A 246,254-nucleotide genomic window follows, 5' to 3' on the forward strand; every position below is an offset into this window, starting at 1 on the left:
GGTTTGGGAATTACACGTTTTAAAACGGCACTGCTTCTACCGACTGTTTTAAGGGTTGGTGATTGGCGGGCTGGTTGACTTTCATTGAAATTGTTTAGTTATGAACATTAACACTAAATAATTTGGTCACAGTGAATGTTACCGAGTATTGAGTCCATCATTCAGTGTTGAATATTATTCTGATGAAGTTTTTCAGTTTTCTTGTTAGCTAGATCACAAACCCGGATTTATTGTTTACACGCACCACACAATCAAAGTGAGGCTCTCACAGCGGTTAGGGTGTGCTTACGGATACCTATTGTTCATTATTCCTTTAAATACCAGCCTTCAGTTATTATTTAGAAATGCCAAAAAGCTGCATTATAGTGTTTTTTTAATGATTACAAGTCTGTGTACTACTTATGAGTCCTAAATAAGAGGTTGACATTAAAGTAAAACACACACATATATATATAGACACATACACAAACAAAATCACACAAAGACACACAGTCCCCCCCCCCCTCACTCTACCCTTATAATCATCCCCAAGCATGGCCTGCTGGTGGTTCATAATCTAAATTTAAACTATACCAAGGCCAACTGCTCCTCCAGTCACTCTGGGCTCCTGCTGCTATTTTTCCTGGACGTGGTGGGCTTATTTTGTCAGAGGCCCTCAGCCAGGCAGAGAGGCCTGTGGCTCTGCCCGGGTGACATCGACGAAGGAGCGAGGAGGAGGAGAAGAAAGAGGGTGCCAGGGGGAGCCTGAGGAGGATCTGCTTTCACAAAGGGGAGACGTACTGGACCCGAGTTTGGGATTTTACAATAAACGTTAACTTTCACAGGAATTTGGAGCGTGTCTAAGGTGAAGGCATCAAGATGGCGTCCAACGCAGAAGCGGCCAAGCCGGACATCATGAGTGAAGAGGAGCTGAAGAGGAAGCAGAGGGAGAAGCTTAAGAAACTACAGGCCACTGGAGGAAACCCTCGACCCGCGAGATCGCTCTTCCTGCTCAACCTCAAAAATCCCTTCCGCAAGGCCTGCATCAACATAGTGGAGTGGAAGTATCCTTTAGATCTTTCAGTCATTACACACACGCCTCAGACGACTGTGTGTATTTTAGCAGAGATTTCAGTTTAAATATTTCTTTGAAATTCAAGGATATCAAGGCATTATGCAGTCAGCGCAGCATGGAGCCCCGTTTTAAAAATACTGACAGCAGGGCAGGGAATTAATAGCCTTGTTCACCCGTGGTCAGCATGCTCAAGCTTTCAAACGTGTGATGAGATGATCCCTGAAGTGTTAAGACTTTTGTAATGTTTCTGATCTGAATCAAAGTCAAGTTTGCCGCCTGTGGAGTTTCACCTGCTGTTAATCTGAGATCAGCTGACAAAAGCAAGTTAGTCTCATTCAACTCGCTCCTTTTTTTTTTTAAAAGAATGTCCAAATAGTCATTTCAGCGTCCAAGTAGGAGAAGATGAAAGAGCACAAAGCGGGCTTTTGATACAATGTGGCCCCTGTAGGGAATTTTCTGCTTTTAGCCTCGTGTCCGTTCCTGGATCCAGACTGGAATGAGTTGATCATACCAACCCAGTGATAGGAACCTCATGTTCACAGCGTTTAAACGCAGATACACAGACTTTGAGTTTAACAGTGACCTCATTTTAAAACGTGATGATGTGTAAAGATCTGTTCTATTTGACATTTCATGCTGGCATGTTGGACCACGTCATAAGTCGTTCCACCGACACAGTTTAATCACATTGGTATGTGGTTTGGTAACGCAGGGCTTAGGTGCTGCACACAGAGCCAAATTATGGAAAATTACTAAAAGTCTGAAGGCCAAAAACAAAACTGTCCTCATACATGGATCACAAAATTTAAAGAGCCACTTTTTTCTTTATTTCTTTCCTGGTTAACAGTCTGTGTTCAAATGGTTTGGTTGTATTCTTGGGCTCTGCAGCTGTCCCGTGGCATCACACTGAGACATGATGCTGACCTGGCAGGGGAATTCTCACACAGAGCCCCCTAAGGGTGAGAATGAAGCAGCGCAGCAGGCTAGATTGCATTAAAGTGGAACACTCTGCTGGCTACCCGGGGGGGCTGTTTCAGGGATGATGTTTCAGGCAGCATTTAAAGGCACTAGTCAGAGCCTGCAGAGCTGATGCAGAGCTGGATCCCTTACACTGAATCACAAACGTCAAATAACTTAGTCAGATAAATAAACTGACCTTTTTATTCCTGTGAACGTTTAAGTCACCCTCCCACTCTCACCCATTAACATCGTAAGATACTAAACATAAGACAATAGACCTTTGTGGATATTTGTGGGGGGCAAAATGGGATTTTTGTTGCCGTTTGTTGTTGTCGTGATCCTGAGCATCCCCTTCCAGGACCTTTGAGATCATCATCTTATTGACCATTTTTGCAAACTGTATCGCGTTGGCTGTGTTCCTCCCCATGCCTGAAGAAGACACCAACAACACCAACTTAAACTTGGTAAATAAACATCGAGCCTTTTTTTGTTGCATGTCACATGACTGTATGAGAAGTCACTGCGGTGAATGATGACAATATCGGTATTTCATTTTCACAATATTCATAATAAGAATAAGAAACACTAAGTTAATCTCATGTTTTTGGGTTCACGAAGGCTCAACTTTACCATCACTTGTAGATGACTGTGCAGCTCTGATCAGCAAGTGAGTGTAGTGATATTAATTTACTACAGCTGTGGCTGTGGGATGCCAAACGCCATTCGAATGTGTCCAGAAACAACTCGGTTCTTTATTTGGAGCGCCGTCTGTGTCTGCAGAGGAACGAGTCATAGAGTGTCTCGTTCTGAAGTGTAAAAAAGCAGGCGGCAAGTGGACGATGCTGATGTGTGTACAGAAAAATATTATTTTTCAGCTTCATAGGTGTGTTTTAAAGCTGTGAAACTGTTGGTAGTGTAGGTCACAGACTATACAACCCAAAGACAAACAAGGTGCGCATGTGAGCAAAAGATATATCTGACCTTGCACCGTGCATACATGTGGCCAGTGCTTACTGGACGTGTCCTATTGACACCAATGTTATGATAAATAGATCACTTTTTCTTAGAGGTTTGGCATTTAGCACAAATGTCAGCCATCGGTTACTTTCCTACATTAAGTCAATAATACTCCACACATATCTCTGGGTTAAAGTTCATGTCAGTCTTTGTGATTTATAGCCATTTTACTTTTATTAGGAACCCAAATCACACCTGATCTCTTCATTGGCCCTCTTCCTAAATCCTCCTTAGTTCTTACGGTGCCATTCCTCAGAGGTGAAAATGTAAGAAGAGATGGACCGACCCCCTCTTTTACTGTTAGAAGTAGGTCAGCCTATGTGCCGTCACTCCACCGATGCAGGTGGAGGCGTTTGAGAAATTGAAATCCGCCAACGTTGCCTCGTGTAACCACAGCCACGTATTCCAATAATATGATAGCTTGTAATGTTGATGCACAGTAGCCTAGCAGGGCAGCTTTCCTTGGGGTAACACTGAGTAAAAGTCTATCAATGTGTGTACGCTTGTTCATGGATGCAGGGTCGGTGATTAGGTGTGTGGGGACCAGTGTTTGCTGGTTCAGCTCGAGATTATTGAGCTGATTTAGGGAAATAAACTGCATGTCAGTTACAGCACATACCTCCAATGAATTCTCTATTTCTGATTGTTAGGACTGGAAGTAGGACTGGGTTCCTACTGGATTCTTGAAACTTTATCATACTGCTGTCATATTAAGAGCCTTTTGTTCTACAACATTTATATTCAGATCCATATATAACCACGTCTCGTCTGAGGAAAAATCCCTGTTCTGTGTTCCTGCCCTGTGTCAACACTGATAATAAAAGCACAGAGATGGGGACAATTTGCAGATGATGCTTTCATTCAGCCACTCACATTTTATCTGTCTGCAAACAGTCTGCTTCATCTTTGTCTCACTTGCTACATGGTGTCAAAATGTTTCATCATTCACTCTGCGGGCAATGAGCCGTCCCTCTGTTCAACCTTCTGGAGGTTTTGTTTAATCTGCATCAGAATGAGCAAACTGGAAACAAAAGATAATGAGCTGCGACAAAGCCAGCAACAGTTTTGCTGATCTTTTTTATGCTGTTCTTCGTAGCATATGTTTCACAAGTCTGCCCAAGAAGAGAAAGAATTAAGTCTTTGCTGACCTCCAGTGGCTTTACTCGTCTTTCTGTACTTGTGTGCTGCTCAGACAGCATCAAAACCAAGCTCTTCCTTCACATGTCATGTTGCTCTTTAAAATATTTAATCAATCATTTCATACTTTATTAGAGAATATTACATGAGAGTGAAAGTTTTTTGAAAGTGTTCTCGTTTTGTTCCCGTCGCTGCAGGAAAGTCTGGAGTATATCTTCCTGGTCATCTTCACGTTGGAGTGCTTCTTGAAGATAGTAGCGTATGGGTTTGTGTTCCACGAAGGGGCCTATTTACGAAACTGCTGGAACATATTGGACTTTGTCATCGTCTTCATGGGGTAAGAGGATGTCTTAGCTGCAGGTAGACAGCTTATTTGTTAAGAATGTAACATATATTAAAATTTGACGTACATAAACATAAACAATGTACCAGCTATGGCACTTACGGCTGTCTCATCTTTTCCTGCAGTCTCTTTACATTATTTATGGATACCGTAAACATGGTGTCAGGTGTGCCAAAGGAGAAGGGTGGGGGCTTTGATATGAAAGCACTGAGAGCTTTCAGAGTACTGCGGCCTCTACGCCTCGTTTCTGGAGTCCCCAGTAAGAACCAATCCACACCTGCTACAGAGAGATGCTGATTCTAGATTATACACCTTAAATTCATCTGATACACTGAACATTATAGTGTATGGGCATGTATTATGAGCAGTGTTGGTCAAGTTACTTGAAAAAAGTAATCAGTAACTAATTACCGATTACTTCCCCAAAAAGGTAATCCCGTTACTTTACTGATTACTTATTTTTAAAAGTAATTAATTACTTAGTTACTTAGTTACTTTTTAAAAACACAATTTACAACCTGAATAGGTGATAAAGCGATAGATCTTTCAGCCCAATTCTACTTTTTCGGCATAATCCATCATACAAAATGTAATCAAATGGAAAAGTCTCTTTTTAAAACTTGTTTTATTAGTTTTAATCTTTTAACTTTATGCATCAAGCAAAAATTTAATTATATGTAACATTCTCTGACTGGAAGAAATTTGTTTAATATTTAAACCTATTTTCTGCACATTCCAGCACATAAAAAATATATATATATATATTTGTGTTTACACTCAGTCTTTCAAATAGATGCAAGTAAAACACAGCAGAAAATAAATAAAGTCAAAGACTAGCGGTCCTGTTGCTCTATTTTCACCTGTAAAGCAGGAGTGGGGTAGGCGGAGGTTTACCCTGGTGCAGGTGTGCAGCGGTCAGTGGAAGAATCCGCGAGTTTCTCTGTGAGTTTCCCATTACGTCGTAGCTACTCGGTGCTTGCTCGAAGTTTAGGGGTTTTTTCGCTGTAAAAAGAAGTTTTCTTCCCACGCACAACGGACACTAATGTTTTTGTCACTTTTTATGGAATCAAACTCAAAGTAAGGTCAGTACTTCCACGCTTTAAACGCTGCACGCTCATACTCTCTCCCGCACTCGATATATTATCCACTGTTGATCTGCACACAGCTGTTGTCACAAACGTTGCACTTGCTTACGTCACTGTCATGAGACATTCTCGCAAGAAAATCACGGTTTTAGTAACGCAGTAACGCAGCGTTCCTACGGGAAAGTAACGGTAATCAAATTTACCTTTTTTGCAATAGTAATCCCTTACTTTACTCGTTACCTGAAAAAAGTAATCAGATTACTGTAACACGTTACAAGTAACGCGTTACTCCCCATCTCTGCTTATGAGTCTGTAACAGCACCAAGTTCTTATGGCTTCTGTAACAAACTTATTTGTTCACTTGCAGGCCTACAGGTGGTGATGAACTCCATCCTTAAAGCGATGCTGCCTCTTCTTCACATTGCTCTGCTCGTCTTCTTACTGGTCACTATCTATGCCATCATGGGGCTGGAGCTCTTTAAGTGCAAAATGCATAAGACCTGCTATTACAAAGGCACAAGTATGTTTAAAAGAACACTGAGTGACACATACTTGCACTTGGATCTTTACATTAAGCTGTTAAACTTGCCCCACAGATATCTATGCCACAGCAGAGGGTGAACTGCCTGCCCCCTGTGCTCAGGCTGGGAATGGACGCCGCTGCATCATCAACGGCACGGAATGTCGGCCCGGCTGGGAAGGTCCCAACAACGGGATCACCCACTTTGATAACATCGGCTTTGCCATGCTGACAGTATACCAGTGCATCACCATGGAAAGCTGGACCAAAGTGCTCTACTGGGTCAGTGGCTGAATCTTGTCTCAAATTCCGTGTGCAGTTTGCAGCCAAATAAAATTCACTGATTTTGACCGACGCCCTGGATTTTAGGTGAATGATGCCATAGGGAATGAATGGCCCTGGTTCTATTTTGTTCCTCTAATTCTGCTGGGCTCATTTTTCGTGCTCAATCTGGTTCTGGGTGTGCTCAGTGGGTAAGATTATCCTCCTTCTGTAAATCTAACATTTTCACGTAAACAGAGAAATAATAGAATAACGTGTGTTTGCTGTTCCACACAGAGAGTTTACCAAAGAGCGAGAAAAGGCCAGGTCACGCGGAGAGTTCCAGAAGTTACGAGAGCGTCAGCAACTGGACGAAGACCTCCACGGCTACATGGAGTGGATCACTCACGCTGAAGTCCTGGATGCTGATAGAGAAGGAAAAGGTGCGCTCTAGAAAGAAAAAAACCTCTGAACATTTGTCAACAAAGAAAATCTCGGATTATAGCTGCTTTTTTCTTATCAGGGCTCCTGCCTTTGACCAGTGGAGATTCAGACACAGACAGTCTGTATGACCTGGAGGGCAAGAGTCGAATAATCTATTACTAGTGAGTTTCCCACTGTGAACATTTCTAAATGCTGGCATTCAATATGAAACAGTAAGTTAGAGTTGTTTTTGTGCTTAGCCGCCTGGCTCGGCGTTGGAACCGTTTCTTCAGGATGAAGTGCCTGGTGTACGTGAAAACCAGGGCGTTTTACTGGGTGGTGATGTTCCTGGTCTTCCTCAACACTCTGACCATAGCCACAGAGTACCACCACCAGCCTGAAAGCCTGACTTCCTTTCAAGGTTGATCATTTACATATATATTTTAATAAACAATCGTTTTGCGTATATTCCATTTACTTATTCATTTGTCCATCTCTTCCATCATCTCAACAGATGTGGTTAGCCGGGTGCTGCTGGTGCTGTTTGTCATGGAGATGTTTGTGAAGATGTATGCTCTGGGACCCAGGGCATATTTCATGTCTCTATTTAACCGTTTTGACTTCTTTGTGGTACTATGTGGTATCCTGGAGATGATCATGCTGTCTGCAGGCGCTGTGGCTCCCCTGGGTTTCTCTGTACTCAGGTGTATCCGCCTGCTGAGGATCCTCAAAGTCACAAAGTGAGCCGAGATCGCGTAAAATATCCCCGTAATATCAGTCTAAGCTATTATAACGTAACCCGTTGCCATTTACCACCTCTCGTTTGTGTTTCAGGTACTGGAAGTCGCTCAGTAATCTCGTGGCCTCTCTCCTTAACTCCGTTCGCTCCATTGCCTCGCTCCTTCTTCTTCTTTTCCTCTTCATTGTCATTTTCTCACTCCTGGGCATGCAGGTTTTTGGAGGGAAGTTTAACTTCTCTGACCACAGAGCCAGGCGCAGCAACTTTGACAACTTCCCTCAGGCCTTGATCAGCGTGTTTCAGGTGAGACCAGGCTCTCGTTTCGTAGGTTCTTCTTTAAACTTTTAAACACAAGAAGCACTCAGAAAGCTCAAACCTCAGAGGCAGCACAATTTCAAGGATAGTTTTGAAGATAAAAGGCATTTTATGATAGTTTGACTTTATCTGACATATCATTCCCTGTATGCCTCGGATGTAATGACTGATTTGAGTTGTTAAAACAGATTTTTGCAATCAGTAGTTTAAATGAAGCTCATTTCACATTTAATTTCCAGTCCTATCTATTCATGCATAACAATAATTCATCATTTTTCTGCTTTTTAAACTCTTAACCGTTTCTCAGATCCTCACAGGAGAGGACTGGACATCCATCATGTACAATGGAATCATGGCCTATGGAGGGCCTGTCATTCCCGGCATCCTGGTCTCCATCTACTTCATTATTCTCTTTGTCTGTGGAAACTGTATCCTTCTCATATGCTCACACTATTATTTTGTTTTTTGTTTTTTTTAAACTATGCATGAAGATAATGTTAACATTCATGGTTCATTTCTTTCCCTGAGCTCTTTGCAAACAGATATCCTCCTCAACGTCTTCCTCGCTATCGCCGTCGACAACCTCGCGGAGGCTAAGAGTTTGACTTCAGCTCAGAAAGAAAAGGCAGAGGAGAAGCTGAGGAAGAAGCTACTAAGGTGAAAGGGGAAAAAAAGCAAAAGCAAAGGTTTAAGCCGGCTGAGATAATCTGCTCGATCGAATTATTTTCCTTCTCGCCGCACAGGGCGAAAATGCCTGAGAAGACTGATGAGGAGAGAGAGAAGATAGTTAAGCAGAGGACCAAGATAGAAGGCATGCCCACCACAGCCAAGGTTACTGTTGTTTCTGGCTTCATGTATGTAATTTGGCAGCATGAGTATCTAGAAGAAATTAACATCCTCGTTTTTCTTTTCTTTCTTTTTTTTTAGCTCAAAATTGATGAATTTGAGTCTAATGTCAATGAAGTGAAAGATCCATTTCCACCTGCTGATTTCCCAGGTAATACAAGAAAATCATTTTGAACCTTTCCCAGAAGGAGGTCACTAACTGCAAGAATTTGTAATCCTTGCACCAGCTGTTTATCAAGGCTGCTGTCTTGGCTGTGTTACAGTATAAGTATAGTAACCTGTCATCACTGTTAGACTCAGCTAATTCCCCGTGTTGTGTTTATAGCACACTCCCCTGGTGACTACCATATGAAGCCTACAGCATCATTACGGCTCTTTGCTTCAGGCTTTCATTTGAATACCTCCAGTAATCTGAGCCTTTTTTATCTATTGTAGGTGATGATGAGGAGGAGGAGCCTGAAATCCCCATCAGCCCCCGGCCCCGACCAATGGCAGATCTGCAGCTGAAGGAAGAAGCAGTTCCGTTACCTGAAGCTAGCTCCTTTTTCATCTTCGGCCCTCAGAACAAGTAGGAAACAGACCATCATCCAGCTCAACACCAACCTGAAAACGATATCATGTCATAATAAATGTTGCAAACGTTTACCTGTGCTGTGTGTTTTTACAATCTAGGTTCCGTAAATTATGCTACAAGATCATCAACGCTTCGTCCTTCACAAACTTAATCCTCCTCTTCATCCTGCTCTCCTCCATCTCATTAGCAGCTGAGGACCCCATTGATCCCAAGTCCTACAGAAACCAGGTAAAAGCCAGGTGTAGGTGATCCAACTGAACAACTTCTGTTGGATGAAGGCAAAATGTGACGTTTTTCTGTGTGCTTCTTTCAGATCTTGGCCTATGCTGATATTGTCTTCACATCTGTGTTCACCATTGAGATTGTACTGAAGGTAGATTTGACAGTGTAACAGTAGTAAAGAGCATTATTGATGGATCCATCATGCTATATTATATTATTGATTAACCAGCTAAAAAACCAGCTTAAAAAAAAACACTTAAAAAAGAGTCTCTGTTCAACTGTTCTCTGTTTATTTCACTGACAGATGACGGTGTATGGAGCGTTCATGCACAAAGGCTCGTTCTGTCGTAACTCTTTCAATATTCTGGATCTGATTGTGGTCGGAGTGTCTCTCCTGTCTATGGGAATGGAGTGAGTTTTCATGATGCTCAAGTTAAATGAAAAGATCACCATTGTTATTTTTCGCTTAAATTATACTCGTTTCTTAGATATGAATTTAAAGGCTGCTTTCTGCCATGTGTTCTTGTTGTGCGCAGATCCAGTGCCATCTCCGTCGTGAAGATTCTCAGGGTGTTGAGGGTGCTGAGGCCTCTCAGAGCTATCAACAGAGCCAAAGGATTAAAGGTAGGGATGCAACGATACCAATTTTTTCAAACCGATACGATACCGATACTTGGATCTGAGTACTTGCCGATACAGAGTACAAAAAACGATACTTCTACCACACACACACACACACACACACACACACACACACACAAATACAATTAATTGGAAGACAGGTTTTATTATCTTCCCTGCCGATAAAAAATAAAATCTTAATAAAAATGACCACAAAAAAATTTCAAGTGAAAAATAAGCACTTCTGTTAAATTATGGCAGAGTCTCCACATTGTAATTTTACAAAATATCACTGAACTATTGGCACTGTCTCGAGCTTTCAGAATAATAAATAAACACTTCTGTTTGGAATAAAATAAATACAAATTAGGTTTGCGAATAAAATAAACTTTTAAATTATTGCAGAGTGTCCATATTGTAAACAAACAAAATAATTATTATTAAATAAATAATAAAATATAAAAAATTATAAAATAAATAATAAATAAAATAATAATTGGCCCCCTAGTGGCCAATCTAAAAAACTACAACAGAAATGACAAGCCACCCTCTGATTAATGAAATAAGTTGGTATCGGTTAACTTTTACGAGTATGAGTACACACACATTTTACAGTATCGGCCCCGATACCAGATACCAGTATCGGTATCGGTGCATCCCTAATTAAAGGTAAAACACATGCACAGTTTGCTTGAGAGCTGTGAGCCTGAGTGAGAGTGCTCAGGGAGACGCTTTAAAAGGAAAAGTCAAATATGTGGAAAGTTGCCTGATACCCATAAAAACTGCTGTATTAAGTTTAGCAAATACAATTGTAAAAAGGTCAGGGGGTTGGCAGCATTTTTTTAAGTGAGCCACATTGACTTATTCTTCTGAGACTCTCAGTACTCATATGGGGACATTTAGATTTTTCATACTTCATTAACTAATCATAAGTAGCAGGGGAAAATCAAAATGCATCCCAAACAAGAGCTAGATAAGTTAAGCAGAACACCCAAATCCACCCAAATGCTATACCTTTCCAACTAAATTCACCTCACCAATGGTTTAAATGCAACGCTGCATTGGTATCTGAAAAAACACAGTGCAAAATTGAGTGCATTGAAATTGAGTTAAGACCCACTCCATTCAGTCCCCTTCATTTCATTGTATAAGGCCACCTCCCACTGGGTTTGGGGAGATAATTTTCCTTTTCTTTGTAGGCCATATTAAGGCAGTTTGCTGGCTTTGGGGTCATATTTTCCCCAGGTGTGAGTTGGGTAGTTTAGTCTAGTGGTCCAACCTTCACCTGCAAAGTAACTAGTAATTTTCTCTAAAGGGAATCAATAAATGTAAGCGAATATAAGGGTAAAGTAAAAGAAAATGACCGGATATTTTCAGATAGATATGTATTTTAAGTGATCACTTGTATGTCTTGAGTTCTCCTCAGTGTTTATTGGATTTTGTTTGTCTTATATGACAGCACGTGGTCCAGTGCGTATTTGTGGCCATCAAAACAATTGGTAACATCGTCCTGGTCACCCTGCTGCTGAATTTCATGTTCGCCTGCATAGGAGTCCAACTCTTTAAGGTAATTTTTAAATTCTGAACTAAAGCTGTGTGGCCTAAGATACCACAGAGTTGATAAGTCAAAACTACTCTTTGGTAAATATAAATGCTGGATTGTGTCGCTTCCTTTCAGGGTAAATTCTACAGCTGCACAGATGTGTCCAAAGTGACTGAGGAGGAATGCCAGTAAGGAAACCAACATTCGCATCGCAGATTTCATTCCACCATCGTCTGTTTGAACTAATGTTCCTTGTGTCTGCTCTCAGAGGTTTCTACTTGAAGCATATGGAGAATTCCCTGCAAGACACAGTAGTGGCTAGGAGAGAATGGCTTAACAATGACTTTAACTTTGACAACGTGCTCAATGGAATTCTGGCTCTGTTCACCGTTTCCACATTCGAGGGCTGGCCAAAGTACGCACACAATCTGTTCTGGTTTGATCAGCTGCATTTGTGATAAGCTTGGCTGAGTGAGGAGTTAGGTGGAAAGTGACAAACGAGTATTTCCATTGACTGGGAATACTGTAAGTCATTGATTTGACCATATCTCAGTTCACTGATTTATTCATTTTTCATCTGCGTTTGTTTGCAGACTCTTATACAAAGCCATAGATTCAGCTGAAGAAGACATGGGTCCAGTCTTCAACAACCGTGTCGACGTGTCCATCTTCTTCATTATCTACATCATCATCATAGCCTTCTTCATGATGAACATCTTTGTGGGCTTTGTCATAGTCACCTTCCAGGAGCAGGGTGAGCAGGAGTATAAGAACTGTGAGCTGGACAAGAACCAGGTACACTGAGATGAGGCCAAGGACAGTACTGCTGGTGGTCTGATTATTCAAAATAAAAACATGTTGCAACTCTGTTTTTTTCCTTTAATGTGTCTGTTCGTTGTCTCTTCAGCGCCAGTGCGTGCAGTACGCTCTGAAGGCTCGTCCTCTGAAGTGCTACATACCCAAAAACCCGTACCAGTACAGGGTCTGGTACATTGTCACCTCCTGCTACTTTGAGTACCTCATGTTCTTTCTGATTATGCTGAACACTTTGTGTCTCGGGATGCAGGTATGTACATTTTGTTGCCTAATATGTATTAATGGTCCTCATAGAACATACTAAATGTCATTACTGAGTATCTTCAGTCTAGGACCATTTATATGCTTTAGCAGAACATCTCTGGCTCCTTGCGGGAGCTGATGACACTGACAGACATTTTTCTGAGCAGATGTGGGGGGTTTGGGCTTCTGTCACCCTTTATTATGTCACATGTTTTATGCTCTAAATAACTATAGGCCTAACAAAGAGGCTTCTGCACCTAATGATACCCACAGACTCTGAATAAACTTTTACACATTTGCCTTTTTCTGCATTTGACAAAACAAACAATACACAAAATAATCATGACTTGAGCCAAATATTTGAACTAAGGTGTAAAATTAAGTTTAAAAAAATATAAAAGTCCCAAACATAAAATTAACATTGAGGTCATGTCATCATGCATGAATCTTCACTGATTATTCATAGATAATTGCACCAACAACATGTACACTGCAGTGCACAGCTTGTGCACAGACACCTCTGCAGGATACCCACCTCAGTTACTTTGATAGCGTGCATCAGAGAAAAAATATTTTCCCCTGGCAAACACCGGAGCTCGTCAGTGGCTGTGTCCATTATTTACGATGGAGTCTGTTGTTAATTACGGTCCTCGGAAATTCAATATGAGCCGAGAGTTTCCAGACTATTTTTAATAGTTTGTCTGGTGACCAAGTAACAGTATTTTGTGTACTCTTCCCAAACCATGAGGGTTGTTTACGTGAGCATTCCCTATAATTCTTTGACAATTCATCCCACCATGATGTGCATGTCAGGTGCTTGTTAATATATATTTAAAAAAGGTTTGTAAAGCAGCAGAGAATGGGATGTGTAGCAGACCTAATTATAAAAATGTCAGTGTGGGCCTGGTTTATGTGTTGTAAATGTAATCTTATTTGAGTAGTTTAAGCATCTATTACTAAATAGTTGACTGTTAATAGGACTGATGAATGAGGATTTGTATTTGGTTAGTGCTGAAATATTTAAATATATTTATTTTCTTCCCTCTTTAAAACAGCACTGTAATCAGTCGGACCACGTCACAAAGCTGTCAGACATTCTCAACTTAATCTTCACGGTGCTCTTCACTGTGGAGATGATTCTCAAGCTCATGGCCTTCAAAGCACGGGTAAACGCTCTGACGATTATTGTCTGGATTCTCATCCACCCACTCCCACTGCCTAATGTGTCAGTGTGCTTCACCTGTCTGTGCAGGGTTACTTTGGAGACCCGTGGAATGTGTTTGACTTCATTATTGTTATCGGTAGCGTTGTTGACGTCATCCTGAGTGAAGTTGATGTGAGTACATATAAGCATATGTTATATCGTTATTAAAGAACACCATTATGAAGTGAAACTGCTTTGTTTGCTACATTAAGACATTTTTAGTGCAATATGATTTAGAATGACCACATGTATTTATTTAGTAATCTTACCCAGAAGCATATAATTGTGGCCCAACAGCTGATTGGCACCAGGAGAACTAGTTCACAGGACATGGTCAGTACTGTTGTCGTCCTTTCCCACCTTATCCCATCCATCTCCCCGTCCTCGGTGCCTCGTGCAGCCTGGGATGCACTTCCATCACAAAAACCACCATCTGACGTCTTGTGCGAGCACTTAAAAAGAGCACGATATCAAATAAGAATTCAGTTTTATTTTATGTGGTAATGCTGCTCGTGCTGCTTAGTGTTTCCTCTTGGTGATCACAGCTTTTATTTTCAGTCATGGTTGCACTGCAATGCCACACTTTTTCCATCCACGAGCACAAGCTTGCAGCAGTTTCACTTTTGTTGAATCAAAGCCCATCAATCCCTCTGCCACCCATGCACCTCACTGCTCATCTGTCTATCCTCCACAGAGTGCCCTGGCCGATAGTGGAGGACTGTACTGTCTCCATGGCTGTGTAAATATCTGATCTCCACTGCTGCATGCGCTCTGCTGTGTGAGCACGCCACTAAAGTATCGCACTAATGTAACAGACCGTGTGTTGCTTAACCTTCTGGTAAAACCTTTCTGTTTGCACTGTCTGCGTCATCCTACATAGCGAATATAAAACAAATCTCAAGGGTGTGGCAATATTATGTTGCAGTATGGCTCATACTGTTTTTTATAAACACGGCTATGTCTCAAGACTATGAACTATATTGGTAGGAAGTATTAATCATTGCTTGACTGCAAAAACAAAGTTAATATGTCCAAAACAAAGCGTGTGTAGCTTGTCTATTTTGCATGAGTTACAAGCGGCTTTGATCTGAAAGATTTGTAAGTCATCAAAAGTGGAAAATGACTCTAATATTAACCCTATTTTGAAGTTATATTTTAATAATATTTAACATTATATTAAATGCAACACATGCCGCTGCAACCTCTCACTTCTTCGTCTGCTTTGTTCAGGAGACGAATCCAATGCAAGTGATTGCGGTAAGCCTGAACTCTTCAGACATTTAAAACCAGTCATGTTTTTGTTTTTTACTTGAGGTTTCATTTCATGAATTTCCTTCTTTGTGTCCAAAGGCCTCTGAAAATGCCTCTGTTTCCATCACTTTCTTCCGACTCTTCCGTGTTATGCGTCTGGTCAAACTGCTGAACCGTTCGGAGGGCATCCGTAACCTGCTGTGGACCTTCATCAAATCTTTCCAGGTCATCATTGAAATCGTTGCTGTCGTGATTTTTTTTTATTTCAAATTTCCATTGCGCTTCCCAGTGATGACGTTTTAATAATGTCATTGTTTTCTGCCTACAGGCTCTGCCTCATGTGGCTCTGCTCATCGTGATGCTCTTCTTTATCTACTCTGTCGTTGGGATGCAGGTACAGAATTCAAACTGCAAAAAAAACGTCACTGGTTACACTTTGCTATTTTTTGTTATTGATGATTGACGCTGAATTTTAAATGGCATTGTTTCAACCTTTAGATATTTGGAAAGATAGCGTTAGTGGATGGTACTCAAGTCAACCGCAACAACAACTTCCAGACATTCCCTCAGGCTGTTCTGATGTTATTCCGGTGAGACCAGGTTCTGGACTTCAGTTGTGTTTTGAACACAAAACATCATTTCATTGTTTGGTTTATGTTTGCATATCCAGATGTGCCACTGGAGAGGCTTGGCAAGAGGTCATGATGGCGTCAATGTATGGAAAAAAGTGTGACCCCAAGTCTGACTTCCTGCCAGGAGAAGAGTTCACCTGTGGGTCCAATTTTGCCGTCTTTTACTTCCTCAGCTTCTATTGTCTCTGTGCCTTCTTGGTGAGAATTCAACATTTGTCTTTATCTATTATATTCAATTCAATTCAATTCAATTTTATTTATATAGCACCAAATCACAACAAAAGTCGCCTCAAGGCGCTTCATAGATACAGAGAAAAACCCAACAATCATATGACCCCCTATGAGCAGCACTTTGGCGACAGTGGGAAGGAAAAACTCCCTTTTAACAGGAAGAAACCTCCGGCAGAACCAGGCTCAGGGAGGGGCGGGGCCATCTGCTGCGACCGGTTGGGGTGAGAGAAGGAAGACAGGATAAAGACATGCTGTGGAAGAGAGACAGAGATTAATAACAGATATGATTCAATGCAGAGAGGTCTGTTAACACATAGTGAGTGAGAAAGGTGACTGGAAAGGAAATACTCAATGCATCATGGGAATCCCCCGGCAGCCTACGTCTATTGCAGCATAACTAAGGGAGGATTCAGGGTCACCTGGTCCAGCCCTAACTATGTGCTTTAGCAAAAAGGAAAGTTTGAAGCCTAATCTTAAAAGTAGAGATAGTGTCTGTCTCCTGAATCCAAACTGGAAGCTGGTTCCACAGAAGAGGGGCCTGAAAACTGAAGGCTCTGCCTCCCATTCTACTTTTAAATACTCTAGGAACAACAAGTAGGCCTGCAGAGCGAGAGCGAAGTGCTCTAATAGGGTGATATGGTACTACAAGGTCATTAAGATAAGATGGGGCCTGATTATTTAAGACCTTGTATGTGAGGAGCAGGATTTTGAATTCAATTCTGGATTTAACAGGAAGCCAAAACAGGAGAAATATGCTCTCTCATTGTAGTCCCTGTCAGTACTATATATAGTCATATTATAGGGATGATATATGAAACAATGCTCAAACCATTATGCATTTAACCACCTGTCTTTTATTGCCTATTCTAGATCCTCAACTTGTTCGTAGCTGTTATTATGGACAATTTTGACTATCTGACCCGTGATTGGTCTCTGCTTGGTCCACACCATCTGGATGAGTTTAAAAAGATCTGGGCTGAATATGATCCCGAAGCTACGTGAGTGTAAAATCTCATTTCTTAACTCATTTATTGTCAAATAAACCTTGGGATGCTGTTTAATTGGGTATTACTCGCGATGTTTCTCTGATCTAACAGGGGGAGAATCAAACATCTGGATGTGGTGACGCTGCTGCGAAGCATTCAGCCTCCTCTGGGCTTTGGCAAATTCTGTCCTCACCGGGCTGCATGCAAGGTACAGAAAGGCATAAAGTAGCACTGTGTGGTGCTTGCAAGTATGCAGGAGCCCATATTAAAGTTTTCCTGCTTTTTGTAGCGCTTGGTCGGTATGAACATGCCTCTCAACAGTGATGGCACGGTCACCTTTAATGCCACCCTTTTCGCTCTGGTCAGGACTGCACTCAAAATTAAAACAGAAGGTACGGTATACATGTTTTATACAACATGCTTGTTCCTTCAGCCTCATCTGCTACAACTGTAACAACGCTCCATTATCTTGAATTGTTCCTAACAGGTAACTTTGAGCAGGCCAACGAGGAGCTGAGAGCCATTATAAAGCAGATCTGGAAGCGCACCAGCATGAAACTGTTGGACCAGGTCATTCCTCCTATTGGAGGTGAGGCAGTAGTTTATGTTTACAAAATAATCCAGCGTCTCTGAACACAGAGCGCACTGTGATTCTGTTACGTCTGGTTATAGATGATGAGGTGACTGTGGGGAAATTCTACGCCACCTTCCTTTTGCAAGACCATTTGCGCAAGTTCATCAAGCGTCAAGAGGAGTATTACGGCTACCGTCCAACTAAGAAGAGTGCCTCAGGTCCAGAGATCCAGGTGAGCTGGGGTTTTTCCATTTTTGCAGTTCAGCTTACTAAATGTACTCTATACTGTAAATCAGCAGTACTCAGCTTTATCTCACGATGATATGTTCCTCTGTCCTTCATTTATCTACATTCTTCGTGTTTTTCTAGGCGGGGTTGAGGAGTATAGAGGAAGAAGCAGCTCCAGAAATGCACAGAGCCATTTCAGGAGACCTGCAGAATGAAGAAGAGATGGAAAGAGCCATGGAGGAGGCAGGAGAAGAGGCCATTTATCAGGTGCAAAACAACGTCGGCAACGATACGGTGCATTCGTATTCCCATTCTGCAGCACCTTTGTTATGGCCTCCTTTATTTGTTTTATTAATAAAAAAAATATTTAGTGGATGGAGACTTTTTTTGGCTTTTCATTCATTAGAAACGTTTCCGAAAACTTGAAAAGCAGTGAGATGACATCAACATTTCGTTAAACCTGCCTTTACGTTGTTGCGTACTATTTCATTATTAACATGTATCTTGCTTTGTATTTGCAGCGTTCACACCACCTGTTTGGTAACCAGGTAGAGTCGTTCTCCACTGAGCCGGCGAACACTCAGTCCCAACAGGTGACCAACATGCGGCCACTCAGTTTCTCTGAAAGCCAGCCCGAGTCCCCACCAAGCTCAGCCTCAGCCTTGGTGTCTGGTACAGAATTTTTCCCCACAGCTCCACCAAAGAGCAACACTAACAACAACGCCTTTGCAGAGTGAGTACCAAAGTGCTCTCCTCATCAGTATGATGGCGTACCACTGCCGTTATGAGTGATCATTTTTGTTCCCTCTCAGATTTTCATTTGAAAGAGAAGGGACTCCGGATGAGTTTTACAATCGTTGTGAGGATGAGGAGGCAGGTATGGCACAAGCAACAAGAGATGATATGCTGCATATGCTAAATCGAAACCACAGAAGAAGTCCAATCAAAGATGAAGGTCTTTGATAAGACTTTTTAATGTGGCCATGGAAAATTCTGGACGGATAATAACTCCAAATTAATAAACTGAGACATGAGCCATAGGAATGCTTCATAATTGCTTATTTATATATTCATTAATGTATTTATTTTACCTCTTTCAGCCAGCAGACATGCCTGGAACTTCACAGTGAGAACAGGCAGAACACAGGTAATGTTTTATTGAAGGTTGACTCATCCAACAACAGATTATGCAGGCGATATATGAATACTTACCTTCTCTATGCAGTTCCCTTATGAACCTAACTATGGTGACAGTCAGAGTCAGAGTTCACATACTGCAGCCGACCACCTCGTCCAAGAGGTAGGTGTCAAAGTGGCTGATCAGGTCTTCTTTTCTACTCTAATTAAATGCCACGTCTAACATCTGCTGTCAGGTTTGTCAGAGATGGGTTAAGTTAAAGCTAGTTCTGGACTAAATTAACCTGAAAGTATTGTATAATTTAACATAACACAATGGTTATTAATACACTAAAAATAATACTGTACGCGAGCACAAACCTGAATGTTGTTGTTTCTTTAGGCTCTAGAGAAGAGGGGACTGGTCTCCCTGGCCAGGGACCCGGGCTTCGTCTCGTTAACAAAGAAAGAGATGGCTGAAGCCATGCACATCTCAGTATCTGACGTGGAAGGTGTGGCTCAGGGCATCCTCAAAGAGCGCTCCAGGAGCATGACCCCCGTTAAAAAGAGGCGTCCCATCCCTGTCCCTTCTCCTGCCCCAGCGGCGGCAACAGTGGTAACAGGCCGGCCAGATCCAGCTGTGAGGAGAAAGAAACGTCCGATTCCCACGGTTCCCTCCGCAAAGGGACCGTCTGAAACCGACTCCGGAGTGTAGGGACTGTCGCCTGGATTTTACATGGTTATCGTGACAGTTTTGTATTTTTAGTGTGTGACTCCAACTCACATCACTTTACCAAGCTTGTTGCTTCTTTGAAAATCTGTAACAGTCAGGATGGCTCAATGCCTACAGACAGTTGGGAGGTTTCATTTTTTTGTTGAAACATTAACTGAGAAGTAACAATATATCTAATAATGAAACATCTAATACTTCAGATTTGACGAATTAATAAAAACACTGTACTTGTCTCAGAGTAAATGGATTGATGCACTTCTTTCTTTGTAGTGTTTGTTGAGGTTATCCATTCCATAGTCTTTGGGACAGCCAATCAGTGAGCCGCGTGTCTTACTAATGAGGAATGAGGAAAGTCGGAAAGTGACCTGTGGTGAAAATGTCACTCAGTGAATTCATACAGAAGTTAACTTTACTGCATCTTTACTGTGATGCAGTTCAAACAAGACAATGGCACAGGACTCCACTAGGGGGAACCAGTGGTTTCTTTGCATTCAGGCCCCAAAATATTTAAGCATCTTAAAGGGGCTCTGGTGCTAACAGTGCAAGATGAAGGTTGTGAAGCAGTGTCCTCTGATCTATTAGGACTTCACTGTGTTGTAATCTGTTAGTCTTGAACGAGATTTCTTTTGCTCACAAATGTTGTTATATGAACCATGAAAGGAAACTGAGGTCAATCTAATGGAATTATTAACTACTGATCTAGCTATAATAAATATTTTATGAATTTCAAACACAAACTGAAGCAGTTGAGCGGTGCCTGCAGTTTTTACATCACTCTAACGCTTCACACATGAATTTGTAATGAATAAGTGTTGGGAGAAATTTAGTAAAGATTTATCAGCATACCTGGGGTATGGTTGATTTAGCTTGATGTCACTGAAACTTGTCGTTTTATTCATAACTGTGTGGATAGGATTGTTGCATTGTTTCATGTTTGTGCTTAACATCAGGTATCGACAGGACTGTTTTGTTTCATTATCCTCTGACCTGCTGTCATGCATACTTATTGTTTAAAATTATGGAGATACTAGTAGTTTGAGTTATCCTCCCATCGTAATTCTACAGTTCTAAATCTGTGCCACTAAGGGTTGGTTTTACTTTGGTATGTTCACCATTGGCAAAAAAAATAAATCATCCAAAAAGTGTACTTCTCTAGGTTTTATTTAATGACTGACAGTGTTGGGAAGGTTACTTTTAAAATGTATTCCATTACAGAATACAGAATACATGCCCCAAAATGTATTCTGTAACGTATTTCGTTACGTTACTCAATGAGAGTAACGTATTCTGAATACTTTGGATTACTTAATATATTATCATGCTGTTTACAACTACATGAATGTACTATTGCTGTGATTTATTACTGTTACTGAAGGTCCGCGGCTCCGAACCGTAGTAAAGGGACCTCTGGCTAATACGGTGGGTTCTGTGTCGGCTCGTAGCCGAAAACTAGCTTTACTTTGTTGTCTGGGTCAACTTTGCTAGCAGAGACAGAGAGAGGCGTTGAAAGGCTGCTCCAACGGAACTTATTGTTTTTGGAGGAAAACACGAACACGGTGTACAGTCGAGTCTTAATAGCTTACTTACAACTGGGCTCGTCAGGCTCTCTTCTTGGCTGCAGTGGTTATTATTATATTTACATGCTTCCAGCTCCCGTTTCTGCTCGATGACAGCTCGTACTTTTCCTTTTTCTCCCTCCCTCGCTCACAGACACATAACGTGTATGGCAGTCCATTCTCCCTGCAGCACGGACTACACTGCCCATGATGCTACATTCTTTAGAGCTATACCTGTAGCATTCTGCTTATTAGCTTAGCACAACAACAACAACAGGCGCTCTCTCACCCAGGAAACATGCAGAGAGAGAGCGTCACCCTGTAACCATGGCAACCGTAACGCTGCCGCCTGGAACAACAGAACGTAGCTGACAAACAAAACCCAAACAGTCCTGACCCGCCACAATATGAAACAGGAAAGTACCGCCGTGTAATCCATTTATTTCAACAAAGTAACTGTATTCTAAATACCACCTTTTTAAACGGTAACTGTAACGGAATACAGTTACTCATATTTTGTATTTTAAATACGTAACGGCGGTACATGTATTCCGTTACTCCCCAACACTGATGACTGATGTCTGACAACGAAATGATAAGTGTTCAAATAATCAAAACTAATGAGAGAAATATACTTGTGCAACGAGTTAAGGCAGACACAGGCTTTACTGAGAAGCAAAGTGTACGCTTTCATTGGTGCCTCTGTAGACGTTTGTGTGAAAACAAGGACTATAAATAGCCTCGCCTACCAAAGCCCTATTCCCCCTTATGGAATATAAACTAGTGCAGCAAAATAAATGCTACATTGAGGATCGGTCCAAACATATTCATATGAGAGCTACTTTAAAAACAGCCCGATGAAATTACAAAACAGCACATGAGTTGCAAGAATGTGTTATGAAGTAAACAAGATAAATGAGTTTAAATAATTCAAAATTTATTGAAGCAAAGCAATCGATAAAACAGGCCGAGCAGTTTCAGCATGGACTCATGCTGAGTTTTCTGCCTACCAAAGTTGATTCAGAATATTACTCAGGGAATAAAAAAGCAGAGCAGTAATAGCCTCAGTTCCATGATCTCATAACAGCTCTGCCAGCTGCTGCTGCTAACTGCAGGTTTTATTTAGCTTTTGCACATGGGAATGTATCCATCATACTGTAACAACAGATTCCTCGTTAAGCTTTAAAAAACAAACAAACATAGGCGCACATATGAAATTGCAGTTAAGTACAGAGAAGAGGAAACGGGCAAGAGCTTTAAAGCACACAGCTGGAAAGACGGCCATGAACAGTATAAAAGTTATGAAAACAAAAATTGGCTTTAGGGATGTTCGAGACACTTTAACCACATGATACAAATTCTACAGCTTCTTAAAAAGCACCCCACACAATTATATTGGAAAACTGATAAAGGACTGGATTTTATAAATGTACATACATCCTGGTCATTACGGTCTATAAAGAAAAAAAACAACTGAAGCTCAATAAGTCACTACTCTAATGTTTTTGTTTTTTTTAAAGGAAATAACATGTGAGACCTAATGGATACATCATCTGTGACTACAAGGTTACAATGAGCAATCCAGAAAAAGTAACCATGGAAACATCCAACTTCACAAAATACCAGTGCTGGGAGAGCAGGTCTTACTCATTTGGATTTGGGTTGGCATCAGGATATTGCGAGAGGTCAAAGGTTAGCACTTTGCTTATGACGCAGTCTCCTTGCTGTTGATGGAAGAAAAAAAGAAAATTAGTTAATTGTTTCCGAATCAGCGTTGACTTCACAGCTCAAGATGCTGAGGTTTTATTGGCCAAATATCAAACAGGATGTTTTAATTCTTAGATACACTGCATGTGGTTTATGATGAGAATGTTATTGCATGTCTGTAAATGAAGAATATAAAGTGTTATATGAATCTAATGAACTCCATTGTATTGCTGTCTCAGCTCCAGGTTCAGAAGTTTAACGTCTAAAAACAGCCTGACTACTGAAAGTTCAGCCATCTCAAGGCTATATTTTAGTATTTTGCATAAAGCTTTATATGCATAATACTCAGAAATGCATCTCGCCGGTTGGGTCAACACTTTGCTTAGCTTAAAAAACGTCACAGGTCACAATACAATATTAGGAAGTACAATGTGCAATGAATATCCTGCAGAGAAGCAGAACTTTTTCTGTTTATTTGTTTGTTTGTTTTTTTCCGAGCGGTTTCAGAAAGAAGAGAAGACGGGCTTCACGGGGATATTTGGTGTATCGTGGTAACACAAAGCATTCACAGTCTAAACAGACAGATTTTACCATGTGCTCTTCACATTACTGCAAATCCTCCACTAGTTTAAGAAAGTTCAAATGGTTCCTGAAAGATGAGAATTATTTTATCATTTTAAAGGCGAAATCACAAACGCAGCCTGTGTGATACTCGGGTCATAACAGGTTAATGACCCTGCGTGCTGGAGATACAGATGAGCCACCCACTCAGAAACTGTGACCGTCAATACATAACTGTATCCAGAGACTCTTTGATTAGGAGTTTCTGTTGCAGACATTAGCTCATACTGATGAATCCTGGGAAAATTCCTTCTTTGCTTTGCGAATAGATTCAACAGCCATTATGCTCAGCAGGAGACATGTGGTGCAGTCAATACATGTCTCAGTCTCGTGACACTGGCGTATTGTGAGTGCTAGAGTAGAGTTTATATGAAAAATGATACATTTTCTTAACAAACCATAAAGATTTATCTATAACATAACCTTATATGACACATAATGAGATGCATTATTTTATGGGCTAAATTTAATATCACGAAGCAATGCATATGCTTGATCTTTATCTACTTTTATTCAGTTATTATGGCTTCTTTTTTTGTTGTGGTTTTGTTATGGTAGCGTTCTTGTCTTAAAACAATGCTGAAACTACACAGCTGCACTTTTGAAGTGGTGCTTCAAGTAGTACTCATTTGGATCTAAGCTGATCTGCTCTTTGGGGATTTTATCCGTCTCTAATTCAAAAAAAAGAAAAAGACTCACCTCTGGATAAACACCTATGAGAGAGTCTGCCTTGGTGTAGAATTCCTCCTTCAGAGAAATGACAATGGCCTGGAAGTTCTCCATTGACTGGTCTTTGATGTAGTTGGCCACCTTGAAGGTACAAAGAGAAAGCATTAAGGCTAATGCACTAAAATCACAAGAAATATTCATTTAAAAACAAACAGACAGCTCATTATATCAACATTTATTCTCTAAACAGACCTTGCCAATATTAGTGTTGTCCAGAGCTGCGTCAATCTCATCCAGCACAAAGAAGGGGGCGGGTTTGTAGCTACGGAGAAGCAACAAAGATGTAAACAGTCAACTTCCGTCAAGTTATACGTGCATTAAAAATTCCTCTGCACATCTCCCTTGTTTCACCTGTGAATAGCGAAGAGCAGAGCCAGGGCGGCAACAGTTTTCTCTCCTCCTGACAAGTTGTCCATTGGTCTGAACCTCTTGCCTGGGGCCACACAGTTATAATTGATACCATCCAAATATGGCTCCTCTGGGTTCTCTGGACCTAAAAATGCCTAAAGAAGAAACATACGCTGATTGGTAAACACAACTTGGGCACATGCACAAATGGATATATATAAAATTTACCATGTACCAAATTCCACACATAAATGCTACCTGTCATGGCATTAGACATAGTTAATAATATGTAATGTGGCAAGTCTCTAAAAACATACCTGAGCACTACTGTTGCGTGACAGAGCCTTGTAGATCTCATCGATATTGGTGGACACAGACTCAAAACAGTTATTGAAGCGATCAAATCTTTCCTTCTTGATCTGCTCGAAGGCTTGCTTGGCCTTTTTGGCTCTTTTCCGAGCAGCCTCAAACTCTGAAAAAAGAAAGGAAACCAAAAAAGCGTATGATACAAGTTCCAATTCAATCCAATTTTATTTATAAAGCACTTTAAAATACCCAGCACAGGAACAAAGTGCCGTACAGAAAATAAGTTAAAACAATAGAATAACAGAAAACAGCAAAATAAATAAATAAAACATAAAATTAAAACAGCCCTATGTTAAAACAAAAACAAGATAAAACAGCATCGAATCACCTAAAAACAACTAAAATAAAAAATAAAAAACCAGCATCTCACGTGGTGTCAAAGGCCAGGGTAAAGAGGTGGGTTTTCAAGAGTGACTTAAAAACAGATAAAGAACTGGCCTGTCTAATCTCTAAAGGAAGCTCGTTCCACAGTTTTGGAGGAACGAGCTCTTGTCAAGTTTAACAAGAGGTCTTCAACTTCCTGTCCCCTTCCACATTTCACCCCAGCTTCTAACATGAGACTGCCACCTCACCATCACTGGTCTCTTGGAATTTGTCCCTGACACTCTCAAGCTTCTCCATAGCCTTCATGTTGGGTGCACTGATTCTCTGCAGGATGCTCTGCTGCTCATTCAGACGCTGCTGCAGTGTGTTCGTCTCAGCCTTGATCTCTTCCTCTGACAGTGCATCCTTCAGGAAGATCGAAGAATAAATGTATTAACCCTTTAAGACCTACCATAGAACCAAGTCCGCCAGAGCTTATATTATATTTTTACATGCTGTGGAGCCATTTTTGGGAGCATTTCAAGTTGCTATACATCAATACAACCATTACAGCCTAAATTTTAATAATATGTCTGCCTAAGTGCATAGTAATTACATAAATTGTAAAAAAGTGCAATAAACTACAAAAATAATTGAAAATCGTTTTTGTTTTTTTAACATATATTTCTAGTTAGAGAAATTTAAGAGGCTTATCCCTCAAAACTGTAAATACAAAAAAGTTGCACAAAATAGTTTCCCACCACAGGAAATTTATTTTGAGTGTCTTCATAGTTTTATTTTTGAAATACACCAATTTTTATATACTGCAGGAAAAATATTATAATGCAAATTTGCAAAAAAAAAGCAGCATCTGCATCAAAATAAACTATTTCCAGCAGTGCAATATGAGTCCTAAGCATCTCAGAAACGACACAGAAAGTCATAAAGTCAAACATAACTTTTAAAAACACCAGTATAGGCTCATGAGGCCTTGATGGTAAAAAACTACATTTCCGCAAAAATGACGTCACTTCCGGTTTCGGACAGGACATGGAGGACATGCAAAAGTTCGCGCTGATGTCTTTTCCAACGTAGGAAGTGTTACAAACAGCTGATCGGATCGGCAAAGCGTGTTTCTGGAATATTATGTTTTTGTTGCTGCAAGTGCTTTTTATGCAGTTTTTGCAAAGCTTTATGTGGAAGGAAACTGTGACCGAGGACAAGCTGATGGCATAAGATGTAAGTACAACTCCTCCGGTTTCTTCCTTCGGTTTTTGTATTAATCTATGTGCATCTACAAAATTTAAGTACAAAATCTGACTTTAGCTATAGAGATCACCTCTGCTGCAAATTGCTCATTTTCCTACTTGGTATATTTTAATGTGTAAAGAAAATTGTTATAATATTATTTGGACCCACCTTGAGGTCTTCGGACAGGTTGCTGTAGTCAATTTCTATAAGAGCCTCTTTGGCCAAAACGCTGCTGGATGTCCTTTGGCTGCTGGACTCATCCGTCTGGGAACTCCCCTTGAACAGTGAAAACAAAAAGACGTCTGTCATTTTCTGCTTCGGTCTTAATGGAATTACAGTTAGAGCAACGATGGTTTTGTTAATGTACCTCTCCCTGGCTGATATCATCCATTGTTCCAGAACGAAGAGGCAGCCTGATATCCTGCATTTTGCAGGCTTGCAGCAGGTTGTGACGGTCACTGCGCTTCTGCTCCAGTTTGGTCTCAATGGCAGTGACCTCCTTCTGGAGCTGAGTCAACTCCCTGGAATAATAAAAAGTTGTTTGTAGAACAAACTCACTCAAACATAAAATCATATTAAGAAGATATTAAAAAAAAAAAACTAAAGTGCATATGTCTGCAGTCACTGACTTGTTTGCACCACCCAGTTTTTTGCGAATCTCCTCCATCTCGTGATTTTTATCGTTGACTTCAGATTTCTTGGTGAGATGCTGGTTCTTCAGGTCCTGCAGCTGGGCCATTGTCTCATCAATGATTTTCATGTGTCTGTGCTCCTCCTACAAAGCACACAAGAGGGATTAAAAGCGATGACAAAATCAAGGGCAAAACATTTTCATCGTCTAACTTTGTTTTCACCTTTTTAAGTCTCTCGATTTCAGCCTCGTCCTTCTTCACAGTCTGCTCCCACATCATGACCTTCTCCTGGTCTTCCTTCAGCTGATTCTTCTCATAGTCCAACTGGATACCCAGGCGGGTCTTTTGAGTCTCAAACTCAAGACTAAGACAAAAACAATGAAGTTATGCTTCAACAAACCAGAGACAGATTCACTATTAGCAGAAGTGACTGAACTCACCGCTTCTTTGCAATCTCATTCTGCCTCTTCACTTTCTCCTCCTCAAACTCTCTGATATTCCTCACTCCAATCTCCTTACAGAATTCCACAAACACCTCATCCTCCACCTGGGAAACAGAAACAATGTTGTGCAATGTTACACGTTCATAAACGGACTTCTAACTGCAGCTCACTCTGTGCCAGTCTCACCAGGTTCATGCGGTCTCGCAAGTCAGTGATTTCCCGCTCACGGGACTGGATGATCCTCTTGATGTCATTGATGCGAGGGCCAAAGTTTGCCAATTCACTCTCTAGCTTAGACTTCTCCTGTATCACAGAGTAACAGAAAAACATTTAATGCGAGGGTCACTGTTTCTAACGGTAAGAGGAAATAAAGCTGTTACTGAGCCGTACCTGCATATTGAGGGAGAGGTGACGGGTTTTTGTCTGCTCCAGATCACTCTGCGAGTACTTGAGTCTCATCTGCAGACCATGGGCCTGAGACTGCACCTGACGGAGCTCTGCCTCCTTCCTCTTGGCCTTCATTTGCTCCTGCAGAGGAAAACATCAACATTAAGTGGATATTCATGAACTGTTCATTTAATAATTAAGGGAGTATAAAATAACAATTATTTTAGTCAGAGGTTAGTCAGCATAAAGTGCTTCATGGTGACTCTTACTAAAAATCTGTCGTCCCAACAAACTCTCTGATGTGGGTCATATAATTAAAGTCACCTTGAGCTCTTCAGTGAGTTTCTCCTTTTTCTCTTTGAGCTTGTCCACTGCCTTCTCATCCCATCGTCTGGCCTTAGCTTTCAGGTCGCTGGCACCTCCAGAGATGACTCCAGACTTCTGGAACAGAGTACCGTCCAGGGCTACCGTCTGGACACCGATGAATAAGAAGTTAATAGGTAGAAGTAGTTATTACGCATTCTCACATCTATGAATCATCCAATCATCCATCTTTAAATTAGGTTAAGTACCTTGTGCCTGTATGGCCCTCCAAAAGCAATTCTTCGCGCATCTTCAACATTCTCGCAGACCAGAGCATTGCCACAAGCGTACTGCAGAGCTTTTTTGATGTGGGGAGGTTCATAGCGAATCACATCAATCACCAGCTTGGCTCCTCGCAGTTCTCGGAGTTTCTCATCGGTTGGTTTCACCTTTGAAAAGACACATTTTAAATTTTCTACACAATATTTACAGTGTGAACGGCACTGAGGAAAGAAAAACATTAATGACCTGAGGTTGGGATTATTTTAGAGTTAAGTAGCATTTTATATAAAGAACCTCTGCAGGGAAAAAAAGGTTCAAATTGTCAGTGAATAAAGATTATTTATAGGCGTGACAACATTTAACACCCCCCCCCCCGCCCCCCCCCCAAAAAAAAAACAACAACATAAAGACAGAAGTATAATTTTGGCTTTAAAAATTGCAGAAAGCAATGTTGCCCATCCTGCCATGAATCTGCTCGTTCTATGACATTTAAACATGCTGCAGGAATTTTCATTATCGTCCGCAGGGAAAATTGTTTTAGCCAAATATTTTAAGTGAGGACCAACTCTGAGAAACTTTAACAAAATATTATCTGGATACATAATCATCCAGCTGATCACCTTCAATTTCACCCAACAGGGATATTCAGGGTTCACACCTATTTTTCAGGGTCAAATTCAAGCACTTTTTAAGCACTTTCAAGGTCAATTTTCAAGCTTTTCCAGATTGGCAAAAAAAGAATGCATGTTTCACTCATTTAACTAAGTAAGACCAAGTAAAGATTAAAACAAATCATCTTAGGTCGACTTAAATATCCTTTGTTCCCCGTGTGTAAGAACAGAGAAAAATGCACCACACAAAAATACTGAAAAAGGAAATGCTTGCCTTATATGCAAACAGTGTACAAACTCAAAAAATACATTTCTATTAAAAACTAAGATGTGAAAATGTGAACAAATCAACTTGTTAGAGATATTCATCTCCACTTGACAAAAACAGCAACCCCACATAACAAGAAAACTGCACCAAACACCACAATAATACACAGCAAGGCCAAATGAATAAGTCTTCTCATCAGCGATTGACGCTTCTTAGCTATGTGACACAAAAATAGGAGACAGATGTTTGTTTGTTTTTAACTAGTTAAGCACCCACGCCCAGAGCAGAGCAGAGATTTAAAATCAGATCTCCAGCAGCGCAGTAGCTTATCTAGTTCAGGACCCATCACAATTCACAGCTCATTGCCCACAAACCTAAAAACGTGACCCATGAGAATTCTTTGGAAAGTCTCCATAGAACAACAGATGATCCTGTTTTACCATTTCACTCAAATTAAATAACATTTAATCCAATTCAAACCAATAATGTAGGTAAAGTAGTTCACCTTGTGAACGGCGTCTGAGTCGATGGATGTATGGATGGACAGACGACGCTTTGTGCTTCTACAATTTCCATTCCCCAAGTTTTACAAGACCGACAATTTAGCTCACAGGCTACACCCAGCAAGGACATTGTTTTATTATGAATTGTTCAAAGCTCTCAGTTGGAGTCATTATATTTATATACTTACTTCAAGGTAATCAAGAGGAAGGAAGGTCTCCGGCTCTCCTCTCTGCTCCTTTATGTACTGAATACAGTCTCTGCCAGTCTTCTCTGAGTCAACAATGATGGCGTCCATGTTCTTACCCAACACTTTAGTCACAGCGATTTGATATTTCTTCTGAGTGGGCTGACACAGGTCGATCAGACGCCCATACTGAAAACACAATCAGTAAACGTTAGTTTGTTTAGTGCTCTTATGCTCAATGTTTAAATGCTTTGACCAAAAAGAAAAGAAAAGCAGACCCAGCATGGGTATAGTGCCAAAGGAGCCTTACCACAGAGCCAGGATAGAGTCTTTTTATACTCTCCATGATCTCGGCCTTACGTTGCTGGCGACTGTTCTCCTGCCTGTCGATTCTGGCGTCTCCAAGCTGCTCCATCACCTAAACCACAGTCCAATAATAAGGGGATTCATCAGAGGTGCTACTATAGGTGACGTATTCACTTCCCATAACAGATGTATGTCAAGTCTACTGATTGACACAAAGAAATAATGCTTTGTTTTGTACAGTTCAGGAAAATATGAGCTACAGAAAAAGGCTGATGTCTTTAGGAGCAGAGTTACCACATGCAAAAATTAACTAACTCAATTAGAGTAGATTCAACTTGTTGTTGGTGCTGATTTCTTTCTTTCCTGTGTATTGAGTACCTGATTAAGCTCCATATTGATCTCATCGATCCTCCTTTTGGCCATCTCCACTTCCTCAGTCAGCTCTTCCTCCATACGCTTCTGCTCATCTAGTGATTGCCTGATGGGGAAAGAAGGTTGTGAATCACACAGTAAACCAGAGAAACCTATAAAAATAAGTTTGCCACAGCTCCGCTCAAAACAATCCAAAATTAAGAGCAGCATACCTGCTGGTGGAAATATAATCCTCCAGTTTTTCAATACGTTTCTGGTTTTCCTCGATTTCACGGATCTTCTGTTTAATTTTGGCCTAAAGAGAAACAACAACTTCTATCAAATCAATTTTGTTCTGGCTCATATGTCTGTGAAGGTTCTCAGTCATCCAGGTCATTGTAGTCAAAGGAGCTTGCAAAGAAAAGCGTCTGGACTTCTTTAGGTTGCTTGAAGAAGTTTCACCTCTCATCCGAGAAGCTTCTTCAGTTCTAAGGTCAAATGGTGGAGAGTCCCAGATTTGGTGGGGCCAGGTTTCACAAAGAGTTCACCCGAAACTCTGGCTGATTGGGACCCACACCCAGTTTCACGCCTTGGCTCAGGTGATTAGAGGATCATCAGGGGGTCCTTTTGTCCCTCTGTGGGGGGAAACTCCCACTAGGTTTAAATCTGGGACTCTCCACCATTTGACCTTAGAACTGAAGAAGCTTCTCGGATGAGAGCTGAAACGTCTTCAAGCAACTTAAAGAAGTCCAGACGCTTTTCTTTGCAAGCTCCTTTGACTTTGTTCTGGCTCATAAAACTTTTCCCACGTTTTCCATTTTTCTCTCCTTTACCTCTGTCTCCACTTTCTTTCTCTCCTCCAAGTCAAGGCGGTCCTGGTCAGCCTTCTGGTCACGGTTGAACTTCTCCAGCTCCTGTGCCAGCGTGGCAGCACGTTTGCTGGCCTCCTCCTTCAGACGATGATACTGCTTCACCTGGAAGAAGGGAGACAAAGAGTGCGCATTTTTCAATTTCATGAAACATTATAATTTCACTAAAATTCTGTAACTAATTTGGTATTTTTTCAAAATAAAATGGCTAAAATGTAGTTTTCACACATCAGACCTGATTTTCCTCCAAGGTGAGATCCTGGCCTTGACTCTGCGCCTCCTCCTCCATTCTTTCCTCAAACTCTTGCTTAGCCAGCTCCACTGCCCTCATCTCTTTATCCAGCTCATCCATGTCTCCCTTCCGCTTCTTGTACATCTTCTGGGCATTTTGCAGTGATTTTCTTGCTGCCTCAAGCTTCTTGATTTTGTGTGAGGTGTTCTCTTTGGCTTTGATGTACTGAGGCCTCTTTTGGTTCAACTCAGAGTCCTTCTCCCTGTGGTCAAGTCAACCGTTTAATGTAAGTCAAATGACTAATAGTGCATTAAGCTTTAAATGTCAAAACGTATTTTATTTCATGCCACTTACTTAATTTCTTTCTCAATGGTCTGTTGCTCCCTCATCAGCCTGCCCAGCTCCTTCTTCTTGTCCTTCAGCTCCTCCTCCACATGGTCCATCTTTTTACGGTCCTTATCGATCTCCTTATTCCGCTGCCCAAGCTCTTTGTTCAGCCTCTCGATCTCAGTCTCGTTGTGGTACAGTTTGAAGAGCTGCAACTGTACACTCGCTCTGGCTACTTCATCCTTAAGACGCTGGTAACGCTCGGCCTGGTAAAATGAAGGAAAAGAGAGAAGCGAGCAAATCATGATTAGAGATGTAACTGATTCCACATTTCATGACCAATGAGAATTTGAGGTTTTTCCATCAGATAACCCAAAAAACTAATCATGAAAATACAAACGTTTGTTTCAAGGCTATTTTTGAGTCATTTCAAATAAGAAATACACAGATTTGTTGCCGATTACAGTGTAACAATCTTTACTTCATCTTTGTGTTGTTCACCTAACACCAGACTTTCTCTCTTATATAAATATATGTGGGATAGATTTATATGCAGGATGTGCAGTTGAAACTGAAGCTTATGTTGAGCTCAGCTAAAAGTTCCTAGTTTGTCTTTTACTGTTGAAATTTGGTGCATTCATATGAATGACAAGTATTTGCATTATCTGGAATTACATATTACCTAAAATTTGTTAGAGTAGAAACAGGCTAAACCACTCAATGGATCCATGGAGGAATTCAGTAAATGCCAAATAACCACAGACACTAATCGTGACACTCTGTGTCCTATGCAGACTCAGTAAAAATGGCAGACCTCTTCTTTCTCTTGCTTAGCCTCTTTGCGCTCTGCGGCGATGTTTTTCTTGCGATGATAGTTGAACTGCGTGTCCTCCTCTGCTTTCACCATCTCCTTCTTCCTCCGGTCATACTCCTGGGCCAGCTCTCCTGAACGGGAGATCTCTTCAAACAGCGCCGTACGCTCTTTGGGGTTCTTCATGGCAATAGACTCAACAGCTCCCTTACAGGGAAATAAAGACAAAACTGAGATTTGAAATAGCAAATAAAATGTTACCTGGTGTTAATTTAATCTCTGGTGTAACTGACCAAGTCACGTTCAAACCAATGATACACACACACACACACACACTAAAAACTACTGCACTATCCAATCAAAATAACCTAGTGGATTAGTACAGGAGTACTATGAAAGACTGCCTGTGCATAAATTGCTCTTGAAAAAATCTTGACAACATTTACAAGAATGAAATCTTACCTGAAAGACCAAGAAGTTCCTAGCCTTTATCAGAATTCCAAGTTTTTCCAGTTCTTCACTGTATTCAGGCAGGCCCACTACTTTATTGTTGATGCGATACTCAGAGGAAGAACCTGGTGCATATTCCAAAAACAAAACAAGCATTAGCTCATCATCAACACACACAAATAATATACTATATATATATATATTAATATACAAATATACACTATACTATTAAACTACATTATTTTATATACTATAGTAAACAAGTGCATTTTATTCACAATTTATAAATGTAACAGATTTTAAATATTTTTGACCCACCAAATGACAAACATGTGTGAAAATGTTTTCTTAGACGATGAGTCAATTTTTGAAAACTGATATCCATGCAGCTTTACTACTATCCTTTTATTCAGCTGAAAAGCATTCAAATTTTACTAGATCAGTGTCTCTTAACTCACACAGACAACTATTCAAAACGAAAGTTAATTATATATTAAAGGACGGTTGGTAATGGAGCTTTGTACCAATAATGACTCTTGTGAAGGCACGTTCTTCTCCATTATCTTCCTGGTACACCATACTGACAAAGGCTCTGTTGGCAGCTGGCTTCCCTACAGGCGCTCCATGGATTAGATCCTTCAGAGTCTTCACACGCAGGTTACTTGTCTTCTCTGCCAACACGAAGCTGATGGCATCCATAAGGTTGGACTTTCCTACAAACATTATGATGACATTGAAATCTTAGTAAACTTTGGGACCTTTTTATATGAAAACACACATGTTAAGACCATGTTGCTGCTTGCTTTTATACATAAACAACAACTGTATATAGGCTTTAATATCCCTTACGTAAAACATACTTTGTTACCTAATATTAATTTTTACATCCCATCTCATATTCTTATATCTTTGTTTTATTTAATTTTATTTTTGATTTATTCTAGTTGTACACTATGGAATGGGGAGACAACATTTGGATAATATGCAGTTCCTGTAAATATTATAGGAAAGTTCACCTTTTATTTGTACAGTCTGGTGCAAAACAGCAGTTCTGCAATAAAATGCATCTTATTGGCTATTAGTATGCAGTTTTTACACGTTGTATTGGCCAGATAATTTTGATGATGCATTGCACTGTATTACGAGAAAACACCGTTGAAAGACTTCGTCTTTCTCTAGTGTAAAGGTAGGTCCAACCCCAATGTTTACAAATATATTAAGTGCCTATACGACGTAAGTGCTTAAGCAGTCTAAAGGAATTACTTCAATTAAAATGCAAATACGCTATTCTGCAAATTGACAACCATTAATGCACCGAAATAAAATTTAAATAAATACTCTAGTGGCAAATATGAATATGAAACAATACAATACATCACACTACCAACAACTGAACCTCCGTACAGTTCAGCTATGCACAGACTGAGAGTTATGGGCTGTGGAGCTCTGTTTACCGTTAGGCACAGCTAGCAGTTTGCATTTCGCATTAGCTTCGAGTTCATGTTAGCTGTCATTACATACCAGATCCATTGGGTCCGATGATTGCAGTAAACTTGTGAAAAGGTCCGATGATCTGCCTTCCTTTATACGACTTGAAATTTTCAATCTCTATCAGTTTTAAATAACCCATCTCGTTATGTTTGTTTAGCTGGTCTGCAGTGAATATTAGCTTAGCAGTTAGCTAATGCTAACAACCAATGTTTACCCGATAAGCTGTTGCAAAGACGCAGTGTGCACGAAATGAATGAACCCCTCTGGTCAATCTACTGCTGCTCTATGCACAAATTACATTATGATCTGCGCAAGCCTTTTAAAAATTAAAATGAAAAATATAATCTTTATCAAATATACTCGGTACGACGGCGACAACAATGCGCCATTTTACAATCCAACAGGAAGACCCACAAGCGCGCGAGACACGAAACCTCACAGGTCTTCTTCTTCTTCAGTCAAGTTTAACGGCAGCTTGCATCCAAAACTGTTGCATTACTGCCACCTCCTGGCTGTTAATCGTCCGTCATCCCTGAATCCTCAGATCCTCTTGATGAGACCAGTATTTCTCAAAAAACGAAAAACCACCACTTTCCCTTCACCATGACTTAACTCTTTAACCACTCGTTCAAACGTAAGTTCCCTTCCACCACTCATTTCACCCCACATCACCCTCCTGTGACTTGCATACTTCCTGCAACAACTAGTACATGCTCAACCGTCTCAACAACAACAACAACCTCCTCCTGTCTCTTCAATCCGCTACTCCTCTTAGCTTCTATTGTGTTTTACACCCTATATAAATGTCTCCCTTTTGTTTCATTATCCCATGCCATTTGCCAGAAGTTCCTACTTTCTGTCCAAACTACACTTTTCCCTTCAGAAAACCTCACAGTTTCTCGCGAGACCAAATTTAGTTGTCTGGAGTTTGTCGTGTTTTGATTGTTATCTCGACCTTGGATATCACTTTTTAATACTATTAATGCTACTTTATTACAGAATATACACATTATTAAAAATAAAAAGACATTTCCTTAGCTGGTCCTGTCACTCTTCTTATGTATTTCCAGCATAGCGATGTGCGTCCACTTGTTTCCATGGTTACCAAGGGTCTCCAAACACAACAGGAGCAGATTTCATTCACTGCTATTGAAAGAAACTGGACAGACTTATAACGTCAGCGGTAAGTTGATCAGAGGTATATGTCCATTTTTAAAGAAGAGACATTTGATTTAGTCTACTTCCTCTTTAAATATGCCTTGACTTTGGTTTTTGATGCTATCAGGTGACGACAGGAGCAAATCGCTCTGAAGATGAACCCCACCAGGATTTTATATTTCAATCGGCATAATCATTTCTTTAATAATTTATTTCCAAGCAAGATTATCAGCTCCGATAATAAGTGTCGTAATGCTGTCTCTTTAGGAAGTCACTAGAAACTTTGAACATGTTCAACGTGGATTTGCCTGTAGACGAGTCCACGGAAAAGGCTGTGGAGAGGCGTAGGGCTGCAGAAACAGCACGCAAGGCCCGCATTTTCAACACCCGGCTTCGTGTGATGGGTCTCGACCTAGATACACTAAACCAACAAGTCCAGGAGAAGAAACACCAGCAAAACATGGAGAAACAAATGGACAAAGCTTTGGGTAAACTGAAGGACAGGGATGAGTAAATTAAAGCAGGTTAATTGCAGACATAATTCCTGCAAGACGCTATAAATGCAAGTCCCCTAGTCCCTTATTATTTCAGGCCCTCTCCATTAATGAGCTTTGGTTGGTCACAGGTGTATTTTTAATGTATTACAGATAAGTTGAGAATATACCAAGATGAAGCACTGGTGCTGCAGAACAATGCTGAAGAGGAGAAGCGAAGAGTTTTGAATTCTGAACTCACCAATTACTGGGCTACTCATCAGCGACCAGAGGACTCTCGTGATGCTGATCTTAAATTTGGCCTGAAGGGGGCATTCAAGATCGCCATTCCAGAGAATGAGCTAGGGCCTGCCAGTATGCAAATCTTTAAGGTAGGGCAGCTCTGACAAAGCAGGGGATTTGTAAGCTTTAAAGACCGGGAGGGGGGGTCCAGCTAATGGTTAAATGTGTAATATTGTTACCTCTTATGGTCATCTGTCCTTGTTTCATGCACAGGGAGAGGGTGTCGGAGAGGAGCTGAGGATGAGAGAACAAATAAGAAAGACAGAACGAGATCTGCGAGCACAGATGGATGAGAATGAAAAACGGCACATGCGAGACAAGCACATAGGTGAAAAGAGACACACACAAGTACACACATTCACTAGCATTCCTAATGAGTTTACATCCTTTACTCTACAACTCTGTACATCACACACATGCTTCATGCTTTCCTGCACAAACAATCATACACTCCCATGCACAGCCCTTATTACCAGGTGACAGTGATGGATGCTTATCCCTAAGAGCTTTACTGTAAGTGTGAAGTGTGCAGTTAAAGAGCCAAATACAACAGCTAATGCAGGTGTGGAAAAACACACGTCAGATGATCCCCAAATCACGTGTGTCACAGAGATGCTTGTGAGCAAAGAGCTGGTGCAACAAGACGCGAGAGGGGCTCAACAAGCTGCCCTCGAGGAGGCGTGTAAGAGAGCTACCCGCATCGCGCTCGAGAACTACAACCAGGCTCTGGTACAGTATATGTGCGCACTCACAGATGGACAAACAGATACGCACACACCACTCACTAATGTGAATGCTCAAGGCAAAATCTAAGGGGGGTGGGGGGTGGGAGGGGCAAGCTGTGACATGATGTTGTCATGTGGGAATTGCAAGCTGAAAATGTCAAATGATGCATGCACACACTTGGTGCAGGATGGCAGCAATCATATTATTTGGCACCAGGCAACATGGATGGTTAAACGGCTTTGATGTACGCATGGTTACTGTCTGTTTTTAAAAGCCTCCATTTAGCTCTTCCCTCATTTGCCTGAATGCACTCGGCTGAATCCCCCATCGGGAGGCATCATTGTAAATCCTTCAGGTCACTGTACTTTTTCATAGTGTTTAGTGGTTTCACTAATAACCACTCATGATGCACAAGCACATACAGCTGACTGAGTGGCTCTCTCAGGGCGACGTTCGCCATATGGCTGACTGGTAGCTCTATGCTAGGAGTAACCACATTTTAGAGACGAGGTTTTGCAATGCTTCTGAATCATCAGTCATCAGTGGGATGATCAATTAACTGTCCCTGGATCTGTGTTAAAGCCTCACCATGTCCTGTGCACACAGGCTAAAGAGCAAGCAGAGAAACTGGAGGAGCAACGCAAGAGAGAGGAACAGCAAAATCTGGCAGAGATGTGGCATACAATGACATCTGACATGATGACAGAGTGTGCAGAGGCAACAGAGAGACAGGTGGGAGGAGGGAGGCCACCACAGGTTCTACCAGACAGGTGGAAAGGAATGAGCCCTGATCAGCTGAAAAGCATTCAGCAGGACAGAGAACAACAATGCCTTGAGAGACAGGTATTACACTCGGTACTCCACAGTAATGTAGTCAAAGCTGCACACGGTATTCCATATATGTTATGTAGAATACCATGTTCACATAATCCCTTGAGTACAGAGGTGGCCAGCAGGGGAATTGGGCGGGGCAATTACTTGTGCTTGGGCACTGCATGTGTGGATTTGAAATTAGTGTTTTCTTTTTTATTATTTTTTATTTAATTCAGCAGCAATTCTCAACAGCAGTCACATCAAAGCACTTTATATTGTGGGTTAAAGACCCTAAAATATTAGTTAAATAAACAACAACAATCAAGCGACTTGGTGACAGTGGGACAGAAAAACTCTTGTTGAACCTTAGACCAGCGGTCTCCAACCTTTTTTGCGCCACAGACCGGTGTTGTGCCAAAAACTGATTGTCTGCCAAAAACTGATTTCCAATGTTTCTGTGTATTTTTTCTGTGTAATATCTTTACGTATGTTCGTAAATACACTTCGGTGAATAGGGTTTACAAAGGGGTTATATAGAGAATTAAAAAATTATCCGTTTTTCAAGTATCTTTACAACTCTGTGTTATTGTACTTACATTATAACCAATCCGGTCCTTTATCCCCACTTAAAATATTTTTACAGAACTATTGTAATATTTGCGGCCATTTCTTCTGTCCCCTTGGCCAACTTACTCTTACAAAAGACATTTTTAATGTTAATGAGATTTTTTTAACTGCATAAATAAAGGTTATATAAAAGTCACTGCCAAAAACTGATTGCGGCTTCTACCTTGTGACACGAATGTTGTTTGTGGCTCAAGATGACTTTATGTCATCCATAAGCGATGCATTTGACATATGTTTCACATATTATAGCCCAACAAGTTACTTATAGCACTTTAAATACAAGCAATCAGTTTTTGGCAAATACCGGAAATCACTTTTTGGCACAACACCGGTTTATGCCCGACAATATTTTCACGGACCGGCCTTTAAGGTGTCGCGGATAAATACAACAAAATAAAACTAGTACCGGTACCGAAAAAAAGAAAATTTATTCATAACATACGTGAAAAGACCCAGGAAAACCGAGTAAACGATAAAAACGATAACAAAATAACGCTGAAAACCGATAAAAACCCTGAAAACTATACATTTCACAGCTGAGCCTCAACTCTTGCGGCCCGGTACCAAACGACTCACGGACCGGTACCGGTCCGAGGCCCGGGGGTTGGGGACCGCTGCCTTAGACAGAACCAGGCTCAGGGAGGGGCAGCCATCTGCCGCGACCATTTTGGGATGAAGGGAACGAGTTTTTGACATCTGTGCCAACTTTTCTACACAGGTTGTTTTCAAAAAGGATTTCAGCTTTGAGGAGATCACTCACAAAGAAAATGATCCTAGACGTGAAAAAACAAAAACATAAGACGGGAAGGTGAAAACTACAAAGTCTGTAATCACAAGTAAAAACAACCAAAAAAGCAACAGTGCAATATTACTAGTAAAAATATACATGTATATGAGATCTACACCTTCAGTCCATAAAATAGAGAAATATATTAAGATAATTAAAACTATTGACAGATGAGTATAAATGATCATTTAAAACCAATAAAATAAGTAGAATTAAAGTTCATAAAACAAAAAGAAATAAATAACTAAACTAAAATACTTTAAAAAATACATTAAAATACTAATATCAGTCATTATTAAAGCAGAGTTAAGGGAGTCACCTGCTGACAACAGTCATGAAGGGGATGTCGTGTGTTGTCCAGTATGTTTAGCAGTTTGTGCAACATCCTGCTCTTAATAACTTCCTCTCGGGGCTTCAGGCTGGTCCCAGCACAGACTCAGCCTTTAATCAGCTTGTTCAGCTTTCCAGCGTCACTGGCTCTGACGCTGCCACCCCAAAACAAACCTACAAAGAAGATTGCACTAGCAGTAACAGACAATAGTGTTTTACTGAATTCAGTAAATGACCCAGAAAGCCTCAGTGTTGCATTTCCAGTCCAGTCTGTTATTGATGTGAATACCCAGGTTTTTGTAGCTCTTCTCCCACAGTGGAAATGCTGTTCAACTTAGGTTTGTCCCTCCTTTTTGTGTTGTTTTACACACTGCAAATGTTGGAGTACTCCTGATGTGATTCAGAAGGTTGTTTCAGCAGCAAATCAGAAAAGATTAAAGCCACATCACCAGTGTTGCTTAAGACTCTGTAAATAATCCATGAGGTTTGCACGTAGCTTACTAGCTTGTCAGATAGATATTGAGGTCGCAAACATTGCGTCACCTTAAAAAAGCACTAACATTTAAAAATCAACTCTAAAACTAATTGGAGGCTAGTAAATGTTACAGGAGCACTACTAGTGTCCATCAAGCCAGCGGTGCTCAAACCAGCATCCAGGCACTGAAAGGTGGTTTGAACAAGTAATAAAACGTCTCATTTTAGTGTGCTGGAGATATTTAAAAAATATACCAGTGTATATCAGTTTTCTCCTTATTCAGGATGATGGTATCTTTTTAGTCTTTCTAGTGTACTAAAATAAGGCCCCAAACTTTCCATTAGTGCCTGGACCTGGATTAACATGATCAACATTGATTTCAAGATGCAATAGTGGCGAGAATAAGCATGAACATAAAGTGCTAACACAGAAAAAATCATTTGGGTGGATCCAGTTACCAAGCCATAAGACCTCCAGCAGATTATTTGGCTCTGAAGCTTTGCAAAGTTTAGTGCGTTTTTAGATTTATTTCCTCTCTGCCTTCAGAAACAGCGAGATGCTGAAAAGATCCGTGAAGCAGCTTGGGATCTGAAGCTGCTGAAGCTGTCCAGAGAAGCCGAGAAGGAGGACCTGAGAGCAGCCGAGCTGAGTAGAGAGCAGAGAATTCAGATGGACCGCTACAACGTGCAGCTGGCCCGAGAGCAGCTGGCACAGTAAGCACTGCGCACATATTCACACACTTTCTGATTAGACACTAATCAGCAAATGTGTTTTAGGCTTAGGTGATAAAATATGGAAATATAGATTTCAGATTTTATAAACATTTCGGGGGACAAGCTACTTACTGTGTTCAAATTTCTGTTTCCTCCCCAGGCAAGAGTACCTGAATAAGAGACTGTACACCAACAAACCCACCAAGGACTACTTTTATCAATTCAACACCAGCTCCCGCTGACTGCCAATGAGCTGACATTAGCTTGTCCTCCTGTGGCATTGGGCTAAATAAACCTGGTTAATCAATGAATCAGTGTGAACTGGATGAACATTAATCATAACATAAGTGACATAGATTTCCTCCCGATTAACACGGTTATTACTGATTAGTGACAAAAAATGGGAGCCTGTTTTGGTACAGATTGTTCCACGTACTTTATTTTTCAGTCATATATCCAGTTACAGCAGTAGCTTCATAATGCAGTTACAATATTGGCCCCAAAAGTGGCAGAAGACCCACAGCTCCAGTCATCCACCCACGACAAATATAGGCATCATCTTGTGCTAATACTGCACCCCACACTCTGTGAAGAGGCATATCATCCCCAGCAGTGCCGCACACCCCCTGGCCTCCCGTGCCCCTTCTGTTTCGTCTTACTTCCACTTAAAATGTCTGTTTTTGAGTCCTAGAGAAGCTTCTCTACACAAACCAATTCATTTTCAATCGATTTTTCTTCTTTAGCTATATAAAAAAAGAAAGAACAACCACAGTGAGAAAGCAAAGGCCAGCATCCCCAGGTTTCCCCTACAAAACATGAAAAGCAAAGAGTGAGCGGCAGTCGAGTGAGTATCTGTGTGTGTACACTCATTCCTCATTCAGAGCTAACATTTGCCCCCAAACACTGACACACAGTTGTTTAGCAGCAGATAGTTGAGTTAGAATATTGGCATATCTTGCGTCATTCGTCGCTCCTGTATGAAAATAGATTTTTTTTTTAAAAGCTTTATTTGTCCTGAGTGTGTCTGTTTAACCAACAACAGGGAGCTTACACAAACCTCCTTCAGTGCCACTAGCCTCTTTAGACATCTCATATTCTACCTGGGAGGCTACGGTTGATATTTGGCCAGTGGCGAGCTTTTGTTTGAGAAGGGAGAGTATCGCGTTTAAGTGTTCCCTGTGGCTCACTGCATTTCTGCCCCGCACAACTTCATCAGACAAAAACTCCACAGATATTCACTGCACTGCATTGCTGGATGATTAAGGGCACGAGCGCAATCCTAGCTTAAATTGTAATGTAACTACTTTCACTAAGTGACACTAAATTGACTCTTTTTTTTCCTGTTTTTCAAATTTTGATATGTTTGCAAAAACATCTACATAACAATGTGATTTTTTTTTTCCTTTTTTATTTTTTTCTCCTTTATTCAACTATGGAGTATGTTTTTGCTACACCCAAATCTCACTGTGATCGTTTGTCGACGACAGAAAAGTCTGAATTCATAGCAAGAGTACAGAGAAGGAAAAAAACTACAATTTGCAACATTTTAAAATTAAGTGAAGTGGCTTTAAACCTGCACATTTTTCACATTTTCATATCAAACATGGTTCTGTAAGGGTTGTATTTACATTCAGAGGGAAAACAAATGGTCCCGGCTCTTCCTGTGACTTTACTCTCCTTTTACCTTTTTAGCTCAGATTATTTTCAGAAGCAAGTAAATACAGTGTCTGCCTAACCCTGAAAGGAATACATTCTCTGTTTGATATAAACAACTATTTTTTAACCTTTATCATATATCAAATGGCAGCCTTTACAACTGTCAACAATATCAGCTTGCATTGAGGAAGGTTTGAAAATAAAACTTGAGAGAGTGTTCGCGCGCTAGACGCCACCCTCATATCTGAAATATACATAAATACTGCACCTCAGTTTGTTTAGTATGAGATGAGCAGGTATGAAAGGTTGTTAATTAGAGACAATGTTTTAATACAGCGTAGAAAGAGACAAAGACAGCGATACAGAAAACTACACATAGGTCTCGACACACAAAAAAATTACAACATCGTTTTCAAAAATGACATTACACTTCTGGTGGGAAGGCGAGAGAGTAATGACATCAATCTGGTGCTTTATGCAGACCCAGCAGGCACAGGAACTTATAAGGATCTATAATACTGTAATATGGCTAAATAGATAAGTGTAGATGCAGCTATATACACCAGATGCTACTCAGCATTTTCACAGCAAGTTCCACTTAATGCATCCAAATAGTAAGAAACTTGGCTTCACTTGATTTCGCTGAAAACATGTTAATCTATGAAATGTGTCGTAGCTTTTTATATAAATAGTATAGAAAACAATGTGAAAAATGATTATGTAACAAAAAGTGACACAACAACAACAACAGCAACAAAAAAAATGACGTTTGGTATTCAAACACGCTTGTAAAATGAAAAAAATGTCACTGGCAAGTACAATCGGAGACATTAAATGGCAATTAGACAGACAAAATCATGTGGGAAGTACATCAAACATGATTCATATCTAAGATTCAAGATTTTTTTTTTTACAGCAGCATTAGCTGTCTTGCTCCCTACACTGGGTTCTACCATCATCCTTTACTTTTAATGCACTACTCTGCATCTTTACATGACCATACCTACACCCCCTGATATTTCTAACTGTACAACATTCTGTCTTTATGCATCTGCGCTGTTGTTTGCTGAGAGAACGAAAGAGGAGCGAGAGAAATGAATGTTAGTCGTTTTCATTAGTTGTAAACTGCACAGGAAAATGAAGGGAGGTCAAAGGGCATGTTCATGTCAGTCGGGCTTATATCGCTATCGCTGTCCACTACTTTGGACACTCCTTTGGTCATTATAGTCTAGTCAATCAGATGGCTGCCAGGGACATCTGAACATGATTGTTTATTAGTCGTCGAAGTACAGATCAGCAAGTCAGTAGGGAACAGGAGCATATGGGCACATACGTGTTGACATATTTTGGTCTGATGGTCCCCGGTGGATGTGTGGGGGTTAATCGAGGATGGTGACTGAGTTGGGCACGCCATTGGTGGCGGGAGAGAAGGTAGAGGGGTTCAGCGGGGCGTTCTCCGGCAGGCCGTGGAAACCTTCTGGACCGCCACTGGGACGACTGATCTGGCTGGCCAGAGACTCATCCATGTTGAGCTCTGTGGTCATGGCGCTGCTGCCATTGAAGTCGAGGTTGTCTTCGCTGTACAGCTTGCTCTTCTCACACAGAGACGGCTGGCTGGCTGTTCGCTTCTCCTCAAGATCACTGCAGCATGAAGAGCAGAAGAAATGTTAACATGATACATACGAAAAATGCAGTGCTACATGCCAAAGGTTGAATATTATGTACTAATATTTTAAGTAATTTTTTAAAAATAGTCAGTTCCAGGTTATAAATCGTGACTATTTGCTTTTCAGGGTCTCACATTGCAGTGAGGTGAACATTATTGGGTTTTGAACTGTTGAGCATAATGCAATCGGTAAACAAATATATTACATTAAAATTAGTCTGAATGTTTATGGGAAGGCAGAAGGTAAGTGAGGCATTGGCAGAGGTCAAAATTAAGTGGGTTAAGGATATTAAATCATATCGCAGCATACCTTTCTAGAGATCTGCATAACAGGGGCAGGCATTAGGGAGGAGAGGGACAATGAAAGGAACAGAGAGGGTTAGGAAAACCAAGCAGTGCTGAGGGAATCAGGGCTGTGTTAGAAATCAATGTGCAGAAACGTAACAAAGCATTCAAGGAAACAGCGTAAATTCAGATGACACACCTGTACTCTCCGAAAGTTTCATCCTTCATGGGCCGAGCTTCCGAGTCCATTGGGCCCTCCTCTTTATCTTTCACTGAGAATGTGAAGACAGATTTCATTATAGTCAGATTTTAATCTGGCTTCTATCTAAAGCCACTGTAAGTCTCAGATCTCAACAGTGAAGTTTTATTAAAAAGCAAGATAACATCAAGGCTGCTTAGGTGGAGCAAAAAAGCTGGACTATCTGTAGATAGTATCAGTTTATCTGTATTATAGTTTTAAGTTCTTACTGATTTTCTAAAAATATAACAGCCAATTAGAATGGCGGTAGGTATCATCAGATTTATTATTTGGTTTGTCTTCACTTCTCTCTCATGTGAAAATTGCTAAAAGTCTGTTTTTTAATTAAGGGCACGAGCGCAATCCTAGCTTAAATTGTAATGTAACTACTTTCACTAAGTGACACTAAATTGACTCTTTTTTTTTCCCGTTTTCAAATTTCAATATGTTTGCAAAAACATCTACATAACAATGTGATTTTTTTTTTTCCTTTTTTATTTTTTTCTCCTTTATTCAACTATGGAGTATGTTTTTGCTACACCCAAATCTCACTGTGATCGTTTGTCGACGACAGAAAAGTCTGAATTCATAGCAAGAGTACAGAGAAGGAAAAAAAACTACAATTTGCAACATTTTAAAATTAAGTGAAGTGGCTTTAAACCTGCACATTTTTCACATTTTCATATCAAACATGGTTCTGTAAGGGTTGTATTTACATTCAGAGGGAAAACAAATGGTCCCGGCTCTTCCTGTGACTTTACTCTCCTTTTACCTTTTTAGCTCAGATTATTTTCAGAAGCAAGTAAATACAGTGTCTGCCTAACCCTGAAAGGAATACATTCTCTGTTTGATATAAACAACTATTTTTTTAACCACCTGTTTTTTTTTCAGTCAGACATGGACCATTATTTTACGTTTTTTGTCTTTTTTAGAAAGAGCCAGAGATTATTCCTTACTGTCAAAGCAAGGAAGTGTAAGCTTAGAGGTCTGTCTCATGTTTGACATGACAGCTGCATGAGGAAGCAGGTTGAGTGAAATATTCTCCCCAGTCAATATAATATATTTACTGTGGTGCAGTAAGTGTTTCACTTCTTTTTCTACAGCAGCGTCGGGCAGCTTTATGGCTCCAGACTGGCCAGCATTGCCCACACAAAACTTGTGTGGACTTTTAAAAAAGGGAGAATGTCTGCTCATCAAGCTTCAGTTTAATAGCTCCTAATATTAAACACTTATCAGGGTAGGTCACACTGACCTGAGTACTTTCCCCCTTTACTCCTCTTAATGAAGCAGAGGATGAGCAGGATCAGCAACAACAGCCCGATGGCGCTCACAACGCCAATGAACCAGCCCTGTGTTGCAAAGCTTGGCTGCATCTCTGTTACTCCTTAAGAGAGGAAAAAAGAAGGTGGTGGAAAAAGGAGTTAGAGCTTTTTTGGTAACAGGAAGCAGGAATGAAATACACGGCAAACGGAAAGTATGAGACAGATAGGGAGACCAAGATAAAAGAAGGAGTAGAATCTAGAGCAAAGGAGACGGATCATTATGCATTCTGACAGGCTGCCATTTCACCAGGGAACCAAAGAATACAGCAAAATACAGCAAACAAACACAAGTAATGGATCATTTCATATGGCTAACCAAGCTCTCTTTTCACAAAAGTCTTTGAAAGCACTTCACAGGCAGAGAAAGAACTGCAAGACACTCTCTGTAGGATCAGGCTTTATATTTTTAGCTGCGGGAAACCCAGAGGAGAGAGCAGTAGGGATAAAAGGAAAGAGGATGAATGAAGGCTCATAGTACCTGTTCCTTCTGTCTCGATTCCAGCCTTGAAGAAGGTCGTGTTGTTGTAGATAAATTGGAAAGAATAATAGGAGCCAGGAGTCAAGCCCTGGATCTGGTAGAAAGACTGAGAGGAGTTCACCTTCTCTGTCGTCTTCCATTTATTGCCATCTGCAGAAGCACAGCAAGAAACCTGTGTCTTTTTCTTTTCTTGTTCAGGATTGTGTAGCTACTCCCACAAGGTAATAATCCTTTTAAAAGCTTGAATGCAAAGATGCGTAACTTATGCACAGATTAGTGTGAATATTATACCGTTCTTGTTGCGGTATTGGATCTGGAAGCCAACATTCCTGCGTCTCTTTTCTGGTACCCAGCTAAAGTTCACTGCGTTTTCCCCCACAGACAGGCTGATGTTCAGAGGAACTACTGTAATGCATCCAGACAAGTGCAAATCAAATTTTTGTTTAATTTAATAGCTTTTACATATTAAAAGACTGAATCGGCTTTATACCTCCATCCAGCATAGTGGCACCCTTCATCGTTGTAGGTACTCCATCCCCAGCAGCAGTCCGCCCCCTGAGGTAGAAACGGTAGTGGCTCTTATGGTCCAGGTTCTTCAGGGTGATGTGGGTGACTGTGGGGTCATCTATTGTCTCCACCTGCATGGGGCTGTCATCACTCTCTGTAACTGACCACAGCAGTGCCGAAAAACCATTTAATCACCACATGTATGGATAATGTATTGTTCATGGTGACAAGTAACTGACTGATAAGCTCATTAGGATGCTTTCCTTTTGACATTTTTAGCACTATTGATTTCACTGGAGATGCATTGCTCATTTTTCCGATGTCTGATTGCAGAGAAGAACTTCCAACTTGAAGGATTTTACTCAATGTTCACTTTGCTGGCAAGGTTGAAATAGACACATGCTCACTCTGTTGGTACTGCAGCAGATATCCAATTAGCACTCCATTGGGCTGGCCAGGAGGCGTCCAGTGGAGGGTCATTTCTGTCTCTGATGGGCTGTCTAGGGTCAGGGTCAAGGGAGGACCAGGGACTAGCAGAAATACAAAAAATGCACGATGATAATGTACTTAGTAATATCTATCATCACATCACTATCATCACCCCTTGCTACCAGTTTCATTTCTTTTTTCTTCATGCATATAGCTCTCCCTCTCCCTTTGCCATGTTTCTTGACCTCTTATTTTTATCATCTGCAGTAAAACATCTTTAACCACTTTGTCATAGCCTTATTTCTAGCCTCTTTAACCCATTTATTCTCACCTCCCTCTGGAGTCTCAAAGGGCAGCGCCTCAGAGAAAGGTCCTTCTCCCTTTATGTTGTATACGGTCACCTTAAGGGTGTAGTTGGAGAACGGCCTCAGATCACTGATCACTTTCTTCTTCTCGTTGGGCTCCGTTTTCACCACCACAGTGCTTTCTAACTCTTGTGCCCTGCGGCCTCGGTGGTGGCTCCTATGCACTTTCCTGGTATAGTGGATCTGGCAAAAGAGGACATCACAAATGAGGATTTATTTTTTCATTTATATTTGGAAAATTACAGTTTATCTCAATTGCTCAGGCACATTTCTTTGAACAGTTTTGAAGTTACTGAATCTGAAGATGAATCTCCCAAAACAGCTCAGTTTGGCAGGATAACAAATGATAAACATCCTCTGTTCTTTCTTGTTCTTTCAGGCTGCTACTGTTACAAGTCACCGCAGTGGATCATCTCCTATCCTTACCACCCTCTTCATATCCTTCTTCACCTCATCCTTGATGGTCTTCCTCTTTTTTTCCTGCCTGGCAGCTTTATTTAATAAATCCACTCCTTTCTCTGCACATGTCCTCACTATCTCAGTCTTTCCTCTCTAGCTTTGTGTCCAAACCTGAGCCGTTGCTCCAATGTTCTCATTTCTAACCCCGTACGTCCTGATCGCTCCTAACCAAATTATTTTTGTTAGAAGGACAGTTTCCAAATCATCCATCACAGCAGGTCTCACTGCCATCTTGTAGACCTTCCCTTTCACACTTGCTGCTATCCTTGTGTCACAAATTACCCTGACACTCCGCCCTGCCTGCACTTTCTTCAATTTTAAAAAAACATATTATCCAGTACTCATACTCATGGCTTACACCAACAGATTTGGACATTTATATGGAGTATTCTGCACGGATGATTTACATGCCAACATATTTTGGAGGCAAAAACTATCTGGATGATAGAAATGTGACCTATCTGGAACACAAGGACATATACAATAATTAAATCTCAAAAGCTGGGATGAGACAATTGTTTAAGTGTTCTGAAACATTTGAAAGACCTGACAAAAAAAACAAAATGCTTTTCATGATGCTCTTCATCCTTTCGACAGGTTTAGCTCTCATTCATTAACTGAGCCCAAGCAAATGAGGAAAACTGTAACATTTATTGCATTTAATTACATTTATATTATGACTCTGTTGATGTTCTCATTTGGTTCTCTAAGACTTTAAAAGCAGGGACGGAGCATTTAGAACATGAATCATAAAAAAACAACATAAAAGGAAAGTTAAGGAGTATTTCTAGAGTGTGAGATAAATTTTGAGGGGGAGAAAGGGCTTTACAACCTTGAAACTACAAAGTACCCTGACGCCACGAAGCTACGATCTGTCTGCCTCCACTTTAAAACCACTCATGTATTATTCATGCATACGTCAGGCCAAACAACAGATGAGATACTAGGGCAGTACCTTGTATCCCAGCAGGTGTCCTCTGACCGTCTCTTTGTCTATAGGTGCCCAGGTCACTTTGATTGTAGTGCTGTTTATTATTTCAACACCCACATCCATTGGAGCCTCTAAAGGAACTGAGCGCCAATGACAGACAGGAAGGAGACGGGTTAGAATGCCAAGTAGAAGAAATCCCAGGAAAAGAAAAGTGTGCTGCTGAAAAAGTAATCGTTTTTTTAAAAATATAGTACCATCTTCTCCTGAGTAGCCTATGACTGGGTCTGGCTCAGGTCCCCTCCCTATCTCATTGAAAGCCTGAACTTTAATCTCGTACGCAGAGAAGTTCCCGACATTGTCAACACGGAAAGGCGGCTCTGTTACATTTCTCTCGTGCCAGTCGGGCCCACCTCCCACTGCTTGTCTCCACTGCACACAGTACGTGAAGCCAGGTCCGTGGACCTCGGTTTTGTTCATTTTCTGTAAAAGACGAGAGCAGCAGCCAAATAAGACCATTTCTCAAATATCATCAGTAACCACTTTGACCAAATGGTGCATTCAGGTAAGAGATATACCTTCCAGGTGATGACCAGAGTGTTCGGTTCAATGGACTCGCTCTTGACATCTTTAGGGTTGTTATCTGGAGCTGGGATAGGCAAACGAGATGGTTTAGTGTTGTTTGGGATTTACTGTGACAGTTCATAAACATATAGCTACAGATCCATGGCTTTTACCTTCAGCGGGTGTGTTGTGTATTCCAGATGGTTTGCTAGGGTCGCTCTTGCCCACGTCATTGATGGCAATGATCCGGAAACGGTAGGACATGAAGGGCCACAGGGAGAGAACGGCACGTTCTTTGTTTCCGCTAACTCTGGCCAGCATTTTCCAGACGCTCTCATTCGAACGTTGGTCCTCAAACTCTACCACATACTCTACGACAAAAGTCAAGGAGTGATGGAGAAAGGACATTATCCCAAGGAAGTAATGGAAACATAACTAAACACTCAACACTCATAAAGCTGCATTTGTGTCTGTCTTTGTCCCGTCTTTCTCGACTCACCCCGAACCGACCACGGCAGATGGCCGCCCCTCCCCTGAACCTGGCTCTGCCAGAGGTTTCTTCCTGCTAAAAGGGGAGTTTTTCCTCCCCACTGTCGCCAAAGAGCTTGCTCATAGGGTGTCACCTGATTGTTGGGGTTTTCTCTGTTTTCTTTCTATTATTGTAGAGTCTTTACCTTACAATATAAGCTCCTTGAGGCAACTGTTGTTGTGATTTGGTGCTACATAAATACAACTGAACTGAATTTATTGTACAGCTATAAGGATAGCTATAAGCTTTTCTTAAGCGTGTCTGTCTTCTTGTGTTTTTTGTTATTGTTGTAGAGACAATCAGTTTACAGGTTGTCATGTTATGTGTCCCGCTTCCCGCACACCCCAAAAGGATGCCACGCTTGCCTAAATCAAACATTGTGTTTCTAGCAGTTAGAACATATCTAACATGGCAGATCTCCAGCTGTGTGCTTCATGTGAGAAAAAGCAACTGTGGACAATGTCCTGACCTAATTCTTCCATTTTCCCTATTTCTATGTCTAATCCAATACTCTGAAGTAGGAGAAAGACCGCTGTGTCTGTGCATGTCTGTATGATTGTGTTGTGGGGGGTTTGCAGTCATGAGGATGTGTCCTCCTTGTGGTGACAGAGATAGGCTTAATATGTAGTTTTTAAGGTTAGGTGAAGTATAAGGTTTTGTACATGTCAGTGCTTAAAAGTGTGCAACTATATGTGTTTGTACTGCACCTGTCACTGGGCCGTTGTGGTCATCTCCAGGAGTCCAGCTGAGGGTGACAGTACGATCCTTAGGATCAGAGATCTGTAGGAGGATGGGAGGGTCTGGACGATCTGATAGGGGACATCAGTATTATTACTAGCATGACTACCTATGCACTACATGCACAATAAAGGTTTTAAAGGAGTTTGTTTCTTGTGGGGGTGGAGTTTATAACTACAGAATGATTTTAGGCCTGTTGTTTACAGGGTTTGTGGTCATATGTGGTCAGTGGTCTTACCCCATAAGGTGAGGGTACCCCTGGCTTCTGCTACATCCAGTTTTGTGATGATCTCACAGGTGTACACTCCCTCATCATCTGGCTGCACATTAGTTATTTTGAGATCCGGTCCTTCCATTGTATACCTGAGGAAATACAGTCATCGTCATCATGAATTACAATTTATTATCATCACCCTTCCCCTCTAACTCTTCATTCCCCGCCCCAACAAACAAATGGCTCACAAGCATAATCATCCTTTCATGATTTCCAAAATGATCCTCTTTATTTTAAGATATCAAAATGTCTCACTTTTCATCACTGTTGGAATCAGCCAGCTTCTGGTTGTTCTTTCTCCACTGAATGAAAGGAGGGTCGAGTCTGGGGTCAACGAGGCCCGTGCAGGTGAAAATGGCTCTCTCTCCAGCCCGGACCTTCAGAGCCTGTGGGGGTGACTGAATCACGGTCCTATCTGCAGAAGAAAGCAAACAATACAATGCTGAGACAAGCTGCAGGAGGTGCAAGTAATAAATAAAGTTGCCAAGAGTTACTATGTCTCTAAGCATGTGAGTGTCACTGACTGAATATTTCCAGCTCAACACTGATTGACAAATTGGAATTTGGCACAGTGCAGGTGTAGATCCCGTCATCGCCGTGGGTGACGTTAGCGATCTCGAGCCACCCGTTGCTGAGAGGGTTAACTCTGCGATCTGCTAGAAGGAAGGAGCTGCCGTTGTTTCTTTCCCTGTGAAACACACACACACACACACACACACTCATCAATTTAAAAACCAACACACACATCAGAAATTTGGCGGGTGATTTTTAAAAAAAAAGGGGTTTTCAGCATCTGCAGCGGCTGATAAATTTAATAACTTAAAAGCCACTTTTCCTGTTTTACTACAAGGAGCAAAGCCTGATTGGATTTTTGCCACACTGACAGAATTCCCAGTCACAGCCCAGATGTAACAACACTTAGCTGTTAATTTATGCACATGAAGACCTACCCACGCAATAATATCACCTTTTTAGAATGTTTTAATAGGAAAATCTGCCAAAACGATGGAATATGCAATACCGCCTCACCATATCACTTTTGGTTTAGGAGAGCCAAAGGTCTCACACTCCAGTAAAGCCTTCTGGCCCTCTGTATACGCATATGTATTCCCATCATCGGTGAGGATCTGGGGAGGCAGCTCTGAAACATCCCACAAAGACAAATGAGATGCACAGAGAACAAACTCAAAATCCAGTCAAACAAACAGCACGTAACGACTAGCACTCACCGATGACATAAACATTGGTGTTTGTGAGGATGGTTCCATGTTTATTGGAGGCCCGACACTGATAGATGGCAGTGTCTCCAAAGTTCACATCCTCTAGGATCAGAGATCCGCTTGCTGTCAGAGTACGCCTAGGGTCCTTATCAACTCCTGTTGAAGAGTACACGCTGTCAGTACATCTTAAGTGCCAGGAGATGGTGGTGGCGCATGTTAAGGTGTGTGCACTGACCTGAGATGGGGACCCCGTTGATGGTCCAGCTGATGAGAGGAGAGGGAATGCCATCTGCCTGACAGTCTAATCTGACTGTCTCACCTGGGGCATATAGCTGACTGACCGGCTCCTTGATCCAATAAGGTGCAGCTGCAAGTGACAGAATATATCAGTCCCGAATACTACAAGCAAAATACTATAAGACTGAGTTTTTACTACCTACAAATCAACAAAAGCACAAACAAATGAAGCAAGTGATCGCAACACTGCTCTTTGTCAAAATTGTTGATTGAAAAAAGGTCATGGAGGGAGCTTCACAACACACGTTTTTTTATATAAAACCGTATGACATCACAAAGAGGCCATACACTTACGCAAAATCACACACTGCATGAATATATCTTAAAATCACAAGTTTTTACAACTTAGAGAAGACTTCTTCAAATCCTGCTTCAAACATATGGTTTAAAAAAATTAAATACAGCATTTTAGTATGTAATGGTTCAAGGTAATAGGGCAAAGCTCAGGACCACATGAATTAGGAAAAAGCTTTAATTTCCATCTCCAAACTTTTCAAGCAATATATCAGTCATGTTTTAGCTCTTTAACAGTGTTGGGGAGTGACGGAATACATGTACCGCCATTACGTATTTAAAATACAAAATATGAGTAACTGTATTCCGTTACAGTTACCGTTTAAAAAGGTGGTATTTAGAATACAGTTACTTTGTTGAAATAAATGGATTACACGGCGGTACTTTCCTGTTTCATATTGTGGCGGGTCAGGACTGTTTGGATTTTGTTTGACAGCTACGTTCTGTTGTTCCAGGCGGCAGCGTTACGGTTGCCATGGTTACAGGGTGACGCTCTCTCTCTGCGTGTTTCCTGGGTGAGAGAGGCCTTTTGTTGTTGTTGTTGTGCTAAGCTAATAGGCAGAATGCTACAGGTATAGCTCTAAAGAATGTAGCCTGATGGGCAGTGTAGTCCGTGCTGCAGGGAGAATGGACTGCCATACACGTTATGTGTCTGTGAGCGAGGGAGGGAGAAAAAGGAAAAGTACGAGCTGTCATCGAGCAAAAACGGGAGCTGCATGTAAATATAATAATAACCACTGCAGCCAAGAAGAGTGCCTGACGAGCCCAGTTGTAAGTAAGCTATTAAGACTCGACTGTACACCGTGTTCGTGTTTTCCTCCGAAACAATAAGTTCCGTTGGAGCAGCCTTTCAACGCCTCTCTCTGTCTCTGCTAGCAAAGTTGACCCAGACAACAAAGTAAAGCTAGTTTTCGGCTACGAGCCGACACAGAACCCACCGTATTAGTCAGAGGTCCCTTTACTACGGTTCGGAGCCGCGGACCTTCAGTAACAGTAATAAATCACAGCAATAGTACATTCATGTAGTTGTAAAAAGCATGATAATATATTAAGTAATCCAAAGTATTCCGTTACGTTACTCAATGAGAGTAACGTAACGGAATATGTTACAGAATACATTTTGGGGCATGTATTCTGTAATCTGTAATGGAATAGATTTTAAAAGTAACCTTCCCAACATTGCTCTTTAAAACGTTAATTTTTAATATGGTAAATGGCCTGTATTTGTATAGCGTTTCACTAGTCCCTAAGGACTCCAAAGCTCTTTACACCTTCCGATTACAAGGCAAACTCCCAACTCTTGAGCCACGAGCCCCTTAATATCCATTATATGACTTCACAATGACACAAAAAGATTAATACACTAAACTAAATTTCCATATTACCAATGCTGACATCAGCATAAAACCTGAATGTTTTAGCCCTTCGGGGACAGTTGCACACTCTGAGTGCCCTCGTTTATTATTAATTCTGGTTTGGGGGATTGTTTTTTGAGTTTTTTAGTTAATCACATTGATGCTTTCAGTTTTTGAATTTCTTGTGCAAAGTGTATGTGTTTTGTTGTATGTTATCGTTTCCTGGTTTATATTCTGTAACATTTTTTCTCTGCAGCTTGTGTTAGTCTCATTTTCTCCATTAATTTCAGTTGTCCTCTCAAATTGTAAAAATCCTCCCTTGGAAAGCATGAAACGTGAATCCTCCACTCGAAACCGTAAAGAGACTAAACTGTTCAGAAGCCATAATCTCTGGCAGCATGGGTGTACATAACTATAATTAGCACATCTGTGAAGGTACCATCAATGCCCAGCGATGTAAAAAGTTTTGTGTGACATATGCTGCCACCCAAACAACATCCTCCCCAGAGAAAGCATTCGGCGATATAAGGCCAAACCACATAACGACAGTCTCTGTGTCATGTCTGCAGTCTGGACCTGGCATGCATTGCAAACATTTGGCGCATCATTAATTAGTCAGGAGTTGGAAAACGTTTTTGTAATTTGCTCAGACTAATTGGTCTCCTCAGTGCCCGAGAGTTTACAGAGTGTTGTTAAAAGACGAGGCGATATAGCATAGTGGTAAACTTTTTTGAAACATAAAAAAAGCACATTTTTTCAAGCAGCTGTGTTACATTTTTATAGATTTTTTTTTTTAAATGAGGTTGCACTTTAAAATGAGCCCCATTAGTTTCAACATGGAAGTTTACAAAGCAGAGCTATTCTTATGAAAGACACTGAGGAGCTGAGGAAATGTCAGGATCTGGTGTTTCTGCAGTTTGATTGTGTAGTGTGAACCACAAGATGTCTTTGCTTCTGTGGCATCTCTTGTGACTGATGTTATTTTTAACAGGCTCTCACAAACAACCCAAATTTATGGCAGTTCCAAAAAAAGTTAGTGAGGGAGGTCTCTGTCTATGCAGCTACCCACAGAAAACCCCCGAAAATATTCTAATGGTCAGCAAACCACATCATGTATATTGAGATTAAAATATCAACCTAGAAATATGTAATGGAAAATAAAAGCATGCTGTGTGTTTTTTCACTATCTCTCAAGATATATATATGTGTGTATGTGTGTGTGTGAGGGAATGAGAGTGTAATAGAGAAACACAAGAGATATACCTTCCACAGTCAACATGTAAATGTGTTTGGTGTTTCCTTGGGAGTTCTCAGCTATACACTGGTATTCGCCCCCGTCACTTTCCGAGATATTAGTGAAGCGCAAGCGGCGGTCAAACATATCTTTGGTGGTCCGAGTTTCTGACAGCTCGCCATCCCTCCTCATCCAGGACACTTCTGGAGTTGGACTAGAAAGGACGACATGTATGGAGGGATTAAAGAGAAGAGAGAGAAATAATGAGAGGAAGTGGACATAGAGTAAAGCGAGCAGGCAGAGAGAGAAAGAGAAATGCCGGAAGGAATGATAAGGACCATTAAGACAAGATGGCAGCAGGAAGCAGAGTTGGCAGGAAGAAGCGAAAGACATAATGGAATAATGCGTAGGGTGGGGTGGGTGGATGAGAGACAGGTAAGATTGAAGGCTTGAGTTTTCCGATTAAAGGGGTTGGAAGCGCACGCTGAGACACTCACAGGCCTTCGACGATGCACTCCAGCTCTAGCGTCTGTCCCCTCAGGGCATGGTACGTGCTGTGATGTCCAGTAGGTCTCATCATTTGGGGCCTTCTGTTCCGCAGTACCGAGTTGGCTGGACGAAGAGAGGAGGAACCACAAAGACAAAGAGAAACACTCATACATATGCATGGGTAATTGTTTTAGATTGCTCTGCTGCTGACACAGCAACCACTTTAAAGACTAAGACAAGTAGAGATGCAGGGCGTGGATTCATGTTGATAGACTTTATTTTTCTAACAAAACATCATCATCTAGACTCTCGACACACACAGAGGTCTCATGTTAACATGTGCTCATCTTTCTGACCTCTAGTTGGGTCGCACTTGCTGGCAGCCACATCACAGTGTGAGCTGAATCTCATTATAATGTGGGCTGAGCAGAGGAAGACCCCCCGCTGGCTCAGTGGGACCTACTGGATTTGGTCACTGCTTCGGTCAGCACAACATGCCACCACATGGTGATGTGTAGTTTAATTATGTGGCCTCAGCTAATATACTGCATATGACATTTAAATGTAGCATTTATGTCCTTAAGAATGAAAGAAGTTAGATTTTAAGAGGCGTATGAACGTAAACTGGTTCTTTTTCAAAACAGCTCCATAACTGAATGACTTCTACAACCATGATACACGCTTGGAGGATAATTTAAACTCCTGTTTAAAGTTCTGAGTGTATCAATAGTTGTGGGATTCAAGGAACGCTGGTACAGATACGCCAGATTTCCAGACATTAGGCCAGACTGACTGGGATCCTCTGATTTATTTTCTATCTAGCACCACATGAGACTCACGTTTACTCTTCTGAAAGACATGTTTCAACCACAGAGAAGCCATCGAATCGATTACCTGATGATCAATTGTTGTTTTGTTGTTTCTGATCCTGTTTTACACACAATCAGAAAATCACCAATCTAAACTAAATTGCCTTGAATTTTCTTATTCCTTAAGACCGTGACATTTTATTTTGGTTTAAATTTTGAATAAAGCTGTTGTTAACTGGAACCCACCCTTAATTCAGGTTAGATCAGCTTAATCTGAGTCAGATGAGTTTAGATAATCTTCAACAAAACTCACAATGGGTGACTTTCAGAGAGGTGGGCTCTTTTGCCAGAATCGTGCGTGTTGCCAGGTACTGGACATTGCACGTGTAGTCGTCCCTGCTGTCCGAACTTTCCAGATTGGCAAAGTACAGATTGCCGTCCTTCCCCACCATCACCCGCTTACTAAGCTCGATATGACGCAACCCTGAAAGAAGTAAAAGGAGGAGTGAGAAAAATGTTGACAAAATGATTGAAACTGCTTAAAAGAATTGGAAAAAATGACAATAACAGAGGGGCAGGAGATACAGATGCAACAGGATGAGAGGAACTGAAAAATGTAGGTCCTGCATGGATTGTAAAAAAGCACTAGTTGCAGAAATGTTGATGTGTCGATGCAGAAATAAATTGCTAACTTGCTTTATCTGAAGTGGTAAATGCACAACAAAATCTTGGAGACAGGAAGCATTTAATGGAAACAGAGAGATGGATAGATAATGTACTCACTTAAGTCCATCCAGTGAATGATAGGCTCCATAGAACTTTGTGGGGGGTTACACTTCAGAATAAAACTTTTTCCCTCGTCAGCCGTCTCATCAACCTTTTTATCTTTCTGCTGGGAGGGGGGAACTTAAAGGGAGGCAAGACAGAAAAAAGGTCTTAGTAAACACGTAGGTGATGGACGAGCTCATATAGACGTTCAACGAGACAATCTTACACAAGTCATCGTGAACAACGAATACAGTGCAGGTCAGTCGCACTCCAAAGGCAAAATCAGCTTTACTGTACACGTGTAAAACAATATTATATTCCAGGAAATACTGTAATTTTATATGAGCTGGTGTTGATCATAAAGAGCTGGTCCTAGTGATAAAGTTCTCACAGGTTCAGGCTTAGAAGGATCACTTGAATATATGAATTTATCTTCATGTCAACGTGTAATTTTTGACGTTGTCAACTTGCAACAACAACAAATGTAAACATTACTTTACTATATTTGATTATTTATAAGTGCTATGTATCCCAGGCATATGATATTGCTGCAGGTAAGAGGATGAGTCATGCTTCATTCTTGTGAGGTGAGTTTTGTGCAGCGTGTTCAGGCTGTAGTGTCCGTAGTAGTAAATGACACACTGTTCATCATTTGGCTTATATGCGAAACATTGATATGCATAAATTAGAAATATTTTTGTTTTGTAAGTTGTACTCAGTTATATGTCAGATGCATTCTTTTAATTATAAAAAATACTTGATTTTAAATGTTGGTTTTTAAAAGTACATCATGTTAAAAACACAAATAAACTGATATGTAGTAAACTTTCTCTTATTAGAGTGTCCTTGTTTTCAATGAAATTTTACACATTTGATGTGAAACATGACCAACTATCCCAGGACAATGTGCTCCTTATCTGTGTGTGAAAATAGAGACATTTTCCAAATTGATAAAAACAAAACAAGTTTACAGGTGGAAGTAGTTGGTGATTGTAAAAATCATTCTGTGATGGCGCTAACGGGAAAGAAATTGATGGTTCCCTTCAAAGCTGTGTATCTTTTCTTATTAATCATGAATGCATAGCAACATTTTACATCCTATTTCAAATCATGACACAGCTACAGAAATAATAATTAAAACTAATGTTTAACAGACAAACTATAGCAGTGTCTGTGCATGAGCCAAGCAGATTAAGAGTTCTGAAATTTAAAGGAAAGTAATTCTAAAGATTTTGTGAGAGGGATGTCTGGAAAGGAGTGTTGCAAACGAGCTCGTGGTGTTTTGATCACTGCCTGTTGCCTATTTTCCAGCTGCTCGAATAAGCAGAAAACATCCTGCTCATTGTCAACGCTGTCAGCTGAGAGCTGGCTGTGAAGCAGTCCAGTAATCTGTTAAGACAAATTTCACTTCTTTCCTTCCCCCACAAACATTCTTTTTTTTTTACTGTGTGAACTTTAAGGTCACGATTAAAGTGGACCACGTCTCACATCCACAGACAGGCCTAAAAAATTAAGCTGCTGGGCAGATTCTCACACAAGACCACATATGTAGTCGAGCTGATAAAACGCCCTTGGTTATTTCAGTATGATGGTAACATAGCATGCAAACTGAGATTAAGGACTTCTTAGCACAAGAGTTGCATTAATAACAGCAAAGAGAGATTCTCTACTGTCAGAAACATTTCTAAAAACAGGCCTATTGGGTATAACACATGGAGAGCGTATTGTGGGGCTTCAATAAGTTGTCTTGTTTATTAGGATTATGGATCTCTCAACTGTTGTGCCTACATGCTTACAACCATTTTCTTCCACTTATTCACTTCTTGGTCATTGGGCGTTAGTCTATCCTAGCTGCCATCAAGTGAGAGTTGGGGTGCGCCTTGAACAGGTAGGCGGTCTGTTGGAGGGCTAACACAGACAGACAACCATTCACACTCACACTATGAGCAATTTAGAATGACCAATCACCAAACCATACATGACTGTGGGAGGAGTCTGTTAGAGCAGCGGTCCCCAACCCCCGGGCCTCGGACCCGTACCGGTCCGTGAGTCGTTTGGTACCGGGCCGCGAGAGTTGAGGCTCAGGTGTGAAATGTATAGTTTTCAGGGTTTTTATCGGTTTTTGGCGTTATTTTGTTATCGTTTTTATCGTTTACTCGGTTTTCCTGGGTCTTTTCATGTGTGTTATGAATAAATCTTCTTTTTTTCGGTACCGGCACTAGTTTTATTTTGTTGTATTTATCCGCGACACCTTAAAGGCCGGTCCATGAAAATATTGTCGGGCATAAACCGGTCCGTGGCGCAAAAAAGGTTGGAGACCGCTGTGTTAGACAACAGTGCGAACCACCATGCCACTGTAGTGCTGTGTGTACATGCATTTAATTAGTCTTCACATAACTTTAATTTGTCTGTGCTATTATTAGATTGCAGTCTGGTGTGTTGATTGTTGTACATGTATCTATGTAAAAGTGGTATAATATGTGTTATCGATATATCTATTGAGATCAATAGAGTTACAATTTTTCTTGTAACATTTGCTTTTCAGCTGATGTGCATCAGTTTTCTTCTGCTGTTATGCAACATTAAAAATATTGACTTCTGACGATTCTACAAAAACAGAAACAGAACCATTGTTTGTTTTATTTTTGTCTTTTAAAAGACTTAATTTGTGAGCGATACATGTTTGCTTTCCCTCCTCCCATCCGTTGATAACCTCACAGGAGCTACTGAAGAGTGCTTCTTCACATGACATCAACTCAAGAGCGTTTCTGGGGAAACCGTTGTCAGGGAAACTGTGGAGGGATGAGGTCGTCCAGGAGAGAGCCAGTCACTCAGGTAGATGGATGTGCAGAGGTTCTCTTTACTTTTGCTCAGGGGTCCCCATGTATGTGTGTGGATGATTGTGTATATGATTATCACGTTATTGGGTCTAATTATGTTCCAGGTGGCAATACTCTTAACTCTCAGTGTGAGCATCTGCTAACAGATGAGCGCTGTATAAAGCAGGAAAAGCACTGTCTCCATTCACAGCTTTTTAAATCAACCATATATAAATCAACAAATACCGCAGCTTGCTTCAAAACTGAACCTTGAAGGCATTTATAGGAGAGCTAACAGGAAATGACATTTAAGAGATTTGTAATTCCTCTGGTGTGATGCATCTCTTTAGCATAGAGATGTTTTATATCTTTGATAGTATTTCAATGATGTTGTTCTTGCCTCGAGGGCAAGGACACACAATGACAAATTGGGGCAAATATTTCACGGCTATATATTTCAACAAGCGGTCGGTGGTTCACGAGTCGTCAACGTGCTCTTACCGTCCGTGTTCAGTATGGCCTCGTTAGACACAGCTGTCCCCAGCTCATTGGATGCGTAGCAAACGTATTTGCCTTTGTACTTGTTCAGTGTGTCCATGGTGTTGCTAAGTGTGTAGAATGCGAATGAGCCGGAGCTTTCAGAGACCTTCAGCTCGGGGTCACTGCCTGGGTCAAAGTCTTCCCCGTCCTTTGCCCATCGGAAGCTAAAACAAAAAACAGAAAAGCCTGAATGATTCTTCTTTCAAATATTCTGTCCCTTTGATGAGACAAATAGGGTGTCCTCACATGTTGCTTAATTTAGGGTACAAATGAATAGCTGCAAAATTTACACAAGATGCCCCAGTCAGACTTAGAACTCGTGCTATAATTGTGATATTCATCTTTTCCTCGGCAATCGGAGCACTTTTCCACTTCAGAGCAGCTAAGACACTTTGAAAATATTGCTCGAGGCCTTAATGACATTTATCCCCAAATGGAACAAAAAATCTGACTAGGAGAAGCTGTGCTCTCATGTAATGCTAATATGTAGATGTCAGCTGAACAAGGAGACGGAAGGTCACCGTTCCAGATAACCAATAGTTGGTCTCCCCTGTGAATAATATAGCATTTTCATTCTTAATCAAACCATGATCTTTATGTTTGTGTGTGTGTGTGTTGACTAACATGGGTGAAGGGTTGCCAGAGGCTTCACAGTTCATGACGAAGTCTTCAGTGCTAAATACGGTGACAGACTCCGGCTGTGTTTTGATCACTGGAGGCCTCTTGACTGCACACATCAAAAGTCATAGTTAGTCGAGTCACAACACAGACGTGTAAATGCACACACCCCAAACTGACTTACAGGCTTTGCTTTGTTAAATTCACATGATGAGTGTCCATGATGCATGCTGCTAAATCTCTAGCTTTAACTCACAGATTGCGTAAGACGCATCTCAGACTCAAAGCAAATAGCACAGAATAACCAGAGACACCACTTATTTCCATATTTTAACAGCTGCAGATAAATATATAGTCAATATCTTTTAAAAAAGAGTCCCCTGAGATGGAGATGAAATGTAGGCCAAAGGAAAGAGTAAGAGCAAGAGAGCAGGAGGAATAAATGGGTTGAGATGAGAGAAAATTGATACAGCATAATGTAAGAGGAAGAGTTCATATAAAAGAGGTATATAGCACAGTGTCCCCTGTGAGACTGAGACAGAGAGAGGGAGGAAAAAGTGGGCTTGGAAATGAAGCAGGGATTTTTTAAAGACCAAATGAACAGGTTTACCTTTCTTTATCATTGCTGTGCACAGCAGCCATAAAGCATGTGCGGCATTTACATATGCACAAAAAAACAACTTGCTGGGTACAACACCAACATGTCTTTTACATATGTTATAAACCACAGTACTGTGTTATATAGTTTAATTTAAATTTAAATTTAAATGTTTTTCTCATATCATATCTTCAGGAACTATTCACACTGTTCTTCTTTGCAGTGGAACAGAAGCCACAGCTTGATACTTGTGAGTTGACTTTAAAGGAAAGAGGCAGCGCTGCAGCCAGAGATAAATTTATATTATGTAGGTAAATGGGTAAAGGAAGGCACAGGACAGAGGGGGGGGCGCGGTAGATGAGAAAAAGGCGATGAAGATGGAGAGCTGAGCAGACAGTGGAGATAGATGAACGTGCAGCAAAGAGAGAGCACATGCAGTGCGGCAGAAAAACTGAGCAAAAAGACGCAGAGACAGAGAGGGAACAAAACAAACAAGGGGCAAGTTTGCAGAGATTTGGAAAGAGACGGATAGGGAGACTGCAGCAATTTAATGAAAGAATTCCCAGTGATGCAGGGAAATAAGCCCATTTCCTCAGCTGATCAAATTGAAGTTTGGGCTGCGGGCGTTGCTCCATTATTGGCAGAAGAGGAGGAGAGGAGCTGGTGCTTAGTGCTTTAACTCCTCTTTATTTCCTCGCGTCTTTGATCTGACAGCCCCGCTGCCTCCTAACCGACAGCAGCTCTTCAAACTTCCTCCTCCCTTCTCCTGCAGGAATTCCACCTACCGGGAGCCAATGAGGCTAAACACATATACACACCCAAACTAGACGCAGGTGCTTGTTGAAAATAAAACACACACGTCCTCACATGCGATCACAAACGCAGGATAAAACACAGACGCTAGCAGCATAATAGGGCACACAGATGCCAGGACTCATTTAAGTTCAGCACTGAAGTATATTTTGTTTGATGCGTGTTGGATGGAAAACAAAAACATGCTAATAAATTAAATGTATGGTTAAAGTGTTTGCAGTAAACATTGCCAGCATCCACATTAAGACATCAATAAATGTAAAAGCACTTACGATCTCTTATGCGGTCTGTTAGTCCACAGTGGTGGGCAGAGTCAAGGAAATGAAGGAAAAAATTTTAATTATAGATAGATTGATAGATAGATATATAGAGAGATAGAGATATAGAGAGATAGAGATATAGAGAGAGAGATAGATAGATAGATAGATAGATAGATAGATAGATAGATATAGAGATCGATAGATAGATAGAGATAGATAGATAGATATAGAGATCGATAGAGATAGATAGATAGAGATCGATAGATATAGAGATCGATAGATAGAGATAGATAGATAGATATAGAGATCGATAGATAGATAGAGATATAGAGAGATAGATAGATATAGAGATCAATAGATAGATAGAGATAGATAGATAGATAGATAGATATAGAGATAGATATAGAGATAGATAGATAGATATAGAGATCGATAGATATAGAGATAGATAGATAGATAGAGATATAGAGAGATAGAGAGATATAGAGATCGATAGATAGAGATAGATAGATATATAGAGATAGATAGATATATAGAGATAGATAGATATATAGAGATAGATAGATAGATATAGAGATAGATAGATAGATATAGAGATCGATAGATATAGAGATAGATAGATAGATAGATAGATAGAGATATAGAGAGATAGAAATATAGAGAGATATAGAGATCGATAGATAGAGATAGATAGATATAGAGATAGATAGATAGATAGATAGATAGATAGATAGATAGCATTGAATAGTATTTATCACATATGAACAATGCAGCGGTGTAATATCTCCTTTAATAGGGCGTATAGGTTTTAACCCTTGTTTCCTTGACACAGATCCTAAGGTATGCCATTTATTGATCCTAATCATTCATTCTCAGTGACTCTTATTGACAGGGCACAGGCTTCTTAATTGAAAGGCACCAGACACCTTGACCTTTTGCATCTCTGACCTGTTCCTCCCTCCTCCTTATCCTCCTCACCACCATCCTCCCTTCATCCCTTCAACCCTCTCACCTCGCTGTCACCTAGCCTCCTCGGGGACCCATATGGGTAGATTTAATGCATTCATCAGCATTTGAAGGATGGCAACGTGTTTGTATACAGGCACTTTTGAAATTAGTGTAGGCGGCTGTGACTCACTGCAAGTAGTCTTAGATAAAGAGTTAACAACAAAAGCAGCAGTGGAGGAAATATCCTCTCTCTGTCTCTCTGCTGGAGCTTTGTGGGCAGGTTGACAGCAGCAGAGAAGATGAAGATCAATTTCCCCGTGGGTCCACAAACTCAGCTGTATTTCTAATGCCCACATATTACATCGAGGAGGTGAGTGAGGATAAACATCACTGGATTTTTTGTTGTATAACTCAACTGTTGATTGAATTACTCACCAATCAGATTCTGGTTCGCACCATAGAAACCAGATCAATAGTAGGACTAATCAATACAGTAGGGGAGGATCAACTGCAAAGCAATTAGACGCCACACAGGCACAAAGGAGGCCTAACCAAAGAAACCCCAGCTCTAAATACTAGTGTTCTGTTATGTATTTACAGCATAACGAAGCTCTGTAACACTGAGGTTACTGAAAGAGAAACGCGTGTTCATTCAGCTCATTTGCACTAATTAATCATGATAAAGGATTATTATTAGAGCCCTTTGATGAAGCAACAATGTAATTACCACAACAAATAGATCTTTGAACCACATGGAAGCCTTCACAACCCACTAATAGGAATATTATGAATCAGTACTCACAATTGGGGGGAATATTTATGGCTGCTTGGCTGGGCTGGGTTGCAAAGGAGAGAAGGATGAGGACAAGGGGGAGGAGGCAGCTGGAGCACTGCCCCCTACTGCCAACCTGCTGTCGCTGCGTGTCAGGCATTGCTCACTGTCCCATCAAAGTCCCACCTGCTCACACACTTATAGTAAAATGCACACAGAGAGCAACTTCACTCGTGTGAGGCTATGTTTCTCGTGCAAGAGGCTTTGGCTTTGCCTCATGTGCCTTTGATCTTCTTGTCCTCTCCCTCTGTTTTCCCCTCTCCTTCAGTGTTCCCCTTCAAACCAGGTCCACGCCCTCCTGCTGGTCTCTGCTCTGAAAGATAGAGAGGAAAAAGGGAAGGAGATGCACAGAGAGGCCATGAAAAAAACCCCAGAGCCATGTGGTTAGATCAACACACAGACTGAGACATAGAGTTAACAAACCAATCAGTCAAACAATGCCCATCCCATCGAAAAAACAAAACAAAAGAAACACCAGCCAGCCTATCGCCCAACCTGTTCCTATTAAGAAAAAAACTATTTGGTTTTAATTGCATGACCAGTGGCCCGTATTGAGAGGCCAGTCAGCAGGACAGATGGGCTGAATACCACAACGAGAAGCTAAGCAGAGCCTCCCAGCACCCAGATGGGCTGCAGACAGACAAATGCAGAGTGATGAAGTGATAAATCTGATGATACGCAAGACAGACAAACAAATAGTTGATAATCAGGTTGACTGGTCAGGGCTGCACTGCATGAACTGAACAGTTTGTAGTGTACTGGGGTGATAGTATTGTGCTAAGTATGCGATAAAGATGCTATCAGTCCTGGTGAGTAAGGAAAACCACCCCTTCCTTTTAGTCTATCTATTCTCCATCTGTATCCTTGGAGTCGGTCCTCGCCACAACATGCAGGCTGTCCTCCCCCGCGGCACCACGTGGCGCAGCCCGCTGACTGTTTACACTACTCAGTATCACACACAAAGAGCTGTTATAGCACGCCATGATTAAGACGTGCATGTGAGACAAAAGAAAGTGGCGATAATAGAGAGAGGGGCTGATCTGGCAGCTCTGCAGCCTGATCGAAGGAGTTTTTGGCTCCGCTCACCGTTGTTTGCTGGCACTGCCACAGCAGAGTGATGAGTGACCTTGGGGAGTGGGGGGAAGGTCAGAGAGAAGAGGAGATGAAGAGCATGAAGAGCGTGGTGGGTGGGAGGACGATAGAGAGTGGCGATTATCGGTCATTCTCTTGTATCTAGTGGATAATTGCTGGTCATGTGTTTATTGTGGATTTTGTGTCACTCAGCAGAGATCGCACTGAACAATATCCTACAAAAGGACACAGGAATGTGGGATTTGTCTACATCAAAAGATCTATTCAGATTAAATTAAAGACCAAACAGAAGTCTTTAGTTAGGCCGTTTAAACTAACAGCATTGGGATTAAATGAGCCATTAAACTCACTCGCTTGCTTTGTCAGAAGAATGGAAAACATGGAGAGAGAAGGGGGGAGGAGGGGTGAAGTAGGTGGAAGACTTTAGCAAGGATAAAAAGTGGGATTGAGGAGGGGAGCAAGGGAGGGGTGAGACAGAGAGAGGCAGAGTAAAAGAGGGGGGGAGCAAAGGTTGATGGGATGGGTGGAGAGATGTGAGGGAGGAGAGGAGGGATGACAAAGGGTGACAGCTGTGACGCTAATCCATCCATCCACTCACACACATAGACACACATGTGCAAGATCTTCAAATCAGTGTGCATCATTCACTTTCTTGATGGTCCTCTTCCTCTTTAGTCCTTCTGTCGGCTTAAAGCCTCTTTAGTTGTTGTTGTTCTTGGGAAACAGGGAGCCAATTACAGTGATCCGGTCTTAAATCGGCCTCTTCAAAATACCATTAGAGGGGGATGAATAAAGCAGAACTAGTCAGGGTATTAATACTGGTGTTAATGTAATCTAAAGTGGGAGCTTGCCTAGCATTCAAGGAGATGGCAAGGGAGCGCTGTGTGGAGCAAAGCAAGACGCTGATTAATGATTAGGCATGCTATAGCTTGTCATTCTGCCAATCACAGTTCACCAAATGCACGCACACATGCGCATGCACAGGGACACACACAAAAGAAGCTTGTAATGCATGACCAGACCGACAGAAAGGAAAGAGGACAGACAGACACTTGGAGTGGTCTGACAGAGGATATCAAAAAGATAAAAGGGCATGGTCCAGTGGGCTTTAGTCAGGAGGAGGCAAAGCTTGCAGAGGAATATTCCAGTCCTGTTGAGGAGGAGCAGTAAAGGGGAACACTATAATGGGATGGGAATGGTGAAGAAATGACTGTCACATGAGACCGAGGCTGAGAGGTTGCCATGTAACGAGGCCAACCCTGCCACCCAAACCTGCCGCCCAGGCTGAAGCCCCACTAACGCACTCGCATACACACAGACAGCTTCCACACTGTGTACACAGCATGAAGCCTCGTGGTGGCTCCATTATCACAGGAGCAAGAGACTGTCATTGAAGCAGATGTCTGATTTCACTTCTTCAGGGCGTCTGCTGTGCAGCTGTCAGTGATCCAATCCCATCCCTGTTACCTGCTTCATTTGACAGGGTCAAAGGTCACGCCTGGGATGGCTGCTCGCAGCTGGGCTGAGATGAACCTTCACGGCGTTTGAGTGCTTTTAAAAACTATTATCACCACTGGGATGTCAACAGGCACCATCAAAAGTCAGTCAATCACAGAGAGACCGGAGAGTGAGCAGCGTTGTGTTGAGATCCGAGGGCGAGGTCATTTCTGCTTTGCTACAACGTTGCTGAAAATTAGCCACCAACAGGTCGTGTATCAAACAAGCCGAATCGACCGAGTCGATTTAGCAGCTCCTTTAAATATTCATGCTTTGCTTTGAGGCATTTTGCCTAGAAAATGCAAATAACTCAAACATTTTGCATTATGCTGTTAGTACTGCCATCATTAGTAAAGTTTAACCACTGCAGCGCTGTTGTGATGCGTTACCCCCTGTTACCCATTAGAGAGAAGATCCCACCCATCCTTCCTCTGCAAAATGTTCTAATTAGCATTAAGCAGACATGTTGGGCGTTGTCGGGCACTTCCTGTGCTTAATAGGCTCGCTTGTTTTTGAAGAAGGTGGGGCAATAACACAAGATCAAACCTCAGGAGTCTAATCGGGTCTTGAGTTTCACATATATTCTCATCTCCATTATGCCAGTCAGCCACAAGTACATCATTTCACTCGTCCTAATGAACGTAGCTGGTATTCGTTCCCCTTAACGGGAAGAAAACCACATAAATATGTGTTTATCTTAATTATTTTTAATTTGCAGCACATTTTGATCAGCTACAACCGCTCTGTTGGATTCACGAGCGAACATGTGTGGGTGTGCTCAAGCATGTGTGCAGGTCTCGTGTCCTGTCATGCCTTGCTTTTAAATATTAACTACCTCCAGCTGTGAAGACGTGTAGGAGGAGAAGATGCAGGACGGAAGGTGGGGGGAGAAAAATAAATGAATACGTGCCCCCCTTTACCCCTTCTTCTTCCCTGAGGGTTCTTCTGTCTGAAGAAGCATCAGATTTTTTTATTGTTTTGAAGAGAGAGAAGTGGATAGAGGGACGGGGGAGAGGTGGCGTGATTTAGACAAAAGGGAGCAGTACCTAAAGAAAGAGGACGGGTGGTTGGAGGCGTTACAGGAGAAGGGCAGTGAGAAATTGCAAAGGTCAATGACGAGTACGAGTGAGGAGGGGTGTCTGTGAAACAAGGTGATGCTAGTGGGGGGTAGATGATCAGGCGTCCCACAGAGTGAATTATTCATGGACGTCTTCTTCCTGTCGGCACAATTTGCCCTAAATTCACCCAAATTCATAATTCATCTACTCCCCTCGCCATACATTTGCTTTGGTCCCAGACTGACAGTGACCGTCCATACCTGCTGCCTTTGGTGTGGCTGTCTGATTTTCTCCTCAGACCCTCCCCTCTTCCTCTCTCTGGCAGGGTCATAGTTAATGCATGAGCCTGTTGCAGTGAGAACAGTCTTCGGCCCATTTTGTCGCTACAGCAGAAAAATACCACAAATCATGTGAAATAATACCAGCTCGCTGTTTCCGCTCCGTTCCCCAATTTTAACTCAGTCATTTGTCATTAATCACTCACCGCTGGGACGACTGGCTTTCTTATAGGACTTTCTCGCATTTTGCAAAAGCATTTCTACTTAAGAGCCCACCTTTATAATAGGAACTGTCCAAGAACGATGAGCACCCATTTTCCTGTCACCATTTTCTTTTCATCAGTCTTCTCCTCTCTTTCAGTGTCAGCCCTCTTGGTAGCCGACACTAAAAGCTTTCTTCAATTCCCTTCTGATCGCTTTTCACAATACGTCCCTCCTCTCTCTCCTCTTTTCTCTGCATTGAACCCCTTTTCACTCCATCACTTTAATAAACTGCTGGTGTAGCACTTTAGCTTGGACAACAGGCAGCGTGGTTGGTTAATTCGATATTTGCAACTTTAATGGAAAAGAGGCTTTATAGCACAGCGGGAAACCACTGCGCTATAAAGCCTCTTCCCAGTGCCATCATGCCAGCACCCTTTGTTGAAAGGCCCAGTAACATATATCTCAAGACTGATGATCCACAGTCGACTCCAAATGGAAATTTAGTAGCTGGAAAAAGCTGCAGAGCTACAGCTTATCTGAAATCACGATACGCAGACAGCGAATTTATCAATACCACTATTAGCATAAGCTCAGCAGTTGCATACTTTACTACTCCCACTGGTGTCAAACGTGATGGCAGAAGGCACGCCGCACAGCATCGCCATCGTTTTCCAAAACGCGCACCTGTTTTCGAGGACCCCACCTCACTACAGGCCTCACCCCCCCCTCCCTCCGTTTTGACATGCATTAGGGTTTAATATCGGAGTGGCTCAACGCAGGAGAAAATAAAGGTTGTCAGAGGAGCCGTGAGGGCAACCGCCCACTCCCTCCCTACCCTGGTTGCCATAACAACATGGTCTCCACACCGCATCCCCCCTTGTACATACAAATTCAGTTATTCACACACATGGACACTATCGGGTTTGCGGTATCGCTTACATATGCACACACACGTAGGCACTGAGTGGTGCGAACTGACAGACTTTCCTCTCAGCACACACACACACAAGTGTAATTACTGGGTGTGCTCATATATTCACTGTTTGCACATATTTATAGCTTGCAAATTCAGGGATTATGAGGCTAAATAATTTACAAACTTATACAACAGAAAGTTAAATTACAAAACAGCAGCGCAAGATTTCCAAAGTGCTCCTCACCTCTCTATTCTCACTCTCTCTCTCTTTATTTCACAGTTATTCAGCGTATTACCAAGACTGCAGAAGAAGCTACCTCTGGCGCGGTTTATTTATTGATGTTTTTCCCCTTAAGATACAATGGGAATGGTGGCAACAACACCCCCCCCCCAAAAAAAGAGAGAGAAAAAATAGTGGTGAATAATTCAAGGAGAAGGGAGTGGACTCATTAAGTTATCCGTCAGGAGAGGCAGGAGAGGTGGATGGAGGGAAGAAGGGATGCAGGCCAAACCAACAAAGGGAAAAGAAGGGCAGCACTGGCGGGAGACCAGATGGGTGGAGCTAACAACAAAGTTGGGAACAAAAAAGTCTGAAAAATTAAAAATTCATCGTGAATGAAGGCGAAGAGAGAAAGAAGTAGGTTGCAGAGATTTTTTTTCTTAAAGGAAGGTGAATCCTAAATGACATTAAAGGAAGAGAGATGTAGTTATGGGAACCCGGACCAGTAAAAGCTCTTTAATGATCAACATAGGGGTGTTACCCCATGTAATAGTGTATCAGATTCCCAGTGTGCGTGTGTTTAGGTGCACATAAGCGTCTCTGTTGCTGCGTGTATCAGTGAAGATCAGCCTGTGTGTCAGCAGGTCAGCTAATCGCTCTTATCAGCTAATGGAGCCGGTCTAGCAGATGGAGACCTGCCTTTGACTCTGGCATGCTAGTTGCTGCCCACTTAAGTACGAAACTGATAAGACAATTTACTTGTCTTGCCTGTCGGTCAGCTGGTTGTGGGAAATGAAAGTGTATGTATGTTCAAAGGCAGTGAATTGAATGGAGATGTTTTTGCGACTGGATAGCTAAAAACATGAGCATGAGGGAGTAAAACAGGTTCAACATGTGGTCAATGAAAATCACTTCCCATTTCCTTTAATTTCACCTGGAAATTAAACATAACAAAATTACAAGAAAACAGAAAAGCCAATCTTAAAAAACAAACAAACACACACAGATAATGCGAAGGAAGCAAATCAAATCTTTTCTGTACACTAAGGCCTGCTGTGCACTCTGTATGTGCATGCAAACACTCACACATACTCAAATATAAACCCTTACTGCTGCTGAACTTCTGCTCGTGGGCGTCATTTGCCTCATTAGCAACAGCATCACTCAGAGTCTGTGCCTGCAGCACAAACATCACTAATTACAGACACACCCTCAGTGTCACGCTGAAGATATAAGATGTGTTGCATCCAGATACCCCCCCACCCCTCCTGCACACACACCACACTTCCTCTTAGGTAAGATAAAACACACAATGGTTCTGCAGCACACTACGAATAATTCCACGCTTATGCACATCATATATCTTATAGGCACACTGTTGTGTAAACTGTATTGTAGGAGCATCGTATACAGCTTGTGAAGCTATTTCTTGTGCCATAATGGTTTAGTGTCCATACAGCAGAGAGTTAATGGTGTTAGCCAGAGTAAATAGGGGCGATCATGGCATTATGAAATTATGTGGAAGAGCTATTACGAGTGACCTTCTCTCTTTCCCCTCTCATGTCTCCTGCTCCATCCTACACTCCTTGCATTCTTTTGTTTGTTTGTTTGTTTTTATCTCTGACAGTCAGCCTCTTCCTCCCTCTCCTCATCCCCCAGAGTGAATAACTTGCTTCTTTTTATTTTTATTTTGACATGCATTTTGACCTTCACTGACACTTTTTTGTTCCCCTGTGAGGACATATTCTGTTTGGGAACTAAGATTCAGGGGAGATACTTGAGTAAATGCGTTTGTATGCAGCTATTCATCCCTTAGAGATGAAAATAAATAAATAAAAATACCAGCTCAGATGGGGGGAAAGGAAATTTTATGTTTGTTTGTTAGTAAAGCCTTTGGGGATCAAACTGGAGATGTGAAAAGGAGCTAACATTAGTATATCTGTCACTGTTAGCCTCGAAACCAAACGCAGCAGCTTAGCTGCAGATCACAAACACGCTACAGCAACAAAAAAAGGGGGAAACCAGGCACTGAAGCATTGTATATGATGCTTGAAAAGCTAAAGCATTTTATTTAGAAGGGCACAAAACATTGACTCTGTGATAACCTTTCCATATAGGTCTTGTTGTTATTGAATCAGCCATCCATAAATGCAGTGAAAGCTGTAAAAATAAAAAAGGGAAGGCTGCAGTGCTTTAGTTATCACATGAGCCTCAGGTGTGAATAGGAGCATATGTCTGCATATGTGTGGGTTGCATCAGTGCAGAGAGCAGGTGGAGGGAGGCCTGCTGCGTGCTGCAGGTAGTGATTTCTAAAGAAGTGCTGTGCATTCAGTCATTCATCTGACAGAGAAAAGGGTGTGGTCCCTCGGGTAGATGATAAGTGGCCTATATAGCGCTGCCAGCCACTGGTGTGACACACAAGAACACGTGGCCACATCCATAGGGAAAAGCAGCACGCCATAACCTGAAGAGATGGGCGGGGTGTTTATGTCGCCTACTGCCTCCATCATAACAGGATAGATAGCAAGTGGATTCATACCAAACAAATCTGAGAGTTGTTTCTGTGTCTCCGTTTTCCAGGTTTTGCAGGTATTTTTATTTTTATTTAGCTTAAATTTCTAGTAGATAGATTTGCCCGTGGGCTTCTCCGCAGAAAGCTTTATGCCAAGACTTCAGTCTTTGCCAGACGCATTTGTCAAGGTCTCCTTACGTTGGATGTAATCCGTTTTTTTTCCACCACTTCAGGGAAATGAGCTGCTGGCAGGGCAAGGTCACACATAGTGCTTTGCTAACACGTTTGCATGGAAGAGCCCCAGTGGCCGAACGACTGTGTGAAAGAGGATGGATTTTTTTTCTAGCGTTGGGCTTGTGGAGACATGAAGGAATCGCACAGGAAATTACAGGAATCACATTAATGAAAACATACACAACCCACGCACAAAATGTTCCTACTTATCACTTCATTGCTAAAACAAAGCAAACAAGAGAAACCCTGCAAAAAAATATATATATATAAATGTATAACACAAACTAAACTAGCTGCAGTAACAGAAGCAGAGGAGATGCAGAGTTAGAGCTTGGAAGATCTACTGATTGACTTGTTTAAAATGACGTACCAGGTTACACAAAAAGCTTCTCGACAAACCCATTAACTTTGTTAAAAGTTGCACTCATTTTAAGTGCTGCTCATTTAATCAAATACAAGGTCTTCTAGGGACGAGAGCGGAGATAACATCCCTAAACAGCTAGTAAATATCTATGGAGTGGAAACAAAGTGGCTGTGTGTGTACTGATAAGGAGGAAGAACGGGGTTAAAGAAAGGATCATGTTTGCAGTATTTTTTTAGGTTTTTGTAAAACTTCAAACAGTTTAAAAAATGATTATCGCGTCATCAGCTGCAGCACACCTTTTTTTGAGCTAGCACTGCCTCCCAGCACTCAGTACACAACTAAAAGCATATTTCATATAAGAGCCAGCATTACGAACGAGCAGTGGTATTGATTTGTTTGTTGTTCAATATGGAAATGTTTTTTCTTCCTGCTGTGCTTGCTTCTTTTTTTTTTACCTTTACACACCCAACCTTTTCCCCACACCACAAAGGCAAGTCACTCGTTTGGTTTAGTCAATAAGGACTGAAGATGAAAGTCTGATGAATTCCTAATAGTTAACGTGAAGCTGATTTTATTTAGGAGTAAATAAAAACTGTGACTTAATCCTAGCAAGCTGTTATAATGTTTACAGGGTTCCAGACTGTAAAACCGAGTCTCTTAAACACCCAAAAGAAATCCTCAAATTTTGACATTTCCTTCTGCTGCCTCTGTAGGTTTATCATTTTTAATATTTATATGAAACTACAGATGGTTATTATGTAAGTATGTGCACAGGCTCAGACAAACATGCCCGACTAAAGCTGCTTGTTGCGCACACAGAAAGGCTCAGACGCACACACCGACACACAGGCAGGTGCATGCAGCAGCAGACTAAAGGCAACGCTCAAGTCAGTTTCAAAGGATTTGCATGCCATTCAAATGGGATTGATTGAGGATGAAAGAAAGCAAAGCGATCTGGGAAACAGAGTTTGCATAGTAATATGACTACCAGGCTTCAGACATGACCTCAGCTTAGTCGTGCACACCCACTCTGTGTGCGTCCCCGTGAAAAGTCTGTTTACCCGAGATGTGACAGGTCAGTGTCATGAAAGACGAATTTTATTTGCAGTAGTTTGTGTGTATGAGCTTTTATATGTGTGTGTGTGTGTAGGTGTCAATACCCCTGCCTCCCTTTTCTCATCTCACCTCACTATCACCATGACAACCTCTTGACTCCAGCTCACTGGCACAGTGCAAATATTTCTCTCCCTGCCCCCTCCCACATGTTCATCCTCCTCACCCCATCCCCCCGTCTCCTTCGTCATAGATGTGCACTTTTATACTCACTACCTTCATCTTCGGTCTCCTGCGTGTCGCCTTCACCTGCGCTTTCCCCGATCTCCCGTCTTTCTCCAGTTCTCTCGTTTTGTCTACACGCTACCAACACTTGAAAGAGTTCATCTTTCCCGGCTGTCAACTTTTAAGTCTTTTAATTCCACTCCTGTCTCTCTTACCCTTCTATTGTCAGTTCCCTGCTCCCTGTTGATCGCTTCATGCTATAAGTAGAAAACCACGCCTTTTCTCTCTCTAAACTCCTCCAGACCCCCTGCCAAGCTTCTGCTGGTTTGTGGAATGCAGCTATCCTGCACTACATCTTCATTACAGCCACCCTTCTAGGATCACACACAATGCAATTACAGGTAGCATTCTATCAACCTCCACCATCAGCTTCTATCAAGCCTGCGAGAGGCTGGGGAGTCTAAGGGGAAATCTGCAGGCTGGCACAGCATCGATACGGTCCCTCGACCCTAAGTGGCTGACTAACTCCCTTCGCATCTGTTATCATTATCATCAGAAAACCATTTCTGCTCTGTAACTAAATCCAATCATTACCAGCGGAGTCCAAGGTGGGGACGTATCTGAGGCGGAGCAGCTTGCGCTCTCCAACAGAGCAGGGCCAGGCTCCATCAAAGGCTGCAGTGTTATCTGAGGCGCACAGCCCTGTTTCCTCTGCAGACCCCTCTGTAAATCCCCCTCCCCGCGTCTCTGCACAGCTCCAGCCCCTCTACGCACCAGTGTGTCGTGGTGCAAAGAGATCAAGGACGTGACATTTTGCGGCGCGTGCATCAATTTTCAGCGAGGCGCAATATGAAAGAGGGTAAACAGACAACCTGTTCTGTCCCGGCTGTGTGCGCATCAGCCTGTTTGCGTCATCTCCCGTCAGACATTTAAAGGGAGTGACAAGCATATCTGGCTTCATATCATCTATTCCAGGAGGCAGACGGAGTGAATAAGCAAAAAATAAATAAATACAAAAAGAAAGAAGTGAGGATGCTGTTTCATCTCTTTTGCAGCTCCTATCGTCCTTGCTTCATTGCTCCTGCATCACATCACTTTTCTTTTCCACTCGGGGTATTGCCCCATAAACAAAAAGGCCCCAGCCTTGGCCTTGTCCCTAAAATAGTCTCTCGTATCTCTTTCCTTCCCATTTTGCTTCAGTTATGAAAGGTGACAGAAAGAGTTTGTCTCCAATTCCAATGAGAGCAGGAGAGGAAAACAGAGAGAGAGAAAGGCCACAGGGAAGCACCGAACACTCTAGCAACCTTCGCCTGCAGCTAAACAACAAGACGCTATGTTCATTGAGGAACATGTTCTGACAATGCACGTCTACATGCGCACGCACACCAACTGTTGATCCAAGCATGCAGAGCATAACGATACATGTTTTCTCATAGAGAAAAAGACCCGGGGTAACGCTCTGCTGCACTAAATCCCCTGCAACAGTGGCAGATATCTAATTCATCTTCACCCCATGATAGTACGGATTAAAACCCGCTGATTCTGCTGGTTTTTATATAGGACACCAACAAAGCACGTCAGCAACTCCTGCCTGCTACAACTAGCCAGACAAACACAGGTTTTGCATGACAACACGTCTCAAATAACTCTGAGACATCTTTCCTTTATTGAAACTGAAAGGACAAACCAGCTGTCCTGACACTTGTGGAGGCGGACGGGCCCCGCGGGCAGGCCGAGGGGTCGGAGCGCAGGAAGCGGCGCGTCTGCGATGGCTGCAAAGCTGGTAACAGCCCTGTCACTAACGTTTTATCGTTGGCTTATTTGTCCCCCTTCTGAACCACAGACTGGTCAAAACAGCGTTCGCTGCATGCATAAATAAAACAAACTGTCTGGAGAAACAAAAAGACACGTAGGATTGTGGAGGGGGACCAGCATCGAAAAACATCTAGTGAGACATATGAAGGTGGAAGATGCCTACTGGGAATTAAAGTCATTCCAGCAGAGAGCGCATGCTGTCTGCTCAGTCTGCAGGTGTGCAGGCGAATTTGTGCTTGACAGGTGTGCATCTGCCTCTACTCGCGGTGACATTTAAATCGCTGCGGGCTCTTTGTCCTTTACCCTCCCATCTCCCTCTGCTCCCTGTGTCTTTTCCTCTTTATCTTCTCTCAGCGATTTCCATCTCATCCTCCACGTTCTCGCAGTTCCTCACACGCCCCGAGCAGGATCAAACTTTAATTGTTCGATTAAAAGTTGACTGATAACAAAGGTCTTCTCTTTCTCTGCCAGCTCTCTCGCCTGCTTCCCCTTTCCCCTCCCAACCTGCGTGAGGGCCTGCAGGACGAGGTCTCTGCGTTTGCGTGTAATTACCTCGTTAAGCTCATTAACAATGTCCGGACCCTCGGTCTATTCTCTCCAGTTTCTTTATCCATCTCCATGCGGTTTGTTTATGCTTTGCATCCGTTCCCTCTCCATCTCCCTGCATGTGGCACGTGCCCCCCTGAATGAAGCTGTGTTGTTTTCTTCTCGTTGCTCCTGCGTTTTCTCTCGGGGACTGTCCCTTTCATCTTTTCCTCACATTAACAATCCTCACGGCGTCCTGCCACACAAGTAAATCCTCTCTTCAGCAAAGATTTAAACAAATGGTTTACAAAATAGCTGCATCGAGTGCACTCTGTGAGTTTGGCCACAAACACTGCTCAGCAGTTCCTGCACAGTGGCTGATGTAAACAGACAGTTTTAAAGCAAAATCTAGAGTTGAGTTATTGCAACTTGGGCCTGTGAGAGGCTCTCTGTAGCGCTTTGCCCAATTACCCCTAATCAATTCAGAGAGCAGACGGAAACGACTGCAACACCAACCTGATTTTAAAAACAAAGAGGGGCGATCGTGACTCAAGATTTGGGAGTTCGTCTTGTAATCGGAAGGTTGCCGGTTCGAGCACTGGCTCGGACAGTCTCGGTCGTTGTGTCCTTGGGCAAGACACTTCACCTGCCGCCTACTGGTGTTGGCCAGAGGGGCCGATGGCGCAATATGGCAGCCTCGCTTCTGTCAGTCTGCCCCAGGGCAGCTGTGGCTACAACTGTAGCTGCCTCCACCAGTGTGTGAATGTGAGAGTGAATGAATAGTGGAATTGTAAAGCGCTTTGAGGGGTCCCGAAAAGCGCTATATAAATGCAATCCATTATTATTATTAGAAGAAGAACAGTTTCACATACAGGATCCTTTTCAGGTAGACAGTGTGTGGATTGTGTAGCAGGGAAGCGTGGCCTATTTTATTCTGGCTAAGAGCAGATACGGATGGATGATGAGAGGGATGTAGGTCAGAAATGGTAGCAAAAACAACAGAAGTTAGGTTACATTATATAAACCCTCTCTCGTCGCTGTGTAAAGTCTCTGTGGCATGCAAATTATTTTGCAACTTGGCCAAATAAATATAATGAGGTGGCGAAGCATCCCTGGATACACTGGGCAGAAGGCAGATAGGAGAAGTTGCCAAACAAAATATGCCTGAGCAGTTTCCTTCACCAACTCTTTAGACATGCCTGTTTAGAATTTCTAATAACTGCGATGAATAATTTAGCACAGTGTGATGGATTTGCAGTCTTATAGCGGGAGGGATATTTAAAGTCTTTAATTACATAAAAATGAAATCTCGCAGATAAACAGTTTTTGTAAGAAATGTTTTCTGCTCATGCAGGAAAGAAACCAGCAACCATTATAGTTGGACACATCTACCAGATTATTCTTTTCTCTTTGATGTTTTCGGTGTTTTTTCTCCTCTGCATTTGATTTTTTCCTCTCCTGCTGTTCATAATCAATTTCCCTTCTCCGTAGGTCTTTTCTTACGATCCGTCCTCGTTGTCTTACACTCTTTTGTCTGACGTTACCCTGTTTTAACCCCGTATGCCCCCCATCTGCTCTCCTCCGGCCAGCGCTTGAATACACGCGGTGGGTGTAGTGTGTAATAGGATGGCACAGTAGGTAAGATTAAATTAGGCCTGTGTATGGGGATTACAACCCACTCAAAACCTGATCCTTTCCCACTCTCTGTAATCCAACCCTAATGAATATATCATGGCTGACACAGCAGATAAAACGCCTCCAAGAAAGTAGAGTCACAACATCACTGAGACACGAAGAGAAGACAGATTGTTGGGAGCATTTTTATCAAACATTTAAGCAATGACCACAGAGTCACAGAATCGCATTTTCAACATGTTTTACTTGAAGCGAGGAGTGGGAGTCGCATCCTGAGTTACAGCGTTTACGAGTACTTCAATGTGCAGACGTGCCAGAACTGCATGATCTTGTCCTTATTACTTCTTATCTCATCTCAACCTTTCCCACCACTGCATCATGTTTCAGTTAGTGTCACTGTTGGTTTCTTTTCCAACCACACTTTTCCTGTCTCACATGTTATTTTTGCAAGTACATCATAATTAACTGCTCTCGTGCAGACATAAATAATGGTTTTCACCAACACTTTCCATCACAGATACACACAGTCTGATACTTGCATCGCCTGAAGTACTTGAAGATGCCGTTTCAGTGCAAGTTTGTCCTCATGCTTGCGCTTCAAGCCCCATCTATTTCAGTTATGGCTCATTCAAATGAGGTGTAGGAGTACCGCGAGAATGAAGCAAGTCAATACACTTAAATGTCAACACTCCAAATAAATAAGCCTTCAGAGGGATTCAAAACACTCAAAGCACACTGTATTTCAAATGTGAGAAAATGGCGAGGGCGACTCCGTCACTGGACGGCATCCAGCACACTTACCTTAATGTGTGAAGAAAAGCGGATTGTCTGTGCTCCCGATTGTGCATGTCGTGTGGCAAACGGGCTCCCCGTCGTTTCAAACATTCAGCCACGTCTATGAAATACTAACTGTGCAAAAGATACATTTGTACAAGTAAAATGTTGCCTGTCTGTCTAAACTGTTTAAAAGTGTATCCAGTTATGATGGGAAACAAATGAGCTGGCATGAAAGTTATGCCAAGGACACTGAGAAGAACGGTCCGAAGGGAAAACAAGAAGAGAGGCGCGGAGTACAGATGAAGAACAAAGTATTGAGAAACCCTCTCAAAATCTCAGAGGAGCCTCATGATGTAACTTAAAGCAACAGTGCAGAAGTAGCCTACAGTTCTGAGATATATCACAAACCCAAATTTCATTAAAAATGCAGCCAGCTTCTTAGCAACAAATCAATAAATTAGTAAACCAACGAGGCCGTGTCTTCTTAATGAACAGCCGGTGTAATGAAAGCCACGATGGGGCGATGATATGTGAATCCCCCAAAGTATCATAATGTGGTCGGAGATGTTGTCAGTATCGTCACACGAATGTGTTAGCTTTTATTAACACATCCGTGAGACGGATGAGAGCTCAATTTGGTATCGTGGAGCCAGCAAAAAAGGAAAAATCAGGAAAATCAGAAAAATCAGTCAGGAAAAATCAAATTCAAAGACAATGCTTTCCTCCAGAGGACGTACATTTTATTAATGCATTTTTAAAGACAACTCACTCTAAAAATGCATTTTTCAGAAGGTATGTTAGTCCAGAGCTACATGCTGAGATACCTCCCCGCCTACAAAATCTCTTTATGAAATGCAAATGAAGGGTGTTTGTGAGACGCTATAACACTCGGCCACTTTGACTACAAAACCCAGAGATGGCAAAAGTACAGACATTCTGTACTTAAGTAGAAGTACAGATACTAGTGTTAAAAAATACTGCAGTAAAAGTTGAGGTGCTGATTCAACTTTACTCAAGTAAAAGTAAAAAAAGTACAGGCTCTGAAATATACTCAAAGTAAGAAAGTAAAGATTAGAAGATGTTTCTACCAGCTATTCATGTGCAAAGCTACCTGAGCCTTGTGCTACATTAATGTAATAATAACATAATATTAGAAGATGCCTAATTTTTAATTCTAATTGTATTCAGCTTGAATCAGAAGGAAAATAAGAAAATATCTCTATTTTTTGTTTAGAAAATATCTCTATTTTCTATTTTTTTTCTCTATTTTAAACTATATGAAAATCACTGTTGTTTTATATATATACACATATATATGTATATATATGTGTGTGTATATACACACACATATATACACATATATATGTATATATGTGTATATATATACATATATACAAATTTGTATATATATACACACACATATATATGTATATATACACATATATATGTGTATATATACATATATATGTGTATATATACATATATATGTGTATATATACATATATATGTGTATATATGTGTATACACACATATATATGTGTATACACACATATATATGTGTATATACACACATATATATGTGTATATACACACATATATATGTGTATATACACACATATATATGTGTATATATACACATATGTATGTATATATATACACATATGTATATATATACACATATGTATATATATACACATATGTATATATATACACATATATGTATATATATATATACATATATGTGTATATATACATATGTATATATATACACATATGTATATATATACACATATATGTATATATATATATACACACGTGTATATACACATATATATGTGTATATATATACAAATTTGTATATATGTATATATATACACATATATACATATATATGTGTATATATGTGTGTGTATATACACACATATATATATACATATATGTGTATATATACATATGTGTATATATACACATATGTATATATACACATATATGTATATATATATAAAACAACATCAGTGATTTTCATATAGTTTAATGTAGTGTAATTTTGCAGCTATCTAGAAGCTATAGCACATAAATTTTAATGTGAATAATGAATAATCCATCAAAAGATACTTTACATTGTCTTTAACAAATTAAAAAACAATATTCCAACACTGGTATTTGATGAATAATTGATTCCTTCATCTGGTTGCTGTGAATTGTGACTGATGCACACATTTAGGCAGAGGAGCATCTTCGACATTAAACAGAAGACTTCATAGAGACAGATACATGCAGTGGGGAAATACACTGGACAGAGGGTCAATTTAGTCTAATTATAGCTACTGAGGTGGACAATAAAGCCTCTTTCACAGAGCTGACTGTGGTCCACATGGAGTGACGCTGAGGGGAATTCTCTATGTTGCTGAGACAAAGAGATAATTTTGCAAGAGACAGAAAAGGGATGAGGAGAGCATCCGGGAGGACAGACAGAGTTTCATATCTCCCCTAATTCATATTCAGTGTGTAGCTTTATTGCTTTGCAGCTTTTCAGTATGATTCTGTGGGATTTACATCTTTTCATTTCAAGACACATCGAGTAAAAAATTTAAATCACAGGATTAGATCGATTTGCGATAACGATTTTTTTCTTTTTAATTATCTTATTTAAAGAGTTTCTTTCTACAATATCTTGGGCCTCCAGCTGGGTTATTGGTTTGTCAGTAATTAATTTCTCTCCTGGGTTTCAGTTTTGCAATTTTAACTGCCAATATCATATTTGTTACCCAGGGGAATACTGCCGTTCCTCCTCGCCCATACCATCACTTCTAAAGCTATATTAAAGTGATAAAGTAATTCACTCTGCCAAATTAAATTTGTTTCCATACATGACGCCTCTATTTGGGCCTCGGTCTCCGTCACAGGTTCAATTGTATAATAGGGATGGATTTATGAGTCTTTGTCTGAGTCTTTTTCTGGGAAGGCTAATCGGAGCCTCAGCCATTACTTTGATTAAGATCCTGATGCGGTTTTGTCTGATCATTGTATGAATACTGATACGATATGAAAGACTGGAGGAAGGAGAAAAAACAAGACATTCAAAGGCAGCAACATGAAGTGGAGGCTTTTTTCCACAGTGGAGGAATTTATTCTGGGGCTGTTTCTTTTTTTACAATTATATATTACATATCATAATAGTTTATATATATTTGTGATGCACAATTTAGACTATTTGACTTGACAGGCTAAAATGAATTAGGCTAGCTACCATCATGCTGATATATTCAGTCTTGATAGGATATAGAGTCTATCTTGTCTATTCTTCACGTGTTATATTTTACACTAGACATAAATAACTTAATTTAAATGACTTAAATCTGTTAAGACTATTCTCTACCTGTCGTTCTGTCATGGCCTCTCCGAGCTTATCAGGTTCAACAGTGTCTGATGGGCTTATCTGCTGCTCTGATGCTACAAAAACATTAAATTAAAAGCAGTAATTCAATGTTACACAGATCATCCTGGAACCATTTATGTTCTTCTTATAACGGCAGGACATCTGTGATTCATCGTGCACCTACTGGGCTCTACAAAATAAACTAGGCTAGTCACCTCTATTATATGAATTGGTTTTATATCAATTGTGCTAGCCTTATAGGCTATGCAGGCTGTCTGCTTACAGGCTGCATCTGGGATCTATCCTGTGGTAAACAGGTTAACTCAGCACATTTGACAGCTTCCTCCAACTCCCTTCTTTTTTTGAGCCTAGCCGTCAGCTCCTCTCGGCCTCTTCCTGTTCTCCATAATCACCAACAGACTTGAATATTTGGGTAAATCCCATCTGATCTACTGCGATAGTAGATGGTAGAATGGGCATTGTGAAGAAAATGTAATTTTCTCTTGAAAAAGTCATTTTTCCCACCCAGGCGGCCCAAAGGAGAGGTGAATGGGAGCCGTCCCATTGGGAATTCCCCCGACTCTACAGATCGTCACGCCGTCCGAGGGATTAGCCATGTTTAAAGGTTTTCTGATTTTAGATCACAATGCCTCTTCTCTGCTTTCCAGTACAACTTTCATATTTATCCCATCTCCTCCCATCCTCCTGCCTTTTAAATCAGTCCGTCACATCTTTATGGTTCGCCTCCCTCTGCCTCACCTTACCTTTGCAAAATTCCCTCTCCCCTTTGCTCGCTTCATTTCCTCCTCCTCACTTTTCCATAATAATTTACCCCTGCTGGCCTGTCAATCTATCTGACCCTTAGCTCCCTAAATCACCACAATGTATTCCCCACCAAACCCTGACAGCATGTCGGCACGATCCTCTACTTGACACCCAGTGGGTCGACTCCCATCTGCACAGTCTAAATCAAACAGCCTCCGAGCTGCAGCTGGTGGAAGGGGAAGGGGGGGCTCACTCTCCATCTTGACAGCATCCTGAAGGAACAGGATCCTGATGCTGAACAGTGCACGCACGCACACACACAGCATCAAAAACACACACACACACACACACACTAGAAGATAACTCAAGGGAGCCTTTCACTCACGAGCCTTTGAATCTGCAGTTGTGAGTTTGTAACTTTGTAACTATTCTCAAAAGAGGATAAAAAGAAACTCAGACTTGAAAGTGTTATTGTTGACACTTCAGTCTAGGAGCGAGCGTTTCCTCATAACCCTTATTTTACCCCGTTGCTGCTTTAATGGCTGAATCCCCAGAAAGTGATGAGTGTGGTCTTTGATCAGTCGCAGACGCTTAAGTAATCAGGCCGTGTAGGCAACATTAGAGAATCTTTAATTTGGCGCACTGCAACAGGACCTCTGCAGCGTGTTTGTTTGGGTTGCCGAGGATGTGCCTTACAGATGTGTTTCTGCTTGTGTGTGTTCGTATATCTGCGTTTGGTGAGCGGGAGGACTGACAAATATGTCCCAAGGCAAAAACAGGTGGCTGAGGGGCTGAAGGGCCAGAGCTGTACTGCTCTACTCTGGAGTTGCTCCTAGCTGGCATATTGAGAGCAAATCACTCCTCTCCTCCTACACAACACAGCTCCCGACTTCCACTGCTGGACTAAAGGCATTTGGAAATGGGCCAGTCCCTGACATTAAAAACCGTATACAGCAAAAGCATGAATATGTCACAAAGCACTGCAGGGCTTTACTTATAACCTTCTTCAATAATATTTAGAGTATTCATGTTTAAATAAACAAGTCTTCTCTTACGGCCTTGCTTTTTTTCTTCGTCCTAGTTGGTGCTCTTCTCTCCGCTCCCTAAAAGGAGTGACCGTGCTTTAAATGACGCAAAGTGATTTGCCTTTCAAAAGGACGTTCCTCTTCTTCCCCTTCAGCTTTTTTTTTTAATGTTGCTTACACCATCCTACTTTGCTTATTTTTATTGCACATCCCCATTCGTCCGTCCTTCTCTCCGCACATAAATCCCCGTTTCCATCCATCTCTTTGATGAAACAGCTCAATTAACCAGCCGGCGTCAGAGGGGAGATTACATTCTGCACCACGCTGTAGCAAGGGTAATGACGGAGTCCAAGTCTGGCTACTCTGACAACAATATCGCTGCTACACAAGCAGCTCCCAGCGCAGTCTAGAGATTTGCTGCCACACAAAATCCGCTGCATTTAATAGTATGATAATATGACCAGCAGTGGGTCTCCTGAGCATCGCTGCCACAGTGAGGATCCACACACACTCTCATTCACTCCAACGTGCCCCTTCAGCAGCAGCTGTATCGTGATCTATTGTGTGGATGTGTGCAGTGCAGTGCGTTTATGGATGTTGTACAGATGGTTACAAGTCATTGTGAGACAGAGAGCCTTCCTTCCCCTCCAGTCCCTCGACTGGGTTCATCTGGGACAAGCTCCAGGCTACTGAGGCATCGAGGAAGGGGGAGCGTGTCGGTTCACGGCAGCACTAGCGCACAAACACTTGTGATACCCGCAGATTTTTAATCACTGCTTTATTAAAAATCCAGTCACATCTCTGTGCATGATATGCGTTACTTACAAAACATCAGACAGGCAGTGAAGGAAGTGGGGAAAATCTCACGACCATCAGCAGCTGTCTCTGGCAAATCCATTTAATATATATTGATATACTGTATATGATGTGTAGCATTAACACAACTGGTGCAACCATCTGTTTTCATTGGGCTCAGAAACTATTGGTTCACAGGTCGCAGAGGCTGACAGCAGGCATCTGTATGGCATACAGCCAGGTGAGCGCCTCCATCCGACGGCACACCTCCACTGTCTGCTGCGTGCGCTGCCCCACCCTTATTTTCACTCTGATGTCTCCTTCAGTCTAAACATCTCTCTCAGTCTGTCTCCTGTTGATTTCTAAATTTCTTTGCTTTTCTTTCACCAACCCCACTTCCTTTTCCCTTTCTTCTCTTGTTTCAGCAGGTTTAAATTACCCAGCCTGACACCGACCTGCCACAACACACTCGCTGCAGGTGTGTAGGAAATAAGACCGGCGAACTAGAAAAACTGTCGGGGTCTGCTCCGCTTTGTCGTTTTCCATACACCCAAGTGAAAATCTGACGAGGACATTGCAATCATAGGCTGTACTTAACATTAAGCCACCCTGATATCAGCTGGGGGAGGGGAATGCATGGAGGAAATGAATATTCATATTAAATTAAAAAGGCAGAAAGAGAAGCAAAGCGAAGAATTTTACAGAGGTGATGCAGTAGACAGTTGCAGCAGACGGCAGTTTTATTTTGCACTTGACAGAGTATTATAAATGTAAAACAGGGTTCAGTGCACTTAAAGATATCCATCGATCAATATTTCATAGTTTTTATTTAAGACAAACGCCAGCTTTAGGGAACGTTAGCTAAAAAGGTAAAGGAAATGTAACGCCGAGCAGTAAAGGTTCAATAGCAATCAGCACTGTTCTGTATTCAGTATAATGAGAGGAGAGCCTGTTGCATGCAGCGTTCTTGCTCTTCAGTCAGCAAGCGATAAATCCAGCCACAAAAGAGAAGAGATTTCCTCTAAAAGTATTCCACACCAACAGGTTACTCCTGGCACCTGACTTTCCTTAAACAATTAAAAGTGATTCAGTGTTACAGTATATTTCCCCCAAAACACTGCAATACACACATCTGGTGACATTTTTTACATTTGTCTAATTCTTTCAGTTAAATGTGTTTAAAAATTGTAATTAGATTTTTTCCCAACATCAACAAGTCTGGTGGAAATACGACGACCTCCCAATGTGAAGACATTTAAATAAGAAAGGTAAGAATAAAGTGATTTACACGAAGCAGACGGTCGTCTTTTCACCGCCGGCGTGAGACGAGCCAAAGGTGCGATTCTGAAACAAGCCACCTCCACCTAGCAGCCTAATTAATCCACTCACCAGCACGCTCCTGCTCTCTCTCCGTGTGATGACAAATTCCCCACTGTATCGCAAAAAGATGCTCTTACCTGCAGAGTGATGCTCCTCGGCTCTGTCGTCCCGTCCTTTCCTGATCTACTTGTCTTTTCTTTCTCTTCTCTATGAAAATGATCGTGCCTCTTTCCTCTGCTGATGCTGCAGTGATAGAAAAACACACCCTCCTTCGGCCTCTCTCTCTCTCACTCTCCCTCCCTGACTCTCATTGGCTGCCTGTTAGAGGTGACATCACCCTTCCTTTTCTGCCTGCCTCCCTCCCTCCTCCTCCTCTGTTCCCTCCCATCACTCTCCTCACCTCACTCTCTGTGGATTCTGGCCATTCCTTTATTGTACCCCTCTGTCCTCCCCTTTCTCCTTCCACACGGTCAGGATTAAAGGGTCCAGCAGCTCTTTTGACTGTTCTTGTATTCACCTGGGCAGTGCCAGGCATAATAATGGATAGCAGAAATAGCCTATGGCTCTCCAGCACTTGTTCTCCCTGCACCGTTTCAGAGGCTAATAGACTACAGGGTGAAATAACGTCCATGTGAGGTTTTGTGTTTGTAATCTCTACGCTCCACTGAGCTCAACTTTCATAAGCTCTTTTAATTCATAGCACTATTAAGAATTTCCCTGGACTTCAGTTCATTATAGAGTAATCGCAGGCACAGCTGAGATGAATGTTACATAACGCTGGTGAATAAAAATGTGTCAGGAATATCTGACGTTTCTTATTTGAGTTTTGGGGGAAGAGGTCCTGATTCAAGGCTTCATTGTTGGGTAATTCAGGGGCTGTTTGGATGTGTTTGTTGTCGGGGCCAAGATAACTAGGTGATGATAGTTGATGATAATCTGCCGCACGTGATAAAGCAGGTCTTTGATTTTACGTCCTTTTATCTGCTGCATCCTGCTAGCATGAATCTGTGTTTCAGTCTTCTCTGCTCCCCCTCCAGCTCATCCAAAAATCAAGGAACGTAGAACCGAATGTTCTTTTATTTGCTTTTAAAGCGCTGAATAAAGTGGCACTATTTTAAAACCTCCTCCATCCCCATTCATTCTCTAAAACCCTTTAGGGCTGCAAGGCGTTCAAAAGGAGGATCCGAAATGCAAACACAGAGGAGTCAGGTTAAACAAACAAAAACGTGTATTAATCCTGCAAAAGAACACAGGATTACGGGACAAAGGGGGTAGGCTGGCGTTGGCACTGGAAAGATCATTCTTTCCCACCCAGCTCACATTTAAAAACTCACATTTATGCTATATAAAATAAAAGTATTCTATTCTGTCCTAGATAGAAGTGCCGGGGTTGATCGTGCAGGGACTCCTGCTCGACTCCGTGTAAAGCAGACAGAACATTTCTAACATTTCTTTATCTCGAGGACCCTCTACTACAAAGTACAACCACAAGTCAACAAGCTCATTATAAATAGGTGACACCTAACGTTTCCATCCTTTGAGCAGTTGTCCCTCTTAATTTCACACAGTTTCACAAACCTAGCTGAACTCAAACATGTGCTGCCTTCAGGCTGCGTAAATGTTTTCCCTCATGCTGTTTTAAGATTATCATCACTACTTCTACTACTACATACTTACTTTGTAATTCTCTTACATGTGTTTATGAAGTAGCAGTCGCAGAGAAACTAATGCTGCAGTGCATCTCCCCCTTTGTGAATCAAAGAGAGAGACGGAGAGATGAGCAAAGTGGGATATGTGAGGTTAGACAAAGAGATAAGGCTGGGAAGGATGTGCAACAGGTGAGAGTGATTAAAGGTAGAGACCGAAATGTACTAAAGAGTGAAGAGAGTGTATAGAAGATAGAAGGAGGACTCTGACAAGCTGATGAATAAAGAAAATGAGGATGAGAGGACGAGGAGGAGAAGAAGGGTTGGGATGGAGGACAGTGAGCGAGTGAAGAAGCACAGAGGATTAGTAAGGAGGAAGTGAGGGCAGCTATATAGAAGATGATGACTGGAAAATGGTCGTTCCAGATGACATCCCCAGTTTTGTTTGTTCAATGTTTTGTCTTGTCTTTTTTGGGGGGGGGGGGGGGGGGGCTTGTTTGTGTGAAGATGACTGCAGTTACTTTAAAATGTGAGAGGAAAATGGGTGGAAAAGTGAATACACAAGGAGTTTCCTCGGGGCAGGGTGGAGACAATATGGTAGTGAGTCCTGCTAATGATGTATGGTTTGGGGGCTGGAGGTGGCAGAGCTAAAGATGTTCACATTTTCCAATCAAAATGCTAAAATTCATTGGTAATGACCTGGACGGACAGGCTGAGTGTCTTTTGAGACAACGTCACAGAGGTAGGACTGAGATGGTTTGGAAATGTGCAGAGGAGGGATACTGGATATACTGGACAAAGTGTGGTGAATATGGAGCTGCCAGGTAGTGGGGAAAGAGGACGACCTAAGGTACCTGACCTGGGTGTCTATTTGGATAGCTCCTTTAAGCTCGATAAGCAAGTATCATCTGTAGTTAAATCTGTTTTTTTTTTTTCAACTGCGCCACATTTCTAAAGCTAAGCATTATATACCACACAGGGACCTGGAAAAACTTATCCATGCTTTTGTGACCTCCAGGTTAGATTACTGTAATTCTCTCTACTGTGGTCTCCAAGCCTTCTCTCTTCGAAGGCTGCAACTCGTTCAGAAGGCTGCGTCTTGCCTTCTTACCGGCACTAGAAAATTTGACCCTATTACTCCGGCTCTTGTTGATCTACACTGGTTACCAATCAAATATCGAGTTTTAAAAGTGAGTAGCGAGTTTAAAATCTTGCTACTCACTTTTAAAATCCTGAATAACATTGCGCCCAGCTACCTCACTGACCTCCTCGATTTGTACACTCCTTGTCGTGCATTAAGATCATCAGGTCAGTTACTCCTGGCCCGACCTAAGTTCAGACTGAAGACCAGAGGCGACCCTTTGCTTCAGCTGCACCCGACCTTTGGAAGCCTCCCAGCTTCTATTCGAGCCTCGGACTCTATCCAGTCCTTTAAATCAAGATTAAAGGCATATCTATTTGACCAGTTAATGCCCTTTTAAATCTTTTAATTTTTAAACTTTTAAATCTCTTATCAGATTTTATTAAATTTATTATTTTTTATAAATTTTACTGCTGTTTTTGTCTTCTTAGCATATTTTGTATTTATCTAACTCTCCTGGTCTGTTAGTGCCTCTATCCTGTCTGTGCTAGTGCCCGATTTTTGCCTTGTTATTGACTTATGTTGACTCTGACTGTGAAGCACTTTGGTGCGCCTTCGGGTTTTTAAATGTGCTATATAAATAAAATTGTATTGTATTGTACACTAATTACACAAGACCTGGACTGAAAATCAGCAGGAACACATATTATGGAGTTGTTAATCCAAAATATGAGTGTTTTGGTTCAATTTGTTATAAAAAGCTATAACAGTGAGTGTCTAGTGCCAACTGTAAAACATGGTGGAAGCTCCGTCTTGGTTTGGAGCTGCATGTCTCATGTTTGTGCACCAGTGTCATCAGCAAGAGTTCTCACTGGCAACAGCTTCATTTTTCAGCTGATCCCAAACACACTGCCAGTGCAGATACATGCACAGTAAAGCACACGATGGATCACTATCAGTCATGGATTGATCTCCCCAGAGCCCAGACCTCAACGTCATCGAAGCTGTTTGTGATCGTCCGGACAGACAACAGACAAAGAAGAGCTTTGAACGTCCTTCAAGAAGTCTGGAGAACTGAAAACCCTTTAAATAATCATGAGAAAGTTTTGCTAATAGAATTCACGCTGTGTTGGAGGATAAAGTGGTCACACCAAGTATTAATTTTCAAGCTCATTAGAATTGTACAAATGCTGTTTTTGCCTCATATACTGTATTTACATGGACATTTGCACGTTTCAATAAAATTGCTGCACGTATTTCCCATTTTCCTCTCTTGAGGGGCAGCTCAAGACTTTTTCACAGCACTCTACATTTGGCAGAATCACTGACCCTTCCAGAAACATTGATGTAGCTGAGTAGTTTCTGAGCTGCTGTAGTTTCTCTTTGTGCTCCTCATCAACATGAGGGTGCCAGCGTGCCCATCTGCCGCTGGCGTCCGAGGATCTGCCAAGCATTCAGACAAAAGCCGCTACAGCAGACAGGATGGGAATGATGATTGATGATGCTAGTTAGGTGAAAACCCCAGCCATTATTCCCAGGAGAGGCTGGATGGCTGAAGAAAGGCTGCAAGGTCAAAGTGAAATCTGTGCTTGGTTGGATGCCAGGAGTGGAGACTAAAACTGGGTTACAAGAAGAACAAGAACATGGAGCGGAGATGACGGTGCTACCTCAGAAAATCTGGGTTTGGTAACATTTTTTAAACAGATGTTGAAAAGCGGTGAATAAAACTCAATTATACAACAACAGAGGCCAATAAGCCAAAATGCAGCAACTTTACAAGAAGCCCAAAAGCTGGATCATAATTATTATTCTCTTTATAGTTTCATTAGTGATTTTTAGTCCACAGCTAAATTCCAGTGCAGTAATATTCCAGAGGCAGTTGCAAGTGGAGGATGTTGGAAAATTTGCAGCTTGTATGAAGTTGCACTCAAGTAAATCAATAGGGATGATGTCTCTGCTCCCTCCTTCTGATCGTTTCACTTCCCTAAAAGCAGTTTCATGTTAAAGAGACTCGAGCAAATGGAAGAAATAAAATAAAATCACCTCCACGACCTTTGCAGTATAAACATATCTGTGAGGAGACTTTTATTCTCAGCTGTCACTTCTTCATAGCCGCTGGCTGGGCCTTCACTCAAACCCATTCATCTGTGAGAGACTTCCCACTTGCCCTTGCAAAAGCTCTCTGCTCATTTTCCTTCCTCCCGACTTGACTGTAAGTGAGTCAGCTAGCAGACTGGCGGGAGAGATGGGATGATATATGAGGAGGAGGATGGGAGAGAGAGGGAGAAGGAAAGGTTATGAATGAACAAGTTAAAGCCCGGAGTTGCAGGAAAAACAGACGCAGTCAGCAAAAGACAGAGAAGGGTGAGGGAGCGGGGAAGGTGGGGCAATTTCATCAGCTTAAAAAGAAGCGAGCAGACAGGGACAGCAAAGGGCTGCAATGTGGGTGTGGAGTTTCAGCAAGGGAGAGAGAGAGGTACTGAGATGGAGGAGGGAACAAGAGATTAAGGGAGGAAAAAGAGGATCGTGTGTCACCAAGGATGGCGTGGTGGAAAAATAAATACAGATAGTCCTGAAAAAAGCTACAAACACTGTAAAGTGTTTCCTGGTTGGCTCGAAAAGCAAAGAAAGCTTTAAAAAAACATTTGTCTTCATGGTTAAATTAGGATAGAGTTAAAAAGAGTGAGACACATTATACAAGAAACAGATGGCTCTATATATAATAATAACTATGTAAGATAATAATCCTAAATGTGCCCTGACAAAAGCATCTTTTCTTTTCCTACAGGAAAAGGAAATCTTTTAAAAATTTTGGGTTTTTTTATTATTTGCATGTGTTTAATTGGTCTTCCTACTGTGATGTTAAAACATCTTCTGTAAAATGAGCCCAAATGTTATGCGAAAAGCATTGAATCCCTCGTCTATCACAGCAAGCTGCCTGGAGACAGTTTGACACATCAGCAGCCAATTAGTTGCTCAATGCTCCTCCAGCTGTAACTTTTTAGTGCCTCTTACTTTTCCAGCCTTTTGTTGCTCCTGTCCCAACTTTTGTGGGATGTGTCGCTGCCGTCCCATTCAAATACCAGCTGGTATTTCTCTTAAAATTGCAGAATGTGTGTTTAACCATTTCGTATGTTTTCTGTGTCCTACTGTCAATACAAAATCTGGTTTTATGAGATGTGCAAAATAAAAAGAAGTCCACAGTTTTCCCGTTTCACCTCAGTCTGTGTGAAAGTTGTTGTTTCTAGATATTGTGTCTTTCTTTGCATTGTAGTTTTAGCTTTCATACAACTTTCCAGTCATCATGGGTACGCAGTGTTGGGAAAGTTACTTTTAAAATGTATTCCATTACAGATTACAGAATACATGCCCCAAAATGTATTCTGTAACGTATTCCGTTACGTTACTCAATGAGAGTAACGTATTCTGAATACTTTGGATTACTTAATATATTATCATGCTGTTTACAACTACATGAATGTACTATTGCTGTGATTTATTACTGTTACTGAAGGTCCGCGGCTCCGAACCGTAGTAAAGGGACCTCTGGCTAATACGGTGGGTTCGTGTCGGGCTCGTAGCCGAAAACTAGCTTTACTTTGTTGTCTGGGTCAACTTTGCTAGCGAGAGACAGAGAGAGGCGTTGAAAGGCTGCTCCAACAGAACTTATTGTTTTTGGAGGAAAACACGAACACGGTGTACAGTCGAGTCTTAATAGCTTACTTACAACTGGGCTCGTCAGGCTCTCTTCTTGGCTGCAGTGGTTATTATTATATTTACATGCTTCCAGCTCCCGTTTTTGCTCGATGACAGCTCCTACTTTTCCTTTTTCTCCCTCCCTCGCTCACAGACACATAACGTGTATGGCAGTCCATTCTCCCTGCAGCACGGACTACGCTGCCTATGATGCTACATTCTTTAGAGCTATACCTGTAGCATTCTGCCTATTAGCTTAGCACGACAACAACAAAAAGGCCTCTCTCACCCAGGAAACACGCAGAGAGAGAGCGTCACCCTGTAACCATGGCAACCATAACGCTGCCACCTGGAACAACAGAACGTAGCTGTCAAACAAAACCCAAACAGTCCTGACCCGCCACAATATGAAACAGGGAAGTACCGCCGTGTAATCCATTTATTTCAACAAAGTAACTGTATTCTAAATACCACCTTTTTAAACGGTAACGGAATACAGTTACTCATATTTTGTATTTTAAATACGTAACGGCGGTACATGTATTCCGTTACTCCCCAACACTGTGGGTATGAACATCATGGTAATTTTCTTTGAACTTTTTTTTCAGCGTGTGATGATTGTACAGCAAACATCTTTAAGGACTTTAAAACACAAGAATTGGAAGTTTTTTGGGGGATTTTCTGAACTACACAAAACTTTATGTATACACATCAAATCTTTTAAAAAGTGGTGCTGATGGTTCTTCAATGTCTTTTAACTTATAAAGACAAAGGCCTGCAAACTTCTTTTAAGTGATCATGATTGACTACGAGCAGCAGTTTCTCTTTGCAGTATAAAAGTGATTTGTTTGATAGCACTCATTGGCTTGACCAATTCTCAGAACAATGGGAACTCAGTGAAGATCTAAGAAGAACTTCCTTAGATTTACAAACGTTGGGAAGGCAGTGGTGTGAAAAAGTGTTCCAAGATGATCAGTTCAAACAATTGTACCTACATACGAGTTATTCTGATGTGTCAGCCCTTTGCCGAGGCCTCGAAGAAAACCCAAACTGTTAGCTTGAGACTGAAGGAGATGGGTTAAGATTTTTAAGACAACCCTGCAACCAACCAAAGCTCAGGTTTACCGTGAAGTGAAAACTGCTGGAGCACCAGTGTCACTGTCCTCAGAGAATAGAAGAAGGCCCAACTCCACAGTCGACAGTGAAATTTGTAGCTGCCCAAGTGAACAGAAGCATATCACCTTCTGCAGAGAAGTTTCTTTGTCTTGTTGATGAGGATCAAAAGCATCTGATCGAGGTGCTAAAGCATGTTTAAACAAATGTTACCATGACATTCACACCCATGATGAGTGGATACATATTTCTGACTACAACTGTGTGTGTATGCAGTGATTAGTTATCACAGTCAGTGAGTTTTAGAGGTGTTTCTGAGCCCAGGCACTAATCTTTACACTGCAACTCTATTTTCTAGTTAAATATGGTGAGATTTGAAGGTCTAAAGATCACAGCCATTGAAAATTGGGGTTTCAGCCTTGTCCCTCGCACACAGAGATATTTCTGTATCCTCTGAACATTTTAATTGTAATCTGTATGTAAGATGATGAAATAAGTTTATTTTATGTTGAAAAAGGTTCTTAAATTCTTGAACTATTGCCCCTAGTTCTTCACTGACTGATGAACCCTTCACCATCTTCAGCTCTGACAAACTCCTAAAAACTTATTTTGTTCTTTAACGTCTTTCCAGACCTTTATTAACCTTCCCCAGCGTTTTCAACTAATGTTGCTACTGTTAAATCCAACATATTTAAATATATATGTAAATATATATACAGTCACATGGGTATAATTAAAAATCATCTTGCTCTCACCAGGTTCTACATGAACAACATGTGAAATATTGCATTTTGTTAGTACGGTAGCAGTGCAGCCCATGAGTCAGTGCCTCTCAGAACAATGCAGTTTCTTTGTAAGTTTATTAATTTCATCAATGCAGAAAAATGCTTAAGTTCATTGAGGTTGGTGGACATTTGTTTATCTATTCAATTCAATTTTATTTATATAGCGCCAAATCACAACAAAAGGCGCTTCTACAGCTCTCTTAAGGATTTACAAGCTTGAGCTCTGAACGATGACTGGGCCATTGCAACACTTGTTTTCTTGCTGGTTTGCTGGGATCATTGTCCAGTGGCATGACCCAGTTAGGGCCAGGATGTAGCTGTCAGACAGATGGCCTCAAATCTGACTCTAGAGTACAGAGGAGTTCATGGTTGACAGAAAGTTAAATCAAGTAGAAAATCTTGAGGAAATGCATGGAAAAGCCGCAGAGAGTGACAGAAAAATGTTTTAAACACATTGACACGCAAAGGAAAATAGCAGTGAGTCAACAGTACTGGGAAAAAGAAAGGGGGGGGGGGGGGGGGAATGGAGAAAGGTGACAGGTAACAAAAGTTAAAAAAAGACAAACCAAGAGTGAGAAGCGAGCAGTCAGAGCAGGTTTCACCAACTCTCATTCCCTGAGATTTTGACTACAGTTCTTTGGTTGCTGGTGTGTCTGGTTTTTGGAGATCCATTGATCCATGTAAAGTCATTATGTGGCCAGAAGGTCAGCTGGTCGTCTCTGACCTGCCGTTAATCATTCAGTAATTGAGGGGAAATGACTCTGATTTCGTTTCCGCCCATGCTTGCAGTGGTATGGCTGCTAATATGACCGGCGCTTCACTCATCAGAATCCATCTCATTATGCATGTTAACTAAATGTAAATAGCTTCAGACAAACCAGATGTGGTACACCGAAGGTTAGACCACCACTACAGATAAGACATTGGTACCAGAAATCGAGGCCAGGCAGTCAGATCAGAAACGGTCAATTGCAGCTTATGTATACTCAAATTCATGTCATTGATATTCAAATTGAGGCGTTTGCATAGAACTTGTTGCTGCGCGCTGTTGTTAAAGCAAAGGAATGACTGTGATGTTTGTTTACAGTCATTCACTTCAAAGGCTTCCCTCCTAAACCTCACAAACAGAAACGACCCTTCACCATCTTGATCTTGTATTACTACTGACCACGTGGGAGTTGCATCATCTAATTATTTGCATTTTTAAGTCTAATGTAATGTAGTAGAGATGGGAAAAGTCCCACAAAGACATGGAGCTTATTCACTGATAAGGTTTCTGTGGCTTATTTGAAGATAAATACGCAGATTTTATGTGGTGCCATTAAATCGTCCTGCAGTCTTTGCCTTCTGTAGCAACAGTGTTGGGAAGGTTACTTTTAAAATGTATTCCATTACAGATTACAGAATACATGCCCCAAAATGTATTCTGTAACGTATTCCGTTACGTTACTCAATGAGAGTAACGTATTCTGAATACTTTGGATTACTTAATATATTATCATGCTGTTTACAACTACATGAATGTACTATTGCTGTGATTTATTACTGTTACTGAAGGTCCGCGGCTCCGAACCGTAGTAAAGGGACCTCTGGCTAATACGGTGGGTTCTGTGTCGGCTCGTAGCCGAAAACTAGCTTTACTTTGTTGTCTGGGTCAACTTTGCTAGCAGAGACAGAGAGAGGCGTTGAAAGGCTGCTCCAACGGAACTTATTGTTTTTGGAGGAAAACACGAACACGGTGTACAGTCGAGTCTTAATAGCTTACTTACAACTGGGCTCGTCAGGCTCTCTTCTTGGCTGCAGTGGTTATTATTATATTTACATGCTTCCAGCTCCCGTTTTTGCTCGATGACAGCTCGTACTTTTCCTTTTTCTCCCTCCCTCGCTCACAGACACATAACGTGTATGGCAGTCCATTCTCCCTGCAGCACGGACTACACTGCCCATGATGCTACATTCTTTAGAGCTATACCTGTAGCATTCTGCCTATTAGCTTAGCACAACAACAACAACAAGGCCTCTCTCACCCAGGAAACACGCAGAGAGAGAGCGTCACCCTGTAACCATGGCAACCGTAACGCTGCCGCCCGGAACAACAGAACGTAGCTGTCAAACAAAACCCAAACAGTCCTGACCCGCCACAATATGAAACAGGGAAGTACCGCCGTGTAATCCATTTATTTCAACAAAGTAACTGTATTCTAAATACCACCTTTTTAAACGGTAACTGTAACGGAATGCAGTTACTCATATTTTGTATTTTAAATACGTAACGGCGGTACATGTATTCCGTTACTCCCCAACACTGTGTAGCACGTGTCTCTCTGAGGCTCAGTAAAATGACTTCACTACGTGATCAGTAATGTAGCAGGGCTGAATTTCACACGGTGGCTTGGCTTCTCTAAAATGCCACGAGGTGCCTACTGCTGTGCCCCTGAGGGGAGGTGAGGGAGAAGCTTGGAGGGGAGGTGGTCGCAGATGTGCGTAGAGAGATAGCGACCACAGAGGTAATAAAGACTATGACCTTTACAGTAGACAGACTGTCACTTCTGGTTTGGGTCTGGACTGTGCAGTCGCTGCGCTGTGCTCATTTCTGCGACCCAAAGCCAGCCTATGTGCACCCACCTGAGCCCAACCTTTTTGTTTTTTTAATTCCTCCTCTTCCTCGTCTCCAATCTCCCTCTGCTTCACAAACAGAAGCACAAAGATTTGTCGCTACATGGAGTTCAGCTCATCTGCCTGAAATACACACTCACTTTTTGCAGCTCTCTGCAGACGTTGTCCTCGGAGGCAGAGCAGAGATAGCAGCCTAATCAGGAGGTGATGACAATGCCGACACATTCAACAACAGCACATAACAGCCGCTGCACTGCTGTCAAAACTGAGGGCTGCTCCTGTCCTCCTTGATATGTCAAGCTTCTCCTTCATCAGTACATTTGGTACACAGTGTTCCCATCACCAGCTGGAAGAAGTTCAGAAAGTAGAGATAAACACGAAAAAAAAATAAAGTAATTTTTCTCAATTTAAAACTTTCTATTGGAATACAATCGGAACGCCTACCCAGTGATTAATGCACAAACGTAATGGTGAGCTGTTAGCACAGTGTTCACACTGCAAACAAAGCCAGAGTTTATTGATTATGAATATTCAAGCCTCGCGTTTCCTCGTGGCACCTCAGAGTATCATCAAACCTTTGATTTGGAAATAAATGGCTGATTAATTCTGCAAAGAAAGGGTTGTGCACCGTCTTGAGTTTTCTTCAGTATAAATATCTTTAGGTAATTAGAAACATTAAACCAATTACTCTAATGAACTGATTCTGTCCCGTTGCCCGTTTGGGCTCAGTACTGAAAGAAAACCTTTTATCTGTGAGAGCAGAAATATTGTGATTTATTCCACAGCAGTAAAATGAATTAGGCTGAGAGCTTTCTGGCTCATACACAGACATCATCAATGAACTCCGCTGGCATTCATTTCCTCCTCAGCTCCACTATCACTGATGAGGAGGGAGCACTTTTTCTTTTTTTTTGACATGCTTTAACTTAAAATTTATTTTCTTAAAACAGTCGACACGTGATGTAGTTTGTTGGGGTCTTTTGCTGTCTTTTTAAACAATCACAGCGTATTTTGTTTCTCAAAGTGCACCATAGAACTGTGAAATTTGAATTTACCATACTGCAGACTGGCAGCACCAGATGCTCCCCCCCTCCACACACAACACACACACTTTAAACTCTCACAACAGTCACCCCTAAATCACTTCCAGAGCATGAAATGGAAATAAAAGAAAATGTACCGACATGGAGAACAGGCAACACCTTGTTCAGTCTCGCACAATCATCCCCACCCAGTGGAGGTGGCGGCGCAATGCATTGCAACAGCTCTTTTGGCAGCACTGCTGACATCTTCATCCCTAATATACGCTTACGGGAAACACTAAACCAGAGGTGCAACGTCATTTCTTCCAAGAAAAATCAAACATCCCCCCCGGTTAGCAGAGAAGTTAGCCCACTGAAATCTTCTGCCAGGCAAATTCCCTGAAAGCATTAATTAGTTTCCCACCATTTAATTGGAAAGCAAAGCCTTAACAAAGCAACAGATGCTTACAGAATGTGAATCAAGTGTGGCAAATGGAAAATGGCATCTGTGTTTCATACATGCAGGAGATGTTGCTGTCCATTGTACTGTAAAACCAGGTCTTACTGCGGGGCTCTGAAATCCCTGCATGACAGCACTGTAATTTCATTTATCACGCCTCAGCACGCACCAAATCAGACATGGACGCTTACGATTCTACCCCTCGTGTGCAGGTTTGTGGCGGGAGCTGAGGTGGGGGGAGGGTCAAAGAAACACTGGTGGGTGGGTTCAATTCGATTTCTGGTGTTGTAGGAGTCCTGAAGTGGAACAAATTTGGCGTGTGAGAGCAGTGAAAAGAAGGTGGATACACAGGGGATTACTGAGGGAACGACAGGTGCAGACATGCGAGGGGTTTAGAGGAGCAGCAGGGAACCCCAAGGAAGCAGAACAAGATACAGTGGTGTGAAAAAGTGTTGCCACTTAAATGTTTCAGATCAAAGACATTTAAATATTAGACAAAAATGACACAATTAAACACAAAATGCAGTTTCTGAATTAAGGTTTTTATTATTGGGGGGGGGGGGGGGGGGGGGGGGAACTGGTTGGGCCGTGCTTAGCAGCAACAACTGTAATCAAATGTTTGGGACATCTGGCAATGAGTCTTTTGCTTTGCAGTGGGTGAATTTTGGCTCACTCATCTCTGCAGAATTGTTGAAATTCAGCCACATTTGGAGGGGGGGGGGGCACTTTTCCACACCATTGTATAATATTCTTAAACACGCTGGTACTGAGACTAAAAAGTTTCCTGAAAGTAAATGGTGATATTAGATTATTTCTCTTTTGAATTAATAACAGGGTGTTACAAAGAATATTTAACCACATAGTTTTAAGCCTAAAATGTGGATGTGACAAAAACTGTGGAGAAGAAGGGAACTTGGGGATGTTAAGATGTTATTCTTAAGAGTTAAGAATGAAAAGTCCATGAGTTCAAAGGTCTTGAGTAAGTGTGTGGTTCAAGGCATGAATTATCCTAGAAAAGCAGAAGATAATGGGAATGACAGGAAATTACAAGCACTAGAATATATTTAGAAAAAACAGACTGACCAGATGCTGCTCTGTTCCAGTGACTGAGTATTTGGCACGATGTCCTCGTAAACACGAAATGAGACATCCGTTCTTGTTCTTCTTGTTCAGCATTGTGAAAAAAAATTGACTTTTAAAAAAACAAAAACAAACAAAAGTAAAAAACAAAAATAGCACAAAGCACCAGAGCAAATATCACAAGTTTAAAGTTTGGTGATTCAGAGTGATGTGCGGCTGTTAAAACAAAAAGGGACAGTCATGTGAGAAGTATTCACAGGACTCTGTGCATCCTTACTGCTGCCATAGGATTTAAGAGGATAAACAGTAGCCAGATGTTGCACTAGAATAAGTGATCGTGAGCATCTCTAAAAGACATGTTGGCAGTTTGCTGTTCGTGAGCTTTCAGTTGGGAGTTGAAACAATGCCCCAATCTTTTTATCTCCCAGCCCAAGAGCTTCATCTCAGATTCCACAGGCCTCAGTGTGTTAAATATTAAAAGCTTATGACAGTACAATTACAAAAAGACTGAAGGGCTGCTAAGAGAAAGTTGCATCTAAAGAAACCCCAAAACCTCTGGAACAATGTCCTTTAGACAAACAAGACCAAAGTGGAGATGAAACCCAGCGTATCAGCACATCATACCTGCTGTCAGCACCGTGGTAGAGGGGTGATGGGACACAGGACCTGGACAGCCTTATAGTCACCAAGTCATCAATGAACTCTGATGAATATTAAAGTATTTTAGAGTCAAACGTGAGGCCACCTACCTGACAGCTAAAGCGTGGCCCATATTGGTTCAGAACATGAGAGTGATCCGAAGCACAGTAGCATACCTACAACATAATGACTGTGAGGGAGAGGAAATGAAATAAACAGACTCAAGGTGTTGCAGTGGTTCAGTGAATCCAGACTGAAATGCTGTGACAGCACCTTAAGAGAGTTGCACATGAATGAATGAATGAATGGCTGTACATGAAGCGTTTAAAGAAAAGTGGGCCAAATAATCAATAATCAGAGAGACTGACAAGTCAAATTAATCCAAGCTAAACATAGTTATTCAAGCTACTGAATCATTTTTAAGTTTTCTCGCTAAATCATCAACAGTATCGTTTACCATAACTTCTACTTCAGTGGAAATATCAGTTTTTGGGGGGTTTGGAGGAGGGGGGGGGGGTGTGTTCTGAGGTAAGACAATAAGAAAACAAATGAAAACAGATGTGAGTAGCGCATTGATTTGATAGAGAGCAGAAAGGCTCGAGATTAAGTGTTGGTGTGCAGTTCTGTCCAGCTGTGGTCATGTGGTCTGGTTTCCAGTAATATTTTGGACTTCAATTCACACACTTGGTTTCTGGGTAGCCTGTGGTTTGAAATGGTCTAAACTAAAAAGAAAAACTTACACTATTTGTGCCCATTGTGTTTTTTTGCTATCTGGTATGTCAACATGTTTAACTGTTAACCGACCAAAGCTGCTAGACTCCAGAAATTGTGTTTTGCTTGTCTTATTTTAGCACCGATGTGGGAGAGGACTACAGTTTCCTTGTACTCGTACTAAATATGACCATGCAATGACGATGAGAGTCAAACTTATAACAGATTTGTTTTGTTTAGACTACACAACCCATTTAAGTAACGACAAACCTAAATAAACTTTGTGGTGATGTATAACGACAAGATAACCTGACCATTGTTGGTCCTTTGACTTCAAAACTGAACACACAAGTAGATCACGTCTTCAGGTTGGTTAAAACCAAGGAAACGTGGCAATCTGACAGTGAAGGTGAAAATGTGTGTATACCATCATTTTGTTGTCTCTCTTTCATCAGTAATGAAAACCACACAGGTTTGAGAATGGAGGCCAAACTGGGTCAAGCTGGGCTCCTCTTCTGGTTCCAACTGATCCCTTTACCCAGCAGGCACTCTGCTCACGATGACATCAGTTATTACATGCTTAAATGATTATTTTCCAACAGTCAGTCTGATTCGTAGCATTGCAAGGGTTCAATTTGGTACTCGTGCCACACAAACTAGAGTGTCGGACTGGCAACAATTTTTTTTGTGGTTGTTCAACTGCTAAGTAGAATTATGAATAGAGACATCTGTGATGAAATTAATTCGCTGCAAATAGTGGTTAAAACACTGTTAAAAGAGACAATGAACGCATTTTTACGCATTTATTCATGTAGTTATTCCACTCTGATTCAAAGGCTCAAGGCTGGGTCAGCGATTTAATAGCCAAAAATACTCTAGAGTTTATGTGGTTAATGTTTTTTTTTTCTTTTTTCTTTTTTTAAATCTCCTTCAGGTTTTCTCTTCATTTTTGTACCATCCTTAAAAATGCCACAAAACTTTGAAAAGTGCATTTTTGTGAATAGCTCCAAAACTTTTCAAGTTGTTCATATACCCCTCATAAAAATGTTCCCCGTCATCAAAGCTTGTGAGGTCACAAATTCGCAACAGGAAACCACCAACATTTTTTCCCCAAAGGTTTTATAACCATCCTGTTCAAACAATCTTTTTTTTGTTTTTTGTTTTTTACACAGCCAGAGAACAAAAAAGATTGAACATAATAAACTCCCAAACCTTTTGTACAGAGAAATCAAACTAAATGAAGAAAACATCTCTTATATTAGTCCATGTTTTATCCTTTGAATCCCCTCTTGCATTTGCCATTAAATTGGGAAGGGAGACACAACAGTGTCAGAATGAGGCTCTCTGTGTTGTACGCAATGTCAATCAGTCTATTTCACTTGCTGGTTTTATCTGTTTTATGTGGAATAGAAACCAGCAAGTCTAGGCCATTCAACAAGTAATCCAGTAATGTCTATGTTGGTGTGTGCGTTCAAAGGTTATCAATGTGAATGTGTAAGGAGTAGGCAAACCTAAAATTAAGTGTATGCATGTCTCTGTGTGTTAAGAGTCTCAGAGTTTAAGCCAGTCCGAATCCCTCGGAGCATTCCTGAATGGCCAACAGCAGCATGTGTCTCAGCTTCTCGTAGCTCTCGTAGGCTGGAAGGTCCAGCTGGTTAAAGCTGAGGATGAAAAACAAAACATTACAGTTTTAAAGTTTTGCTCTTTTGAACCATCTACAAATATTTGTGCCATATCAACTTTCAACATGCTTACCAAGTGTGAGCAGATGGCAGGCGGTCAGTGGATCGATCATCACGGTGGATCTGGAACTTCTGGATGCCGTTCATGCCTTCCAAAGCTGCAAAACCCTGGAGGGGAACCTTGGATGTGCCAGTGACAAACTGCAGGAACTTGGCCCGGTCTGCTTGATCAAATGACCGCAAGGCCCTCCAGAACCATTGAATCTAAAGGAGAGATTTATCCGAGTTACAAACATACATTTGTGTTTCAGTTATAGTAAGAAAATGTGATTCTTAAGCAATATGCAAGTGTCTTGTGGTCAAGAAACATTTAAGACAATTTATAAGGCTTTTCAATATTCCCAAATCATATTCAGCGCTATGTGTGAAAGTTCAAATGAAACGTTTTATCGAACCAAATGTGTCTGCATCACTTCTACAGCTGGAAACTTAAGTTCAAGCTCCATATTAACAAAAAAAAAAAAAAATAGTATTCGCTGTTCAGCTACATGCTGGTGTATTTGTGAAGTCCTCCAGGAGGAATCGTGCACATATCTTACCAAACAATTAAAAACACTGCAAACACTTCCTCATCCCTACCTGGATTGAGCTGGACTGGTACTTGTGATATTCAGTGTTAGCCTTGAGGTCATCGATGTCAATAGCAGGCAGGCCAGAAATGAGCAGTTCCAGCTCCTGCTCAGTGAAGATGGAGATCAGTCTCTTGGGGATGATCTCGTAGAAACCCTCAAGAAAGGCTGCGAGTTGCTTGCGGATTGCACCTAGTGAGTGAGAATTTGTTTATTTTTCAGTGAAGCACCTGAAAATTCAAAGCATCTCTCAATAATGTGCAGCTGTAGCTCAACTTTGCATCTTTAATGCTGCTGCAGTGCTGCCACCTAGTGGCATCATTTAGATTGCATTATATACTGGTTTAACATGGCAATAAAATGGCATCTGCTGATGACTTATTGTTTTTGCCTACACCAATTATTTTAGCATTTAATTTCACTGATGCAGCATTAGTATTAAGAAAAAACTCACCTGTCATCTTCATCTGGCACACCAGGTGCACATACTCCTTTTTGTTTTCCTCTGTGACCAAAATATTGGCTCCATTTGGTTTGAGGTCCCTGACTTCACATACCCCAAACTCCTGGACCTACACATACAGTTAAAGACAGTCAAAAACATTGCCCTAGATAGCAGTAGCATTTTTAAGGGTTCAGGTAATTAAACCTTAACAGCACTTCTATGAGAACTTCAAACCTTTAAGGAACATATTAAATTTCCTTAAAAGAGAAAAAAAAAAATACATAAAGAATAGACACCAACCTCTGTGCTGAATGTCAGCTCATAGCCCAGGGTGGAAACATCATTTTCCAACAGGTAAACCAAGCCCTGGAAGAATGGGTAATCCTCGCTTTCCATGTCCGTATACCTAGGAATACCACAGAAATGTAATCATATTATTGACATGTTCAAGAAAAATCTATAGCTGACTGGTTCTCCGGTTGCCACAACATTTAGTGTTGTATTTAACTCGGCATGGGTTTGTTGAGATCATTACACTAACTGGTGCAACGTGTCGACAATTAGGTCACTTGGGTTTAAATGCTAGTAGCTCAAATACCTGACGCTCTTGCCCAAGATGTGCTTGTAGAAGCTGCGGGTGAAGTAGCACTCCAGTAACCGATTATCATAGACTGCCTTAGCCACAACACGACCCACAAACTTAAAGTAGCTGAGATGGTTGGGGTTGCAGTGCGATGATGGGTTGATGGTATAGGTGACACGATCCCCTGGTGAAGTGCGGAACAGGGCATACATTGGGTTGAACATCTCCCGGGAGATGATCATGTACCATTCCCTCAGCAGGCCGCCAGCATCCTGACCCTCCTCCCCTTCAAAAACAATGTACCTGTAAAGGAAGGTGAGTGGATCAAGTTGAGTGGGTTTGAATTGAGGAGCCGTGCAGATAGACAGAAAGACTAATGAAGCCTTACAGCCTGTTCTTCATGTCCTCTGGGCTCTTACGATGCAGCTCCCTGTACGAGTCCTCAAACACATGATCTCTCCTCACATGTACTGCCATGTCCTCCTTCCTCAGGCCTTCATCCAGCCGCTCCAGTTCCTGGCGGAAGTACCTACAGAGACAAACAGAAATTCCAGCATGTCAACGATGGAAGAAAAGGAGGGAAAAAAGGAGAAAAAAAGGAACACTTCAAAGTACAAAATTTAAGCTGAAGATAATTCTCCTTACTTCCTCTTAACATCAAAGTCTAGGATGCGTATGTAGTCAACCAGTACTGCAAAAGGTCCATCGGCCAAGTGAGTGGTTGACTGCCGCAGGATCTGATTAAGTACTGTGCGGTGAGTTTCTAGAAATAAAGAGTAAGGACTCCCATTAGAACATATACCATAAGATAAGATACCTGATTAGTCCCACGAGTGGCAAATTTCATGTTAAGGCTGCCGACCATTGCCAGCGCAATGGCGGCGCCATCTTACCCTCCGACCATACATACATTACACAAAAACATCACATGGGGAGGACAGGTCAGAGAGGTATAACAATGGAAAATGCACCACATGAGGAAAGATAAAGAGAGAAAAAATAACTCCCCCCAGACTGAGCTCCAACAGGGAGATCAATTTGAGAACAGAAAAAAAACACCTCTGCACATGAAAAAACTCTTAATACACCAAAGAAACACATGACAAGCAACAGGGGTGGGTAAAGGGTGAGAGACAGCCAGTGTAGACAGTGAATCCGGGCCTGCAGCCTTTGCGCTGGTCTCCTTGATCCACCATCTGCATCGGAAGGGAATAAACATCGAAGGCGTTTGGAGGAGGAGGGGGGATGAGTGTATATCTGCATGTGTATGTATATGTCTGTGTCTGTGTGTGTGTGTGTGTCCAGAGTTCAGCTGAGACACTGTCCTTCGCCCTGCCAGGCTAAGTAAACAGTCTTCCAGCCAACCCAGGTGGCCTTGCGTAGGATAGGAAGAACAGTCTAAGCACAGTCTGTTATCAGGGTGTTTTTGTTCAGCTCTAGCCTTGAGACCACAGCGGGCGCCGAAGTGGTAGCCGCACGAAGTGATGGTAGTTTTTACTTTAGTGCGAACAACTCGTATGAATTTCAAAGCTGTTCTAACAGTCCGACACTGGTCTCTTAATTTCCCGTTGGAGAGCCGCGAGCTTCTCCATGATGTTATCAAACTTACGCTCCGTGATGTTGTCGATCTTGTGCTCAAAGAGCAGCATCGTTTCAATCCCAGCGGGCAGCCTTGTGGGGGTTTGAACAGCCAGTTCCGCTTTCTTAATTCTTCGATAAACCAGGGCCAAGCCAGCTCCGATCAGCAAGAACCCTGTAATCATGGTTCCGAATAGGTAGATATCTTCAGCGTCTTCGATCGACAGTCTCGCCAGGCACACAACCCTCCAGTTATTCCACCTGTCCATTGTGTATCCGGCAGGGAAAGTACCTCCAGGACACTCAGGCTCACCCAAGCCCAGACTTCTCGTTGAGAAAAGGGTGTCAATTGCATTCAGGGACCAGTTGATCAAATCCATAATTCCTCTTGTAGGTTTTTGAGAACAGACTGTGAGAGTGTGTTCCAGTGAAAGTAATACAAAAAAACCACAGACTAGACAAGGACACAAGAGGCTAAGCAGGGAAGCTAAGGGAGAGGAGGAGGAGGCGGAGAGGAGAAAAGTGCGACCGCCTTCATCAAGAGCCAGAAAGAAAAAAAAAAACTAAAACAAAGCTTTATCATTCTCCTTATTTGAATATTTTAGGCTTACCAGCAAAGCGGAGAAACTTCTGAGTATCTGGTGGCAGATTTGAAGAGATGTGCATGGAGGATGGTTCCCTGGAAAAGAATGGGTCTAGAGATGAAGGTGTGGCAGGTGTAAGAGGTGCTGGAGACAGTGGTGGAGGTTCATCTTTGATGTGAGAAAGCTGGCTCTCCCGCGTATCCCTCACAGGAGGTTTGCTCTCTCGCTCTGTGGCATGGACTAGAAAGAATGCCTCCACAGCAGGCTGGAGAACTGGGAAAACAGCATTAGGAGAACATATTACTTAATCCCTGATAGCAATTAGTAGAATATAAAAATCACAGTATGTACATTTCTGAATTTCCACCTACCCAGGACGGCATGCTGGTCATGTGATTCCTCCAGTTCTTTCAGACACTCCCCGAGCATATCCCATAGTTCATCCAACAACAGCTGCTCACTGAGCAGAGGGAGATCTGGAAGTCTCTCTTCACTCTCTGATTGACCATTTCCTTCTTCATCTAATAAAGTTACAATATAGACCGAATCATTGGATCAGCGTTGTTGTCAGCTGTCATATACATTTCATTTTGACTGTTAACAAGACTGCTCTTTAGTCTGTGATTAAAACGTATTTATCTGTGTTGCAGCTGCTTGTTATAATAAAAAGGTTTGTTTTTTTTTCTTTTAAAGGAACTCCAATTAGATGTAAGCATCTTCCACTGAAGCAAAAATCACAGTAAAGCAGAGAGTGTTTTAAGGTATAATTAACAGGCTGCTTGTGAGTCATACCCAGAGGTGCGGGGTCTTGCTCTAGAGGAGACGGCTGGTCCACATCCATTGGAGAATCATCTCTCTGTGCTGACTGGGATTCTGAAACCGACTGGCCTTCAGACTACAGAAAATAAACCAGGCAGAACCAGAGGCAGAAACAGAATGTGAACAACAGGGGGGAAAAAACAAAACAAAATAATGACTAACATGATGGCTTGTTTGGAAATAATTAGGGATGCACAGATTTATTTGCTAATAATCATCTTGTTTACTGAAACTGAGCTATTGGCCAATAGAGCAGTGACTAATATTTATCTGTTTTGTATAACAAATTTAAGTACATTTATGGTTACATTTTTAATAGGCTGAAAATTAAACAGTATATACAGAATACACTCGTCCAGTCTGTTTTTGATACAGTATTGGCCAAGAACATCAGAGCATCCCTAATAGTGTTCAATCTTGACTGAGACTGTCATGCAAAATGACATTCCCATGATCCACTGACACAGCAAGTAAGGAAGGAAAGGAGGGAGAGAGGAAGGGGAGGGTGGGCCAAAAGCATGAAGCAACATCAGCCAGCAAACAGACGGCTTCAGTGAAACAAATCAAACCATTTGGAGCAGGCAGCACATTCACATCTAGGCAACATCAAAACTAGACTACATCAATGCAAAGAATGATAAAGAGTGCAATGAATCACTGGCCCATCTGTCTCTCTGTTGGAGCTGTCAATGTTCATCATAGCAGCAAAGCAGATGTCACAATGCATAAATTACTTGAAATAGCAGACTATAGGGTGAATGTAAAATGTAATATGTTTACAAATAATTAAATCCAATACAAAGGGTAGAATTGGAGTTTCCTACTTTTTAAAGGCATGTGCAATATAATTAATGGGTTGGCTAATTGATTAAAATGTCCAAATCCAAGGCAAATGACTAATAGTATGTATCTTGATGACCACCACACCAAGTATGAATAAATTCACTGTGAAGGTCACACCGCATAGTCAATGATGACTTTTAAGCATTAAAATGATGATTGACTGTGTGAGTAAGAATGCCTGCTGTCAGTGGAGCCCATGCTAACCGTGGCAGCAGCAGCCGTGCCAACAGGGGCAGCAGCCCCAGCAGGAGGATGGGGGGCAGCCATTGAGGATCCGGCAGCGACGGCGGCAGAGGCAGAAGGGGCGGTGGGTGGGGGGGCCTGTTGCAGCCGACGTGCCCGTTGCCCCTCTCTCACCATCTGGATGATGGCATCAGCCTCGGCCTCCAGCTGACGCACCGCAGCCTGGATGCTGCTTGCTGAGCCCAAACTGGTGGAGCCTTGCCAGTCACAAATGGAAGAAAGGGGTTTTAATCATTGAGACATGATGACTATATTGTACACAAAAACCAAGAAAGCACTGTATATGTAGCATGTTTTTTACCCAAGCGCCCTGTCTGTTTGGCCTTCTTGTTGGCGCGCCTTGTGTCCTCGCGGAGCTGGATGATAACCTGCAGCACTCGCAAGAAAAACTTCTGTGTCGATGTCTTGGATGTTAGTGAGCTCATACAAGGAAGCTGCAGTTCACGTCCCCCGAGCGTGCGCTTCTGTGCCGCAACAATCACCACACTCTCTGACCCGTCAAACCTGTGTCCCAATCAACAGACACATACAAGGCATAGGAGTTTATAGTCATCATTACAATGCAAATTTAATGAGTATAATTTTTTTCCTAATCTGCCAGTTATCTACGCTGACAAAATAATGCCACTGACCGATGAGAATTGTCATGAGCTAACCTGCTTGTCATCTTGCCCTTCAGCCTAGCTGATATGGAGGAATCCTCGGGAGGTGCGTCAGGGGAATGTGAATCAGCTTGTGCCCGTCTCTGCTGCTCCAAATTGTACTCTCTAAGCTCGGCCAGTAATGTCCCTAAAAAAAAGAAAAGAAATAATGTTCCAAAAGTTTGTAAAGAAAAAAAAACAGGAATATGAACTGGCACCTACGCTCGTCCCCAAAACCTACCGATCTGTTTGCAAAGAGTGTATCCGAGATGTCTTGCGCCACTAAGCAGCAGTCTGAGTACAGTGTCTCTGGTGGAAGCGTCTCCTCTAGAAAGCTGCAGCAGAATGTTAGCTGCATCTTCCAGACCTTCCTCTGAACACGAGTGAGATGTCAACACCTTTCGCAGAGGAAAAGAATCGTTTGTGAAAACACATCATTGCAAAAATAAATGTTGAAAACAAAGAACAGAAAAATATATAAAGACTTAAAGACATTTTAACAAATGAGATCATTATGAACAAGCAGTAAGACAATTTCCTAAAACTATCGACACATGTTATGCTGCATTACTTCTGCATAAATCCAGGTTCCAAGAATACACTGTCATGAACAAGCTGCTGTTTATGCTCCTAAACACAAAAAGCTACCAATAAGGGCGTAACCAGATGAGGTGATCTGTCCATACTGCAGCCAAGCATGTATTTGACAAGTGCGATTGCTGTGTATAGTTCCCTGGCCTACTTGAACATCTTGGCCAGCACTAACCCCTAAGGACAGCACTAAAACTTCCTTGATGGCTGCTTACACATATATTTGGTAAATGGACTGGTTCTTATACAGCACTTTTCTACTCTGAGCACTCAAAGCGCTTTACACAACTTCATTCACCCAAACACTGATTATGCCAAGAAACCTGGCACAAAGGTTACTTACAGTTGAACTCTGAGAAGTCAGAAACATTAATTATTGCTCCCGACAACCAAATATCTCTAATCAAACAGCATCTTGGTTCTCTTGGCTCATCTGTTCACCCGAGCCTCAGGTACCTAGGTGTGATCTTTGATTCTGCCATGTCCCTAGAACAACACTCTCGCCAGTTAATTAGGAACTGCCTTTTTCAGCTAAGAAACATCTCCAAACTGCGAACTTTGCTGTCTAAGTCTGAGTTAGAAATGGTTATTCATGCTTTTATTTCTTCTCGCTTAGATTATTGTAACAGCCTTTTTCTTTGTTTGAGCAAAAGGAATCTGGACCGTCTCCAGTTAGTCCAGAATGCTGCTGCAAGGCTTTTAACTAAGACACGAAAAAGAGAGCACATTACACCAGTGTTACGTTCATTACACTGGCTTCCAGTACATTTCAGAATTCATTTTAAAATCTTGGTACTGACTTTTAAAGCTTTGAATTGTGATGCCCCTGCTTACATTTCTGATCTTTTAGAACCCCACGCTCCCTCTCGCAGCCTGAGATCTTCTAATCAAAGGCTGTTGGTAGTCCCTCGAACATATTTTAAAACCAGAGGTGATAGATCTTTTAGAGCGGTGGCCTCCAGGTTGTGGAATGCTCTCCCTCCATCATTACGTTGCCTTGATTGTATTTATTCTTTTAAAAAGCAGCTTAAGACTCATTTATTTAGATTGGCTTTTAATTAGATTTGTGCTGTGTGTTTTATTATTAATGTATTTTATGTATATCTGTTTTATATTACTGTGAAGCACTTTGTGGTTTTTATCCTGTGAAAAGTGCTATATAAATAAATTGATTTGAAATTGACAAAGGTCACAAGAAAGGGTTAAGATTTTTTTATGTAATCTGACAAAAACAAAAAAAACCTTTTCTGCTCTGATTTTTTTCCCTCATCACATAAAGTAATATTATCCATCCATAATAATCTACTGAAGACTTAAAAGACATAAGCTTTGGTGTTTTCTCTTAATTCTGGATGAACACAGTCAACATTCTCATAGTCTGGTTAATTTATCTGGCAGTCCAGCATTTTATTTTTCCCTAATAGTGTTTAACAGACAAACCACTGCACTTTTGTTACTTCTTAAAACACATTTTTAATGAAGAATTTACTGTAGACTGGGGTTTTAAACCACATCCTAAAATGTGTTTTAACATTTGTGTCTCTGCCAAGAGAGAATCGCAAACATCAGGCAACTCTTCCACTAACAGGATATTAAAAGAAAAATGTGTTTTCAATATCTGAAGTCCTTGCCTCAAAAACTGAAATGCCTGATGATCTAGAGCTACTTAATAAAATATTACTGAATTTTAGTTTTGAGCCCAAAAACGAAATGTATCCTGACTTCAACTTAACTCAGTTTACCAACAAGCTTGCCTTAATTGACCCTTAGAAGTTATTCAGAGAAATATCTGGGAAAAGCCCTCGACATTTCTTTAAATCATTTCATCATACCTCCACAGAGAGTTGAAGCTGTTTTTCTGTCAGTCCAGTGGAAGCCAACTTTTCACTCTCTGTATTGCTAACAGCACCCCTCTGTTTTCCTGTTTCGAAAAAAAACAAAAAAAAAAACATTTTCATTAATAAAAATGATCATTTTCTAATAAAATCTCTTGCATTGTAAGATTTAAATTTAAGATTTGATCACATTTTATTCAGGAATAAAGTACCACTACCTGTAGAGATTGTTCCAGTGGACGTGGGTATAGAGATTGTTGTAGAGGATGTCTGAGAGGTTGCTATACTTGTCCCTGAGGATGTACCCTGGGCTACAGCTCCTACAGAAGCCCCTGGGCCTGCCACAGTGGACTGCATAGCGCCCACTGCGGCGGTGCCTTGTGTCGTGACTGAGGCTGTGGCTCCTGAGCTGGTTGCTGTGTTGGGGTTAGGAGCCTGTGGAGTTGGGTGTCCAGCAGGCACCTCTGTGGCCTTGTTGTCAGGGAGGGCAATGGATATGAGGGAGAGCAGGCGCAGCAGCTTTTCAGTGAGCAAGGAGCTCCGTCTGATCACAGGGTGGGACAACATGTTCATCAGCTGGCCTAGAGGAGAGGTCTCTAAGCTGAACTGGGCTCCCTCTGCCTCTGCACTTCCACCTAGAGGCACCGTCTTCATTGAGGCTTTGCCCTTACGGCTGACATTCATGTTGTCGAGCTTGACCAGTAGGTCCCAAAAATCGGTGGAGATTCCTAGAGACTGGAGGGTAGAGGCGGTAGACCCCAGGGAGTTCTGGGTGTTGGAGACATTAGGGTTGGTCTGAGACTGTGACCCTGACCTGGAGCCTCCACCTCCACCCCCTCCTCCTGAGGAGCCTGAACAAAGACGAGAGTCTAGGTCAGAAGACGAAGCTGACAAGTCCTTACAACGCTGCTGCGTGAAGTGGCTGGGGAACACCTGCAGAAGAAAAGAAAAAACAAAAGGACACTGAATAACTTGAGTAACCAACTTCATTTCAAGTCTTAGAACACAGAATGGACAAAAGATTTAGATCAATATAGCTAAACCCTCACCTTGGCTAGCTGAATAAGTGTGTCCAGCACATGTCGACAGACCACTGGAGCAGCTTGTGGGTGGATGTGAACAGTGGAGCCTCCACCTCCAGCACATGTGACACTCGTTGCACCCGCTGACACACCTCCCAATGTCCCAGAACTTGAAGAGCCTCCAGCTGAATGCCTGTCAGCATGCTTCCTACCTGATGCTCGCTGAATCTGGAAAATGTTTGTTCGGCAACCCAAGGCAGCATCCATAGAAACAGAGAGCCAGGAAAGCTGACTGGAACTGCGAGACTCCACCCTGTTCAATAACTCTAAGGAGGAAGCTGGGGATGAAGAAGAAGAAGATGAAGATGAGGAGAGGGACGAGGTGGCTGTGCCTTTTCCTCCACAGCTTCCCTGGCTGGTCCTCTTGCCGCGAGAGTCCTCTAGACGTGAGGTCTCCACGCATACCTCACTCTCGCTGCTTCGTTGGAGGATTGACAACAGGCTGCGAATGACCCACCCACGTGTCTGAGAATGGTAGCAGAGGTTCCTGAGCACACGGTGCAGACGGCTGGTGTTGAGTTTCGGTTCATCCACAAACAGCAAAACTAGCAGGCAGGACAAAGCCTCGTGGTCCAGAAGCAATCGTCCACGCAGGCGCAACAGGGAGTCGACACTTGAACTGGATGGTCTGAAGAAAAAGTAGTAACAGTATGTCACCTGTCAAAACTTCTATAAGATTTCCTAAATGCCAAACCGACATTTTATTTAAAAAGGAAAACATTTCAAAAAATTAGATCACTGTTATTATACCTGTGGTTTGTTCCTCCACCCATCTGAAATGTCCCTCCTCTCTGCACAGCCAGTCGGGTGTACTGGACGCCACGATTGCTTCCTAACCGGCTAGTGAAGGCCGGTGAGCGCAAGATGGCTGAGAGGGCTGAAGACGAACTATGACCAAAAAGCCTTTCATGCATCAGTTGTCTCTGACGTGCCTCTTGCTCTCTACGTAATGCAGCAGCTTCAGCAGCAATGTCTGGAGGCATGACAGCCAACACGCTGTCCTCCATGTCTTCAAGAACACTGCGACGGAGCTCTGATGGCAGTGTCTGGATGAAAGTTACGGGATCTAAAGGTGTGTCTCCTTGGGGAGGCTGCTGGGCTAGTTCCCTACGCTGCTGCTCTGCTCGCTGCTGGGCAAGAACCTAAGACAACCAATGGCATGCTTAGTAAATAGAACCAATTGTCAGTGACTTCTTTAAGGATTTGTTTGAAATATCTATGAATAAGCATTTTGCTTACTCACGCAATTTAAAAAAAAAAAACATAACTTCTCACCTCCTCCTGGATGGCAGGTGGTAATGCTGCCAGGAATTCAGGGCTGACCTCTGTAACCCCTGGCCCTCCCAATACAGGTGCAGTAGAGGCTGGCAAGCTTGTAGCAGCTGGAGGACGGGAGGGTGGTCTGATGCCAAGCTGATTCTGCAGCACCTCTCGGCGGATGTCCTCAGGAAGAGCTGCCAAGAAGGAGGGATCTACACCCTCTGGCAGGCTGATGCCTGCCATCACAAAATAGAACAAAACAAACCCCCAAAATGAAACAATTCAATTAATATTATACAGTTTATTATTGCAGGGTTCACTACAGAATATCAGCCAGACTGCATCCAATCCAGGCAACGTAAAGCATCTGTTTGTGTTGGCAACAAAAGGGCTCATCTTGCAAGATATGTCCAAAATTTCACATTAGAATTTTTATGGTTCTTCCATGAAGGTTGTATCACGTTTGGCACCTGACCAAAACAAACACACTGATGTTCTTCATACCACTAAGCTGTGTAATACTATAAACATGATAAACCAGAATGATGACAACAAAGCAGCTAGATGGAATACCAAAACGGATTAAAATAGGAGCCAGCATTTCACAAACTATTTTGGTTACCACTTTTATCTTAAACATGCTAGTCAGTTACTCCTTTCCAATGAGGTCACACACATCATAAATGATAGCAGTCATGATTGATCGGGGAGCAAAGTGTAATCTGTTGTCTCTCAATCAATAAATGCAACATTTTATGGCTGTCCAATCAGACATAGTAACCATCACAACAGATAAAAATGTCACGTAGTCTGACGGTGGCATACGCAGAGATTCTATCCTTCAGTCATATATCCACTAACCATCCAAATTGCTGTTTACATTCAAGTATCTCAAGTTTCAATGAAGACTTGGCAGGAATTAAATAGAGGGTACAAAAGATTAGCATCAACAAGGAGCAGCAGCAGCAAAATTCTGTATCTGGCCAAATGTGAAATATGGTCACAAAAACAACCAGAACACAGTTTTTTGCAAAGCATTATAATTACTCCAGCAAATATAGAAATACTATAAAATGTCAAGACTTTCATCAAATTATTGATATGTCTGAGGTAATCATAATGACTGTAATATGGCAAAAACATTATTGTAATGTTAACATGGACCTCTGACTACCATATTCTCATCAATTCATCCAAGTGAACATTTAAACCAAATGTAATCAAATCTCCTTCAGGTATTCCTGAGGCATGACATCCAAGCCAATAAGAGAATACAATGGCATTGACCCTGCAAAAGCATAAAAATATTAACAATTGCAGAAGTAGCAGAGTACTTTACCTGCAAGTGGATCCTCCTCATCATTGCTTGTAGAGGGAAGGGGCTCTTCCTGGATGGCTTGAGACTGGCTGTCAGCACTGTCACTCCTGGGCATAGTTTCCCCAGGAGATGAAACAGAAGTAGAGCTGCACATAATAAAACAAACAAAAAACAAAGACTATCATTGCTATCAAAATTATGTGCAATATCTATTGATCTCAAAGTTCTAACTGCATGAGATGCCTTTTGAATCTTATGTGAAATTTAACAAAAGGTTGAAACAATTTTAAAGATACATATAGACCGTGATTTTTTTCTGTCAAACTTTCCAACATCAGTCCAAGAGGTTCAAATGGCAGAATATACTGCTTTTAAACAGAGACTTGGTCAGTAATGAACTTCTAGTTTCTACCCACCCAGTTTCTGCATCAGTTTGCCTGTCAGTCAGGCCACTTTCCCCACTTCCAGACAGCTCCTGAGAAAGCTGGGTAGGCTGGGCAGGGTTGGGGGCAGCTTCTTCCTGGGTGGCAGAGGCAGGGCTGCTGGTATCCATTGGTGACCCTTCCAGTTGTGACACACCAGCTGCTGCAGGCTCAGAGTTCTCTACAATGTCTGGACTTAGAGAGGCTGTGAAACAGGAAAGGGAGCTTATGATTCGGGCTAGCAAGTTATCTGATCATTTAATGCACTACATCTAAATTCCTTGGTTTCATTATGTGTTATGATAGCTTCTATAACATTATTTAAATTACAAATATGCTTCCTTACTGTTAGCCAGTCTGTATAAATAGAGTTTTCAAAGTTAGTCTACCTTCCCTGCCTTCATCCAACGTTCCTCCACCACCACCTCCGACTCTCTCACCGATTGCAGGTGCCGGGGACATTTCCATCTGAGATGCCTCCGCTTCACTGTTTGGCCTCTCGGCTGTCGACAAGGGTGGAAGGCCAGCCCCTGCCAAAGCAGCCAGTGAGCTAGCATGCGACTCAGCCAGTAAAAGGTCAGCTATTGGTTGGTGGACCTGCTGACTAATAGCAGTCTCCAGCGAGACTAAGGCCTGTTCATGAGGAGCAGGTGTGGTTGGAGTGACTTCTCCAGATGGTGGGGCAGTGAGGAAGCCCTCTGAAACCCTGGGTGGATCCAGACATGACACAGTACCACCCTGAGCCTGCTCACCCTCTGCAATATTCAAAGAAACACTTGTGTGAAGAAAAGGGACAGTTTAAATTATTTTTATTTGAATAGATTCAAGTCTTAAAAACAATTTACATATCTGACAATGCCTCAACATGACTGTTGCATCTTAATATCACTTTTGTGCTATATCTGCCAGCTACTTGTGCACATGTTCCTGTTAAAAATGTGTAATTACGGTAAACATTTTCCATTCACACAACTGCTTCCAAAAAATTTTCAAAACCCTTTCAGAAAGGTGTTAATAATATTCAAAAAAGGAAAATCAGGGCACAGAAATGTCAGAAATAACACTGTGGTGATTAGCTGGTGAATAACTATTTAACAGATGACAAAGGCCTCTGCTGAGGAAGGCAGTAAGTTGTATAGTTATCTCCTTAACGGGGTGCACAATCCTGATCCCCAACAACAACACAACTTACTACCTCACCACAGCACAGACAATAAAAATAATACATTGAACAAAAGATATACATGTTGTATATCAAAAATGTAAATATTTAGAATAAGGTTCTTAAAACAATGTAGCGGCAATAATTCTCAAAAAGAATTTACGAGTTAAGAGATCATCTCCTATGAAACAAATGAAGATGTCGAGCTGGTATGGCGTTGCCATAAGAAAGACAGTAGACTGTATAGTTATCTCCCAGATCTGGTGTGATCCTAAAACTATACAAACTACTACCTCATCCCACAGCACGCACAGCAAGCTGGCCACTTGCCTCTGGGTTGTCCAATCCACATAGGTCAAGGAATTTAACATTAAAACAGAAACAAAAGCAAAATCTTTATAAATGTCAGTACCTGCTGTGTTCTCTGCACCATTAACCGTCCCCAATCCAGAACCCTGTGGACACAAAATGCTGATGTTAGAAAAACAAAACAAAAAACAAAACATGAGTACATCTACCAAAAATGCATGCACTATTGTATTTGAAAATACATCCTTGTGCACAGACAGCAATCATCTGCTAACCTGCAGGCTCTGTTCTCTGGCCTGTTCTGCTCCAGAGGCCCTCCTTTCATTCTGTTTGGACTCTTCCTCCTCAGCTAGCTGCCGCCTTCTCTTCTCTCTGCGCTCTTCCAATTCCTCATCTCGCAGACTTTCCAGATGCTGCAGGATAGGCACCTTAACCACTAAAAGCAGATGGGGGCATTCAAATCAAAATAGTTTTCGATTTAAACTCAAAAGGTTTGTGAAATGTCACCAAGTCAAAGTAATTTTTGGTCAAGTTACTAAAACATTTTGTTTTTCACTGGTCACCAAAAAAAGGTAATGAATTCTAACCATCTCACTAAAAATCAGATCACAACTATGTGAACTGCTGTCTTTAAATAAAATGCAATAAAAAGCCTATATGCTAACTATAGATTTGTCTGAAATTAACAGGGAATGTCCAACCACTTGACTACCATATCCAAATTATTCATGGTCCAGTTCTCAGGAATATAAATATTTTCTGAAGGTACCAAAAAGACGACACACACAATAAATAAAAGAAGTCATAAAATGTTTTCATTAATCATATGACCACCTTACTACCACTGAAAAGAAACCTCTAGTTTACCTGCAACACAGTCGTGCATACTCTCTGCATCCAGCACTTTGCACTCATCTGTCCATCTAGTCAAGGCAGTAGGAATGCTAGAGAGGGTCCCTAAAGAAACAAAAGGATAAAAATGTTACGCATTTAGGTTAATAATAAACCCGACCCTTACAATGCTCTGACGTCTATGGTAATATATACCCGCTTGACCTCCAGTACTGCTCTGCTCGTGGAAGAAGTCGTCCAATAACTCATCATCAGAACGAGCTATGATATGCACATCCTCATTTCCAACCAAAAGGCGGGCACGACCACGTGATTGTAAAGGCAGAGAACTGGAAAGCTGTAAAATGTCTGCTGCTGCACTGGGACCTAGAAGTCTGAAGAAGAAAGAAAAGAAGGAAATGCCTTTTTAATGTTCAGGCAGACAAAGAAAGCTGGTGTAAAACAGGAGCTGCTTAATAGAGCCACATAAACAAACATGGTTTCAACCTTTGTAAGATAAGTGGAGGGTTGGGCTGACGGTTATGAGGGTAGTGGACATGGATTGTGTGTCCACTGTTGGCAGTGAGCTGACGTAGTGTTCGCTGGCTGCGGCCCATGCCCTGCGCCAAGCGGCTGCTAGTGCCTGCCACACCTAGGGTGAGGGATCCGTGGTCAGCATGACGCACCATCAGTGGGTGGGAGCTAGGGATGTTGCCTGGGGAAGGAGGGATGTCAGCTGATAGAGAAAAACAGAACACAGCACGCAGACATTAGGGAGAAACCTCTAGCATAAACCTAAAAACGTTCATGAAAAGTAAAATTTATTTAAATACATTTTCTGTATCTTATGATTTGTTATTTTTAACGAGCTACTGAACAGAACCACTTAGTAGAGCTAAACATTTTGGTAGCAGCCCAACGGGTATAATTATTATTATTCTGCATGCTGGTGGTTTTTGCAAGAAACATCAGTACGTGTATCAAACTGAAGCTTTTCTGTTAATCAGGAAGCTCAATTTTATACCAAACAAATAAAAATAGATTTGCTTAGAAAGGACTCCTTTGGGATTAAGAGTGTGAAAACTACGTGACCTTACAAAAACTATCAGATTATCCCGCTTACCATTGTTGGAGAACATGTTGTCAAACTCTATGATGAGGTCATCATCCCTGTCAAACCTTTCAAAGCGAATGTGTGGTGCAGCATTGATATCAGGGAAGTCTTCGTCCAACTCCATCTCCGAACCTTCATCATCATCATCTTCATCTCCTTCTTCATCATCCTTAACAAATGGTACAGGAAATAAATCTTAAACATAAACAAAAATTAAGGTTTTTTAACGAGCTTCACTGCATTAACCTCTACCTGATCTTCCTCCTCCTCTTCTTCCTCTTCCTCCTCTTCATCTTGGCTGTCTTCATCATCATTGCTGCCACTAGAATCCTCCTCCTGTGTGTGCTCCTCATCCTCTGGTTCTAAGATGTTCATGGAGTCTGATGGAAGAGCCCGTCAATACTTTACATGTACATCTCAACAAATAACAGAACAATAGTGTTCCCTTTCAGTCAATTCACTCAGTACAACATGCAAGTATGAGATATCACACCCCCGCGTGTCCTAGCTAGAGAAACCTTTATTCACGCCTTAAAGGCACACAGATGACCTGTGATGACATGTGCATGGCCCTGCCTGCACACATACCCCCTTACATCACAGTCATCCCTCAGTTGTTATGCTCTTCACCTCGCTAAAACTATTCTGCATAGTTGCAGCTTGCCGCTGCTTGTTAGCTCTGTTGTTGGCTGCTTGAAGTTAGCTTAACTGCCCCAGGTGGTGCTAGCCATGTTCCCAGAATTTGTCTCCAAGCTAACTGCATCATGGAAACGCGTCACTGTGCATTACTATTGACAGTACATAGAGCTGGAAGGCGCTGAGGAGGCTGGCTTTGTTAACCCACCTCCTATGGAGTCTTCCCTGGCTGATTACCTGGCCCTGTCCCACAACCATCGTGTTGGTGACCCTGCAACTCTGCTGTCAAAGCACTGCAGATTCTCCGCATCGCAGTTGAACAAGATTTATCATGCTCAGGCTGGCACTGTCCGCGTCATGAGCCCCGTCACTATGCTCTAGACGTAGCCGGCGATGTGCCTGGGAGAGCTAGAGTCGCTGGTTCCTGCAAACAGCCCACTGACACCTCTCCTTAACAAGGTCGAGTCAAATGTGCCTCCTAACAAATGTGCAGAGTCATCGTTAGCCCCCCTCAGAAAGAGGGGCGTCCGCATCCTAGCTCATCTATATGACTGGGCTCTTGTCGCTTGCTCCATAGCGACACAGCTGTCACTGAGTTTCTCTATGAACTTTCAAAAACACCTCACTCTGTTATCAAAGAACCAGGGATTAAGTTAAGTAACCCAACGCTAATCGACATTTAGCAGATTTCTTTCCTCGGTTTGGAAATATGCTTGCTTTCCAGCCGCACACATTTGTCGCAGCACATAGTGGCTTTGTTTCGTTGCAGCCTCGCTCAGTTTCAGCTCATATGCAGACTACATTTCCAAATGATACTATGGTTTTTGGGCATGATGGCATCTATGATCACCACTAGGACTGTTATAGATCCACAAGCTGTATTGTGGATGTTTTGACATTACTTAAGGAGCTGCTGGATAAGGCCCTTTCGTTTCTACAATTACGGTTTATAAGATTTATATTTAAGCTGGGGTTCACCAGCTGAGACCCATGGTTAGGTCCAGTGTCGCTGAATAGGACTTTGGTGCTAGAAGCCCTTTGCTGCCCCCCTTTTGATCCTGTTGAGTATGTGAAATTTCTTTCATATAAAAGACTGCATTGCTTTTCGCTTTGGTTTCTGACCTACATGCTCCGTCTGTGCATCCCTCCTGCACACAGTTCTCTCCTGATGGCTTCAAAATCATATTGTGCCTAAATGCCGTATATTTACCAAAGGTCATTCCTGCAGCTTACAGCTCAATAGAATTTCAGCTTCTGCTCCATTTCTTTTGCATCTAAGGAGCAGAGGAGGATGCATTTTGTGCGCAGTGCATGTGCTACATACCGACATTGAGTGCACTCAGAATGTGCGTTTATGTGACCAGTTGTTTGTCTGCTTTGCTAATCCAGCCAGGAGGTAGAGCTCTGTCTAAACAGGGACTGTCTCACTGGATTATAGAAGCTATATCACTGGCGTACCAAGGGTCTCGCTTTGCCCCGGGGCTGCGAGAGCTTATTCCACCAGGGGAATGGCAACATTCCCCAGGTCACACAGGGGCGTGATATCCCATACTTATCTGTTGTACCGAGTGAATCGACTGAACGGGAACAGAAGTTATATCTATAACTGTTCATTTTGTCAAAATGTTGTACCTTCCCGGTTGGCCTGAAGAGTTGATGCTTGGCTAATATTAGAGGGGGCTTCATCCATCAACACGTCCTCTTGCGATTCATCTTCACCACTGCGTCCAACTAATCAACAGAACAAACAAACGTTACATCAACTCTGGGCTGTTCTGCCTGTTTGTAATCAAGAGTGAACTCAGTTTGAAATCATACATAATTAAAAATAAATAAATAAATTACACTGCTTGTGCTTCAATGCACTGATTTGTTTCCTACACCTATTATGGAAAGGTTAAGTTATCACAAGCAGTGCAGAGAACTGCTCCATACTTTTCATTGCCCAGCAACACTCACTGTCACCCCTGAAATGAATCCAGTTGCCTACCTATAATTGTGCTGTTGACAGTGCCAGCATCTCTCTCCAACAGCTCATCAATCAGATCCACCAACTCATTCTCTACCTGCATGGAAAGGAAATGATATACACAGTCAGCCTTCACATGGTGCACAAAATGAATGGGTATCTACACACTTATGCTCTGACCTTTAATTACAAATGTTACAGATCAGGGGATCTGAGTGTAGTTTGAGCTATTGTGTGCGTTGTGTGTAATGCAATGTTAATACATTATTTACCTGCATAGCCTGTGTGCTAAGAACCTCTGGCTGGCCAGCAATGACCACTGCGTCTCCCTCAGTTTCTCCATCCATCAGATCAGTGTCTGTTCCTTGGACCCTGTGGCTGCCATCCACTGGCTCTGCCTCACCCGACTCTCCTACAACAGATGGCCTACATGAGCATCATACATTTGAAAAGTAGGCTATTAAAGCATTTTATCTGTCTCATGTGGATACCTTGGTCCTGAGTGTTGCTGTTGCTGTCCCTGGCAGTGCCCACAGGGTCGTGTTCAGTCTTGTTCTTGCTGGAGCCTCCCTTGCCCCCAAAGAGACTGCTAGGCTGGTTAACAATTCGTGAGAGAGTTTCCAGTGGCTTCAAGGCAGCATTCACTGTGTTGGCCATGTTGGGACTAAAGCAAAGGACACAAAGGGAAAATAAGGAGCCCTTTCAGATTAATTTATTTAGTATTAATAACTGCTGAAAAACCAACTTGATTCTGAAACAGAACTACTCACAAAAATGTATTATGACAGAAGTGAACATAAGTTATATGAGTACTAACTGGTAAACCAGATAACTACTGGCTAATTTTTCAGGAAAAGTTTCTCAGGCTAATCTTATACCTGGACAAATCCAAGCTGTGTGGCACACGTGCCAAGTCATTGACCAGTCCTTTTTTAAGGAAGAGCCTTATAATGTTGTTCATGCCGTTATGTTGCGTCTTGGCTGCTGCTGTGCTATAGAAACTGGATGTTGAAGGGCATGACTCCATGATGGTGCTAATGATACACATCACTGCCTGAAGCCTGTAAAATAGATTTGCCAAGATGAGAGAAAATGGGTTGGCATAGATTTAGAAAAAACAAACAAACAACAACAATAACAATGTATGACATTCTTATTCCATTTACCTGGCATGTTTTTCAGCACCTTCTGGCATCGCTAGGGCTCGACTTAGGGCAGCCTTTACCTCATTCACTAAGGACACCTGGGCATCAGTGCCTGTTCCAGCAGCTGCTAGGCTGGCTAGAAAAAGACGTGCCAAGGCTGGGGTGTCCTTGTCCTCTGAGTTCTGGGTGTGAGGCAGCAAGTGGTCGAGCACAAAGGCTAGGACACTGCAATCCTGTTAGGATACATGCATGTCAAAATGAGTTGAGAGGCTTGAGAATGCAATGTGTGAATGGCTGAGAAGAGTTTGTTCAGCTACCCACCTCCTTAATAAGCTCAGACTGCCCAGCTGTATAACAGTAGGAGGCAATTAGCGTGGCAATTCCCACGTAGGAGCGCACTAGCTCAGCCAGTAGTCTCAGGATGGTAGAAGTAGGCATGAGAGGTTTGCTTGCCTTGACCTTAGCTGCTTTACTCTCATCTGAAGTGGTACCCTTCTCTCCCTCCTGCTCCTTCTTCTCTTCCCGCATTTCTTCTGGTGTGGAGGCTGAGGAAGTTAGCATAACACAATAAGTTATGCCTTGTATAAAACTGAACTCACTTAACGGCGACCAGTGGATGGTCTGTGTATTCAACCCCACCTCTGGCGCCGGTGCCCACCTCTCAATTTTAAATCCATGTAGACACTGAGGGTTCTCAGTGTCTACTGAGGGGCCGTGCTAACACCTGCTGCTCTCTGGCAGCAGCACCATGCTCTCCCGTGTTTTAAATGCTCCTCAGAACAACACGCAGCAACACTACACATGAGCGAGAGGAGGGAGGTTTGGGGGCTTCATACACCCCTGTTCTCTGCTGGCCATCGGGGCGGGGGGGCTGGGAGGAGGTGTTGGCCATCCGATTGGGATCTGGGATGCGGGGCCTCCCTGCTGCTACGGAACCTGAGGCGGTCTGCTTGCCTCCACCCCGGGGGAAAGGGTAACATCTCCTGGGTCTAGGTGCCGTTTCCCCCTCCAGGGGCGAGGGTACCTGGACCTGGGGTATAGAGTTTGTTTGGGAAGTGTGATTGTGTGTACAGTGTCCATGTATGTCTATCCCTACGTTGAGTGAGTGCTGAGTATTTGTATATGTGTGCATGAGGGTGGGAATGCCCCTCTGGCTTCTGCTCCGTGGCTACTAGGTGACCCCTCATCTGGGGCTCTCCTCAGTTCTTCCCAGGAAGGTGGCACGGATGCCCCTCTGGTGGTCCTCCTTGTGCTCTTGCACTCTGGGGCCTCTGGATGTCTGGAGGCTGGATCTCCTCCATGCCTGCTTCATGCCCTGGGGGACAGGGCTATGGCTCTCTACATCCTCTAGCAGACCATTACATGGGGAAACCTTTTGAATACAAGCGCGCTGATCCACACAGGTGTGCACACGGGTGTTCACTGTTCATAGACATAAACTACACCTCAATTGGCTGCTATTTCCAAGCACATTGTGCGCTGTCGGTCCTGCTTGCTACACAACAACATTCAATATTTAGTATTTACTGCTGTTTACACTTAGCTAGATTAACGTGATGGTTGTGTTTAGTATGTTGCTCTGTTTTTTGGGGTTTTTTTTGCTTGTTTTCTCTTCTTTTTCTCTCAACAGGTGATCCAGGAGATTTTTTCTGTTTCTCTTTTAAAGTGCCCTTTCTCACTGTCCCTCTTCCCTTCTGTTTTTCTTTTCCTTTATCTTTCTTTCTCCCTTTCCTATCCCTCAGTCATGTCTGTCCCGTCTGTAACAACTGAAAATAAAATAAACAATAACAACAAAGGTCGATCAAATGGACCAATACGGCAAGGCCGTGATGATCCATTTGGCAAAGTAAATCCATTGGGTATCCTTGTTGGTCTTCAGACAACAATTCTGATGGATCAAGAACCAAATGGGACAGGCAAAAAAAAAAAACCCAAAAAAACTGAACTCACAAGAAGTGAGTTCACAGTGAAGTTCACCGAGTTTACATGAGGCAATGTTTCAGCCTTGTGATTTATTTTGCACTTAAAATAAGAAAACTCTCTATTCGCAGGTGTTAAGAGGAGCTTTTAGTCTCACCTTCTCCTTGTGGTGTACCAGACTGGGAAGACTCTGCAACGCCTCCATCAGCAGCAAATACTTGACTCTGAAAAGAGGAAATGGTTTTATTATTAACTTAGAAACAAATACAAATGGCACACTCCAGTGCACATGCACAATAGGATTATGTGTCACTGAAGACTCACGTTGATATGGAATGCAGACTGGGAGTCAAAGTCACTTCCTTGACGGGTGAGCCGGTACTGCTGGTAAACATCATCACCCACATCCTGCAAAATCTGGCAAAGGTCTTGACCACCGGGTACAGCTGCTGCACGTTCTTCTGGACGCTCGGCTGAGACACACACAAATGCATTAATACCCGAAATGTTCAAACGACTTTTGAATTTCTCAAGTCAATATCTTGTTAAAATGTCTTACGTTCTTCAGGAGCATGGTAGGCAGCCAAAGCATTAAGCATGTCATAGATGACTTCTTTGATGGTGTCAGGGATCGGTGGTAATGGTGATAGTTTCAGAGGAGTGGTCTTCACCAGCTGCACAGCATTAGGTCCCTTAATTCGAAGGTTCTCAAACTCATCGTCAGAAGCTGGAGGAAAAAGAATGTATGCAAGGAACATATATTACAGGAAGCAATGTGTATTATAGCTCAATTATTTTTAATTTACTTAAAAAGAAACTTCACATATTGGAGAAGTTTGCACACTTACTGGTGCCAGCTCCACGAGGTGCAGGTAGAGCAATGCGGATACAGTTGCTAGCAGTTTCAGTAAAACATTCAGGGTTACGGCAGGCAGCCGGCCCCAGGACACGAAGCACATAATTGATTTCTCTGGAACCAAGGCTGCCTGATACTACTCCTGATGTGGTACTACCTGCTCCACTTGTTACTGCTGATCTCACCACCTATTACAACAAAAATTGGCTTATGTTATTAGACAATATAGTTTAAATGATGCTATAGTTTAAATACCAGAAGCTTTTAAACATGCTGAGTTTTATTTAAAGTTTCAGTATGAAACTAGATTTACCTTCTCCATGGTGTGTCGCAGTGTGGCTGGATCTTCTATGATGTGTCTGAACAACAGAGTAACCAGTGGTGTGAAGCCATTGAAGCCAGAGCTCTGTGTCAACCCCAAAATCATCCGTGTGCTCTTCAGCTCAGCAAACATCATTGCATAGTGGTGATTGCGTGTAAGGCGCAAACAGAGACGCAGTGTAGCATGAAGGGTGTCTGGGTCCACAGGGACACTAATCATACTGACACAGGCCCGAATAAGAACGGTGGTCATGTCCTCAGTTAGGCCTTGCACAACAATATCAGATCCCTGAGAGTAGTCAGACTCCAGGGAAGATGAGGGGCCGGATGTCGCCTCCTTCAGCTGGCTGGAATCATCCTTAGGAGCGTTCATCTCCACTGCTGTTCCCGAATCTAAATCGCTCTGGCTTTCTTCCACTTTGCCCCGGTCGCTCTCCTCTCGCTCAGAATCCGTAACACTACCAGTTTTGGAAGGCTTGGGGATGCGAGGCACTTTCTGAAGAGTGAGCATAACTGGCCTCCTATTACCGGTCTCTTCATTTACCTGCCCAATAAAGTTGTGTTAGAAAAGGGAACCAGCCAAGTCTATTAACACAATTAACCTTAAAAGGGATTTTCTCTGGAAAATTATAAAAGGAATATGTATACCTGCACCATGGTGTTAAACTGCACAGTGTATCTCCGCCGTCCAGCTGTGAAGCGGACACTGCTCTCTCCAGCCCTCCATGCTGAATCAATGGTACTGTTGTTGGAAGCACTGTAGCTGCACCAACGGCCTGAGCGGTCATCAAACCATCGCCAGTTATTCCCATTTGGCTGCAAATACTAGAAGGCAACCAAGACAAATTGTTCATAACTGTACAAGAGAGGTGTAGCAGAATAACACAAATACCCTCCAACAAAGTTTATGCAAGAAATCTTGATATAAATTTAAAAACAAACAAACAAAACAACTTAAATCAGTTTTTGTGGATAAAGATTTGTACAGGATTACATACATTTTGTCCAATTCCTATACACTCATTACCTGTAAAAATACCTTTGTGTATAGTTATAGCTAAGTCTACACAAGACTCTAATAAAGAAATCCAAGAGTAATCAATATGTATCCCAGCAAAATGCTGCTCTGCCCCCCACCCTTACCCTCCTCATATATACTCATTTTTATTGCTGTGCCAAGGCCGATCATTTCATTTTTTACTTCACTACTATAATTTGTAGCTGTGTTTTTTACATTTTGTTTTGGCTTTGTGTTGTTGTTTGTTTTGTTTGTTGTTGTTTTTTTTACCTTGTTCATTTGTTCCCGGCGCTTTGAAGAGACTGCCATCTTTTCATAGAAATCAATGATCAACAGCACTGGTGTGATCCATCTGCAGAAAAAAGTCAAGCTTTTTAATCATAAATAAATTCATCACAAAAACATATCAGTGCTATGATGATGAAATGCTGGTGTCATATTTGCAAGTGATAAGATCTTTGTATGGGTGTGCAAAACTCACTTCGGTGTCTGGATGTCTTTGTGTTCTTTAGCTGCTTGCAGACAAGGCTGCACAACCTCGAGCAGCTTTATGAGCAAATCAAGAATTCCACTGTTCTCAATCACTCGGGCACCCAGCAGCTTTAGTTCCTACAGAAACACAAAAACAAGTAATTCCATGAGATGCATAGGTAATCAGCGACACTTCATTTGTCAACTCAAACCCTTATAAGATTTCAACATTACTGTTCAGACTCATCTTAAGGTGTACAAAGGACACTGTGCATACCCTGCCCTGGTTCACTTCAGATGAACTGGGGCACAGTGTGCATGTTGCATGATTTGTAGCCGCACCAAAGCGTGAAACTGTAATGCTTCCTCTATGAAAAATTGCTGTTTGTATGTGGCGCTATAAAAGGTACATGAGAGGACAATGTGTCATGTCTTCCAAAATATGCCTCAATTTGATGGAGAAAAAAAATGTATGAATTCATCAAACTCTTTGTGCTTTTCAACAATCACAGTGTGCATGACGTACAGAGAGTGAGAGGACGAGGAAAAAGGAGTCTGAACTCTCAGAGTGAAGCATACTATAAAAACAATCATGCCTAGTCTCAGAACTTCCTCCTAATCTATTTAAACAAAAGAAAAAAAACGTGTACATAAATGCCGCTGCACTTTTGTAACATGAACAGCCCCCCAAAAGAACAAAAACAAAATAATATTCTTGGGAACGGTCCTATAACCTCGGCCCACGTTCCTTTTCCAAGTGTCTCCTATTCCTGGAAGCATTGCACAAGCACCGCCATTTTGTCTCTAAAAATCCTCCCTAAAAACATCATTCCCAAAGCGTAATGATGCACTCAATCTGTGTCACTGTAAGGATAGTATTATGGGTTTTTTTGTGGAATGGTATTACCTAAGATTACATTATCTATGTTTTGTTTCACTTTAATGAAGTATGACTCACAAACACAAAATCTGAAATGTGGCAAGAGTTCAATCTTTATGTTGTGTGAAAGACGAATTTGCTGGCATTTGCCTTTCATTGAGGAATCATGCTCGTGTGACTACTATACCATAAAGGCTTGAATGGTGGAATGCTCTAGCCAATGGTTGTCATCCAATACATTTTTCATCCATATTCATCCATAAAGGAACTTTGGATTAATATTCAGTGGCCACTGGGGCTTTGGTTGTTTTTGGTAGTGGTGATTGCTTCCTTCATTTAAAAATGAAAGAGCCTACTGTGCCTTAGGATAATTAAATACTGCAAAAATGTATTTCTATCCTTGCCCAGATCTGTGCCTAGAGATAATCTAATCTTGCAGGTCTCTCAACGTAATGGATTGCTTTTCACTTACATAAACCATTAAACTGAGGTTTTCCATAACAAGGTGTGCCTTTCCCAATTCTGTCCAATGAATTCACTTAGGCGCACGTCTTCTCCAATCCAGTTTAAGAAATACTTAAAGACCATATGGTGTTAAAGTGTAAAAATGCTTCTGTAATTGGAATTTCTGCCATTTTCAAATAAAACATTTGTAGCAAAGAATTGATTAAGGAGTCTGTAATAATCCAAAATGTGGAAACCTTAAGCGGGCCTAACACTTTTCAAATGCACTGTATGGATAAACATTCTGTGACAAGAACCTAAAATTCTGGTACCTCAAAGAGCAGCGTGAGCAGCAGAATTCGTGTTGCCAGCTTGGAGGCCTGGGGCAGTGTGGCCATCTGCCTGGTCCACTCAGACACCGTCTTTGTGTCACTGGTAGTCAGCGGCTCAGCTGCTTTGATCAGCACGTCTGCTGCCTCCCACACCTACACACAACATGTCAACAATCAGGCTTATACAAGTGTACAAATGGCTATTGTTAGGGTCACTATGACGCTTAACTTTTCTTTTTTTTCTTTTTTAAAAGAAGTGACGACAATCACATCTTTCAAATATACAGAGGTGCTTAGGAACTGCATTACTGCCTTATCTGCATTCAAAATGTACTAACAACATTCCACCTGAGAAGGTTCAAAGTAAGAGACTCGCCTGCCTTTTTTAAGTCCATGAAAAACCTGCATTTTAAATTTAAATAAACTTGTAGAGCAGGCTACAGTATTAACATCCACTGACCTGTTGGACAACTTGGCCAAGGATGAGATCCCTGTATTCAGGACCACTTCTCTTTATGGCAGTCATTAGCAGGTCGCACAATCGGTAGACTGTGTCAGGTAGCTCATCCAAAAGATGGAAGCAGCCAGGCAGCATGGTGTCAGTGAAGGCATGTAGCTCCTGGGGGTCCAGTGGCTCAGCCTCCATGAAGCGCTCCAAGCATCGTGCCTCCTCCTCTTCTGCCCGTTCCCTGGCTCTTCTGTCCTCCTCCTCTCGCCGTCGTGCTGCTTCCTAAAGGAGACACACCAACGATCAACAGTTATTTAGCTAAACAGTAAATTAATCCTTCATTCAGTTTCAATTAGCAAAAAATGTTTTACACTACGCTTTTTCTTGAAAAAAGAAACACACCTCAGGAGAGTCGGAGCGCTGCTCCATGCTAACCTCTTGCCCGAGTGACATGGCAATTGCTCTCATCATCTGGTCTTCTTCGGACATAGTTAGATCCTAGATGGAATAAGAGCAACAATGTTAGCTACCCAAGTCTCTTTCAAACATTGTAAAGGACTAAAGTACTGTGTCTGTGTGTTTTTGTGTATAAAGCTTACTCTTACTGCTCCACCAAGAAGTGGAGGAGGATGTGTAAGGAGGTACTCGGTGGCCTGCTCCATGGTGCTGGTGTTCAGTAGAGCCTCCATGGCATGTTCTCTTGAGAAACCCATATCCATCAGCTGGAACACCACACGACAGAAAGACACAGAGAGAGACGAGGTTGTGAAAAAAAGAAACTACGAAAGGACGTTACATAACAACGTCACATAAGTGAGTGATAGCAAACTAGTTTGCATGCTGAAGGGGGAAAAAAGTCATGTAAGTCATTCTTTCTGAAACATGACAGAGGCCTCTATAAATTACTACTCTAATCTCTCTCAAACCCCCAACCAAACCTTGTCCCAACACTATTATTATAACACTGAAATTTGTCTCTCAAGTCCTTATTTTTTTCTTCAATATGACTCTTTCCTTTATTTCCTTACTCGCTCCAAGTTGTTTCTCAATTTCTCCCTTTCTCTGGCTGCAGGGTGGTGGTGTAACATTTCCTAAACCCAGAATCATCGGCATCTAGATATAAAATTACGCAGTTAACCTGTACTCTCACATCTACCTGCAGCAGTAGCATAACAAGCTAAAAAAAATATTGCTGCTGGAATAATGTTATATAATGAAATAATGTTACATCAGACAACTTATGAAAAACAAACTAACCAAAAAAATATCTGTCACTACAGTGAGAAGCTCCACATATTTTGAGTTGGTAGATTTTTACACCAAATGCCGTTCCTGAGGCAGTCTCCCAAACTGTGACTAAAATCAGGTGAGAAAGATCAATTTGCCACAGCTTTCCCTACATACCTGTGTTAGCTGAGCCTGGTTAACTTGGGGCTCGCGGCGAGGCGTAGAATTGGTAGAATCATCAGCTGGTCCTCCTGTTGGCCCTCCAGAAGTTGATCCACTCACTGGCGGTGCCTCTCCACTTGATGAAGATGCTCCTGGAGCCGTGCCAGGTACCAACGAACCGGCAGGGGTTCCCTCATCATCTGGGCGCACTGTTCCCTCCCTCTCTTTTGCCAGGCGCTCCTGAATAACAGGCTCTCCTCTTAGTATGTGGCAGAGAATAGCCAACATGGATTCAGCCATCCTACCCCCATACACCTTCAGTGGCTTCCGATTCCACAGATTGCGAATGCAGCTGAATGCAGCCTTTATGAAAGAGAAACTGTGTTACAATCATAAAACACCAACAGAATCCTTAGATTAATACAAACAAAAAAAACTACCATATTTAAAGCCTACAAAAAAATAAATACAGTATAAAGAATTTCTAGGGGGCATGAAGATCATGGACATTTGTTGCAATCCTTTTCATTTTTCTCCGCACAGTACTAAAAATGCAGAAATACAACTGAGCAACTGTTTTTGAAAACACAGGGATAAATGCTCATCTCTTCCATCTTTTCAAAAGACAAAATCTCTTAGAAATCACGTAGAAATTGGTTATTTTAGTTAATACTGACCTTCTGGGTGACAATAAGGAACCTTAGGGCACTGAACTGTGGCATGGTGGGTGTAACTCCAGGCATTTTAGCTGGCAAGGAATGGGGTGAGTCCAGCACAGTGCTTGGATTCACCATCTTCTCCACCAGCATCAACCAGGCATCCAGGAACTCCCCTGTCCCATCTGGTAGATCAGCATGCTCCAGACCCTCAGATACAGGTACCTTCCCTCCCATTGACAGTGCCCAGTTAAATGTCCTGTTAAAAAAACAAACAAAAAAACCCAAAACTCACCCAATTAAACTAAGTAAATGTCAAAATAATATTTTTGGGGGATGGGCAAAAAAATGATGTCTGTAATTATTGAAAAAATGAAACATTAGTGACAGTGGTATATTGGTTAGCACCATCACCTGACAGCAAAGTTTTGGATTCAAATTCATTGGCCATCTAAGGCCTTTCTACATAAACTTGCATGTTCTCCCTGTACCTGTGTCGGTTCTCTCTGGGTACGCTGGCTTCCTCCCATAGTCCAAAGACATGGACGTTAGGTTAACTGGTGATACTAAACTGGCTGTAGCTGTGAATCTAAGTGTGAATGAGTGTCTGTTTCTCCATTAGCCCTGCGATAGAGTGCTTAACTGTCCACAGTGCATTCTGCCTCTCGCATTACGACAACTGATTCAGCCCCCTGTAACCCTAAATTGGACAAGCGGTTAAGAAAAATGGATGTGGGGATAGATCACGAAACTAGGATTACATTTTAATGAATGTGTATGGTCTTAATTGAAGTAAAGCTTTATCTGCATAATTAGCAACCAGGTCAGTGAGAAGGAATGTCAAGTAGAACGTAAAGTAGCAGAGGCCAAATGCCTTTAGAAAGTTTAAAAAAAATGAATGCATAATTTTAGAGATGAAGAAAACCTGCGTCACAAATGGCGGGAGACAACCATTTATTTCAAGAATTCTATGAGAATTTTCAAAAACACTTGTGTGTCTAGTCTCCCCATTTCCAGCACAGTACATAAAAACAAAGATGGCAGAGAGCAGTCATATCAGGCATACTAAGTCCAAAAGTAAGATGAATTTCTGAGTTGTATGTAACTCTACCAAAGTCACACCATTTGAGTTTATGCCCATATGAATAAAGGCCTGCTGGCTGCAGCTACGCGGTGGTCTTTTAACACACAAAAGTCACCCACTTCCATAAACAGCAGTCCTACAAACAACGAGGTACTCGTGTTCTTTAAAGAAAAGGCCCAGACTTGTGACAAGAATTTCACTGCATGTTAAAATAAGCTTCTCATCACAAACAACATAACATTTCTATTTTTGCCCATATTTGTGCTCTACAACTTGATTGCACCATACAATATGACTCACTCAAATAAGGCATCGTGTCCTCCAGAGCAAAAGAACTTTTGCAGCATAAGGTGGTAAGGGTACTTCCTTTCATCAAATAACATAGGAGACGTGAAACCCACTGAGCAGATGAAAAAAGTCAACCTGCCAGGGAAAGAAAAAAAAATGTATTGTTCAATATCATTGCTTGTGATAAGCACATAACAGCAAAAGAGGTGGCAGTGCCAAATTCCTCTTACCTAAAGCGAGGGGTGGGTGTGTAGGGTGGAGGCTGCCAACTTAGACCCTTGGTGAGCAGCTTGGTGAGAGCAGAAGCAGTGGCCCTGGCAGCAGGTGTTGGGGTAGTGCCTGTACTTGTGGCATGGTGGGAGCGACGTTGGCGCACTGGGGAGCCCACGCACAGTTTTACTAGCAAACCAAAGAGCTCGGCCAGAGCCCTACCTAACCGAGATGAAGCTGCAAAGACACGTGGATAGGTAAGACAAACTTTGACTTTCCAAAAAAAAAAAAAAAAAAAGTGTTAAATATTGTAAGATAAAAAGGAAAAAATAAAAAAAAATTACAGACACAAAAATATAATATGTGCGCCTCGGACATACTCCTACCAGAGAGTAAGGGCTTAATTTGTTTGATGCGGGTGGCCATAGCTGGAGTAAGTTTGGACTTGGTCTTTGGGTCTGCTGCAGAGGGTTCATCTGTCTCCATGGGAGCCAAGGTATCCCCATCTAGACCCATGCCTTCTAATAGACCACCAGCAGAGGAATCCACAGACACTGCCTCCGATTCTGCTGGATGAATGTGGACAAGTATGTATTTGTTGAAGGGTGCTCCAAGGACATCCTAGTTTTTAATGAACAAGTTTAAATGGTTACATTACCAGTTCTCCTGGAGCCAGAGGCTGAAGTTGCTGTCGTGTTGCCAGATGGCTTTTCCTCTTTGGGAACAAGTTTTTGCATGTCGGCCTGGCCAAACTCACATCCTGGAGGCAAACTGTTAAGAAACAAGCAATAAGTTGTTAGGGGTGATAACTACAAAGTTTAGGTAAAGGAGTAAAGGATAAGATTACTCACCTGTTAGGGGTGCAAAGGGACAGTAGCACAGTGCTTTCCCATACCAGAGAGCAGTAGAGCTGGCTGAGCTTGCTGAGAACACTCAGGCCGAGCTGAGAGCCCCACTGGTTTACTGAAATGGCTCTGATTTCACTCTGTTTAGAAGACAACAGAAATATTTAGAGCTGTTGAATCAATTTGGCTCTCACTTGTCAAACAAAGGCTGAATTTTCATTCATTAGCAAAAGTAAATTCTATGTTTTTGAGATCTAACATTTGGATTTCAATGTGTTTCTGTCCTCATAAGGCATCTGCATAGTGGACTGAACAGAAAATAATTAGCTGCATAAGCACTTGCATCTAATAGTTTTTGGAAATCACAACATGGGTGGAGAGCCACCTTCTGAACTGAAGTGTTTTGAGGTCAAGTAGTTTTATTTTTTGTCTCTCTCTCACACACACACACACACACACACACACTGTGTTTACCTGTCCGACTCTGCAGGTATGGACAAACATGAGGATGTAAGCATGCGCTGCAGTAAGAGCATGTAGAAGGGGTGTTGCCCGAGCTGACAATGTGGCATCTGTGACGTGGCCGGCATTAGCCAGTTCTCTGAGAAGCACAGACCCACCAGGCACCTCAATTGGTCGATGAAGTGGCTCCAGAGATGTCAAAATACTGTCCAGTTGGCACAGGCCCTCCTGGAGTACTTTGGGCTCATGTGAGAGAGTCTAAAGGGAAGGATTGAGTCATTTTCAAATTGCCCACGAACTGCCTATTAAAACAAGTGTACGGAGTGCAACAGCAATGTGCATTCCATGTGTGCCAATTTCTTAAAAAAATAAAGAAATAAAAAATAAAGAAACTGGAAATAAATTCCAGTGATCTTTAAGTTATGCTCACCAGTATCGACTTGCAGACGCCAGCAACTGCTTGGCAAGCAGCTGAGGTGGGAAAGTCTATGGGCAAGTTGGGCAGGCCCAGAATAGAGACGAGGGGCAGAAGCCCCTTCTGGTTGACAAATTCTTGACAATGGTCATCTGTGGTGTTGTTGCTTAGAATGGATTCCACAAACTTCATCTGGAGAACGTATGCACACCAAATTATGGACTTAAGTGATAAAGGTATCCACTGCTTTAATAGCTTACACCATTTCCCAATTATTACTTAGAAAATATTGCACCATAAACCAGACAGTACAACCACTGAAGCAAAGACTTACCACATTAAGAATATAATCCATTAGAGGAATGGGTATCCGTTCCTCAGTGCCAACCACCCTGCAAGAATGCACACATGATCAAAACTTCAACCACCAACCGTATATTTGAAATGTTGTCAATTAACCTGGAAAAGTAATTAAAGTCTGTAAAGACAGTTTTTTCTTTTCTATTGTGTTATGAACTCAGAGTCATACAGTTCAAGTGGCACTGACTGTCTGCTGCTCTCTGCTTCCCCCTGCTGCTGGCTGAATGTGTGAAGGGCCTCCTCTTCCTCTTCATCCTCACTTGAAGCTTCTTCGGCAGCATGGCTGGAGCGTGCTGGTGGAACTGCAACAGTACCATCTGCTTTCTGGATAGATGGTTTCTGGCAGATGTACTCAGGAGCTCGACCTAGGTTGCAGATCTCCTCAAGCAACTGTAACAGCAACTTTGCTTTAGATACCTTGACATGTTCTGTTTCAACACTTGAAATATTTTTAAATCAAATTTGGACTACCTTAATAATGGCAGTAGTAGCATCTGTTTTCAAAGTGGGCTGGTGCCTCATTAGTTCATCCACAGCACTACCCAAGTTGGATGCAGTGTCACCTGAATTAAAACAAACAACATGTTATGCAATGAAATGTGGTTCACAGGCAAAGACAAAAAAACACACCAAAGACAAAAAATAAACAACAGGGGAACCTCACCCAAAGGGTCAGAGCTACGCCGTCGTCGCATTGCAGGCAGGTAGTCAGGAGACAAAAGCACTTTGAAGAGTCGCTCAAAGGGCTGGCACTGAACGAAGGAGTGCAAGCCTCTCGCATTCAAGCAGAGGGCACTGAACACATTGGGGAGAGAACCCAATACTTCGCGGGTAGCAGGAACCTGCAAAAGCGTTTGAAATGTTTTACTGTTTTTCAAGTTAAAGGCCCTCTATTAGTCTGTGGTTTTATTTGTTTTGTTTTGTTTGTTTGTTTTTTTTTCTTTTGTAAGAACAGTGGTTGCATGCATTGAAATGCTTTCCAGTAATGTCAGCCCGTTTATACAATATATATTCTGACTGAATGGTTGTTATAATAGTCAAATTTATAAATCAACACATGTGCAAGTCTGATTCCTGACTTTTGGATAATAGGCAACCATGTTATATCATCCATCCATATCTAAAAATAAAGAAATAATTAATTCTAAGAATCTATTGAGTGTACAAAGACACAGACATCAAAACTGATATTGAACTGCCACAAGTGGTCAAAGACATTAAGAAAAGAAAGAGCTAGAAACTCACATCTTTGATGAGAAGGGCATGCAGCATGACATCAGTCAGACCATTATCCTGCAAAGAGGAGAGCAGAGATGGCTCCTGGAACACAAACACCGTCACCACTTCTGTCGCTAAAAACCAGAAAGACAAAAACAAAAATGGGGGTGGTGGGGAAAGAAATCATAATCCAATAAAATATTAAATGGATAAAAATATTGCAACACTGATGAAGCAGAAATTTTAATATGAGAAAAATGTTGCATTTGCCGTAAAGTGAAAGAGTGTAACTGTGTACTCACCTAGGAGGAACAGTGAGGGGCCGTAATATTCTGCATTACTGATGATGTGCTTGAGTGAGGTAGGCAAGGACCCATCCATTACTTGGAGTTAAAAAAAAAAAAAAAAAGTGGGTTCACAATACAACACAGATGTACAGCAACATATGTAAACAAGATTCGTACAAGATGTATGATCTCAAGTTCATCGGTACAACAAAGAAGTGGATTCCAATGACTCACCATGGCGGATGCCATCAGAAAAGGCAGGGTCCTGGATGGCTTTCTTCAAGAAATTTAGCATCGACTTCAACAGAGCAGCCCTCTGGGGGATACACTGCATACCTAAAGAGATGAGAATCATAGAAACTGAAGAACGCGGGAGTGATAAAATTCATATATTCATTTGTGTGCGATGTGCGTACCTGCACGAGGCGTGTTAGTAGTGCTGCTCTGTGCTCGGTGGTCTCCCTCAGCTCTGGAACTAGAAGATGTTGATGGTCGAGGGCTGCTTTCCATAGCAACTTCTGACACTGTGAGAATTCACAATGTTTCCATATAAACAACAGGGGAATATTTTATATTTTATATAACCCTAACAAACAGACTACTGCTCATAAAATCTGGCCACAACCAACCAAGGACTTGATTAGGAAAACCATAGCTGTAAGTTAGGCATGATCCCCTCTCTGAATACAGTATTCACTTTAATGTAATGTCATCACATAAGCAGGGGCAAAACAGGACTAAAAGCTCTTTGACAAAGAAAAATGTATAAAGCATCATCATTATTGTTATACATGAGTATTATAGTGTAAAAATAAATATGTACAACTGTATTTAAAAGTTCTAAAAGTTAAGTTTTAGAAATATTTCAATTTTCCCTACTAGGGAGGCCTTTCTAGTAATTGGCATTTGGTGAAATGGCCCTTTATTGATTCACTGTTTTGAAGGAGCTACTAGAATTGGTTTGCATGTTTTAATGCTAAAAGCACTATACTTTTTTGTACCACATAGTGCAACAGAACATCACTCAGTGCATAGTACATTAGTCTTAATGGGTGTCACTTGTGTCACTGATGCGCATACAGTCATCTAACAACAAAGGCAGCAGGGCATGTAAACAATAGGGCTGCCACAAACAATTATTTTGATAGTCGACTCGTCACCGATTATTTTTTGCGATTAGTTGACTAATCAGATCATGCATCCATTGGACGTGCAACGTACAGCTTATTGCACCAGCATGCATTTGCTCTTATATAACTATTATTAGCTTACAGTTGTAAGTGTTTAAGATATTTGCTAACTAAAAATAAAGACAAGATGATAGTTTGTTAAATTTTAATGAAATGTGCAGATTGTTTCAGTGGAGTTTAATAAACTCAGCCGTCTGCTCCTTGCTATCTAAAATATAACAGGACACCGGAGTATATTCTCCAGCATCTCACACTTCTGATAATCAGCTGTCTGCTTGACGTTTATTCAGCTGTGTAAAAACTACAACTTTAATCTCAGCCAAACCGATTTACTCAGGAACAAATAAAATACTGAAAAAAGCCAAACAATAACATTTTTAAGTTATCTAAGTGACTTACATCATGTTTAACCTGAGCACTGGTTTGTCTGTTTTGGGAATATCACTATTGGAAATCAAAGTTAACCTATAGCGACTTCAGTCCCTAAGAACTGCACGATTTGGACACAAAGGCGTGTCACAACCCTGCATTACACTACCACCAAAGCCACCAGGAGAGACTGCAACAGATTATTGTCTCTTAACTATTCAGATCATAAATGATATGAAAGTCAGAATACATCAAAACCAAATCACTGCAGCTTAGCTGGCTAATTCAGCACGCGTGCAAAATACGGCAGCTGTGAATCAGAGAGGACGAAAGTTGACTGCTGGAAATCAACAAAGTAGGGCTGTGCGATGTGACCAAAATCTCCTATCCCGATATTAAGACATCTATCCGTCCGATAACGATATAAATCACAAAAATGTAACATTTTCTGTAAATTCTGTGAATCTCGTGCAGCTCGACTTGCATGAAGTGTTTCCAGCTCGGCGTCATGTAGCTGGAGTTGAGTGTTTTAACCGATGCATGAAACGGTACATTTTTAGACATAAGTTGTAAAGGCCGCCGTTTTCTTTGTGAATATTTATTACACGGCGTGCTGCGGGGAAAAGCCTGTTCTAACATTTGAGTCTAAGGTTTATTTTTTTAGCACCTGGCGGCTCTTTTCTAATTCTCATCCGTAAACACACTGCATCTTTCACATGATTCAGTTTATTTTGAAAAGTCTCAACAGGATCTTGAGCTTTATTGCGAAAGGTTTATGTGGAACAGTGCTTGATTATTTTGGAACTCGTGATTTTCCTCTGATGCCAACTAAAATTCAAAAACACCAACATTCTCTCTGTAAAGGAGTTACCCCAATACGTTTAGAAGATCTGTCAGCTCCGCATTCATCCAACAACCCTCTTTTCAAACGAGAAGTGTTCTACTCAAAGACTGGAAAGGCCGGTGAAGCACTGAGAACTCACTGTTGCGTTTATCAACAAAAATTCTCAAGTCAGCAGCAGCATTCAATTAATAACAGGTTTAAAGTTGCCCTTAATCTGGTCCACAAAGATTGCCCTCATCATTATACAACCTGCACCAGCCTGAATGTTTGGCACCATCCAAGGAGTCACAGAATTTGGTGACAACAAATTCTTACCATACCATCCGCATGCCTGAGCAATCTAGATTCCAACCAGGGTATGTGTTTTCAGTAAATAAAAGCTAGCACCATCTACAGCATGAAAGAAGGTTCTAGGTTCACACCTTCCTGGAGCCATCATGCACATAGCCTGCATGCTCTCCCTGTGCCAGGGTGGGTTTGCTCCGTTTGTTTAGAGACATCCATGTGAGATCAAATCAATTTTAAATTGATTGTAGAGGTGAGACCAACAAAGCGCTACGATTTTGTGGAATAAATCTATCAATGCATGTGTCGTGTCAAGCATTTTTAGTGGTCAGTATAAATAGAAAAGCACTATGTAAATACCAGTCCATTGAGATCATTTTAACCACCACCCTGATGTTAAACATTAAAGAGGACATGAAACACTATACATATAGGGGCTAATATATACACCATTGAGCCCTGCTCTCAAAATGTGACAAAGATATAACACTGTCTGTGAAGCTGGATTTAAGAAATAAGTGCTTTTAGTTAAAAGTTTTAAAAAACCTTTTAGAGCAATCTTCTGTTAGTACGGAACATAACATCATGTGGTTGGTTGGTTGTTTTCTAATCAAGTTTTTGGTATATTATTGAAGTTCAAAACATTCCATATCTTCACTTACTCTCCATGTCTGTGTCCATGTCCTCAGACTCTACTGCTGCACTAGGCCTCTGGATCTTTGGCTTGATGACAAAAGGGCACTCTTTTCTCGACAGGTCCACCTCATGCTATATTAAGAAATTGATAGAGAGAGGAATGAGCAAATGCAGAGGACTGAGTGACTGTATCTAAAAGTGGCTAGGTCAGGAATATGCCTAACAAACCTCTAGTCTGCAGATGAAAATGGAAAGGCCGCTGTGGGACTGAAAGGCAGCCATGTCAAGGTTGGTGATGAGGTCCACAACCCGCACTGCTCTTGTTACAAAGGTGATCTGGTCCTGCTCATCACCCAAGAACTTGATCACCTATGAAGTACAAGATAATCATTGATATATTTCTTAAAGACAACATTAAGAATGGCTGCGATGTGCTACAGGGCCTGTATGTACCTTAAGGAGGGCCTCCATCATTCCACAGGACACAAGGGCCTCCCCTCCAGCATCATAGCTAGCCAAATGGTAAAGGAATGAAAAGAGTGCTGTTGCAAACTGGTGTGGGTAAGGTTCCATCAGAGGATCTAGAAAGAAAAGGGGGGGTTAAAAGCTCTTATTTTATTTACCAAATTTCTTGCACATCACTCATTAAAAATTTGGGTCATAATTTCTGCTATGTTCTCACCAATCATTGCTTGTATGCAATTGCGAACCAACACGGGCAAGAAGCCATGGTATGAGGCAGTGCCGGTGCAGTCGATGATGTTGGAAAGCTTGGGCGTCCTCTCCAGATGGACAATTGAAGTTAAAGTGCGCAAAGAGGCCGCCTTGATATCCTGAAGAACAAAATCCAATACAGCACTTCAGAGAACAGACAATGCAAAAGGACAGAGATTGTGCAGAACTAAGAATAAAGAAGGCACTGAAAGTAATCATCTTCTCACACAGTCACAAAACACATCAAAAGACATTTTATTAATACAATGAAAGTACATTTAGTGTAATGACAGAGATCGAGCTTGAAGGGGGGAAAAAAAGAAAAAAAATACTTTCTTACCACAAGCTGTTTGTCTGTAATCTGCAAGACATCCACCAGCTCCTCTATCAAGCCATTATACAGAATACTGTTGGCTGACTCTTGGAGTGCATTTGAATACACTGGTGGGGAGAGGCAAAGAAAAAGAGAGAAAAGGTTAGAACATAAAACTAGGACCAAAATCATGTCACTTTCTTGGAAAAAAGCTTTCTGCTCACCCAGTATAGAAATAGCATGCAGTCGGGCTTGTACGGCCTGCAACCTCTTCTTGTGATTTGAGAAACCATGGGCTAGTCGAATATGAGTAAACAGTAGGGTCTGTTTGTCTTTTGGGATGTTGTACATCATTGTCAGTGACTCCATGATTTCTGATGGGCTCTCTGAAATCTATGAGACAAAACAAGCTGTGTATTAGGTCAAGAAGCCAAGATGTGGCTTTTAAGCTGTTAATGATGCAATTCTAATTTGACTGTACCTTGTCAAGCTGCTCGATGTGAATATAATGTAGTGTGTTACTACTTGTCTGCGGAGGGAATATGACATTTGGAAATGATTGGGACACAGTCAGGTGGTCAACAGAATATTCCAAATATTATTCAGTTTTTACTTTGGTTGCTTTAGTAAATGTTGATGCCTATACCTTTCTCTCTACTTTGACCTCAGGGCCCGGTTCAGCGTAAAACTCAAAGTGAAGTGTGGTGGCACTGGGAGGATACTTCTGCAGTGGGAATATAAACATAATTTATAAGTAGGCGTAATTTAATAGTTTTTGACAGCATCTATTTAGAAACATAAAACTTTCTGGCCAACAGTAATATGTAGGTGATAGTTATGAAACATCACTCACTCACAAAAAAAAGAAAAAAAAGAAATCTTACCGTCATAGGCAGATCCCTGCAACATTCAGCCAGACCAAAGCCATTCTCCTTCCCACCCCAACTCTGCAGAAAAGAACAAAGAGACTAAACAATTCAACTCCACTTCTTGAGGGACAGCTAGAATCACAATGACAAATGTTCACCAGACCTCAGCCAAGTGCTGCAGACGGGCCAGGAGAGGAGTCCTTTTTTCAGATCCCAGTCTTGTGATGTAGTTGGATCGCTTACTGAACACATAGAGTAGGTTCAGCACAGACAGGACCACCTGCATGTCACATGATGCTAACAAGGTGGTCAGGTGCTGTAAAGGGGGTGGATGGTAGATAAAACAAGAAATATTTAAGTTTGTGAACTTCATTTTCTCTGACATAGCAACAGCACAAAAAAAAACATAAATATGTATCAGTAGTACTGAAGAGCTGAATTGGTTGAACCATACCTCTATGGAGCTGTAAAGGTGCCTAGAGAAGCTGTACTCAATAAGCAAAGCTGTGAAGTTGAGCACTGCCAAAAGCAAGGCTTTGAGCTGTCCATTCTCTGGACGGTCACACACCAGCAGCCATGACATATTCTCTACTGTCTGGCCTGCATCACACAGAATACCATCGAAGCGGTCCAACAGATCCACCCAATGGTAAAGCTCACACTGTTGAAAGAGATAAAAATAATAATAATTTCAAACAAATATTACATATCATTAATTTAATGTCCAAAAAAAGTTTTCGATTTTGTATTCTACTCTCAAATTAGTAGTACTTCTGGCCATTAGGATTCTGTAATGACAGCAAGTCAGACCAATGGCAAGTGCCAGTGACATTCATACATAATTATTTTTATATTTGCTTGTAGCTCATAAGTTTTCATAAATTTAATAAAGTCAAAGTCAATTTATTTCTCAGGTTTAAAGCTTGAACACATCAACCACCTCTTATTTTGTAGCATTAAGTTAGGATTAAATCCCCATTCCCTTTTGCATTCTGTTAATCTGTATTATTACTACACTTGCTAAGACATATAATTTCATTTCAGGGAGATGTTTCTAGGAGTGTGGTGCGGAAATGATGTCATGAACTTGTGTCAGCAGGTATTGTGAAATTTCTCAAATATATTTGATGATATTCTTGATATTCCACACAATTCTAGAGTGATGGGAACCTTGTTATAAGAGTTTGTGTTTTATAAAAGACTGAAGGAGTAGCTTCTCCTTCAGCCTAATCTTCTTACCTTGCCAATATTCCAGGTCTTGATATGCTGCAGTTCAACCAATAGCTGCTCATCATTGCATGCCTTGAGCTTCTCTATAAGTATCCTGCAGTCAGCAGGCTGTTGGTGCAGAAGGTTTAGAAAAATATTTGGTCAAGCACAGTTCCTGGATCCTTATGAGTCTTCTCAAAACACATTATAGCACCCTAAACAGATGCTCTATGCTGATAGACAGTGAAAATCTCCATTTACACTGAACTAACAACTCTGGGCAAACACAATAACCCACAATACTTTCACTCAAGTTTTTTACATATGAGAAGGAAGAGAAAAGAAAAAGATCAATTAACAAGTCAAAAAGCAAGTCAAAGTCAAACTGAGCACAATCTAATGAACTGGGCTTAAAATTGTACATAGAAATACTATGTGTGTATTTGAGCTACTTTAAGCTGGTAATCACACTCTTTGAGAAACAAAGTGAGCCTGACATCAGCAATGCTAGCACCACAGCATTCTTTAATGCCAATACCCTTGTGCAAAATGTGGTTGAATGCCATTTTATTCTGAAACAGTTTAGATACAGGCATTTATTTTCTAAAACAAAGCTAGAATTCTCTGCTTTAGCAGGGCCGTGACTTGTTTTACTTTCCACCTAGCTTGTTTACAACTTCCCTTCAAAAAAGTGAGCGGTGCTGAAGTCTGCCTAGTGGTGGAAGACTGTTCAACATCTTTGAACCAGCAGTTAAAAAGCATAGTGAATTACTTGGTTTAACTGACCAATACTTCCATTTCTGAATAGCACAATCCTACAAGAAGACGCGTCCTGTCCTGTCACTGTTTACTTATCACGGCAATCAGCTGTGCAGGCATTATTATCAAGGTAAACAACAGTATGGCTGTTAAATGTTTTAAGTCTTCAGCTCTAACCCCTTACCATTCTTAAAAACTCCAACATTAAAGCAATTCAGTTCAATTTAACCAAATTCAGTTCAGAGAGTTCAAGATCCTTCTAAGATAAATACCAGAATTTTTCCCGTAGAAATGTTTGGTGCTCAAAACAGTTTTAGCCAGACCCACAGTAATTAACAGCATTGGAATAAAGTTATTTCTGTATCCAGTTTTGTTAACTGGGGTTTCATTAAACAAGGATAACAGCCAGTCCTGCTTATCAAAACATTACAGATAAGAAAATTCCCAGATTTTTAATAGAGAAGTTATCCGAGTTGTCAACTGTATCGTACACATCATGCTTGCAGTCATAGCCCCCCCCCCCAATTTTTGGACATGACAAACTGTAAATTTCTTGCAATATATATATAAAATAAGAAGCATCTTCAACAAGTTCTTTTAGGCCCTGCTCCCATTATGACCTCTTATCACAAGTGGCTAGAGAAAAGTTATCCTAAATATCCCAACTACATGCAATTTAGGCAGCAGTGAGGTTAGGAGCTATGAAAGAAAACACAGCCAACATCAAATATACTCACAGCTTCCGTAGGTGTTTTCTTTAACTTGCTTCTGTCGACCTTCATTGTCAATAATCTCTATTTGCTGCTCCTGTTGAGAAATGTTAATGTAACCCATAAAACAACATCTAATAATGAATTTCAGTGTGCTGTGATGCAGATATTCTTCTATAGCACTTGCGTAAATATACATTTGGACTTTACATAAATAAATAATACTCCCAGCCAAACAGTTATTCGGATATTGAAATATTAACATTAAAATGTCTTAAAAAAAACAAAGAAAACAAAAACAAAAAAAATAAGATACATACTTACAAAAAAATATTTGGCAATGCCCACTTAAGGGCATGTTCCAGTTGCTCTATCTGCAAAATCAAAACCTTACATCAAAACAGTGTCCCATATGTTATTTAAAAAATGCTCCAGGTAAATATGTAAATTATTTGGATAATATTCAGTATATAATAGAACACAAAAAAGTACCTGCTGGCTATATAGCTAGGGAAATTCGTACATTATGTACTTGAAATACACATAACAAAATGCAGACAGTCGACTACAAATCTCAACATTTGGCAGGGCACTCAATGAATAAGCAAAGGTAGATGATATGGCGATAATCCTCGAAAATCTGTTACAGCAAAAAATGATTGATCACCACCAGTGGTTAAAAAGGTGATGAAAACATTGACATTTTCTCAGGCTCCCTAAAAGTCTGATGATCACAAAGCAAACCGGGCAGAGCATTAGCTGACGGCTAGCGAGCAATGTACGACACAAAGTTAATCAAATTATATTGGGTCCCATTTACTGGCCTAAAACATTAGCCCAACGTTTCATCACTTTCAAATTCAGGGGAGATTTAAGCCAAACAGTGCGCCTCTCTGTTTGCTTTTCCATCAACTCAAACGACTCGAAGCTTACAGGTTAAAGTTATAGCTACCTAGCTAACAAGCTAGCGTCGGTAATAGCTTTACGTTATTTACCTAACGTTAACAAGTTCCTATTCAAAGCCCACACTGCAGTTATAGGGCATAAACGTGATGCGTTTTGTTTGTAATTAGGTAGCAACACGTCTAAGAAAACGAGAACCCCTGTAAAACTCAACGTAGCGACGGAATCGATCGGCAACGTTTGCTGCGGAGATGTTAACCCCTGACCAGCTAACATCGAGCTACCGGTACCGTTAGCAAACGATCTTCCTCTGAAATTCAGAGTCACCAAACGTTTTTTAAAAAGTCAGCCAAGTCATAATCAAGTCATGCGTGTCATCAGCGATAACCATTCACAATGTAACTAAGCAAAATTCAAACCGCTAGGACCATTTGTGGCACAGCTGTCAAACCAGACCTTACAGATTCACCATCCTGTCCTGACCTGACTCTTGACTAATTTAGGTCGGGGCTGCACAGGCCGCAAAAAGGAGCCCGCACTCCCTAGTTCAGTGCTGGCCCTACTCCAGTTAAGATGAATCTGTAAACAACTCGGTGACTAGCGACAAAGAGATGAATGTGTGCAAAATACCTGGAAACACTAACGTGACTTTTTTTTTTCTTAGACTCGGAGTTCCTGGCTCTAAAGCTACAGTCGTTGCACGCGCTAGCTAGCGAGCTAGCTACCGTTAGTTGAGCAGTGAGCAGAAACGCAGAACAACTCGCTGAATCATTGTCGGACCGGTCTAAGGTGACACTGCGAGTTTTGTTTTTAGTTTGCACAAGGGAAAATTGACTACCGAATCAATTAAGAAGTTTGTTCGTCCGTCCGGAGTATTACAGTATCCCCGCCTGTTTCCATAGCACATAGGCACTAGCTCTTGGCACAGTCATGATGAGTGTGGGTAGTGTGCAAAAAGTGAATAACGCTACGGCTGGGAATGAGAAGCCACTGCTGTCTGTATCGATGCAGTGCGTATTTATAACGGGGCAATGGGCCCTCTGTGGGATGCACCACCAAAACATCTTATCATATTAAGTCGACACAGTTCTTCAAGTTATTTTCATGAAAGCATACCAGGCACACCAGCGTAAGCGCCGACATATTCATACGAACTTACATGTGCATCAAAATCTTGTGCTAGCCACCGTGAACACTTAGAAAAACACAAGCACATTGCATCAAAACAACTTTAGGTATTTGATCCATGAATGTTTACAAAATAAATAAATCAGAATTTTTAAAAGCCTGTTTACGAAACCTGGACAAGTCAGGAGTAAACACTTTATTTCAGTTAAATAAGCTTAGAGGTTGCTAATTGTCTAGTTCATTGATATTTTTTAAGATTACTCACTGTTGCATTATGTGTGTAAGACTTCTCTGATGAAGTAAGCAAGTACTTAATTCAAACCTTTAAGAGCTAACATACTGATGTTAGAACACCGACCTTGCTCAGTTACTCAGTGCTACATTATAGCTTATATGAGTGTAGTTTTCTCCATATGCCTAATTCAACAAAATTCAGTGTCATTAAAAAAAAGAAGAAGAAAGGGGGACAAAGGGAAGCATTGTTTTCTTTTGGCACTATATTTGTTTACCAAATTAATCTGAATTATTCATGCATTATTTATTGATAGGCAAATTCAAATTACACAAAATGAGTGGGGACTAAATTAAACCCCTGCCACATCTAGGCATTATCTTAAGAGATGTTTTTGTTTTAAATATTTTATTGCAATATCAGTGGATATTTTACTGACATTGGTTGTATATTGGTGATTATTTAAAATAGTATTTACAGGGTTTTTTTTTAATTATAAATATGGATGTCTGCCAATATTGATTACAGCACAGACATAAAACAAAAAAGTTTCCAAAAGCTCCACACACCCTGTGAGAGGTTATGGTTTTTCCCTAAATTTGTATTTGGGTATGATGAGCAGCACAAACACTGTCACTGAGCCCAGTTGTTCAGAGCTGAACAATGGCTGAATAATAGAAATCACAGTAAATCTCACCAAGACCCTCTGGTTAGACAGATATAACCACATGGAACCAGAAAAGAAGGTCACATTTTCTTATTTAGGAATTTCAATAACTTCTGCTAGTTTGAGTTGCGGAAAAATATTTCAAATACACCAAAGTGTTTACTGTTAGAAATACCTTGCTCCTCTTCTTCTTATTGCAAACTAGAATGTGCCAAAACTCTGCCAATGGCTATAGGGGGTGTTTTGTTTTTGACATTTACTGCTTTTTGTGCCATATGAAGACAAAGAAATCATTATTTTTAAAAAATACTGAACTGTTTTTATGTTGTTCAGCCCTTCAAACTACCAAAGCATGTAGCCCGTGGAAATCTTCTCTAACACAACAGATAAACATCAACCACTGCCATCTCTGAATACCATCTTATTTGCCAATAGGCGATGCAAAAATCGACTGATACAGATATTAAGTTGTTACATCAATTTATCCCTGCAGGTATATTCTTCATGTATAGTGTGCATTACCAGCTCAGTTCAGTCAAAGCAGAAAAAAAAGAAAGGAGGGGAGACAGTACTCACCAGAATCTGATCTGGTTCAGTGGTTCCACCTTTCTCATCCTTGATTTACTACGCTGTTTCTTTACACAATCTGAAAACATATGACAAACAATGAAATTAGTTTTGAATGAAGAAAAGAAAATGGAACTGCTTGGACACTTGAAACACCATCTCTATTTCTCCAAATGTCCGTCATGTCAGTGTTTCAGGTAGAATTCAATTAAAACTGAAAGACTTTCTACTTTGTAAAATTAAATATAGTTAAACACTTAACTTATTTCTGTTTCACTTAAACTCTGAAACAGGGCTGTACCTCCAGTTTTCTAACTTTGGGGCCTTAACAGTTTCCTTTTATACACAGGATTCAGGATGTATATGTGTTTTGCACATGTGAATGACATTTCTAACTTATCTGTATCTTCCTTAAGTCATTATTGTTAAACAAACTAATTTCTTTGATATCTTGTTACTAATTGGACAGTGTGCATAACTGCTATGGGAGTTATTTTTTCTGTAAACATGGACTACAATCAACAGATCCTCACTGTTTAAAATTTTCTCAAGTTCAACTTATTTGTCTGCCATTAAACTACACTGTTCAGCACAGACTTGCTGTTGATGTGCATGCCTTATTTATGCCAACCAAACAGAACTTTATTTATGAAAAATCCATGAGAGAGAGTAGTAGTCCGCATAAAACAATTTCCATTTCGGCAATCTCTCTCATTAAATCATATGGTACTTTAATATCACAACCTCCATATCGCTGAACAGAATTACCCTAATTACCCAGATTTTAAAGTTCATTAAAATATTTGCAGAAAAACTTGTGACATCTCCACTTTTAAACTGTTTTATACTTTAATAAGCTGATCACCTTTAATGAGCGAGCTGAGGCCTGGCATAAATGAATTATCCCGGCAATAGTTTGATTCCATAATAAAGAATACAAAAACCCATGAGGCACCCAGGGGCGATTTAAGCCATTGACGGAGAAGTGGTCTACTTCTTTGTCATACCATCACAATTAACAGCGATTAAGAGTATGATGAGATGGTGAAGGGAATCTGACAGGTAACAAATATTCACATTTCAGCAGCTCGGTATGTTTTCACCAAGTGGTTTCACCGCTTGACCTCAAGACTTGTATATGCTGCTGCTGTTTGAAACAAGTCTCTCTTGTAAATGAGACAGTGAGACTCACCGGCATCACATTTAAAAATAAAGGATAAATAAAATTTGCAAATGTAGCCGAGTGCAATATTTTCTTTGACGAAATCATGCTGATTCTACCGATGAACGCACATTTAATCTAAAACCAACCTGCAGCATTTATAGCTGCTGACATTATGGAATGTTGAAGTCATCATCCGAAACACAAAGTGAAGTAAAGGCTATTATTACTCCCAAGTTAACTGAGTTAGCTCCAAGTTGAAAGCGTGTACATTCAGCTCCTATCCCATTGTTTCTAAGTGTTGTTTAAGTAGCTTGCTACGCAGTTAAAGCTAAGTCAGTAGTGGCGCTAACGTAGACAAAGTTAACAGCTAGTCATCTGATGTTAGCTAGGTTTACTAGCACTTTTGGCTAACATTTGCTACTTCGGCTTTAATTCAGCTTTGACGGCTAACGTTAGCACATCACGAAAAGTCAATCTGCAACACACACTTTGACTCAAGTTGTCTTCATTCCCGCCAAGAGAACAAGCCGCAACAGAGGGAGAAAACTGGCTTTAGATTACTTGCACAGAGGTGTAAATACCCACACACAGTGAACATGACTCTGCGTGTTAAGTGTGCGGCTTCTGTGTTTGAGGGTTTCGCGCGAGCTAATCGGCTAGCCGTTAAGGCTCCGAGTCCGCACAATGCTCTATCCATGGGATCACGGCTAAATTAAAAATGGCGGTTTACACTGCAAAAGACGCATACATTACCATTAAAAATACACTATTTTGGTGGCTCGGATCCCTTAACGACAATCAATCAGCAATTTACGGACGATAGACGTCCATCACCGCTTTGCTAAACCCCGTGTCAACACTTTAGAATAAGTCTTTCTGCCTACCTCGAATGCGTGTTACATTTGCTTCTCCATCTTGCACTAACGAGTGGTATGGCAGTTTAGTTCTCGCGAGAATACCTGCTGTTGCGTTTACACAGGGCACTCCCTTGTAATTGCTATTAAAAAAACCACACAAAACAAAAACAAATGCTAAGGCATTTCAGATTGGAAGTAAATGGCATTTCCAGTCTCGACTTTTTAATTAAATGTGCAAACGAAAGCACACAGCAAAAGTCTCCAGGCTTTCTGAAAAATATAGTTTAATATCAAAGTGCATTCAAACTCACTGACATTTGTGGAATAAAGACTGGACATTGTATTAACAAATGTATTCAACCCTAAACTTAAACTGTGGGATGTTAAGATGTTAAAAATAATAATAGTACAGTAATTCATAGATCAAAAAACCATGAGAAAATATGTTTACACCCTTTATTAAAAATACCCAAGTAGGTTGCTAATCTCTACAATTAATGAAACTGTACTTTTATTGGAAAAAAAATCATTAAGTGTAGATGTTTTTAATACAACACAACATTCCTTGTTTGTGTATTCAAAAACGTTCCTAAATGACACCTTCATGAATGCACTGACACCTTGGTTCTCCAGCAGACATGAGAAATCAGAAGACCCACCGGTAGTGCTTTTGGTGACTCAGCAATCAATCAAATAAACTCAAAGAAAAAAAGAAATTTTGCCCAAGGTATATTTTATCTTTTCCAGGTCGTATTTAAAACACATCATGTTTAAAATGCACAGTTCACACCAACACAAGAGTGAAAATCAACAATAATTAATATAAAACTAAATGGATGAAATTTAACAAGGGCATTTTCCAGCACGCTTCCAATAACACTAACAAGACAACATGGACTTAGCATGAGAGTTACTGCATACAAATATAAAAAAGAACTATTTCAGATATTTCCCAAATACAGCAATGTATAATGTACAAGTCATGTTACGAAAGATCTGAAAGTTTTTGAACTAGAAAAGAATTTAAATTACAACATATATTTACATATCACCTCATGTCCTGCACCTTCACAAAGTTAAATCTACATCTCTGCCAACATTTTAGGACTAGTACATTCTGTGATACAAAAACACATTTCTATTTCTGACCCAAGAGTCCTGCTAACATCCGGGGCGCAATTTACGGCAACATGCAGGAACCTTTTTTTTTGTTTGTTTGTTTGTTTTTAAGTCTAAAATTGTTCTGCATTTAAGCAGCTATATTAATTACAAATATTACAAGTATTTACAGTGACAACAAAGCAATGGCTACAGTTTTTGTACAAGCATAAAGTGGTTGAAAATACTTGACGTGGGGACCAGAAGATGAGGTTGTAAAAACATACAACATAAAACAGGATAAGAGATGGCAAAAGTTCTGCCCTGTTAAATAAATATGAAAATAATAAATAGAATAATGGTGGTAAGTCCTGGCATTAGTCTAGCACGTCAGCTTTCATAGGTAGAGCTACAATATATGGAGATCTATTTTCTATACAAACATCAGGGCCAAATTTCTCAAAAAGAATTAATACATGTCGCATATTATATGCACACACTTGAGTTTTGTACAACCTTTATTGTAATAAAAATTAGGTAAAAAGGAAACTAAACAAAAATAATACTACAACTCAGTATTTGCACCAATGGATCTTCTGCATGGGAAAGGGGCCTATACAAATATCACATTAACTGTTTTCTTTCCCTTTAAAAAAAGAAAAAAATGTATGATGGATAGTACAAACATAAATACAACCTCTAAAATGGCCTAAACAAAAGAAACCATTTGCCTTTGTGAATTACCACGTTAAATCAATGTCCACCTGACATTCTGAAATTCAAATGTGACGTCAAATAGGTGGTAATTAACAGTTAATTACCACGTTAAGTGCTTGTCCGGCACATTACAGTGATTCACTTAAAACCACACATGTGCTTCCGAAAATACCTTTATGCAGATGAGGGTGAGCAGAACTGGGCAGAGTAACTGGTGTAGGACAAGAACTTTTTTTGTGAGGTTCGGTAACGAGTAAAAACAGTAAACAAATTTATCTGGAATAAAAAATATAGATTACTGTCTCTTTTTCCTTCAGACCTACTTCAGGTCTTTTCTTCATTCTCATTCTTCAGCCACATTTCCAACACCTCTCACAAGAGAAGTTTGCCATTGCGGTGAATTTTCAGGATTTTTCCAAGTCTCTGTTTTGCAGTCGCAAGACCTTTCTTTGGACGTTTCCCTAAATCAAAGTATAAGGGAAACATTAACCAAAACAAATAAACTTTATAAAATATGAAATTATGCTGTCAAAACTAAAGTTACTCAAGTTTATGCTCACCTTGACCAACTCCTGTTGTGCCCTGACTGGATAAACCTGCGGGGGATGCACCGGAGTGAGAGCTGCTATTTTGTGGAGACAGGGAAGGTCTTCTTGATGTAAGAAATACACCCGGAGCCATGGCTCCACTGCCTCTAGGTCCTCCTGAGCCAAAAGGTCCTGGTCCTGCTGTATATTCATGGTCCAACAGACTAGCAGAGTAATAATCCACTCTTCTGTCTGGGCTGGCGTCTGCTGCAGACTCTGGGGCAGGTGTTGGAGAGGGTGGGGCTGGCTCGGTCTGAACAGGAGGTGGAGTGATGACAGGAGCAGGGGGACGCTGCTTTTTCGTGTACTTCCTTTTAGCAGGCTTTTGCTGCTCCTGTTGCACAAACAACAAAGTTTTTCATCTTTTCCAAGGAATATTAGAAGACAAGATTTTTTTTATTAGTTCCCCCCCACTCACTTGTTGTGCCAGCTTGGCAGCAGCTGCAGCAAGGCCAGTTTCTACAGAGGCAACTCTAGCTCCCTCCCTGGCTGGACGATCCTGTTTGGGAAGGGTGGGCATCACCCTGGCTGTATATGAAAATAAGTTATTGAGTGACTAAACATCAGAAAGCTAAAAAGAAATTTGATCGATCCTTCTGCTATGTTTACCTTTTGGACTCCATGGTGTGTCATCCCAGTTTTTCTTCCGCTTCATCTTAGTCTTGTTGGTGTGATCCTCCTCATCAGATTCCAAGGATGGGTAAACTTAAAAAAATAAATACATAATTAAAAAAAAATTATCATAATTAAATGTTGGCTTGATCAGGAAAATTAATCAAAGTTGTACTGCTCACCATAGTCTGAATCTTTAAAACAAGTTCCCAGAGTCTCCTGTTCATCTGGACTTTCCTCGTCACTAAGGTGACGGGCTGGTCGTTTAATTGGACGTTTTCCAGGTCGCTGAATGACAGGTTTCTTCTCAGAATTTGCTGTCTTTTTGACCCCTCCTGTCACCCATACAGCCTTGCCCCCCTTTTCCTTGACGACCCCTAATCCTTCTGTCAGGCCTCCAGATATAGACAAAGGAGATGAAGAGGATGAGGAGGAGGATGACGAAGGGGGGTTGGCCATGGAGAGCATCCCTTGAATGGCATCACGAGTGCTGGGAGAGGCTGGGGCTTCCTCACTGAGAAAAGTACACAGCTCATCACTAATCACCTCGCAATATAAAACTCTTACACAAAGTGGGACCCCAAACCCATTTCAAATTTGTAAAACAAAAAGGTTTTCAAGATGACTTCATCAACAATATGAGTCATTTTCACCCGCCTCCACTCTGAGGTGAACAAAGGTATACAAAGTTTTCTGGGTGTTTCAGCTGCACAGCTTCACACAGTACCATTTTATTATGATTATTTAAAAGTACCAACACACAGATGATCCAGGCAATCTTACCCGATTGCTGTAGAGTCCAAGCCTGCCACTTGCTTGCTAGCCTTCAGTAAGTCCAGAATGCCCCCTGCACCACCCTTCACTCCATGAGCAGCCAGCGCCTCTTCATCAGTGGTGTAGTCCTCCTGAAGCCACATCAATTGTTTAAAAACTGAACATCAAGTTCTTGTCAACACTCCATGGCTTGTCTTATGAAATAAAGCTTTTGTTTGCTCAGCAGGGGATAACAAAATCAATATAAGTGAGCTGCTCTAATTTATGAAACATTAATTATAGTGTAGTGAATAGTTTCTTTAAATCTTTGGGACTGACCTTTTCTGACTGTTATAAGTAAAGAACACATTCGAATTGGAACTCAAAGAGCTGAAAGGATGGCCGTTTCAATAATAATCTCACCTCAATGTCAAAGTCAACTTCTCCGGGCTCTCTGATGCGATTAGGGTCAGAGCAGGGTTTGGCTCTGGGCAGCTTTCTAGGAAGACCTGAAGGTACATTTTAACACTTTAAATTACAGCTTTGAAACTACTACTGAATTATATTAGAAACCACATTTTGTTATTAGTCCCAGCATTCAAACAGCTTTACTTAAGTATGATCAATTTTACTTGCAATAGATGAATAAATGAATGAACAGATTAAACACATGTATATATTTCGTTCAAGAATGCATAATACACTTACCACTCAGCTTCTTCTTCTTACTCAGTCCAGCTGTCTTCCGTCGTGGAGGTGGGGTCTCATCAATCTGCAACTCATCCTCAGACTCCAAGTCGGACAGACTGGATCCCTCCGTCGCAAGATGTTTGTAGTTTCCAGCACTTCCTGCACCATTACTGCTGCCATCCTTCTTACTGAAGCCAGAAAAAACAGCAGGTAAACACATCAACCTGTAGTAAGATCACAGAACCAACAGGAACCCTTGAAATGGCTGTAAAGCTTACCCTTGAATTTTTCCATTGGTCAACACAAGTTTCAGCTTGCTTTTATTTATCTTCCCTTCAAACTCCTCTAATGGTAACTCCAACTGCAAAGAGAGATCATCACTATAAGGATATATGAAAATGAAACGTGTTCACTGAAAATGCTGGATAAGCATTCCCATTATCATCACAAACATCTGCAAACATCATACCTTGTTCTTGTGTTTCGACTTTCCAGGTTGAAATTTCTTGAGTGTATGTTTGGTGTGGATCTCAATCAGATCGAGTTCTCCTGCTTCTGCTTTAAGTAGTCCCTTTTGACTCTTCTTTTTGGTTCCTGGGGGCCCAACACCCCCTGTCATCTCCTTGGGCTTGGGCCCTTTCTTTTTTCCAGGGGGCCGTCCTGAATTCTGAGAGGTGGTGAGGGGAGCTTTGGAGAGTGGCGAACCAGGAAACTGAGGACCAGTGCGGCCAATGTTTTGCTGAAAGATATCCTGAAAAAACAGGTTATTTTTTAAAACCATTAAAACACAGAAAGAGTACGAAAAACATTTAAACATTAACATTTGTAGAATTAAAACAAGCTTTCAGTGATGTCATTTACCTCCACCAGACGAATCTCCTTGGCCAGGTCCTTCACCAGCGCCGGAGTATTGATGGTTTCTGGAATCTCCACTTCATGATCTGCTAAAGCCTGAGTGTAGGAGATAATCATCAATCATCTCCTTACAACATTTTCCAAAGCTACAAGTGATACTATGCTCTTTTTATATTACTATGATTATTATTCTTATCATTATTTCACACATTACAAACTGTCACAATGGGGAAATGGACATATATCATTTCACTGTAGAAATGTCACTACATCAGACTCTACATTTACACAAATGATGTTACAAGGAAAAGTTACGGGCTGAGAGCCTGAGGGCAATGCCATGATGGCTGCCGAGGGGTCAGATTAGTGTAATGACTTTGGTCATGCAGCAGTATTTCCTGTCAGTGATCGGTAACTTCCTTGAGTCTCTGCTAGTTGTCTGGCAAGTGCTCAGAACCAAGACATAACAGACATAACACCGTGGCGAAGCCACAGGACGTCATTTCTACACTGATTAAACAAACAAGCTTCAGAGGTATAAGCAGACAGACATGAAAGTGGAACTGATTTTCTCATTTAACTCTTTGCTAGGGAGCAAATAAAAACATCCCGAATTAGCAGTTTTCTTAACATCATTGCTGCAATTTAATGTTTTGCTTCTAAACAAGAAAAATACCATGCAGTAACTTTTATGTAATCATTTATGACACTATAGATTTTACTGCATTAAAGTTAATGTATTAAAACAATTGTAGAGCTGTATTTCTGCTCCAATCAGCATTCTCTGGGCCAAAACATTAATAATTAAAAAATAAAAAACTTCCCATATTTCAAAGTCAACTTTAGAAAGGAAATAAACAGAGCAATAAGAGAATCAGTAAAACCAGGACTAAAATGGGACATTACATTGCAAATGTTTAAGGTTTTACCTCTTTGCGGGTCCAGCTGCGGAAGGCGTTGTTTAGGGCCTTCGCCCCATGAACCAGGTAAGTGGCAGGATGCCTGCGATTTTCTCTCAAACCTGTCAGACCAAACACCACAAAGTTAACAATTATTAACAGCAAACACAGACCAGTCAAGTAGTTCAAATAAAAACATAAAAAAAGCCAAAGCCCTTACCTCTGAAAGTATCAAGAAGGTGCTTTCCTACATACCAGCACACAGTCTCAAAGTTGGGAAATTTGAACAAGTCTGCTGTGCTTAGTCTCTTCTCTATTTCATAAGCCCTAAACAATACCACATCACAAAAAGCTGTTTATTGCCACCAGGTTAAAATATCTCTGCAGACAAGAAAAAACAACAACAACCCACAAGTATAGTAATTTTAACCAAATACAGAACTTCAGGTTTGAGGAACAAGAAGTGAGGAACCACAACAATTAAGGGTGCAAGTTCCTTCGTCCGCCATATCTAAACACTGACATTTCAACATTTCAGTCAAAAGGAATACAATTATGCTAAATGAAATATACTTAACATACATAAGTTTATCAAAAAACTAACCGCAACTGCATGTCAATGTTAAGACTATGCAAGAAGTTTCCTCCAAAAGCCAGGCAGTCCACTGGAGTGAGCACAGAATGAATCCACCCTGGTTAAAAAATAAATAAATAAAAATCCACACTATAAGCAGATCATTTTCTCTCAGCTTTGACTCGTCTCTCCAAAACAAGGCTTTTACACAACTGTGTATAAATATAAGAGTGTATAAATATAGAAATGTAGCTTAGGCATTATGGTGCATACACAAAAACAGGGTTGTAAACACCATTGTAATCTTTACTGCTCACAAATCATTTTGTGGCATGTTATTGCTTTCATAATCTAAATCAAAGAGAGAAAGAATGCACACCAATCACTCTTCCTCTTCACTGGTAACTTTTAAAAGCTGTTCGACCTCTGTTTGGATATTGAACTATAAGCTGAATTGTTGCAATATACTTGGTAGAAACAAGACTCCGCCACAGAAACATAGACAGTTTCTACTTTACTTATTTTCTACGGCTTTTTTGTGTTGTCATCATGTATGCCCATGTAGAAACCAGATGAAATGCCTGATATTCATATTGTAGCTGAGTTAATGTAATTAGTTTGAGATATCTGACAAAACAAAGCTCTGCTCTAACAAAAAGAATTACCCTAGTGCTTACCTGTTGGTATGAACAAGGTGTTTCCCTGTTTGACAGAACACTTATAGCACATGTCAACCTGGTCCCCAAAGAACATCTCATTCTGGTTAGATGATGAACTCCATCGCTCAAAAAGTGCCAAGTTGGCAGGGGTGGGGGAAATTAAATAGAAGATTTTCTCACCCTGAGTAAGCACAATAAGGGAAGCTTTTAAAAAGATGCAAAACTATTCATTTAAAACACAAACACAAAAAAGGAATGTGAACAGAAACCTTTGAAACAATTAAAATTCCTCCACTTACCCTGAGGACATGGTACCACACTGAGGTGCCTCCAAAGTCAATATGGAAGTCTGTGTAGCTATCCTTCACTCCCATTAGGCAGTACTTTTGCACATTGGGACGCTCGAAAACAGACTCTTCGGGCCAGAGGTTTTCCACCCAGGAAAGTTTCCTCACAATCTTAGGCGTCTCCACCAGGTTCGACAGTCTAAGATAAGTCCAAAACTTTTATTTAGTCTTCAAAACTCCACACCAGTAACGACAATGTGTTACTTAAACGTATATTTAGTAGAATGACTGACTGTCTTTTCATACCTGGTCTCAGAGAACTCCAGGCTGATGACATTGAGGACCCTGTCTCTGTTGGGGCTGTTGTAGTACTCAACAAAGTCGCCCAAACGCATCTTCAGATCACACTGGCGTGAAACATCAATTACATCGATCTCTTTATCCGAACCTGAATTTAACAAAAAGCAAACAAAAACAAATTTACCGATTACAAAAACACAACCTAACCATAATTTAAATTGTAAATGTATCAAAACTTTACCAATGTAGTGCTCCACATCACTGACGCCAAATGATGATGGAGGTAGGGTCATACCCAGGCCATCCCGCCGCAGAACCATGACAGGTACACTGAATGAATGCTCCTCCAGAAACTCAACTGTAAGTTGGGCCCCTGAAGGCTTTAACAATATTTCATCCGCACTGTCACAGAAAAACAAAAAGTACGTTTTCACTCTGATCACAAGAAAAAAAAAAAAACAATAATAGGACAGAGTGATTTACAGTGTTATTACATTAAAGATCAAAAACCCAGGATGCTAACTAAAATAGTGACACATGGAGTAAGCAGTAATAACAATAACACCAGTCACCCTTACTAACACACACACATACACAGAGGACTAGCGACTGGCTGGCAACCTAAAGTCCTTGCAAAAACCAGCAACCACTAAATTCCTGAAATTATAATATTTATTCAGTCAGTAGTCGGTGTTGCTGGTTCACCAACCAGTTTCAAGACCAGTGTTAGATAAAGACTAGTAGAATGTAATGCAATCAACTTTAATAGCAATGTATTTGGGATGTTAGCAACTAGTCAACCAGACAACTAACTGTCACTATAATCTACCTAATAGAGCAGGGCGATATGACCAGAAATATTTATCATGATATATTTGAAAATTTGCCATAACAATATAACTGACGATATAACTGACACTAGACAAAATACTTTACAACTCCACAACTTTATTAGTGCAAAAAACCCCATCAATGTATTTTCACTTAAACAAGCAGCTGTTTTTATGTGCATTAAAGTTATATAAAAATGTAACAGTGCAAATTCCTCGCTGACAGTTTAACCAAAAGGCATTTCCAGTGGAAATTGGCCGACATATCCTCAGCATAACCATGTATAAAATCCACAAAACTTAAAGAGGTTATACACACACAATATGGTAATATTATGTTGAAGCACAGTACGTATCACTCCGCGAGGCTCCTGCCTACGATAGCCGTAATGCACCGACAATCCATCAAGCGGTGCGGGTTTGTAGTTTAGCAAAGTTGTACTAAAACATTTGACAGATTTTCAAGCGCCGTGTACATAAAATCGTTTCGAGGTCAGTAAACACAACCAGGATTCAAACATAAGGCACACGGGATTATAAGGGGCTCTGTCAATTTTCAGAAAAATCAAAGGATTGATTTTAAGTGTGCCGTATTTTCCAAACAACAGGGTAATAACGACGGCCCGCTAGCATGCGCTACCAAAAATAGTGCTTTGTTGTGTATCTGACGGACGAAAGCTAAACCAGTTCCACACCACTGAAGTTGCAACATTTTTACAAACCAGTTCTGGTTCATCCGTTTCATTCAACGATCCGCTTTCGCCCTTCTCATTCTCCGTCGCCGCCATGCTTTTTCCGCCATATGCGTATGAAAACAACGGCACTGCGCATGCGCATTTTACCCGTATTCTATCGCGATATTTCATTTTCTTATTATTGCTCAACATTATACCGGTATTACCGTGAACGGTATGATATGGCCCAGCCCTACTATCTGTTTTACATTTTAGATGCTGGTAAATTGTTGTGTCCTAAATGTTATGCAGCCATCTGCCACCAGATGGAGCATCGTCATTAAACACCATTAAACTGTTCATCTTTGCCTGATTTTTTTGTCAACACTATTATTTCTAGTTATATAAAGGTGAGAACAAGCTGCGAAAATGAGCTTTCTCATAGGTGTGAAAAGGCTTTTCCTCAGCGATAAGGTGAGGAGTTCATTTGGGAGGGGCTAAGAGTAGAGCTGCTCCTCCTCCACATTGAATGGAGCCAGTTAAGGCGGGCTTCTCTAGGGTAAGGTGTTCTGGCCGGCCATGTCCTACCGAGAGGAGGCCCCGGAGTAGACCTGGAACACGCTGGAGAGATCTATTGGATGGCCAGGGAATTCATTATGCATGGCACAGTGTATCACACTTTTCAGTCGCTGTTTATTTGTTTTTCGGATGTTAATTTGTCACATTTTAATAAAACGTGAACATGTTTTGAAGTAACGTTTTCATATCATATTTAACATCGGTTTAAGTGTTTTTCTTCTTCTTGTGTGTTTGGAGTACTATGTGCAACATTTTTTTCTTTGTTTAGTTGACTAAGAAATTAGTTGCCAGGATATTATAACAGCAATAGTACATTAAGTTCTTACAATGTGAAAAACACACCACAAACCATGATTTTCTTCAAACTTTTGTTTTAGCGGGATGGCAGGTGAGACTTACTTCGGGAAGGTTCGGCTCCGTAGCTCCCTAACAAACTGTGCGCTCCCTGTCTTAACAGGCTTACTTGGGTCTCTTCCTCCAGTGGCACCTCCATCTACTTGCTTATTGCCACCCCGGCGTTTGCGCACTAAGAAAATGGAGAAAACAGTTTTCAACCTGTACATTCCTATGAAAAAGTAACTAATAATAACACCAACCCTGAGAGTTTTACTTAAGAAATGTTAACTTACTAACAGAAGGCCCATGAGTGACCTGACAGTTGGGGCAGTGGTACAGGTCAATCTCAGCCGCTTTGTCTTCCTCTACTCCAACACAGCTACACAAAAAGCATACTTATATCAAAACAAAGAATATCTGTATAAACAATGAATGGCTCCATTACCCAATATATAGACACAGAAATTTTACAGTGAAGACAACAGATGTAACCTCATCATAAATCTAATAAAGTGGGTCAAAGCACAAAAACATCATACCTTCCATGAAACCAGTCTTGACAAATGTCGCACTCTATCATGAAGCGTGTCACATCATATGGCAGACGACACAGACAATACACGGGCACTGATGCCATGTTCAGTGCGTTTTTTTGCAAGATATTTACGTAAAATATTTTCAAATCTAATGGAAACGAGTGAGGAGAGACTAATTAATCAACAAAAGGAATTATTATTTGTGTATTAATGGTAAGGCTGGTGAAATCTGTCACTTCACGTTCAGATTCTTCTACTTGATGCACATGTCCAGAGGTTTACTTGAAAACCTGTTAAAATAAAGGGAAAAAAGAAAAACAAAACAAAACTTGTTAGCAGCTCACCATAATGACCCCACACTCGCTAGTAGAGAGCTGATTAGAGCAACATATAAATTCTGTTCCCGTCATAAGGAATAAGTTTAGTCGTTTACTTGAATGATCAGCATTTTGTTTCGGTGGTACATGAATTAATGAGTATCGGTGCATATTGGTCAAATACTAATCTTTGCAGATAAGCTCAGACTCATCCCGGACGAAAATTCAAGATCGCTTCTGCTCAACAGCTGTTAACGCTAACGTTAGCTCCGTTTGTAAACACTATGCATAGTGAATGTTGCGCTGCTAGCTTTATCAACGCACTTATACATACAGCAAGTAGGCTAACGCTAACGTTAGCCGCGTTAGCAAGCGATGTAGATAGAGAAGAAAATTATTTGCCAAGATGTTAACTTAAGCAAAAGTAGCTACGAAGCGTGAATGAACCCTTATATGTATCTGATGCAGCTAGTATATTTCAGCCAGGAAAACGTCGTTGCTGGTTAAAACGTTTGGATTTTTCTTTCCACGATAGCAACTCACCAAAATGTAGCTGCGGCTGGGCCAACTATTGAAAAGCCGTTGTAATCCCTACGCAAGCTCGGGGTTAGCTGCGGCCTTATTATGCAACGTAAAGTATTAACAATTTGCTTCACCACATTTTTGCTTATCAACTTTGTAATGCCCAAATATAAAGGCCAGGTCCAGAAATTCACAATGGACCAGAAAATTGTAGCACGAAGCGACCTAAACTAACAAAACAACAACAAATAACATCGTATTTAACTGCATCGACGCCATTTCAAAGGTAGTAACGTCAGACCGTTGTTCGTCGTTGTCTGCCGTGGCGGGGACAATAAAGTTGTAGACAGTCAAAAATTGAGTTGCGTTCAGGAAACTACGTTACGGTGCGGAAATTCACTTCTATGCGTCAGGAGACGCTGCAAACATGTATTTTTGCCGTCATCTCATAGAAACAGAAATGTACTACATAATTATCAGCATGCGAGTACATACGATTTGTCAAATAACTGCACACTCTCATAACGTTTAATTTTATTTTTTTAATCTCTTTTCCCTTCACACTTTATGTCAGTCAGAATACAAACTATAATTTGAAACGGATATTTCTTTTCAAGTAAAATAAATAATTATTGCCAACGTTGAGTAACCTGATTTTATAATTTAAAAAGTTTGTACTTAACGTCATTATTTTTCACGTTGTCATTTTATTGAACCTGCTTTAAGAAATGCAAATCACACACATCGGTCTATGAGTGCAACTGGTGGAGTGTCGTCATCAGGATTGTGATTCAAGTGTACATATATTTTATAATTCAAATAATCTTTTTCACTTTTTAATTTGCCTAAGGCCCTTCATCACTTATGAAATTTATTTATAAAAAATGTTTTTATTCCCTGGCACTCTTTCTCACATCCTGGCATTATGATTAACAGCGATTCCAGGTCAGGAATGCACCGAAGGTCAAGTGGTGTTATCTGCTGTGATCTGTGAGGCTCTTCTGGAGAATGGAGAAAAACGTCTGGCACTAACAGATATATATACACTGCCAGTCAGACTAGCAGTTTGGATACACCTTCTCATCTACATTGTAGATAAATAGCGAAAACATCAAATAAATGAAGCAAGACATATGGGAGATATGTAGCACAAAAAAAGGATAAATAATTATATTATGTTTTATATTTTAGATTCCTGAAATTAGCAAGTCTTCGCTTTGTTGACAGCCCTGCAAACCTTTGGCCTTCTCTAAATGAGCTTCTCTAAATGAGAGAATGTCAAGGGGGTGCAGTAATCAAAGGAAAGAGTGGCTATTTTGAAGAATCTAAAATATAAAACATGTTTTGACTTTTTACACTTTTTTATTTACTACATAATTCGATATCTGTTCATTCAGTTTTGAGGCCTTCAGTGGGAATCTACAATGTAAATAGTCATGAAATTAAAGAAAAAAACTTTTGATTAGCAATGTAGCCCAGGTTTGACTTGTTTTACAAATGATTATTGTGTTTTATCATCATAATAACACATATATAAGCATATATATGAACATCCCACGTGCCCAGTGAACTTACGGTACAAATAAACCTCCTATACACTGGTGTCATTTGATGTTTGACATCATTTATTTTGATTAGTTACAAAACATAAATAAAATCAACAGATGAATTAGTTAGAATTTACAGAGGCTAAATCACCCGCAACATACATTATTCCTTTAGTTTTCTTTTCTGCCCAAATGTACTTTTTAACCATGGTTCTCAATCGTGCCATTTTGGGAGCCCCCAGATTTTCTGTTTAATTTGTATTAATTTAATTTTAATTTAATTTAATGTGACCTAAAGCTCAGTGGGAAGGTGAGGTGTCATTGCTTTATGTACCATCTGGGCTGCAGTGGTTCAAAACTAAAATATGATGGCAAAATAACCAAAAATGATCTGAATATGATCCGGAATGAGCTTCGCCTGTCAGAGTTAAAGCAAGACAGGGAGTCCCACGTAAACATGGATGAAAACCAGTTTTCTAGTTTCAAATAACCTCTGATTTGTAGCGGGGAGAACACAATTTTACAATTTGTACAACCTCATTCCAAAATACAAAAATAATCTTTGTCTTTTCGATAACATTTTGGTAACACTTCAAGGACAAAGTCAGCTTCTCTTCATGAGTCATAATCATTAAGCTGTAGCTTGTTAGATGCATGTTAGTATCAGACATGACAACACACACACCTCCACTAATAATGAACTACAGTACATCTCTGTGAAAACGTGGGTAGTCTTGAAAAGCAACACATACTGAGTACTGTAAATTTATATTCTAGATTATGCCGCTTCTGAACAACCATACCACTTGGCATGAACTATTCCTCTTAACCACTCGTGTTTCATGCCTTTGATTTACATTTAGCAGTCTTTGTCTGTTAAATCACCTGTTTTCTGTGGCACACAATCTATTATTAATAAATCAGAAATACCGCTTTGACTACTGGCTATTTATTAGACCAAAAAAATGTATTAACACCTAACCATCGATGGTCTAATGTGTGTATGGCTGATAAGCTGTCAGAGTGTACAGTAATATATCTGCTGGTGATATATTACTCTGAATGTCTGCATCTACAAAATGAGTTAAGAAATCAAGAAATGAAGGATGTTTGACTCGAGTAAACCTTTAGTTGTGTGCGTAAAGCACAGTGGCCCACATTTCATCTTCTGATCATTGAATTCAAACAGGCTATATTTAATAATTAAATTGCTCACAATTGAAACAAGGAATTTGTACAATGCCAAACAAAGCTGACACATGAGCATGTGAGGATCTCACATTGGTGTTGAACATCAAACTTAGAACTGGTGTATGACTGAAGAGCTCACTTGTTTTGTTTCTGTTGTTTTCCTTTTCTTCTTCTTCTTCTTCTTTTTTTTTTTTTTAGAAAGTAAGCCTAAAACATAGGCAGCGTAAACAATTCCACTTGAATACAGGGACATTTGAGAGGCTGCTTTGATGCATGAATTAATGCAATATACCAGGACTATTACAACACTTTGTCACACAGAAAAAAATAAACTCACACGCTCACAAAAATGCAGTATCTTTAGAAAAAGGCAATATGAGAATACCTTTATAATTTAGTTAATGATAACTTGGCAGTTTTTTTCTTTTCCTTTTAAATCGTCCTCTTCAGCACTGGTATAGATGATATGCAGCAGAAATAAAGGAAAATGTCAAATGTGAAATCATATCATATTGAAAGCAAATGTATATGACTTGTTACCTCAATGGGCTGCAAACAGTAACTGTGAGATTCATGAATATACAGCAAGTGCAAGCAGTTTGCACTAGGCGAGTCAAGCCGGCCATAAAATCATGCAGTCCTGGGTCGAAGGCACCCAAATATTTACTGAACAGAGATGGCAGATTTGAATTTACCATCATATTATGGATTCATCTGGTCATATTAATTTTGTTACAAACATAAAACAATAGAAAATCAAGCACATGCTGTACAGGTACACGACACCTCGACAGTGTGTTTGTTTGCACTGCAGTTAAATGGATAGCCGGATAAGTGCTGACCTCTGAAACATGCTGCTGTCAGTTTGGGGTTTTTTTTCTGATTGCCTTTGAAACACTTGATCTGTAGGCTTACAGTTTTAAAATAGGATGAACAAAATCCCCTATGCATCAGGTATTAATCATTGTGCTTCTACAAAAATATTTTATGCCTTAAAGACAAATGAAAACAATACGTGCTGATCAATTTAGATGATCATTACTAATTGCACTTTTAAAAATTGATAGTCCTTTCACTGTAAGCGTTGACAAATCCAAAGAAAAATGTCAACGCCGTCAAATATTTTGTCCTTCTCGTCTCTGCTTAGGGAGATTTCAGGTCCCGCTGAGTTGGTTTGCAAACAAAAACGTTAATGTTATCTTGTGTCCAAAGACAGAAGTGATATGTACTCAAATAATCCACCCACACTCATAAATGCACACACTCATACATCAAAGACTTTATACAGCTCAATACTGATTCAGAAACCCCAGCCATGCTCCACATTACCCTCTGCCTGTACATACTACAACCTATCACCTTTCTTTCACATTCATTTCCCATCACATCCACAAGTACACTAGAACCCATATGTCATTGCAGTCACAACTCTCGCACACGTACACAGAACTAACGCTCTAAATGGATCTGCTTTACGTCCATCTCTTGGACCTTCATATTGGCCTCACACTTCACCTGGTTTCATTTCTGTCCCAGAGGAAGAGTAGAGGTGGGGGGTGTTTGGTGAATTTTGGCACTGGTAGGTAGAGCAGCAGTAGAGCACGATGAGGAACAGGTGGAAGAGGGTGAGGAGCAGGAGCAAAATGCCCCACCAGCAGCAGCAGCAGCAGCGCTATCTGTGGGTGCAGCGGTACCACTACCAGGCAGCAAAGATGTAGCTGTGGACACTGGTGATGTGGGCATTTGGGAAGGCAGCAGCGGTTGGCTTTGAGGCTGGGCGATGGGTGGTGTCTGTGATAAAGACTGAGACTGCATGGGAGTTTGCATCAGGGGCTGTGGTATCTGCTGGCAGAGTTGGGACTGTGGATAGCTAATCTGCTGGAGGGGGAGAGACTGATGAAGGTGTAAACTTTGCTGCATCTGCGGGACTTGAGCCATGTGTGTTTGTGGTGGAGGTCCTGGAGAGTGCAGGGTGGACAGGCTTCCTCCACCCGTGTAATGGGAAGAGGGTGCCACAGTCAAACTGGCAGGGGTTGTGGGCGCCTGTGCCACTGGAAACCAACCTGGGGGAGCCACCTGCACAAATATAGCAGTAAACACTTAGAGACTATGACTACAATAACAAAACAAACCTTTTGGTACTGTTGGCTCAAGAAACTGTCGAAAACTCTTAAAGCTTTCTGACTTAGTTGTATCATCGTCACCAAAAACCATGAAGAATTGTTTGGTAATTCAAAATCACACTCAAAAAAGATTTTATTCCTCTCATAAACAATGAGCCACAGTTTTCAGTAAAATGCATTTGAAATATATAAAGTTTATTTATCCAAATAATTAATTATTAAGAAAGACATGCCTGATATACCAACAACACTTTTCATGTGTAGTCCTACCTCAGTTCCCTGGCTCCAGCCTCCCAACTCCTGCACCTGCTGAATCTGCTTAATTTGATTCAGTGAAGGCTTAGGCGGGGTGGTGCTCACCGTCTCCTTTGTCCAATTATCAACAAGTTTGTGCAGCTCGTCTGTGAATGTACTTTTTCTTAGAGGACTGTGATCTGTGGAAAAACAAGGCGACTCGTTATGGCACCAACTGACATTAATTATGGTATGCTGACCCGATTTTTGTAGCACTACTAGGATAAACCGTACCTCTTTTAGCAGGTAGCGTAGTAAGGTGCGCTGGCTTGCAGTACAGTGAAAGCCTATTCTTTTCACTACCTGAAAAGCTGCTTGACTGCTGAATCCCTGGATGAGACATACAAGACACAGTTTCGCAGAGAGCAGATATAAAAAAACAAAACAAGAAAGTGAGGAAGAAATAGTAAAAGCCTCACCAGCATGTGTAACTCCATTGTTGTCTACGTGAGAGTGAGGCCTGGGCCGAAACTTTGTTTTGGTTGGCCTGGGCCTGCGAGGTGAGAGGGCAGGGGGCGCTGCAGGAAGAGGAGGGGTACGAGATAGGGAGGCAGGCAGACTCTGTCTTTGGTCTTTGAGGGAACGAAGCTGTCTGTACAGCTCCTGGAGCTCTCTGTTCTGCTGAGCCTGAAGGGAAACCACCTCTTTGATGTGCCTACAGAGAAAGAGAACGGTTATGAACTGTGGGAAAGAAACAAAAATAAACGGAGACACAAAGAAGAAAATTCAATAAACGGAGAGGCAAAAGTCTTGTACAATAATAAAACTTCTTTCCCTTGTTGACTTACTTTTCTCTGAGCTTGTGTAATTCTTTCCGCAGGTCTTCATCCTCCAGCTCACTCTCATCATCATCATCACTGCTTCCAAGGGGTGAGTGGCTGTGGCCAGGACCTCGAGCAGCGTGGGCCATTGATGGAGTTCTCTTACTTTCTTCTTTATCTCCTTCCTTTGCCCGAGATTTCCTCCTCTCCCTCACCAAATCAGGAGACACTGGCGAGCTGTCAGTCTGCCTGTCATCTTTCTTAGTCTCAGTCTGGGTCACAGAGAAACGGCCAACTTTTCTGTGAGTGCCACCATGGCCCGACGGTCGATCCTTTGGAGGAGAGGTCTGGGGCACTGGAGTCACCTGGTGATTAATAATGTGGGAAATCGTCATTGCTTGTTTAGACCAGGGCTGCAACGTTTTGTCGGCATAATTCATGACTCAACTATAAAAATTAGTTGATGTAAAATTTTACTGTCAACGCTTCATATGCTAATACCAAGTAAATGTGTTTTTGTAACTGCAATACACTCCAGGAAGCTATGGGGGAAGGATCACCTATATCGTCTGCCAAGACTGCAGACAATACTAAGGAAAAAGAATGTGGTGCGAACTACAAAACAGGAGGTCAGCAGAAAATGGAAACAGATGAAAGCATTTCACAGAAAACAAGCAAAGTTAAATGCAGGCTGTGCAAAGCGGAGCTTTCCTTTCACAACAGCAATACTGCCGTGCACGAACATTTAAAAGGCTGGCCTCCTGGAGCTGTGACATCAACTCTGAATGGGTCAGTTTTAGAAAGTTAAGTTAGTTCGCCACACTGATACCTTGTTTATGTAAATGTTCGTACTGTCATGTTTATGTTAGCTTAACTGTCAGAAACTGCTCAGGATGATGCTTGCTAAGCGTTTCCTGGGTCATTATTTTGACCTGGAAACATGAATATGAAACATTAATCGATGACTAATCAACTAATCAAAGAAAAACTGGCAGATTAGTCGACTACCAAAATTTTTGGTTGCAGCCCTAGTTCAGACTGTCCCAAAGACTGAGGCTAACAAGAATCAGCTAATGTGCTCCTACCTGAAAACGTCCTTTAAAAGGCTGCGGTGGATTAAGTGGTGCTCCTGCCTTTCCATCTTTAAACAGCTGACTGCTTGAATCTGCTTCTGATAATGAGAAAGGGATGAAAACAAAAGGGATAGACAAGGACAAAGGTACAAAAACACAAACACACGTATAAAAAACACACAAATGATGATACAGACATACAAGAAAGGAACAGAAACAGAAAAATGCACATGACAGTGAGACATACAAATGCAAAAGGACAGACACGGAGAACAAACACAAAGGCACAGTGTTAAGAATTGGCCATTCAAATCACAGGACATCGTGACTTCTTTAACATGCATGCAAGTCTGTAAACTGTGTAAAGATACTTTCTGTGGATGTCAATTTTAAAATGAGGTCTTTGTGAATTTAAAGTTGTTAAAAAAAACTTCGTGAGGTGTGGGGAGTAGTGGTAAATGCATTCATTAAAAGCAAAAACATATTTTAAAATACCAGTTAAATACAGTATAGCCCACCCACACATCCACTCTCTCATTCTCACCAAGTCATCACTGCTCCACCCACTCATTAGACAATGTAGCCCAATATCACATTTAAGATCTCTGTCAGAGCAACAGTGATATTGGTCAGTGTGTTTGATGTTTGGGATTACGACATTAGAGTGTGTACATGGATCACCACAGCCATTTTTAAGGGAAAAATAAAACATAAAAATCAACATAAAATATATACAGCCTGGTATATGTGTTACTTACAGGTAATGGTCCATTATTAGTCACGCGTGTAGAACATAACATACATGCTCATGCATGTGCTCTTGTAACAGAAGATCTAAGCTACTGCTACACACTTTACACACATAAACACGATTACATGCAAGATGACTGGAATACTTGAAAAGCATGATGGAAAGCCTAAACGTGTGCAAAAGAGCCCGGCAGTAACTTACAATCCTTTGGTAATGCACACACTGTATTCTAACATTCTTCACTATATATTTTACACTTACTTCACTACAGCTACATCATATATTATTGTTTTGGAGCAGTGCTACTGTGTATGAGTTTACAGGATAAGCCTATATGTATTCTGAACTACAAACAATTACATAACATCGGCTTGGTAACTTAGCATCTATGCTAATTACATAACATCGGCTTGGTAACTTAGCATCTATGCTATCGGCTTGGTAACTTAGCATCTATGCTAATTACATAACATCGGCTTGGTAACTTAGCATCTATGCTAATTACATAACATCGGCTTGGTAACTTAGCATCTATGCTATCGGCTTGGTAACTTAGCATCTATGCTAATTACATAACATCGGCTTGGTAACTTAGCATCTATGCTATCTGTGTAATGATGTGAGTTGCATTACGCTGTCTACACTGAGTCAGCAGGTGCAGTTGAGATGATTGTTGCTGGCAGTGCCTGTGGACTTGGGACAATGAAGGGAGGTGTGATGTGAAGGAATATTTCCTTGGCACAGGCACAGCTTGTCTTTACTCCATAGTTCATCAGCACTGGGAGGACATCAGATTTGTGATGCCAAACTCTTCCTACACTGTGCCAATCTCCCACCCTCCTCTACGCTCCACTGTTCTCGCCCCTGAGTGAGCAAGTCATGCAAAAAGAAAGACTGCCAAGAAAATGAAATTTAGTAAAAAGGAATTTAGGGGAAAAATCAATAAATAAAAACAAACAGTAATGTATGCAGTGATGTCAACACTAGGGACTTACAGGGGGGGACTATAACCAAATAAAAAAACATACATAAAACAGTATTATTTAGCTGGAAACATTAATATCCATTAACATTAACTTTAAAGCCTTAAAGGTTAAAAAAGTTATTTTGCTATGTTAAAATTAGTACTAGATATTAGATTTAGGTCCATGCCCCAACATCCCATTCTCTCTCTCTCGCTCTCGCTCTCTCTCGCGCGCGTTTACTCCCTAAAAGGACGCTACCTTGCTGGACTCTGGGCTTCTTGAACAAGCTGGCGGAGTGACGCAGTTTGCATGCCCAGTTTTTGAATTTTCGAGTCCAGGATTTCTTGCTAACAGGATTTCTGATACTAGGACATGTCAGGTTTAGGCCAAAATATCCACCTCCTGCATTGTGCTGCTGCTGTCCGTGCCGGAGGGGGATCGGTTGCTGATTGGGGGGCCATGATGCGTCTCCAATGGCACTGGTGTCAGAATGTGAGGGTACAGCCTAGAACAGTTAAGACAATTAAGAGTGGCTGCATGGAGTTGAGATATAAAAAGAAACGCAGAGATACTCAAACATTTATATAATACAAATAATCGCGGACAGCTGAAACATCGTGGAGTCACATTTACACACTGAAACAGTACAATAATTATAATTCACTACAGTGAAAGACAAACTGAAGGAGAATTCACTTGAAATCTAATCTGTGGTATTCACTCACAAGAATGGTTGGTTCTCCTGGTACAGGTGGGCGTTGGTGCCCAGCAGAGTCATCCTGATTGGGAGGCAGAAGAGGGGTGGGTGGGCTGGATGAGACAGAGGTGGTGAGGAGTCGTGGGCCAAGCTGCTGCTCCACTGGGTCCAACTCCATAGAGTTTGGCACCTCTTTGGAAGCTTTCTCTCCACCTCCTTCTCTCTCTGGGTCAGGAGAGGTGGAAGATGAACGGGAGGTGGTGGAGGAAGTAGTGGAGGATGAGGACTGTGGGGAAGTATCTGAGATGGAGGCAGGTGGGGGGAAAGATGAGTGGTGGATTGACTGTGGCTCTGATGACTCATCACCACCTGCTGATGTGGAGGCAGCTGATGTTGGGCCAGAGGTAGCTCCCCCAGCCAGCGCTGTCCCACTGCTGTATTCCTGATACAACAAATTCCTTAGCTTTTCATCCAAGGTTTTTATGCGGTTGTCTACAAATTCAATTTTGGGGGGGCCTTCGCTGTCTGACTCGGCTACGGAGGAAGGTTGAACAGGGGATGGCGTCATTACGTGGGAGAATGTGGGTAAGGGGGTGTCAGCAGTTCCCAGATGCAGAGGTGGCAGAGAGGAGTCAGAGGAGGGATGAAAGGGGGCAGAATAACTCCCCGTGTCCTCTGTGACACTTGTCTCTCCCGTGGACACCTCTGACTCTGACATCTGTAAGGAGGACTGCTTCTGTAGTGGAAACTGCAGCTGTTTGAGGGGTGTGTCCACAGCTTTAACCATCTCCTGTTGTTGCTCAGTATATTGTGATTGTTTCTGTGCCTGTATGTGTTGTGATAACAGCTCAACAGGCACTTGGGTTTGTTGTGGGACCTGCTGTTGTGGTACTGGGCAAACATTTAGCTGTGTCTGCTGCTGAAGAAACTGCTGACTAACTGATAGGGGCAGCATTTGGTTTTGATCTGGGTTCAAAATTGCAGCACCCATAAACATCTGCTGCTGTTGCTGCTGTAGCTGCTGCTGCTGTAAGTGTAATGTCTGTTGTAGGTTTAACTGTTGCTGCTGTTGATCGATGTGGGCTTGTTTGGGGGGCAGTGGACCAGCAGGACTCATAATCTGCTGTTGTAACTGCTGTAACTGAGGCTGCTGCAGCAACTGTGGGGCAAACGTTGATGTCTGCTGTTGAACAAGGGGTTGTTCGGTTGGCTGCTGAGGAAAAGGTGGCAGAGGCAGAGACTGCTGTAACACCTCTGAATGACAATGCTGAGACATTCCCTGCACCTCAGTCAGCTGTTGTTGAAGTGGTATTTGTGTTTGAATTAGCTGCTGCGGATGCAGCTGCTGGAGAGACTGCTGAAGTGCTCGTTCCTGCTGTAGTGGTACTTGTTCGTGGTACACCTGATGTTGGGACTGCAGTTTCTGTTGTGGTGACGGTACTTGCTGCTGTGATGCAGACTGTAGCTGTTGGTGTGGCTGTTGTGGGGCTGGTTGGGCTACTTGGGGGTATGTCTGCTGCTGCTCTATGCCAAGTTGGCTTACAGTAGAAGGGATGACTACAGCAGGAGAAGGGGAATGAAAAGAGGCTGAAGATGGGTCCACGGCAGACATACGGGGCCTTGAAGCAGAGATCAGAGTATCATCTACACTTTGACTCGCAGTGGAACAAACACTGGTTCCAGGAGAAGTCAGGTTATCAGGATGAATAGTGATGGGTGAGGGAGACACAACAGCAGGAGCAGTGGACAAGCTGGTGAGGTTAGCATCGGGAGCAGCAGCAGATGTTGCTGTAGTTAAAGGAGCAATAGAAAGTTGGTCAGCAGAAGCTGAGATAAGGCCAGCTGAGATGGTGACAGGGACAGAGGCTGGTCCAGGCCTGGTTTCAGGTGCTGTGTGATGAGCAGGGGCTGCGGTAGCAGAGGGGCTCATGGAAGTAGGTACTGAAGCAGTGGAGTCTGGGGGGGAGGTGGCAGAAAGGGTGGGGTAGGAAGGAGAGCTCATTCCACTCAAGGACTCCAGACTTTGGGATCCTTCACTTTCTACAGCCGCAGAAATGAACACGGAGTTAAGTTTTTGTTATGTGGCCAAATGGGCCATGTTAATAAGCCAAAGTAATAACACCGACTCCAGGAGTGCTCACCTTTCTCTCTTTTAGGAGACTGGGGAATCCTTGTCTCTGCAGTGGGTGATGGTGTGGTTGCTCCCTGACTGGACAGAGAGTCTCTGTGGCGGATAGTCTGGTTGATAAAGAACCGCCAACGTCCCACTGGGGAGGAATGGGGCACTGGGTCCACTGAGAAACCGTAAAGATTGTTTACTGTTTACTATAAGTTGTAAACATCACATAGAACATATTCCCATTCTACCAGAACATTTGTGTATGCTTAAACCTACTGGAGTAAGTGGGAGTGCTGACTTGTAACTGGTCAGTCGATCCAGTCTAGTACGAAAATAAGGATTTATCATTTTGTATATATATTCACGTTTTCTCAGATTCAGCATCATTCAAACAAAACAGAAAAACTAAAGAGGATAGACCGATAGTACCTCTGAATGTGTCTGAAGAATTTCATGGGCTTTCTTAACGATCGCTCTGAGCTCCTCAACAAATGTTTCTTTCTCCACATCAAGGACAAAGTCCTCCTCCACCTGCAAAGTTTTATCAAACGGCAGTCATCAAAAATGAAAACAATACTTTTCAAAATAAGTGCAAACTACAGGAATATACAGTAATGTACCATGTACTCTGCTATGTCCTCGGGTGCATCCCCTTCAATGTCAAACTTAAATGTCACCATCTTGTTGCTGTGAGTCTCCAACTGACAGTCCACCATATTGTCCCCACTGCCGGACACCTATTAAGTACAAGACAAATAATCGCATTTATTCTTTGCTATTAATCTTTTAATATCCATGAATATACTTTATATATAGTAATAAAGTGGGTGTTGGTGTTTCCTATATTTTTTCACCTGAAGCATGCTCAGTTGAAACTGGTGTTTCTCAGACTTCTGGCTGGAAGCTCGTCTCTGAGACTTAAGTTTCTCTAATTTTCCATTCGCTAAGAGCTGCAAGGGGTCTTCGCCACTGGCTGGTATAGACCTAAAGGTGTCATGGAGATTAGAAATTGTATTGTAAATCTTAAGTGTGTATAAATGTATAAACTCAATTATGAAAAAGTAGGGATACTGTATAGAATAAAATAAAAAACAGAATGCAATGATGTCCAAATCTCAAAAATCAGGTCATTTTGAATTTCATTGGAGCAACATGTCTCAAAAAAGTTGGGACGGGGCCCTGTTTACCATTTGGTAGCGTCCCCTCTTCTTTTAACAATAGTCTGTAAACATCTGTGAACTGAGAAGACCAGCTGCTGAACTCTTGGGAGAGGCATATTGTCCTATTCTTGTCTCATGTAGGATTCTAGTTGCTCAAACATCCTGTGTCTTCTTTGTGGTATTTTTTATTTCATGATGCATTAAATGTTTTAAATAGGTGACAGATCTGGACTGCAGGTGGGCCTCTTCAGCACCTGGAGTCTTCTACTAAAAAGCCAGCGCTGTTGTAAAAGATGCATTATGTGGTTTAGCGCCGTCTTGCTAAAATATGCAAGACCTTCCCTAAGAAAGATGTCATCTGAATGGGAGCATGTGTTGCTCTAAACCTGTATACATGTTTCAGCACTGATGGTGCCTTTCCAGATGTTCAGGGTTATTATTACATAGGCACTAATGTAACCACATACTGTCAGAGATGCAGGTTATTGTGTGTATTGTGTATTTTGTTGTACAGTTATTTTATTTTTCAACTTTAATTTATATATTTTATTTTATTTTATTCCTTCCTAGTTAAATTTTACCCCTTTTTAATTTTCATATTTCAATTATCTTATTCATAGCCTTTTCTTTTTTTCTTTAGGTCACGAGCAGTTGTCTAAGCATTTCACTGCATATCGTACTGTGTATGACCGTGTATGTGACAAATAAAATTTGAATTTGAATAACAAACTGGATGGTCCCTTCCCTATTTAGTGTGGTGCCTCAGCATTCATGTTTCCCATTAAACTTTGTTTGTCACAGACCATATTTACACTTTGCCTCAGTCCATTTTAAATGAACTTTAGCCCAGAGAAGATGTCTGTGTTCCTGAATCATGTTTACATATGGATTATCCTTCGCATAATAAAGCTTTAACCTGCATTTGTGAATGGCTGTCCAGAATCATCACTGGTAATAAGAGCAAAGTTCCTGTCTATGAAGCACAGATCAAACACCAGTGTGTCCGATTCCAAATGTGGCACGTTAGTCAGAGGCCCAAACAGAAGCAAACTTCTCATTGTTTTCAATACCGGCAGTTCTATGCACGAGGACTCTGACCCTGAGGGTCAGACTGTCAATGAGAAGAACATCCAACAAAAACCACCTGAACTATGGTTTCTGTCAGCGTGTTATTGCAGGTCAGCACACAGTGCAATGGACTTTTCTGGCTGAACCACAACAACCAAAACCAAATACTCCTGACCTGCCAAAGAAAGATCACTGAGACTATGCATTGTTACCCAAAATGAGCCTTTAACCTCCTAAGACCCGAACTCATTCACGGCATGCATTTTTAATTTCTCTTTGATATTTGGGCATATAGGGACCCGATGAATGTAAAAATAAAGAATTACCAATTTTTTTTTTCCTAATTTTTGTTTCTAAGAAAAATAAGAGCCACATATGAGGATATTTGTTTAAAATTTTGATAGAACAGTAGCAGCATAATGTCCTCGTAGGTGGATATCAGGCCCATGTAGAGCAAAATTGAGTATTTTGGTCTAAATAACCCAAAATGTGATGTCCACATATGTGGATGCCAGGTCCTAGGAGGTTAAAGATAAAGGCTTGTCATTTGGCCACAGTGTTTAAAATCTAGTGCAACACAGGGAAAAATGCAGAGGAGTCTTCCACAAATGATCTAATAACATCAGCCATGTTCGAAGCAGTTTAAAGGCTCTCACTCAACATTTAATGTGAAATTGTAAAGGATTCAAATGTAAAACATTATTACATCATAAGACTCTTTTATGATTTCTAAAAAACATAATCTTTTTGCACTACTACTTAGCTGCAAAATGAATTCAATTTAAAAGAAAAACCAAGTCTCTGAGTATGTTTTAAGTCCTTATATGGCAAATTACAGCTTCACTCAGTACTGAGATTACATTTATATGGAAATCAGACTGCAATGATATCACTTACCCTGATGAAGAATGACGATCTGCACTTGTCTTACAAGGACCATCCTGTAGAGTGACATATATACAAACACGCACACAAACCATGCCAGCATGAAGAAAAGAATGCAAAAATAGATTAGCTATGTTAACGGCAAGTAAAGCAATGTGATTATGACAAATGACATATAGGACATGTTCTGTGAACACTTAGGAATCAAAATTTGTTAGTATGAATCAAAAAGGTGCAGTCAAAGCTTATTTTCAAATATTTAGATTTAGCAGTATTCTTACTTATTCTGCCAGCATGTCAGTAAAGTTATTATCAAATTTATAAAGCAAACTTTCATACTTCTTGTACCTGAGCAATGCCCAGCAGGGAAAGGTCACAGTCTTGCAGCGAGCCTTGGGTCAGTTTGGGTTTGGGGGCATTAGAATCAAGTGATTGTAGAGCAGTAACAGGCAGAGGGGAGGTGGGCATAAAGTCGACTTGGGCTGGTAAGGTTACCTGGGCTGCTGGTGAAGATGTAGGCAGCTCTGGAGCAGGGGCAAGAGCAGGATAGGTGGATGGCAGGGATGTAAGAGATGATAGTGTAGAAGGACATGAGGTATGCAAAGGGCTTAGGGGCACTTGCTGTGTAGGAAAGACAGCATGGGGCAAAACAGGCTGCTCAGATATAGGCGTCTCAGAGTGTGTCTGAGTGTGTATCTGTGTTTGAGAGTGTGCTTGGGCCTGATTGCTGGCTTGTGTTTGTGCGTGAGCTGGTGGCATCTGCGTGGGATGGTGCTGTGGAGAAGGAGGGGCACCTAGCACTAGGTGGCTATACAGAGACAGGGTGTTGCCCTGGGACTGAGGCTCAGCCACATTATTGGGGCCTAATTGTCCGGGAGCAATGGTCATTAGAGGGGAAGTAGGTTGACACTGTGAGGGAAGCTGACTCTCGTCAAAGGTTATCAAAGCTGGTTTTAGAGGAAGTGGTTGCTGAACGGGAGTTGAGCTGGGTAGTGCCGGTAGCTGGGTCTGTGGGGGTGGCATGGCGAGAGATTGCTGCACGTGAGAAAGCTTCTGCAGCTGTTGTTGGTACTGCTCGGTATACTGAGGAACAGCAGGCTGGCAGATGGACTGAATTACTGAAGGGTCACCCTGAACAACTGGATGTAGTGATCTTTGGCCTGGGACGTGTGCTTGTTTGGTCTGTATAGGATGAAGAGGAGCAGCTACTGAACTGAGACCATCTGTTTTAGTTCCACAACTTCCAGCTGAGCCAGGTGACAGAATCATCTGCTGATACTGGATTACTGGGTGCTGTTGTTCCAGCCGTTGGGTAATATGAGTTATATCAGACTGTACAGGTGGTATGGCTTGCTGGGTAGGGTGAGGGACATACTGACTGGTCAGAGGACCAGCAGCAGACTGAGCATGCAACTGGCTGGCTTGCTGGCCTTGAGTTTGTTGTTGGATCTGGGGCTGGGTGAGCGCTGGCATTTGAGCATTTTGCTGAATAAGAGTTTCATGTTGAATCTGACTGGGGATTGAAGCAACTGCACCTGGAGGCTGGACAGTAGTTTGACTTTGTTGACCCATCATTTGAACATCAGCCTTTGGGACCTGGCCATGCAGTGGCTGTGACTGAGTAAAGGTTGTGGTCAGAGGATGAGCCTGGATTGGCTGAGAAGTTACCTGACTCTGTGTGGGAGTAACAGGCCCAGGGTAACTACTCTGGGAAGGAACCTGCTGGCTCTGGATGACTTGTGTGTGTCCCTGAATCAATGATAATGGGTTAGTTACCTGGCCCTCTGTCATAGCTTGAGGTGCTTGGGCTGCAGACTGAGCTATAAACTTGGCTGGGCTCTGGCCTTGGTTCTGGGGCTGAGCCTCACTTTGTCCTTGCTGTGTAAGGATTTGAGCTGGGACACTTGCAGGCGTCTGAACAGTAGTAGGAATGATCATGGGCACTTGGCCCTGAGATATAATATAAGTTTGGTGATGAATGACCTCAGTACTGACTGGTGCGCCAACTGATATGTGAGGTTCCATTACAGATGTGTGCTGCTGTGGTTGGGCAACAAATGCCTGCTGCTGCTGCATCAGTGCTACTTGCTGCTGTTGCTCTATCATCTGAGAAGCATGAGGTGTAAACTGAGTAGAGTTCAGTTGTGGGATGCACATCTGCTGCATATCGGTTGGTTGATGATGAATCTGCTGCTCACTGTTGCTTTGTGGCATAGGGACAGCTTTGTGTTTTTCAGTTTGCTGAAGTTGAATGATGGAAGCTTGCTGCTGCTCTTTAAACTGCTGCTTCATTAGAGCCTGTTGCTGTAATCGTTCTGCTTGCTGTTGTAACAGGACTTGCTGTTGACGCTGCTGCTCTAACTGTTGCTGCAACAGAGCTTGCTGCTGCTGCTCTATCTGCTGTTTGAGTTGCGCCTGTTGCTGCTCTTGTTGCTGCAGCTGAGCTTTCTGTTGAAGCTGCTGCTGCTGCTGTAGCATTAACTGCTGTTGTATCAGCGCCTGCTGCTGTTCCATTTGCCGGATCAAGGCCTGCTGTTGCAGTTGTTGTTCATTCTGCTGCTGCGTCTGCTGGGGATGCTGCTGCAATACAATTTGTTGCTCGTTTCGCCCGCTTTGTTGCTGATTCTCTGTTTCCTTTTGTGTTCCAGTTTGGCGCTGTCCAATTTGTTGATATAACTGACTCTGTTGCTGTGAAGGAGGTTGCTTTGGTTGTTGTTGCTCTAACTGATGCTGAAAAATTGGTTGCTCTTGCGGTCCAAGACCTTGTTGCTGCTGCTCTTGTTTCTGCTGAATGAGAGCTTGTTGCTGTTGATCCAACAGTTGCTTTTGTTGAAGCGCTTGCTGCTGCTGTAGCTGGGCTTGCTGCTGCTGTTGAAGCAGTGCTCTTTGTTGTTGCTGATCAAGCTGTTGCTGGACATACAGCTGATGTTGTTCAAGCAGTAAAGCTTGTTGCTGCTGCTCTTTTTGCTGCTGCTGTTGTAACAAAGTTTGCTGTTGCTGAAGCTGTTGTTGTGATTGTAGCATTATCTGTTCACAGGGATCCCCTGCTGATTGCATAGCTCGCTGCTCCATACCTGTTTGTGGTGTGAACACATGCTGCTGTGAAGCCGGCTGGACGTGTGGGGCAGACTGCTGTACACAGATCTGCTGCTGAGTCTCAGACTGATGTTTCTCGATGGACGTAGCTGAAAGGCTGTGTTGATGCTGTTCTGTTGCAGGCTGAGCGGCAGTAACTTGTTGTTGTTCAAGCTCAGCTGACTGCCCCCCTATTTGCAGTTGTGGCTGCTGCTGCTGCAAATGAAGAGTGGAGGTCTGGGGATCCATTCCCATCTGTTGTTGTGGGACAATAGTCTGCTGGGGGATCACGACAGACTGTGTTTGTTGGGGTGCGGCCTGGGAAATGATGTCAGTGATCTGCATGGGAGTGGCAGGGTGTTGGGTCTGCTGAGCGTGGGGCACAATTGTCCTTGCTAGTCCAGCAGTATCACTGACTGGCATGGATGCAGTGAGAACATTAATGGGTGCCTGTGGGGAAACAGGTGGTATGTATGGCTGTGAAGGGGCAACTGATCCGTGGGGAGTGGCGGTTTGAAAATCATCTGATGGGAATGTTTGTGACTATTGAGTGTCAATGGCAGAATGATGTTTGGAGTTGAAAGAAGGGGGAAAAGAAAGTAGCAGAAAAATTGGGTTAAGATTAAGCTTTGGAAAGAAGCATCAATTATCAACACATTTAATTTTAATCAGGGTGTCCCACAGTGCTTTACAGCAGAGGTTGGCTGCCTCCCCACAAAATTAACCAGAATCACAATTTCACACTCCAAGGTAATATAGCATTTAATGAGAGAGACATCTCACCACCTCTGACAAACAACTTCCTGGGGGAAACCCTGTGTAGTGTAAAACCAGATGGCGAATCTCAGATGATTATGAGGATGATTTATGTTGGCACAAACAGTTATTATATGGAAAAGAACACATTAACATTAATGTTAGCCTTCATTGCCCCTATGTTATTATTATTAGGCTGTCAGTTTGCACATTATCACCATTTTCACCTGAAAGTATTGTTGAGGTACACTTGGTGATACCTGCGGAACCACGGTACCGGAGTGAAGAAATGTCTGACCCATGGGTCCTCCTCCACTTTGTCCTAAGGACATGCTTGTCATACTAACGCTCGGCCCAAGAGGTAAAGTAGCAACACTTGTACTCTCACCAATGGGGGGCATCTGAGGATGAGGCAATGCACCAGTGCTCTGTTGTGCAAGAAAAATGATGAATACATATATAAATATATATATACAGTATTTAAGTTCAAAAAACAATCATTTTATCAGTAAGATATAAAAATACACCTACAGATGCAACTGTGGGTAATGAGGTCTGTGAGTGGGTATACGAGTCCCCCTGCAGAGAGTATGCCTGGCTCTGTCCACTTGCATAAGATTCACAGCTTGCAGATCCGATGCTCTCCCCTTCTGAGTAGTTGAAGACATTTAAAAAATAAGACACTATAAAAATTCAGACTACACAAAAAGTACTTGTTCAAATCATATTCATGTATTTTAAATTTTCATTTAAAATGTCACCATTATAATTGTTTCCTATGGATACATTTTGATCAGCACTGGCACATGGGATATGTCACTATGGAGCACACTGTACCTGGCATATTTAGGGTTGCCCCACTGAAAATATTTTGCTGCCTGACATGTTGGTCCACTTCAGGAAGCTCCTCGGACTCCTGCACTCCCCCTCCGTCTCCCGTGTGTCCAGCTGCCCCTTGCACCAGCGAGGATGGGTAAGATGGATGAGTAAAGGTGTAGGAAGTGAGAGTGGAGTCTCTTCGTTCTTCAAAGCCCTGCTGCTGAAGGACCTGCTGCTGTCGACGCTCCCTTGACTTTTTGATTAGGTTCACTCTGTCCCGGATGGATTTTCCGACCACTTTGGCATCACTTTCATGAAAGAAGCCTGATTTCACCTGTAATGTAGAGAGGCAAAGACAGAGTAATTAATTAATGGGCAAATGTCAGCAGAGGAAATCTAGATCAGCTGGAGAAATCTTGATGTGGCTGATAGATAAAGTGAAGGGCTTGTAATTCCTAACCTGCATTTAAGCTTTTAAGTATCAAATCAAAGCCTTTCCCAGTCAACAGTACCTGACACCTACGGACCCAATCAGCTTGTCAGGCATTAATTATTCCTGCCTTACCATCTCTAGAGCCACTTCTTCAGCACTATCATTCTCCAGGTCATAGCTGAACTCAATGGCCTCATTGTCCTTGTGCTTCCCCTTCAGCTTCTTGGGGTCTTCAACCCAAATTCGGAGAGCCAGGCAGTCCTGGATGCCTGTGTCCTCCTCAGCTAGTTCCACCCGGACGCCTGTGTCCTCCCCAAAGAAAGCATGGTTCAGCAGGTCTCGAATGGAGAGTCTGTCAAGAAAGGAGAATTCGATGATAGAAGAGACTGGGACGTTTAATGATCACATTACCAGTCACTCTGCATAATAGAGTGGATGCCATAGTGTTATGAAAGCAAATTCTGCTTACCTCTGGCTTTTGTTCTGACGAATGCAGCCTTCAATGATCTCTTTGATCTCTGGGTCATTTACTTTGTCAAAGCTGGCTGGTTTTATACCCTGAAAAAAAAGAAACAGGAAATTCATTGTATTCTACAGGAACTTATGTAATTAGGATTTTAAGTCCTGGATTTAACAATTAAAACGTTTTCAGAGTTCAGCCAAATAGTTTAGATCCCAATTAAATAAAACAACAATCAGTTAGACCCTTATGCATCATCACCACAAATGCATAGAGTTTGCTTGCGAATATTTCAAAGACTCACGCTTGTGACTTTGCGATAGATCTGAGCAGCATTTTGGCACTCAGAGTAGGGGTACTCTGAAGTAGCCATCTCCAGCATACACATCCCAAAGGCATATACATCCACAGACTCATCGTAGTGCTCCTCATACATCTCTGGAGCCATGAACTCCGGGGTTCCTGTTCAAACCAAACAGTACTCTATGACAACCCAAACATCTAAATATTATTTCACTACAGATTAGAGTTTGTATTTACAGTGATGTAATACCCTCCACAAAGCAGAAATTTCCTCAGACTCAATGTAAGAATTTTCAAACTGATAATAATCTACTTACTCATCATCTAATTTATCTTTACTGGGCACTGCTTCTGCAGGTTAAGAGAGCTGGCATTTCATCATCAGTGCCCTCTTTCTACATTCACCACTAACATAGAAATAAACTATACGTCTACTAGAGGTGGGAATCACCATACATCCCACGATACGATATTATCACAATACTTAACGCACGTTACGATATTATTGCAATTTTTTAAAATATTTTGCGATATTCAGATTCTGTACATAAAGGTAAACTTTATCAATATTCATTTTCTCTAATATCAAAGTCTCACACTCAGTCTTTCTCTCATTTCAGTTTTATTGTTGACAAACTGAACGGTTTGTATTACAGTCTAGTCCAACTTAACTGAATCAACCATCTGGTACAATTATAGCTATTCTGAACTATGCAGTTTATGAAAACTATGCAGCCCCTTCAGCAACTGAAGAATTTGAAAGTAAATTAAAACAAAATATAATTTTACATTAAATAAAAAAGTTTTAAACTTAATTAAAATAAAACATGTCTTAAATTAAAATAAGTAAACTGTCACATTTGGACAGTGAAGGAATGTCAGGATTCTTGCTCAGAAAAGGATCAACAAGCTCTGAAGTCAGAGCACAAAAACCTTTTTGTAACAAAATATCGATTTCTGCTGTACCTGTATCGATACATTATTAGCAAACAAAATATCACCATACTACACAGTATCGATTTTTCCCTCCACCCCTAACGTCTACTGAAGTTAAGTGAGACCTTTGTAAAATCTCAGTAGTGCTGAATGCAGAGGAAAGGCCTTAATCTTATAGAGACCGGGCATGAGTGATCTAAAAAGCATTCAATCTATAAACTGCAAGCAGCCTACCTATAACACTCTTTGCAAAGGAGGTCCTCATAAGAGTGGCCAGTCCCAGATCACCGATCTTGACTGATCCTGTGGGGCCTGTTATAAAAATGTTGTCACACTTGAGGTCCCGATGGACAATTGGTGGAGTCCTGGTGTGAAGGAAGTGAAGGCCTTTCAGAATTTGCCTGCACCAACTTCTAAGGACCTTGGGTTTCATCACCTTAAAGCGCTTCAGGTAACTGTGGATAGAGAATAAAAGTAATCAAACTACAAAGGATATTGTAATAAACAACCAATAGACAAAACGTGTCAAAACACTGACAGCGATAGCGAAATATTATGAATTACTTATATTTCCTGAATTTTAATGTGTTGTGATAATGTGATGACACTTCACCTGAAACACATTATAGATCTCTGTATAAAGCAACACATCTGTCCAAATTAATAGTACATTAACTCTATGCACAATAAAAACTGTGTTTTGCAGTATGAATAATCTCCATTCATCAAATGCATTAACAGAAGTGAGTATCAAGGTGTTGGCAAGACAAACAAATGAATGTGGATTAACAAATTTTATAGATTAACTGAAATAATTCATTTTTTAGAACATAATAAACATAGACTCAATAATAGCGATCTGTAGCAGATAGGTTACACTAACGTTTTGAGTGTTCCTGATGTCATGAGTTCAGTGACTAGTACAATGCACTTCTTTCCACGAAGTACAGACTCCCAGGAATCATAGAAGCGGACGATGTTGGGGTGCTGAAGCCCCTTTAGCATCTCTGCCTCTTCTTTGAAGCGTTGCTGCTCTGCCTTGGTCAGCTTGCGATCCTGAAATAGGAGGTACATGTCACGTCATGAGCCTCAGCATCTGTTTCACTCCTTTACTCCGTGACTACTCACAGGAACCCAAAACGTAAGCCTGCCCTGGACAGCACTCCCATAATGAAGCAATAACACCTACTGCCACTAGATGGTGCTAGCAGCATATAGATGTAGCTCTGCAAAGACAACACCCAGTCACTGGCTTTATAAAACACATTTCTACTGCATCTGCCACACATCCCTAGTATGGCGGACAGAATGGCTGTTGCAGAAATACAGTTCACTGGCACAAGCAGCTTCCTATAGGAACAGAGATAGCACTGACTAATCCCTCAGTTACACACTGGTATATAGTCTTTTGCAATCCCTAAGATTGATCGCATAAGGTTTTTTCTTCTGTTGTGAATATATAAAGCATGTTTGTTTTCTTCTTTTTACATTTCCAGACATTATACTGCTTTTTCTTAAAATACTAACACTTTAATTAATATAATTTGCTGTACTCTATTCACATAGAAAATACACGAACATGAAGTTCCCAGCAGGTGGGAAAATGTTTCAGAATATGCTATGTTGTGATAGTGATTCGAGAATTTATTAAGAGTCACATAAAACTGTCAATTAAAGCATTTCACAGTGAGAGATGACTTTGCTGGCTCCGCTAAGTGAGTGTGTATTTTTAGACGTTGTCATTAACAACTGTTGCTATATCCATGTATCCGTCTTTTCAGGTATGCGGTCATTTGAGCTTTATTAACCTTGGACCTGCTATTTCAGGGAATTATGACAGGTTTAACAGGAAAGTTACGTGTCATGGTTTTGTATTATTAAAAAAATCTAATTTTATGCCATTTATGCAAAGAACTTAGGAAGAAATAAAAACAAACAATACAGTATGTTTCACTTATTATCAATGGGGAAGTTGGGTGGCAGCCACTACTGTGTCACAAACAGACCTCACTATAAATAGAAGTCATCATAACACTTGGTTTCCACTAATCGATTTCATTGATGTTAAGCTTGCTTTTCCCCCACAAACCCCGCCTCCCCACAGGGAGGTGGAGTACTGCAGATATTTGGACACAGATCAACAGATTTTCATGTAATGTCGATATCCTGTTATACAGCCTTCTGTCACTTTATATATTGATATACATTTTTCTGCCTACACTAAAAGCTCTGTACTTATTTTTTCAGAGCACCTTTGCTCTCTGTGTCAATAGTGGTTTGGTGTCCTGTAAATATTAAGCAATCTCTTCACCCTCCCCTCTCAACGGAGAAGAAGCATCAACAAAAAAGCTGCTCCTTTTTGCACTCACTAAGAATTAGTTCCTCAGAATAGCTTTGCCCTTACACCTTCCTGTGTTTACTACTAAGTCTGTCATGTTACTATGTATGAGCATTCTTATGCAAATGTGAGTCTCAATGCTGCCTGCTTCTACCTTTTCTCATATTTTCGCGTGTGCTCATGCTGTGCTGTATTTTGTCAGGGAGTACTGTCTGTGTCCTCGTTCAGAGCTCCAGTCTACCTCATTGTCTGGCACGCTGTGAAACAGTGTGACTGTGTCTGTTGCCTCCTTAGCGTCTATTTTGTCTCCCCACAGAGCATTGCATCATCAGCCACTCTTAGGGTCAGCAAAGGTTATTAAGAGTTCAGTTAATATCTGTCTAGACGTACTCACACAAGCCTACCGCCCACTGTGAACCAGCTCACACATTCACACTGATATTCTCATAAATGGAGGGACAGCATCAATGAAGAAATCCCTCTAAGTGTATTATTAATAAGCCAAAAGATCACAAAAGTCTGATATTGTTCGATTAATTGGTGATTATAAATCGGTTATTGCTGTGAAGGGCTGTCTATCACTCTGTGTTGGGACGGTGATGCAGTGACATTGTGTCCAAGGTGAATGCTGCCCTTTCTTCCACCACCCTGAGATGCTGAATTAGATTAACGGTCAAAAATATAAATGGATAGATATGACAGTACAAATAATGCATTAGTAAAACAGCAATTTGCAGACAAAGAGTTTGCAAACAAAATGACAAATAGACACCAGAGGGAAAGAAAAACAGTTGCAGAGCAATTTGTTAACCATTAATTAAATGACAAAGCAACATAAACACACAGGCAGTTCCACATTTCTGCTTTCAAATAGAGAAATCATAAAAATTCAACATTTACACGTATACTGTGTAAATAAATACAGATGGAATGACAATGAATTTAGTTCCAGCACTGTTATTCTTAATACTTTGGACCGTTAACAAGAAAACTCAAAATTATATGCACTTGTTTTTCAATGTGTACACTGGAAAAGGTGGAGAATAGTCATCAGGATTATGAATAAAACTTGTACACTACTTCCTACTGTATTTATTTTGTTTGCTTGTCTACTATATTAGTTACCCAAGCATGGCAGAGGCCAGAAACCTATTGTACTCCTAGTGTCAGTCTTCTATGTATGATGTATGATTTGAAGACTGTGGAACTACCAAAAAGACAGCAGTAACTCTGGGTAACTCTGGTTAAGCAGTTAGAGAAGTAAAGCTGAGAGGGTTTGGACATGTGCAGAGGAAGGATAGTAGATATACTGGATAAGGGATGGTGTTACAGAGAAGGATGCTAGGAATGGGGTGAGACAGAGGCAGTTGATCCACTGTGGTGATCCCTAAAAGGAGGAACCTTTCTCTTTCAGAAATATTTCGATATTCAGTTTTTAGTTAAAGTGTGTCATAGATGGGCCCACAATGGTAATTGTAGAGAGACTGTCTCAGACATGTGAAGTAATTATTTCACCCTGCATTATAATGACTGATTTTGGCCATAGTTACTGCACAAAATATTTAAGTATGTAATACTTTGTAATGCTCCTCTTATTTTGTTAAAACTTTCAACATCATGTAATTTTTTACATGGTGCATCTGTGGCAGGGACGTCAGTACTATAGATCAGTAAACAGAATAAGATCTAAGCACCATGTGCACCGTGAGATTTTTTTTGGATCAGACATCTGGTAGAGCAGAAGGTCAAGCCGCGGGTTATTAAGTAGCCTCATAAAACACCAGGGTAAATGGGCAGGATATAGCTTACAAAGTACATAAGTCGACGGCATGAAGCTGGGATCATGAATGCACCATGTGAGTCTTAAACCATCTATTTTGGCAAGCACTGTATGGGTATCACATACACAGGGTTATATTCTTATCTGAGATGGCTATAGCAGGATAAAGGGGACTAATTTGGAGCGTTATTCATACTGAAGGCGTATATTTATACATTTATCAGGGTGCATGCACCGTATCTTGTCCTGCAGTTAGCGTTTTAAGGTGGTGGATGGCTAAGATTAGATTACTCTAAGCTCCAACAGCCCAAACTAACAAGACAGATTGCTGCAAAAGGGTTGCCTGCATACCAGATTAAGACTCCAGGCCAGTGGGCCAGGTTTACAAAGATCTATAGAAGCCTTTAGCCAACACGCAGGCCTTTACCACTACAAGAAATGTGTTCAATTGTTTCTTGTTTTACTGTTGTGCAGTGGTAGAGACTATACTTTTATACTATAATGTCTACGTTTTTGTTTTCAAAACAAACCAAACTTTTTGCTAGTCCCACATTCTTCACAGATTTCTGGTTCGGCATGTTGTCAAACCAGACACGTACTCTTCAGATGAAATGGTGTGATAACTGACTGCTATCTGACCAAACAGATTATTTTCAATGTGCTGCCTTTGACAATTATCATACCATAAAAAATGGATCACCAGTGCTAACCTTTTATTGATTTCTAATCAAGCTATACAGTTAATGGTAGTGTTATGCGGTTAATGTTTCCAGCAATCAATAGCAACTGAATCTCTGGTTGCTGGTTAGGTAATAAAGACTCTGGGGGGAGGATACAGCCCCAGGGACACTTGTCAACTATCAGACCCAGCAAATATGTGCCTGGCCAGTTTGATTAGATTGATCCAATCGGTCTAGTCAGTTTGGCTGTAGTCTATTTGATTTAGCCTGAACTAATTTTAGTCACCCATCATTACTATGTCTTTGCTTTTCCTGATCAGACTGGTCTTTCACAATGAGAAACAACAAACACAATCCCGACTCCTCCCTTTATTGTTTTTATTGTTATCATATCAGACCAACCCAAAGAAGTATATCCAGAATAAACACCTTTTGCAAGTCAATGAGCATGTTGACGTTCACTAAGATACTTTGATCACTGCAAAATTGACAGTTTTTAATAGAACATATACAATATGACAGTTAACAAAAAAAATCTGGCTGGTTTTTAAAAATCTCTTATCACTTCCAAACTGTTAGACTTGACTGCATGCAGTCTTTACCAAGCCAGCACACATGGCACAGTGTTTGGAGAAGGCAGCCTCCTAAGCTGACATTTACCTTTTGATATGGAGCTAAAATTCTCTGAAACAAAACAAGTAAAATCACCAAACCCAAAGTGGTGACTATTGTTAACCTCAGTACTAAACGCTTGTAGTCTTGTGAATGTAACTGGCCTGGGGTGTGCTGGACCTGTCTGGGATGACTGGGTTGAACCAGTCTGGTTTCTGCCTCCCGAGTTATGCTGTCTGTGCAGGATTTTTGTTCCAGCCTGACAGGCACCCACTGTAATTAACTCCCTGGATCACTCTGCATGCTCACTCAAACAGACAAAAAAGTGATGGGGGAGAGTACGGGTGCAGGGGGGAAAGTGGGGTGAGAGAGAAAGAGAGAGGGAGGGTGACAGGCAGACACATACAGTGATATGTTGACACAGACAGACAAGAGGGCAACAGCTCCCAGTTATGGGATTCAAACAAACACATATGGATGGCAATATACGACTGAAGCAATAGCAAGGTCGATGTACAGCTCTGCTCTGTGAGGTGTGGAATTCCCTGGGAAAGGGAAGGAAAGAAGAGGGATAGTGTCCACACTGTGAACTTTAATTACCCACTCATTCAAGCTGCATTTGGACAGCTAATCCCCCGGCTTCCCTTTCTTTATGGTCACAGGAGGACAGGAGTCTGGTGCTCCCAGGCTGCAGTCTCACAGTAAAGTGGACAGCATCAAACAGCGTACTGGCTAGTCATGTACAAGTCATTTATCATCCTGTTCAACCTATATAGTTGTTATTGATTCCCTGTGTTTTAAAATAGGACGACCACTGTTTGAAGTTTTTTTGACATTGCACACTGCATTCGTTATTAGGACCAAATTAATGTCCCACATCAACTCTGTCTAATCAAGCGTATCATTGCCATCACGGCTTGAAGTCATTATTATTATGATCACTTTTGTTTAGTCAATGGCAACCTGAAAACATTGAAACCATGAGTAGACTTAATGGGTCAGATCATGTGCACCGAGTGACTAGAATGTTGCACTGAATGTTGCACTGGATGCATCTATAGGCGTGTGACCAGACCTCTGTGTACTGCCTCTGTGTATGTGCACGTTTGTGTGTGTTCATGTGTCTCCCTGCGTACGGTAGCTTAGCATTAGCTACATGGCTGCTCACTGGGAGGGATGCCATGGTAATCCTGTGTTTGGCTCATTGTGTCCCCCTCTGTCTTTCCTTCTCTTCCCCTTCACGATCACCTCCTGTGTCTGTCACTTTTCTTTCTCACACGCTGCCTTTTTCCCTTCTCCTAGCTGTTGCTCTGTGTGTCAGAATTACAGTCTGTTTGTTTTTCTCGATTTACTATCTGTTTGTAATACAAAATCTAATTAATGACTTAATACTTTTGGTTTGAAACAGCCTGTTTTATAACAATTACCCCCAAAACTTGCTGTTCTCAGTAGGACTGGATGGGTGAAGTTTAACACTGAAAAAATGATCTCAAAAAAAGTTGTTGCTGATGTCATGACAAAAAACTGTCTGGTGGCAAAACACAATTCTAACATTGATACTATATTGATGCTACCTTTGCAAGCTCTGTAAATTTCCCCAAAAAAGGGCAAGTCGATTATTTAAGTAGCTCTGAACAACTGCTGATGTGAACCTGTTTCAGTAAGTGTTGGGAGTAATACCAGAAAAGGTGATGAGGGCATTCCTGCTGCTTGTTAGTCCAACAGAAAGAGCCTGATCTCAAGGATTAGCCAAGGCTCTTGTTTTGGAATTAGCTCCAAACCAAACACATGACTGACTTTCCTCACACAAAGCCAGCAGTCAGATCAGATGGCTAACTGTAACACTGCTGTCTATTGTGAGGCTAAGAGTCAGAGGGATGCATTTCTTTGCTCCTCCACGAGGCTGCCTCCCACCATATTTAATATTCACACCATATAACAATGTTTCCCATTACTTCTCCACATAATTACGTTTGGTGGGCTACAGCGTGTAAAGGCTGTGACAGAAGAGCCATATTAAACATTTATAATAATTTGACATTTTCCTCCCACTTCAATTACAATGCATGAAAAAGACTTTCTCAGAGTGATGTTTGGTGCAGTCACCCCTACATATGCTACAGTCCTCCTATTTACTCTGTTCTCACAAAATACATCTCATTCATAATTCCATTTCATAAACAACAGACAGGCTGTGCTTTGTAGACCTGGTTACACCTAAAGGAATAATACAAAAACAAATAATGCAAACATTAATTTATCTTCTCCTAGTACTTGTAATCATGCATTAGACTGCATGATTACAAGAAGAAACAGCTTGTTTAATAATTTATTTCTACAAAGCAAGGCAGAGGCCGTTTATCCCCTTCATGATGTTTCTTTCCTGATCACTACGCCTATGACAAGCATTGATACAAACCTGAAAAACAATAATCACCTTCATACAATTCAGGTAAATGCATGGCATAGTCTTTCTGATAGGACACCTATCACAACAAGAAGATATGCTGACAGTCTATTCTATTATTCATACAGTCCTAGAAAAGGCAATGCCTCCACTTTCACTGTGTGCTGTCACTCAGCTACAAGTGATGCTCCTCGTTTTCACCTCAGTCTCCACGGAGCTGCAGTCACACAGTCTGAATAGGAAGCAGACTACGTGCTGAGATTTCCAGGTCTGTTCATTTTACAACAGTAATACTGTGTTTAAAATTCTGAAGTGGATAAATAAAGTATAAGTATTATCAGTAAACCTACGGCATTGTGTTCTTTAAGTGCACTGATTAGAATAATAAAAAAACCAGAAAACAGACTGTCTTACCTGAAGTTCACACCAAGCCACCTCCACCCAAGTCTCGGTGTCTAGGCCTTTATAGACGGTCTTGAAGGCTCCTCTGCCTAGTTCTATGTCAAATTTGAGGAACCTTCCTCCAGGAGAGGTAGCAACAGCTTTCATCTCTGCCTCCTCTTCCTGTTCTCGGTCCCTCTCCTTCCCCCTCGGTACAGGTGCAGATGAAGGAGCATCTTTCCCAGGCTCATGGACCGAGCTGGTGCAAGACGGTTCATGTCCCACGGTTGCACAGGATGAAGCAACCCCATGCTGCTGGGGACTACTACTAAAGACTGAGTCTGATGAGCGCAGCTCCAGGTGGGGGGCACTATGTGATGCCAAGGTGGGCACATCCACCTCGTCGTCTTCCTCACAAATCTCCACACTCTTCCTGAAGAAGCGCTTCTCCCTTCTTAGTCGTTTCTGACCTGTATCGATGGGTAGGGAGGGTGTGGAGAATGAAATAGGTCTGAGTACGGTCTCCTCCTGGGAGGCTTCTCCTCCACCGCCGCCTCCTCTGATTCCTCCATCTTCTTCTGTTGCTGCTCTCCCTGCTTCTGTCTGGGAGGAGGATGAGTCCATAGGGGTGCTGTCTGTCCTCTCCCTCTGTTGGTCGACCCTGCCCTCCCACTCCGGGTCCTCCTCCTTCTGTCCATCAGGTTTCTCCGAGGAATCCTCGGTGCCTGCGGGCTCTCCTGGGTCAGTAGCCATGGGGAATGGGCTTTCCCACCCCTGCTAGACCTCCTCCTCCAAACCTTTGTTCCTCCGTCAGTCCCCGTCTCTCTCTTTTTCTGTGGTCACCCTCTCACTTCTTTTAACGTGTTAAGCGACTGCTACAGGTGAAGGCTGTCCTTGATCAAACTGGTCACTCTGTCACTCTTTTCCTCTGTCGTCTTCCTCGGACTCTTTTACTCTGCTGCTTTACAGAAGCAGGTGAGATCACAACAGCTGGAAAGTTTCTATCTTCACTTTCCTTCTCAACATTGCCTACATTTTCTTCAGGAGCGACTTGTTCGGTGCTAATCAAGTAGAATCAGACATCTCTGGGCTCAAACAAACACAGGAAACCAGGAAGGTTTTTTTTTCAAGCCAGCTGGGGTAAGCAGCACTGTTATTATTTCAAACTCTGATGCGGAAATCTTCAAGTAAACCTGCAAGACAAAAACAAAACACAGTCGATTGACATATTTAAATCAGAAAAACACTGGTACATTCTTTATATTTAATAAGATACACTTGGAATAATATAATAGCCCCAACAGCCCAGTGTGAATGGATGGAAAGAATGACTTCAAGATATCATCATAATCACAGAGGGTGAACCTTAAGAAAGACAAATTTTCATCTGTAATTTTAACACAACAAACGCCTCAGTTGTGTACAATCAAACCAAAGAGTCTCTGAAGAATATCCCGTGAGCCTGCTCAGTGATCACACATGGTTTCATCAATCGTCAATCACATGTTTACCAGAGTCTAGCGTCTGAAGTTGTGCTCAACAGCTCCATTAGTGAACAGAAAGCTGCAGTTAGGAGTATACAATCCCAACCATTAAAAATGGATGATGAACTATGGGCCAGTTCGGTTGAGTGTGAATAATTCATACTCAGAGGGATTGTTGAACTGTTTGAGAGACACTATCACACATATGCAACAAAAGCCTCATAAGATTACACAACTGTGATTATGATTATCATCACTACAGTATTACTCATACCCTGGGAACCATTTAAAGCAGTGTAATTTGAAACTACTGACTGGCCCTTTGGTAAAGTGAGGCAGAAGTGAACAAAGTTTCTTCTGAAATAGTGATCTTCCTATAAAAAGTACCTGATTGCTGTTAGTTTTTTTTGGTGATTTTTGTGTCATTGTGTGGACAGAAGTGGGCAGCTTTCCAGTGGCATCTTTATCTTCACTTCTCCTCTATCACTCCCCACCTGTCCCATGGTATTGTATCTCCCCTGCCTTCTTACAGCAAATTATCTCTAAGTGGCTCATAGCCTGGAGTTGCTTTGGAGAGTGTATCTTAGAGTCAGGGTTTAACTACTAATAAAAGTTGCAATAAGGCCCAAAGTCACCTTATGACTAAGCATTTGAAGTTACAGGAAGAGAGCATACTAATGGATACCAACAACAGCCATACACAAGGATTGTTATGGGAATGTAGTGGATAGGAAGTGCAGTCCAATTCAAGATATTAACAAATATAAGTTTACACCTTCACACATATTAATTTGAAAGTGAACATGTGAAACTTACTGCAATAAGGCACCCAAACAATCTGTGGTTACAGCGACTTGGCTATGAAGAAACGGCCTCAGACCCTGAAATGTCACAGTAGCAAATCTGAACTTGTCTTTAAGCTCGAACAAAGCCCACGGTTACCACAGGGGAATCATCTGGAAGCTCACAACAGCCATTATCTCTTTTATTACAATGACATTAACACTCACATCAAGCCTATTGTGTCTCCAGGCTCAAACGCAGCGAGTCTGAAGTGCAATGCTAGTAGCTGTCAGTCAAACTAATGCACAATACACTGTCTGTAGACTAACTGCCTAAGCTCCAGAAGAACAAGCAATTCAAGTTTAGCAACATTTCCAAGGAACAGACACGTAAGCTAAGAGAGGAACCATCATCAGCATTAAGCAAGACACACCCAAATACTATAACGAAAGAAAACAAACATTGTAAAAAAATCATCAAATAATAACCTTTAAATGTGATGTAATATGTTGTTATTTAGGCTGTTTTCTAGGAATCCGATTGATGAATAAAATATTCAAATATCCACCAAATGCAATACTTCCATCTGTCTTTTTTCTTGCACTTCTCCAATTAAACAGATTAAGTAATAAAGAAAATGGATTGATCAGCAGCACCACTCAAGTGAGGGTTTTTTTCTCTTTCCAAAGTCCAGCAGCTACTAGCCTGTTGTTAATAATAAATATGAGGCTATTCTACAACCCAAATTCCAGTTGGGACGTTATGGAAAATGTACATAGACTGCAATGCTGTAAACCCATATTCTATTCGTAGCAAAACACAGAAAACATATAATTTTGAATTTGATGGTAACAACACATCTCAAAAAAGTTGGGACAAGACCAACAACAGTCTGTAAACATCTCTGAACTGAGGAGACTGGCCACTGGAGAGCAATTCTGTACCATTCTTGTCTGATATAGGATTCTAACAGTCCTGGGTCTTCTTTGCATGGCAGAGATTTAACCCACATTTATGGATGGCACAGTATTCATGTACCATTTCTGGCAGTGTTTCTGAGCCAATTGAGTGTTTCCATAACAGAATGCATTTAAAACATGCTCATGATCTTTTTGAAGATCATGAGCATGAAATATTGACTTTTTGGCCTTGTTCCTTGCACACAGATTTCTACAGATCCTGAATCCGTTGGTGATATTATGTACTATAGATCAGCGGTCCCCAACCCCCGGGCCTCGGACCGGTACCGGTCCGTTAGTCGTTTGGTACCGGGTTGAGGCTCAGGTGTGAAATGTATAGTTTTCAGGGTTTTTATCGGTTTTCAGCGTTATTTTGTTTTTGCTTTTATCCTTAACTCGGTTTTCCTGGGTCTTTTCACGTATGTTATGAATAAATCTTCTTTTTTTCGGTACCGGTACTAGTTTTATTTTGTTGTATTTATCCGCGACACATTAAAGGCCGGTCCATGAAAATATTGTTGGGCATAAACCGGTCCGTGACGCAAAAAAGGTTGGAGACCGCTGCTGTAGATGATGAGATAATGACAAAATATTCTAAATTTTACATTGAGGAACATTATTCAGAAATTGTTCCTCAACTTTCAGATGTGATTTTTATTATTATTATTTTTATTTTTAAACTTCTGCCACTAAGCTCTTTTTTTATACCCCAATCATGTTACTGATCTAATTAACCTAATTAGTTACATTTAAACTTTACCGCTTTTTCAGAAAGGGCTTTGTAATATTACCCTTTTCTGTATTTTCTAAAAATTAATTACTTGACATTACTAAGAAATGTGTTTGTTATTATTACTTTTAACTTTTGTTTAAAAGAAAAACATCAACAGTGTTTGAATCAAATAGTCAATTAAGTTGATAGAAGATTAACTAATGTTTGCAGCAGCATCTCCCCTGTACTCTTCATTCACTAGCTGCAGGTAACGCTTCTGGTGAGAGGCTCTCAGCCTGTAGCTATGTTTAGAAGAATCTGTCAAATAGTCAAGAGTGTACTTCTTAATGTTATCAGGGGAGAAAAGAATGTGGGGACAGCTGCTATTTTATTTATCCTTACCCTTTAGCAAGACTAGGCACCCTACACAGTCAGGTCCATAAGTTTCTGGACAGAGACACTTTTTTGATAATTTTGCTGCTGTATGTGACAGAAGTGTAGACCACTTTAAATTACGTGGTTTTGCAAAAGTATTTATTTACTGTTTAGGAGCTCAGTATTTTACTAATTACAGCCATTATAACATGCAAAAAACGACACAAAAAATAATGGAGAAACTGAAAAAGTAAACAGTTTCATAGACAGATGAAACCAAGATGAGCTTCTACCAGAATGAAAGGGAGTGAAAGGTATGGAGAAAGAAAGAAAACAGCTCACGAGCAAAAGCACATTATTTACAAACATGGCAGAGGCAATGTTGTGGCATGGAGATGTATGGTTGCAAGTGGAACTGTTTATTGATAATGTAAATGCTGATAGAAGTATTAAAAACAACTGTTATATCAAACATGTTTTTCATTTCTTTTTTCGGCCTATATAGAAACAGCTGTAATTCCTAAGCAGTTAATGCAATATTTGTCTTAATCCGCTTGAAAAAAAGCTGAAAGTATGCACTTCAATCACTTCTTGACTGATCTGGTGTACAGAAGCACAGCTGTGTCACTGTTTCAAGAACTAATGAAGTGAACAGTATCTGTCTCATGTGTTTAAAATTCAAAATTGAGGCCCTATTATTTTGTATCCAAATTTAAAATGATAAACACAGAAGAAAAAGAGCAGAAAATCCTCGTGCTTTAAAAAGCTGAATCTAGTAAGTATGAACTGATTCAATTATCATAACATGTTTCATTTTCAGTCGTCTACTCATTTAAGTGCTGCTCCCTGTACCGGACTATCACTAGATAGACTAAAAAGCATGCATCTAATCAAAGACTTGCTGTACAGTGATTAAAAAAACTACAGAAAACTGGGTATGTTTGTGTAACCCACAGAGGACATACTGTAGTGTACAGTGAGTCTAAAAAGGTAAAGGCTAACAGGATGTAGGGAGCATAAAGGGGGAAAAACAACAGCCGATAAAGAGAGGGAAGTTGCCCTTTAAGCAAGAGCTTATTTGCCCATGTCCCCAGGGCAAGGAGTTCCCATGAAAGCCACATACCGGACAGAGTTATCACAGCACATCAAACACGTTCAACCATCACTGTCTCTCACACCCGATCAGTCTCCCTTCCAAACACGCCCACATAGACTCACGATACAGATATCAGACGGCAGGTTAGAACAAACTTTCTCCCTCTGTCCCTTCAGCGCTCTTTGTATCTTTTATACACAGACAAAAACCACACACACAGACACACAACGAAAGCAAACTGTCACTAGCACCCAAACTGCATGTCCCCTTTCAATGAAAGAATGCCGAGAGGAATTTCCTGACACCAGCCAAATGACCAAGCAACTGCCCGTGTGGGCAAGCGCGGTAAACTAAAGTTGAAGATAATAAAACCAACGCTGCAGCTAAAACTATGACATCTTGCTTTGGCAGCAAAATGACTCTGGTGCGTAGCGCGCATCAAGTTCCCGTGTCAGAGTCGTTGTCTGTTCAGTTTTCTATCAGCGCCGAAGTACATGAGAACTAAACAACTGACGTGCAGCGATCCTCCCGCCCTGCAGGCTACGGTGAGGCTTCTGCACGGGAGAACACCTGCAGCTGCCTAATCATTATTGAAATGTGCACCAAAAATCAATGTGACAACTTTGCTTCAGTGATGTGATTTCTGTTCTATTCTCAACACCCACTGAAGCCTCTGTTTGTTTTCACTTGTAACTTTGACCTCTATGCTTAAAAGTGTGAAGCACAGGAAAAATGTGCTCTGTGTAGTCTAGACAAACATATATCTTTAAACACAACAAATATGCTGCAATCCGGTTGCACAACTTCCATAAATCACTTCACAGGGAAGCAGAATAATCCCTCAAAACAAAAAGCCGCTGAAAAATTAAGCAGGCATACAAAGGAAGAGCCAGGGGACTGTGTGCCTGTGTGCGTGTAAGCACAGACGGCTATGTTTTTGCAATTGAGGGGGACATACAGATGAAAAAAGAAAAAAAGAGCGTGACTATAAAGTGGCGAGGGGTACAGCAAGGGATTGTAGTTGGTGGGAGCGGGCGGACAGCAGAGGCAGAGGGAAGGAGTGAGTTGAGTGGGGGTGGGGTGGGGGGCAGGAGGGGTGGGAAAAATGTGTGTGTGAAAGAGAACAAGAGAGCGAAAAGGGAGGGCGGTGGGCTGGCACAGACAAAAGGTGGGGGCGGCCTGATAAAATATGTGCCAATGTTTGTGTGAATGAAAGCAGTGACTATAGCTAAATTTCTGCACCAACAAAAGCAGCTACAGTTGTGCACGGAGAGGAGTGGAGAAATGCCTTTAGTGTTTAGAAAAGGCTGAAAACACGAGGTGATTATATTAGCGCAGGAATAGTTTCCAATGGCGTGTTCTGTGTCGCTGCCCGACTCGGTGCAGGAGGCTGAGGGAGAGCAGGTTAAAGGACCATAAACATATAAACGTACTTTAAGTGCACGCCTAAAAACAGAATTAAATTATTAAAAAATATTTAAATAAACAGAGCTCAGTTCTCCATTCATCATTAATCCCGTCATTTTTAAAGCAATAAACACCAAATGTCCTGTCGTGACTCTTAGGACTCGCTCTTCTTGGTCTCATGTGAGCGGTTATCTCACACGGTTAAAATAAGACAGAAGAGGCCATGTGAAAATATTACCACTGGATTTAGAAAACTGTGAATTCTTCCACTATTTTTTTATTTTTCATTTGCATAATGTAGATCAAAAAAAGTTAATTAAGCAAATAAATGGGAGATTGCGCTAGCAGCTCTGGAATGGAAATGATAATAACGCTATTACTACAGAGACACAATTACCACGGGGCAAAAAGTTTTTCCAGCAACTCGTTCTTCATTAAAAATAACAAAACAAATGCCTTTTAATCAAACTTCCAAGGCTAAACTGGTATTTCAGATGCAGTTTAGGCATGAAGTTATTATAGCAAAGTGTATTATCAGGTCATTTGCATGTGTCTAGTCTAGTCAGAGGCAGAACTTTGCATACTATCCCTTTGTTGATTATCCCTTGACTGAATGAGCACGGGTACAGTGTATCAGGGAGTCAGGGATTAGTAGAAATGTTTAGAAGATCCAGTTGGCAAGAAAAAAAACAAGAAAAAATCTGGCTGCATTTAAGTGACTGATTCATTGAATATGTCTTGTCTGCAGGTCAAAACCTAACCGCATGAAACCACTTCCTGTCTGTGACACTAACTTTTCCACACATAACCAATACAACAACTTGAATCTGTCCAAATTATCACGACTGCAAATCCGTCCCACAGAGATTTAAAGAGGAGATGGAGGCCGAGTGATATGGGGAGACAGGCTGGGGGTAACACAAGGTCTGAGAGCTGCTGGCCAAAATTTGAATGGGCCCAATGTGAAGCGGAAGCTATTTAGAACAACACAGGTCTCAGCTGTTGGCCACGGATAAACTATAAAGGCAGATGTGTCTGTGTTTAACGGGTATAATTACTTTTTAAATTTCACAACAAAAGAAAAAAAAGTTGAGACTAAAGTGATTATTTCTCCACCTCGACTACACAAGTGCTTCCGCACATGTTGCTTTCTTCTCTGAAGCCCAATGAAAAATATCGAATCCTGGTTACCAGGATCAAACACACAATTATTTGTTCTCTTCCCATTAGGGAAACGCAAGGCCGAAAACACAACAAGGACTTTTGTCCAATCCAGGTCAAGCATGGGAGAGTAGAGTGTAGGTAGCACACACAGAGTACTGTTCGCTGAGAGAGGGAATATGTTATCTAACCCTGTTTTTTTTTTTGTTTGTTCTCTTTCATTCCCCTTGGCGAGCAGAGCTGTCCAGTTCTGAGAGATTCCTATGGTCCAGGTGCGGGAAAGGCTCCTTAATCAGCCAAAGTTGAAACAGGATTACATGTCACTAAATTGGCTTACCACTCCTGGAGTTCCTATGAGCCTTCCCATTCCCTCAGTCACTGAACTTTCATGGATGCTGGAGTACTCTGAGCTCAGCATAGTGTTGATTTCAGGAGTTTAGCACCTGTCAGCCTTTTTCTTTTTTTTTAAAGAAGGAAGTGCCCTCTCTAATGTTTTGGATGCACCACTACTACTCTCAGCTGGATAAAACCACTGTTTTGATATAGATCAATGGTGAAGTTAAGGGAATGCATACATTTATAAATATTATATCAATACCTTTTGCTGCTGATGGGAGACAGCAGGGGTGATTTTCATTTTTTAACATTAATTGGCAAATTGCTTAAAGCCCCCATGATGTGGCCGGTCACGCAGTACTCACTGGTTCGTGTATGTTATTCATAGGTATATAAATACATGGTACCAACACAGTGATGCCTGGATGTGCATGCACCATGATGTACAGCTATTGGCTAGCAGATAGCTCAGCTGACTTTGGAAACGCCACGCATAACATAGAGTACAATCACGATACAAAGCGAGAGCATAGTGACTGAGACGGCTGACACCATCACAAATAAATAAATAAATAAATCATCAAACCTCCAGGACTTGCCCTGAGCACAGTTCAAATCACTCGAATGATGGGCTCACTGTTGGTGTGTGAGGGCCCGCAGGTCTGCACTTAAGTGTTTTAACACCGCGTGAATTAAAATGGAATATTATGTGGATGATAAACACCTCCTGAGCGATCTCTTAATGCCCAAACAGACGGACAAAATAACAACAGCACCCCACCGGGGCACCACAGTCCAGTAATCACGCAAATTACTATCTGCACTGTAAATTAAAATAACAACAAACATCACTCACCCAAATGCAACATCGCAGCTCGTCGGTCCAGCGTTTTTTAGACTGAATAGCTAGCAAACTCACAGAAAACTGGATATAGTAGGCTATCTATCTACAAACCTTGGTGTTATTTACAGGAGATTTACACTGGACTTTCTGCCTACAAAAATATTTTACACACGCTCAAAAAATGTATGATAAAAAAGCTTCGGCAAAACAAAAATAAAAATTCCGCTAGGTTCGCTTGTTGCTGTCGTTTTTTTCCTCTTTACATTTCAAAGGCTTCTCGCGGTGTTGTCAGGTTGAAAATCCCCACCGGAGTCGTCGATCCTCGGTCTGTGTGAGACACGGGCGCGGAGCACTTGGGATACGTGTATCCAGTTTAGACGATGCTTGCCGTTGGTCTACAGATTTTCTCACTCGCTGCTCGGTTTGTCGGCTCAAAGTTGACCAACACGCCATTCATGTGTATCCGGAAAATATCAGCAACTTATGTACATAATTTACAACGTACGAGTCCAACGGCCTTCTTCAGTTTCTCGCGTGTACTGAGCGCGCGCCGCCTGCCAGTTCTCACTTGCCACAGGGCTCATCATCAGCCAGAGGACGAACACAAACCGACAGTTAGCTTACTACGCCACTAGAGGGCGATACGCCGCGTGTTTATGTCCGCAGTTTATCGTGTGGATATGGTGATGCATTCAAATGCCCGTCGTAAAAATCTGTTTCAGGGGAGGAAGCAGGGTTTTCAGCGGTCTTGCAAAGGCAATTGAAACATTATGTGTGACTGACAGAGACACGGCTGCATAAATCTATATACTATTATAAAAAAAATAATTAATTCAAACACTATGTTTATATGTGTGTTTGTTAGCTTTTCGTGGAAGAAGTATTCAGTAGAACTACAAGAAATTTCTCAATTAAAAATCTGAAGTTTAAAAGCAAAAGCATGAATAGAGGTAAAATAATAAAAAGTTATAAAGCTGAAAACTCTAAATAAATCATGTGCATGTTATACTTTCATTTGATACATTAGATCAGGAATGACTAACTCACGTTACCTCGTACATACATCCCACTTTGAATCATTAGGATGTCTTTATATAAGAAAAAGAAGCACAGTTTCAACAGAACATGGCCGGTTTTTTCCTTTATGATATATAAATACTGCTGTAGTCAAAAAAAAGAGAAAGAAGTGTCACCACTACTCTTTGGCCTTAACCGTATGAGTGTCAAGCCCACTATTTCTAAATTTCTATCTCTGTCGTAAAAAATAATGTATTGCCTTATGAATTTGGTGTAGCTAGAATGAGCAAACGCTTGGCCTTTATCAGTAAATATAATTCTTTAAAACTTATATATGAAAATACAGTTAAAAGTCCATAATTTATGCCTTTCTCATGTTTTCCAACGTTTTTATTGGGGTCGGATTGGAGTCTTTTGACACGCCTGCATCACATTATTCATGCTTTCAGTGCAATTAGTATTTTTCAGTCATAGTTGGTTAAGGTGAAGCTGATTTTAACTCTAGCATTCATTCTCTGTTCTGTAACAATTCACCACATTATCCATATAAATCAAAATAGAAACTTCTAACTATCAGATAAAAAGTACGATATTGCACCTCCACCACACACACAACTTAGTACAAGTGCAAAGTAGCTTTTAATATAAATACTTACTATTAAAGAGAAACGCTCAAGTACCTCAAAATTTATTTTAATGCAATACTGGAATATAAAAATTAGTTTATACTACTCGTGTAATTGCATATGGACACATGCATGCATATACATCCATGTTATACTGCTTTTCTTGCAAGGTATGACGCTAATGACAAGATTTCCACGAGAGCAAAAAGTCTTTCCGGTCTCTATCCAGCACTGAATTTAGTTCTACTTTTGTGACAGTGAAAACAATTCCCAATCTAATTCTAAAAGATAGAAGTCAGGCATTTGGGGTGCAGATTTGCTCTTCTACCTCAGGTTTTCAACCCCAGTTTGTGCCTTTGAACGTCAAATAACGCATATTGCGAATTCACGATTTTTCTCCCACGACCTGAATGCCTCATAACACATTTCAGTGAAACAATGAAATTGATCGTGTTTGACATTACTACGTTACAGTGTACCGATTCAACGACCATCGCTATTCTTTGCTGTCACTGAACTCCCTGTCAAAGCAGAAACAGTGCATTCAGTCCGAAGCTTTTATCCCCAGCAGAGCGTATGCTTAGTGAAGCAAATGCCTTGAGCAGGATGAACCGAGTAACCCCAGTGAGACTTTGCCTTTTGTCGCCCTCTGGTGAATTTCTCCAAGCATGGCAGATGACTCAATATTAGGGCCCACGGGAATAAAAACACACTGATTTCAGAACATACTTTATTCATCATCATTGTTGTCACAATAAAAGCACAGACTGTAATCTTTTGTAGAAAAAAAATTACACTTTGGTAGCACAACCTAATTCAGAAAGGCGACTGAAACAGACTTAACCATACAGAGCGATAGAGAAGAACTAGGTCTTTACACTTTATATATATATATATTAGACTTTAGAGAAGCAAAATTAATCCGTTCAACATAAAAAGAACGAAAAAATAACCAATCAATAACCATACCAATAATCTTTAAGCAAAGCAAAGAGTGTAAAGATGCCTGCAGGCCTGGGACAACTTCAGAACCACTGGCAGTGCTGTGATGAACCCACACAAATAGTTTGCTTTCTGTTTAAGTATTTAAAAATAAATAGTTTTATTAAAGGACAATGACAAAGACTAATTTTAAAAAGAAAAAACAGACAAAAAACAAAACTGTAAACTTGTGATGAGCAACAACTAGTGTACATCAGGTTCTACGGAAACAATGGCAGCTAAGCACTATTACTAATGAATTTGACATTACACAACAAAAATATGTTAAAGTATGAAATATAAAATACGTCCACAGACCCAGTTTTTCTTTCTACTCTGAATTAGGGTTTCCAGCATGAAACCACTAACTAAGATGTTTATTTTTTTTCTACATCATAGTATTAAACACTTATCTATGCTGTTGCTCAAGTACAAAAAACAAAACAAACCTATAGGCAGTCCTGAAGAGAGAGAAATGTACCTATTTCCAACAATGGCTTTGGAAGACCTACTCTAGCTGTATTCATCCACTCATCACTGTTACACTTTGGTTATCTGACACTTGCAGTGTTTCCTGTAAGATTTTTTTCCAGCGCTCAGGGAAAGTATACCTGGGTGATGACTGAAGTGAATAAATCACACCGTAAATGTCAAAAAAGCGGTGCCGTACTGGAAAAGAAATGTAAGAAAATATGTACAGAGGGCACTATGAATTAAGTCATTGGCAAGTTTGCAGCCTAGCTGGCAGCACGTTCTTTTCCCTGATAAGTATCATACACATTGCGTGTGAGTGTGTGTGTGTGTGTGAGTGTGTGCATTTACCCAGCCCTAAAGCCTGTGCATTTTATCTCTGCTCACTCTCTCTTTTCTCCATCTGCCATCACACTCATCACCCTAGCAGAACATTCATTATTAATTGATTTTGTTATTGTAACGGAAAAAAATACATTTATAGCAACTTAAAGGAAACCACAAGTTTAGCCTTATATATGTGGACATAAAACTTGGAGGACAACTGAGTTCACCTGATAGCTCTTTCTATAATCCATACTTGTCCATTGGTTTTTATAACCAACAAGATAATTAGTCTTCATCCTCTCATCAAAGCTGTGTACACTGACAGACTGTTTCATATGAGAGCAGAAGCAGAGGAATTGCGTAAGTCCAAAAGCTCTATACATTTGCATAGTGAGAGTATAGGGCTGCCTCGATCTACTAACTTTTTCATTTCTTTTTTTTCTTCTCAGGTGCAGTAATTTTCACAATGGAAACACTGAGTTGGACTTTGAAGTTTCCCACAGCCTAACATAATCTTACTTGATTCCAAAGCATTACTTCAGCTCAAAAGTGGCTCACAAAGCTTAAATCAAAAATCCTCTACAGCAGGTTTCAGCAACTATCAAGTCGAGACGATCTTCGCACTGAGCTCGTGCCTCTGCCATGAGAGGACAAATAAAAAAGTTATTTGTGGTCCAGAGCTTGGATTTTGTCACTCGTTAAGCAGTTCCTGGACCTTCTGACAGTTCCTCCAGGTTCTGTTGCAATGCATGAGGGGTACCAGGCAGAGTTAACTTTCCAGTGGTGGCCGCAGAGGAATACAGCCATCCATCTCCAGTGACTCGGGCCAGCCTTCATATTTGTTGCTGCTTTTACTGTTTTTCATACGCTAAGGGGGAAAGACAAACATAAATGATGTCAGCAGAACAGACTGGGATCAGGTTCCTATAGCACAGTAGCTGCTGAATAATTGTACACAGAGTGCTGAACCTGACTGCGTTTTTCAAGTCAAAGGTCACTGTTGAAAAGTATGCATTGGGTTTTTCCCCTATTCATCACAACCCATTTTGAATACCAGACTTCAAAAAAGCCATTAAAAATAAATAAATCTGCATTATCATGTGGTAGTCCAGATGCAAAAAAAACCCTAAATCAAATGAAAAATGCAAATATCTTATTAGCCAATCACATGGCAGCAACACCAAGCATGTAGGTACAGAGTTGCTACCATGGCCAACACGACCTGTTGAACTTTAAACTTCAGCAGTTTAATCTTTTGTTTTTTTAAGCAGGCTAATGTTTAAACTTCTGAAACCCAAAGAAAGATGACTTAAGTGACATTGAACGTGGCATGGTTGTTGGTGCCAGACAGGCTGTTGCGAGTATTTCAGAAACTGCTGACCTGCTGGGATTTCCCTCAGCAGCTCGACGCCAGAGAAGAACTGACACACTGCTCCGAGTAGAAATGCAGCATTAACTTAAATTCTGACTTGTTAAAATGCAGGTTTACAGAAGAGGATCTATAAATGTTGAACTTTAAAGAAAATGGGCTACAGTGGTAAAAGACCACCCTGGGTACCATTCCTGTCAGCTAAGAACAAGAAACTGAGGCTACAATTCACACAGGGTCACTGAGTTAACAATAGATGATGGGAAAAATGTTTCCTGGTCTGATAAGTCTCGATTTCTGTTGCAACATTCAGACCAAAGGGCCAGAATTTGGCGTAAACAACATGAAAACATGAATCCATCCTGCTTTGTATCAACAGTTCAGAATGTGATCGTGTGCAGGCCTTTAGTGCAAACAGAGCCTCTGCAGTCTTAGTCTCACAGTGCACCTTTGGGATGTGGTTGAATGGAAAAACATACATCATGGATGTGCAGCCAACAAATCTGTAGCAACTGTGTGATGTCATCACATCAATATGGACCATAATCTCAGAGGACTGTTTCCAGCTGAATCTTTGGGAATTAAGGCAGTTCTGAAGCCTAACAAGGTGTACCTAATAAAGTGTCCGGTGGTTATAGTTAATGCTGTTTTGTAATACTGTTGTGACAGTTAGCACCTTATGCACTGTGATCTATTCACACAGGAAGAATATTTTCTACTGAACATTGGCGTCACATCAAAGACAGCACGCCGACTCCACCTTCAGCCCTCGATCAGCACTAATAGTAAAAGGAACAAACCTGCTCAAAGGGACTCTTATTCTCAATACCCTTGGCTCCAACAAACACCCAGCTGTCTCTAAAGGCCAAATCCTTCACAGCTGTGCTCCCGAGCTCCTCAAAAAGCCGTCGAGACTCATCATTCATCCTGACGTAGTGAAAAATACAAACAAAAACCCAAAGACAACAAACAAGTTTAGAGGGTTTTTTAAACATGCTCTCTGCACAATTTTATTTCAAGAAACCCACAAAGTTACACTTTAATAACCATCACCCAAGACATCAAGAATGATCTGAATCAGTCTAATTTAATTCAGGTCTACACTTTGTAAATCTAATTTAAATCTAATCATGAAGTCGGTGTTCACATGTAGCAACCCCGAAAAATCTTAAAGGTGAAAGACTTTTGTGTCAAGCCTCCCATTCACTGTCACATTATCATACATTCTTCCTTGCACTGCTCAGTGACTGTTTCACTTGTCAGGCTTCCCAGATAAATGCATTCAAATGTATTTTATAGCAGAAATTAAATACATGAAAATGTGACAGCACATGAGGCAAAATCCTCTTTGTTTTACTCTACTAAATATTTATAACACAATACTTCAGAATATGAACTATTCCCAGGTTTCTATTAAAATTGGCTAATGTGAAAGGGGAGGAACTGGGAGCACAACACAAATCCTTACTTTGTAGCTGCATCATCAAAGGAGGCCACAAACACAAGTGTTCCCTCGTGAAGAGGCCGGAGAAACTTCAACAGGTCAGAAACATCTGAAAATGAGCATCAAATGAGATCTGAAGTGCAGTTTATGGGTTGTTACTGCCAAAGTGTATGGACTACAGGATATGAGAAGCATATTAAACATTAATGTCTGGTTTTTATTACCTCCTGCCCACATATCAAAGGTTTTCGTCTCCAAAAGCTCGCCAGTCACCCCTGGAGCAAAGATACATCAGTAAAATGTTAAAACAGCACCATAAAAAGGAGCTAAAAAAACAAAAACAATATATTCTACTAAAACGTGAAGAATGAGAGTCTTACCATTCACCAAGGCTATGTTTAGTCCCCTGCCAACATTGTTCTTCACACTGCTCACTAACCTGTTAGACAAAACCACAAGGCTTATAGATAGCTATTTAAACTCTTATTCACACTATGTAACACTTATATGGGCCAAGACAACAGGCAAAACGGTGAGAGGGACCAGCAGAAAGAAACAATACTTGCATTCAGCTCCCCAGACAAGCTTGAAGGCCTGGTTATGACAGCACAGAGGAAAAAAACAGAACAGTGTGAAAACAAAACAAAACAAAAAAAAGGGGGGGAAAGGAGGGACTAAGGAGAGACAAAGACATAGATGAAGAACCAGAAATAATTAACACTGAATCTCACATCTTGTCCTCTAGGCAGATTTTAGGGCCAATGACGTTGGCAGCACCAGACACCAGACGGAAAGCCAGATGTTTTGGAGGACAAGGGGCTGAAAGTCCACATTTATATTTTCGTGGGTGGGGTTCTGTTAAAAAACATGTTGATCATAAGAAGGAAGATAAGAATGCAACTTTGTGAAAGTATTAATTAATGAGTAAAGTTATGCTGTACAGTTTGCTTACCTGGTGTTGCTTCTTCACTTGTACCTGAAAAAAAAGCAAACAAACAAAAAACAACTGATTTATTGATTAAACTTAGCAACGTTATATTCAGAAAATCCAGTCATCAAACATGCATCAACTTTAAATTAAATTAAATTATTAAAAACTCTGATTGCAGTTTACCAACTGCTTGTTTTGACCAGTTAGCAATACAAACCCAAAAGATTTAACTCACGTAAAACAGACCTAACAATCCAACGTGTAAATTCATATTTTCTTCCATGTTTGGTAAATTTTATTTGCTTGTCAGTTAACTGGTTTCTGCTTGATTCCTCTTACCGCTGAAGAAATGCAGCATAGATGACGCACTCTCCCCTCCAAATAAGGTGTTTGCCAGCAGCCAGGTGAAACCCACCAGCAGCACCACAGCCACAGCTCGCAGGGGGCCTGTCACAATAATCAGGACACATCAGCTCAGGCCAGAAACATATGGGTTTATCAATAAATCCCCATTGAAAATATCAACCCACCTGTTAATCTCATGCTTCACTCTTTCATAGACCTGGGGAGAAGAAAACCATTGACATTAGAGTGGCTTAAGTAGTTTAACAAGACAGGAGACTTTTTAGTTCTTATTTAAAATACCATCTCCCAGCTTCTAGTTATACCAAATATTATAGTCTTTGCCTGTAGTCTACCTTTAGCTTTAAAAGATGATAAAATTTGAAAGAAACACAGTCATGAATAAAAATGTAATTATTTTAAATTATTTAAAAGGGTATTTTTCCTCTGTGTGACGTTTCTCTTCCTAGCTTTATGTTTTTATTTATTAATTTTTTTTACAGTGGCCCTGCAAAATGGCTCTGCAGAGATGACGTTTAAAGGTTAGAAAATGAACCCAAACAATCTCAGAGACGAGACAGTGAAGAATAAACCCTTAGCGATGTTGTCAATTACATTTCTACTAGAATTAGAACCGGAAAAGTTCACTTGTTTACCTTTACGAGCGAGGATCGCCTTGTTTTGCCGCCTTTGCCCGGCTGTAACGAACAGTAACGAGGAGCTGTTGCTCTTGTCACCCTGGACTTTTTGCTATTTCTTGCGCTGTTTCCTCATTGAGTCGTCCCTGACATAAATACGCTTTCAGTAAGAAGACAGGCTGAAGTTGGTATCCTCTTTCGACGAACATGGAAAAAGACCTGGTTTAATTTAACCCATTTGTCTTCCGGATATAACCTACAGCCCACCCCGAGCCTTTTCTACGGACCTCAACCCGTCAGTACAGAGTCTGCGTGAAGTGGTTCACGTGACCAAAAAAAAAAAGATTATAAAAATTATTTTTAGTGTTTGTTTTTTTTAAAAAAAACTCAAATTCTTACAATATATATCACACTTAAGAAATAATAAAATAAATAAAATAAAAAAAAGGAACAGTTTTTCTGGCACATCGGCTCCTCTTATTAAACACGCGATCAGCACTGCAAAACCAAGATGGCTGCCCACAGTGCCGTACTCTCCGCGTCCAAAATAATGAATCCTTTCTGGGTTGGACGCCTTGGAAACACTGCTAAAGTAAGACAAGACACGCAGCCCTTGCTCTTTCGCTTGTGAATGGTGTTGCGTGGCTCTAATTTAAACTCCGTTATAATTTTTTTAACACAAGGTCATGCTGTTAACATCATTTGATTAGCAAAGCTAGCGGGCTTTTCCGTTGGTCACAGGTTTTACGGCACCCGTGCACCTGATCCGTTGACAAACACGCTCTAAATCATTTGCACTTTGTATTTTCCAGGTATTTGGAACAACTTTGATCAGACACCGGAATAAGACCTCGTTTACTGTGAGTGTGTCAGATCGCTACATGGGATTGTTGTCAGTTTCCGGAGTTTCCGGGCTGTTTTGCATTGGAAGTTGTTGTCTTTTTCAGTGTAACTTGGGAATTGTGTGTATATATGTGTTTTTCCACTTTCTTGTGGGGTGAAGGTTACGACACTACTCTGTTTGCCACTATTTGGACCAAACCTGTTCTTCTAAACATCAAACTGACTCTCGTCTTTCTGCTTTCCTCTGTTCACCTTCAACAACAGGGAGAAAACATTGTAAGTAGCTGACTCGTGACACGGTTCACTGCAATTCACTGCATCGTTTCTTAAACGAGAATATTTTCTATAACGGGGTTATGATATAGAAAAAAGATGTGTGATGAGAATAAAAACACTAGCATTGTCAAAATAATATAACAGGTTTTAAACATGTTGCATGGATTGCATGGAAATTTTGTTACCATCACTTTCAACTGGAATTTCTAACCATCTTGATTCACAATAATAAACACAGTAATGACATCATCAAATCTATTTAAATATTTGTCAAACCTAAAAAACACTATTAACTGCCTGACAATAATCTCTCAAACATACTTACTTGTTGCTCTGGACATGTACTGGTTGATTTTTGGCCAGTATTACTGCTATTAATACTAATACTACTATTACTATTATTCTTTTCTTTTGACTTCAGAATTCCTACTGCTTCTGTGTATTAAAGTATTGCATGATATTGTCAACCCACCACAGTGAGCATTACTACACCATATCTATTTGTCATTGGTAATGTGGACATAAGCAGACACCAGATACCAAAAACTATCAAATTCACTGTATACCTTATTTTCATGAGATTATTTGTAGACTTAGAAAGGTAAACTTTTTTTTTCATAACATATTTACTGTAGTGGATGATTTGTCTTTAAAAGGTGCCAAACCTTCAATTTTCTCTATTTATTGAAGTTGATTCTTTGGCATTTAACAATCTTCTAGCCCCCTCCAGCAAAGTATGGAGGCAGGCACACTGTGACCCTCATACCTGGTGATGGGATCGGTCCAGAGCTTCTCAATCATGTCAGAGAAGTTTTCAGGTTGGTTAGATTGGATCTCAGTCCTGTTGAGTGATTACACATCATCTACAGTCACATAAGAATTGAATCCATTGTGTGTTTTGTGAATATTGTGCTGCAGGTTCGCCTGTGTGCCAGTTGACTTTGAGATGGTGAATGTCAACTCCGCTTTGGAGACCGATGATGACATGAATAATGCCATCACTGCCATCCGGCGAAATGGAGTTGCCCTGAAGGGTAACCAAACAGCTTCTTTTGTTTTCGATCAAAGTATGAAAGCATGAAAAACAGAACATAGCTGTAAGTAGAGTATAATTTTTAATAAGACAGTTGAACTAAAGTAACTGTGTAATTGCTTACCTCTTTTGATAGGTAACATAGAAACCAAACATACCCTGCCAGCGTCTGTCAAATCCAGAAATAATGTGCTGCGGTAAGTTTAGATGAAATCTTTAGTTTCCTAGATTAGGGTCATTTTTTGTGTGAAATAGCTCTAATTTCTTACATAATTTGGTCTTTTGTGTGTACTAACAGCACGAGCTTGGACCTGTACGCCAATGTGATGCACTGTCAGTCCCTCCCCGGGGTCCAGACTCGCCACAAGAACATTGACATCATGATCATCAGGGAGAACACAGAGGGAGAGTACAGCAGTTTGGAGCACGAGGTCAGATGCAAGAGGAAAAACAATCAATACTACTGTCTGCTGAAAAACATGTTTATGGTCCCTTAAACACTTCTTATCTGTCTCTTTTTAGAAAAGGGAATTGGGTGCTATCTATGCATCATTAATTTGCCAAATGAAATAACTGTGCAAAATCTTTTGATTTGGTCATATGATAGAATTTAATATCGACAACATTGACTTCAGATTGCAACAGATAAAATATGATTATCTGAAACTAAAGAAGACTTCTGGGCTGCAAAGAAACATGAAAATCCTGCATTAGATCCAAATCTACAGCAGACTAAAATGGGCAGTGGTGTGCTGGGATGTGTACCTGCTGTGCATGAAGCTACCACTGTGCTCAGAGGTTTACACTGTGAATGTTTTGGTCATTTTGGGCTTTCGATGATTTCTTCTAAGTGTTTTTTTTTTTTCCAAGGTGGAATGATTAAACAGTATACATCTGTAATGACTTAAAAAGAAGGAATTGGGTGCACAAGTCCAAATTTATTTCAGTTTCTCTAATGCACACATGGTCAAAGGTATACATTCAGGCTCTAACATAGTCCATTATTTGTCCCTTGGTTGTACCTGAACAGTTTCCTCTCACCTGTGGGTGACGGTTTGGGTCTTCCTCCAGGTCTTGGTGGAAGTGATGACATCTCTGAATAACTTGTACTCATGTACAGTTGTTTGAACTGAGGATCCTGGAATCTGCTGTTGTTTAACATTCTTCAGAGAGATCTTCACACCTTGTGTAAATTTACAGTTTTCATTCTTAGATCTTCAGTGAGTTTTTTCAGAGTGCTGATCGGTCCAATGAGTGCTCTCAGACAAATCATTTTTGCTCTGGTAAAGAGAAAGAACCAGTAGTCAATCATAATGACTAAAAAGTTGATACTCCTTGACCTTGGCAAGTTAAAAGACACTGAAGAAGATTCAGCACCACTTATTAAAAGATTTAAGTAAGTGTATGTTTATATTTGTGCCCATATTTATGTTCTGGCCTTATGTAAATCAGAGAAACTAAATAAAAACCTGTGCACCCAATTCTTATTTTTTTTAAGTCATTAAAGATGGATGCTATACAATCATTCCACCCTGGGAAAACAGAACAGTTCAAAGAAATCATTCCGTTACATTTATTCTGTATGATGAATGTATATAAACCTCTGAGCACAGTAACTGTAGTTGTTGAGCCATGTTTGCTTACACAAAGTGTTCCATTCACTTCCATACAGTTATAGATGCTGTTTTACAATTTGTACAGAAACATATTGTTACATTATTAACCACTTAGTACTAATTAAAATGATTATTTTTTTATTTACTGCTAATTTTGTTCTGTTTGTTGCACTTAATCATTTTTGAATGTTTAGATTACCTTGTAGATAGAAGTTTTACTTTATGTAGTATTACACGTAGTCTTACAGACGACACTTTATTCCCACTACAGTCTCATTGATCTTTCTTTTTCATGTCACTGTATTTAATTTGTTATTGTCTTCTTGTCCTACTTCCAGAGTGTATCCGGGGTAGTGGAGAGTCTAAAGATTATCACCAGGAATAATTCCATCAGGATTGCTGATTACGCCTTCAAACTGGCCAGGGAGAGAGGTCGCCGCAGGGTCACTGCTGTACACAAAGCTAACATCATGTAAGTTACCTTTTGGGAAACGTGTCCTGTCAAACACGTCTGGCCTTTTGTTTACTACGGTGAGTTTCTTAGTCCTGGATATGCTGAGTGTGGCATTTGTGTTCCAACAGGAAGCTCGCCGATGGCTTGTTCCTGCAGTGCTGCAGAGAAGTGGCCTCGGGTTATCCAGACATCACATTCGACAGCATGATTGTGGACAACACCACAATGCAGGTAACAGGTGATGACATTTTAGGGAATCCGGGGAATGTTCTTCTTCTGATTTTATTTGTTTTACTTAACTCCGTTTGTGTCGTTTAGCTCGTGTCCAAACCACAGCAGTTTGATGTGATGGTCATGCCCAATCTGTACGGGAATGTGGTGAGCAACGTGTGCGCAGGGCTGGTGGGAGGACCTGGCCTCGTGCCTGGGGCCAATTATGGTCGTGACTATGCTGTCTTTGAAACGGTGAGTGATGGAGGCTTGAATAGGTGTTTGTAGGACACTGTCCTCTTAGAAGTTTGAAGGATGGAAAATGTATGAGTCATATCTGTCTGGTGTTTCAGGCCACAAGAAACACAGGAAAAAGTATTGCAGAAAAAAACATTGCAAACCCAACTGCCATGCTGCTAGCTAGCTGCCTGATGCTGGACCACCTTAAGTAAGCTTTTCCGGATAAAATTCTTCTTCATTGGTTTTCTGTGTGTGTTGGTGTGACTGTATTATATTTAAATATTTTTTTTCTTCTTTGTGTCTCCAGCCTTAATGATTATGCAAGTCTGATCCGGAATGCAGTCCTCACCACAATGAACGAAACCAGGGTGAGCCTTCCTCCCTGATGGGTTCCTCACCTATCGTGCTGCCATGAAGCTCACAGGCCATTGTTGCGTGACATAGGATTTAAGGCCGCAGTGACAATTCTGGCATGCTTCCTAGAAGGCATCACAATACATTCACACAAAGCAGCATTGTGTCCCTTTTCCTTTCACAAAGCTCTCGTGCAGCTCTACACTCTATGGGATCTGATTTTACATTATGTTGTGCTTGCATGCATTTTTAGTGGCCTTGATTATGTTTCAGACCAAAACCTGATCTGCCTATCGTGTGCAGCATCTGACTAGTTACTGTGGGAAACTGATTACACTTTGCACGCACAAAGGAAATACAAAGCGTCTATCCAAATACAGTATGCGGCATGAGGCTACAATTTCATAGCATGCGTTGAGGTCTTAAATAATTTAATACGGATTTTGGACCATATCTGTTAGCACCCTGTTCTTTTGTTTGTTGTAGCTTATTTATGATTTTTTTTTCTCTTTATTTGCAGTTGCACACAGCAGATCTCGGGGGTCAAGGAACCACATCAGAGGTGGTGCAGTCCGTCATGAGGGTCATCCAGAGTAAAGGACAGTTCACGGCAGAGCTGTAAGAATGACCGGGAAGGTTCACGCACCCACGCTCTTATCAGGTGGTTTGAGTTTAAACAGGTGTACCGTCTGAGAGAGGATGTCCGTGTTTCCATAGCATCTCGTTTCACACAGCTTATTTACCTGTTCACAATACAAATGACCCTGGTTTGTCACTTCAAGGTTTCACATGACCTGTTTAAAAAGGTCGGTTTTGATAAAAATCCATTATCACTCCTGCAAGCATCGTTTTTACTGCTGGAGTTCACAAAGCTTATTCAGTTGAATGAAACATGAAAGGGCCTACTTTAGATATTTAAATATACAAGTATAGGCACACATCATCTTGTGATTACATCACAGACTTTAACCAAAATGTCATTAATGCTTAATATAAATGTAAAGTGCCCATTATATCCTGTTACATCGTTTATGTTCTTATCACAGCAACTGTACTTTGAAAAGGTGATACACTATAGAGGAGCGTGACTGCTGTCAAACCTGAACTTTACTGCTTGTGCCATAATGGCTTTTTTTGGTCTAGGAATGATATCACAATATTATACTGTTGTTTTGGGGTCTATCCAAGAAAATGCTCATAACGCCTGATATGAAAAGAATGGTTTCATTTTGTTTGTACGTGTGTGAGCATAAGATGTAATCAATAAAGAAATGATATGTCTTAACATCTTTCTTTTGAAGAGAGGTTTGAATTCTCAGCATATTTGAGACGTATTTTGAGTACTACGAAGGATTAGGATGCACGTGGCTGACATGCACTCCAGAAATTAATTGGATATAAATGCAGAGAGAGCAAGCTGCCAGATTGTTAGATACACCTAGCTGAAATTAAGGTCGTCCACTGAAATAGTTCTTAGTCTTGCAACAAATCTTTTCTTTAACAGTTCTCTTTTTTTTGTTGTTGTTGAAACTGTTCTGGAAATGTTTAATATGCCTTAATGGTAATTTCTCAGGCTTTAATATGTGAGTCTGTAGAACTGTACTGCTTTATGCTGACAAGTCATACTGATTGTTGTAATAACTGGGATTTGTTTTGAGTAGCTGTATCTCATAAATGGACGACTGAGTGTACAGATATGTGCTCAAGAGGAAGCCTCATTGTTACTTTGACTCTTCTGAAGCTTTGTGTTCTGGCCTCTTGCTGAGGATAAAGATTAGTAAGTAAGAAAAGCTCGCTGATCTTTCTGTTTGTTTTACAATTTCACACTCCATCAACTTCTTAACCTTCAACATTAGATGGTAGGTTGCTGTTTTACATGTTGCCACTAGGTGGCAACACAACTTTCTATAGCTGCCACTCAAAAAACTCACAGCTGCTTGGATGTGTGCTCCATTACATACACTGTCTTAACAATATGCAGAACACACAGTGTGCTCTTTGTGTGTCGCTCTTTTTCACTGCATTGTGTAAACACAGAAGGGAATCATGGATGCAAAAATCTCTGGCAGGACGATTGCTGGATAAAAATGGGAATATTAAGATAAATCTTGTGCTTTTTTATGTAATTTCTGGGAAGCAGGTTCTTGGGCTTAGACCACGTGTTTCTTAGAAAAATGTGAAGGATTTTGGCTTTACTATCATCACTGCCTGAAAATGTTAGAAACCAAGTAACTTATTATAGTTTCATGTGGTCGAACTGAACCATTTGCCACTGATTCGTCTAGTTATTTAAAATTCTCTGCTCACACAGCTTTGTTGGGATACACTGTCCGGTCCTGTGAGGCAGCAGATCTAGCACAGCACCGGCCTGCTGCTTACAGAATACAAACAGTCGTGGTTTAGCTCACTATCGTCAGCAAGGCCTCCAGTCATAGGCGCACATCCCAGTGTAGTGATAGTAGACAATTTATCATCTGTGTAGTTCTGTGGGAAACTTACAAGCTGTTCTCCCTGTGTGCACATTTGCATACTGGGGAGAAAAAGCATTTGTCATGAGGCACATCCTTTTTTAGATTCACAGGGAATCAAGATGTGCAGTGTGTGAAATGTGCTGCATGTAGTTTAACTCCTGCCAGTTGGATGTCTTTAAATCTCTTGTTTTGTCTTTATTTGTCTGTTCCACGGACACAAATGATGGACAGACTTCTCCATGTGCTCCGTTTTACTTGGATTCACTCTTAAATGTTGTACTTTTTGTGCGAGGTTTCCTACCTTGAACTAGTTTTGTTCCTCTCAGGGGAACAGGCTTTTTACCTCACTACATCTCCCGTCACTCCTCATCACCGTCGATATACTAGACACTGTCCGTCTTATTACCTCTCCTGAGCTGCTCCTCTCTGCGCCTCCACTGGAGCCAAAGCCATTAAGCAAATGATCTGGTGTTGTGAGGGGTGAGAGAGATGTTGAAATAAACCACCAGAAATTTGACCTTTATGGGCTACTATTGTAGGAACTCTGTATAAAATCTACACTGTAGGTTTTTTGCTGCAAACGCTGCACGTAAAAGGCTGGTGCAACCATGTTACATAAAGTATCATCTTGCCATCAAAATGGTTACTTTTTAACGCCCAGATTTATGGTGATCAGTGTCTGAGGTGCGTGGAATTTAATTTTCAATAATCGCATTTGGAAAATTCAGCACAATCTGTTCTGAAACATTGTCCTTGGTTAGAACTAATCTACTGATCTCAAAATAGTTTCAGTGAGAACATTCAAATGAAATTATCCAGCGCCACCGTTGTGTCAGCTGTACTCTTGATTTTGTGTGAGGGTTTAGGCCAGGGGTCGGCAACCTGTGGCTCCGGAGCCGCATGTGGTCCTTATGGTGCGGCTCCGCGTGGTTTGGGAAAATAAATTAGTAATAAACAAGTATTTAGCTGAAGTGTATTTTACCGAGAGGAGAGATTATATCTCTCGGCTGGCCTGGGAACGCCTTGGTGTTCCCCCAGATAAGCTGGAGGAGGTGGTTGGGGAGAGGGAGGTCTGGGCCTCTCTGCTTAGGCTGCTGCCCCCGCGACCCGGCCTCGGATAAAGCGGAAGAAGATGGATGGATGGTATTTTATTTATGTTCTTTTTTTTTTAACTTGTAGTTCTAAATTGGAAGATTATTGTGACATTGAAATATAAAAATAAAATTATATTCTATTATTTTTTCACCCGACGATGTTTGCATGAACACGCTTTTCAGCTTCTCTTTATTGACCACTTTTCACACACGGTTGCTGTACGCATACAGCCGGCTGTAGCTTTGCAGCTCGCAGCCCGACACACACCAACAACAACACAACAGCATAGATGGCGCAGACGTTAAGGCGGCGAGGCATGATTGCGGGTGCTGCTCAGGTGCGTCCACCTCCCCTGCAGCGGCACTGCAGACCCCGCCCCGCCACACACATTAACCAGGTACGATACATATTTAGGAAGAATTTTGCAAATATCTATTTTTCTTTTTTTAGCAGCATAGTGCTTTTTTTTTTTAATTATTTTTTAAAAGCCAGGTCAAGGCTCCAAAAGCCCAAAGGCGATATAAGGGTGGCGGCTCACAACAGTTTTTGTTTGCTGGATCATTTTAGTTCAGCTTTCCTTTTGTTATATTTCTTTAACGTTCAAAATGTGTTAATTACATAAATAAAATGTAACTTTCTCTGTAGCACTTCATGATTTCATAAGCAACACACCTTAGTTGTTCACACAAAGCATAAAGGTAAAAAACAATATATACAGTGTTATCTTCAGTTTAGATGTCAAAAAGTATTTGCGGCTCACAGTGTTTTCTTTTGCGTGGGAACCGGCTCCAAATGGCTCTTTGGGTCCTAAAGGTTGCTGACCTCTGGTTTAGGCTGACGTACAAATATCTCAAAACTCTGCTGGAAATATTTCTGTGTACAACCAGAAGGATTTGCAAGGTAAGATTTCAATTAGATTTCAAATCATTTTTCATACTTAAAATGTTCCACATGCATGCTTGTGCTTGTTTATTGGTTAAAACACTGTTTCAGTGTAACTCAAAAATAATAAAGTTTTTGTTTTTAAAACTATTTTTAAAAAGTGCTAAATTAACTTGAAGGGCATGGAGTTTCCGGTGCTTTTGAACAGCACAGCTTTGTGCAGAGCAGTGTTACTGTGAAGTGGCTCGTGGTAACCTTTGTTGTAATCTAACTCGCATTCATATCAGTTTTCCTGCTAAGCTAGGAAATGAAATGCGAGTGCACACCATCCATTTCTAGATCGCCGACCACACTAATGCGAGACATTTTGCTAATTTGCTAATACAGGCATGTTTTATCTTGATATCATTCACTAAACCTCCTGCTGCTGCCCGGTTAACCAACTTATAATTATCTTCGTCCTCCCCCCTCATTTCCTTTTCATCTGTGTTTGAAATCCTTGTTTAATATCTTTCATCCACCTCTCTAAGATGCACGTTAATCTGAAAAGTTTAGTTAAACCATGTGATATGACGTTGGCTCTAAAACATGTGCTCATTAGCCTGTGGACCATGATAGTGCCCTAATTTGCTTCAGATCATTTCCACAGTCCTTAATGTGCCCCCATCACTGTCCACACATATACACAGCTTACATACTGACTTACAGTAATTCTCTGGCATCTTAATTTAACCATATTAATACCTACCTAACGTATCCCATTATCTTACTTAGGTTATCGGTTCCAGAAGTAAAGGTACGCACACAAATATATGTGCAGTCAAAGAAACAGTCAGTGTTGGGGAGTAACGGAATACATGTACCGCCGTTACGTATTTAAAATACAAAATATGAGTAACTGTATTCCGTTACAGTTACCGTTTAAAAAGGTGGTATTTAGGATACAGTTACTTTGTTGAAATAAATGGATTACACGGTGGTACTTCCCTGTTTCATATTGTGGCGGGTCAGGACTGTTTGGGTTTTGTTTGACAGCTACGTTCTGCTGTTCCAGGTCGCAGCGTTACGGTTGCCATGGTTACAGGGTGACCTCTCTCTCTGCGTGTTTCCTGGGTGAGAGAGGCCTTTTTGTTGTTGTTGTGCTAAGCTAATAGGCAGAATGCTACAGGTATAGCTCTAAAGAATGTAGCATCATAGGCAGTGTAGTCCGTGCTGCAGGGAGAATGGACTGCCATACCCGTTATGTGTCTGTGAGCGAGGGAGGGAGAAAAAGGAAAAGTACGAGCTGTCATCGAGCAAAAACGGGAGCTGGAAGCATGTAAATATAATAATAACCACTGCAGCCAAGAAGAGAGCCTGACGAGCCCAGTTGTAAGTAAGCTATTAAGACTCGACTGTACACCGTGTTCGTGTTTTCCTCCAAAAACAATAAGTTCTGTTGGAGCAGCCTTTCAACGCCTCTCTCTGTCTCTGCTAGCAAAGTTGACCCAGACAACAAGGTAAAGCTAGTTTTCGGCTACGAGCCGACACAGAACCCACCGTATTAGCCAGAGGTCCCTTTACTACGGTTAAAAGCCGCGAACCTTCAGTAACAGTAATAAATCACAGCAATAGTACATTCATGTAGTTGTAAACAGCATGATAATATATTAAGTAATCCAAAGTATTCAGAATACGTTACTCTCATTGAGTAACGTAACGGAATACGTTACAGAATACATTTTGGGACATGTATTCTGTAATCTGTAATGGAATACATTTTAAAAGTAACCTTCCCAACACTGGAAACAGTACATATGAACACGCCCTCTTTTCAGTGCAGGTGATCGTAATCATTCATCTTGCCTCGGATCAGCCTCTGCTGAGCACAGCTGCATCTAGTCTGTTCTCTGTTAATGGGACTTTTTTTCTCGCTCATCAGCTATGGCTTAGCTACATTAAGCTACGTCAGAGGTCAGCTATCCTCTGTTTCTTTGGCCTGGCTTTTTGTGTGTTTTGGTCGCTCTTGGATTTCTCGTCACAGGGACTTCCACTGTGGATTTTATTAGCCACATCTGTAGTCAAAGGAAAATGAAGAATAGGTAGTTGGGGTGATGCCAGCTTGGCAGGAATACAGTTTGATAATCGGGGAGTTTGCTGGTTAATTTCATCTTTTATCTTTCAAAATGAAAGGAGCCAGATAAATCACTAGAGTCGGTCTTATCTTTTTATCAGGAGCTTAAAATTGATATATTCGTTTTGCACAGTTGGTTTTAACACCAGCAGAAGGCCACTGAGTGAGCTCATATGACTCTTATCGCTGCAGCTCTGATAAGGTGTTTTCCACTGACTGTGGTTTCTCCTCCTTATCCTATTTAAGCCTACCTGATGAATTGGCATCTGTATAAAGTTTAATGACTCTTTGAGGTCAACATTGTGCTTGAACATAGTTCCCGGAGTTAGGCAGTCCTGCAGATTTGACTATGGTTCTTTTCTTTTCACAGTTCTTTTAAATGTTATATACCTATGTGGTATGTGACTTTTGTTGCCATGATGCCAGGTCTCTCTTGGAAATGAGATTTTTAATCTCAATGAGATTTTTTACCTGGATAAATAAAGGATTAATAAATGGTGGCCACCCTGACTCCACTCGAAACACAACAGATACTACGCTGAGCTCAAAGCTCACTTACAGTATTTGAAGAAAAGCACACATGCTTATGTTACGAAACATGGGCTTTCTAATTTGTAAGCCATAATCCTTTTTGTTTCATCCCCTGGGAGGAAATCAAGGCTCCAGGCATAGCCGTGTCCTAGTGGATGTGCATACCGATATGATCAGTATCTGATTTTATGTATGTGATTATGTGTGCACATCTGCATATGTTTTTATTACCGCTGTAACCTTTGGTCCAGCCAGAGAAAGTAATTCCACCCGTGCTACGCTATCTTAGCCCTTTGCACTGCCCTTCTCTCAGTTTTGTGACCTGACCTCAGAGGCACACTGTGGTTACATTTTGCATGAAGAAGTGTCAGCATGGGGCACTTTCTGCATTGTTTCTGAATAGAATCCTGATGTCTTGAGCACTTTTCCTGTACCTCACGCATTGCTTTCCCCTCTCCCACTGAGAAACTTGGCAAAACGTGAGCACAGAGAGCCTGGGAGCCATTTCTGCTTGGTTTTATGTTCATAATAAATTTTCTGGCTTATTTTCCTTGCTGTTTTAAAAAAAAATGAATACATTTTTTGACAAGATTGATTTGTTGTCTTGTATCGGAGGAAAAAAACAGCCAGATGAGGAGCAAGAAAGAGACGAGAAGCAGTAATTGATTGTTTACTGGTGTGCGATTTGTTCCATATGAAACATATATGGCATTCTTGCCAGCGTTTCCTCTTCGCTCTCTTTTCTAGTCTCTTTCACTTTGTTGATTACTCTGCTAATCTCTGATGCTATTAAATGTTTTACTGTCTGTGCCCTTGCTCAGGGTTCAGGGGGTGTTGCCAGAGTTGCATTATATCAAGGCAAGCATGCTGCATGCTTGACAACCCACATTACACTTCTCTTATGTCATTACAACTCTGCTCCCCTGAAACTGGAGCATCTTGGCACTTTGACAACTCCCCCTCCAGCTCTGTGTTCACCAGCTTATAAAAGGTCTGTTCTCCTGGTTGCCAAAACAAAGCCTATTACCCAGTGACACTCGTGTAGTCTACTAAATCTCATGCATGCTCTGCAATTCAGCTTACAGTTCACACAATGACTGTTCTTCCCCCACCTGTTGCCAGATACACGCTATTAAGAATCTAAATATGTCATGCTACCCCTCTAAAACTCCCCATAATGACAAATTTGCTGTCCATTGTTCATGTTTTAAAGCAAAGTTCTTTCTACGATTATCTAGATCATACATTTGTCAAAGGAAGGGCTCATGCTTTTTGCTTGTGCCACTCCCTTTTTCTGTCTCTCATATATTTCACCATTTCCTGATTTATATATGTTTTAACCCCCTCCTTTGCCTTGAATGTCTGCTCTACTCCCTCCACTCAAGCATCTCGAAAGACTTGATGAAAGCAGATTTCTGCAAATCCACCAGATATCCTAACTTGGTTATATTGCTGCCGTCACTGTGACTTCTCAGTGGGATTCTTGCGTCCGATGCTGTTCGTAAATTAAATTTGAAGGGGCCGGCAATGCCGTTCTCTCAAAAAAACCCTCAAATGCGTGGCGTCTGACTGTTCTTACGTTGAGTCAATACAAAGAAGACCTGAATATATACTGAAAAAAGTGTTTTTTAAAAAGTTAGTTTTCTCTGTCAGGAGTAAATTTAGGGAAGATCTGTTGCTGGCGAATCAGCTGAAAAGAAGCAGTATGGTCCTAACTAGCACCCAGAACACATCTGGCCTCAGGGGCAGGCTAATTAGTACCATACTTGATGTGTCCTGCTGCGAAACCACATGAGATAAAGTAGATATGAAAACAGTCTAGAATTGACTGCGCTTCCATCAACTCTTATCTTGCCACCTCTGAATAGCTCCAGTCAACCCGTCTTTGGGTAAATCCGAAGCGAATGAAGCTGTAAGCGTCTCGGACTTCACAGTTCTAAAGCCTCGTGTTGTTGTTCGTTTTTATCACTCAGAAAGTGTTTCTTAGTTGTTCAAGCAATAATATTGAAATATCGAATAATTCTGCTTTTATTTGTAAATGTTATCCTGTGTTTGAAGGTTTGTTGTGGAACAGCTGGGAGGATCATGGAAGAATGAAGATGGAATAAGAGACGAAGTCATGTATCATGAGCAGTGTTGGTCAAGTTACTTGAAAAAAGTAATCAGTAACTAATTACAGATTACTTCCCCAAAAAAGTAATCCCATTACTTTACTGATTACTTATTTTCAAAAGTAATTAATTACTTAGTTACTTAGTTTTCTGCTTTTTCTGCATAATCCATCATACAAAATGTAATCAAATGGAAAAGTCTCTTTTTAAAACTTGTTTTATTAGTTTTAATCTTTTAACTTTACGCATCAAGCAAAAATTTAATATATGCAACATTCACTGACTGGAAGAAATTTGTTTAATATTTAAACTTATTTTCTGCACATTCCAGCACATAATTTTTTTTTGTGTGTGTTTACACTCAGTCTTTCAAATAGATGCAAGTAAAACACAGCAGAAAATAAACAAAGTCAAAGACTAGCGGTCCTTTTGCTCTATTTTCACCTGTAAAGCAGGAGTGGGTAGGCGGAGGTTTACCCTGGTGGAGGTGTGCCGCAGCGGTCAGTGGAAGAATCCGCGAGTTTCTCTGTGAATTTCCCATTACGTCATAGCTACTCGGAGCTTGTTTGGAAGTTTAGGGTTTTTTTTCCGCTGTAAAAAGAAGTTTTCTTCCCACGCACAACGGACACTAATGTTTTTGTCACTTTTTATGGAATCAAACTCAAACTAAGGTCAGTACTTCCACGCTTTAAACGCTGCACGCTCATACTCTCTCCCCACTTGATATATGATCCATTGTTGATCTGCACACAGCTGTTGTCACAAACGTCGCACTCGCTTACGTCACTGTCATGAGACATTCTCGGAAAAAAAAGCACGGTTTTAGTAACGCAGCGTTCCTACGGGAAAGTAACGGTAATCTAATTACTGTTTTTGCAATAGTAATCCCTTACTTTACTCATTACCTGAAAAAAGTAATCAGATTACAGTAACGCGCCCATCTCTGATCATGACATGCAGCTTGTTTACCCTGTAATAGGTCTGCTATAAACTTGTAGTGTTCATTTCCTGAAGAATGATACCCGTTAGGGTGAAGGTTAGACTCTTAGACGACTTTTTTCTCACATTCTCCTGCTGCTGCTTATTTGAAGTTTCTTTCAGCGGGCCTTCAAGCGCGCATACCTGCCCGGCCCCTTAATTTGCTCACTTCAAAGATTCCCCCAGCTGTCTTATCCGTGGCTTCCCATCATCCGGTTGTATAATCGTAGAAAAACAATGCGCACAGACCAACTGTTGATGGCCTATATTCTCTACATATGGCTTCATTTTTCAGATTTTTACAGATTATGACCTCATGCTGTAACTTCAGCAAGCTGTTACTTGATAAAACACTCAGCCGAAGGCTCGAGTTCTAGCAGCTTAGTTCGTGTGTGCACCTCAGCTCTTGCACTCGCTCCAGCAATGCAAAGTCACGCTGTGTCCGCGTGGTGCTCAGTGTGAGGCGTTCTGGCTCATTTCAGCTCGTACAAGAAAGCAAACACTTCTGCGCTTTGTGAACCTGCCAAAATTAAATTATTAACCATTAAACGATTACATCAAATCACGGAAAGAATCTTCTGACAAGCTTTGTGTTTATGTAACTCCCACGAATGTTTTTTTTTTAAGATGGCCTCTAATAAAAATCAGGTTTTTACTGTTGCTCACAAGACTATATGTTGTTTTTCTGGGCTTGAAGACATGACGTCATGCTCAAAAACCAGCGTACCAATGAAAGTCTCAGAAATATGGTGTTTTGCAGTGTTATCCATAAAAAAGCCCCAAAAACAAATCTTTTGGGACTAACGAGTCAGATTTGGTGTTGCAAAAAAGGCGTCCACGTGTACCTGTTTCATTTCAGCTCGGTGCTGCTGCTCTCCCCTGATCAGTGTTTCACAGTGTGTGGGTCTTTGCTCCTGCTCCGCTCTGCTCCACTCAATTGTGCTGACACTTCCTCCTGTAGAAAGAGGGAGAGTGGGTCTTGCAGGTCAGGTGCACGGTGACCATGGAGATCGGCTGCAAGCAAGTGGCACAGGATTTAATTTTTATAGTGTTGAGTCAATGGTAGCAAGTCGGGGCAATCAGGTTACCCTATGCACTGGCATCTTTCAGTCCCTGTCAGCTCTTCCCATCAACATCTCATGTTCCACTGAAATATAATACAGAAATCAGCTCTAATCCCTGCACAGCAGACTCACAAAGACTGCACACTAAATATATTGCTGTCGTATACCTTTGCGTCCTTGTTCACACTCATTAACCACTATGCATGCCCACAAATGTGTAATCAAAATCTATGATGTTATTTTAACATAGGACTACACATCAGGATGTATTTAATCTTAAAGTATTTGCAGCATTACGTCCAAATAAACAGAAACAACTTCTTGGGATTTCCTTACCTGTATGATTGTGCATGCATCAAGACGTTTGTATAAATAAGTCTAAAATCACTCAGGCTAATAGCCTGCATGATAGATAAAATGTGATCCCAGACTGTGCTGTTTATGTTACTCTAAACTATACGACCTTGTGCACCCAGGACATCTGCTACGAAGCTCGGAAGAACTGGCTCCACCCAGAGACGGTTTACTCCCTATTAAGGACCTTGTCTCATGCCCTTATAATATATTCTAGTCTCTAAATATTCTTCAGTTAAAAATTTAGTAATAAAGAAATTGTATTCACTTCTTCAAAATGCATCATCAGAGCACAGAAGAAGTGGAAGAAAGAACAGTGAACACACTGAAACGTGTTATTCGTCGAATCTAACCGGTTGATGAGATGAAATCACCGCCCTTTTATCACCCTGTCATAACTCAGAAACCCAAAGTAAGCAGCAATAAGAGCAAAGACACATCCGCAAACAAATTTTAATATTAGAAACAGACAACACGAGTAAACAATAAAATGCAGCATTTAAGTAACAAAATTCCAAACCTACCTGACCCTAAGTGAAAAAGTAACTTCCCCTTAAACCTACAAAAAAAAGAGATCAGGAGGGGAGGAAATTTTGTTCACAGCTCTGTAGGTGTTTGCCATGTACTCAGATTAAACAAGCTGAACAATTTATTTCATGCAGTTACTCTGAGTTACTACGTCCGAGCAGTGTTGGAGAGTAACGGAATACATGTACCGCCGTTACGTATTTAAAATACAAAATATGAGTAACTGTATTCCGTTACAGTTACCGTTTAAAAAGGTGGTATTTAGAATACAGTTACTTTGTTGAAATAAATGGATTACACGGCGGTACTTCCCTGTTTCATATTGTGGCGGGTCAGGGCTGTTTGGGTTTTGTTTGACAGCTACGTTCTGTTGTTCCAGGCGGCAGCGTTACGGTTGCCATGGTTACAGGGTGACGCTCTCTCTCTCTGCGTGTTTCCTGGGTGAGAGAGCGCCTTTTTGTTGTTGTTGTGCTAAGCTAATAGGCAGAATGCTACCGATATAGCTCTAAAGAATGTAGCATCATGGGCAGTGTAGTCCGTGCTGCAGGGAGAATGGACTGCCATACACGTTATGTGTCTGTGAGCGAGGGAGGGAGAAAAAGAAAAAGTACGAGCTGTCATCCAGCAAAAACGGGAGCTGGAAGCATGTAAATATAATAATAACCACTGCAGCCAAGAAGCAGTGTTGCCAACTCCTCAGTAAGGAAAATCGCTATTGGCTGTCCTAAAAGTCGCTAGAAGTCGCTAAATGACGTCATCACCTAATTTGCATAATTGGTCATGCTAATGTAATTGTAATCTATGTTGTTGGAGAGAGAAATAACATCGTGGAAGAGACATAAAGTGAGTAAAAAACGTCCTAAATGCATTTATAATTTATTTAGAACTACAAATTAAATTTATTTTAGCAATTATTGTTTTTTTAATGTCACAATTCCAACCCTGCTCCTTTACCCGGGCTTGGACCGGCAAAAGTGACCCGAAATAGGCACTCTGGTGGAGTTACTTTGTGTGTGTGTGTTTATAAGTAGTTTTAAACCTTGTGATCCACAAAACAGCATAAGAGTAAAAGAAGAACTGACTGCGTTACAGCACCTGCTGCTTGTTGAGAGTAAAAGCGATATGCGCTTTCACGTCTTTTTTTAGCGACTTTTTTTAGAAAAAAAGTCGCTAGGGGGTCTGAAAACTCGCTAAATATAGCGACAAAGTCGCTAAGTTGGCAACACTGCCAAGAAGAGTGCCTGACGAGCCCAGTTGTAAGTTAGCTATTAAGAGTCAACTGTACACCGTGTTCGTGTTTTCCTCCAAAAACAATAAGTTCCGTTGGAGCAGCCTTTCAACGCCTCTCTCCGTCTCTCGCTAGCAAAGTTGACCCAGACAACAAAGTAAAGCTAGTTTTCGGCTACGAGCCCGACACGTACCCGACGTATTAGCCAGAGGTCCCTTTACTACGGTTCGGAGCCGCGAACCTTCAGTAACAGTAATAAATCACAGCAATAGTACATTCATGTAGTTGTAAACAGCATGATAATATATTAAGTAATCCAAAGTATTCAGAATACGTTACTCTCATTGAGTAACGTAACGGAATACGTTACAGAATACATTTTGGGACATGTATTCTGTAATCTGTAATGGAATACATTTTAAAAGTAACCTTCCCAACACTGCGTCCGAGTGCCATCTCTGTCCCAGGAGAGAAACGCCAAAAAAACCAGTACACAGAGATCTTTTTTATGACCTGAGTGGTCAAACTGCTGCTGGGTTTCCACAGCCGGTTTCCCTCTCTTCCTGGGAACTATGGGGTCATGTGCCTAAAGGCACAGTGCCATAGAAATCACTCACACTAAAGCTTGACATTGGAACCATCGGGCCTCATTAATATGAATCCCAAGTATCTTTAGCTCAAACAAAGTCACCAAACGTGTGTGTTTAGTGTAGCTTAACAAAGTTAACCTATCAGATTAGCACCACTGGCCAGGCTGACACCCCGAGGCTGATCAGGTGTTAAGACTCATTTACCACACGAGAGGGATTCATTAAATAAACAGATATATGTACGTGCACATGCCTGTTGGTACATGCACATGCTCCCACACAGAGAAACACCCCCAACAGTGAAGAGGGCCTCTCCGCAAAGGGCGCTAACCCGACACCTCACAAACACACTATTGTGACTGACACACTTAATGTTTAATTGACTGTAACAGGAGATGAGAACAATCTTCCTACACGTCCGGTCGTATATAATAATGTTTGCCACTTTGCTATAAATTCTGCTATTATAATGAAATGCTCCCCTATAAGTGAACAAATCAGGACTCGCTCAGATCAGTGACTCGTGGAAGTTGTGCATAATGGAATTATGCTTATAATAACACCCTAATGCCCATGTCTCATTAAGTAGAGTGTTTGTAAGGGATGATTATACCTTACTGGTCAGGGCTGTTTGGGAAAACATGAATTAAGAGTACAGATAATCTCTTTAACTGTTGGATACAATTACAGCTTTGGTTACTGTGGCTTTATTACCTGTGGTTACTTTTATTTTCAAATAACCGCATCAGATTTTCTTCATTATCATTATCTTGTAAACTATACCTCCCATGTCATCTCTCTGGCAAAAACAGCACTGAGCCAAGCTTAGATTTACAGTGTAAGCTATTATAAATGATAGCCTACTAGCATACTTTGCCTCTTAGCATATCCCAGACGTTGCTTACAGTGTCCAAGAATTACTAAATGAAACAACATATCACTGTTTGACACTTACTGCATAATAGACATAATAACTCCACTTACTAATGCGATGGGAAAGTTTTAATGCAGAAACACACACGGGGGCACATGCACAGAGGTTCACAAACACATAAGCCTAATCAATCAGACTGAAGGACTACGGTGACATGTAAACATACCAAGCAGCTCCCTCGTTTTCTTTCACCGTGGACACAGGGAACTATTCACCCGTTTCTGTCACGGTCTGCCGGGGCAAGCCGTGTGGTAGTTATTTAGGACCCGGAAGCGGCAGCTCAGGTGCAGATGAGTATTTATTTACAAAAGGGAATACAACAGCAATGGCGCGGGTGAAGCAGTAACAGAAAACCTAAACTGTGCAAACTAACAAAACAAACCAGAAACGTGGAAGCAGGGAAGTCCGGGGAAATACACACAGAGAGACGGATGGAGAGACGCAGGGAGACCGAGGGGAAACAACACAGACGAACCAGCAACGACTATGACAGAAGACACGACTTAAAAACACTCAGAGAACACAGGGAGATTACACACAGCTGGGAGTGATAAACGTGACGAGACTAGGGAGGCAAACTGAAAACACTCACATGAGACGCAGACCTTCACAATAAAACAGGAAACACACATACGCAAAGACAGACTAGGAAACGTGGACTTAACACAGGAATAGATGGCAGAACAGAATACACTAAACAGGAGGAACAGAACCAAAATCACTAACAGAAAACACAAAACGCTGGGTCAACAGGACCCAGGATCATGACAGTTTCCCCTTCTTTTCCCTCTTCCTCGATCTGTTGGTTGTCCTCAGTCAGACTCAGCTCTGTGGAGCCCTTGACACTGCGCCCATTCAACCCCATTCACCTTCTTTCCACCATTCCCATAATCATCTTTAAAGTTATGATGTCAGCACTTGCATGCATGCAGGACTGTGTATGGTAGGTACGTACAGTCTGTGGAAACGCACACAATCTCTGCAGACAAAAACACACCTATGCACACACTTGTGGGTTTGAATGGTGGTTTTGCACAGGGGATCACAAACATCTCTGCCTAATATAAAATTATTTATTCACATGCACGTGTGGGTTATTTTACATTTAGGCTACAATTCATCTTCCATCTTTACTTCTTAAACAGTTAGAGTGGATTTACAAGCTGGATTTACTTTGCCTTCGTAGTGTTTATGTTACATCCATTTACCATAAAAAAAAACGCTCCCTTGGAAGGCTTGCTTTTCTTCCCCAGGCTTCCTCTTTATCTGACTTCTACTATTCACAAAGTAAAACTGATATATCTACCTTTTCACTACTTTTCCCCCAGCTGTAACTCTTCATTTGTCTTTTCCAGTTTAAATAACACTGCCTATCTGAGTCTAACTCAAATATCTGCAGTTCATCTGGTAGTTATCTTTACTCCATCAATGTTATAATTCTCTTCATACTCTATTGGTCTTGATCATTAAAAGTCTGGACTGCATTAAGGCATGCAGGTAAGGATTTATTTTTTATGTCCTGAATAGCTTGCTGCAAGCATCCTGTGAGCAAAAATTGAGCTAATGGGTTCCTTTTGACCCCCCCAACTCCTCCCACTCTCTGTGCATTGTGCATACACCCTCCCTTTTGCCTTCAAGTATTAATCAAGCACACCACTGCCTACACAATTCAGTTTAATTACATTTTGCCTGCAGCACTAGAAACTAGCTCTAACTGCATTCCTTGAACCTGCCCTCGAGCTGACAGCTGTTTCATGGTAATTTCAAGAGACAAATCATTTAGAAAAATGTACCATGTACACCTAATACAATCTTAAAAGTGTAATCTAAACAAGATTTTGACCCATGGCCCCTCTGCAGGACTTTGAGAAGGGCAATCATGTGAGTTTAATTCAATTTCAATTCAATTCAATTTTATTTATATAGCGCCAAATCACAACAAAAGTCGCCTCAAGGCGCTTCATAGATACAGAGAAAAACCCAACAATCATATGACCCCCTATGAGCAAGCACTTTGGCGACAGTGGGAAGGAAAAACTCCCTTTTAACAGGAAGAAACCTCCGGCAGAACCAGGCTCAGGGAGGGGCGGCCATCTGCTGCGACCGGTTGGGGTGAGAGAAGGAAGACAGGATAAAAGACATGCTGTGGAAGAGAGACAGAGATTAATAACAGATATGATTCAATGCAGAGAGGTCTGTTAACACATACTGAGTGAGAAAGGTGACTGGAAGGGAAAAACTCAATGCATCATGGTAAACCCCCGGCAGCCTACATCTATAGCAGCATAACTAAGGGAGGATTCAGGGTCACCTGGTCCAGCCCTAACTATATGCCTTAGCAAAAAGGAAAGTTTTAAGCCTAATCTTAAAAGTAGAGATAGTGTCTGTCTCCCGAATCCAAACTGGAAGCTGGTTCCACAGAAGAGGGGCCTGAAAACTGAAGGCTCTCCCTCCCATTCTACTTTTAAATACTCTAGGAACAACAAGTAGGCCTGCAGAGCGGGAGCGAAGTGCTCTAATAGGGTGATATGGTACTACAAGGTCATTAAGATAAGATGGGGCCTGATTATTTAAGACCTTGTATGTGAGGAGCAGGATTTTGAATTCAATTCTGGATTTAACAGGAAGCCAATGAAGGGAGGCCAAAACAGGAGAAATATGCTCTCTCTTTCTAGTCCCTGTCAGTACTCTTGCTGCAGCATTTTGGATTAACTGAAGGCTTTTCAGTGAGTTTTTTGGACATCCTGATAATAATGAATTGCAGTAGTCCAGCCTGGAAGTAATAAATGCATGAACTAGTTTTTCAGCGTCACTCTGAGACAGGATATTTCTAATTTTAGAGATGTTGCGCAAATGGAAGAAAGCAGTCTTACATATTTGTTTAATATGTGCGTTGAAGGACATATCCTGGTCAAAAATGACTCCAAGGTTCCTCACAGTGTTACTGGAGGCCAAGGTAATGCCATCCAGAGTAAGAATCTGGTTAGATACCATATTTCTAAGCTTTTCAGCGCCGAGTACAATGACCTCAGTTTTATCTGAGTTAAGAAGCAGAAAGTTAGTGGCCATCCAAGTCTTTATGTCTTTAAGACATTCCTGCAGTTTAACTAATTGGTGTGTGTTATCTGGCTTCATGGACAGATAGAGCTGGGTGTCATCTGCATAGCAGTGAAAATGTATGCTATGTCTTCTAATGATGCTGCCTAGGGGAAGCATGTATAATGTAAACAGAATTGGTCCTAGCACTGAACCCTGTGGAACTCCATAATTAACCTCAGTGTGTGAAGAGGACTCTCCATTTACATGCACAAATTGGAGTCTATTAGATAGATATGATACAAACCACTGCAGTGCAATACCTGTAATACCTACAGCATGTTCTAATCGCTCTAATAGGATATTATGGTCAACAGTATCGAATGCTGCACTAAGGTCAAGAAGGACAAGCACAGAGATGAGTCCACTGTCAGAGGCCATAAGAAGATCATTTGTAACCTTCACTAAAGCTGTTTCTGTGCTGTGATGAACTTTGAAACCTGACTGAAACTCTTCAAATAAACCATTCCTCTGCAGATGATCTGTTAGCTGTTTGACAACTACTCTTTCAAGGATTTTTGATATGAAAGGAAGGTTGGAGATTGGCCTATAATTAGCTAAGACTGCTGGGTCTAGAGATGGCTTTTTGAGTAAAGGTTTAACTGCAGCCACCTTGAAGGCCTGTGGTACATAGCCGATTATTAGAGATAGGTTGATCATATATAAGATCGAAGAATTAATCAATGGCAGGACTTCTTTGAGCAGTTTTGTAGGAATGGGGTCTAAAAGACACGTTGATGGTTTGGAGGAAGTAATTATTGAAGTTAACTCAGAGAGATCAATTGGAGAAAAAGAGTCTAACTTAACATCAATGGTACTAAGAGTAGCTGTAGATAATATTACATCTGTGGGATGATTATTGGTAATTTTTTCTCTAATGATAAAAATTTTATTTGTGAAGAAGTTCATGAAGTCATCACTAGTTAACGTTAAAGGGATGGTTGGCTCAAAAGAGCTCTGACTTTTTGTCAGCCTGGCTACAGTGCTGAAGAGAAACCTGGGGTTGTTCTTATTTTCTTCAATCAGTGATGAGTAGTAAGCTGTTCTGGCTTTGCGGAGGGCTTTCTTATAAAGCAACAAACTATTTCTCCAGGCTAAATGATGATCCTCTAAATTTGTGACACGCCATTTCCTCTCCAGATTACGAGTCATCTGCTTTAGGGTACGTGTTTGAGAATTATACCACGGGGTCAGGTACTTCTGATTAGAGACCTTAGTTTTCACTGGAGCTACAGTATCCAGAGTCGTACGTAGTGAGGAGGTAAAATTATTAACAAGATAGTCGACCTCTGTTGGGGTAGCGTTCAGATAGCTGCTCTGCTCTGTGTTGGTACAGGGCATTGACGATGATAATAGTGGCTGGATTATATTCTTAAACTTAGTTACAGCGCTTTCAGAAAGACATCTACTTTGATAAAGTCCACTCTCCACTGCTGCGTAATCAATTATTGTAAATGTAAATGTTATCAAGAAATGATCAGACAGGAGAGGGTTTTCAGGAAACACTGTTAAATGTTCAGTTTCTATGCCATATGTTAAAACAAGATCTAGAGTGTGATTAAAGTGGTGGGTGGGTTCTTTTACATTTTGAGAGAAACCAATTGAGTCTAACAACAGATTAAATGCCATGTTGAGGCTGTCATTTTTAGCATCAACATGGATGTTAAAATCACCCACAATAATTATTTTATCTGAGCTCAGAACTAAATTAGATATAAAGTCTGAGAAATCAGACAGAAACTCTGTGTAAGACCCAGGTGGACGATAGATGATAACAAGTAAGACTGGTTTCTGAGTTTCACAGCTGGGGTGGACAATGCTAAGCATCAGGCTTTCAAATGAATTAACAGTCTGTCTGGGTCTTTCATTAATTAATAGACTGGTGTGAAAAATTGCTGCCACACCGCCCCCTCGACCTGTGCTTCGAGATTTCTGGTAGTTAGAATGACTCGGGGGTGTTGATTCATTTAAACTAACATAATCATCCTGCTGCAACCAGGTTTCTGTAAGGCAGAGTAAATCAATTTGTTGATCAATTATTAAGTCATGTACTAACAGAGACTTGGAGGAGAGAGACCTAATATTTAATAATCCACATTTCACTGTTTTACTCTTTGGTTCAGATGTGGATACTGTATTGTTCTTTCTTTGTAAATGTTTAAGTTGTTTGTTGCTGGTTTTTAGTTTGTTTTTTGTCTTTTTGGAAGCAGACACAGTCTCTATGGAGATGGGTTTTTGGGGGGGTAGCAGGAGGAGAGAAGCTGCAGAGAGGCGTGTAAGACTGCAACTCTGCTTCCTGGTCCCAACTCTGGATAGTCATGTTTTGGGGGGTTTAATAAATTTGTCCATATTTCTAGAAATGAGAGCTGCTCCATCCAAAGTGGGATGGATGCCATCTCTCCTAACAAGACCAGGTTTCCTCCAGAAGGTTTGCCAATTATCTATGAAGCCCACATCGTTTCTGGGACACCACTCAGACAGCCAGCAATTTAAGGAGAACATGCGGCTAAACATGTCACTCCTGGTCTGATTGGGGAGGGGACCAGAGAAAACTACAGAGTCCGACATTGTTTTGGCAAAGTTGCACACCGATTCAATATTGATTTTAGTGACCTCCGATTGGCGTAACCGGGTGTCATTACTGCCGACGTGAATTATGATTTTATTGAATTTACGTTTACCCTTAGCCAGCAGTTTTAAATTTCCTTCAATGTCGCCTGCTCTGGCCCCTGGAAGACAACTGACTATGGTTGCCGGTGTCTCTAGCTTCACATGTCTGAGAACAGAATCACCAATTACCAGAGTTTGACCCCCAGCGGGTGTGTCACCGAGTGGGGAAAAACGGTTAGACACATGAACGGGTTGGTGGTGTACCTGGGGCTTCTGTTTAGGACTACGCTTCCTCCTCACCGTTACCCAACCGTCTTTCCCCAGCTGCTTGGGGTTTGCCGGGGAACAGCTAGCGGGGCCTACGCTATCTTCGGCTGCACCAGCTACAGGGGCCTGGCTAGCTAAGGGTGAGAGCAGGGTGCAAAGCCGAGTCTCCAGTTCAGTAATCCTGGCCTCCAGAGCTGCAAATATGCTACATTTGTTACAGATATCATTACTGCTAAAGGAGGCCGAGGAGTAACTAAACATCTGACACAATGAGCAAGAAAGTGCAGAAGGGACAGGTGAAGTAGCCATGGTGCTAACGGGTCGGCTACGAGCTAAGCTAGCGAAACAGTACAGAGACAGTGAGTGAATACTTTGGCTATAAATTAGGTAGTGAGTACACAGGAAGTGTGCTTCGGATGAAGCACGTGAAGATTATTATACTGTGAAAAAAGAATGTATTTAAAAGTTGTTAATTAAACTGCTAAGCAAATAAGCTACTCAGAAACACCACTGTGTTTGAGCAGGAACAGGAAGCGATACTATACCACAGAGTGAGCGAGTTTATAGCTCAGGAGGTAGACTGGGTCGTTTAGGTCAACGGTTCGATTTCCTGCTCCTTCAGTCTGCAAGTAGAAGTGGCCTTGGGCGAGATACTGAACCCCAATTTTCTTCTGTTGCATAAATTGGAGTGTGTGTGTGTGAATGTAATACAAGGCTATTAGGCATAGAATAAAGTGCTGTATGAATGTGTGTGTGTGACTGGGTGAATGAGGCTTGTAGTAAAAAGTGACAAGCGAGACAGTTTGACAGATTAGTAAAATGGATTAGATATCATGAGATTATACTTCTCATACATTGGAGAAAATGCACTATTTTTGCTTGAAATCACCCAATCCATGCTAAGATGATTTGCAAAACCAACAAGCAAACAAGAAATGTAAACTTTGGTGGTGACTTCAGGGTTCAGGCAAAGTTGCAATTTATCAGCTGGTAATGGATACAGGTGCAACGATACACAAAATTCACGGTTCGGTTTGATACTTTGGTGTCACGGTTCGATATTTCGATACAAAAAAAATGTTCATGCCTTTTTAATTTGTCATTTATTAAAATTATAAATATATATTTTAACTCAAAAGTACAGTTTTTAAATTTAATGTTGCTGAAACAACAAAGTAATAAGAAATATAAATATATCTGATCGAGGAATCACTCATCTTTGGAAAAGAGAGTTTATTACAGAGAAATGTCTCTTTCCAAAATAAAAGCTATACTATACGCTTCTTCTGGGCTATATTCTCAGCAGCATATTAAACATATCAGGTCCCCATAAGGAGAATCATGTGCTAACGCCTGTCTAAATGACTCGGGTAAAGTTTGTAGCATGCGTGCTTGTTGTTTTTGTCTGCTTCCACTTGTCTTTGCACTAGGATGATGTCGGAGTAAATGTGCAGTCATATTCGTTGTGTTCCCACTAGTGCTGTCAGCGTTAATCTCGTTGAAATGAGGTTACCGCCACAACACGGCAAATCTCCGTTAACGAGCTAACTGCGCTAACACACTAGTTCCCACCAATGTATTTGAGCATTGTGTGGCACATCCAACATACTGTTTTACTTTTGTCCATGATGCGCTTACCTTCAGGGTCATACATCACATGAAAACCAAAATAGTTCCAAATGCCAGATCTGAATGAGGGTGGGGGAGGTTCAATTTGCCATGTTGCAATGAGAGCTTAACTTCTGTCTCGCTAGCTTGCCCTGCGCTCAGTGAATCTGCGTTCGACTACTCCGCCTAGGCTGCACTGTCGAGCACAGATCCACTGAGCGCTCAACACAGACAGCATCGTCAGAAGGAAAGTTGATAAAATAAATTAAAAATTTTGTATTGTTCATACATATGCGCAGTGTTGGGGAGTAACGGAATACATGTACCGCCGTTAGGTATTTAAAATACAAAATATGAGTAACTGTATTCCGTTACAGTTACCGTTTAAAAAGGTGGTATTTAGAATACAGTTACTTTGTTGAAATAAATGGATTACACAGCGGTACTTCCCTGTTTCATATTGTGGCGGGTCAGGACTGTTTGGGTTTTGTTTGACAGCTACGTTCTGTTGTTCCAGGCGGCAGCGTTACGGTTGCCATGGTTACAGGGTGACGCTCCCTCTCTGCGTGTTTCCTGGGTGAGAGAGCGCTTTTTGTTGTTGTTGTGCTAAGCTAATAGGCAGAATGCTACAGGTATAGCTCTAAAGAATGTAGCATCATAGGCAGTGTAGTCCGTGCTGCAGGGAGAATGGACTGCCATACACGTTATGTGTCATCGAGCAGAAACGGGAGCTGGAAGCATGTAAATATAATAATAACCACTGCAGCCAAGAAGAGTGCCTGACGAGCCCAGTTGTAAGTTAGCTATTAAGAGTCGACTGTACACCGTGTTCGTGTTTTCCTCCAAAAACAATAAGTTCCGTTGGAGCAGCCTTTCAACGCCTCTCTCTGTCTCTGCTAGCAAAGTTGACCCAGACAACAAAGTAAAGCTAGTTTTCGGCTACGAGCCCGACACAGAACCCACCATATTAGCCAGAGGTCCCTTTACTACGGTTCGGAGCCGCGGACCTTCAGTAACAGTAATAAATCACAGCAATAGTACATTCATGTAGTTGTAAACAGCATGATAATATATTAAGTAATCCAAAGTATTCAGAATACGTTACTCTCATTGAGTAACGTAACGGAATACGTTACAGAATACATTTTGGGGCATGTATTCTGTAATCTGTAATGGAATACATTTTGAAAGTAACCTTCCCAACACTGCGTCCGAGTGCCATCTCTGTCCCAGGAGAGAAACGCCAAAAAAACCAGTACACAGAGATCTTTTTTATGACCTGAGTGGTCAAACTGCTGCTGGGTTTCCACAGCCGGTTTCCCTCTCTTCCTGGGCACTATGGGGTCATGTGCCTAAAGGCACAGTGCCATAGACATCACTCACACTAAAGCTTGACATTGGAACCATCGGGCCTCATTAATATGAATCCCAAGTATCTTTAGCTCAAACAAAGTCACCAAACGTGTGTGTTTAGTGTAGCTTAACAAAGTTAACCTATCAGATTAGCACCACTGGCCAGGCTGACACCCCGAGGCTGATCAGGTGTTAAGACTCATTTACCACACGAGAGGGATTCATTAAATAAACAGATATATGTACGTGCACATGCCTGTTGGTACATGCACATGCTCCCACACAGAGAAACACCCCCAACAGTGAAGAGGGCCTCTCCGCAAAGGGCGCTAACCCGACACCTCACAAACACACTATTGTGAGTGTAATTCAAAGTATTCAGAATACGTTACTCTCATTGAGTAACGTAACGGAATACGTTACAGAATACATTTTGGGGCATGTATTCTGTATTCTGTAATGGAATACATTTTAAAAGTAACCTTCCCAACACTGCATATGCGTACTGAACCGAAAGCACTGTATCGAACGGTTCAATATCGATACGAGTATCGTTGCACCCCTAGTAATGGATGAGCAAAATTTTGTGGGGAAGCAAATTTTCAGACATTTTAATAGGCATGGACCTGATAATGGTGCAAAGAGAGGAGTCAGAGGTATGGCAAAGTTAGGGTGACACATTCTCTTGCATCCGTTACTTGTTGCGATGATTCAGTTTCGACCAAAGTTGTGGATGGAAAGAGGTATTCACCGGGAAGTCATGCTAAACAGAGCACAGACTTGAAAGACTATAGGATAAATAATCAAACATAACAATCAGTTCCCATTTCATTTCTATCGACAAGATCTAAAAGTTAGCCCGAGTTATAGCTGTAGCAAACCTATTGTTTTTAGCGTGGTCCCGCATGAATGCAAACCAATCAAAATGCAGAAATCATCATAAGGGCTTTTCATTATCATTATCATTCTAGTAAACGCAGCTAACATAATGTAGCACCAAGGACGCCTTGACCCACTGCATGCATCCATTAGAGACATAAAATGCGGTTATGAATATGGCAATATTTCCACACACACACAGATCATGTCCAGATTCAGTGGGGAGTTGGCTGACATTGAGAAAGTGGAAGAAATGTGGAGAGCAAAAAAACACCTCGACACTGCCAGTTTATGCCAGAGCCCCCTGAAGAGCACAGAGTGCTATTCACCACATCTGCATCTGCATGCTCACTTCTCACACTTACGCTACTGTAAACAAACGGAAACATGCGCTGCACTCCTCGCTCATGTACACGCTGTGTGTACACACCGACCCACAACCATCACGTTGTGCTTACAGTCTGTTTTTTCTGGACCATCACGTCCGAGGCTCCTCTGGCACAGTTCTCCTCTGTCTTCCACTGTGATGTCACAGATCGATTCATTTTTCTAAGCGCTGACAGATAGTTTCCTCTCTGCTAATTTGCCATCCTTTCGCCACTTAATCTCTCTAATTCTTTCTCCTCATGGTGTCTCTTATTTCTTGCCTAGGTTGCAGATGTCTGCCATTCCGCTGTGTTCTATCCATCTTTTATGCTTGAATTACAGTCAATCTAGTTTTTCCTGTTCCCAAACATTTGGTTTCCCACAGAGGAGATGTAGGTTTAGGCAGGATGGATAGTGTTTGCAAAGGAGAGTGGAAAGGAGGGAAGAAAATACTCGAGCCAGAGAGCTTTCAGAGTTTATTTTTGATTTTTTTTTCCATCACAAATAAAACAATTTGAAACCATCTTCATGCTGTGTTATGACCACAAAAGCACTGCCCTTTGTCCTTTGTTTTGGTGATTGTCACTCTCTTTTGCGTCTCTTCCCTTCCTGATTCTTTTCTGGTCTCTTGTCTTTTCTGTCGATATGCTTGGATGTTTATCCTTCCCTTATCTAAGCCTTTTGTGTGTTTGCTGTGCACATAGATAATCCATCAATGGCGTCGTGCAGTAGCAGGACTTGAACGGACCAATAAAGTGAGCACCCACCAGAAGAGAGAAAAAGATGAATAAAAACAAGTTTGAATTTTAGGTGGAAAAATTTCTATGCAGCTTCCGCTGAAGAGCTCACTTCAGGTCCCCTATAGGCATACTGTAAATATTGATATTGCACACATGCTCTAATTTGGGAGCGTCCTTGTTTTTGTTTTGTTTTGTTTTTCCCCTTAAAACCTGTTACTGATGTTATCCTTCACACTGTAAATTGACAGAGCAGTGCTCGAATCTATGAGTGCTGAATTATCTCTCCATTAAGAAGATTTACATACACACATCAGGCATCAAAGCTTTCTTTCGCGAGTTTCCTTTTATTAAGTGCGCTGTAATATTTTATAATATTTTTGTGGGAAGAGAGAGTGTCTGCCTGGAATTCTTGTGGCAGGAAAGTTTGGAGTGAATGATGACAGCTTCCCTCCATAAATTGCAGAAGCATGGCCATCTGTGAAATGTTGCTGGACTCAAAATATGAACAGAAAGATCTGCATTTCAATCAAAGCAGCGTCTTTGTTTTGTTTTTAGAGGAGAGAGATTTTGTCAGGTGGCATGTCCGGTCAATATGAACAGCAGATCAGGAAAAAGCTAAGTCAGTATTTATTAATCTCCTCGAAATGCCTGGACTGGGCAGACCCCGATCCTTCTGATGGCTCAGGACTCACATTCCTCATGCACACATGTAACCGGTAGATTTTTGTTCCTGTCTGTATTTATTTTTCACAGTTTCTCTTTTTTCACTTCATAACACAGCTGACAATTTACAGTGCTACTGGGTATAGTAGTCAGGTACTAAAATACTAACTGGTTTCTGCCGTTACGTCAATTCAAGTGTTGAGAAAACAACAGTTTACAGATGAAAGATGCAACAAGTGTTTGAAAGTGCTCTGTAACTATGTGACATAAATCTAGACAAATTTGAGATTTGAAAACAGACATTATACTATACCTGGGATATATGATTCTTACACTGTAATATAAAATAAAGGTCTGAAACGTCTGAAATGCCATGTATTTTTCCACATTCTGTAAAATTATCAACGCGCTTCTGCACCTACATTTGCAGAGCAGTGAGGATCAGGAACAACAACAGCAGTGCTTGGTGAAACTTCTTGTTAATGACTTTGCTGTGTGCTCCATCTGTATGTGTGAGGCCAGTGGCTTAGATCTGTCTTCACAAGCTTCTATAAATATCCAGCTTGGCAGGGAGAATTGCAGGTCTGCCATTCAGCTTATTCATTTATGTCTTAGACAGATATTAGAATGTCAAAGCTCACAGATAATAGCTCTATTTCTTGCATGAAAAGTGGCTGTAACTATCATAGTGTGACCAGATGCAGAGCTCCCTACATAATGTGACAGATTAATTAACCCCCGCGTTAATGTGTTCTTTCACAGAACAGATTATGTCATGGACAGTTTTTGAAATTAATCTGAACTAAACAAAACATATTAGAAATGTTTTCACTCTCTATCAGCAGGACATTTGTTTGATTATCAGAGATTATCTTGTAGCTGAAAGACCACAAACCTGATCTCAACAGTAACATAATGTCCTGCCAGAGTGCTTCATCAATATACTCTTTCCACACTGATCTCCTAGCTGCAGTTTCATCACTGAAGATATTTGAAGGGCTCATAGAAAAACGATTACTTTATCATTTTGTCTAGCCACCTGTGCGCTTACTTTAAAAGGGACTGAAATTACAAAAATGCAAATTAATTAGTTCAGTTTTATTTATATACATTACACCTTGAGACAATATCAGTCATCTTCATGTGGATTATTCAGGCTTTGCCTCATATTTTAAGGTAACCCTATAAGCAGTGTTGGGAAGGTTACTTTTAAAATGTATTCCATTACAGATTACAGAATACATGCCCCAAAATGTATTCTGTAACGTATTCCGTTACGTTACTCAATGAGAGTAACGTATGCTGAATACTTTGGATTACTTAATATATTATCATGCTGTTTACAACTACATGAACGTACTATTGCTGTGATTTATTACTGTTACTGAAGGTCCGCGGCTCCGAACTGTAGTAAAGGGACCTCTGGCTAATACGGGTTCCCTGTCGGCTTGTAGCCGAAAACTAGCTTCACTTTGTTGTCTGGGTCAACTTTGCTAGCGAGAGACAGAGAGAGGCGTTGAAAAGCTGCTCCAACGGAACTTATTGTTTTTTGGAGGAAAACACGAACACGGTGTACAGTCGAGTCTTAATATCTTACTTACAACTGGGCTCGTCAGGCTCTCTTCTTGGCTGCAGTGGTTATTATTATATTTACATGCTTCCAGCTCCCGTTTTTGCTCGATGACAGCTCGTACTTTTCCTTTTTCTCCCTCCCTCGCTCACAGACACATAACGTGTATGGCAGTCCATTCTCCCTGCAACACGGACTACACTGCCCATGATGCTACATTCTTTAGAGCTATACCTGTAGCATTCTGCCTATTAGCTTAGCACAACAACAACAAAAAGGCCTCTCTCACCCAGGAAACACGCAGAGAGAGCGTCACCCTGTAACCATGGCAACCGCAACGCTGCCGCCTGGAACAACAGAACGTAGCTGTCAAACAAAACCCAAACAGTCCTGACCCGCCACAATATGAAACAGGGAAGTACTGCCGTGTAATCCATTTATTTCAACAAAGTAACTGTATTCTAAATACCACCTTTTTAAACGGTAACTGTAACGGAATACAGTTACTCATATTTTGTATTTTAAATACGTAACGGCGGTACATGTATTCCGTTACTCCCCAACACTGCCTATAAGCAGGTACTTGGTGACTGTGGGAAGGAAGAACTACCATTTAACAGGAAGAGACTTCAAGCAGAGCCAGGGTCAGGGAGGGGAAGAGTTAAGTTTTAAGAATTCTAAATGCAAATGCAGGGATATGAAAAATGAAATATTAATTTTAAAAAATGAAATCAGGCAAATATAAAATAAAATTATAAAAATCCTAAAAATGAAACATGAGAATGCGTTTGTTTGTTTTTTATAATCCCACCACGGGATCCACTTTGATCCATTTCAGGTGCATAAATCCCCACTAAGATCTTTTTTCCCAGGTGCTTGAGATATTCATATCAGATGTGTCTGCGCTACTATTTGTGAATGGAAATATACTGAACATTAAAAACAAATGTCAAAGTTCAGTGGAACTACTCTCCCAAAGAAATGTTTTGTGGTTTAGCTAGAGTCAAAGAAAAACTATTTCTGGATGGGATGTTTCCCTTGATGCTCATTTATGTAACTGCTGCAGTGAACACCACACAGAAACGATTTCACTTCCATTGTATTGGTGTGCAGGCAGAAAGGCCAGTCAAAACAATTCATATATTTTCTTTACCACTCGGTTTGTGAGGGGGGAAAAAAGTTAGTTAAATTACTTCTTTTTCACCTCTGCAGCTCTGTTAAATTAGTTATGAGGATTTCAAAGGACTGTTGTTTTCACGTTTCTGCCATTCTTCTGGAAAGGAGCTCTGAGAGCAGTAACAGCAAAGCGGCCTTTAATAGAAGTAAAACTGCACGTCGATAGCAAAGACGTCTCCTTCGGCATATTTTCTGGTAATTTTTGACTCACAGATGATAAATCTCAAATTCTTCGTTTGTCTCTGTTATTTGTGGTTCGTCTGACAGTTAACGATTCCCTCAGATGTTTTTTTTTTAACTTTTCTTCGCCAACTTTGTCAAACCAGGTGTTGTTCTGTGATATGCGCTTCTTAAGCAAAGGCGCGGGTGGATTCAGGCAAGAAGACAAATGGCCCTGCTGTACTTGCTGTCCTTCTGAGCAAAGATCGCTTAAGCCTCATCTCTTTGTCTTTTGAGGTTGAGGGTAGCTGTGTTTGTGGTCTGTAACAGGTGTGGGAGATAAAGCCAAACACATTGGCCAAACACCCCGTTAAGCATTACCTCAGTGCAGAATTTTGTTATTTGTCAACACCTATGTTCAAATTAAGAGCTCCCAGAGAAGATTCACTAAAAGGTCTTTGCAGAAGAGACACTCTCTCAGAGGAAAACAGCTGTCATTTTTATTTCTGGCGCAATCATAGGAGTTGGAGATAAGCCCAACATGTGGGAGAACATCCAGTTAAAAATGTCAGAGGAAAGGTTTATCATACATTGAAACATTTAAAGGTCCCCACATTCTTTTAAACTTAAGTGCTGCCCTGCGACTGGCTATAATTAACTAAAGATGTTCTACCTGATGAGCTTCTACATTTCCAAATAAAATATTTCATACAGTGTAACTTTAATTTTCAAAGTTCTCTTGACATGACCTTTAAAAGAAACAAAAGTCTGAGCAAACTTACTCCCAGTCGAGCTAATTTAATTATATGGCTAATGTCCTTCCTTACAGTTCCCTCAGTTTTCCTGTGGCCATCTGTTGTGATGTATGGCTGTTAAAATAAAAAAAGTGGACTGTGGATTATATTTGGGACAAAATGTCCTATAAGACCAGATTTGAGACATTCCCAGGGAGCTTAAAGTCCCACCTTGTCAGCAGCAGGATGAAATGGTTTGGCTGAGGGTTCGTTTGTAAACCTGGAGGCAGCACTGGGGGGAAAATGGCCAAGCTTTCTGACATCATGGGACAATCCAGACTCTGCTGGGCAGCAGTCAGTGGATTTGGGGCTGAAAGTCACCCATTACTGCGCCATGCTATCTGTGCCTAGATCTGTGTGTGTGTGTTTGTGTTTGTATGTGTGCATAAGGGATCCAGGATTGGAACGATATAATATTTGCAAAATGTCGGATCACTATAGTTTGTCTTGTTAACTTCAGCTTTTGGGGGGAAAGTAAGGGGAAGCTGCAATTTACATGTCACAATAAATTTGGGAAGATCACTTTGCCACTTTGGACTCGGTTTATTCCATTTAAAGTTTGCGCATTAAAGTGGCTGCCAGTATGAATTTGTGAATTCGCTCATTGTGTACACCTTGGAGTGTTTGAGTGCAGGGCAACATAATTTCCTTAGCAACACGCGTGAGAGTGTGTGAGAGCGAGAGAGCTCTGAAATCCAAATTGAAAGACGCCATTTAAGCACCTTTGTTTTGTTTTTGTGCTCCAGCCTTGTGTTTGTGTGCCAAAGGTGGGACCTGAAGTCGGCTCAGCTGAGTCAGCCATTCGGCATTCCTAGCTAGGTGGAACTGCTTCGGCCCTTGTCCTTGAGCAACAAATCAGATTGAAGGGAAGAGGACAGGAGCTTTGAATAAAAACACAAGCAGCATGTATCAATGACTACACAAGCAATAAATCACTACAGGGCGGGGTGGTACCTCTCCATCTTAACCATCTCTCTGTATCACAAACACGCCTGAACACTGG

General features: G+C 41.2%; 9 protein-coding genes across 32 annotated transcripts; 3 read left to right on the plus strand and 6 right to left on the minus strand.

Annotated features, from left to right (window-relative positions):
- The first annotated feature begins 574 nt into the window (after positions 1 to 574).
- Positions 575 to 19,917, plus strand: LOC102782610 (dihydropyridine-sensitive L-type skeletal muscle calcium channel subunit alpha-1-like). Its single transcript, XM_087833867.1, has 45 exons — positions 575 to 1,043; positions 2,373 to 2,478; positions 4,366 to 4,505; positions 4,637 to 4,770; positions 5,964 to 6,116; positions 6,193 to 6,398; positions 6,486 to 6,589; positions 6,675 to 6,820; positions 6,901 to 6,982; positions 7,061 to 7,221; positions 7,315 to 7,540; positions 7,635 to 7,842; positions 8,162 to 8,282; positions 8,397 to 8,511; positions 8,598 to 8,685; positions 8,782 to 8,851; positions 9,136 to 9,268; positions 9,373 to 9,502; positions 9,588 to 9,647; positions 9,801 to 9,907; positions 10,033 to 10,120; positions 11,577 to 11,684; positions 11,796 to 11,848; positions 11,929 to 12,075; positions 12,254 to 12,455; positions 12,568 to 12,726; positions 13,775 to 13,885; positions 13,972 to 14,055; positions 14,618 to 14,662; positions 15,154 to 15,180; positions 15,274 to 15,399; positions 15,503 to 15,568; positions 15,673 to 15,764; positions 15,845 to 16,004; positions 16,908 to 17,035; positions 17,135 to 17,231; positions 17,313 to 17,415; positions 17,511 to 17,612; positions 17,696 to 17,829; positions 17,967 to 18,092; positions 18,347 to 18,558; positions 18,638 to 18,702; positions 18,926 to 18,972; positions 19,051 to 19,125; positions 19,345 to 19,917. Exons 1-45 carry the CDS (start codon positions 859 to 861, stop codon positions 19,654 to 19,656), a joined length of 5,544 nt encoding a protein of 1,847 aa, XP_087689993.1. The 5' UTR covers positions 575 to 858; the 3' UTR covers positions 19,657 to 19,917.
- A 2,233-nt stretch (positions 19,918 to 22,150) lies between these two features.
- On the minus strand, positions 22,151 to 35,644 carry LOC102782318 (structural maintenance of chromosomes protein 1A). Its single transcript, XM_087834479.1, has 26 exons — positions 35,037 to 35,644; positions 34,040 to 34,228; positions 33,528 to 33,640; positions 33,069 to 33,272; positions 32,282 to 32,520; positions 31,931 to 32,189; positions 31,660 to 31,800; positions 31,060 to 31,142; positions 30,854 to 30,953; positions 30,480 to 30,587; positions 30,173 to 30,358; positions 28,590 to 28,769; positions 28,342 to 28,488; positions 28,021 to 28,158; positions 27,817 to 27,933; positions 27,628 to 27,734; positions 27,410 to 27,551; positions 27,185 to 27,330; positions 26,923 to 27,076; positions 26,724 to 26,831; positions 25,574 to 25,730; positions 24,953 to 25,107; positions 24,639 to 24,790; positions 24,480 to 24,549; positions 24,258 to 24,368; positions 22,151 to 22,954 (listed from the first exon to the last, which is right to left on the minus strand). Exons 1-26 carry the CDS (start codon positions 35,143 to 35,145, stop codon positions 22,874 to 22,876), a joined length of 3,696 nt encoding a protein of 1,231 aa, XP_087690605.1. The 5' UTR covers positions 35,146 to 35,644; the 3' UTR covers positions 22,151 to 22,873.
- Positions 35,487 to 41,715, plus strand: ribc1 (RIB43A domain with coiled-coils 1). Of its 3 annotated transcripts, XM_087834480.1 has the most exons (9): positions 35,487 to 35,640; positions 36,077 to 36,189; positions 36,479 to 36,652; positions 36,812 to 37,029; positions 37,154 to 37,268; positions 37,551 to 37,669; positions 38,273 to 38,509; positions 41,245 to 41,411; positions 41,572 to 41,715. In XM_087834480.1, the coding sequence occupies exons 2-9, from the start codon at positions 36,084 to 36,086 to the stop codon at positions 41,651 to 41,653; spliced, it is 1,218 nt and encodes a 405-aa protein (XP_087690606.1). In that variant the 5' UTR covers positions 35,487 to 35,640; positions 36,077 to 36,083; the 3' UTR covers positions 41,654 to 41,715. The 3 variants fall into 3 exon arrangements, with proteins under 3 accessions (XP_087690606.1, XP_087690607.1, XP_087690608.1); XM_087834481.1 differs by lacking the exon at positions 35,487 to 35,640 and having other exon boundaries at positions 35,922 to 36,189; XM_087834482.1 differs by lacking the exon at positions 35,487 to 35,640 and having other exon boundaries at positions 36,100 to 36,189; positions 36,432 to 36,652.
- Positions 41,716 to 41,832: 117 nt separating this feature from the next.
- Positions 41,833 to 87,701, minus strand: l1cama (L1 cell adhesion molecule, paralog a). Of its 3 annotated transcripts, none has more exons than XM_087833459.1 (29): positions 87,570 to 87,701; positions 65,714 to 66,056; positions 63,976 to 63,990; positions 62,299 to 62,401; positions 61,636 to 61,838; positions 58,331 to 58,453; positions 57,861 to 58,031; positions 56,747 to 56,861; positions 56,279 to 56,463; positions 53,305 to 53,436; positions 53,079 to 53,225; positions 52,879 to 52,990; positions 52,374 to 52,537; positions 52,105 to 52,264; positions 51,814 to 51,938; positions 51,545 to 51,646; positions 50,482 to 50,679; positions 50,323 to 50,393; positions 50,002 to 50,227; positions 49,772 to 49,887; positions 48,324 to 48,540; positions 47,971 to 48,093; positions 47,547 to 47,723; positions 47,348 to 47,461; positions 47,057 to 47,206; positions 46,509 to 46,640; positions 45,218 to 45,290; positions 45,044 to 45,055; positions 41,833 to 44,708 (listed from the first exon to the last, which is right to left on the minus strand). In XM_087833459.1, exons 2-29 carry the CDS (start codon positions 65,841 to 65,843, stop codon positions 44,447 to 44,449), a joined length of 3,858 nt encoding a protein of 1,285 aa, XP_087689585.1. In that variant the 5' UTR covers positions 65,844 to 66,056; positions 87,570 to 87,701; the 3' UTR covers positions 41,833 to 44,446. The 3 variants fall into 3 exon arrangements, with proteins under 3 accessions (XP_087689585.1, XP_087689586.1, XP_087689587.1); XM_087833460.1 differs by lacking the exon at positions 87,570 to 87,701 and adding an exon at positions 80,173 to 80,317; XM_087833461.1 differs by lacking the exon at positions 45,044 to 45,055.
- A 15,370-nt stretch (positions 87,702 to 103,071) lies between these two features.
- huwe1 (HECT, UBA and WWE domain containing E3 ubiquitin protein ligase 1) lies at positions 103,072 to 151,410 on the minus strand. Of its 16 annotated transcripts, none has more exons than XM_087834426.1 (82): positions 151,351 to 151,410; positions 149,311 to 149,380; positions 146,129 to 146,178; positions 145,832 to 145,901; positions 144,366 to 144,464; positions 143,581 to 143,787; positions 143,290 to 143,442; positions 143,142 to 143,204; positions 142,904 to 142,981; positions 142,739 to 142,786; positions 142,482 to 142,650; positions 142,285 to 142,385; positions 141,913 to 142,063; positions 141,684 to 141,811; positions 141,459 to 141,599; positions 141,257 to 141,362; positions 138,323 to 138,430; positions 138,141 to 138,242; positions 137,922 to 138,002; positions 137,647 to 137,753; positions 137,066 to 137,243; positions 136,873 to 136,964; positions 136,589 to 136,791; positions 136,376 to 136,433; positions 136,057 to 136,233; positions 135,639 to 135,884; positions 135,171 to 135,304; positions 134,978 to 135,090; positions 134,706 to 134,888; positions 134,340 to 134,556; positions 134,122 to 134,244; positions 132,759 to 132,996; positions 132,097 to 132,444; positions 131,292 to 131,414; positions 131,095 to 131,190; positions 130,705 to 130,974; positions 130,245 to 130,397; positions 128,599 to 128,726; positions 128,388 to 128,469; positions 127,748 to 127,924; positions 127,092 to 127,643; positions 126,771 to 126,966; positions 126,482 to 126,649; positions 126,247 to 126,395; positions 126,080 to 126,146; positions 124,324 to 124,547; positions 124,024 to 124,235; positions 123,736 to 123,918; positions 123,349 to 123,521; positions 123,130 to 123,269; positions 122,879 to 122,954; positions 122,521 to 122,619; positions 120,505 to 120,632; positions 120,262 to 120,421; positions 119,646 to 119,874; positions 119,355 to 119,533; positions 119,175 to 119,264; positions 118,583 to 118,743; positions 118,411 to 118,453; positions 117,226 to 117,591; positions 116,831 to 117,041; positions 116,436 to 116,560; positions 115,112 to 115,332; positions 114,587 to 114,978; positions 113,804 to 114,464; positions 112,973 to 113,687; positions 112,752 to 112,840; positions 110,570 to 110,726; positions 110,344 to 110,476; positions 109,989 to 110,203; positions 109,649 to 109,884; positions 108,575 to 108,677; positions 108,154 to 108,303; positions 107,810 to 108,055; positions 106,266 to 106,383; positions 106,009 to 106,149; positions 105,636 to 105,923; positions 105,338 to 105,443; positions 105,047 to 105,164; positions 104,603 to 104,784; positions 104,037 to 104,227; positions 103,072 to 103,942 (listed from the first exon to the last, which is right to left on the minus strand). In XM_087834426.1, the coding sequence occupies exons 4-82, from the start codon at positions 145,874 to 145,876 to the stop codon at positions 103,840 to 103,842; spliced, it is 13,722 nt and encodes a 4,573-aa protein (XP_087690552.1). In that variant the 5' UTR covers positions 145,877 to 145,901; positions 146,129 to 146,178; positions 149,311 to 149,380; positions 151,351 to 151,410; the 3' UTR covers positions 103,072 to 103,839. The 16 variants fall into 16 exon arrangements, with proteins under 16 accessions (XP_087690552.1, XP_087690549.1, XP_087690550.1 ...); XM_087834423.1 differs by having other exon boundaries at positions 134,706 to 134,885; positions 136,571 to 136,791; XM_087834424.1 differs by having other exon boundaries at positions 119,364 to 119,533; positions 136,571 to 136,791.
- A 355-nt stretch (positions 151,411 to 151,765) lies between these two features.
- Positions 151,766 to 163,480, minus strand: phf8 (PHD finger protein 8). The gene is made up of 22 exons (XM_006785617.2): positions 163,170 to 163,480; positions 162,313 to 162,599; positions 162,067 to 162,152; positions 161,837 to 161,963; positions 159,596 to 159,756; positions 159,361 to 159,502; positions 159,067 to 159,253; positions 158,786 to 158,948; positions 158,139 to 158,226; positions 157,755 to 157,861; positions 157,565 to 157,656; positions 156,642 to 156,731; positions 156,250 to 156,531; positions 156,059 to 156,141; positions 155,799 to 155,968; positions 155,514 to 155,599; positions 155,121 to 155,242; positions 154,520 to 154,851; positions 154,335 to 154,430; positions 154,144 to 154,253; positions 153,699 to 154,059; positions 151,766 to 153,599 (listed from the first exon to the last, which is right to left on the minus strand). Exons 2-22 carry the CDS (start codon positions 162,408 to 162,410, stop codon positions 153,511 to 153,513), a joined length of 3,072 nt encoding a protein of 1,023 aa, XP_006785680.1. The 5' UTR covers positions 162,411 to 162,599; positions 163,170 to 163,480; the 3' UTR covers positions 151,766 to 153,510.
- A 1,272-nt stretch (positions 163,481 to 164,752) lies between these two features.
- Positions 164,753 to 202,533, minus strand: wnk3 (WNK lysine deficient protein kinase 3). Of its 4 annotated transcripts, none has more exons than XM_035905493.2 (25): positions 201,932 to 202,533; positions 192,796 to 193,955; positions 185,448 to 185,620; positions 184,799 to 185,019; positions 183,630 to 183,787; positions 183,335 to 183,423; positions 182,998 to 183,217; positions 182,451 to 182,766; positions 182,145 to 182,263; positions 181,874 to 182,041; positions 178,122 to 181,400; positions 177,795 to 177,838; positions 175,524 to 175,653; positions 175,290 to 175,406; positions 175,099 to 175,200; positions 174,946 to 174,991; positions 174,692 to 174,844; positions 172,579 to 174,590; positions 172,253 to 172,358; positions 170,150 to 170,235; positions 169,092 to 169,429; positions 168,723 to 168,958; positions 168,538 to 168,633; positions 168,280 to 168,443; positions 164,753 to 167,962 (listed from the first exon to the last, which is right to left on the minus strand). In XM_035905493.2, the coding sequence occupies exons 2-25, from the start codon at positions 193,513 to 193,515 to the stop codon at positions 167,408 to 167,410; spliced, it is 9,648 nt and encodes a 3,215-aa protein (XP_035761386.2). In that variant the 5' UTR covers positions 193,516 to 193,955; positions 201,932 to 202,533; the 3' UTR covers positions 164,753 to 167,407. The 4 variants fall into 4 exon arrangements, with proteins under 4 accessions (XP_035761386.2, XP_087690480.1, XP_006785679.2 ...); XM_087834354.1 differs by having other exon boundaries at positions 172,112 to 172,358; positions 178,131 to 181,400; positions 181,841 to 182,041; XM_006785616.3 differs by having other exon boundaries at positions 172,579 to 172,850; positions 181,841 to 182,041.
- A 3,030-nt stretch (positions 202,534 to 205,563) lies between these two features.
- On the minus strand, positions 205,564 to 210,380 carry fam3a (FAM3 metabolism regulating signaling molecule A). Its single transcript, XM_006785611.3, has 10 exons — positions 210,084 to 210,380; positions 209,616 to 209,647; positions 209,425 to 209,532; positions 209,107 to 209,130; positions 208,886 to 209,009; positions 208,535 to 208,593; positions 208,379 to 208,429; positions 208,179 to 208,263; positions 207,511 to 207,637; positions 205,564 to 206,209 (listed from the first exon to the last, which is right to left on the minus strand). The coding sequence occupies exons 2-10, from the start codon at positions 209,626 to 209,628 to the stop codon at positions 206,111 to 206,113; spliced, it is 690 nt and encodes a 229-aa protein (XP_006785674.1). The 5' UTR covers positions 209,629 to 209,647; positions 210,084 to 210,380; the 3' UTR covers positions 205,564 to 206,110.
- Positions 210,381 to 210,536: 156 nt separating this feature from the next.
- idh3g (isocitrate dehydrogenase (NAD(+)) 3 non-catalytic subunit gamma) lies at positions 210,537 to 216,376 on the plus strand. 2 transcript variants are annotated; one of them, XM_087834413.1, is made up of 12 exons: positions 210,537 to 210,657; positions 210,878 to 210,925; positions 211,905 to 212,002; positions 212,103 to 212,218; positions 212,354 to 212,414; positions 212,516 to 212,648; positions 214,172 to 214,305; positions 214,416 to 214,518; positions 214,606 to 214,752; positions 214,851 to 214,945; positions 215,045 to 215,105; positions 215,612 to 216,376. In XM_087834413.1, exons 1-12 carry the CDS (start codon positions 210,577 to 210,579, stop codon positions 215,711 to 215,713), a joined length of 1,179 nt encoding a protein of 392 aa, XP_087690539.1. In that variant the 5' UTR covers positions 210,537 to 210,576; the 3' UTR covers positions 215,714 to 216,376. The 2 variants fall into 2 exon arrangements, with proteins under 2 accessions (XP_087690539.1, XP_087690538.1); XM_087834412.1 differs by lacking the exons at positions 210,537 to 210,657; positions 210,878 to 210,925 and adding an exon at positions 211,023 to 211,184.
- Positions 216,377 to 246,254: the final 29,878 nt, after the last annotated feature.

The sequence above is a fragment of the Neolamprologus brichardi genome, chromosome 20 (assembly GCF_056152115.1).
Source record: "Neolamprologus brichardi isolate AB-2024 chromosome 20, ASM5615211v1, whole genome shotgun sequence".
In the NCBI taxonomy this organism is placed as follows: Eukaryota; Metazoa; Chordata; class Actinopteri; order Cichliformes; family Cichlidae; genus Neolamprologus; species Neolamprologus brichardi.

Excerpts from the sequence above, each read along its gene's own strand:
- LOC102782610 (XM_087833867.1), top strand. The coding sequence starts at position 859 with ATGGCGTCCAACGCAGAAGCGGCCAAGCCGGACATCATGAGTGAAGAG. Across the intron at positions 18,093-18,346 it reads GAGAAGAGGCCATTTATCAG|CGTTCACACCACCTGTTTGG; the intron begins GTGCAAAACAAC and ends TTGTATTTGCAG. Across the intron at positions 18,703-18,925 it reads TTGTGAGGATGAGGAGGCAG|CCAGCAGACATGCCTGGAAC; the intron begins GTATGGCACAAG and ends TACCTCTTTCAG.
- LOC102782318 (XM_087834479.1), bottom strand. The coding sequence starts at position 35,145 with ATGGGTTATTTAAAACTGATAGAGATTGAAAATTTCAAGTCGTATAAA. Across the intron at positions 32,521-33,068 it reads CTAAGCAAGAGAAAGAAGAG|GCCGAGCGTTACCAGCGTCT; the intron begins GTCTGCCATTTT and ends TCATTTTACCAG. Across the intron at positions 27,735-27,816 it reads TGCGAGACCGCATGAACCTG|GTGGAGGATGAGGTGTTTGT; the intron begins GTGAGACTGGCA and ends TCTGTTTCCCAG.
- ribc1 (XM_087834480.1), top strand. The coding sequence starts at position 36,084 with ATGTGCGTCCACTTGTTTCCATGGTTACCAAGGGTCTCCAAACACAAC. Across the intron at positions 36,190-36,478 it reads ACAGACTTATAACGTCAGCG|ACGAGTCCACGGAAAAGGCT; the intron begins GTAAGTTGATCA and ends ATTTGCCTGTAG. Across the intron at positions 37,030-37,153 it reads CCAGTATGCAAATCTTTAAG|GGAGAGGGTGTCGGAGAGGA; the intron begins GTAGGGCAGCTC and ends TTTCATGCACAG.
- l1cama (XM_087833459.1), bottom strand. The coding sequence starts at position 65,843 with ATGCCTGACACGCAGCGACAGCAGGTTGGCAGTAGGGGGCAGTGCTCC. Across the intron at positions 52,538-52,878 it reads CCTAAACCAAAAGTGATATG|GGAAAGAAACAACGGCAGCT; the intron begins GTGAGGCGGTAT and ends TGTGTTTCACAG. Across the intron at positions 52,265-52,373 it reads TGTTGAGCTGGAAATATTCA|ATAGGACCGTGATTCAGTCA; the intron begins GTCAGTGACACT and ends TTTCTTCTGCAG.
- huwe1 (XM_087834414.1), bottom strand. The coding sequence starts at position 145,876 with ATGAAGGTCGACAGAAGCAAGTTAAAGAAAACACCTACGGAAGCT. Across the intron at positions 126,147-126,246 it reads AGTCTGCATTCCATATCAAC|AGTCAAGTATTTGCTGCTGA; the intron begins GTGAGTCTTCAG and ends TCCTCTTTTCAG. Across the intron at positions 119,534-119,645 it reads CCTCCACTTATCTTACAAAG|ACTTCTAGGTCCCAGTGCAG; the intron begins GTTGAAACCATG and ends TTTCTTCTTCAG.
- phf8 (XM_006785617.2), bottom strand. The coding sequence starts at position 162,410 with ATGGCATCAGTGCCCGTGTATTGTCTGTGTCGTCTGCCATATGATGTG. Across the intron at positions 156,532-156,641 it reads AGGAGATTCGTCTGGTGGAG|GATATCTTTCAGCAAAACAT; the intron begins GTAAATGACATC and ends CTGTTTTTTCAG. Across the intron at positions 153,600-153,698 it reads CACAACAGGAGTTGGTCAAG|GGAAACGTCCAAAGAAAGGT; the intron begins GTGAGCATAAAC and ends ACTTTGATTTAG.
- wnk3 (XM_087834354.1), bottom strand. The coding sequence starts at position 193,515 with ATGGCTACTGACCCAGGAGAGCCCGCAGGCACCGAGGATTCCTCGGAG. Across the intron at positions 182,042-182,144 it reads CATTACCCACAGTTGCATCT|AGCACTGGTGCATTGCCTCA; the intron begins GTAGGTGTATTT and ends CTTGCACAACAG. Across the intron at positions 174,992-175,098 it reads TTCTTCAGACACATTCAGAG|ACTGGATCGACTGACCAGTT; the intron begins GTACTATCGGTC and ends TTTTCGTACTAG.
- fam3a (XM_006785611.3), bottom strand. Across the intron at positions 208,264-208,378 it reads CTTTGATATGTGGGCAGGAG|ATGTTTCTGACCTGTTGAAG; the intron begins GTAATAAAAACC and ends GCTCATTTTCAG. Across the intron at positions 206,210-207,510 it reads ATAAGAGTCCCTTTGAGCAG|CGTATGAAAAACAGTAAAAG; the intron begins GTTTGTTCCTTT and ends TTTCCCCCTTAG.
- idh3g (XM_087834412.1), top strand. The coding sequence starts at position 211,038 with ATGTGTTTTTCCACTTTCTTGTGGGGTGAAGGTTACGACACTACTCTG. Across the intron at positions 212,219-212,353 it reads AAATGGAGTTGCCCTGAAGG|GTAACATAGAAACCAAACAT; the intron begins GTAACCAAACAG and ends CTCTTTTGATAG. Across the intron at positions 214,306-214,415 it reads GTACACAAAGCTAACATCAT|GAAGCTCGCCGATGGCTTGT; the intron begins GTAAGTTACCTT and ends GTGTTCCAACAG.